This window comes from Labrus bergylta, chromosome 13 (genome assembly GCF_963930695.1).
Source record: "Labrus bergylta chromosome 13, fLabBer1.1, whole genome shotgun sequence".
NCBI classification, from domain to species: domain Eukaryota; kingdom Metazoa; phylum Chordata; class Actinopteri; order Labriformes; family Labridae; genus Labrus; species Labrus bergylta.
The window spans coordinates 20,688,941-20,974,885 of NC_089207.1; the positions used below are offsets into that span (position 1 = coordinate 20,688,941).

The 285,945-nt window shown below is 43.8% G+C and overlaps 12 protein-coding genes across 23 annotated transcripts; 7 read left to right on the forward strand and 5 right to left on the reverse strand.

Moving 5' to 3' along the window:
* Nucleotides 1-57,487: 57,487 nt before the first annotated feature.
* On the reverse strand, nt 57,488-74,805 carry LOC109985184 (ribosomal RNA processing protein 1 homolog B). Its single transcript, XM_065962255.1, has 16 exons — nt 74,597-74,805; nt 74,048-74,130; nt 72,812-72,869; nt 72,591-72,676; nt 71,003-71,064; nt 70,653-70,782; nt 67,499-67,563; nt 66,974-67,194; nt 66,499-66,635; nt 65,584-65,681; nt 64,766-64,785; nt 64,501-64,653; nt 62,443-63,785; nt 62,142-62,342; nt 59,141-59,207; nt 57,488-57,872 (listed from the first exon to the last, which is right to left on the reverse strand). The coding sequence occupies exons 1-16, from the start codon at nt 74,721-74,723 to the stop codon at nt 57,658-57,660; spliced, it is 3,066 nt and encodes a 1,021-aa protein (XP_065818327.1). The 5' UTR covers nt 74,724-74,805; the 3' UTR covers nt 57,488-57,657.
* A 2,941-nt stretch (nt 74,806-77,746) lies between these two features.
* On the forward strand, nt 77,747-98,293 carry slc37a1 (solute carrier family 37 member 1). 2 transcript variants are annotated; one of them, XM_020635423.3, is made up of 21 exons: nt 77,747-77,906; nt 79,196-79,450; nt 84,076-84,157; nt 84,542-84,671; nt 84,874-84,952; nt 85,211-85,346; nt 85,593-85,669; nt 85,992-86,158; nt 86,519-86,571; nt 86,893-86,964; nt 87,913-87,951; nt 89,071-89,193; nt 89,561-89,651; nt 90,142-90,204; nt 90,282-90,367; nt 90,920-90,968; nt 91,821-91,894; nt 91,987-92,065; nt 92,687-92,784; nt 92,966-93,030; nt 96,607-98,293. In XM_020635423.3, exons 2-21 carry the CDS (start codon nt 79,395-79,397, stop codon nt 96,620-96,622), a joined length of 1,635 nt encoding a protein of 544 aa, XP_020491079.2. In that variant the 5' UTR covers nt 77,747-77,906; nt 79,196-79,394; the 3' UTR covers nt 96,623-98,293. The 2 variants fall into 2 exon arrangements, with proteins under 2 accessions (XP_020491079.2, XP_020491080.2); XM_020635424.3 differs by lacking the exon at nt 87,913-87,951.
* A 2,784-nt stretch (nt 98,294-101,077) lies between these two features.
* pde9aa (phosphodiesterase 9aa) lies at nt 101,078-133,357 on the forward strand. Of its 3 annotated transcripts, none has more exons than XM_020635426.3 (19): nt 101,078-101,418; nt 109,608-109,678; nt 111,415-111,492; nt 113,904-113,947; nt 115,951-116,005; nt 119,988-120,058; nt 125,634-125,718; nt 125,981-126,041; nt 127,580-127,654; nt 128,359-128,445; nt 128,557-128,661; nt 129,827-129,909; nt 130,108-130,264; nt 130,514-130,627; nt 130,973-131,077; nt 131,209-131,337; nt 132,628-132,723; nt 132,804-132,868; nt 132,947-133,357. In XM_020635426.3, exons 1-18 carry the CDS (start codon nt 101,356-101,358, stop codon nt 132,852-132,854), a joined length of 1,530 nt encoding a protein of 509 aa, XP_020491082.1. In that variant the 5' UTR covers nt 101,078-101,355; the 3' UTR covers nt 132,855-132,868; nt 132,947-133,357. The 3 variants fall into 3 exon arrangements, with proteins under 3 accessions (XP_020491082.1, XP_020491083.1, XP_020491081.1); XM_020635427.3 differs by lacking the exon at nt 127,580-127,654 and adding an exon at nt 127,769-127,843 and having other exon boundaries at nt 132,952-133,357; XM_020635425.3 differs by lacking the exon at nt 127,580-127,654 and adding an exon at nt 127,769-127,843 and having other exon boundaries at nt 101,079-101,418.
* Nucleotides 133,358-134,138: 781 nt separating this feature from the next.
* On the reverse strand, nt 134,139-141,233 carry wdr4 (WD repeat domain 4). The gene is made up of 11 exons (XM_065962123.1): nt 140,817-141,233; nt 140,271-140,339; nt 139,801-139,947; nt 139,545-139,701; nt 139,152-139,264; nt 138,725-138,785; nt 138,094-138,198; nt 137,263-137,327; nt 136,021-136,207; nt 134,957-135,026; nt 134,139-134,425 (listed from the first exon to the last, which is right to left on the reverse strand). The coding sequence occupies exons 1-11, from the start codon at nt 140,897-140,899 to the stop codon at nt 134,229-134,231; spliced, it is 1,254 nt and encodes a 417-aa protein (XP_065818195.1). The 5' UTR covers nt 140,900-141,233; the 3' UTR covers nt 134,139-134,228.
* Nucleotides 141,234-141,367: 134 nt separating this feature from the next.
* Nucleotides 141,368-148,164, forward strand: si:ch211-140m22.7 (uncharacterized protein LOC570370 homolog). 2 transcript variants are annotated; one of them, XM_020635428.3, is made up of 7 exons: nt 141,368-141,509; nt 141,718-141,787; nt 143,067-143,169; nt 144,191-145,270; nt 146,581-146,644; nt 147,448-147,572; nt 147,860-148,164. In XM_020635428.3, the coding sequence occupies exons 2-7, from the start codon at nt 141,743-141,745 to the stop codon at nt 147,889-147,891; spliced, it is 1,449 nt and encodes a 482-aa protein (XP_020491084.1). In that variant the 5' UTR covers nt 141,368-141,509; nt 141,718-141,742; the 3' UTR covers nt 147,892-148,164. The 2 variants fall into 2 exon arrangements, with proteins under 2 accessions (XP_020491084.1, XP_020491085.1); XM_020635429.3 differs by having other exon boundaries at nt 141,378-141,509; nt 141,721-141,787.
* A 3,403-nt stretch (nt 148,165-151,567) lies between these two features.
* Nucleotides 151,568-158,149, forward strand: ndufv3 (NADH:ubiquinone oxidoreductase subunit V3). 4 transcript variants are annotated; one of them, XM_065962253.1, is made up of 5 exons: nt 151,568-151,722; nt 153,165-153,279; nt 153,778-154,903; nt 154,946-155,187; nt 157,856-158,149. In XM_065962253.1, the coding sequence occupies exons 1-5, from the start codon at nt 151,678-151,680 to the stop codon at nt 158,011-158,013; spliced, it is 1,686 nt and encodes a 561-aa protein (XP_065818325.1). In that variant the 5' UTR covers nt 151,568-151,677; the 3' UTR covers nt 158,014-158,149. The 4 variants fall into 4 exon arrangements, with proteins under 4 accessions (XP_065818325.1, XP_065818326.1, XP_065818323.1 ...); XM_065962254.1 differs by having other exon boundaries at nt 153,778-153,929; nt 153,975-155,187; XM_065962251.1 differs by having other exon boundaries at nt 153,778-155,187.
* Nucleotides 158,150-160,053: 1,904 nt separating this feature from the next.
* On the forward strand, nt 160,054-170,018 carry pknox1.1 (pbx/knotted 1 homeobox 1.1). Of its 4 annotated transcripts, none has more exons than XM_020635462.3 (11): nt 160,054-160,174; nt 162,824-162,982; nt 164,377-164,504; nt 164,987-165,158; nt 165,871-166,071; nt 166,186-166,336; nt 166,464-166,561; nt 166,950-167,078; nt 167,557-167,633; nt 167,740-167,903; nt 168,094-170,018. In XM_020635462.3, exons 1-11 carry the CDS (start codon nt 160,103-160,105, stop codon nt 168,273-168,275), a joined length of 1,533 nt encoding a protein of 510 aa, XP_020491118.2. In that variant the 5' UTR covers nt 160,054-160,102; the 3' UTR covers nt 168,276-170,018. The 4 variants fall into 4 exon arrangements, with proteins under 4 accessions (XP_020491118.2, XP_020491117.1, XP_029133465.1 ...); XM_020635461.3 differs by having other exon boundaries at nt 160,058-160,174; nt 162,867-162,982; XM_029277632.2 differs by having other exon boundaries at nt 160,158-160,174; nt 162,837-162,982.
* A 35-nt stretch (nt 170,019-170,053) lies between these two features.
* Nucleotides 170,054-180,806, reverse strand: tmprss3a (transmembrane serine protease 3a). Its single transcript, XM_065962289.1, has 14 exons — nt 180,659-180,806; nt 180,503-180,534; nt 179,027-179,261; nt 178,233-178,346; nt 176,973-177,089; nt 176,403-176,526; nt 175,422-175,541; nt 174,926-174,972; nt 173,953-174,118; nt 173,482-173,651; nt 172,668-172,763; nt 172,447-172,589; nt 171,658-171,810; nt 170,054-170,178 (listed from the first exon to the last, which is right to left on the reverse strand). The coding sequence occupies exons 1-14, from the start codon at nt 180,723-180,725 to the stop codon at nt 170,134-170,136; spliced, it is 1,629 nt and encodes a 542-aa protein (XP_065818361.1). The 5' UTR covers nt 180,726-180,806; the 3' UTR covers nt 170,054-170,133.
* A 2,031-nt stretch (nt 180,807-182,837) lies between these two features.
* On the reverse strand, nt 182,838-187,965 carry fgf9 (fibroblast growth factor 9). The gene is made up of 4 exons (XM_020635437.3): nt 186,233-187,965; nt 184,285-184,413; nt 183,786-183,889; nt 182,838-183,679 (listed from the first exon to the last, which is right to left on the reverse strand). Exons 1-4 carry the CDS (start codon nt 186,405-186,407, stop codon nt 183,497-183,499), a joined length of 591 nt encoding a protein of 196 aa, XP_020491093.2. The 5' UTR covers nt 186,408-187,965; the 3' UTR covers nt 182,838-183,496.
* A 121-nt stretch (nt 187,966-188,086) lies between these two features.
* On the reverse strand, nt 188,087-200,151 carry ccdc93 (coiled-coil domain containing 93). 2 transcript variants are annotated; one of them, XM_065962401.1, is made up of 24 exons: nt 200,021-200,151; nt 199,356-199,469; nt 199,056-199,150; nt 198,169-198,280; nt 197,808-197,906; nt 197,658-197,714; nt 197,116-197,216; nt 196,233-196,250; nt 195,880-195,916; nt 195,168-195,269; nt 194,839-194,889; nt 194,670-194,756; nt 193,817-193,933; nt 193,538-193,600; nt 193,061-193,134; nt 192,657-192,738; nt 192,203-192,277; nt 191,727-191,798; nt 190,601-190,709; nt 190,422-190,504; nt 189,766-189,803; nt 189,578-189,662; nt 189,370-189,483; nt 188,087-188,565 (listed from the first exon to the last, which is right to left on the reverse strand). In XM_065962401.1, the coding sequence occupies exons 1-24, from the start codon at nt 200,105-200,107 to the stop codon at nt 188,509-188,511; spliced, it is 1,929 nt and encodes a 642-aa protein (XP_065818473.1). In that variant the 5' UTR covers nt 200,108-200,151; the 3' UTR covers nt 188,087-188,508. The 2 variants fall into 2 exon arrangements, with proteins under 2 accessions (XP_065818473.1, XP_020491064.1); XM_020635408.3 differs by lacking the exon at nt 196,233-196,250.
* Nucleotides 200,152-200,456: 305 nt separating this feature from the next.
* Nucleotides 200,457-204,481, forward strand: si:dkey-251i10.3 (uncharacterized protein LOC553498 homolog). The gene is made up of 3 exons (XM_020635410.3): nt 200,457-201,225; nt 201,545-202,489; nt 203,137-204,481. The coding sequence occupies exons 1-3, from the start codon at nt 200,535-200,537 to the stop codon at nt 203,934-203,936; spliced, it is 2,436 nt and encodes an 811-aa protein (XP_020491066.2). The 5' UTR covers nt 200,457-200,534; the 3' UTR covers nt 203,937-204,481.
* A 12,138-nt stretch (nt 204,482-216,619) lies between these two features.
* On the forward strand, nt 216,620-224,339 carry insig2 (insulin induced gene 2). The gene is made up of 7 exons (XM_020635481.3): nt 216,620-216,769; nt 217,873-218,079; nt 218,281-218,453; nt 220,125-220,249; nt 220,460-220,626; nt 221,148-221,247; nt 221,935-224,339. The coding sequence occupies exons 2-7, from the start codon at nt 217,958-217,960 to the stop codon at nt 221,974-221,976; spliced, it is 729 nt and encodes a 242-aa protein (XP_020491137.1). The 5' UTR covers nt 216,620-216,769; nt 217,873-217,957; the 3' UTR covers nt 221,977-224,339.
* The last annotated feature ends 61,606 nt before the right edge of the window (nt 224,340-285,945 follow it).

Genomic DNA, 285,945 nt, shown 5'->3' on the forward strand with positions numbered 1-285,945 from the left:
TGTTTCTGTGTGTTTAACGATAAACCATCGACCACAGCAGACAGTTCAGTTGGTTAAGAGGCGGTTAAGTTCCTTCCGGACAGAAATGTCCCAAAAACAGATTTTTTTTTCTGAAACATCCTTTCACTTACATATAAAAACGCTCCTTCTAACTCTTACAACCCTTCCTGACCTGCCTCGGCCCTGACAACAAAAGAGAACTTTTACTGCAGGTTTTTTACAGACGCAGAATGAGTTCACCTCTCTGACCTGAGACGGAGGATAAAAACCAAGTGCACCTGTTTTCCAACTGAATCCTCCCTCGTGTTAGAAGAAGCGTACTTTCCCATGGCGATTATTATTGCTCCTGTAACTCGCTGATTTATGTTTTGTGCAGAATGTGAAAGCAGCTCAACAATCGCAAAGATACGAAGGAGGGAGAGGGAGGACGAGATCAGGACAGAGACAGAGAGAGAGAGAGAGAGGAGGATTTCATGGTCAGTGGGGAAAACACACACACATGCACACACACATACACACACACACAATGCTCATGTCTGGTATTTACTACTTCCTCGGTCCTGAACAAGAGAAGTGTGCTAAAAGACAGTTTTATTGATCTCTTTGTGTGGATGTTTGTGGACACTGAATGCTGCAGTCGTCACATTTTCCACTAAAAAGTGGTCAGCAACCTTCCTGTAGCCTTTCATTTGGAAATACTAGTTCCATTATTTTTATTCCTGTGTCTTTATTTCACATGTTTTTCGTCATGACTTGTAGGTACAAACAGTATTTGAGTTGCTCCAGCAGCTGCGAAACAGGCTGTAATAGGTGCAATATAAACCTTCAGGCTAGAGGCATCTGCTCAGTGCTCGTCCATTAAAAGATCCTGTCGTTGTCCCCGACAGGCTCAGATTGTTTTTCCAAGAGTCTGGCAATATTTAAGAAATATATTCCCTCCAGAGATTAACCTATATGTTAAACTTTTTTTGAAGTTGATTCAGCAGCTGCATCGTCTCCTTTCATAAAGTCGCCAGACATCTTTGACCAAAACTGCAATTTTACCCTGCAGGACATACAAGTTAAAGATCACAGCTGGCTTGATTTGTTTGTTTTATTTGTGTACTGCAGTCTATATTCTAAACATTGTAGAGAGTTGTCTCCCCCCGCCCCCTCCTCTCTAGAGTCCATGCTCACACAGGTTGTCATGTGGTGGACACTGAAGCTTCAGTGTTTATCCAGCTCTGTATCGGTCTGTAAACCTTTCTGTGTTCTAACCTCTCTCCATTTTTCAAAAGCATCTCCAATATTGATCCTAGTTTGAGCACGTTTCTGCTCATGGAGCTTATTAGAAACATGCAGAGGCTTTTTAGGTCGGGTACAATCACTTCTATCTGAACCACTTCTCTTGCCCGCTTCCATCGCTGCAACACCTGTTGGTTTGACCTGATAACTGCTCTCATATCTGGCAAACCGGGGGGCATCCAAAACAGCTGTGTGGGGGTCATCTTCTCTGGTCCAAACAAATCCAGAGCATTCAGGACCAGAATCTAACCATTGGACCATTAATCATCAGATTTATGTTTTTCAGGTAGAACTTTTGGGTTTGGGATTTAGAGCCACAGGCAGGGTTTAAGAGCTCGAAACAAATGTCAAACAAACTTTCGGTTGGACCTTTTTCTGAGGTGTTGAAAAGGGCAGACTTCTTACTGCAACACAAAGCCTTTTTGTTGTCTTTTTGTTTAAAGGTATTTTTCCTGCAGGGCAGTTAATGAAATGTGTGTAAATAAAGTCTGCAATGTGACATTTACACAAAGACTTTATTCCCCTCAAACAGCCAACCGCTCTCTAACTGCACCATCACTCACGCTGTCAGAGAGTCACAGTTGTCGTAGATATCCACTTAGAGCAGTTTTACATAACACACAGAACCTGTTTGTAGCAGCACCTGTTTGTGTGAAAGGTGTGTTTTAGCTGATTTCATGTAAAAGGTGAAACAGCTCCCATAAAAGTGAACCACTGTTGCTGCTTTACGGCCGAGTCCGGGGAGCTCTGCAGGGTGTTGGGAGGCGGCTGTTTACACACACATGCACACACACACATGCACACACTTGTCTCCCCTGTGAACTCAAAGAGGCTGTGTGTGTGTGTGTGTGTGTGTGTGTGTGTGTGTGTGTTTGTGTCACACCTGGTCTGGGGAGATCCACCTGGTTGCTTCTCCGCCCCTTCACCTGTCGTTCACCCCGCCAGCCACAGAGTGAGAGAGAGAAAGCCCTTCAACTTCCTGCTTTATCAAACCACAAACAACATTTATAACATTCTTTGGAGATAATAAATGTCTGCTCACACACGCACGCACGCACACACACACACACACACACACACACTCACACACACACAGTGGCTATAACAGGGGCCAGTATAAAGTGTAGCGTGGTGTTTTTGTTATTCATGGAGCTGCAGAGCTGCAAACACCGACTGAAGATGAAGCTGTTTGGACAGATGTGCTCCCAGCCCTTCATCTCACACACACACACACACACACACACACACACACACACACACACACACACACACACACACACACACACACACACACACAGAGGGACAGATCCAGGGCTGCCAGCTGCTATGTTTTGACCTCCCCCAAACTTGACCCTTTGACCACCTTGACGTCTTGGTCAGAGTGATGTAACAATTGAGAGTGATATCTGTCTGTCTGTCAGCTCCAAGATAGTGCAGCTAGCTTGAGTTTTACCTGATAAGGTGTATTTTTTCAAAAGATTTTTGGGACAATGGACAACTGAAAGGAACAAAAGGTTTTGAGGATGCACCGATATGCTTCATCCAGCAGCTGGAAACAGACTTTAATGGCTGCAGCGTAATGAAGAGTAAAAGTAAAATATAGAAAGAAAATTGCACATTTCTTCGATCCATTTTGTGACTCCCTGCTGTTTTGTATTTCTTCATATCCGTCTCAAAGGCGTTCTCTACATTAAAGCTACGACAACCGTTTCACTCATCCCTTTCTGATCTAACAGGATTCCCTCCCGCAGCTTTACTGCCTCAGTTCCCACCTTTTAACGCTTTCACATCACTTTTCTGCCCATTATTCCCAGTTTCCTACTGTTCCCAGTATCCTCTTCCTTCCCTGCAGGGATGAGGTGGGAATGATGTCTCTCTCTGCTCCCAGCTCCTCTCCACTGGGAGCCAGCGATGGGAACGGCCCGTGGATGACCACTCTCTCATGGTTTGCAGGGATGGTACTTGGCACAGACAAACAGAAGGAAACAGAGGAGGATTGGTGGCCGCATCTGGTTTGTTTCTGACTTTTCTGCATCAAGGTCACAATAACAGGAGTGATGAGAAACAGAGAAGAGGGAAGGAGGCGTTATCTGCTTGTTTTCCTCGCCTTTTCTCTTCTCGTCCAATTTCCAGAGGTCAAAAGTGACTGATTTTCTGTCATTACTGCCAAAATTACAACACAAATATCTGCTTCCTAGTTGCTAACTCCATTTTGAGCTTTGCTTTCCAAACGTTGAGGGTGATTTCAGCCTACCCTGATATGTTGAAATGCACAGAAAATACGATTTCTTTGCGTATCAGTCGGTTCAGACGATAAACACTGCATGAATAACATGAAATAAAGACGTATCTTAAAGAGTGAAATTGTGATTGACAGGGAGAACTTGGAGCCATGTGGATGAAAGTGAAACAGCCAAAATGGTCAAAGTAAACGTTGAAGCTGGGAGATAGGGCCTGTGTCCACAGACGGCGTTTTCAGCAGCCAGTAGTGAGAATGTGAATGTGTGTAGGTGTGACCTGCGTTGAGCAGTCGAAGACGCCATAGAAGCTCAAGTCCATTTACTGTTTACTTTACTGTCAACACCGGGGAAATCTTTATTCTGCTCACCACCGTCGAAGGCTTGTTAATAGAAAGCACCACACTTCTGTATCTCCTCCATCAAAACAAAAGCACCAGATTTAGTTTGTTTGCAGAAAGTGAAATTCACAGGGCAGAAGAATGTATTATTCAACGGATGCAGGTTGGACAGCTCTTTGGACACGTCGTGAATCTGGGTTGAAGTTCCTTTAGCTCTGCACACAAACAGAGAGGAGGAGAAGTCCTTCAGAGAGACACTTCTGACTTTTATATTGTGAGGACACTTCAGAGTCTGGACTGCAGTGAAGAAGACGAATCTTACTTCAGTCTGTACCTCTGCTTGAGATCTCTCTCAGCAGGAGACTCTAAATGCTGACTCAACACGCAGCCGATAAGGCAGAGACACACCGACTAACGCAGGACACACTGCGTAAACTAGAGCCACACACACACACCAACAGACGGCCGCACATTCAGCCATAAAGCTGTCAGTCAGAGCCAACATGAGGAGGTGAGAAAGTTGTCACACTTAAAGTTCTCACAGCTACATGTAGACACACACACACTTCCCTTTCAGGACCACTTTGGCTATTTTACGATGGGACGTCCTGCTCCGAATGTCCATCCATCTCACTATCTGAACATCAGCACACACACACACTCGAGCGGGGGGGTGGGGGGGGGCAGCTTTGTTTGTACAGCACTGAGACTAAAACACTCCCTGAAGAAGAAGGTTTTCTTTTCCTTTCTCGCTTTGTTAGGTTGAGGGGGAAAGTTCATCCCGAAAGAAAGGCGGGTCAGATGCATCGATTTGGCCTTGTGACATCGGACTGGAGAGGGGAGGAGGGGGGAAAGGCAGGGGAGGGAAAGGGGGAGGGAAGGTCAGGCTTTGGAGGAGAATGACCCTTTAGTCACTGTTGCAGTTTTTCGCACTGGGACTGGCTGACACTGGCCGTGTTTACTCGGGCAGTGGGGGGACTCGGGGGTATCAGCTTACCCGAGTGCTCAACTGGGAGCTAACCAGGCTTCCTATTCAGCCCGCACTGTCAGTCAATATCTTCCTCTATTCATAAAAAGGTCAGCGGCCTGATCCCAGGGCAGGGAGGCCGGCTGGTTCTGTCGACTGGGAGCGTTCCTGAGGTTTGGTTTTGTGGTCGCCTCATTGTGCTGGAATACAGAGAGAGGAGAAGTGGATTTAAGTCCTTTTTAATCATTTAAGAGAGAGAGTAGCTTAAAGGACCAACCTTGGACTCATCCCCCATGTCATAATAAAAAACATTGTACTCAGGAAAAAGTAATCCTCGGGGTGGAGAGGAGATGTGAGAGGGTGCTGACAGGTCCTAAAGGAAGATTTGATGCATCAGTTTATCCCAGCGTGGTCTCACGGCAATAATTTACTCACCAAAATATTATCCATGGATTTGTGTTTACTGACACCATTTTGTGCCTGCAGCAGGAAAGCCTTTCGTCCTGCAAATATCTCAAACCATTCAGCACTTTGTATCAAACCGAATGTATCGAGGTCTTTCTGCTGCTGATAAGAACATGTGAATGAGAATACTTCAACTTCAACTTTATTTGTCCCTGAAGGGCGCAAAGCAGGACAAGACAGCAAAAAGACAAAAGACAAGAGTACATCCAAAAAGCCAAGATGAAAAAAATGCAAGAGGAACTGAATACAGTAGCGCCCGAGAAACAATCACCGTCCGACGTATGAAGACACAGAAGACAAACATGACTTGGTGCTGGTCGCAGCAGGCGCATGTGCCCTCGCTTTAACTCTGCTGTGAAGCTGTGTCCGTTCAAAAATTGATCCGCTTTGTGTCTTGTCTTTCATTTTTATGTTGCAAATGGAGACGCTGTGATGCAAGAAAAATGTCAGTCCGACAATTATTTATCAAATCAAATCAACAATTCAAATGATTTAAACGACTGAAGAATCGGAATCAAAACCACATGAAGCTAATGTTATAAAGTCAGGTCATGTTGTACTTCACATCCTGCGATGCAAAAAGGAGAAGAAGAAGAAGATATCCTTCATTTTTCCCTCCAGGGGAAATTCAATTTGACATTGTTTAGACATGCTACAAATATGTACAAACAGGATCCTGTGGATGTGCACTAATGGTGAGATGTCAGAGTGAGGGGCTGCACATTAAAGAGTGCCTCAGCATTTGGAGGTTTGATGCCTGGCTCCAAGACTTGGTCCACACCTGGACTTAAACCAGCAATGTCCCGCTTCCCAAATCAAGTCCCTACAGACTGAGCTGCTGCCGCCTACAAAGAAGGAGAAAAAAATGGCAGAAAATATTAAAACTACCAAAAACTGCAGCTGTGCAAACGATCACAAAAAAGCCTTTACTGTTACAGAAACAAACTGTAGATCTTTTTTTTCTAAAGTTAGAAATGTATGCTGAGTTACTTTTGAAAATAGATGTTTATTTTTCAAGGTTTATGGCTTTATTGTATAATATCTATCTAACAGCATGGGGTTGTAACTTCAGTCCTTAATGAAGACACTGGATTTTTTTTTCTTTTGAGACAACAACCGTTGTGTCTTTAATTTTCAGATTTCGGTGTCTTTAGAAAATTCTCCATCTTGTGAAATCTTGAGGGATTAATCACTGAATGATCTCCAACCTGTTGTTTTAATTATCCAATCAGGACACAAGAAATAATTCAATTTAACGCTGAGGCCTCGTAATTTATGAAAAGCCTAGAGGTTGAGCTCGTCATGAAACCAAGAGAGGCTTATATATCGTAACTTTACTCACCTGAAGTGTGCTCTCTCACATCTAAAGAAATAGCATGATGTGTGTGTGTGTGTGTGTGTGTGTGTGAGTGCGTGTGTGTGCGTGTGTGTGCGTGTGTGTGTGTGTGTGTGTGTGTGTGTGTGTGTGTGTGTGTGTGTGTGTGTGTGTGTGTGTGTGCCTGTGAATCAAAGAGAGAGGCTTAAAACCGGGAAATAAAGGATGACCCTGACGCTGTGAAACACATTTTGACAGGACGACAGGGAGGGTACATCACCACAAAGTCACAACAGTGTATGTGTGTGTGTGTGTGTGTGTGTGGGTATGTGTGTGTATGTGTGTGTTGTAATTCTCCTCCTGCCTCTGCGCTCCTGGTCTCTGCAGGTCGTCCGTCTTTCTCCTTATCTGAGCTGCAGTCTCACACAAACAGTCAGATGATAATTGGACGGTTGAGAACAGGACTGCAGAGCCGCTTCATGCAGAGTGGGAACGTACGAGCTCAGGACTTCTCATCAGCGAGAGTCACACTGGCATTTTTTCTCCCCTCACACACTCACACACACACACACACACACACACACACACACACACACACACACACACACTGCATGATGACAATGAGTGTGTGTGAGAGGGTTGAGGTAATTCTGTGGTAAAGACTGCCCTCCAGTGGATAGATGATTCTCAATAGCAATAGCTATATACTCTTTATGCAGCACATCAGTTTCATGCTTTGTATTGAAATTACGTTAAATTGCATTGTCCCTATTAAATAAATAAATTCAATTTGAGCACTTCTTATTTATTTGAGCACTTCTTATGTGCCTCTCTGCTTTAGCTTTTCTTTTGTATCCCAAAGTATGTGAATCAATTTAGTCTCAAACATGAACATTTAGGGGACACTTGTTTGTTTTAGCTGCCGCCCAAACCGAGTAAAAAGCAGCATTTCCAGATACGTCTTTGCATTTTCCTCCCTCTTTGATCGCCTTCATCAGTCTTACCTGTGTCTAGTCTGTCTCCCCTGTGTTTGATTGCCCTCTGTATAAATGCTGCATTCAGGTACTCCTCGAATGGTCCAAGTGTCTGAGTTGGGAAGTCGTTCGTCCAGCTTCAGTGTGTTCACATGCTTTCAGTTTGTAAAGGCGACATGTTGTAACAACAACAACAACAACAACAACAAACAGCATGGATGCTACGAGGAAGATGTTTCTATTTGAGCAAAAATATATGACGATTATGACGTCAAGTTGGAAAGTCGGGCACCTGATTCTTTCCCGAGTTTCCGACTTGTTGTTCCGACTATAGCAGGTGTTCATGTGGATCTTACAACTCGGAAACTTGTATGTCTGATGTGTCCGACACCACATGGATGCAGGGTATGTTCTTTGTGTTTCTTCCCTTCTGTGTCAGTTTATACTAGTGTTGTAGTCAAGACCACACTAACCTAGACCAAGACATACCTGAGTTCTCCGAGACCTGAGACAAGACCAAGACCATAACTATGACGGAAAAGTCACTATCTTGTGTAACTCACTTAGACCGTAACACCGGGAAGGTTGCAGCCATAACCCGGGGATAAAAATCAATTATGAATGAATTTAAGTTATTTGTTAATTTAGAAAAAGCCGTTTTCCTTCTAATCACAGTAATGACGTGGAAAAATAGCCTGTCAGTGGTGGTCTTGACCGGTCTTGATTTAAAATCCGATGTCCACCCAGTCTGAGACCGAGATAAGACCAAGTGAAAACGTTTTCAAAAAGTGGTCTCCAGACTGATTTTGAGTACTACAACACTAGTTTATACGTCTACCTATACACATGTTCTGTACCGTTTCCTCATGGTCATTGTGTTTTTCCCCTTTAAGGATTTTATGTTGGACTTTTGATGGACTTGTAAAAAGTGAGCTTTTGTTTTAGTTTTTTTGTTGTTGTAGTTGTTTTAGGCGCTGAGATCCATAGAGAAGAACTGTGACACTTTCTTATATATTATAAAGAATAACAGCAAAGTCTTTTAGCCCAAATTCAGTTTTAAATCAGCCAGCGCACCGGTCACCAGAAGATTAAGCGTCAAAGCCTCCTCCTCACCTGCCTCCCCACCTTGCAAACCTGTCGGCCCACAAATGTTAAAGGCACCTCGGGGCTCACAGGGGCCTGGGAGTCCTGCTCCACCCCCTCCTCCCTCTCTGCAGCGGACCTTTGGAGCCCCCTGGTCCCTGGTTCCCATGTCTCTGCCGGGATTAATCCCTGAACCACAGGTGTGATAATCCCGAACAGAATGGCGCTGCTGAACACCGGGACTGACAATCGCTCAGGCCCCAGTCTGCTTTGATCAGGAGCCCAACAGCTGTGCTCCTGTCGGTCCACAAACTGTCTGAGGCTCCAGAGAAACAAACTCGTGTTGTTTTAAGGGAGGTCAGGATGCTCAGGATGATGGATTATAGCGATCAAAAAGAGGAAACACTTCACCAAAGACTGCAGAAATCACAAGTTCTTTACCCTCAGCAGTGATCCTGAACTGTCTATACCAACATTATTTCTGGTTAAAGTTTATTCTAACAACCTGCTTCTGCCTCCAACAGGTCACTGTCAGTGTCACAAACACTCAGGCAGCCTGTGTGTAACGCCATCAGAGTCCTCTTCCCACATGTGTAGCCTCTCTTGTGCGTTGTGTGAAGAACCAGGCATAAACGTTTCCTTTTGGCATCAGCATGCCGTTTATTCTGATAAGTACAGAAGTCTTTTAGGTCCCTGAAAGCCAATCCTGTAGTAATAGTCTCCAAAAATGCACAAAGACAGCACAGTGCAGACTGGCAGCCATGCACAGGCTGCACCGCTCAAGTCTGCAGGGGCCCCAGCAGAGGGCGCTCATGCTCACACTGTCTCCATCTCAGTGGACTCTCATCAGAATACTTTATAAGCAGAATTCACACAACTAAAACAGCAAATTAAGGGGAAATGATGGCGAGTTGAATCATTAACACTGTGGCACATGCACTCCTGAATAATCCAAGAAAATGGCGGGGAGTCTCAGGAGGCATGAGGCTGCAGAGGTCACGGTGTTCTGTTTAGAAGAAGAGATGATTTATTGATCCTGTGAGGGGAAATTACATTTTTACACTCTGTTATTGAACATGCTACACACACATGCACAAACAGGATCCTATGAACATGCACTAATGGAGAGATGCAAGAGTGAGGGGGCTTCAGACATCGAGGCACCTGGGCTGGAGGTGGGGGGGTTTGGTGTCTTGCTCTAGGGCAGTGATACTCAACTGGTGGGACGGGACCCAAAGTGGGTCGCAGAGCTGTTTTCAGTGGGTCCCAAATGTGTTCCAGAAAAAATATTTCTGTCAAAAAGTTTATGGAGAGCTTTTTTAAAAATGCTTGTTTTATTTTGAAAATAACAGAAATGTGGGTCACAATTTATCATCAAGGAGTGGTGGGACCTGAGGCTAGACCAGTTGAGAACAACTACCCTAGGGAACCTCGGCAAGAGATCTGACACCTCTCCAGCTACCAGGCCAATTTCCAGATTTGGTCTGCACTGGGACTTGAACCGGCGACCCTCCGGTTCCCAAAACCAAGTCCGTACAGAATGAGTTACTGCCAGCACCATATTGTTTCATATCCAAGATGGCAGGCAAAAGAGTCCAACGCTTTGATGACAGTTTTGTGGCGCAGCTCTGTAGTGATGGCATTTCCTCATGAGTTGATTCATTGAACACAGTAAAAAAATATTAACGTTAAAGTTTTGGTAAAGTCAGAAAATGCATTTATATGTAGTTATTCTGTTGACCTCGTACTCTCCAGGTGTGACCCTCACAGGCTCATGTATCTGTGTGTCAGCTTCTTCTTCCTCTTAGCGATGATGCAGAAAATCCTCCTGGTGTTTGTTTAGCTCGGAGGAATGCTATTTCTCTTCCTCTCTGTGTGTTTTCCCCTGCGCCAGTTTGTCTAACAGCTTAATGTCTCCAAAAATATCAGGAGCGATCCCTTCAAAGCTGCTGTCCATCAGGCTTAGACCCGCCCACCATCACAAAATCCCTCCCCCCCCAAGAATCTGACTCTCTTAGTTACCCTCACACACAAACACACACACACACACACACACATTACCACTATTTTGGTTTAAAGAAAATCCAAAACTCTGAACTTCTCACAAAAAAAACAGTACAAGACGAAACTCTAAATCTTCAAACCAAACTCGTGCACAGCAAAGACGGGAAAGACTTTAAAACTGTAAATGTACACCAGAAAGAATATTGAACTGATTGGGTTTAAAAAATGAAATAAGAAATCACTCTTTTAGTCTTGCTTTGTAAACCTTGACAACATGCTGCACTTCTTCCCCTTTTTCTGCAAACTACTTATACACTAAAAGCATCTGTGGCCTTTATTTAAGAGAGCTGCCTTTCTTTATCAAAACATGCAGCATCACCAGGCGAGTAAAAGGGACCGCGCATAATACCGAGATCGGCTTTAATTTGAAGTATTAATATTTTAAAAAATAAGTTCTATGGTCTGTATGCTCTTCACGTGTGATCATGACAGTAAATGACTCTGATTTAAAATGTTCTGTTTGTCACAACAAAGAAATAAACACACATTAAAACCTTCGACTAACACTTGAAAACACAAAACAAATCTCTGCTTGTTTGAGTGATTCCATGTTAAATGTGTTGCAAGTCATTTTATCACAGGATCGATACATGCATCTCTCCGTGTGTTTACGGAAGTACAGCTGCACTACACTGTTAGTCCAGCAGGTGTCAGCATTACTACATGATTGGGGGTTTATGGTCACTCCAACAGAATTCCTGTCATTTCAGTTTCAGCCTGCAGAGTCGTTAACAGAGGCCAAGACAATATGAAGAAAAGAAACACGGTCACAACAGCATTCAGATAACTACATTCACATGTCAGTGACAACATTTCAGCAGACGAACAGAGGAGGAGCTAGAGCTAGAAAAAATGTATAAAGTACCTAAGTGTACAGTAAAATAATTAAGAAGAAAGAAAAGAAAGATGAAGGGATTTAAAGAGAATGAACCATCATCACAGGTACATTCTATATGACATTATGTTTTACAAATATTACCTCACAGTGAAAAACAAAAACAAATAAACGGCCACATGCTTTCAGACAGTCCCAATGCCAGAAAGGTGATAATATTACTAACTGCCAATGTCCACTTAGTCCATGTGCACTGCAGTCTGTAAGCCCCACGGTTTTGCGTCATCGTACGGGGTGTGCCCTGCCCCACTGGATCTGTCTCTGGAGCGTGAGGGCAGCCATGATCAGCTGTACACACATCGCAGGAGAACTACAAGAACACAAGAGAACTACAAGGTCTCAGGAGAACTACAAGATCACATGAGATCACAGGAGAACTACAACATCACATGAGATCACAGGAGAACTACAAGATCACATGAGATCACAGGAGAACTACAACATCACATGAGATCACAGGAGAACTACAAGATCACATGAGATCACAGGAGAACTACAACATCACATGAGATCACAGGAGAACTACAAGATCACATGAGATCACAGGAGAACTACAAGATCACAGGAGAACTACAAGATCACAGGAGAACTACAGCATCACAGGATAATTACAAGATCACAGGATAATTACAAGATCACAGGAGAACTACAAGATCACAGGAGAACTACAAGATCACAGGAGAACTACAAGAACACAGGAGAACTACAGCATCAAGAAGGAATAAAGAGAAGACGTGCAAAATGTTGCTTTATCTCTCTGAGGATGATTTGTTGTTCACCCGGTGCCTGTTTTGACATAATGTTGATAAAATGATGGAAAAGACGATTGTGATTCTGTATGTTGTGTTTTATTTTGAAATTGACCGGACGCTATGTGAGTTTCCTTGTCTGACTTCCTGTCCGGCTCCATCTATTCTGTCCAGCGTGACGTATGCTGGTCTACGTGGGACCCATGGTGATCCTTTTCCACTGGGCCCACTATTCCTGGCTGTGCCTCGCTGCTCCCTGTTAAGTTTTCTTTTCACAAGAAGTCTGGTGGAGCCGACGTGTGACTGTGAACACAGCTGGTCCCATTCACATTCACTGCGAGCCAGTGGGTGAAGGTGATGATTATCCTCCGACTGGAGCGGTCTTTGTGCCAATGTTCTTTTCCACTCTTTCATTCATGACTAGAATACGTTTCGATAACAAAAACCTGTCATCATGCATCAGGCTTGATCAGCCTAACTGTTCTGTGGAAATATAAACATCACGCTGTGGCGTCTCTTTGACGTCATGCCTGTCCTCCTGCGGGCCTCTGTAATCTCCAGCTGTGACCAACATGAATGGAAGATTTCAGAGGAAGGCTGTCCTGAAATGTTCTAGAAGTTTTCAGCTGTGCATGTTTGAAAATGTCTTAAAATACTTGATTTGTCTTCCAATGTCAGTATTTACTTAAAGGAAGAATGTGCCAATTGATCCAGTAGATGTCGCCCTTGAGCTCCAGCATGACCACAAAACAAACTTCCTGTTTGGCCACACCACCTCCATACTGAAGCCTCCGCTCTCCTCCAGAGACACACCTCCAACCCCTCTCCACTCACATATGCACAAAGGAGAAATTGTCCTTGGCTCGAGCTACATTTGTGACACACCAAAATCTGTTGTCACATTTTGTTATTGTATTTGGTTATTTTGTATGAATATTATACAAACGTATCTGTGTTTTGGTTAAAGAAGTTATTTTGAAGTTGTTCCTGTATATGCCACAAGGGGGCAGCACCTCCCCTGCTGAGCGGGCTGTTTATTGTCTTTGCTGCGCTCTGCTTCAGTCTGGCAGAAGCGACAGAAGAGTGAACAACTACAGTCGACTCAGTGTGTTTTCTTTGTCTTTTACAGGTTAGTAATTGAAGTTTAAAACACAGAACTTTCACAATATGATGTAGATTTAATTCCACTTAAAGTTTTATTGGTTCTATAACACTTTGTTGGTCTTGTGTTTGTAAAGAGAGTAAAAACGGTTTTGAGTGCTAGCATGCTAAGAAAAGTGCCTTGTGCATGACCGTAACTTTCAATTTCAATTCCCTTCTGATTTTCAGTTGGTCAAAAACGCTCATGATACTGTGTAAAATAAATAAATAGATCATTCATTCTGTTTATGTACAAAAGTAAGATTGTTGCATCAGTTAAATGTTATTTGTTTATCTGGTAGCTCTGTCAGTTAATATGGGTTTTTCCCATTGAAAATCTTGCTAAGAGGCAAAATGCTAGTTTAGGTAATTAAACCACAATGAGCTTGTGTTTACATGGATGTTAATTTGAGCAGTAAAATGAGATTTTGTATTTAGTAAATTAATCAGAGTGTCTGAAATGCACTTAGAGAAGTAACATATTTTGTATGTTTTGGTATTTAAACATTTGTTTAACAAAAGTCTGGCAGAAGCGACAGAAGAGTGAATAACTACAGTCGACTCAGTGTGTTTTCTTTCTCTTTTACAGACATACTTTAAGCTGTAAGCAGGTTCCATCCCGTACCTGTTACACATTGTTGTGTTAGCATGCTAATGTTAGCGCTTTTTAGTTAGCCTGTAGCTTCACATTGCATATGAATTGACACAGAATGACCGTGATCTAAAAACTCTTACATAACATCCAAATAATCAGTGAGTATGTTCTTGACTGAAACAGCTTTTATACACAAGGGGAGGAGCCGGCCGTCCCGTCCATGTAAACACGGCTCTGACAACAACACAGCCAGCGGGACTCGAGCTTCTCACTCATTGTAGACAGTCATGACTCAGAGACACATTTACACAGGATAGTCTGGATTTCTGCTGTTTTTAAATGTAACAAGTCACACATTCTACCTTCAAACAAAAGCGCTGATCTTTTCCTTAAACATAACTGTTAAGCTTTGATTCCTGAACTTCACCAAAATGCCACCAAAGTTAAAAACACAGAGAGAAAATGTGAAGCATTTTGAAACCTGACTTGGTGATGTTTACCTGCTGACTCGTTGCAGAACTCCTAGCTGCACTTACAGTGTTATATTTTGAGTCCTAAAAGTGTGTCGTGTTGTTGTTGTTGTTGTGTCAGAGCTGCCCTCTAGTCATGTGCTAAATGTTTTTCTGCCCTGCCTTCATTATCACCCCCCCCCCCCCCCCCTGCTGTTTACTGTAGCTCATTTAGTCTGACTCACACGCCGCCTCCCCGCCTGCAGCACTTTTGATCACAGGGCTGAATGTACCCTGGCTTTCACACCTCTTGTAGTACAGTTACACCTCTTCTTCTCCAGCTGCTCGTCATGCGTCACCACCGGGAGCTGCTGATCAGAAAACACACAGCTGTAGGAAAGTGTTTCTATCATCTCTTCTCACTCTATTTTACAAACTCTTCACTGTGCAATATCTGCCTCTTGTTGGTTCAGTTTGCCTCCTGGGCTTTACTCCTTTATTTAAAGTAATTTGTCAATTCATTCCAAAAAAAGCAAACTTCATGTTTCTTCAGATATTTGAAAGTGCCTTTTCTATCCTAATTTTCTGGAACCTGTTCTTAGATTAGAGAAGAAAAACATTTTGGTTTCACCTTTAAATCATTTTCATTTCTGTTCACCTGCTGCTAAAGACCAGGGGAGCTGACATCAGTCAGAGCATGATTCCTCTGGTGGTGGTTTCACTCCTGCTAATGTTCGGACTCTTTTGAGGGTGAGTGGCAGTGTCTAAGGAGCCAGGGTAAGCACTTTGAAGAACACAGCAGGAAATATTCTGGAAAATTCAGATGCGAGGGTGATGTTGTTTGTATCTTCTTTTTTTTTTTCAAGATTGACGTCCTGACCCTCCGGGTGCTGCAAAGGGTGTCACAGAGACTTGGAGGGACTTGATCACTACAAACTGAAATCTATGTGTTCTTTTTTTTTTTATGCCGATCTTTCAATTAAATAGTAACATCGGACACATGTGGCTGCAGGAGCTGGGTGTCGAACCCTAGACCTTGCAGTTGAGAGACACCAACTGAGCCACAGTCAATCAGAGAACACACACAATCCAAAATACATATGAAATGCATAGACTGTAAATATTAATGGCTGAAGCCTGAGTGACGTCTGTTCCTGCAGGGGGCGCTGGAGTCCCATCGATGGCGGTCTCCATGCTGGAAATGCTCTCATTTAACTTTCAGTCAACCTAACGACAGGCTGAGAGCTGGAGCCGAGGCGGGTTGTCCCTGACGCTGCTGCTTTGTCCACAATGGTGGACAGCGTTGTTCTTTTCTATATCACATCTTCCCTCCTGTCTGACGGGGAAAAGTCTCCAGCTGTGAGTAACATGTGGGAACCACTCAGGACGATTTCAGGGACAGACTACTCTGACATTTTCAAAATCTTTCCAGGAGTGTGTGTGTGTGTGTGTGTGTGTGTAAAAAGAGGCCTGTGTTTACCTGTGAGGGCGAACGACTACCCTCCTGAGCTCCCTTAGATACCACATCTGTACTTTATTGCTTCATCATATTCTGGGCTATAAGACCTCTGGCTCTGTTACCAGTTTGTATAAATTCACTGAGGTGGTGAAGTTTGAGGCAGATTTATCTCTGCTTTGTTCATAATGTTCTTCTCTGCACTAATGTCCTGCCCTGTTTCTCTGCCATCTGCTCCATCTCTGTTTTTACTCCCTGTCCACTGTCTGCATCTGTGTCAGCCACTGAATCACCTGTACTTACACGAAAACCTGCAGCCAGCTCGCTCCCATCTGCCATTATGCATCCTTCAAATACTTCAAAATCAACAATCAGGATGTGCTATCGTAATCATCATTCTTCACATTTACATTTTCTAACAAATATGCATGTCATTCTTATTTAAAGCATCCTGCAAGGTCTATGAGGGGATGGGGGGGATGCAGAGGGTCAGTACCACACTGACTGTGACTCTATACATGAGGTGGAAATGAATCCACCTCATCTGCATATCTTTAGAATGATATTTAAATAATCATAATTAACATGTTAATGTTCTCTCTATTATAACACAAGCCTTTTGTTCTCCTCCACTCCTTGGACGAGGGTCAAGAAGATGAGAGTCCTTACTTTGCCAGTTGAAAGCGGGACATTTACATCGTCAGTGCCTCATCTGATATCTTTAACACATGGAGGCAGAATGGTGGGGGGGGGGGGGGGGGGGGGGGGGGCTGCTGAGTGAGACAGGAGAAGCAGGGACAAGAAGGTGGTGATATCTAACGTTGGAGAAGAACGCAGAAGAAGCAGCTTGTCCCCAAAGCAAAGTGATTATTTCTGCAGTGACGGAGGGCGTTAACGTTAGAGGGGTTAGCATCATGAGCTACCACGCTTATGTAAACCCGTTTACTGGAGGTAACTATTGCTCTGCTTACTTCAAGCCCTGCAGTTGGTGGAATATCAAAAGAAGAGAAATGAACTTTGGAGCAGAAACAGAAGCAGCTTCTGGGTGTAGAATAGTTTGCAGTATCTGCACTTATTTGGGGTTTTAATGTCACCGCCTTTACTTAAATCATCACCTGTTTCCTGGAGGTAACTGCTGTTGAGCCCTGGAGGTGATTCAGTCTTTCATCACATTCAGTGAGGGCACAATGACCGCAGAGTCCCCTCCGTATGCTCTACTCCTTGAGAGGCTGGTTGATCAGTGCTTTCGTTGTGAGCTGAGACCAGAAACTTCAGATAATAAAATATGCTTGATCTATATTATAGATCTATCTATAGGTGAAGACAAGAAAAAGGCTGGCGCAAGGGTACAATATATGTAGAATTTTATAAGAATTTTAACACTAAAATATCTAAATTAATAAAAAAATTGACTAAAAATCCACAACATATGCTCAATGTTTTGATGTTGTTGTGTACTTACATTGCCTCAAACATTTCCAACAGTTATCAAATCCAGAAAAATCCTCGAACGGGACAGAGCTGCCATGACAGACGCATGTTTATCGTTGCCGTGGAAACAGCAGATGTTATGTCAAAGACCGTAGTGTGAGTTGTTACGGAAAGCTGCCATACCGTTGCTGTCGGTTTCACCCGGTTGTCCTCAGAGTTCGTTTTCATCTGGTGGGGGGAGGTGGAGTAGAAGAGAGAATCACTCCCATGATTCCCCGCCAGCCTCAACGTTATCTTTGGTTATTGTTTTGATTGAGAGCCCCCTGGTGGCAGAATCTACACACTGTGCGTTTAAGACAGCTCTTAAATAATTCAAACCACTCTACGCCAAAAGGTTGAGATAAAGGAAGCTCAACTAGACTCGTAACATACTTCATCATTTTTAATCTGACCTTGTGAGATTGTTTGCCTCTGTGAAATTGACTGAAAAGTCTTTAAGACTAATATTAGTATTTCACTCACAGTCCGTCATCCTCCTCGGACGTGTTTCATTATAACATGAGGATGTCACCCACAGCACCAAATCTCAGTGAAGTGGAAACAGAACTCAGTTTGGTCTCATGGATGCTGGTTGTGTTTTTAAGGGAGGGAAACATGTCCATTATTGTGGACCAACATTCAACCTGTCACAGCAGGAAAAACACAAACGTTATTTATTACACTAACCAAAGATTATCTCCTCTAAGTGTCTCAGTAGACATGACACTGTGATATTAAGGCAGCATGATCGATTACAGGCAGGGTAATTAAATTAAATCATCTGTTATCTTCTTATCACACCTGTGCTTTTCAAACCATCAACATGAAAGGTGTCCAAAAGGCAAATTTATTAGAGGACATATACCGTAAACAAGATATTTATCAAGATATTCATCCCCTATCTCATCCCCCGCAAATTTCACTCTCTCACACACATGTACACGAGTACACACACACACACACACACACACACACACACACACAGTTGATGGTGTGAAATATCATTTCAGTGTCAAATTAAGCCAGATCTGAAGTGTGATGCTCAGCATCGCTCTGCAATATTAGAAGGCAGGGAACAGCAATTACCTCTTATACACACACACACACACACACACACACACACACACATGCACATGCACACACACACGCGCACACACACACACACACACAAACACACACACACACACAATTATCAATTCTCTTGGTTGTTTTCAGGATTATTTTGTAAAAATGATTTCAAAGGAGAACACAGCCTAAAGAAGTAACATCATTGCACAACACATGAACGTCTCACGGCTGTCGCACGACCACAGGCTGATATGTTGTGCACCTCAGAGCATCAAAGCTCGAACAAGCTCTCATTAGTCTCTCATTAGTCTCTCTATTTAAGGCTCTGACTCAGCAGGAGATCATTGGCTTCGGACTGACGGTGAGCAATCCTCGCCCGAGTTTTTGCGGTGTGTCCAGCTACGTCGCTACCCATCGGCCCTCGTCTGCCTTTCTTCGGCCGATTCGACATGTTGAATCGGCGTCGGTCGTCGCGGTTGGTGAGAGGAATCATTCTGATTGGCTGTTCAGCTAAGCGGATCAGAAGAAAAACGGAAGTGACGAAAACAATTTCCCCTGGCTTCCCCTTTTGGAACGACGATTACAGACGACCGCCGCCTGCTGTCATGGAGACTTATTTCCTCTCAAGTATCCGCAGAACATACGTGGTGGTTGGCTGTCGGCTGTAGTCTTTGCGGTGTGTTCAAGTGCAACTTTTTGACAAAGACAAATGGCGTCATGAGGCGATGCCACAGGTGGGCTTCGCTAGGGTGTTAACAAACACACAGTTATGACTCAAACATTTGTCAAAGACTTCTTTTTGGGCTTTTGTGCCTTTAATGGAGAGTTAAGACAGTGGATAGAGTCGGAAATCAGGGAGCGAGAGAGTGGGGAATGACATGCAGGAAAGGAGCCAAAGGCCAGACCCAAACCTGGGCTGCCCGCTTGGAGGACCATAGCCTCCATACATGAGGCCTGCACACCAACTACTGCGTCACCAGCGCCCCAATTCAAACATTTGTTTTCTTACAGGTTATATCCAGACATGATTAGGAGTGTGTGTGTGTGAGGGGACTTCATCAGCTCTACGTCTCATCCTGCTGATATTTTCATCCCATTCAGTCTTCGATAACCTTTCCCCTTTTTACATTTACGTCTTTTGTGTGTTTCCTGTCCTGGCGAGACTGTGCCCTGCTCTGATTGGCATCATCCACCTCTGATGAACATCCCCTTCTCTCTGTATTTAGCTGTGATAATGGTTTGTTTTTGTATATTGTGCCAAGCTTTCAAGCCTCCCCTGCAGGGTCTTTTGGCCCTTCTCCTGGTGCTTCTGGACCTCGTCTGTTTTTGTGATGTGATTGTCTGCCTGCCTCTTGGATGAGAGTGCAGCCTCTATGTGAATGCTTTTCTGTTTTCCACCCTCGTCTCAGTCATTTACTCCGAGCCGAATGTTGATGCTTCTTTTAGGATAAATGCTTTGTATTGCATCAGTCTACTTGAAAGTACTCTCTCCTGTGTCCCTGTTTTCCCCACATGAAGCAGCCAGATGATTATTAGTAATTCTATGAAGACAGGGGTATCATGATTAAATACATACATCTCTTCCTGCAGGTTTTTATAACACCGTAATAAAGCTGAAGCCATCACACAAAGACGTGCGTACCCTCATGAAAGGCCATCTGTCCTAACATTATGACCCTGTGAGGAGCGATATATACATCCAGCACGTTGCAGAGCCACTCGGCAGCACCGGGGATAAACTTGAGCTGTGCTGTGTCTGCAGGCAGCCATAACAAGATGCCCTCATTGACCTGCTGCACAGAAGGCGGGGATGACGGCACCCCGAGAAGCACAGACGAGAGATCAACATAATAACACTGCAAACAAAGCCATACAGCCGGAAACAAACTTTAAATGACAGAACAAAACACACGTGCTGGGATGTGATACAACGATACGAGGACCAAAACACTGCCAGTTGGACTTATAAATTAGATATCATGGGTGAGGTTAGAAAGGGTAAATCATTCGATTTTTATTTGTGTGTCTTTGTGCGCACATCACACTTCAGGCCACCCCTGCTTAAGTCAGAGCCCGAGTTGGGCAACCCAAGTAAAACATAAAAGTCTGGACACGCCCCTGCCTCCTTGGTTATATTTATGAATAAAAAACAACAATCTGCATGTCAACAGAGGAGCAGAAACCAATGACACCTCAAACAACATGCAGCATTTTGCACATTACACATTGCACAAGATCGGCATAAAACACGACATCATCACTGAAAAAGATAAGAACACCGTTATTCACTATAGCCCTGAAGCCACCAGAAACATTATTTTAATTGAGTTAGGCACAAGCTATTTTTTTTAAACCGTTTAGTTTGTATTGAGGGATTGTGTATTGTCTACCAGATGGTTAAGAGCTCCTACTCAGCTCAGAGTGGAGGATGTGAGGAAGGTCAGAGAGGACACATGAACTCAGATCAGGTTCTCTCACTTAACCTCCCTGAAGAAGACCATTTTTCTGACTGCTGTTGTGTGTTCATCAAAATGAAGAAAAAATCTCAAATGTGTGGATTTGAATTCCAGGTAACAAGGCTGTGAACAAGGAAGTTTGAGGGGGTTGAGTTTATATGCAAGGCACTTCAGTTGTCTCTCATTGACAAACTTTCTGTGTTTCCTCGTGTCTCTCCTCTCTCTGCTGAGCTTCAGGAGCTGCTCTCCCGCTGATAAAGCTTTAATGTTTTTTATGTTTCCACTTCTCATCTGTGCTGTAGAATATCAAGCAGGAGAAGAGCGGTAGAGCCCTGGTTGTTTATACCAAGCATATGCACGATGGGCGCCACACTTCCCCTGCATCTGTTTGGCGCGTTGGCTCCGTACATGTTCCTGAAAATGAGGACGACGCAGGCGCAAAAATGGCAGAAAGTTCCGGAGACAAACTGATAAAGTTCATCATTATCTGAAATCTGAGCGATGTGTCATTGTCACTGCACAGACACAAACAGGCCTGTCACAGTGTTTGGGTCGGTTCTGTTCTGTTTTAGAAGTTGACGGGGAAACTTGAAAAACTTTATGAAAACAAGATCTGTGTTTGAGCTCAACGTTAACTGATCCGTCCCCGAGGTGGTCACAACACAGTTCAGCTTGCTTCTGTTTTGGTCACGATAACCCTGCCCCCAGCACCTGACCTTACTGCCCCTGGAAAATGGCAGTAACCCCCAATTTCCTGACACTCCGTGGGTGCAGCGGTCCGTCAGCACCACAGTTTTGCTCAGATGGACAGCGCGCATACAGGAGAACTACAAGATCACGGGAGAACTACAAGATCACATGGCAACAAAGAGGAAAACGTGCAAACAGCATGTTGCTTTGTCTTTTTGTGGTTGATTTGTTGATCATTTGGTGTTGGCTGTAAATTGTGATTTATTTTTAAGTTGACCAGACACTCTGTGTGTTTCCATTTCTGACTTCCTGTCTGGGTCGTTCTATTATGACCATCTTGATGCGTGCCTGCAGCATATTTGAAAGGGAGCAGAGCGTATGGCGCTGCAGTGCTGTCAACCTCCGGAGACGGACTGTGGTGCTCGCTGTGGAAACAGGAGCATTGACTAGAGTGGCAGCAATCAATGGCTTAGTAGTGCAGTGCTGACAGACAGCGCACCCAGAGTATGCAAAAAAAATGAAATTGGCGGTGAGGATTTTGACGAAGAGAGCCACATGTGTCGTCTTTTATTATCCCACAGGGAAACAGAGACTGACCCCAGAATGTAATCCCTCATTTTGCAATTACTGAAAAGTTTTTTTTTTAGTTCTGCACAAACAATTTAAGATGAGAAAATATAAGAACATGAAACTAAAGCCAAGAAGACTCGGGCATCATAGCTCTGCTGCTTGGACCCAGGATGAGAGACACAGAAACCCAGAGAGAGAGAGAGAGGATATGAAGGGTAGGGGGGAGGACTCTGCACTGATGTGTCCTCCTCTTATCTGTCGTTCTCCGTTCTTTTATTATGGGAACAGGATTGTTTGTTTCTCATGATTAGATTGGTGTCCTTCTCTATTCCCCCGGGCTTTTAATGCAGCTGAAGGTTATTTAGACGTGTTAATGTCAAATTAAAGTGGTTTTGGAGCCGAGCTGTCAGTTTCCAGTGTGCCAGAAAAAAATCCCTCAGTGGGAGATTTCAGAGGATCCAGTTAGAAATGAACTCATTGTCACGAGAAACCAGCGATGTCATCCTGAGATAACCAGATACATAAGAGGAGAAAACAACCCAAATGTACGCGCTATGGAAACCAACAGAAGCACATAAATACATAGACCCAAAATGCACACGAGGCCGAGTTCAGTAAAGGAAGAGTTTGTAGTCCAGGTCGGTAAACACAGGTAAGCAAACAGCGGAGCAAACAAATCCAAAATGGGAGGGCAAAAGGCAAAAAACACTGGAAGAAAAAAGTCTGGAACAAGGTGACATGAAGGAGGACACACAGGGAATATATACTCACACAATCAGGAGGTAATGAGAGACACAGGTGAGAGTAATCAGGACTTAACAAACATGATGGTCGAGCCACCTGTGCTTTGTTGTACAGACATGTCGTATACACACTTGTGTTGTTGCCACAAATCAACAAGTTGGTCCTCCATTTCTGACGTCCACCTAACGTTATGCTTCGCGTTTTCTATCGTTGCCACGGTAATGTGTGTTGTGCTTCCTGTTTCAGTCAGCTTGCTTCCTGATTGGCTATTGTTCTGTTCCACGAGGCAATTCACAGAGTGATTGCTCGGGCCGTCCTCTGTGTTTTCCACACACTAGTGTTGTAGTCATGACCACACTAACCGAGAGCAAGGCCGGGGCGAGACCAAGTCAAGACCATGACATTTAGGGATCGAGACCGAGTCAAGTCCTTTTGAAAAATCATTACCTTGTGTGCAGGGGGCGTGTCACTGACTTAGACCCTAACATGGGGAAGGTTGTGGCCGATTTCAAATCAGGGGCATCCCAGATCGTCTTCCAAGCAGATCATGGAGGGTAAAATCAGTTACACCCCTCACACCACAGGAACATCCTCTTTAGAACCATCAGGTAATCAGGCCTTGGCTGACTTTGCTCAGAAAGTTTGTACCCGGCTTAAAACAACCAGGCTTCCAGGCAGGCGTTCGCTGTGATGTTTTAAACCCTCGCTGGCAATCAGAGGGACAAGATTTATATCCATTATTACTTCTATGAAAAAGAAAAAAAGTCCATGAAAGACGTTTATCCAGCTGTCCCTCTTTGTTCTTCAGCATGCTGACAAAGATCAGAAGATGTTTGGTTAATTTTTTTATCGTCTGCAGGGAGTGATTTGTGCTTTATGGAGGATTTCAGTTGTTTAATTCTGTATCTGACAGACTCTGAGATTACAACAGAGTCCGTCTACATTGCTCCCCTCTCTGCAGGGGGGACAGGAAGTGAAACCCCTTCATCTCTTTCTCATTAAATCTGAAGGGGGTTCAAGTGAAGAAGAAAAAACATGTTGAAGTCTCTGAGAGAAACATAAACATGCTGAAGAAGCCCCGCCCCGTCACTGTGAACACAAGGCAGAGAACAACAAACCCAGAGGGAGTTTGACTTCACTCTGGTTTAAGAAGTCTTTACTGCACAATAGTCAGAATGTTGCATATTATACCTTGAAGCATTTTATTAGAGAAGTAGGATAAGATGATGGAGTGAAATGCAGTTTACCTCCAATTAAAGAAGCCTGTTGTTGCAGAAACTCTTCAGAGAGCATGAGAGATGAGTGTTGCTTCTTCTTGTTGTTTCCACTTCTTCCTTTTTTCATCTTGAGAACAGAGAACGTCTTTTCATGCTGATGCAGTAGATGTGACATGTGAGAGGATTTTTGATGCTCGATGAAAAAGGTTCTGCAGACTGAGGTTACTCCTGAAGCCTGCTGGCGGGAACTTCTGAAGGTGGAGCCTTAGTACTGGTGGTGAAACGAACTTGAGAATCTCAGATCTTTTAACTGATCTAATTTGATTAAGGAGCAATATGTAACTCTGACACCTAGTGTTTAAAATGGGTACTACAGTCTAAATTTAAAACCTTGTAGAGAGCTGTCTCTCCCCCTGCCAAGGGCCGTCCAAAACGGCCGTGTGGGGGTGCCTTAAAACCGCCAACCTTCTCTGTTCCAAACAAATCCAGAGCATTCAGGACCAGAATCTAAAGTTAGAAGGAGGACATACTGGCTGCTGCATTGTTGTCAGAGAAGCCAGCACTTCAACATAGCATGTTTCCTTAATGTCTGATCATATAGTAAGGTCACTTTATCATTTCACTCTGTACACATCTTACTGATTTGACTTTTAAGATAATTTTATAACATTTATGCTTCAAGAGTGAGTGATTTTATGAACTTAAACATTTGTTCAAAGACAAAGAACAAAACATCATAACTTGAAATTTAAATTCATGTCCCGTCTTTAATGCCCGTTTGATGGTGATAAACCCTAATACAGTGTTCTTTCAGGTGAACAAATCCCGCTGGAGATTTCTTCTGTTCAACCTGAATTCCATTTTGATTGTATCTTGACCCCAAGAGCAGACACACGCCTGCCTGCTCTTGTTGCCATGGGTACCAGTGAGAGGATGAATTACAATTCGGGCGGTAAATAAAAATGACTTGACTGGAGGTTATTTTGAGGGATTGTCCGCCACGGACGATTCACACTTCTGTAAAGCAGGATGTTCTAACTAAAGATACGACGGATTAAAGAAATCATCCGCTTCATATCCACTGAGTCATCACAATACACTTTTTAAGGTTTATGTCGGGGTTCTCATGCATTTATATTTTAGAGACAGGACAGTGGAAAGAGTCACAAATTGGAGATTGACTTGTGAGGAAGGAGTCACAGGCCGGACTTAAACCTAGGCTGCCAGCTTGGAGGACATCCTCCGTGTATAGGGCGTGAACTAACCACAAGGTTGCTGGCGCCCCACAGAATACACTTGTATTTGTCCATTCATTAATATTTTTTTAAAGTATTCTAAGGCCAAAAATATTTATATAGTATTTATTTATCCGCACAAAATCGCACCAACCAAAAAATCACAACAATCACTTCTATCTGAACCAGTTCTCTTGCCTGCTTCCATCGCTGCAACACCTGTTGGTTTGACCCGATAACTGGTCTCATATCTGGCAAACCACTCACTACACATCTTACTGATTGTGTAACGTGTGTGCCAAGTGGTAGAACAGCCACTCCGGGGTCGTTGGGAAAATATTGGAATTAGTCAATTTGGGTGAAAATGAGTCTGCAGAGACTCGTCTGGCTGGTTAATGAGCCCCTGTTTGATTTAAAGAGCTCTTCTTTTGGACGTGTTTTCCCATTACCGAGCCAAATGTTCAATCACATTCTCCCAGATGTACAACCACATGTATTAAGGGACATGTAACCCAGAGCTTGTATAAACAATATGCAATAAAGACGCCTTGACAGGGTTGTTTGTTAGAAACATCACACTCCATCAGTGTCTGTATCGTTTGTGATTCACGTCTGCTGCTATCATATGTGGTAGCTGAATGTTCTGGGTCAAACCACGGTTCAGTTTGACTCTCTGAAGGCTGAGTGAGGAGGACACCGACAGCTGGAGCGAGGCCAGATGGACGTCTTCCTGGTAAGATGTGAATAATGAAGGCGCACATGAGACAACAGATATAGATTAAGTCAATGGATATGCTGAAGACGCTCGATTCAATTACATCTGTCAGTTGAAAATGAAGTTACCACCAGCAGCCCATTAGCTAACTGCTATTACTCTCAGAGCAGTGACCTCCTGGAGGCATGGCTGCTCTCAAAGTGTTCATGGGTAAAATAGCTCCTGCAGGTAACTTCCATCACTCACTTTATACAGGCCAGGTTCAGGGTCGTTAAAAATTAAATTAAATAATTTGAGAATAAGTCCTCAGAAACCATGTTCATTTTCGGGCCCACCAATGGTGACTGAATATTGAGCACCTGTTTCATTTCAGTAAGCTGTTCTTTTGGAGTTCCTTAGCTCAAGCTAAGCAATGATCCAGTTCCTACTCGGAGACCGTGAGGTACTTCTCAAGCCAGACGAGAGATACCCTATTTGTTTTTTGAAGCAGACTTTAAACATTTCTGCTGTACAAAAAAAAAAAAAAACAGGCTTGGGTGTGTATGTGACTTCCTGTGCTTCTGCAGCCAGCCTCTGGTGGACACTCCAGGAACCGCAGGATGTTGCATACCTCATGTACTTCATTTTTCTTCTTCTCAACCTGATCCCATTCCTTATTTTTTCCTCGACAGGTTTGGGACCCTTGAACAATAGTTAGTTAGTTACAAAAAATGGGGATCCAAAGTAAATAAGCAAATGTGTGATTTGTGATTTGTCCAATGTGGACCTGATATTGGAACATTAATTTGAAAACAGGACTACTCTTGATTTCCCTGAGTGTCAGAGAGCTGTAGAGTCACTCCTGTGTGACATTAAAAGTGGATGGAAAACAGTGGCAGTCCATAAAACTGTGTTGATCAAACTCATTGTTTAGCTGTCATCAGACTGAAGCCCAACAACACAGGGAGCTACTTACGTTCAATCAGCCTGCTTTTCATGCATCACCTTTTTGTTTTCAGCGCTGTGCACAAACCACATGATGTCCAAAGTTTCCTAATGCCTTTTGTCTTCCTCCCCTCGTTCATGCCTGGATCTTTTGTTTCTCTTTGCCAGCTGAAAAATCAAATTGTGTCATGCATCACTTCTTTTGTTGCACGGATCATATGAATGAATTAAATTAAATTACCCATATGAGCTGCCTCCGGAGACAGGAAATCAGAGCAGAGAGCGGCTGGACGTCACACCTGATGATTCGCACAGTCTCACGTACAAAAATAGTTTCTAATTACTGTCAGATTCTGTTTGGAGCACGGTGTAACAAAACATATTCAATTATCAGCTGTGTTGTTTCTTCTGCAGGGAAACAACACAGCTTCTTGGTACATGTCTGAACATGCATGAAGTTAATTTTGCAGGGACTCAAATAAGAACACATTTCTCATATTCTGCACTACAAGTAAACAGGTGCGCGCGGTGGTTGGCGTTCCGGTGTGTGTGCGTTTGTAGCCATGTATGATGGTGTGTCTCGTCTCTGCGTGCCTCCGCGATGACCCGTCTGCAGACAGCAGAGGAGCAGGGACAAGTAGCCGCAGCTACATCATACGCGGTTTAGTATAGTTTTAACATGACTGTTGGGATAAATATTTACCGCCATGAAGTTGGTTGCTCTTTGAAATTAACTCGCCAAACGGAAAATCACCCCACATTTAGCGCTTGTGGGTGTCAGCGGAGCGTCCGGAACCAGTCAAAAGAAACGAACAGTCAATCAGCTGGCTATCCAGCGTGAGCCAAGTCAGAGACGTCGTATTTAAGTTTATGTTCTGCTTGTTCAACAGTCGTTTGATGTATTGATATTTTTAACGTACGAGGATTTGATTTGCAATTTGAATCCTCTTTTTTTCTTTTGCCGCTCATGATTTTCCTTTGCCACTGGGTAAAACCTCTTTGGGGGAATTCTCTATGCAGGAAAAACCCTGATGTTGCTTTTTCTTTCTGATGATGATTCGTTCATTCAGTGCCTGTTTTGATGTCATGTAGATGAAGTGATGGAAAATACCATCGGAAATCCGTATATTGTGTTTCATTTTGAAATTGTCTGGAGGCTCTGTACTTCCTGTCCGGCTCGATCTATTCTTACCATCTTGATGGGTGCTTGCAGCGAGCTCTGTTGAAACGGAGCAGAACGTAGTGGCGCTGCTAGAAAACGCTCTGGAGATGGACCCCCGTCCAGAGTCAAAAAAATCTTAACTTACCTTCCTCAGGGAATCACACAAGCTCATCCGTTCATACACATTTATATGACTAAGCAGAAGGAGCGACTTGGGGTTGATCGTCTTGCCCAAGGACACATTGGACATGTGGCTGCACGAGCTGGGGATCAAACCCCCGACCTTCTGGATAGGAGACCCTACCAACTGAGCCACAGCAGCCCCCGTGTAAGAGTTCCTTCTTGTCCTTTTGTTTTCAACACATTTTCTATTTTTAATGGCATGTCTCCTGTTTTTTTTAATGTCTTAGAGTCCTTTGTATAGTTCCATTTGAAAGGTGATTGAAAAGCTGAATGCTTGTTATTCTAAATCTGCTTAAAATGATGCAAATTATAAAACCAGACTCCACAGACTTGCTGGTCTACTGACCTAGCTCTCTGCAGCTCAACAGAATCACAACATGGACAGAAAGCTGAGAACATCAGAGCATGCAGCAACATGAAGGTGCTCTCTGTTATATATTTATTTTTCATGTTATATCAAAGACAGCGACGTGTTATCTAACAAAAAAAAGATATTAAAGTGGAGTACACTAACAGCTCCATGTAACACTGTTGTAGCTGCTCGTTGAATAAGTTGCTTATGTGGACTCAGCCTTCACTTCACTCCTCCATCAGTGCAGCTCAGGATTACAGCAGGATGCTTTCTGAATGTTCAGCTGCCTCCATGAAAGCACAAGATGTATATTCATGAGTGCTTGCTTTAGGCATAAAAGCATAAATGTACCTTTCCCTGTAGGCCTGTATCTGATAATAGACTTCTCTTAGTAAGAGCCGCAGGGTCCTTTATTCATCTATTTTTTCTGTGTGCATTTTCATGATGTATTACGTTGATGTTGTGTGGTAGTTTTAATAATAATAATAACTTTATTTATATAGCACCTTTTAAAAACACAGGTTTACAAAGTGCTTTGACAAACAGCAAAAACAAGAACAAAGCAAACTAAACCAAACACAGAAGAACATTGTATATATATATATATAGTTTTATATTTTGATCAGGAGTGAACAATGAGTGTGTTTACACTGACTAGAGTTTTGATCAGGTTTTTTACATTTGTGCATGTAAACATCAAATCCCGATTTCAGACACCAGGATAAGCCTTTATCCGGATTTTGAGAAATTGGATTATGCTACCTGGTGAACTCCAAAAGAAAACGGGATACCGCGGCATGTATACGCCTTACGTCGGTGTCTGAAAGCTGACGACTTCCTGCACAGATGCCGTCTCAGCCAAGTGGCGTATCAGCAAAACCAACATGGCACAGTGTGAAATCTACACACTGTGCCTTTAAGATGTTGACGGTCGACACACCAAACAAATATCCGCGTTTAAAGGCTTCAGGTGCCACTTGAACCCCAGATTACAGCCTGTGGGTTTATAGAAGTTTTGTGAGTGTGATCTCCAGTCTTTGAGAGGGGTCTTTCATTCTGTGGAACATTTTTGACCTTAAATTAATGGACAAACACTTTGCGTTGTAGGGCTCACTTCACTTCTGTAATCATTTCAGAACATAAACTCACTAAAGCACAGCTTGTCTAAGAACCCTCAGAGGTCTACGACTGCAGGGGAAAGAAGCTCTTTGTTCTTTAGCAGACAAATTCAACGTGTTCCTTTCAGGATAATAAATGGTGTCATTACACCATTTGAACACTTACACGCCTTTTGCTGGAAATTGAAATTCTGCTTGTGATAACCTCCCACTTAAGATGTGACAGACTCCTCCAGAGCCACAAAAGTTATAATAATATATCCGAGTCGTCTCCAGTTGAGCAGAGCTCCAACGTGGCTGGAGAATCGACTTTGAACAGCGTTGGATTTCCTTTAAAGGGAGCAAACACAGACGTGTACAGAGAAGGTATTTGAGTTTGACTTTTTCAATTTATTGTGTTCATGTTCTTTGTGCTGCCCCCTTCCCCCCCACCCCCCAACCTTAGCCTCACATTTATCCACAGCCTTAAACACACAGTGAGGACACACAGCAATGTATGAGACACATGAGTCCTGAGTTCACCTATTTGTTTCTTTGTTCCTTTTTTAGAGAACATGAGTTATTAATTTCTAAGACAATTTCAACCAAAATGTTAAAAAGTGGATCTGGAGGAAATTACCGACCCTGCCTTTAAACACTAATTAGTAAAGTAAAGTGCTTAAATATTGAATTTAAAAATGATGACTCATTGATGGGAGCTGGAAATCAATCTGTGTTCAGACAAACAGCAGTAAGAAACAGAAGTTTGATAGCTGAATGCATTTGTGTTTTTTCAACGTGCCTGAACACATCCTCAGATCATTTTGTCTGGATTCACTGGAACAACAAAAAAATCTTGTGTCTGGGTTTATAATGTCACCCGGAGACGTTCACAGCTTGATGCATTTTGCCTTCTGCAGGATAATTTGAAAGATGGGAAAGCAAATGACTTGTGAATAATGTTTTTATCTTTCTCTGCCTAAACGTCAGGACATCCAGAGAAAGTTTCTGAGAGACTTTCAGGACAACAGGAATCACATAGACTTTGAACGAAACGTTCTTTCCTTTAGTTCCAAACACATTTTCGGATGGATTTCGTCATCGACTTTATTTGTTCGAGTGTTATTTGAGTTCTTCTCAGATGACATTTATGATCATCAGTTTTTTTTTTTTAAAGCAGGCTCATGAAAATATAGATAAAAAAGGGCACAGACTAAGACTGTGCTGTGTTGATGCTGACGGTCATGCTCTCCATCCGATGATGTAATGTCACATTTTTCTGCTCTAACCGTCAGCAGGTTCAGCAGGCTCTGTTTGGAGACTCTTCCCTCCTGGGGTTTGGTGAGTTCCTAACCTCGTCCGTCACATTGTGTGTTTGTTAACAAACAGGCCTCATATTTGTGTCCAGCAACTATTTTAACAAGCTGAAACTGAAAATGCCAGGACTGAAATCCTCAAACGACCTTCCAGGCATGTTGACACGACCCTGCAGCGAATGCTGTATTGTTCACGGTCCAGACAACGATGGCTGGCTCTCAGGTTGGCACAGGTCTGCAGATAATTCTGATCCCTGAAGTTAAAGGCTGTCTGCGTACTCGGTTAAGAGGGCTATGGAGCAATCCTGACTATTTGAGCTCCAGGAAAAGCATGACAAATCGTTTTTCTGTGTTAGAAATATGTTACTGATTGTTTTCATAGAGTGTACTTAAGGCCTTGTTTGACCCAGATTCTGCTGTCAACAAAAGCAGTTGATTAGCTTTCTGTGTGACCCGCTATGTTCCTGTCCTCTGCAGACCTGCAGGGGGCCGCTGATTGACGGATCGATTCCATTAATATCTCCACCTGGTGGCCTGACACGACCAGAATCCCACAATTAGAAGCATCTCTTGTTGCTAACAGGCTCTGTTCTGTGCCTCTTTCTTCTCTCCTCCTGGTCGTTCTCTTTCCGCCCTGCTACACCTGCTCCTCCACCTTGTTGGGGTCCACGTCCACAATGGGGGCCACCTGCATGGGTTTGCAGCAGCCGGCGCAGACGTACTTGAGGAAGCAGAGGTAGGCGCTGCCCGACACGATGACCGTGATGATGATGATGATGGTGGCGCCGAAGGCCGGCGACACAGCATCCTCCAGGACAGACTTGAGGCCTCCCATGCTGATTCCTCCCGACCCCCCACTCAGGGCGCTCTTATCGGGGTCACTGGTGGCTTGAGCTGGAGAAAAGAGAGAAGGTCAGAGTGAGAGGCGTCATCGAGAGGTGAAGACGAGTGATCACAAACAGCCATGGACAGAAAGTTTATTTAAGGTGCTATCAGAGAATGATCCAATAAAAACACTGCCAGGAGATTTATAAAATAGACGATGAACATATGAAATGAAGGGGCAATTAACAAATTGAATTCTGCACATGGACGACCTGTGGCTCACCAGTATTTTTGCTTTTTGTGATGTCATTTCTCAGAATATGTTCTAGTACTTTACCGCCCTAAAACCTGCACAAGCAAAGAACATGATCAAAGACTTCAAATAGAAAATAGCGGACTATTAAATGTTCAACTAAAAGAAACCTTTTCAGCCTCCACCATCAGACTGTGTATTCTCTTAACCACCGGCGTCCTGATTCACTGCTCCAACCTCCACCTTAGCGGCGAGGAAGTGTGGATAACAGGAACGAAAGGAATACAAAGGAGAAATCCTTCCTGCTTATTATCCCATATGCTCTTTTGTAAAGCGTCTCAAGAACAATAATGATTGATGGATTGATGATTGATCTCAATCTGGACTTGTTCTCAAACCTCATTTAAGCCTCACGTGTCTGTAGAACATTTCTCAGCGCCGCACTAATGCATGTATTTCTATCGACCCCACGTTGATTCTGACAGAAATCTTTTCAGCAGAGCGAGAACGAGGAACAATGCCAACAAAGTGAAGTCAATTATCTCGTACTGTGACTTCACTTTGCACCTTAATACCAAGCAGCAACCCTCGGTCTTGAGAAATAAAGCGAATGAGGAAGTGCAAAATCCTGCAAATCATAGAGTGTCCACTAGAGGCTGGCTGCAGAAGCACAGGAAGTCACATACACATCCATTCTAAAAAGCTGTTTTACAGCAGAAATTAAAATGTTTACAGCCTGGTACAAAAAAATTAAATAAGTCTGATTAGTTATTGTCATCACGGGCACACACTGTACAGGGGGTGACATTTTTTTTTAAAGGCTCTGTTTTGATTTTGAAAACGATACGTGTAATCCATAGTAAGGCGTGTAGCTGACATGATTGACAGGTGGGCGCGGTGTAACGGTTTGTCAGAAGGCTTAAAACCCGGCTCAGCTCCAGCTCTCAGCCTGTCGTTAGGTTGACTGAAAGTTAGACTGAGACAGCATTTCCAACATGGAGACCGCTGCCGATGAGCCTCCGAAGCCCCCCTGCAGGAACAGATGGCTGACGCCACTCAGGCTTCGTCCATTAATATTTACAGTCTATGCTTAATACATTTGCTGTAAGTGAGTTGTGTGGTCCGGTGCTTTCTTTGGATTCTGCCTCATAACAATCAAGTCTAGTATCGTTTGCTCTGCAGGGCTCGCTCTCTTGCAGAGGTCTGTCCCCATTCACGATCTTTCATCACCTGCTGTGTTTCTGTGAGTTGGGTCACCTTCTCTTTTGATTTCTTTAAAAAACCTTTTTCAGTCTTTTTGAGCGTGCAGACTGTAGCAGCAGCAGGGGGTGTTTTTCTAAAAAGATGACTCTCAGCGGTCCTGTCTGGTACCCTGATGCTGATAGGGTGTGATGGTGCTGTGAGAATGTAAAGTAATCTTATTGGACAACTTTTAAGAAGTTGGTTCATTAATGGCTGATGCCAAATCAAGTGGATCAAACTTTTTAAATTAGAGAGTTCAGTCAAAGAAGCCCGACAGTGTTGAGACACGGTCGGGCTAAGTGCACCCAGCACTTAGTCAGAGTCACTTATACAGCAATCACAGACACTGACCCAGCAGATTCATCACCTAGAAAAAACAGAGACAAGTGTGCGGTAGAAAAGATGAATTATGGACGTGTTCTTATCCCAGGTCAGGAAGCAGAAGGTAAAGGTCTGTTATTTGTGAAACGTCTGTTTATCAGGTCAGAGAAAAGAATCCATATTTAATTTGAGGAAAAGCATCTTTGGGTTTGAATAAGAACCCATGAATGAATAGGAGTGTGATCGGGCCTCAAACAGGGCGATGTGAAGGAATCTGGATGTGTGATGACATTTTTTCAACATTGCAATGAAGTGAATGATACAATTTAAAGGACCGGCTGCGGCTGAGAGTCTCTCAACCAGAAGGGGTTTGGGTTCAATCACCAGCTCCTCTGATCATATAGTTAGTTCTAAGTTTAGATTCTGGTCCTGAATGCTCTGGATTTGTTTGGAACATTTTGGATGCCCCGCGGTTTGTCAGATATGAGACCAGTTATCAGGTCAAACCAACAGGTGTTGCAACGATGGAAGCGGTGTCTTTTAATTCAGCTAATTCTGTCATTTTATTCCAAAATCTAGAGACAGTTTTTGCTTGGTGCTGAAGGCTCTGACTTTACATTAAACAAAGATGTTTAATGAGACATGATTACGACAATTATCCGTTATTTACATTTCTATTAAGATCTCCTCTGACTCTCTTCAGGACGAGAGAAGCTGCAGCTTATTGTAGCATCTCTGTCTCCCAGCCTGATTCTGCTTCATTTTGTCATTGCTGTGACACGAACTCATTAAATCTATTTTAGAGGGTGAGCTTTGTGTGCGATGCATCCGCGGCACAGCAGCCGACGAGCTCTCATTATGAAACGACACATCAGTCAACCTGCATACACACGCAAGCGTCATTATTTCCACCAAGACGCTCCAATTACAAATGGTTGTCTCAGCTGAGATCGTGTCACACTTACACACACAACAGCTGGAGAGAGAGAGAGTCATCACTAACATAAAAGGACACACACACACACACACACACACACACAAACAAACTCATTCACACACAGACAAGAGATAGAACAAGAGAGAGAGGGATTAATTTCAATTTAAGACTGAAACTAACACACACACACTCACACACAGACAAACTCATTCACACACAGTAGGGTTACATGGCGCTAGATATTTGAATTTCTGATCGTATAAGAAACTGTTTGGACTTTTAAAATGTATGTAAACATCTTAGTCCGACCTACATCGGACCAAAATCGGACCATAACTGACATCTCATAATCGTAAAAGAACACCTACATAAGTCGTTCATAGTCAGCAAACGAAAGGCATGTAAACTCAGCCATCGTATCGTAATCGGATTTCGCGTTCTACGCATGCTCGAGAATTTCCGCTGAGGATTTCACCCGGAAGTGGAAGGAGACAACGTAATAAATAGTAGTGTTGTTGCCGGAAAGGTCAAACGACACCATCGCTTTGATGAAATCAACAACTCACTTCTGGACGGACGCATTATTAGAATGTAAATAATGCACGCCATCTTTGTTTGAATGCCGCCAGATAGTTTGTTGTTGCTGTGGAATTTAGGTCAACCGAAAGTGGCTCTATAACCACTTGTTGACAGGGGCCAGTGCCACGTGAGTCAACGTGCTCCGGCCATTTATACAATTCTCTGATCGGCATACTCAGACAAGTGACAGCTGTCCGTTCGAGCAGCAAATCTGTATCCTATCCCATGTAAAAAAAAAAAAATAATGAAGCTATTCCATGTAAACGCACTGACAGACAAGAGATAGAACAAGAGAGAGAGAGATTAATTTCAATTTAAGACTGAAACTAACACACACACATGCAAAAACACACAGACACACACACACACAGACACACACACACACACAGATATGCAAACACACACTCACTCACTCACACACACACACACACACACACACACACACACACACACACACACACACTGACAGCACATTTAATTTCTCCAGTCGGTCTCAGGAGTCCTTAGGAAATAGAACTATTTTACATAATCCTGTTTAAATCTATCCAAAATTAAAACTAAATTAGCATGAGCCTTCATTTCTTTTGCACCAAGCAGCTGGAAATCCTGTCTTCTGATCTGTCAACACTGATGAGGTCATTATTTAAAGAAAAATGCATTTAAAGAGTGATACAAGGGAAGGGTAAGTACGTGCAGGAGGACGAGAAAAAGCTGATGTGGAAACTTTTTGTTAAACTTTTTTTAATTAATCTGAAATAAAGACTGGAGCGTTATTTATTTGTTGATACAGAGATATGTTTCCATCTTCTTGCTTGATGTTGCAAAGTTTTCAAAGACATGATTACAATGTATGGCATGCTGTGTAAAACTGTGTAAAAAATCCTCTTACAAAACTTCACTTTCTTTTAATTTGATATGCGATGAATAGTCCAAGAAACTAAAGAAAAACAACACTGAAAAAACTGTGCGCCTGATTCATAAAATGATTGCACAGCATTTGTACATCCTAATCTGTGAATCAGACAAAACCCCTCAATTCTCAAAACACACGTAAAGGGTTAAATGCTCCCCTAACTGTGCTGCAGAGCAAACCACGTCTTAGTGCGCCAGTGCTGTTTGCATGTGTTTAAATGCACACAAAGATATTTATGAATGAGCTACTTTACTCTGACACAAATACATGTATGTATGTGATCTGGGACGCCAACCCCACCGCGATCAGACCGTGTCGTCCCACAATCACCAACATCCTCATTCCTGCACGGCCTCCACCTCAGCAGCGAGGAAGTGTGGACAACAGGAACGAGAGGAATACAAAGGAGAAATCCTTCCTGGATATTATCCCACATACTCTTTGTAAAGCGTGTAAATCGAGATAACACTTGTTATGAATTGGCGCTAAAATAATAACTGATGAATATTTCTACAGCAGTTCCTTGAAGTGAACGGGTGATATTCTAATGCTCATACAAACGTGCATCAGCACACCCACACACACTCCTTGTAGAAATAAATGTGAGCGCCTTTCCCAGACATGCAGAGAGGATAATAACGCCTGCAGAAGGAGCTTGTACATCAGAGGCTCTTTATGTAATCACAAGCTCCTTGTACAGTGCTGGTCATAATGGCACCCAGTCTGTGTGATGCAGGGGTTTCATTATAAGGAATATGAATGGAAGATTACTGTGTGTCTTTAAACCAACACGTCCTCAAATCTAAAGGGCAGAAAGGACAACATGTACTTTAATAATAAGTGTGAATTCATCATCTCTTATGAAGATTCCGAATTGATGCAACCCTTATATTCGTATCATCGACGGTTTAAAAGAAGATGTAGTTTCTGTTTGTTTGTGAACCGCCTTCAAGCCGTGATTTCATCATGCAGACCCTTTCTATTCTTGTTTTCTGGATCAAAAAGAAATTGTGTTTATGAGACTCTTATTGTTACAGCTCCGTCCTGATTGGTCGTCTTATAGGAGTCAATCAAAGGTGGCCCCGCCCTTAATCCTCCACCCCTTTCTGGTCTCTTTGACTTCCCTCTCCCCAAAAAACGTTTTCCTGCTCCTCCTGGGGGATCCCGAGGCGTTCCCAGGCCAGACAGGTTATATAATCCCACCACAACCACTGGGTCTAACCCGGGGTCTCCTCCCGGTCAGGCGTGCCCGGAAAACTTCCAAAGAGAGGCGTCCAGGAGGCTCCTAATCAGATGCCTGAACCCCCTCAGCTGGCTCTTTTTGATGCGAAGAAGTAGCGGCTCTACTCCGAGCTCCTCCCCGTATCTCTCAGGCTGAGCCCAGACACCCAATGAAAGAAACTAATTTCAGCCACTTGTATCCACGACCTTATTCTTTTGGTCACTACAAAAATGTTTAAAAAAAATCTGAGCCAGGCTTTCAAGGTGGACATTGTGGTCTTAACTTAAAGTGTTAAGAAATGTTTCCTTTATTTTAGGTTGCATGTTAATTTCTGCTGTAAAAACAGGCTGTTTTGAATGGGTGTGTATGTGACTTCCTGTGTTTCTGCAGGCAGCCTCTAGTGGACACTCGAGGAACTGCAGGATTTTGCACTTCAGCTTCATTTTTCGACGCCGGTGGTTGCCAGTGTGTGAATACATGCATGGGATTAAATCATAGTGAAGGGCACTTTACATATCGCCCTGTCATGCAGCGTAAAAATGCTGCGAGGGGTCAGAGAAACGAGCTACACGAGTACAGCCTATGTACCATTTTTATTCTGACCTTCTATTGTGTAATTTAATAAGAATGAAGAATGTGTGCCGTAGAGATTCAGGTGCTTTTCATATAACTAGAGAATACAAAGTGCAGGAGAAGTACTTTCACAGTGAAGTCCTTCAGTGTAACAATGTGCCAATGCTTGGGGGTGCGCTGGTGGCGCAGTGGTAGGGCGCGCGTCCCATGTGTTGAGACTCTCATCTCGAGCGGTAGGCCCGGGTTCACTTCCACCTGTGGCCCCCCTCCACATGTCACTCCCCACTCTCTCTCCCTGGTTTCCAACTCTATCCACTGTCCTCTCTCTGCATTAAAAAGGCACAAAAAAAGCTCAAAATAAATCTTTAAAAACAAAACAATGTGCCGATGCTTGAAGTGTGTGTTATGGTGATGACTGTGTGTGTGTGTGTGTTTCAAGAGGATTGAGTCGAAGGAAAAAAACAGTTAAGTAAACAATTGCCCAGCCTCAAGGCTATAATTTGTCTAACATCCAGCGGGGATAGAAGAATAATCAAACACAAATGGGAATTATTAGTCATCATTCTGTTTTATCCGCATTAATGCCTCAATATGAAAACTGCAGGTTTTTAATGTTTCTATAATAGGAGGAAAAACTCTGACAGATTGAAGCGGCAAAACAAAAAGTTTGTCAATAATCTTTGAAAAGATCTGCATCTTGTTTCCTATGATTACTCAACAATCCTTTTTTTTAATGAGCCAGAATTAAAGGTCCAGTCAGTGAGATGTGTCGAGCGTGAAATGATAAAGGTACCTTACTATATGATCAGACATTAAGGAAACATGCTATGTTGAAGTGCTGGATCTCTGACAACAATGCAGCAGCCAGTATGTCCTCCTTCTAACTTTAGATTCTGGTCCTGAATGCTCTGGATTTGTTTGGACCAGGGAAGGTAGGCGTTTTTTTCTGAAAATACGTCTGTTTGTGGCGCAGATCCAGTGGTTATGTCACACTCCACATACAGAGACCATAGTCCTCCTAAGCAGGCTGCCCAGGTTCATGTCCCACCTGTGGCTCCTTGCCTGCATATCATCCTCCACTCTCTCCTGATACCTGACTCTATCCACTGTCCTTTAAGGGCAGAAGCCCAAACAGAGATAAGAAAGAATGTGTCTGTCGCACACATGCAGCTCATCCTGAAATATTGGAAACATTTTCTGGAGTTTTGTGAATGTGTGAAAACAAATGAAATTCTTTTCACTTCTGGATCAAAAAGAATCAGGCTGAATCAAGCCCAAAGCATAAAAAGACAGAAAAAGTTAATCACTTACATATCTGTATCACAAAGCTGTTTGTCACACTCGTGTTTTTTGTTGTTCCTTGCAGCCAGTGCTTAGAAAATCCTGCATTTAGTTGGTGGTTGTGAATGGATGCAGAATTATTGTCAGCGTGCAGAAACACTAACAAGAGGATTGAATAAAACGACCAGAGCTGAAGCTCCACATCCTGACGCTGAGATAAATACATGTTTAAACCTTTCTGTGAACACCAACAATGACAGAGGGATTCTCTGCTCACCGTCTGTGCAGGAAACAATCTCACTCATTATTTCTTTATGGGGACACAAGGGGGAAGAGGGGGACAGAATAGAAAGTAGGATGGATGAAGACACCTGTTCTCCTACAGATTACGTGCTGTGACACGACGTCCTTGTGAATCCGTTCCTTTGGTATCATAACACAAAAGTTGCATCATCCTGCTTATGTCCAACAAGTGGTTTTTAAATACTAATGCTTTCTCAAGCCCCCTCTCTGGGATCCTTTTTGCATATCTTAATAATTTATAAAGACACTGAACAGATGAAGTAGAGTTTGTTATGTATCAGTGTGAGCTTTTCGTTCGACTTCATGCTGAAAGGAAACAGAATCCTGATGTCTCAATTTTTTTTTTGCATCTCTCTTGCAGATTAAAAAGCTTTGCTTAATGTGTCTGCATTCAGAATTGATTTGTATCATTATTAAAGGTCCAATCAGTGAGATGTGTAGAGCGTGAAATGATAAAGGTACCTTACTATATGATCAGACATTAAGGAAACATGCTATGTTGAAGTGCTGGCTTCTCTGACAACAATGCAGCAGCCAGTATGTCCTCCTTCTAACTTTAGATTCTGGTCCTGAATAATCTGGATTTGTTTGGACCAGAGAAGGTAGGCGGTTTTAAGGCACCTCCACACTGCCGTTTTGGACGCCCCTCGGTTTGCCAGATATGAGAGCAGTTATCAGGTCAAACCAACAGGTGTTGCAGCGATGGAAGCGGGCAAGAGAACTGGTTCAGATAGAAGTGATTGTACCCGACCTAAAAAGCCTCTGCATGTTTCTAATAAGCTCCACGAGCAGAAACGTGCTCAAACTAGGATCAATATTGGAGATGCTTTTGAAAAATGGAGAGAGGTTAGAACACAGAAAGGTTTACAGACCAATGCAGAGCTGGATAAACACTGAAGCTTCAGTGTCCACCACATGGCAACCTGCATGAGCATCGACTGTAGAGAGGAGGGGGCGGGGGGAGACAGCGCTCTACAATGTTTAGAATTTGGACTGCAGTACCTATTTTAAACACTAGGTGTCAGAGTTACATACTGCTCCTTTAATATATCAAAAACCTCTGATTCCTGCTTCTTTTTTATTGCGCACTGTCTGTGTGAATATTATGGTTTCTAATCAGAGCTCTAAGTGTTCAGTACGTCTCAGTCATGTTGTGTAACCTGCAGATGTGTGTGGGATCAACCTTCAAGCTCTCATTAATTTAAAAGTAATGGGGTGATGGTTATAAAAAAGCTTCATTAGTGACATGACTCCAGTGATGTGACAGCTCTCACAGTCATGAACATTCCTCCTCTGAGTGTGTGATTAAATCATTAGCTCCTTTCAGACTTGACTTTCACTCTATTAAAAAGGGCTGATTATTTAACCTCAGATCTGAATACGTTTTTTTACCCCTTCAGTTTAGATCTATGACAGCACAGCAGTGTGAGTAAGAACTAGCTTCTACTGAGAACGTCTCGTCTTGAGAGGGACAGAAGTCAGTATGACAAGATGCATTCAGGACCACAAGGAAAGAAAAGATACCAAAAGCTTCTTCTACAGGCTCTTAAGAAACTTTGTACCAAGACGTTGAAAGTAGCATTCCCCAGGGGCGCTGCTTGTCAACAGTCAAGGCAGGCAACTGCTTGGGGCCCCAGACCAGTAAGGGGGCCCCAGAGGGCTGACAAACTTTGGACCAATGAAGCGACCCAAAATGTGCACATTTTTTCCAGAAAGTAGGAAACCTCCCTAAGTGGGCCCCATTTGATTTCAAGTACTACAACAAAATGACAGGCATGAAAAGGCGAGTTCACAATGCGCTGTGTGTGCATGCGTGCGTGTGTGTTTTTCTTTAAGTTATTGAAGAGTCGTCTTCCTGTCACAGCTTCAAAAGGATGATTTAATGACAGAGAAATCATTACATCCTGCTGCTCTCAATCAATCGGAAAGTGTGTGTTTCTGTGTGTGTGTGTGTGTGTGTGACTTGTAGGTGACGGAGCGGTCGCCTCCTGCCTCTCCAGCTAATGAGCCATCGATAACAACGCCTCTCTGAAGAGCAGCGTGACATTCTGTCCTCCCGCCGTGTCTCCGCTCCTCTGCACGGCGTAATGGAAATACAATCCAGCAACAGCTTCAAATCTGTGTTACCATTATCTCTCCCTTTTTTTTTTTTTTTTTTTAAAGATTTATTTTTTGTGCCTTTAATGCAGAGAGAGGACAGTGGATAGAGTTGGAAACCAGGGAGAGAGAGAGTGGGGAATGACATGTGGAAAGGGGCCACGGGTGGAAGTGAACCTGGGCCTACCGCTCGAGACGAGAGTCTCAATACATGGGACACGCGCCCTAACCATTGCGCCACCAGCGCGCCCCTCTCACTTTTTTTTTTATATCATAAGAATAAATGAAGACATCGGACTCTGGGACTCGCCTCTGATGACTCAGCTTTAAAGAAGTTGAATTTTGTGCTTTTTAATCGTCTTCAGACCGAGTGGCTCTCATCTCTGAGCGAGGAAAACTATCACTTTAAAGGTTAACCTCAAGGCGATAAAATCATCTAAATAACCTCAAAGGACCAGCTCCGACTCATTGAGGAGCAATTACATGCTGAAAGGTCAACTTGAACCGTATTTATCATTTGATGACAACTCTCAAGGTATGACTCCTCATGTAAAGGGTCGATGAAAATCCAGAGCCGGGTCAAAGATAAACCCTGGATCAGTCATCGTCTCAGCGTGTTGTTCCTGATGATTCCTGAGTTTAACTTCTTAACCAGTTCGATTTACCTCTCCCTGCAGCCATCGTTCATTCCTCACACAGCAACCACACTTCTACCACTCCAGACTCGGTGAACAGCACCATGAATGCCCTGCAGAGAAAAAAATCTGTCTAACAGTGAGAACGATCCTTGCATCACCTCCTCGCAGCTTTTCTTCCCTGACTCGCCATCCAACAAACTCGATCCTTTGAAGCATGCTCATCTGTCGAGCCTCCAGGTTTCACTGAAATCCAGCTCTGAAGTAGAAGAAGCTGGATAATCCTTGCCTCCAATTATCTTGTTTTTTTAGGCGTGCAGGTTTGTATCCAAGCGGTACAAAATAAACAACACAATTTATGGGATTTACCAGTAATCACACGAGGCTTCGTTTTTTTTTTAATGCTTTTCTCTCCATTGTTTTCATCTCCATCTTCATACTAAAACCACGCTCAATCTCTATCTCTGATATTTGTGTCTGTTGAAGCTTTGCGTTCAACAGACGTTCAACACTCAAGACACAAAGCTGAACTGGGACGATGTACGAGCCAAGCACAGGGAACCAAAAATGCTCGATCTGGGCAGGAGTTAAACGCACCATCTAGTAATATGGGAGTGGACTGATCACCGGATCAGACCACAGGATGGAAGAATGGACTCATAGAGGCCACGAGAGTCAGAGGGGAGGGTCTCACTTTTGGCTTTGATTGAAATAAAAATGAAAGTTAAGTGTGGTAAAGTGTGGTCTGTAATCAGCTGACAGCCAGCTGCTTCTAATCAAAACCTTGAGCAGAGCCTTCAACACCATGCAAAAACTGTGTCCCCATTTCGCAACTTCACCACCGAGGTGCACGAAGAGGTCAAAAAGCTTCAGCAACACTTGTTATTTACAAATCCGGCCAACGCATTTCGGCTCGTGTCCTTGACCCCTCAGGGTGTTGCTGGAGGGTTTTCACTTCTCCATTCTGCACCATACAGTTAGATTTATGACGAGATTGTTCCTGGACGGCAGTACGTGTCATTATTGAGTGGCGTTCCATGAACTAAAAACAGCGTTTATCATCAGGATTGTCTCTGTTCTTTGCACCTTGTGTTTCTAAATCATACTGTTAACTTGTGCAGGCTTCCTTCCTTGCTAACATCTTGCACTTTCCTGTACTTTTCTTGCTCTAGGGTTCAGGTAACGGGGTCCTAATGCATAAGATATTTTAAGATAATGAAGTTTTAATGAAAGTTTCTTGACAGTTGGAGTCCCTGCTGTTTACTGTCTTTATTTTTGTTTATTTAACAGTGAGACAGTTTCCTTGCATGTGTCAGCTTCTCAGCAATGAACCTGATTATGATTCTATTATTATGTCTGTGTCACAAGCACAGCAGATTCCCCTGTAATTGTGTTCATTTCTCCTTTGTTGTGTCTGTCTCTGGCTTCCCTCTCCTGGCTCTCTGCTGCAACGCTGTAGCTAATCAGCTCTCCCGCTCTGCTCACCTGCCTCTCATTAACTCACCTGCCTGCAGAAAACCAAAAAACAGACTCTCCCGGATCATTATTTCAGCCTCTGTGGTCTGAGGTCAGATGGTGTGATTGTCAGGGATTCAGAGCTATGGCGGTCTCAGCGTTTCACTTCCTATGACAGCTAACCTGTTAGCCTGTCAGTCATCCACCTACGTCTCCTGAACTTCAAATATGTGACGTTTTCTTGAATGGCATTGAGCTTCCAAAATGTTCATATTCTATAAAAATGTGAGAAGAGAAAGTGTTTTCCCCCGTTTCATAAAATGTCACAGTGTCGGGAGTACTGCTTATTTCTGTTTCTGCTTTTGCCACCGAGACAGCTCTCTCCAATGTTTAGAATCTGGACTGCAGTAACCATTTTAAACACTAGGTGTCAGCGTTACAAATTAACATTTTTGTGTTCTAATTTGAACTTGTTTTTATTTATCAGAAGGAAAGCTTTCATCTTTTCTCTTTCTGGTTCTCCTGCAGTCAACAGAGAAATATACCACGTTCACCTTTTCTTTTTTGGGGGGGCTAATGTAGAGATAGGACAGTGGATAGAGTTGGAAATCAGGGAGAGAGAGAATGGGTAATGATATGCGGGAAGGAAGCCACAGGTGGGATGTGAACCCGGGCCGCCTGCTTGAGACTACAGCCTCCATACATGGGGTGCGCACTGATCACTGCGCCACCATCGCCCTCACGTTCAGCTTTTCTGTCACTACTTTGTTGTTTAGCCTTAGAACCCAGTGACACTAAAATTATGAGTCACATGTCTCAAGAACACTCAGGAGAAAAAATCAATTAACTTGTGTGACTGTGACGAGCATCTGGAAAGCTCTGAGAAGGTCAGGATTCAAAACAGAATCAAATATTAGAAACAACATTTATCAGAGACAGGTATCAATCAGTTCACAATGGATGCTGAATTTGACAATTTCTAACCGCCTGTCATTGGAGTGTTGAAGTGTGCTGACATTTAAAGAAAAGCTTTTTACGATAATTTAAAATAAAAAGATTTCCAGCCGCATCAGCAGTGAAAGAAGGTCTACTACAGTATCGTGTCAGGACGATTCAGGGGAGGACAAAAGCTCCTGATGTCTCTCTTGAAGCTTGAACTTGGTTTAAACTCCAAACTCTTTCTTTCCTTACGCGCTTCTGCTGTATACTTTCTTCTCAGTTCTTATCCTTACTCGTGTCTTTTGTCTCGCTGTCTGTCAGACATCACTTAACTCGAACTCTGCCCTCGAACTCAAAGACTCCAACACTTGAATTATTTCTGCCTGCAGAGCCGCTCTGCCCTCGGGCGAAGTTTAGAGGGAGAAAAGCATGTGTGCTGCTGCAGGAACAGTCTGTGCATCCATTATCACTTTAAAACCTCGTTTTCAAACCTACAAATGACTCCAGACGCACAGATCAATACCGAATTAAAAAGGAAGCAGCAAACACAGGTGCTCACTACCAGGAGGGCGTCTTCAACGCTTGCCTGATCTGACTTCACTCTCCAGGAAATTTATTCCAGAGACATCTCCGACTAAAATGATCTTTACTTTGAAATAACCACCAGACTAATCTCTAGTCACAGATTTCTAAGTAAAACATACACTGAACCATAGTCTGTAAATATGAATGTTTGAAGCCTGAGTGACTTCACTCGTCTGTTCCTGCAGGGGGCCTGGAGTCCCATCGATGGTGGTCTCCATGCTGGAAATGCTGTCTCAGCCTAACTTTCAGTCAACCTAACAACAGGCTGAGAGCTGGAGCTGAGGCGGGTTTTAAACCTCCTGACAAACCGTTACACCGCGCCCACCTGTCAATCAGGTCAGCTACACGTCTTATTGTGAATAACTCTTATCCTTCATCAAATCAAAACGGATGAGTCATCAAAACATTGAGCAAATCAGACCTATTTAGTTTTTTGTACCAGGCTGTAAACATGTTAATCTCTGCTGTAAAAACAGGCTTTTTGAATGGGTGTTTGTGACTTCCTGTGATTCTGCAGCCGGCCTCTAGTGGACTCATTCATCCACCCATCCATCCATTCATCCCCCATCCATCCATCCACCCATTCATCCACCCATCCATCCATTCATCCCCCATCCATCCATCCACCCATTCATCCACCCATCCATCCATTCATCCACCCATCCAGCCATCCACCCATTCATCCAAGGACTCAAGGAACTGCAGGATTTTGCACTTCAGCATCGCTTTCATTTTTCAATTTCTGAACACATGGTTGCTTCTCGAGTTGCTTAGTTGCTTCAAGGCAGTTTTGTCTAGAAGTCGTCTAACGCTAACTGCTGGCTACATCTGAATTTTTTTAAAACAATGATTTCTAATATTGAAAATCAATCAACATCCTCACATTAGTGAATTTATATCTCCTAACTTTCTATATGAATGAGCAAACCTTCCACCAACAATCACAGCAGTAGCTTCAACCCACGCACATGGGATTTTGTATTTTCTTTCTATGAGAGCACTTGCCGGGGAGGGAGAGAGAGAGAGAGAGAGACAGAGAGAGAGAGAGAGAGAGAGAGTAACATTGCACGCTCATGACGTCATACAGAGTCCTCAGCATCCTCTACAGTGAGTTTGCATCTCTGAACTCCAGATGAACAAAGGCTGAAGGAGGAAACATTCTTAATCAATCGGGCCATCATCCATCCGTCATTATGCTAAATCCACTTCACCATGTTTTTCTAACACTAACATGTGTTCCTAGTCCGTCTACAAACCCCCCAATGATGAGAAAAGTCCATCCTCTCCATCTTTGCTGCTGCTCCACTTTTCAGAAAATGTGTGCTCAAACAGGCCGTTTGGAGATTTTCCTTTCATGACATCAGAAAGGGCAGTAGCCATTCCCCAAGGTGGGTTACACTCCCACAGCTAGGTGTTTGTTCTGCCCTCTGAGTCTGCCTTCTCACCGTAAACAATAGGACATGGAGCGAGGAAAGCCAGAGACACCCAAGCCCTTCCAGGGAGGGGGCGTGGTCAGACACAGCTCATTTACATTTAAAGGTACAGACACAGAAACAGCCTGTTCTGAGCAGGGCTGAAATAGAGGGTTTTATAGGCATGATCAAATACAGGATCAGGGTGGATTTAGAAGAAGAAGAAACGCTATGATGAAGTGTATGTACAGAATCAACTTTCTTTCACTGCCTTAGAAACACATGGCGTCACTGAACTGAACCAAATGGACTTGGCTTGCACTGAGCAGTTGTCCCTGCACCGTTAAATGCCGGGTGCATGAATGACTGTGCTGCCAAACGTCTGCTGCTGCTCCTTTGCACTAACCACCAGGCAACCGATGCCCCTGGATCTTTTTAAATATTGTTTTTGAGTATGTTTTAGCATAAACATGAGAGGTTTGTTAAAACTGCTGCAGGTTTGCAGAACAGCATTTCTTCTTCATTTTGCTGGCAGATGTGTTTTGAAAATGTAAATAATCTCATTTTTAGTGTGAGTTTGAAATTTCTCAGCGAGCACTCCTGCTTCTATTTTTAATACGAGCGACTGGAACACCAAGATTTCCTCCTGAGGATGATTAACATCTCTCTGATTCTTTAAAAAATCACATAACATCAGGATGCAGGATGCAGAGAGCAGGAAGTAGAGTCTTTTAATTGTTTTAATCAGATGTGAATTCAATCCTTTTCTGATTGTTTTTTTGGTTTAACACCTGACTGACCCCCTCCCTGCACATGTGCCCAGAATCCAGATGACAATAGCAGTGATGGCATTTGGATGAAATGACTGGGGAATAATTATTCCTGAGTGAAAGCTGTGATTAAAGGCACCTCAGCCAGCTGGCCAGCAGCCTCAGAATAATTACATCCCAAGGAGGAGGACAGCCGGCTCACTCTGAGGTCCACATCTGATTTACTGACACTGGGATGCATGTGTGGGAGTCTGGATGTGCACATACTGATCCAATATAGCTTTCAGGCTGAGTAATTGCTTCCGCTCTGCAGGGGAAATACAAGGATGCATCCACGTTAAACTACTATAATCCTGAGATGTGTATCAACCTGGAAGATTAACACCGACTTGTTTCATGATGATTATCGGTGGGAAAGATTGGACTTGGAGAAGCGTGGGTGAAATACAAGAATGAAAAGAAGAAGAAAAAAACGAGAGTGAGAAAGATTTGAAAGTTGATACAGCCCGAGAGAAATGATTGGGTGATACTCACAGCTCACAGCCTGCAATGTCATATAGATGAAGAGGAGACCAGACGAGAAGGAGAAATGCTCCTGCAACATCTTACACCTGGTCCTGTGTAGGAGAGCGTCAAAGAGAGACACATGGAAGAGAAGAGGCATCAATAGCCTGAAAAGAAAATCAGCATTTACACTTTGTTAATGTATATCTGCAGAGCACAAAGAAACTTATTCCTGCATAAAGACATTAAAGGAATAGTATCACATTATGATAATGATAATCACAGAAATAATGAGGCATACTGAAAGGTAATAATCAGGACAAGAGTGTGCAAATAGAAATACAAGATTTAAGAGATTAAGCAAACTCTCGCTCTGCAGCTCTTCAAAGCCAAAGATGAAAAGTACCATTCATAAAATATTGCGCAGAATAGCGCCTGACTGAAATGCAATCTTTTCAAAATGAGCATGCACCCAACTAACCTCAGTTGTCCTCAGAGCCCGTCTGCAGTTTTTCAGTTTGCTGAAATACAAACGCGACCAGGAGACGGAAAAATAACTTGTCCTGCATACAATAGGGTGCCCAGATGTGTGCAGAATCCCAAACAGAGCAGAGGAGTGCGTGCACGTTTCCATTTAATCCAGGAGGAGAGAGAGAGTGAGAGTGAGAGAGAGAGAGAGAGAGAGAGAGAGGAGGCTAACACGTGAAGAGGCTGTGCAGAGTGAGGGAGAGGAGCATCAGTGAGGAGATGTGTTTGTATTAGAGAGAGAGAGAGATAGAGAGAGATAGAGAGAGAGAGAGAGAGAGAGAGAGAGAGAGAGAGCAAAGACCTCCCTCTCCCTCTCAGCGGGGCTCACACCGCTTTTTGTCCTCTATTATTTTCTGAACCTGCTTCTTGTTGTTTGCTTCTTGTCTGATAGGATATAAAAGGATGCTGAGAGACAAAAGTTATTTGTCTAATCTCAAACATTTGTTTCTGATGTTGAGATGTTGATGTGCAGGAAGAGGGTTCCTGAAGAGCGGACAAACTGCTTACTGTCAACTTTTGGAGTGAGGGGTTTTAAGCTTAACCAGTCCAGGGTGTAACCCCGCCTCTTGCCCAATGGTAGCTGGGATCAGCTCCAGCTTCTCCACTACCCCGCTAGCCCGAACAGGAAAAAGTGGATAGATAATGGAAGGATGGGCTGGATGGATGGAATGATGGATGGATGGATGGATGGAATGATGAATGGATGGATGGTTGGATGGATGGATGGATGGATGGATGGATGGATGCGTGAATGGATGGATGGATGGATGGTTGGATGGATGGAATGATGGATGGATGGATGGATGGATATATGGCTATATGGATATATGGATGGATGGATGGTGGATGGTGGGTGGGTGGATGGATGAATGGGTGGATGGATGGATGGATGGATGGATGGATGGATGGATGGATGAATGGGTGGATGGATGGATGGGGGATGAATGGATGGATGGGTGGATGAATGGATGGATGGGTGGATGGGGGATGAATGGATGGATGGGTGGATGAATGGATGGATGGGCTTGAGCCTATAAAACAGTTCACACCATTTAAAACAAGAAACTCCACAGACATGTTCCAGGGAGCTCTGAGACTTATTCAAATTGGTTGTTGAAGAGGACGAGAATATGTGACCTTTATGTTGAACGATGATGCAGCTGGGAGTCAAGCAGACCTCGACGAAATATTTTGAATCTCCTCCAAAGCCAAAGATTAGCTTCCCAACAAGGTTGAATGTGGAAGACTTTCAAGTCTTTCGTAATGCGAGCGATGTAATGTGATGTTGATGTTGAATAGATGGCGTTATGGACAACGAAAAGAGAACGGCTCAGGTGTGATGAAGCTGTTAGCACTTTAGAAATCGAGGTTTTAATCACACCTCTCATGATTATGAAACAATAATAAAATGGTTATCTGCTAGAAGATATTGCGGCTGTTTGAGATCATTTTTCAGGCCCCATGAACTCAATTAGTTTCATTTATCGATGCACAAGAAAAATAAAATTAACTTACAGAAACCTGAGAGACACACTGTCTCTTCCTTATGATTTAAATGATGAATCAGGCGCTACAAAGTGCCACATTCCTCATGAATCAATGTGTCAGTTCTTTGTTTCCTCTCTCAGTTGACTGCTTAGGTTTTTATCTCACGCTGGCCTTCATCCCAAAGAGCATTTGTCTATTGACCTGTTTTGTGACTGAATACAAAGTGTCCTGATTTATCACGGAGTATGTAGTCCATCTCCCTGCCAGCACGCTGTCACATTTCTTCTGCTAATGTCCTGGGTCTGTCGAGTTTTGAAGAAGGTAAAAACACAATGAAGTATTTCTCAGACATTTATTTCCAGAACCAGACAACTCTCGTTTGTATCCTTTAAAATATTCATTGCAGCGGAACATAGTTTGTGTTTTGCGTCTAGGCTCCGACCTCATCACTCCTCACAGTTTTAATTTACATGCAGAAATCTGAGGAGTGATGGAATGATGAAACCCCCCCCCAGTCGGAGGTGACAGGTGGATGCCTGGGTGGAGGTGAGTCTGAGTGAGAGTGCAGTACTGGTGCAGATCAGAGCTGTCAATAACAGAGCAGAGGGAGAGACCGGAGATCTTGCAACCTGTTAATTGGAAGGAGGTGTTGTTGGGTGATTGATGAGAGTGTGAAATCAGAGTAGCTCAAGTTGAAGGCCTGAACTAGCTTGCAGGCGACGCCTCAATTGTGGAAGAACAAAAAAAGTTCTCAGGGCTTCTCTTGCAGACAAGCTTTCAGTGATGTGTCCCAAGAGGAATTAAAGTATAAGCCTAGTAGACAACATGTAGTGGAGTCCCCCATTGGTTCCTGAGGCTTATTGTTGGCAGCCACCATTTTGGAAACGCTGTCGACTTAACTTTCAATCAGTCTAGAGCAAGACAGAGAGGTGGAGCTGACAAACAGCTACAAAGAGCTCGCCTGTCAGTCAACTCAATCACATCCCTGATTCTGCAGATCTACACTAACATAATCAGAGCTTATTGGATCATTATTTCCATCATGACCTTTATAAACTGCCGCAGACCAGATGAAAATGATAGGTTGTGGCGGATTGCAACGTTTTCATGCAAATCAGTGCATTCCAGCATTTGGGTAAAAGCTGCAACTGCTGGCCGAGGCTGTGGGTGAGAGGCAGAAGAGGGTCTGTGAAATGTTGCAGAGGGATGGTGTGACCTGAATTCCTGCAAGAGTTACAGGAAATTGAACATTTAGAGCGATTATAAGCAGAAAGGCCGAGTCCAAAAAGCACCACTTCTGTGTGATGTTTGAGGGAAGATGTCGTGCCCAGCTTTACTCGAGTGACTTTTGGTTTTCATGGGGACATTTGTGCCATTTTATTTTTAAAACCGAAAAGTACAAATTTCTTTGCTTATCCCGAGTTGTCAGCCTTTTCTTGCAGCCTTCAGCGTCTACTACGACCAAATCTGCTCCATTTAGTTTCTGATAAAGCAGGAAGGTTCAGATTTTAACACAAAAGTTGTGTTTTCCCTGGTGGCAGTATAGCAGGTGATGTCAGGATGTGATGCACTTTGTTAGTGCCTTTGCTTTAAAGAGGACATATTATCCCCTTCTCCACATTTTCAAACAGTCCCCTGTGGTCTAAATGAAACATCTGTGCAGTGCTTTGGTCAAAATATAACATGAATCAAGCACCAGAGGAGGTTTGTGACCCTGTATAAACCAGCTCTCTCAGAGCGCTCTGTTTTGGTGTGTGTGTCTCTTTAAATGCATTAGATGTATTAGAGCTGTGACTCTAATAAATGTAAAGTCAAAGCTTCCCTTTGGATTCTGAGACAGGAGACGGATCATGCAGGTTTGTGTCTAAGTGCTCTGTTGATGGCACATCAGAGCCGTTTGTCTCTGCAGAAATGGCTCCTGTTTATTCGTCTAGCTCAAGATTATCTGGGCAAAGTGCTCCCACACCTCTAGACGTCGCGCTTTTGGCCGGTATCGGTCAACTATTCTTTTTGGCCTCAGATTTGTGATGGACTTTTTTTCCATTTCACTTCATCCATTTTACTGATATTGTTGAATTTTGTGTTCTCATCCACAGTAGGGGAGGCAGTGAAGGTGGATGAGGGAGGGGGTGATGTGATGTGATGTCAGGGCTTGGTGTGGGTGAAGACCCTGGCAGATGAGATTTGATTCCTTTAGCAATAACGGTTGTTACCATTCATTCCAGCAGAGCATCTTGAACTTCGCTAACAGCTGTCATGCCGCTGCTCGCTAGCAGGAGTCGTGTATCGCTGTTACATAATATGACTCTGCTTTTAAATTCTTTATTACTGCTGTTTGTTATTGTTGTTGTTGTTGTTGTTGTTTACTTTTCAATCTGACTTGTTCATTTTGTATTTTCAGAACTGACCAGTATGTATCGCACATTAAGTTATTTGCACTTTACCTCACGCTCAGGGTCAATCTAATCATGTTTTTTCTGTGGTTTTGATATTTGCAATTATTTGTTGGGTCAAAAACCATTAACAGCTGCATTAAACAAACCAGACAGACAATCAAATTTCCCCTGCGAGGCTGCTGTGTGTAGTGTGTGTCTATTGATTCATTAAAAAGAGAATCAGAAATCCCAGAAGGAAGTCCAGGCTGCACATTTTATAAACAGTGTTATTTTTTCATGTCTTTTATTTCAGGAACCTGGAGCAGAATGTGTTTTTGTACAACATGTACTCGCCTGGGAATAAGAAGCAGGTGTGTAGAAATCAAGTGACTGGAACTGGAGGAAACACACACACACACACACAGACACACACAGCAGAGAATGCAACTTCTTGGAAGGAAGCAGAGAAGGTGAATTAGACGAAGACCACGTTGTAGTTATACTTTCTACCTTATCTTCTACTCTGGTCGTAGTCGTGCAGGTCTTGTTCTCGAGTGAGGGTAATACGGACTGTGAGATTCACAGGCAGATTGGCTTAGCGTCAGCAGTAATGCAGGCATTGTGCTTCATGATGAAGAGGAAGCTGAGCCTGAATGCAAAGCGCTCAATTTACCGTTTCGTTCCAACCCTCACCTGTGATCATGAGCTGTGAGTAGTGACTGAAAGAATGAGATCGCAGATACAAGCGGCTGAAATGAGTTTCCTCCAAAGGGCGTCTGGGTTCAGCCTTAGAGAGAGAGGGAGGAGCTCAGGCATTCAGGGGAAATTGAGGTAGAGGCGCTACTCCTTCACATTGAAAGGAGCCAGTTGAGGTGGTTCGGGCATCTGATTAGGATCCTCCTGGACGCATTTGTTTGGAGGTTTTCCAGGTATGCCCTACTGGGAGGAGACCCCTGGGTAGACTCAGAAGTTGTTGGAGGGTTTATATAACTCATCTGGCCTGGGAACGCCCTGGGGTCCCCCCAGCAGGAGCTGGAAAATGTTTCTGGGGAAAGGGAATTGGATTTGTCTTTCTCCGGTTTTTGATGTTGATGTTTTTTTGACGACGGATTTTAAAAAAAAGAGAGGATTCTGTCAAAACAAACATGAAGACTTTTAAATAAGGTTTGGTGCATGAATCCCTCTGGTGTTAGACGTTTAAACACTAACAAGAAGAGACTCTCCAGAGAAACCTCTCAGGATCAGTCGGCGCCTCTCTCTTTGTGCTGACGTTTTTAATACAGGACTCTCAGCAGATGATTAAATCTAATTTTGGATCAATTGGCAATAAAGAAAAGAAAATGAAGGTCAGAGGAGGAAGGTCAAGAGACAAAGGAGAGGAGATGGAAACTTCCACGATCTTTTGAGAGGAAACGTAGCTTACAAGGTTTTTATAAAAACAAACTCCTGCTCCTCTCCATTCCTGTCCTGTTGAAAAGCGTCACAGAGTGGCACCGTATACCAGCACAGACTTGATTTCCTGTCAGCAGCTTCGATAATAATCTGCAGGGTTTCGTTTAGCACCTTTGATTTGTTTTTTTAAATCCAATTTCCTCTGCTGTCACTCCGGATATCTGTCTTCTGTCTGAACTACTAAATTCATTTAATCCTCACTTTGAGACTTAACAAGCACACGGAGAGTTTTTATAAATGTGTTAGCTTAAAACACTCACTTCATTTAATACCTCAGTCAACACGTTGTTTATGACTTTACGTTCTCAGCTGCAAGACAACAAATCATATTAAAGATGGATCCCCACAAATCAATCCTCGAGTACTCGTGGATTAGTGCTGTCCATGGTTACACGCTCCTCTCATCTCTACCTTCTACCGATCGTTACACTTAATAGGACACCTCAGATTGGTGGCGGCTCGCAACGGCTCTAATGAGAAGTGTGACATGGAGTGCGTCACTTCAACCAACTCACATCTGGAGCTGTGCAGTCAGTCAGACGCTGCACTGATTCTAAGCCTCATGTGCAACAAGTTCCACATAAATATATCAGAAATCAAGTGTATCCTGTGTAAATGTGTCTCTGAGTCATTTCTGTCTACAATGAGTGAGAAGCTTGAGTCCCGCTGGCTGTGTTGTTGTCAGAGCCGTGTTTACATGGACGGGATGGCCGGCTCCTCCCCTTGTGTATAAAAGCTGTTTCAGTCAAGAACATACTCACTGATTATTTGGAGGTTAGTAATAGTGATGTTCAAAAGATTCGTTCACCAAATCGTTCAGTACTTCTCTGCAGCTCTGCTTGTGAATCAGAATTGAATAATCTGAAACACGGCTGCACGTTTAGTTCTGTTCGCGATCGTACTGAGAACAGCCGGTGGTGAATAATAAGCCAATGAGCTGAGAATTTAGTTGGCTAAAGCTACAGTTTGCAAACTGAAAGCTGCTAAAACAATCACATTTATTTTCCCCGACCGTTCTGTTCAGTTCGTTCAGTACACAAATCACTCACTGACTGTCTGACTGAGAGGAAGAGAGAGACTCGGACGCAGAGCTCTCGTTCAGTTCGTTCACTGAATGAGAGCGCCGCTCTTCCTCTCAGTTCGTTCAGTGAACGTGAACGAGCGAGACTGCGAGTCACCAGCCTCAGTCACACACACTGTACTGACTGAAACACGATCGTTAGTAGATGTTAAAACAGTCAGCTGAGTGAAATTAAGTTGGATATAAAAGCCGTTTGTAAACTGGCAGCAGCTATAAAAAGCACATACATTTTCGCGACACCTAAATGTTAAATGATATATTTTCTACTTCCTCAATTTTGGAGACATGAGAGGGAGAAGTAGGGGCGAGCTTTAGCGACACAGAGCTCCCGACCGACTCCGTCCTGTTGGTTCAGTCAGTACGTATCACTGACATGAAAGGGAGAGGGAGGGCGGGCTTTGAGCGACTCTTACGGTCTAGAGAGAGATACGAGACGGGAGAGAGGAGAGCGCAACTGAAGTTGAGAAATGAACGACTCTTTTCAGTAAGTGATTCAGTTCAGTTCGTTCACCCAGATGATTCGTTCGTTTTGAACGAATCGTTCATGTCCGACACATCACTAGTTAGTAAGTGTTTTTAGACCACGGTCATTCTGTGTCAATTTACATGCAATGTAAAGCTACAAGCTAACTAAAGAGCGCTCACATTAGCATGCTAACAACAATGCAGGACACAGGTGATTGCAGCTCGAGCAAAGGACAATTTTGTCTGCCGCTTTTGCTTAATGGTGCGTTCCACTTTGACAACTCCTTCGTGCGAACGCGAGTGGAGAGGGGTAGGAGGTGTGTCTCTGGAGGAGAGCGGAGGCTTCAGTCAGGACGAGCTGTGGCCAAACAGCAGTTTGTTTTGGTTTCATGCTGAAGCTCAGGAGCGACATTTATTGGAACAAAAAGTGGCACATTCTTCTGCTTTTCATGGCTTTAATGATGTTATAAAAAAAAAATTTAAAATAGTTTTAGTGTCACACTCTTACCGTCTCTCCCTCCTTCCTCTACCTGCTGCACACCTGAGTCAAATCTGTGCTCAGGGATGAGGAGGAGGGGGAGGAGGAGGATTAAGAGAGTCCAGGTAGTAGAGCCTGTGGTGCACACACACTCTGGGCAGCGATGTGGTGAGGATCTTTTCCGCGGCTGGCTCTGCACTTTCCCTTCTTTTGTTGTTTTTGGCAGGGGTCTCCCGTCCTTTTTCCCCCTTGATTTATTTTCAGAGAAAAGCTCCAAACCTTGAGCATGAAATCCCTGCTACCCGACATATCAGCATTGTGTGACAATGTGGAAATGTGTTGAATTTACAGTGGAGGATATTTTACTCCAAGTTTTTACTAATCTGAATAGAGAATCAGTTCTGTCACATTTCAGTGAAAGCACAGATGGATACATCTGTTTGAGTATCTGTGACTTTCTAAGGCCTCCAACAAGTCTGTAAAATTACCTGCACGCACATCACCAATACAATCACAGTGCAGCAGCCCGCTCTCCCACACGACAGACAGAAAGGTTACCACGTTGATAAGGTCTGCAAGGGACCCGTCCTGCACCCGAAGTGACGCTGAGCATGTTAATGTGTTTGATGCTTGACATTTGAAGTTAAATACTCGGCTCACTTTTAGTTTCCTCCCTCGTCTTTTGTCAAAATGTCAAGTGACCCTCAGCCAGAGAAAAGATGAGTCCTGAATTCAACTTGCATATTTATCTGAAGCCATTTGAGGATAAAAGTACAATCAACAGACTGCAGTGTGTCTAGCTCCGCCCTTCAGGGTCGAAAAGGGGTCGCTTGGCACCCAAACAGAAGGGAAGCAAAAAAAGTAGGACCGTATGGTAGGTTATTTTGGTACCAGTCTCAACTTTTGAAAGTGGAGACACAAATAAATGCGAACCATATCGTACTGAACTGGACCAAGCCAGTTGGTGGAAACGGGGATTTGTAGTGTTTACCTCCTTTGTTTTGTTCGTCCTGAATCAGTTTTTAGAACCACTTCCTGTTCTTGTCATTACCAAGATTGTTATTGTATATTTTATTTAACATGCCATTATGTTTTCTATCTTGTTGCTATGAAGCACTTTGTAACCTGGGATTCAAAAGGTGCTATAATAATACAGTTTGTTATTTGATGATGCACACATGCAATCATTGTTAAATAAAACTTTCACTGTACAAGGTGCAACATGACTCTCTATCTCTCCTGTTGCTCTGCAGGTTGACGCTCTCCTGACTGCAGCAGGTGATCGAGCTCACCTGGTCCTGGGCAAGGATCTTTAGATTTGCTTCATCTTCAATTAACGCTCTGGCTTCTAACATAGCAATGAGGAAGATGTGTTGTCCTCCATGGGGCTGCAGTCGATCTAAAAGCAGCGCAGAGTCTTTACTTAAAGGTTGAAGGAAAAACAGTGTTTGTCTTAAGGTGAAGAGGTCAAAGGAACCTCTGTACTTTACGGCTACTTTTAAATGTAGACTTTTTTTTTTTTTCACACTCATAGGACAGAAACATGAAGCTGGACACAGGATAAAATTGGAAAAACTGTAATGAGCAACTTTATTAAAACTTGGGAGTCACTCGGAGAGGAAACACCGACGTGTAATAAACACAAAAATACCTCTTTATAAATCAGTCCAAACAGAAGTGTGTAACTCAGTCCTTTACATCTGCACCAACAGTCTGTCAGGGCGCCGGCATTCAAAAGAAATCTGCAGCAGATGCTCGTCTTTTAGGAGTCACGATTGACAGTTTGGAGATGGCCTTCTTGCTGCTGGTGGGGGTCTTTTTAACTTTGGAGAGAGGGGTGGGCGGAGACTTCAAGACCCCAAACTTGGGTTTCTGCTGGGGGTCAAAGGGCACTCGAGACGAGCCGTCTGGACTCACCAACAGGCTGCGATCCGTCTTTCTGAACTCTGCAGCGTGACAGGAAACAAAAGGTCATACTTCACAGGTTACACAACATGACTGAGACAGACTGAACACTTAGAGCTCCCATTAGAAACCATAATATTCACACAGACAGCGTGCCATAAAAAAAGAAGCAGGAATCAGAGGTTTTTGATATATTAAAGGAGCAGTATGTAACTCTGACACCTAGTGGTTAAAATTAGTACTGCAGTCCAAATTCTAAACATTACAGAGAGCTGTTTCCCCCTGCCCCCTCCTCTTGAGAGTTAATGCTCACGTTTGGTTGCCATGTGGTGGACACTGAAGCTTCAGTGTTTAGCCAGCTCTGCATCGGTCTGTAAACCTTTCGGCGTTCTAACCTCTCCATTTTTCTAAAGCATTTCCAATATTGATCCTAGTTTGAGCACGTTTCTGCTCGTGGAGCTTATTAGAAACATGCAGAGGCTTTTTAGGTCGGGTACAATCACTTCTATCTGAACCACTTCTCTTGCCCACTTCCATCACTACAACACCTGTTGGTGTGACCCGATAACTGGTCTCATATCTGGCAAACGAGGGGCATCCAAAACAGCTGTGTCAGGGTGCCTTAAAACCACCTACCTACTCTGGTCCAAACAAGAGCATTCAGGACCAGAATCTAAAGTTAGAAGGAGGACATACTGGCTGCTGCATTGTTGTCAGAGAAGCCAGCACTTCAACATAGCATGTTTCTTTAATGTCTGATCATATAGTAAGGTACCTTTATCATTTCACTCACTACACATCTTACTGATTGGACCTTTAAGATCAGTAACATTTCATTACAAGATGATTTGTATCATTTCAAAACATACCTGCATAATTTTGCATTTCATGACTTTTAATGGAATTAAATACTTTTTTTTTCAGTGATTTCTTTTTTTTTTTTAATCATTGAACTTTTCTCTAAAATCGTGTGAAGTCTCACCTCGTCTCACGAGCAGAGTGTATCATCACACCACTACTGCACGGTGTTTCTCTGTTTCTAAAGGTGCAGAATCCACTCTGCCAGCTCCGTCTCTTACTGACAGTCAGTAAAATTACTACAGACACCTGAATGAACTCTCTGCGAAGAGCCCTTAACTATTTCTACACCCTCAGCTGAAGATAGCAAGTGCTCCATTCCCTGTTCTTCCTGTCACACTGAACCACTTAGCTCTGAACACAGTAATATTCAGACACAAGTGCTCCTTCCTCGTTCACTCATCTTCTTGTAGTTATGGTAAGTGAGCACATAAATGTGTGGCATTCTTACCGGCTGTCTTGTTGTTCTTGAGGCCGAAAGTCACCTTCTTGGACTCCGATTTGGGAGTTTGAGTCTTCTGTCGATTAAAAACACAAAAGAAGGTCAGTAACGTTACAATCAGGCGAGAGCAGAAACACACAGAAGAGGGAGTCGACCTCATTCACCTCTTTAAGAACAATGACTCTCACTTAATCTGACATCAAGCAGACGAGCAGGAGAACGACTCTTCTGGTCGGTTACAGATTTTGTTTTTCTCGCCCCAGGATGATGAAAATGCAAAAGATTGTTCATCCTTACAGTATCTGGGCATAAAAAGAAAACTCAGGAATGCAGCGTTTGGTTCCTATTCCACGAGGGGCCTGGAGCAGACTCACAGACGGGATCAGATATGCTTCAGCCTCGAAGATTTTTATATCTAGGGCTCAAAAACTTTCTGTGTTCCGCCTCCTATGAGTCGTGCTGTTCTGCTGAGAACAGATTTGAAAATGAAGATGCAGCAAATCTGCCTCACTGCACCAGCATGAGCCTTTGAACAATCAGCGTCTCTCTGATGATTCTCAGCCTGGACTCAGGGACTGTGAGGACAGTTTGAGTGACGTCACCCGTCTGTTCCTGCAGGGGGCGCTGGAGTCCCATCACTGGCGGTCTCCATGTTGGAAATGCTGTCTCAGTTTAACTTTCAGTCAACCTAACGACAGGCTGAGAGCTGGAGCTGATGCGGGTTTTAAGCCTCCTGACAAACCGGCTTTTTAGAATGGGTGTGTATGTGACTTCCTGTACTTCTGCAGCCAGCCTCCAGTGGACACTCGAGGAACTGCAGGATTTTGCACCTCAGCATTGGCTTCATTTTTCAACACTAGAGGTCGCCGCTTGTTTAAATCCTTCTCCCATTTTTTTAAAAAAAGGTTGCTTGACTTGAACTGTGGGATGTTACTTGGCAGTGAATCATTAGACATCCTGTCGACAGCCAGTGACGTCAGGTTGACCAGAAAATGTTTCAGAGCAGACACCATTTTTTTTTACTCGTCGTTGTCTCCTACAGCAGCAGCATAACGGCTCAAATATCATCATACAAACATCACACTTCATCTATGCAACAGTGATAAAACGATCACAGGAAGTGACTATTCCTGACAGATATCACTTCAGTTAGCGCCCGAGTATTTACATCCGTGTTTACATGAAGAGTTAAAAACAAACCTTCACTCTACACACTCTTAGCATCCATTTCCACATTTCATTCACAGATTTATTTTCCATCTCGTGCAGTGACTCATCTAGTTGAAGGTCTGACGGTTCAACAGTTTATTGATTCAGTAAATAGAACTCTGAACATCATGTGTCAAAATCGAAGAAGAAGAAGTAAAGAGCTGTTTTTGATTCAACTGCTGCCAACTGTTTCTGAAATATCTTCTTTCAGCCCCCTTAGAAAATCTCTAAAAGCTGACAGTTGTTCAGACAATGGAAACCAAAACCGCCTGCAGTGTTGCGCTCGCACCACCTGGGATCTGCAAGAGTCCCGGGGAGTGTGACAACAATCAGTGGCTGCACGTTACTAATGTCACAGCTTGTTGTAATCTAAAGACAAACTTTGTTACAGAGCGCTCTGTTCGCTCCAAAAAACTGAAGTAGTTCTAAACGCACGGGCTGTAGGTACACACACACAAATCGGCTAAATGAACAGGTGCAGGGCTCGCTCTGGGCATGATTATGAGTCAACGGCGCCGACGACCATCCTTCTTCATGTTCAAAGTATCGCTTCTTACTCTCACTACTGTTTTGAAGACAACCTGAACATTTGTTCCTTGAGGATCTGAATATCGCTCTTCTTCTGCTGTCGTGGAGTGCGTAGTGAGTGAGCGGTAATGCAACGTCGTAGCTCGTACAAGAAAAATCATCTGTGTGTTTGATTTGCATTTTATTTGACATTCTTTATTAATCCCTGAGGGGAGATTCTGGTCTCACACTTATAGAGAGACATGCTTCACACACACACACGCACACGAGCTGTGGTCGTGCATTAATGGAGAAACGTCAGAGTGAGGCAGCAACACGGGGATCACGACAGATGGTGATCAGGCTGCTCGGGAAGTGACCCGGCACATCTCCAGCCACCAGACTTAACTTCCACACTTTGGTCTGCACGGGGAGTTGAACCGACAGTGTGAGCTACTGCCGCCCAGAGTTGATGTCCCTACATGGAGGGTTATAAAGAGGCTTTTATATCACAGTCAGGTGTACTCAGTTCAGGGTTCAGGGTTCAGGTCAGACTGCTTCTTATTGGAGTATTATCGTATCGAGAGAAAAATGGAGGATGGGATGAGATTCATAGAGATGCATTTAGATTTTTAATGATTGTGTTAAAATCCACAGTTTGAGTCGTGTCTAGCTAAACTGAGGAGTAGAAAAGTTCTATTACGTCTGTCTCCGATCTGCTCTTTTCCACCTCCAGAACTTTCCTAATATGAACGGTGTTTTGGATCAGGTGGTCTCGGGCACGACTCAGGTGTACTCAAGCACCGTCTGTGAACTCAACGGTGCTCAAACAAGGAAGTGGACCACTACATGACATCACTCATCTTGTATAATGCTCTCGGGCACGGTACCACAAACAATCATGCCTAATGTGAAAACGCCATCACTTAGGTAAGAACAGGTTTCGTGCTGCTTCGTGCTGCTTCTGGTTCTTATGAGCATGAAAACATCTTTACAGGAAGCAAGAGAGATGAGGATAGGGTTGTCATGGTTACAGGATTTTATACTTAGTGTGACCGTAGTGGAAATCGATTGATAATAATACTCGTTTGATACCATGGCAACAAAAACAGGTTGCAAGGTGAACTCCTGCACATTGTCTCAGTTTGAACGAGTATGTTGGCAATGAATTTGAGCAATTCTGGATGGATTATTTTCTTCTTTTCTCACAGCTTTTTACAGATAATGTTCTTTACTATCCGTCAGTAAAATAACAGACGGTTTCATTGAAAGTAGTTTGAGTTGAGATGTTTACCTTCTTGCTGTGCTGCGGGGTGCTGAGGCCTCCCTTGGTCTTGCTGGACCGGGGGGTGCTGAGGCCGCCCTTGGTCTTGCAGAAGAGCGGCGTTGGAACGGCAGCGTTGCTCTGAAACGTGACAAAGTCGGACCCTGAGGGCGTCTTCATCTTCTTTTTGGGCTTTTTAGCAGCTAGAGGCGTTGACTGCTCGCTCACATTCTGTAATAAAAAAAGTTATTTAGAAGTCTTAAAGCGTGTTCAGACATTTAAATCTAATGTGAGCCATTTAACTTTTTTTTTTTTTTTCCCAAACACTCACACTGTCTCCGTTGGTCTGCTCCGGTGCTGCGAGGCCGTTGATCGATGCAGCCGCCTCCACCTCCTCAGCCTCAAACTCGAACACCACAGGAATCTTCCTCTTCTTCTTCTTGGCTGATTTCCCAGAGGAGGGCACCTCCGATACTCCCAGCAGGAGCTCCGCGTCTGCACTGCCATCCACCTGCGCCTCGGATGAATCTTTGATGTCTCCAGCCTGAGCTGCCGCCGGCTTCTTCCCGCTCTTTTTCTTCTTCTTCGCGGGTGTTGTCGTCTCACACAGCGGTTTCTCAGCATCCGACACCTGAGCCATTTCTGCCACCACTGCCGCTCCCTCATCCTCCACCGCAGCCTCCGTTTCTTTTTCATTCTTCTTTGCTTTCTTCTTCAGCGGGGTTGCAGAGCTGTCATGTGCAGCCTCAGCTGTCGCTTCCTCCCGCTCGGCCGCCTTCTTTGTCTTCTTTTTAAGTGGGGTGGCCGTTTCTTCTGGTGATGGAATACCAGCTACGGCCTGTCCTCCCTCTTCCTCAGCTGCACCCTCAACCTCTTGCACCTCCTCCTTGTCGGCAGGCTGCAGGTTCTTTTTCTTCTTTTTCCTCTTTGCTGGGGTTCCATTTTCCTCACAAAGTGCTGCTGGGGGATCTGCAGCCTCCTTCAATTCTCCCTCAGCCTTCAGGCCCTCCTCCTCTTTCTTCTTCTTCTTGGCAGGAGTTTCTGTCTCAGTCTCAGGTGTTTTTGTCGTTATTTCTGCTTCTTCCAACTCAGCCACAATCTCATCCGTTTGTGACTTCAGGCCCTTCTTCTTCTTCTTCTTCTTCTTCTTCTTTTTCTCAGATGCTGCAGCTCCAGAGGAAGTCTCTGTACTTTTTGAAGTCTGCTGCTCCTCGGCCACCTCAGGCTGGAGCTCCTGATTCTTGCTTTCTGTCGATTCTTCCGGTTGGTCCTGGCTGTCTGGGGTTTGTTCGCTGGCTTCCTCTGTGACTGTGACTGAAGGCTGTTTCTTCACCTCAGAAAGGAGCAGAGTTTCTGCCTGCCCGTCTGCAGCTGCTGCATCTGTGACTTTTACAGATGAGATGCAGCTTTCCTTCTCTTCTTGTGAACTCTCTGTTTTACCTCCTACAGTCTCTTCGCTTGCACTCAAATCTTGAGCCAGACTCTGCTCCTGTTCAGACGTCTTGGTGTTTTCCTCAGAATCTGCAGCACCTACCTGCACGGCTTTCTTTTTCTTCTTTTTCTTCTTCTTCTTTTTCTTCTTGTCACTGTTTGCCGTCACATCAGCTGCGTCACTGACATCATTTCCTGAGTCTTTGTTTTGACTGTCTGATTTGGATGCCTCCTTTTTCTTCCCTGAAGAAGCAGAAACACGGATCAGATAGATGTCACTGTTTGCACTGTACTTCTCTCTGAGTGGTCTGGCCGTTTCGGACGCCCCTCGGTTTACCAGATATGAGAGCAGTTATCAGGTCAAACCAACAGGTGTTGCAGCGATGGAAGCGGGCAAGAGAACTGGTTCAGATAGAAGTGATTGTACCCGACCTAAAAAGCCTCTGCATGTTTCTAATAAGCTCCACGAGCAGAAACGTGCTCAAACTAGGATCAATATTGGAGATGCTTTTGAAAAATGGAGAGAGGTTAGAACACAGCAAGGTTTACAGACCGATGCAGAGCTGGATAAACACTGAAGCTTCAGTGTCCACCACATGGTTAACCTGCGTGAGCATCGACTCTAGAGAGGAGGGGACGGGGGGAGACAGCGCTCTACAATGTTTAGAATTTAGACTGCAGTACCCATTTTAAACACTAGGTGTCAGAGTTACATACTGCTCCTTTAAATAATCTAACGTTGCATCATTCTCGTCACTTTAGCATGTGAGGTGAACAAATGTTGGTTTCAGAGTCAGAATATGAAACACAGTGAAATGTTACCTGAATATTTTAAAGCAACAAAACTTCTGTTTCCTACAAACTCTAAATGATTTAAATTCATGAATTATTTATCAGTGTATTCAGTTCATTTTCTGATAACTTTTCATCTCCCAGCAGGCTGTAAATCATGAGATACCTTTCTTTTTCTTGGCAGCTGGAGCCTCCTCCTGGTCTTCCTCTTCCTCCTCCCTGTTTCGTCTTCTTTTCTTCATCCTCTTCCTGCTGCCGAAATATTCATCGTCCTCGTCTGTGGAGACCTCCTCCGGATAGTCGTCCTGAGGGAAGATGCCTGAAAGCCAGGAGGAGACGGAGAGAGGTCAAAGATCGAGAAGAGTGATTCTGTTTTCATTCGATATCAAATCTAGAGTGAATTAAGAGACGGTGTGATGGAGAGCTCCTACCTTCACTGATGTCACGCAGCCTGAAATACGACACCGGACCCCGAGAAGAGAATAGAAGAGAGGGGAGGAGAATACAAACATGAGTTCAGAAATAAAAACACAACTTCACAAAGAACCAGGATTCCAGCAGAGGACCAGCTTAAAGCTTCCACACGCTCACACAGGTGTTCTTCATGATTCTAGCTGATTAGAGCGGGACAGGTTGTTTAGAGGCGGAGCCATGGTGAGAAGTTATGATGTCATAACTCTGAAGCAACAACGATGTCACACATTTTGATTGGCTGTTTGTCGGAGAGTTTACAGGTGAAGTTTTCACAGGTCTGTGGACAGAGGATACGGATGAATGCTCTGAATCTGTGGAGGATTTTTTTTACCCCAAAATACAATAACAGTTTACCGGCTTACCGCCTGCTACCAGTAGGTGGCGTCATAACAAACACTGAACATTGGCGTGTAAAGAAGTTCAGACATGGACTCTCATCAGGTGCTCTGACAGAATGAAATAATTATTCATGAGCTGATCTTTTCATGGCTGATGAACTATAACGTTTGAGACCACAGTCTGATTTGATGACAGGAAGACATACAAGTGTGGTTGTCACAGATTCATTAAGAATCTGCTTTTTTGAAAAACCAGAAAGAATTATTAACCAGACAATCGTGAAGTAAATGTTATTTTAAATCATCTAAGACAAAAGGAGGAAACACATTGAAAAAGTTCAGAGGGAATTAGACTCTTGTTTTCTAATGCTGCTGGCTATCTGTCCTTAAGGCAGCCACACACACACAAGCACACTTAGCATTAAGCTTGTACTCACACTTTGATGATCTTGTAGAGTCTCTGTCTGTTGTGGCTCGGCGTGTTGCTCCGGCTGGCGAACACGAACAGTTTGTCTGCCAGGGCTGTGTAGTCAAACTACACACACACACACACACACACACACACACACACACACACACAGACACACAGACAGCTAATCAGAAACTAATCTCCATTACGTGTCTCTCCTCTGAATCGGACTGATGAGCAGATGAAGAAGCTTCAGAGTGAAAGACACGATAATCCACCTGCTGATAAACTTTTAATTCCTTTCCTTCCTTTTCTCCAAAGAATCCCTCAAGTTTCTATTTTGAGACTGTTAGACTTCAAAGTGTCTTCTAACAGGACCCTCACTCCCAAAGAGAACACCAAGACACATTCAGGGGCTTCAACTTTCGTGGTGTGTTCGAGGACACTTGGACAATCTAGGTTAGATCTGCAAGATATCTTGAAGGACATTTTAAAGCTTATTTTGTTCTGTTAGTTAAACATGAAAAGCGAATCTTAAAGCGATACAGGCAGTGATTATCAGACCTCCCTGCTTTGATTGAGGGGGAGGGGAGGGTTGATCCTTTAATGGAGTTTAAGTCTATAATAAAAAAATGTAAGCAGTCAAGAGAACTGGTTCAGATAGAAGTGACTGTACCTGACATAAAAATACTCTGCATGTTTCTAATAAGACTCTAGAGAGGAGGGGGAGAGACAGCGTTCTGCAATGTTTTGAAATTAGATTGCAGTACCCATTTTAAACACTAGGTGCCAGAGTTACATATTGCTCCTTTAAAACATTGCTATCATATCTTTTTATAAATAAGAGTAAAAACAATCTGCCTGCATGAACATAAAACACAGAGCTGATTGGCTGTCACAGATAGAAACCCCAAACAGAGTCAGAGTGCCGTCATTCATTCACCTGCAGGACTGGACCCACGTCTTCATCACACGGCATCTCTGTGTCCGAGTCCTCCAAGTGAAGAAGCTCATCTTCTTCATCATCATCATCATCATCTTCCTCCTCCTCCTCGTCCTCGATTTCATTTGGTTTTCGGCCTTAAAAGAAGAAAACAGCTCAACTGAAGTTTAAACATTTAAAGGGAAAGGAGAACCTCTGCAGCCTTTTTAGTCACATATTCTCACTTTATCAAAAAGTCTGCTTCTGCACTCTGCATATTCAATATCTGGATATTGATCATATTTCTGAACTAAGGATGCACTTCTAAAAGAGAAACGAACTTCTACAGAAACAGGAGGTTTCTAACACTCTAAATGTGTGTCCTTGATTTTCCTCAAAGTGTGGTAGTAAGACATCGAACTACTTATTTAGAAATATGTTCTTATTAACAGAGATCCAGGAGTGTATGATTTCTGTGTTTTCTCTGGAGATGTACCATTGATCTGCTTTCCTTTCTTGCCGACGGGCTTGCTTCTTCTTCTTGTTGTTGTTGTTTTCTCCTCTTCTTCCTCTTGGTCCTCTTCAGAGGCCTGTCCCGAGTCGGAGTCTGACTCATGTGCTGCTTTCACCTCGTTCATCAAGTCCTCGATGGCAAACGGAGCCTGATCGATGATGGTGCTGAAGATGCTGTTGCAGATGGCTCCGAAAAGACTCCGACTAGAATAACCAAAAAAAAAAAAAAAAAAACACACAAAGAGAAGCAACAGGTGGATGAGGCGATGCTGTGTTTAATATTCTGAGACATTCCTGCTCAGACTGATCCTAAACTGCACAGTCACTTTGAAATGCAGATAGAATGAGACGTGCACAAGGTGTGGAAAAAGAATCAAAGATTATCAACAGAACTCCTGCTGCACCACCATGAAGTACAGAAAACCATCTGGAAGGAGATTCATACACACTCCTGCAGTGAGGGACGGGGTGTGAAGGAGACAGAGAGGGTGAGATAACACGGACTTACTCTTTTGTTTTTGCTGCTGTTCTGCAGAATGGCTCGATGAGTATTAAATTCTGATCAGCAGTGAGCTGTAGAGAGGAAAGAGAAGAGCACATTTGAGATGACTCAGGAAGACAACGTGTTGGAACACGGGAGGAGCATTAAAGGGATACTTCACACGGTTGAAACATGAATCTGTATTGACATTGGGTCATATATGTAGTAGAAATGTGAAATACATTTTGAAGTTGGTGCCTTCTTGACTGAGAAAAGGCAGAAAGTGTCTTTTTGGCTCATGTGGATGAAAGACACCAAATCCCAGAATGCACAGCACCGCAGGCCACTCCCACTAAGGTCCTATATTTATAGACTACAAATACGGCCATTTCCTCAACTGATTCCGAGATGTCTTTCAGGAATTGGCATCTTGGAAATTCCTGGCAGAAAACAGACTCTATGTCTGTGTCCATAGACAAACAGTGAGAGCACCAACACTACCAGTCCGCCCCAGCTCGAGCCGGCCCCGGCTCCTCGTCCTCACCGCCGCCGACAGGCAGGCCTTATGTCTCAGCTGCTGAGCTGGCAATATGGCAATATAGCAATATAGCGGTGAGACGGTTGCTGCCAGACGTCTCGCCGCTATATTGCGGCACATAGAGATAGCCCAAACAGCCGATTCGAGCACAAGACCTTCAAAATCCCCTTCATCCATATCAGCTTTTTTTGCCATTATCAGCTTTCTCCATAGAGCCTGTTAGCATAGCTTCCAAGCAATATGGCGGACGTTAAGTTTTGATTCTGGGAGTGAGTTCCCACCCACTGATCTGGGATTGGTGTAGCTTTAGTGGTCAAAAATATGAGGAACTGGCGTTGTAGTTTCACCCCGCTAACCATTACAGTTTACGATGGTGCAAAATGACGATTTTTGCGTCACTGGAAGCTCCTTTTCAGACTAAGAAATACAAAGATTTCCTGCCTCAGGGGAAAATGAGGGCGGGATGCACGACCATTCAAAAATACTACCAGGTTTCTAATGATACAAAGCTTAATGCAAATGGGTGAAGTATCCCTTTAAGGCCCCTCAGATCCTGACAGGTCTGCGATGAAGTGCTCCTGGACAAACTGTGCTGCTGCTATCCGTACTCATTTAATGTTCAATCATCGCAAAACACAGCTGGAACAACGCCTGTTCTTCTAATGAAGATGTAGCTACAAGTGTGGAGTGGTATGCAGCAGGGTTTTCAGGATAACAGAATTTAAACTTCCACTCTCACAACACAACAGCGTAGGAGCTGTAGCTGCAAGTCAAAACTCTGCTGCTGCACCTTCAACGTATGACGCCACAGCATTTACCGGAACAGAGAACGACATGCTGGTGATACAGGAAGGTGACATTCAGACTCTGCAGGCCCAGCGGTAGATTAACTCAACGATCTGGAGACTGTCTGCACCATAGACTGCAACGCGGGTTGTCTGCACTGATGTGCTATTAAACAGAGCTTTTGTTTTGCAACGCAGACGTGTCTCAGGTCGTACAGACCAACACCAACGTTATTTCCACTTGAGAAACAAGAGTGGAAACAAGATGTAATCATGACTCTCCTCCTTTTTATTTAGACCTAAATGAAAGGATCAAATTAACTAAATCTGCAGCAGGAGAAGAGCTAAATTGGTTTAGACACAGATTAGTCTTCTTTATCCGGTGTGACAGATAAAGAGTCAGGACTCCACGGAGACGGGCTGGAAACATTCAGATTAGTGAGCTTCCCTCCTGTTCAGAGCAGATTCAAGCAAACGCAGGACAAAACCTTGAGGCAGGGCAAAGGATGGAATTAGCTGCTTTGTTTTCTTCACCTCTCTCCGCAGGGTTTAAGAGTTTGGGTCGTATAAAAAACGTTCCAATATGAGGAGAACCCAAAGAGGTTGTCTGTTTTCTGTTTTCTGGCTTCTGTAACACAGTCGGGGCAGCAGTGAGACCTTAAAACCCGGAATTATAAACGTGCAGGCCTGCAACTCTGAAGTTGAGAAGTCAGGGATTAAGTTTGTTTGATTTATTCCATTTAAGAAACTGTCAGGAAGCAGTGATGGAGGAAAAACTTAATTTCAGACTCTGCCAGCTTGAGATCAAGGTTTGTTGAAAGTTTTTAAGTTACCAGAGCTGCATCCAAATTCCCCCGCTCGACCCAAACTCGCCCTTTAGAAGGCTCCAGTGAGGGGAATTATTCCCCGTTTAAAAAGAGGTAGTGGACATATTGCTCTTGATGCAGAGAAGTAGGCAGAACACTCCCAGGATGCTTTGCAAACTGAGGCAGTGCAACATGAAATGTGGCTCCTGGCGAGGAGACGGAAGACAACTTCTTTGAAACTTTCACTCCCTTTGACTGGCTTTGTGGTTTAAACGATCTCGATTCACAGATGCAACCTAAACATGCAGACACTGTACTAGTGTTGTAGTCAAGACCACACCGAGACCAGAGTGCTCAGAGACCGAGACAAGACAGAATTGTAGGGATCAAGACTCAGTCAAGACCAAGACCATGGCAGGGTGAGACAGAGTCCATAAATATCACTGAAAAATCCTCATCTTGTGTGCAGGGGGCGTGTCACTCACTTAGACCCTAACACCGGGAAGGTTGCAGTTGTAACCGGGGGATAAAAATCTAACTACAAATGAATTCAAGTTATTTGTTCTTTTAGAAAGAGACATTTTCCTTCCTATCATAGTGATGAAGAGGAAAAATAGCCGATCAGTGGTGGCCTTGATTTAAAATCAGGAGTCCACCCAGCCTGAGACCGAGACAAGGCCGAGTAAAAATGCTTTCTATTCTGAGACGAGACCAAGTCTTCAAAAAGTGGTCTCGAGAACGGTCTGGATTTTGAGTACTACAACACTAAACTGTACTCGGGGTCTGGATTTTGGTGTATGCAGGAAAACACTGTCTGTACGGAGAGCAAAAGATGGCCGAACAAAATCAACAAAAGCGATCAGGGATGCAAACATTTTGAAAATCAGGGCTGATACTGATACCGAATTTGAATACATTTCAATTCCATTTGTTTCATGACTTCTTTTAGTGTCAGACTCCCACAATGCCGACACATTCTCTCACATTTCACGATGAGAACAGATTTCTGATCCTAAAAAGCAGAAGCGTGCCCGTGCACAGTGGTGTAGTACCTCTGCAGAGCCCACAGCTGCCAGCTCCGACATGTAGACGTCCAGGACGTGAAACTGCAGCCCGCAGGGCGCCTCGCTGCCGCTCTGCAGGAGCTGAGTCGTCAGCAGCTCCAGAAACCTGGACACCACGCTGAGGAGAGAGAACGAGTGCACACCGTTACTCCCTTCTAAATCACGTTAGAATATGTCAACAGCAGTCTTTGTGGGCGAGTCGGCATCCTGTTATTAAACCCTATAAACACCCCATGTCCTATTTTAAACTGTAACATGATTAAAACAGACGACACCCTCTCGCTCTTACTAAAGAGCGTGAGCTCTTACTACGTAAACAGACAAAACAGAAACATTACCTGCTGTCCCAGTTTTTCTTCTTCAGCAGTTCAAACATTCGTCTGAACATGAAGCGAACCAGCTGTTAAAGAAAGAAATGTTTATTTTAATTGATCTTGAACAACATTTCCCAGAATGCACCACATACATGTTCAAAAAACACTTTTGATTTTACACCTCAGGTCACACGTTCACACTCACACACTGATGGTAGAGGCTGCTGTGTGAAGAGACCATCAGTACTAACTCATCCATTCATATTCACACCCCGCTGACAAAGCAACGGGAGCAATTTGAGGTTAAGTGTCTTGCCCAAGGACATATCGGACATGTTGCTGCAGGAGCTGGGGATCAAACCTCCGACCCTCCTGTTGAGAGAGGGCTGACTCTACCACTGAGCCACAGCTGACCAAATCCAGCAGCTTGTAAACCAGACAGAGTTCGTACGACCTGTCAGCTCTGTCAGGTTGTTGGAGATGTTTATTTGAAGACAATAAAGACGAGTCAGAATCAACACCTGATGACGTTACCTGATGACTCCCTCTCTGCCTCTCTAACGACACTTTGCTAAGTTTGAGTTTGTAATCCGAGTTCTCCAAGGAAACGTCTCAGCTGGTTAACAAATGTGACAAGGTCCAAAACATCAGTAATGATCTATTAGGCAGGTAAGGCAGGAGTGTTTGTGATGGCTGTCACTTTAACAGAGACACCAGTAAAACACTTTATTCCGCTTCAGGTGTCTACTCATGTTTGCATCCATGTACCAACCGTGTAAACTGGGACTACACACTTCCCCCTTGGTGGACAAGGAAGTCTTTTATCTATCTCTAAATCCAGGTCTCTCTCTCTCTGTGTTTGTTAGTCGAGTTTCTAAACAACCATTCGTCCGATAGACGTCACACTGGGCGGGTGTATTGCTGTTCACCCAAAGACGTGCACTGCGGATTGTGAAGTTTAGATAAGCTCATGTTGTTGTTGAAACATTTGGGCGCAGCACGATGGAATCAAAACCTACTTGAAACACGAGACAAGCGGAAAAGGACACACGCGACGCATGCGCAGAAAGAGACTCGTTTAAGTCAATGGTACTTAGGTCGCTGAGTGGACTGGACTGGACATCTGACATTGCAGCGAAAGTTTAGAGTTTCATTTCTCTAAATCTTAAGTACTGAATAGAGCCCTCCTTTCTGTAAACAACACACACGCAGAAGGAGACTCGCCCAAGTTAATGTTATTCATGTCCACATTAGCTAACCTTCTTTAACTAAAGGCTTCCCTCGCTTTAAAACTTATTTGGGCCCCTTGGCTGACCACAGAACTACACGTTGTCCCTCGTCTATCCTGACCAGCCACGTTCTCACCAAACAATACAAACAAGCGCAACCTGAACGGGAACTGCACTGGTTGTATAAATCACATAACGGGATCTTTTAGGATCATTTTAGTTTGTAAAACATATTTTTTATTAGAAAGTAACTGAAGTTAGACTTTACATTCATGGTCTGAGGTAATCAAACATATTCTTAAAGGAAAGCTTTGAATTACTACAGTCTGAAACTACAAGCTGATGGAAAGTGTCATCTCATCGAGCATCCTCCTCACGCTCACCTGGAAGAACTTGTCCATCCGCAGCCGGTCGATACCGGTCCACTCCCGTTTGAAGGTCTGCAGGAAACTCTCCAGGTACAAAATCTCTGCAGGTGAACAAACACACACATCATCGTCACATGATGAACAAAACAGCACCACTCTCAGGGGGGCGTGGCCTGATTCTGACTCGTTCACACTGAAATAACGAGAGAGGATGAAACCACGCGTGGTTCACTTACGTCCGTCGATGTGGTGGAAGCTGTGAATCAGGCTGGAGATTTGGTTCGACAGCTCCTCCTGAAACACAAGTAAGAATTAATGTCCTATCAGGGAGGAGAGTTTCACATTTAAACATGAATGAGCTAAAAAATAAAGACTAACATGGATATGAAAGGCTTACAGACGTTGACATTTATCAAATAATCTGAGCTTTTTAAATATTTATTCATAAATCAATCCAAATTAAATTAACTGGTAACACCTCATACTTCTTAATGACAACTTGTTGCAGACGACTGAAACATTATATCCAACTGAACGTTTTGTTGTTTCCAGAGAGCTTTCCCCTTAACCCCCCCCCCCCCCCCCGTATGAGCAGCCATGATATTAGAGCCTGGCGGATTAATCGGCCGATATTAGCAAATCCAGTGACTACTGGTATCGGCTAATTTTAGCGCAGATATTACAAGATTTATTCACCAGTTAAAAAGCATTTCATTTGAGTTTCATTGTATTAAACTAGCAGTTCTCTGTCACCAGCAGAGGGCGCTATAAGGATTACAACAAGCATCATCACTCTCCAGAGTGTCAGGCGGTGCAGCATGTTCATGCTCAGTTACTTTCCAGCTGAGTGACCATCTTGTCTTCATTATAAATCTTTTTCTAAAGTGTTTGATAACTGCCTTTGAGGGATCAACACAATACATTTGTATATCTATATATTTATCTCTACAGATCGGAGAAAGATATCGGCACATATATCTGTCTACTTGACAGACGGTTGACGGCTCTGTGTTTGATCATCCTCTGTGACTGACAATCATCAAAACACTACTGCACTGTATTTATATTCCAGTCTAACAGATAACTCGATGTGTCTAATGGTTTCGATATCGAAAAGAAAAACAACCGTGTCACCTTTTGGAGGAAACAATTATATCATTTGTCTGTAACGTTCAAGGGTAAGAAAGGTTACGGTAAAGTTAGTAAATATAGATCATCCAGCATTCTGTTGCTGTGTTTCTCCCACACATGGACGTCACATGCCGAGTGTACCAGAAGAGGGCAACAGTAATGCATTTCAGCAAAAGAAGTCTTCATCTTTATTAACCTGTGTGTAACCTCGCAGCTCCGGGTCTGCAGCCAGTGATCAGAATGATTTGTTTTCTTTTTTTTTGTCTAGAAGGATTATTCTCGTCCTCTTCCTGTTATTTTGAGGCGTTTAAAAGAAGGTCACAGGCAGAAGCAGGTCATACCTGCAGCAGGGGTTTGTCCTGCATCCACAGACAGTAGAAGAGACCTTTCCACAGCTTGAGCACCTCATCGCTTGAGAAACCACCTGAGCAGAGGAGGAAAACAAATATCAAAGGGTTAGAGTTACCTGCATATCTAAAATTGATTATTATTCATTCATTGTGTGGAGGAGAGGGCAACTTTTGATCTGTGATAACCTGCGACATCATTTTAAATCACACACCTGGTGGACTCTTCACCTATTAGCAAGCCAAAATAGGATCCCACCAGGTACGATTTTAAAGGTTATCGTTGCTTTCTCACAGATTACTGATGATGTGTTTGACATTTAATCTTCAAGCTAACTCTCATCCACACGTGTGCATGAGCTACCAGGGATTAAATCACCCTCCAAACTATCATAAAGCTGGGATTAGTCCCTTTAAAACATGAATACATTATTTAATCACACCCTGTAATGCCTTAGTGTTAGCCGCTATTTCCGAGCAGTGACGATAGTTTGAGTTTCGCAGTTGTTAGCAGAGCAGTGAAACGCGGTGCTGCTAGCTCACCTGCTTCCTTCTGAGATCTGACATTAATGTACTTCCTCAGCTTCTTGATCGCCTTGGTCCGGATGGGCTTCTCGTTGGAGGCCAGTCTCTGGGCGAACTGGATCTCTGGCTCCTGAGTCGACGCCATGTTCAGTTCGCATCGGTTCACGTGGAGAAGCTTCACTACGCTGCTTTGCTCCACTTCTTCCTCCCCACGTTTCGCCCCCCCATGTGACGCGGACTGATGACGTCGGCCGCGCTCCACAAAACGGTGTAGTTCCGCGTAGATCCCCAGGGTGGCAGGCTGATGCTGCCACACCAGCTTTTAATGCACTAATTTGACCCCGGACTTCTTTGTGTACTGAAATCAAGTTCCACGAACAATTTCGAGGAAGATAGAAATTTAACTTCTGCTATAAAAAAAAAAAAAACAAAAAAAAAAAAAAAAACAAGGGCAGCAAAGAGGTCAAACACAGGGTTAAAATAAATAAAGTAGTCAGGGGTGTGTCCAGACTTTTTGGACTGGGGTGGCCCAACTGGGACGCTGACTTGTGCAGGGGTGAAGCCTGAAGTTTGTGTGCACACAGCTGAATGAAGAGCGTTTATTTACGCCTTCTGTCTGCAAATGATCCACGTCCAAAGTTACAAGTTGAAAACAAACATCTGCAGAAGCAGAGCGGGATTTTCTGACACCAACATACCAAGGTGCATGAAGAGGGAAAGGCTTGAAGAGGTCAAAAAGCTCCAGCCAACACTTGTAGCATGAAAATTCATTTCATTAACAAATCAGACCAACGCGTTTTGGCTTGTGGCCTTCAGCAGGGTCATGCTGAAGGCCACAAGCCAACACTATGAGCTGCCTGTTGGAACACAGCCTGAATAGTTGGTTTCAACATGCAATAGGTCCCACCTCTGGAAATAAGCAACAAAGCCCATTAAGATGGTTTAAATGTAAATCCTGCGTAGCCAATCAGAGTTTACGATTCTGGGTTGGCCCCTGTAATGGTTGTTGTGAGTGTGCATCAATTTAAAAACACTGTACATCAATTTATCCATGCTGGGTTTTCAAATGCAGCCTGTAATTTAAATGTCATGTGTGTGGTCTATGTAATTCTGTTTTCCTGAAAGCTGGGCGAGGAAAGCATTTTAATACTGAAGATGACATGCAGCGCGAGACGAAAGAAGCTTCAGTAATAGGCACGCGGATGGAGGGACACGTAACTGACAAGTGCTTTTAATGCATGAAAGACTAAAACAGGAGAAAAAACTGAAATGAATAAGAAGTAGAGAGGGTGAAAGATGTAGAGTGGGCCATATCTCACCAATCTAGCATTTCAAGGCTCTTCTTGTGTAATCTTCACTCCTGGCAGGAGAATCCAATTGGAAAAGAAGAGGTGCAAAAAAAAAAACAGAGTTCAACATGTTTACTTCACATGCATGTATTTAAATGAAGACATTGCAGATAATTACTTTCATTCCTTCTTCAAGTTGGTTTATGCTCTCTGGAAATGTCCAGCTTTTAGAGGAACAAATGTTCATGTTCCTGAAGAGCACTGACTGAGTGGTAGGATCATAACACTAGATAAGCAGACACAGAGGAGACCACATGGTTTCCAGAGGTGACCTAAATGACATTTATCTTGAATTATCTTCTAAACGTTTATTGTGACAATCACTGACATGGTGGTTGATCTTTTTTTTTTTAACATCAGAAAATAGGAATAGACCAGGGGTTCACGAACCGAACCCCCAAAATAAGGGTGCCAGAGACTGGAGACCCCCACTGTCCATGGAGGTGGTTGAGGCATATAACATAGTGCAGTGCCACACACACACACACACACACACACACACACACACACACACACACACACACACACACACACACACACACACACACACACACACACACCAAAGGACTATTCAAACAAAGTATTTCTGATTCTGAAGTTCACAGCAATTTATAGTAAGAACAGAATACAAATAATTTCCAAGCACTGAATGGAAAAACAAAACTTTATAAATAAACACACAGGTTTAAGCATCTCAAGACCCCCACTTTTGGTGGCTCGCAACCCCCTTTAGGTTCACGAGCCTCACTTTGGGAACCACTGCAATGGTGGACCACAGAGGTGCTCTCTCTCTCACTCTCTCTCTCTCTTTATCTATCCATAATTAGAGAGAAATAACAAAACATTAGGAATGAATTACAAAAAGGTTTTTCTGTCACACTGCTTGGGGCTCGGAGTTCAGCATTTGGTCTTGTTTTATAATAATAATACCTTTATTTTCATAGCGCTTTTCAAAACAAGTTACAAAGAACTTTACATACAATTAAAAGCAAGCAACAGTTGATAAAACATAACACATAAAACAACAATAAAACCATACAATCAACAAAAATCTAGTCTAAAAGAGTGAGTTTGACTTCAAGTGACTTCAAAGAAGGCAGTGTGTTTGCTTCCCTGATCTCCTCCAGCAGGTTTATCCACAGCCAAAGGGGTCGAACAGGAAAGACTCGGTCACCTTTAGTTTTAGGAATGTAGCAATGTCCTAGGAATGTATGCAAATGTGAGAAAAATGACAAATAGACAGAATCTTGAATCTTAAAGAGTTTTTTCAAGTCTTTGTAAATGCCATTACTCCTGGTGGCTTTCTTATTGGTCAGCCCTTCCAGTGTTTTAATTAAGTACATTTACAATTAATTTTTAAACTGGTGCATATGTTTCCTTTCAGAACATTTTCATTAGTGGATATCATAGGCTACTTGCTATATAAGGGAAGGTTTGAAAAAAAGAGAATATTTCTCTCCACATCATATTTCTCCATCACAGATTATTCAGTAAAATTTGTTTTAGTCTCAGATATATGGAAGCCCATTTCCGCCAGTTAAAAAAATAAAAATGAAAATAATAAAGTCATAATTATGAGATAAAAAGTCGAAATTATGAAACATAAAGACATAATAATGAGATAAGTAAAAATAATGAGACTTTATTATTTTATTTTTTTTACTGGCGGAAATGGGCTTCCATACAGATAACAATTCAAATACATGTAAAAAAAAAAAATGTAGATGGAGAGGCTGTCGGATCAGAGATCAAACATCCCGACTCCAGCAGCACGAGCCAGATCATGACGTCAGAGCAGCGGAGCAGAACGTGCGCCGCGCGCCGCCAGCCCAGCTGTGTGTGTGTGTGGTGTGTGTGTGGCGCTCTTCGGTGACAGACGCTAGCTTTCACACTAAACAAGGAAGTGGATGATACGTCGCCACACTGACGGCAGAAACAGACAGAAACAGACAGAAAGTCGTCGTCTTTTCTGTTCCGAGGTAAGAACAATGATCCGGAGTCTTTGTGACGAATTTAGTTCGAGCACGAGCCCAGGAGACGGTTAAATGTTTGATCTAGCCGCGGTGTGGAGTAGCTAGCTGTTAACAACCTCAGTGTTTACAGGCTTGGTGTACCTTTATTTCACGGTATATCTCACCAGTAATGGTTATTATTCGACATATTATCACACATTAGGAGAGTAATGTGAATATCAGCCTACAGTACCGTCTGAAGTTTCAGATGCTGCTCTGCTCTCTCTGCCTCAGCAAACACTGAAGTGGAGCTGGAGGAAGAGATGGTTTAATGTCTTTCTGCTTCTTTTAAAATCGATGTTAGAAGATGTTTAAATCATTTATTGGATGTTAAAAAAACCTCCTGACCAAATTGTAGCAGGTGAGATTACAGCTACACCTTCAAGAGCTTTGATTTTAGGTTACTAGACGACGAAACCAGGAAGCCAAATATATGACACCAGAGAGTTGCTACTGTATATGTGGCACATCATGTAACAGCTAGTGGTAATGATCATAAAAGTCTAAGGCAGACATGTATAGATAGATCCACTGGCTGTGACGTGGCCACCCTCTCTAGTTTTCATAAGCAGACATACTAGTATTCATGCAGGTCCAGCTCATCGTGGTTCCTCTGCTCAGTATGTGGTCTCCCAGAGCCGAGCTGCTGCCTCAGGCATGAATAAGCATGTGCAGAGCAGCAGATACTCAGCTGGCGAGGTGAGGTGGGTAAGGGGAAAATACAAGATCATGCATGTAAGATGATTTGATAGATCAGAGGGATAGCGTTATTTGACGTATAAACATGTCATAAACTATTGGTATGCAAAGTATGTCGTCCCCTAACACCTGTGCAGCAGAACAATAGTACATCTGTTTACATAGCGCCTTTAAAAACAGGTTTAAAAAGTGACACAGCAAAGAGAACCCGAACCCCGGGAAAAACAAAAAACAGAACATAACCCTCAAATCAAGAGAACCCAAACAACAAAACAATATTGTTCCTTACTTTGTATTACATGATGTGACCTCAGGGGTTGCATATATGGAGGTGTGTATCCTCACTTGTTCATGTCTGATGAAAGGTTAGGGCCTGAAATGTCACAGGTGGTGATACATTTTGTTTAATGTGAATTGTAGCAGCTTCTGGTGTACTGATTTGGTCTTCCTTTTTACCTTAATGTCTGACACTTCCTGTAAGTTTAGCCTAGCAGGAGAAACCACCTGTGTAACTGACACTCTATTTCTTGCCCCTCTTCCTCTTTTCATATTTTCAGACTCCAGTTTTCCCATCTTGCTCCAGTGCTCTGTGTGTCAGCCATGTTTCCCCCTGCTGTGGACCTCCCAGCAGCTTCCTGTGAGATGGAGATGAGCCGAGGCGGCACTACCACATCTGCATGCACACAGTCAGCCTGCTCAGCGTGAGCCCTCAACAGATTCCCCTCTCCGTAACCGTCAGTACTAAAGCGTCTAAACATGGCAGCTATTCCTCCTGGGATCCGCCTGCTGGTGTCCTTCAACAGGGACCAGTGGTAAGTCTCAATCTGTATGTGTGTTTGCTTGTGTGTTTGAATGCAAGCAGGTATTGTCTTGTCAAAGTCGTTCCTTGCAGTTTCAGGTCCTTTTTGTTCTTGGATTGTGATCAGGATTATCTTTTTAACTGTCTGTTTGAATCTATTGTGCACTTGTGTTTATCATTGGTTAACCTGATATATTGTCTGAAGAACAGCTGTCGATGTTGTTCTCTGCTTCTGGTCACTTCCTGTCAGCACCTGTGTGTCCGATCAGACTTAAAGCTGTTCATTTGCACTCAATGACGTTATTTCCTCCTCTCTAGATCCTTGCTTGTGTTGTACTTATTCTCTGATGTATTTCACTTTGGATAAAAGTGTCTGCTTAATGAATTGTAGAATATTTTCTCCTCTGGGTCTGTAGTTCTGATTCAGTGCTCTAAAATAAAGCCATGTTTCCAGGAACCTTCAGTCCTAGAAGCTTATTTCCAACAGAAACTTCTTAAGGTTTTGTATTTGTTTTAGAAAGTTCATTTTACTCTAGTTTTTTTTTTTTAAACTGAAATCACAAACAACAGACTTTGTTTTACCGCTGAAAAGTAAATGAAATCTGGATTTAAGTTGGATATGATGTGAAGTACCTCGATATTCAAATCTTTTGGTAGCAAAGCATCAAAAACTGTTCATACTTCAGGCCAAACAGATTTGTTTTTGTTTTCATTTAATCACATCTGACTGTTGAAGAAATTACTAAGACTTTGACTCCACACAATAAGACTCAGATGACTCAGATGGCTTATGTTGATGAAAGTTTATACATAAGAAGAATACTCATGAGGAGACATAATTCAACATCACACTTCTGTACTCGTGTCTTGCTCAATCACATCTGCAGAACTTTTCGAAAGGCAATCGCATATATCCTAAAATACATTATCATTATCAGGGTGGTGTCACATTGACCCACCTAGACTAAACTGTTACGTCAATTACACTGGAGCAGGAAACAAGTCTACCAAAGACATCACAAATCTGCTTTGGTTACTGTACTTGGTACGAGCATCTATCTAATATGTTTATATTTGCCAGTGAAGCAGCTTCCCAGCAGGAAAGTATGAAGGTGGGAGATGCAAAACTTTACTATCCAAACAAGGTGTCAAGATGATTTACAGAACTTGTCCTTTGAACCAGGAAAACAGTGTGAAGGGGGAGGCTAGAGAACACAATACAAAGATACGATACACTTTAATGTCCCCTTAGGGAAATTTGTCTTGGACTTAAAAGCTGCATGCATTTAGTGACCTCTACAGCTAACTAACCCTACCTCTAATGTCAATAAATAAAAGATAATAAAATAGAAGAAATCCTTCTGGATCTGCCAAAAACAGATTGGGGTCTGGCAGTATGCACTACAGCCTTACCCTAGCCCTGTTCACTTAGATAAACAAATATTGGTTTGTTTGCAACTTAGAATTAAACAATATTTGCTAGGAAACATTTCAGAAGCAGATTAAAAACACATTTGGTGCAGAAATGAGAGTTTAGAGGACCGGTACAGCGACAGTGTGTTTCAGCTGGTACAATATTACATTCATTGTTTGTTTTGGTGTTTTAACAGGCTTTGTTGTTGATAAGAAGAAGGATAAAGAATATCACTGGGCTTTTCTTAAAATGTCAAAAAGCTCCAGCAGCACTTGAAGTATAAAGATTTAGTATAAAAAACGTTATTATTACTTCTTTCCAAAATGTTGTGTTTATAACACGATTCGATGTTTACTGAGGATTCATCTGTCCTGAAGGTCTTTTTAGGGAACTGTGAGAATCATTTGTTTTCTAAGGCTTGACTTTGTCGGCTGGATAATATGTAACAAAACTAGACTCAACTACTTGCGCATTACGGTGACCTTTGAATAAGTCAGGCTTATATGACGAGGATTTACAACCCAACAGAAGTCATGTTCAACTCCCTATTACTGCAGATATTCACTTGTAGTCCAGTCATCTTATAGAGTAAAATAAATCTGCACAATGGACCAAACTCGTTTTGGATAGCTGATTTCTTAAACGCTGCAGAACACTTTAAAAGCGGTTAAAATTTGCATGCAGGAATACATAATGTCAAAAATGAAGTGACTCCCATAGCTAGAAGCTAAATTCCACCTTTAATATCTTGTGCCTCGCGTCCACTGAACACGACAAAACCTTCCTATTAGTCAGCTCCCCGTAGCACATACAGTATCCAGTATAGAAATAAGAACTTGAAGCAGAGAGCTGAACTTACAGCCCATGGCAGAAGGCTGAATAGAGCCTCTATGTGCAGGATGCTTCTGTGGATTAGTCCGCAGGCTTGGGAAATCATCCGTGCATTGATACTTGTTCTACCCAGGCTGACTTTCAGATCTTATTTCACAGCCTGCAGTCTTTACAAGCATGATACTCCTCATTATTTATTCAAAGCTTCTGCTGCTTCTAGGGCTGAGTGATATGGACCAGAAATCATATTTCAATATTTTTTAGCTGAATAATGATGCATGATAAATGTCTTTATATATTTTCTGTACAGAAAACAAAGTCAAATCCACATGGGCTGAATGCCAAATGTCACACAGGTACTTTTATTTACAGTCTGCCGCACAATGCCGGCATGTACATGAAAAACAACAGAATAATCTACCTGTTTGTGAAATTAAATGCTCCTTAAATAAAATAAAAAAGCTTCTTTGCTGCATAACAAAATGACACAGCTCTTTATATTTTTATTCAGGATGTTTTTGAGTGTCTCTCTGAGCGCCCCCTGTTAGAGATTTTAGTAGTATTATTGGTAAATTAACTTTTTCTGCTTTAGGATTTCCTGAAACTTGATCAGTCTTGCAATCAGTGTCTTCCGTCTCTGTAATGGTCACTTCCATTTTTTAATGTCAACCACATAGTTGTGTAGTAAGTGTATATTGTGTGTCTGTGTGTGTCCTCCAACCTGTCAGGCAAGCATGTGCAAAGAGAATGGAAGTCTTGCATCACAGTTCTGCTTTCTACCATGGTTTTATCGCCTTCGAGATAGAAGAGCAGGGAACAGAGCAACACAACTGTCTCTGTGACCTTGAAGCAAACTGCTGTTTGCCCATTAAAGTTTAGTACTTGGATTTGGTATGTCGGGATTATTTGACGAACGATTTAACTAGTCTTTTAAGGTATCTAATCTTTTGCAATAGGTAATGTCATTACATATGAGCATGGCTTTAGTGCAGTCTGGTTCTTGATCCGCGTTAGGCTGGGCTCAGTGCACAGGACTTTTGAAATCCTAACTGATTATGCCCTCGTCTCCCTGACCAATTTCTCATTAAAACTTGTTCAGCTTTTGCGTTATTTTCTCTCAAATCAAAGCTGCTTTTTGGCAGATTATTGCACTAAATTTATTTATTTATTTTTTATGTCACATGATTTCTAAATTGGTTAGGACTGTAAAACGCCTGCAATCATAAGAGCAGCGTCTTGCCACAGCTGTCTAGCTTTTGCCTGTGGAAACCAGCTACACTCAGCAAACACACACACATTTACTCACAGGCTCACAGCACGCCGCCCAGCTGTTGCATCAGAATTTGTGCATTTGCTCCTCATCTGTCTCTTGTGTCCACTGCAGAGCCTGAAAAACCACTTTAATTCCTGAGCTACTATACATGACAGATCCCTGGTTCAGACTGTTTACTGTCTTGCCAGATGGTGGTTACTCTGCAGCTCCTCATCAGTACTGAACACACACACACACACACACACACACACACACACACACACACACACACACACACACACACACACACACACACACACACACACACACACACACACACATGTACACACAGAAAAAAACAGGTTCATTAAAATATAGACCCGTGGACGAAATCAGAACTCTGTGGGTAAAAGTAAACCTCAACGACCGAGATAACAACAGCGCAGAGATAAGTGTACAAACATGACGCAGAGATTAATACATCAGAGTGTAAGGAGAGTACACACTCAAATTACAGGATATCCTGTATGTTTGATGGCCTGTTTACGTGTCTGCAGGTTTCAGCAGCAGATCTTCTGACTTCATTAACGCTCTGTGTGTACTGCTTAACAAGGTCAGCATGACGGCCGTGTAATGAGCTGCTTCTGACACTCTGTTTGGTGAAGGAACGAGTCGTCATGACAGAAGTCTCTTTACATATTTCTTTGACACTCAGCCACACCTGAAATCAATTTTTGGTTTGCCTTAAAACACTCATTTCTTTGTCGTCTTTTGTGTGTTTTAATGGCAGTCAGCCACATGTGGGAGGTCGAATCAGCCAAAGAGTGCGTCACGGTCACCATAGTGGGTGATCACACACGTTGTATATATTTGCTTGTTACATAACAGGACAGGACGGGCCGGGACATTAAGTCAACAAGGCGTCTTTGACTATTCATTAATGTTTCATGATTATCCCTAAATACGCTCAGCTATTATTGTGCTACTTCAGCCATGTGGAGGAATCCTATGAAGGTTTCAGCTAGTCCTGTTGGACATATAGGAGAGAAGAAAGTATGTAGAAAATGTGAACAAGTGTCACACAACTTTCTTTCTGTCGACTCAGCCCTCAGTGCTGCCCTCTTGTGTCTCCTCTCTGCAGGTACAGAGCCCTCACCTTTATGCTGACCTTCCTGCTCTACACCAGCTTTCACCTCTCCAGGAAACCTATCAGCATCGTCAAGGTAACATCTGCTGCATTAACGTTTGCATAATCCCCACTTTCAATAACACACCCTGCACCAGTTTCCCAGGAACTGCTAAAGCTCTGGTGAAAGAGATTTAAGGCTTCATTTAGTAGATATGGAAAAAATTATTATTGGAAGAGTTGTCAAACTTGTAGATAATAGCAAGCAGTATATTTTCTAATTTTATTCACGGTGTCTTGCCTCACCAATCAACACTAAATAGCCCTTGATGTAGTTAAAAATGAAATCTGTGAGGTTAAGAGAGTATTTTAGAGAATCTAGAAATTAAACGGGGATACCTCCCTTGCACATATTTCCTCTCACGTTGCCTGTGTGTAAGACAGTGTTTTCTGTCCTTTGAACTGTTGCTTTAATTCACAGAGCGAGCTCCATAAGAACTGCTCATCCGTCAGTGAGTTAGCCACCATGGCCTCCAGCAGCAGCGGCGGCGGCCAGCAGCCCTCCCTGCCGTCTCTCCACACAGACGTTGACTGCAGCTGGAAACCTTTCGGTAAGTATCTAAATGACTTTTGTGATATTTAGGATTTGAGTAGACTCAACAGTGACAGTTATGGAGTTCCTAATCAATCTGAGCTTTAGACACAAACTGCTGCTCTCTAAAGTGATTATTTTCTTAAACTTTGGTCAACCCAAACACCTATTGACACACTTGACAGTGAACTAAACTGCACATCTCCTCTTGATTTCCACAGATAAGAGGAACTACAAACAGCTGCTGGGAGCCATGGACTACTCCTTCCTCTGTGCATACGCAGTAGGAATGTACCTCAGGTAAGACGATGATATACAAACACCTCCTATATGTAACAGCATACTAAATATCACCAGTCATTGACACCTGTGTATCCAGTAGGACTGTCAAAGATCTTTATACTCTGACACTTTTATTTAAACGGCGTGTTAGAACAAAAGAGCCTCAGTCATCTTTGTATCAACATGTGTGTTGAAATGTAGTGTTGAAAAATCATCAGCAGAAAGTTGTATTAATGAGAATAATGTGGTTATAAATTTTATGTCATTTCTGTGCAGTGGAATCATCGGGGAGCGCCTGCCCATCCGACTGTACTTGACATTTGGCATGTTGGCCAGCGGTCTGTTCACCTGCCTGTTCGGACTGGGTTACGTCTACAACATCCACAGCCTGGGCTTCTATGTATTTGTCCAGGTGAGACGCAGTATAACTAATTATTAAATAATGAAACAACACTTCTGTGCTGCTCGTCTCCCCCTGCGCAGCAGAAGAAAAGTCTGGGCTTTTTGCTCGTGTGTGCTCCCCTTCTGCTCTGCGCCCTACTCCGTGGAAAGCGCAGCTCACACACATCCTATCTGAAAGGCCTTTAAGACTGTCACTAAATACCTGTGTTTCCTAAATACCTCACTCTACAAAATAAAACTGTCCCTCCTATTTCAGGTAGCTAACGGTTTGGTCCAAACTACTGGCTGGCCCAGTGTAGTGACCTGCATCAGCAACTGGTTTGGAAAAGGAAGGTAAGGTCTAGTCAAAGCTACTGGAACATTTGGATATTCAAAGCCACCAAAATCCATTCGGGGAAAACACTAAGTTAAACTTGCAAAACAAGTGTTTCTGGGTCGCTGCCTTGATCTGATAGTTTTATGTTACGTGTTCTGTCAAGAGAACTTTTAAAACTCAAAGGTTACACGACTATAACAAACTAACGGGTCGAGATCATGATTTTAACACAATAGGACAAAGTGACTTTATTTAGGGCAAAGACAGTCATGTCGTCAGCAGGCAGGTGAGTGACAGAGAACTGTGAAAGTATCTTACACCCTGATGTGTGTCTGGCAGGCGTGGACTCATCATGGGACTGTGGAATTCGCACACCTCAGTGGGAAACATCCTGGGCTCTCTGATCGCCGGATACTGGGTCTCCTCCAACTGGGGCATGTCTTTCATCGTACCGGGGATCATCATAGCAGCCATGGGCGTCGTCTGCTTCCTCTTCCTTATTGAGCGTGAGTGCAGCCTCCTCATTGGCTGGAAAACTATGATATTAGAGTAGTAAACTGATTGCCTCATATTTTGCTGGATTTAACATATTGCACACATTAATAGGCTTAACTTTTTTTTAGTTTAGTGAGTTGATGTTTAATTAGCTAATTATATTTGAGAGTTTTTAGCTAACACAAACTGCTTTATGAATGGATGACAGTTTCAAATACATCGGGGGGACACTGGACAACCAACTCAGTTTTGAACAGCACACTAGTGACATACAAAAGAGCCATAAAATACTGTCAGCCATCCGAAAACTGAGAGGACTGTAAATGAAGGATTGATTTATTAACTTGAATCTATCTGTTTCCGTTCTCCAGATCCAAACGACCTGAAGAGCATACACGCTCAAAATTCATCACCGACTACAAATGTAAGCACAGAGTTTTACGGTTTCTTTTATTTGAATAAATGAAAATAGTCATTTTCTTTCTTTTAACATTTATATAATTAAACCTCCATTCTTTGTGTATTTGATATGTTTCATATGAGACACATGTTATCTTTCTGAGCAGCCATCAGGGACTTATTGTGTTTGTAAATATTATAGAGGATGTGTGCAGTAGTTTGCATGTAATGTGTGCTCAACCCTGTGACGAATCCAGCATGAGTCATTGAAGGATTTTTTGGTACAAGTTACACTTACATGTGAACTGTAACTGTGTGGATAATGTGTTTTTATTTCTTCTTGCAGGTCCCAACCAAGTGTTGGAACGGTGTAAACGGACAGACTGAGATGTATCTGCAGTACAAAGACAAAACTCAGGTGTGTGTGTGTGTGTGTGTGTGTGTGTGTGTGTGTGTGTGTGTGTGTGTGTGTGTGTGTGTGTGTGTGTGTGTGTGTGTGTGTGTGTGTGTGTGTGTGTGTGTGTGTGTGTGTGTGTGTGTGTGTGTGTGTGTGTGTGTGTGTGTGTGTGTGTGTGTGTGTGTGTGTGTGTGTGTGTGTGTGTGTGTGTGTGTGTGTTACAGCGGTTGTTTAAGTTAATGCTATCTTGACTCTCTGTCTATATACACATTTTAAATCCGTACACATCCTTAAAACACTTCACAACCCAACTTTAAATCTGTTCTAAGTTGCCATTTTGGCCTTTATTAGATAGGACAGCTGAAGAGAGACAGGAAATGTTGGATGAAGAGAGTTAGGGATGACGCAGCAAAGGGCCACGGTCGGATTCAAACCCACGGCCACTGCAATGAGGCTACCTTAAAGTCTGTTTCTTAAAAACTTTTTTGATGAGAAGTAAATATTAAAGTGCGTCATATACAACAGATCTGACGGTACATACAGCGGCCAAAATCTGTGTTTTTTGGCCATGACATGAAATACTCTCGGCTATGAGTGGCAAGAGAAGTTCAAAACAACTTAAGGTTTTCTTAAGGATCCTGATTGGTGTGAGAAAGTTTGTGACATCACCTCTGTATCCGACTGAGCCCCTCCCACTTAAAACCAGTCAGAGGGGCACAAAACACATGACTAAATCTGTCATGGGCAGTAACTCAAATATTTTGCATTCATTTAATTTCAGTTGTATGATTATTTTTTTGACAATGAAGAAGGACATTCAGGCTTCCCTGAAACACTGAAATGATTGATTAAAATTGATCTGTTGTTGTTTCAGTGTGTATTCATGTTAGTCCAACAGACAACAAGTCAAATACATTAAACTGACTGTTAGTTAGCTGCACTTTAACATGTCCTTATTGATCCATTCAGGCCCACTACTATTTCATGGATAGTGTTCAAAACAGGAAGGTTGGTTCTTTTGTGCTTCCAGGTGTTCGTGGGTGCTTCAGGTGCAGTCATTCTGTCGGACTTGGTGGGATGCTGGATGAACATTAGAAACATTTACTGGCTGAATACAAATGTCCCCTGTAAGGACCTGATGACAAATCAGTAATACATAATGGACAGCCCTTAGCTATCTTTTGGGGGGACATGTTACCCAGAACTTCCACCAGATACGTGTGCATTGCGTGTCCTCGGCGCTCCGTTACAGCTCCGTGCTCCCGGGTATTACAGATTACACTCATGACAGGGCGAGAAAATACGATGTACTGTATGTGGTATAAAACCGTATAAAACACATCAACAAACAAACATACGGTCCCAATTGTCAAACAGAATGTTTTATTCTGAAAATAAACCGGATGTTTTACTGTTGTTTTGGTGTCTGACTTCCTGTCCCGCTCTATCTGCCCTGTTGTAAATTGATATGCAGTGCTCCAGCAACCTGCAGAAATAGAAGTCTGCAGGGGGCTCCGGAGTGAAGGAGCTGAGACGCAGTGTAGCAGAGGCCTTGGAAGCACACACATTGAATAAAGTGAAACCTATCAGCTACGCTTCCGCAACGGAGCGGAGATGGACCGTACACTCATCTGGTGGAGTTTAGGGGCTAGTGAAGTCCATAATAAAAAGAAGCAGGGACATTTGAATTCATCCTCAGGGTCTGACAGGTGGGTTGGGTTTGCTGCATGCAAAAGTTCTTTCCAGGCTTCATAGTGGACTGGTTTTTCTTAAAGTCACTTAATGCAGCAAACTCCTCCCTTCTGTCACACCAGATATCCTCAAACAGTGCTGGCTTAATGCTGAATATAAAGTATCTGTCACAACAGTGCTGGTGTTTGATATTCTTCTTTGCTACAATTAAAGCAGGGTATTTTTAAATAATTGAATTTATCATCAAAAAGTTAAATCTGTTCCTCTTTTTGATCAACTGATAAGAAAAATTCTGGGTTAAAAATCACAGAACTCAAACAGAGCTCCCCCATTGCACATGATCGTCTCTTGAACAACTTCCCTTCATTAATCTTCCTTTGGTGGGACAAACGAAGAATCCGCCCGCTGCTCCTGATCTTTCTGTCTCTCCCTCAGAGTTACGACACAGAGCTGCTGTTACCGCGAGACAGCGTGTGTGTCCCCGTGCAGCCGGTCGTGGTGGTGAAGAGGGAGGCTGAACCGTCTGCCATCAGTTTCATGGGAGCTCTGCGGATACCAGTCAGTTATATACATATACACGCACACACACACACACACACACAGACACACACACACACACTGATACACCATCCAAAATGTCTTATTTTTCCCTCCTCCGGCACCTTATCCCATCTCCCCCTTTCCCATTTTCAAGCCTGGCACAGTTTCGATAGATGGCTGTTTTTCATGAGTCTGGATTTGCCCAAGATTTCTGCCTCTTGAAAGGACATTTTTCTTGCCACTGTAACTTTTGCTAAATGTTGCTTAGTGCTCATGAAGAATTAACGCTGGGTCTTTGTACCATAATGATGAGTAAGGTCATTTACCTGCTTTTTGTAAAGTGTCTTGAGATAACACTTGTCATGTCCTTACACTGTCTCTGCAGGGAGTGATCGAGTTCTCTTTGTGTCTGCTGTTTGCCAAGCTCGTCAGCTACACCTTCCTCTTCTGGCTGCCGCTCTACATCACTAAAGCAGGTGAGGATGTAATGCTTTTCATGCCTTTATTGTAGAGACAGGACAGTGGATAGATACGGAAACCAACATTACTGTCTTAATTTACCGAGGTCAAGAGTGCAATGAAACGTAAAGTCACGCTGACAGCGCCCTCTGCTGAATAAAACTACTAACTACTTCAGACGGCCTGTTTTAATGTATATTTTGAGTTCATATTTTGAACAGCTCATTACAGTGAACTCTCTCCCCCGGGTTCAAATAATGTTCGAACTTGGAATAAAAAAAGACAGCCCTAGTGTGAAGTAGAACAGACATTTCTTGCAATGTCATCTAACAGCTGATACGGCGACCTGTCAGATTGTTCTTGTGCTGTGTTTTAGTGTGTAGGCAGATCGTCCCACTCCGTTTTATTACCACAACTCGTGTGGGACAAAAGGCCTTGACAGAAGGAGTATTGAAGTGACGGAAAATTGAGTACGTGTGTGTGTGTGTGTGTGTGTGTGTGTTTCAGCTCACCTAGATGCAAAGAAGGCTGGAGATCTGTCCACCCTGTTTGACGTGGGAGGAATCGTGGGTAGGTGCTTTTCACATTTTCCTCTCGTCTTGATATAAGCTGTGTTCCTGGCTCATCATGTGTTTGTGTGCGCACAGGAGGGATCCTGGCAGGAGTGATTTCTGATAAACTGGGGAAGAGAGCCACCACGTGTGCAGTTATGTTGCTGCTATCGGCTCCCACGGTAAGTCTTCAGTCTCTGACACACCAAGGAGATCATCGCCATTGATCATTGATCCTAGTTGGACCGTTGGTGAGCCGTCGTCTCCATAGTTTAGCGGTGTGTTGTTCTCCATCGCTACCAACTGAACAGAAAAAGAGTGAAAATATTGAGAGTAAGAGTAGCTACAGGTTTCTTTAAACGAGTGCATTTTGTGCTTGGGTCACCTAGTGGTTATTGGAGCTGTCACTTTTTCAAAATATCAACTGAATTTAGAATTATGATACGATAATGTTCAAACACATTCGAACCCCTCTGCCACTGCTGCCGCCCCCGCACTGATACAAAAGATTTTACTTTAGTTTACGGTAGCAATAATGACCCTAAGACCAAACAGCCTGCTGACAATCCAAGAGGGCCGTCTTTTTTTATTACTGACCAGAAACACAGTCTGTCAACTTGATCAGGATCGCGTGCAGCTCTCTTTTTATTCACAATGTTAAAGTGTAAACTGACTTCTTTTCGCAATCACAGTGCATATGTTTTAATCGGCACGCTTTGTTCTTGTCCCTGCAGCTGTACGGCTTCTCCATGATCAGTGAGTTCGGTTTGGGCCCAACCATCGGTAAGAATTAGCTTCCACTTCTCAGCCAGTGATTATTCTCCAGCAACTGGATGATTGATTCTTTAATTGATTGATTGATAAAAAAAATTACAATGACGATAAACTGAAAATCTTCATATTGTGGACAAAACAAGATATCTAAAATATCAAGAATCCATATTTTTCCCAACTTTCTTTAAATCTTTTCCCAACTAATTCTATCGACCATACAACTTTACAATGAAGTGAGCACTTTTAAGACTTTGTCCTTGGCTCATCACTAAGCCGTTTTATCTGCTGTGTAATATTTCATAAATGCTTCTGAACACTGTTTCAGAAATGTTCAATGTAAATCTAACAAAAAAGAAATATACTTGAGCTTAACGTCCCTCTGTGTGTCCAGCTGTGAGTCATGTATTAGATCCAGATAAATGAGGTCACACATCCTGGCTAAATATATCAGAGTGGCTTATTAGCTTTGATTAGCCGACGAGATGAGCCCTTACGATCTTCAGTTGCTCATTCACTGGCCCGACTGATCTGGATTAATTCGTTCACACGGAGCCCCTGATGGTCACAGCTGCAGCTCATTATCCCCACAATATGCTGAGAGGACTCAGTAAATGTCATTATAGCCGACAGTGTGATACAGCCGGCGAGGAGGTGCAGCTGCTGAGCGACAGCCGCAGCTCTCATGCCGTGTAATTATCACAACGAGCAGTTGTTTTTGAGAGAGGCTTGTCAGATAGATGTTGTACTGCACGGAGGGTTTGAACTCCAAAAAGCCTCGTATATATTTTGATCATGAGGTGGAACTCAGAGTAACACGATGCAAAATAAAAATATATATGCGGCCAACTTTGTGTTTCTCAGGCATGCTGTTAGTGTGTGGAGGTCTCGTCAATGGACCGTACTCACTCATCACCACTGCAGTGTCCGCTGACTTGGTAAGATTCTTTAATTCCTGTCTAATGAATGTAGACACTCTCTTATGTATCATCTTATTTTCCTCTCTCTATAATTGTATCTTTAACCTCAGGGGACCCACAAGAGCCTAAAAGGCAACGCCAGAGCTTTGTCTACAGTCACCGCCATCATCGACGGCACAGGATCTGTAGGTCAGTATCACAGATCAGCAAACATTCACAACGTCACTGTGCTGAAATGATTAATACAGCAAAGAATGTTTTGAAATCAGGAAGTCACAGAAACAAGGTTTAATCTGCTGTCATGCAAAACTACCAAAAGGCAACGCTGACTACGGCACTGCTCCAAAAAGTTTAAATATTCTACGCTTCATTTATCTGAAGTGACGAACATCAGAGAGTAAGAACGACACAAGCAAGTATCTAGAGAGGAGACAACCTCCGGGATTGCAGAGGAACAGCTTTAAGTCTGATCAGACACACAGGTGCTGACAGGAAGTGACCAGAGGCAGAGCACAGGCGCTGACAGGAAGTGACCAGAGGCAGAGCACAGGCGCTGACAGGAAGTGACCAGAGGCAGAGCACAGGTGTTGATAGGAAGTGACCAGAGGCAGAGCACATGTTTTTTTTGGCAACACACGTTTTTTTTACTGCGATTACTTTCATACAGATCTAGACTTGATAGAGTTAAACTGCCACTAGCTGTGACATTTTCTTCCCTGTTAGTCTGGACTCAGTGTTAGTCTCCGACTGGAAAAAATGCACCTGTTAAGGACTATTTTCAAACAATCTTTTTAATGTTTGTCGTCTCAGGAGCTGCACTGGGCCCCCTGCTGGCCGGGCTGCTGTCTGCAGGAGGCTGGGATCGGGTGTTCTACATGCTGATGGCGGCTGACTTCTTCGCTCTGTTGGTGAGTTCTTTATAAACCGCATGACATCAATGATGGAAGGAAGCAAGTTAAATTGTTTCCCCCCTTGATGTGCATTAAAAGAAGCTTTTATTTTGAAAGACGCAGCGCCCCTCTAGAACAGTAACGCTGCTGAAAGCTGTCGTTAAATCAAATGTGTGACTCTGCGTTTGTGTGTGTACAGCTTCTGTTACGGCTCGTCACCAAGGAGCTGTCCTCGTCTAAATCCCGTCCCATCTCCACCGTAGAGTGAGTCCTATATGAATCTGTTTTCCCTTCTCCTTTTCTTCCATTCTTTGACACCAAATATTTCACATACACAGTTTGAAACACTTGATTCTTCGTCAATATGATAGGAAAATTCAGCTCTAGCTAAAAACAGCACAAACATTAGAGAACCAGTTATTACAATACAAATGTATTGACGTTTAATTTATCTGCAGCACAAAATATAAAAGAATATAAACTTGAAGCAAGCGTCATGTGAGTTAACCCTTTTCCTCCTTTGTTCATTCTTTTATGACCATCATTGTAAGGTTATTCTACGACAGAGTATTAGAGCCACGTTATAAAATGTAGAGATTAAAGTCGTTAATTTACACTAGGAATTCGTAATCTGATTCAAATGAGGCTATTTTCAAACGATTATTCTGAAAGGTTGTATCAGAAGAGAAGCCATTTTCTCTGCCACAAAAGAGACAACTTCCCCCGAGTCAGTTTGGTACTCTCTCTCCAGAAGAGTCCCAGTTTCTTTTCAGTGTCCTGATACTCATCACCATGTTGACGCTGATGTGCTGAAAGAATTTGTAGTTTCATATCTGCATATGTAAAGCACCAACACGACTAAGGCCCTGTGTCCACCTAGCGATATTTCCAGGCAGAAAAGCTCTGGCTGTGCGCTCGGGAGCACTTTCATTGAGCGTTTGTGTGCTGAGAGGAAAAGCGCTGCACGTCCGTCCTGTCCCTATAAAAAACAGTCTGTTGACAATGGCCGCTGGTTGACCGACACTGCTCCGTTATTTTTTACTGCATGTTTAATATTTATGTTTTTTTATCAGATCAGACACGAAGCAAAAAGGATGTGGGTATAAGAAACAATCTGTAGGCGGCAAAACTACGGGGAATATCATACATTTGGAAAAGTGCTCGGAGTGGAGCGCTTGTAAAAAAGACGCTGGGCGCTGTGCTTTTTCTCCAGGCAGCGTCCTGCTGCTGCAAACACTCTCTCCTCGATGAAAGCAATTGAAAAGAGAATTTGGCGCTCAGAAAAAAAACGTGAGGTGGACACGGGGCCTAATCCGATATTTAGAGACCTTATCAAACTGTTGTTCCACAAACAGGTCGTTTCTCAGAGTTAACACTCAATCAATCTGTGTTACAAACGACACAAGGAAGTATTTACTGATTTGTGAAATCTTTACTAAAGTATTACAAGATACTCCACGTTCCTCGTTTTTGCACAGGCGGCTGCTCTTCCGATATAACTATAGATGAAAATAACAACTTTATACTCGTAAATTTACGACTTTAATCCAAAAAATCCCAGGCTCTAATACTCCTTTGTATAATTTGATCTTTTCATGGAACAAAGGTTGAGAAAGTTATGAAGGACGGTTCACTAATGTTTGGGATAGGTGGGACCTGGGTGTGTGGGTATGACTTTATTTTTTAAATTCTTGTGTTTTATCCAGTGTAATAGAAAACATACTACATATAAAGTACTGTGCAAAAGTTTTAGGCAGTTGTGAAAAAATGCTGTAAACTAAGAATGCTTTCAAAAATATAAATAATGATTGTTTATTTTTATCAATTTACAAAATGCAAAGTGAGCGAACAAAAGAAAAATCTAAATCACATCAATATTTGGTGTTACTACCCTTTGCCTTCAAACCAGCATCAATTCTTATAGGTACACTTGCAAAAAGTCAGGGATTTTGTAGGATTGTAGTCAGGTGTATGATCAACCAATTATACCAAACAGGTGCTAATGCTCATCAATGTCACATGTAGGTTGAAACACAGTCATTAACTGAAACAGAAACAGCTGTGTCGGAGGCTTAAAACTGGGTGAGGAACAGCCAAACTCTGCTACCAAGGTGAGGTTGTGGAAGACAGTTTCATGTCACAGGTCATACGCTGTGGCAAGACTGAACACAGCAACAAGACACAAGGTAGTTATACTGCATCAGCAAGGTCTCTCCCAGACAAATATTTCAAAGCAGACTGGTGTTTCAAGATGTGCTGTTCAAGCTCTTTTGAAAAAGCACAAAAAAACGGGCAACGTTGAGGATCGTAGACGGAGTGGTCGGCCAAGGAAACTTAGTGCAGCAGATGAAAAACACATCAAGCTTATTTCCCTTCGAAATCGGAAGATGTCCAGCAGTGCCATCAGCTCTATCAGCTCTGAACTGGCAGAAACCAGTTGGACCCAGGTACACCCATCTACTGTCCGGAGAAGTCTGGCCAGAAGTGATCTAAATGGAAGAGTTGCAGACAAAAAGCCATACGTCCGACATGGAAACAAGGCCAAGTGACTCAACTATGCACGAAAACATAGGAACTGGGGTGCAGAAAAATGGCAGCAGGTGCTCTGGACTGATGAGTCAAAATTTTAAATATTTGGCTGTAGCAGAAGGCAGTTTGTTCGCCGAAGGGCTGGAGAGCAGTACAACAGTGAAGCATGGTGGAGGTTCCTTGCAAGTTTGGGGCTGCATTTCTGCAAATGGAGTTGGAGATTTGGTCAGGATTTGGTATCCTCAATGCTGAGAAATACAGGCAGATACTTATCCATCATGTAATACCATCAGGGAGGACAACGATCCCAAACATACAGCCAAGGTCATTAAGAACTATCTTCAGCGTAGAGAAGAACAAGAAGTCCTGGAAGTGATGGCATGGCCCCTACAGAGCCCTGGTCTCAACATCATCGAGTGTGTCTGGGATTACATGAAGAGACAGAAGGATTTGAGGAAGCCTACATCCACAGAAGATCTGTGGTTAGTTCTCCAAGGTGTTTGGAACAACCTACCAGCCGAGTTCCTTCAAAAACTGTGTGCAAGTGTACCTAGAAGAATTGATGCTGTCTTGAAGGCAAAGGGTGGTCACACCAAATATTGATTTGATTTAGATTTCTCTTCTGTTCATTCACTGCATTTTGTTAATTGATGAAAATAAACTATTAACACTTCCATTTTTGAAAGCAATCTTAGCTTACAGCATTTTTTCATACCTGCCTAAAACTTTTGCACAGTACTATATATATATATATATATATATATATATTATGGGTAAGGCTGGCTACACACTAGATGATTGTAGGCCTGATTTTTACGCCCCATAAGGCTCTTCTCAACCATCCACATAATCCTCAAGTGTGTAGTGTCAATATGATTATTTTACCACTCCCACTCGAGTCAGAGCCTCCCTGATCTGGACTCCAGCTAAAAGGTCGGGCTGCCTCCATCTGAATACCTGCAATAGCCAATGAGAGCCAACATGAAGACAACTATTCAGCTAAACCGACAAAACTTACATCTTCTCCTCACACATGTGGAAACATCAAGCATCTGATCTAGTTCATTTCGAAGAGGAGATCTGTGATAACGCTGCAGTGTCTCCTGTTTATTATCTTAATTAAATCAGTTACGATTTTTCTTCAGATCAAAATAAAACCATTAAGTTTGTTTTTCAAAATGATTTCTAACGAGAAACCAGGTCTCGCAACTTCTAAACATGTTCAGTTTTCATTGAGTTAAATGCTGGATTGTAAAAGTTAATGACACCTAACTCATGGATATGGTGTAAATGTTTGTCTCTCTTTCACAGGTTGAAGGAGCACTGAGCACTTTGAATAGACAAACACACACACACACCGTGCATTGAAACCACTAGTCTAAGCCTGAAATGGACTGTGTGTGTCAGACAAAAAATGGACTGTCACTGACACGAGACATGGACCTTAACCATGCACACACACATGCACGTGTAAGTGTTTGCGTGTCTGTGTGTTTGTGTGTGTGTGTGGAGAACCAAAACAGACCTGCAGCTGATCACTGGAGTCTGGAGGATTTACCTGCACATCCTTTACATGCACACAGAAATGCACACCTGCTCTGTGCGGACAGATTAGAAGTGAAACACACTACCTGCTCGGTCTTCTCAGAGGATCGACGGACATAAAAAAACTGGCCTTACCTTGATGTGTATATTAGGACTTTAAACTACAAGTGACAGTTATTTATTTTGAAGCCTTTGAAACAGCAACTTCCATCACGCCCATTTCTTTTATGGATTCTTCTGACTTATTTTATTGTTATCCAAAACCTTACATGGTGATCAAAAGTGTGGTTCATGTTCTCCATAGGGGATTGGATTATTAGCCATGATGTCATAACCATCACAGGTAGACTTACCAAGAGCCATCTGAATGTGAATCGAGGGTTTATGCTCCTGCAGAAGACACAAGTTCTGAAGTCTCAGAGAATAGCACTACACTACCCACAATCCTAGAGTGTGACAGCTAAGTCTCTGATTGGTTGTTACCATGGTAATGTTTACCGCCCCTCCAAACTTTCGGCTGTCGGCTCCTACTGAAGTTTATAAACAGTATATACAGTATATCAGCACTTTATAAGAAACAATATACACACTACACTAAAGATTTAGAAAGATACGTTAAGATTGTTGAGGAAACTTTTGGTTTTGGTTGATTTTGGCGCCCCCCTGTGTACTGATGAGTACCTCTTATTTCAAAATTCTGATTTGTCCTGTACGTGTTAGTTTTGGGGCTTTTTTATTTTATGCTGTTATTTAGAGATCGAGGAGAGAGAGCTGGGAATGACATGCGGGAAAGGAGCCACAGGTCGGATTCGAACCTGGGCTGCTTGCTTGGAGGCCTCCATACATGGAGCGCGCACACTAACCACTACCCCACTGGCATGCATCATATGTGACCTTTGAGCTCAAAACCTGCAAAATCTAGAAATCTGTTTCTGATATTCTGCGTAATAAATGTATGTAACAGTGCCCTCTAAAAGATCTTCTTTTCCCCCTTTCAAATATAAAACTGAAAGAATCCTGTGGACCAAGAGTCAAAAGTGAGTCATGCTTTTGTAGACCGCCAAACCCCCCACCCCCTCCGTGCTGTGAGGAAGTTGCTGTTTCTCAGTGTCACCTTCGCCTTACTGAACCAAAGAGATTGTAGTGATCATGTAGTAATTTAAAAAGTTTATATTTTTTAAGTTATTCTTGTCTGCTTTGTGGTGATTTTTTTTTTCTCGTCTGTTTTGAACTGAAGGCACCAAAGTTGTATTTTTATATCTAATCTGATAAATGATGTGTTTCTGCTGTGTCGATGGGTGAGAGATGTTATGAATGTAACTTAATATATTTTTAAGTGCAATGTTGTTCAGTTGGTGTTTAAATTATCTCTCTCTTTATATATCAGTGATCCTGTGGGCTTAGACCATGTTTGAAATGGTAACTTAACTAAAATAAAACAGTTTATTGGTGATTATTTTGCAGGTTTTTTTTAGAAATGATTCCGTCAATTTATCGGCTGTAAACTGTATACAAGTAAAAATCCAAACACCATGCAATGTTATGAACATGTAAATGTTAAACTCTGGGATTATTTAAACGTGGCAGCATTTTCATAGTGAGCCTTTTATCAGACCGGGACCGCATGTCGTGTGTTTTCAGCCCGTACTTGAAACGTTGTGTGCCTTCGTTTGTTGTCACTTCTTTTTCTTGGGATGTAGATTTTGTAAAGAAAAGGAAAAAAAAAATCCCCCTCTCGTGATTGTGAATGAACTTCTTTAAGGGACGGTTCACTCACTCAGTCACTCAAAGCATTCTGGGTAAAATAAACCGTGTGCTTTGTTCACTTAACTCTTGCAGGGTTGTGTTTTTGATAGCGTCTTACTACAGCGGAGCTAAATCTGTCTGATTGGTGGCGTGGAGGGGGCTTCAGGCTCAGCTGGAGGTGGCAGGTGTCAGCCCAAACGGTAAGCTCCTGACAGTCAGAGACCCACTCAGTGACACACGCAGACCAAATATCACACACACACGATGAGATACAGCAGGACTCCACTGAACTCAACCAAAATGAGACCCCATGTTTAAGTCACTTTGTTTTACGATACGGCCATATTAACAGGAAAGCAAAGGATCTAAACGCCAGAGCTTGGTGTGACAGAAAACCAGTAAAGGCCTCTGAACTAAGATAACTCACTGGTGTTTGGGTTAAACCTTCCCTCAGCTGCAGGATTTAATGTGGCTTTATTGCAGTAACAGTTTGATCTGCTGGGTGTTGCAGTGACTCATCAGAATAACAGCACAGCCTGCTCATGCCCTCGTTTCCCCTCGTTTTCAATCTTTATGATGGATGGATCATCCAGTAAAGGCCTCTTAGATCAAATCCAAGGCATCTCCACTTCTCCACAGTTTATCTTTTTAGATTTGTTTTCCATTTATCTTCATTATTTCAGACACCTAAAGCATTGCTCCAAATCCAGAAAACCCTCAAGTGTCAAAAATCAGCAAAAACATCAATAAAATCAGAAATACTTTATTATTCCAGAGGGGAAATATGAGTGTTATAATTACTCCTACACCGAATATAATTATAAAGATATATACATATGTGATCAGACATCCTGAATGCTCTGGATTTGTTTGGACCAGATAAGGTAGGCGGCTTTAAGGCGCCCCCACACAGCCGTTTTGGACGCCCTCGGTTTGCCAGATATGAGAGCAGTTATCAGGTCAAACAAGAGAAGTGGTTCAGATAGAAGTGATTGTACCCGACCTAAAAAGCCTCTGCATGTTTCTAATAAGCTCCACGAACAGAAACGTGCTCAAACTAGGATCAATATTGAAGATGCTTTTGAAAAATGGAGAGAGGTTAGAACACAGAAAGGTTTACAGACCAATGCAGAGCTGGATAAACACTGAAGCTTCAGTGTCCACCACATGACAACCTGCATGAGCATCGACTATAGAGAGGGGGGGAGACAGGTCTCTACAATGTTTTGAATTTGGGCTGCAGTACCCATTTTAACCACTAGGGGTCAGAGTTTCGGGTCCTGGTTTTTGTTTATACTGACGTTAACAATATCAACAACTAACAGGAGCACTTAATCGAGCACCAAAACAAGTGTGCAGCAAACAGGTTGATAGTAAACTAGCTTCATGCTGTTAGTATGATGTTGTTTACACGGCATAGCAATCAGGTTAATGCCTTTTTTTAGCAGATTTCTATCTCATAATGCTAACCTGGCTTCCCTCAAGGCCTCAGTCACCGCAGATTAACACAAACATCTTCTGCTTCTGTTTCCACACCATTTTCTCTTCTTTTAAATTTCTACAGGGAGCATAGCAAGAAATAACCTCAACTGAAACCTACCTTAGTTGTAGTCCTGAAATGTTTTTTTTTCCTGCAACATGATCAAACTGTGACCAGAACCGTTTTGACACGTGCACTCCTGAAAATGTCTAGATCATTTCAGGAGAACTGCTCCTCAAATCCTCCTGATCTGGTTGTTCACACACACCTCACAGAGAATTTGTCTTTCTATCAACGTGTAGTTGAACAGAATCACAATCTGAATTAAAGAGTGGAGAAGAACATACTGGAGAACCGGAAACATGATGCAGCAGAATAAATGCGAGGAGGCTGGAGGAGAAACTCCAGGTGAAGAGAGAAACATTCAGCTGTCTGTGTTCACACATGACGCTCAGCATGAAAATATCTGGAGTTATTGTGAATTGAAGGGATCGTCTTTCTCAAATTGACTTACAAATCACCTCTCAAGAATAGGTATAGTTACTAGCTCTAATGGCCGACTGATTGTTAAAAAATGACAGGTGAGTACCTATAAATACACTGCAGGTATAAAAATCTTATCATGATGTGTGAATAAAATGTCATAACATTAATTGTTGTTGTCACCGAACCATCTGACCTCTAATCATCCATATAAACCTGGTGAAGGCCCTTTATAAACTCTCAGGTAGAGTGACGCTTCATACCTGTGCTGTCCTGCTGTGTGACTCGGTTCTGGCAGTGACATCACTCCAACTTGTCTCTGATTGGTTCAAACGCAGGACTTTTCTCCCCGCATATACTGCACGTAAGTATCAACAGACAGAATTGGAAAAGTGTAATGTAGACTATTTGTATCATTCGGTTCAAGTGTGTCTCGGTGTGTGTTGGTGTAGGTGAGCGCGCGCAGCCCAAGGAGAAGTCGGGGGCGGGGACGCGCGTGGACAGGCTTTATGAGATGCTGTTAGATAGCGCGAGGTGACAGAGAGCAGAGAAGAGGACACACACACACATACACACACACACACATACATACACACACACACACACACAAAGAGTTTGTACCAGTGTGTTTCACTGACAGGTACACAGGCAGGCAGGTGGGATGTTCTCGGACCGCTGACTCCGCTTTCACCCCCTCCTCGGTTGGTTGTTTAACGGAGGCGGGAGTTGGACCGGAGCGGTGACACGGAGCCCGCAGCAGTAACCGCACAGCGACGCACCGACTCCGGGGAGAGGAGAGGGGGATCATGGGCTCCGCTTCGTCCTCATACCGGGTCATTTACCTGGACGTGGACGGCAGGATCCAGAAGGTAAGACACAGTGTGCTGCTGACACACGAAATGTTGAACGATGCATAAAGCAAGTACGCTGAATTAACCATAAATGTTATAGTTTCCCTGCATGGAAGAGACGGCTATAAATACAAAGCATAAGAATTAGAAACCAGAGGAGGAACATTGTTTTCTGCATTTTGACGTTAAAGTCGAAATGACGTCAAAGTCGATCTATGTGCGTGGAAAATAAAATAATCCAAATGTCAACAATAAGGATGCTAAAATGAGATGAAGGTGTTAATGTCAAGAATGAAGGAAAGTTTCAGTAAACAGGACAGATATGGCTACAAATTAAAGTGTGTAAATGTCGTGAATCAAGTTAAAATGAGAAGAAGTGAAATATTCAGGAGTCAGAAAAATAATACCGAGTAAAGCATCTGTCGTTTTTTCATCTTTGTCCTAACAACAAACCATCTTCCTCATCTGTTAGTTTCTAATACAGTGGATCTCAACTGGTGGGTCGGGACCCAAAAGCGGGTCGCAGAGCAGCTTTCTGTGGGTCGTGAATGTGTGTGTGTCGCTTGTGGAAAGCGCATTTTAAACATGTTTGTTTTGTTCTCCACCGTCTGACGTCCAAACTGAACTTTTGAAATTCAGATCATGATTGTTCATGGAGGAGTTGGTGGCAGGTCCTGAGGCTCGACCAGTTCAGAAACGACACAATCTGATACATACAAATAATATATATAGGCTACTTTGAAATGCAAAATGTAAAATACAATCATCTTATTCTCTTTCGTACCTGGCTAAACAAAGCTCCACAGAAGGTAACATGCCAGCTTCCTTATAAATACTGGCCCCTAACAGGGTTTATTTTGAAGTGTCCTTCACATAGAGAAGATGGTTGGCTGAAAGGTGACTAAGGAGCGGGATTAAAAGCATGAAAACATTAGTAAATGTTACCAAAAGATAAAGGGATAGACACTTTATAAGTGTTTATATCTGTGTAAATTATGATCTAAAGAAGCCCTAAGTAAGTCCATCCTTTTTATTTCACTCTGTTTTCCTGCAATAACAACGGCATTTCAGTTGTTTTTATTTAAGGACTCGAGTTATTTATGTCGTTATCTAACGATAAAAACACTGCTGACTTCAGTTTAGTTGTTTTCTCGAAAATCTAGAGAAATTTACTTTAGCAAAAACCAGCGCTGCTATCGAGTCGAAAAATCTCGAGAAGTCAACGGCACATGACTCTTTCTCATCTCTCAAATGGAGTTGGAGAAATGGAGAAACTGTGCGTGCTGAGTTTGATTTGGATCTTTCCCAGAGTAGCTATCCAAAGAAACATGAAACATCTGATTCCTGTTCGAGCTCAGCGATCATCTCGTCCTCTTTTGTTGTCATCGTGCCGCATCAATGCTTACAAGTCCCTCAGCCTGAACATCTTCCTGTTTGTTGCAGAGAGTTTACCTCTCATGATAACCTCATCATCATCATCATCATCATCATCATCATCATCATCATCATCATCATCATCAGGGAGTATCATCACCTTCTGTGTCGGGAACAGACATGTAGAGTGAACAAGATCATATTTTATTTAAAGTCTTCCAAACCTCCAGACTCCATTCACAAAAACTGTAATTTTACCTTGCAGAACGCAGAGGTTTCTAGTCGACAGGTGCCTCCATCATTTAGTTTTTTGGATAAGTGGGTTACACAAGAAGTGTGTTGGATCAGAACTGAGAAATTAAAATATCTCGAGTCGCACAAAAACCCAAACAAACCAACCATTCAAGGCTGCTGTCGATCAACAGCTCGCCGGTCCTGCAGGGTAAAATGACTGTTCGCGTCAAAGGAGTTTGGTGGCTTTGAACAGAGTGATGTCACATGATCGTCTCCCACTCTCTCCCACTCTCTCTCTCTCGCTCTCTCTCTCTCTCTCTTTCTCTCTCTCTCTCTCGGGTTGAAGAGTAACTCAGACTCTGACCTCCAAATACACTTCACAGTTTGTGCATTTAACCCCAACATGCACATCTTACTTTATAAATCAGGTTACAGAAGCACACACTGGAGCTGTCGCGTCAACTCTCAAGACTTCTAATGTTTAGCCATGACGGCGTTCTTCATCGTGGTCAGCAGGATCTTTGAATAAAACGTGCACACTTTGAAATGTATCTGCAACGAAAGCAAATGTATGCAAACGACACATGTCAGCCACAGATGACCTTTCTGTTACTTCTTGTTGTTGGGTCCTGCAGAGTGTGCACTGCTGGGAATAACTGATGAACAGACAGCAATGATTTTAATACGCATGTGATCGGAACTAGATTAAATTAGGAGTTAAAGACGATTAGAAAAGCATGAAATATGAGACTTAAAGAGCCAAAGTTTCCAAAAGTCGTCTTTCAACCGAGGCTGCAACAAACCAGGATTCTCACAGAAGCTTGTTTGGGTCTGTAAAGGTTGAAAAAAGGTGCAAAATATTCATCAGACTATCCAAAGTCAGCTCAATGAATTCATGTTTCTCTTCAGCTCTCTTGTGATTCATCTCCCTCTCCCGTTTCTCTTGTTCATTGTCACACTGTTTGTCATATCAGTTTAAAGGCAGGGTTGGTAGTTTTCTAAAACTCCCCTCTGTGCTCCCTCTAAAGCCACGCCCCTCACTTACATGCACGAGTGCCGTTTCTCCAGAAGCGAACCTCAGCTCATCTCTTACATTGTGTAGAAACTACGTCGTCTCATGTCTCATTCAGCGGTAAGTAAACTCACAGTGTAAACTCCATCATCGGTGACACGCTTTGAGTGTAGGCTAGTGTACGCAAGAGGTCGAGAGGGAGCAGGGAGACAGGGAGGCGTGTGATTGGTTCATCAGATTGGTACCTCGTGGCAGACATTGGTCAAAGTTTTTACAGGCTTACAAACTGCTACAGATGACAGATTTTCTTCGTTCCTTTTTCAGAGCACGAATTGTTAATTTCTGTCAGGACCTAAAGACAATTTCAACCAAAATCTTACAAAGTGGATCTGGAGAAAATGACCAACCCTGCCTTTAAAATGAAAATCTCAAAGACAAGAACCAAAACACCTCGAGAAAAATCACAAATGCTGCTTTGACCGCAAACAGAAATCCTTCTTGTGTTTTAAAGAGAGAAGCTGAATTCCCTCATCGAAAAAACTTGCCTGGACGACTCCTTCAGGCTCAGAACAGAGAGCAGTGCACACTGAGGATTATTGGTCCCATTATTGCTAATAGAGAAGCTCTGCTCTGCTGCCGTCCATCTCCATCACCACACTCGTGTGTCGAGCCTGAGCTCTGTTTACATTGACGAACCAATGGAGGAGGAACAGCAGCTCATAAAGGAGGCCATATAACAAAGTTATACTTCAGCGACACTTTGCATTTACTGCTTTCTGTCTTCTTTATGGAGTCCACACAGACCTTGAATGTGTGTGTGTGTGTGTGTGTGTGTGTGTGTGTGTGTGTGTGTGTGTGTGTGTGTGTGTGTGTGTGTGTGTGTGTGTGTGTGTGTGTGTGTGTGTGTGTGTGTGTGTGTGTGTGTGTGTGTGTGTGTGTGTGTGTGTGTGAGCTGTTATTTCCTCACTGTGGCGCTCGCTGAGAGGATGTTTCCTTTGTTGAAACGACTCCTACAGCTCAGAGTGTTTTAAATATCAGACAGGGACATGTTTGATTAAACTGCTGAGAGTTACCTATCACATCTGAAGGTTGTGGTGTGTGTGTCTGTCTGTGTGTGTCTGTCTGTGTGTGTCTGTCTGTGTGTGTGTGCAGGTTGTTCTGTATTGACGGTCGATATTATCGAGCTGTGCCTTTGTAGGTCGCTTGTTGCCAGGCATGTACATGCTATGTAACAGATATGACAGCTCGGATCAGGTTTGAGGTTGAAATATTAGATTAGTTCTAGTTTTAGAAGGTTACATGCATTCATTCATCGGCGTAATGATGCCGGCGCTCCTCAGATGTCACCCTCAGATGTGTGTTCACGTCCCTGCTCTCTCTTTGTTTACGTTGTATACCTGTTGCATATTCAGCTTTTCTTACTACCTGAGCTACGAGCTCTGACTTATTCTCCCTGCGTTCTCTGTGTCCCCTTTGTTGTCCAAGAATAATCAAACTCTGGTTTAGCATGTCCAGTTTTCTTTTCCATTAGCATAACAGTGGATGAGGCTGCTTTTAAAGTGCAGGATCATCATCCTGAGTGATGTATGCAGCAGCAGCAGCAGGGGAGCAATTATGATAAAATGGGGTTTGTTATTGAAATCAACTGCAGCATGTAAAACACAAGCACATGAATGTGTCTCGCTTTAAAGCCTTTGAGAGGGAGCATTAGTCTTTTAAACAAACGGAGTATTGAAGTCATCAGATTCATGATTTAGTGCAGACACAGACTCAATCTGAACAATCATATCCCACAGGACACTCCTGCTGCACGCTTATATGCAGCTGATGCGTTGCTCGTCGTCATCATGTTGTGTCCTTTAGTTCTTTTCTTTTCACCGTTCTGTTAAATGGACAGCGAATGTTGACAGAAGTACATGCAGACACAACCGACTCAGGAGGGCAGCACAAGATGGAATAAACGAGAAAAGAAGAACACAAATTGAACTGATTAAACGGACAGTACATGCTGATTTCTGATCAAAAACTCGAGCATGGAAACTGGGTTCAATTTCACATATCTTAAGGTTTAAATGAGTGGTTCTCAACTGGCGGTTCGGGACCTAAAAGTGGGTCGTGGGAGTCGTTGTGAAAGTGTGCCTGGGAATAACATGTGTCACAGTCTGTGAAGCACTTTTTAAAGATGATTGTTTTGTTCAGTTTCTTTGTTCTGACGCATGTTTTGTTGTCGTCTGAGGTCCAACCGTTCTAATCTACTTTTGATAAATCTGATTGGACTTGCAGGTGGACTAGTGGTTAGTTTGTGCACTCCATGTACGGGCGGTTGTAGTCATCACAGCGGGTGGCCCGGGTTTGAATTCGACCTGTGGCTCCTTTCTCACACGTCGTTCCCCACTCTCTCTCTCTCCTCGATTTCCGATTCTATCTGCTGTCCTGTCTCTACAATAAAGGCACAAAAATATATTTTTCAAAAATCTGACTGGTTGAAAAATATCAGGAATTTGGGGTATCGATTTCTCATCCAGGAGTTGGTGGTGGGTCCTGATGCTAGACCAGTTAAGAAGACAAACAAGTCAGCACACTTAAAGTGTGCACAAAGCCTTGATCAGCGCCGATGAAGGCCTTGCCCTGAAACTCGTCCTTTGTTGATCTGTACGCAGCTGCTCTACCCAGACAATCCAAACTTTGAGGAACATTCAGTGTGCTGACTCGGCTTTTTGCAGTCGTGCACCTGAAGATTTATTACTGTTAAGAGTGTGCTCCTTTTTCTGCTGTTAAAACCAGTTGAGTTAAAACAGCTAATAAATGATTTCTGGAATAGCTCCAGCAGATTGCTTCAGCCTGCATGTGTGTATGAAAACATTACAGAAAGGATCCCTGCAGAGATAAACCTTTTGATTTCATGTGGATCCTACTGATATCGATATTAGGAAGAGAAAAAATCAGATAACGATATATCGCTGATATCTTTCTTAGCTCTATCTTCTACAGATCTACACATTCATTCCCATTTTACTCAGATGCAGTTATCAAACACACAAAGATTTATAATGAAGACAAGATGGACAATAAACTGGAAAGTAACTGAGCATGTACGTGCATCACTGCTTGACACTCTGGAGTGATAATGTGTGTTGTAAGCCATATAGCGCCCTCTGCTGGTAAAAGAACTGCTAGTGTAATACAACGAAACTCAATTTAAATGCTATCTGACCAGTGAATGAATTGAGTAATATCGACGCATATCTGTGATTAAATTAGCTGATACGGATAGTCACTTGATATGCTGATATCGGCTGATATTATCAGTTAGCCGATTAATCGGTCGGGCTCTTTTGACAACATTACCATAAGGATCCATATAGATGAAATTGTTGAATTTGAATTGTATTTAATAATCACTGAAGGGGTCTGGCTTTACACTCTGTTATTGCTTCTCACACACATGCACAAACAGGACCTACGATGTCAGACTGAGCTACTGCCGCCCCCAAAAAATCATAACTTTATTTTGCAGTAAACGGGTGTTACTTATTTTTCCTTGCATCGGCCGGTTAATCTTCTCTAAAAGCCGGTATCACACCCATACTGTGTCGGATTTCAGTTTTGAACAAATGATTTAAAACACAGAAACACTGAAAGATGAAAGCAGTGGCGGATGAGTGCTCTGCGAGGTAAAATGACTGTTTTGGTAAGTGGAGTCTGGTGGCTTTGAAATAGCAGTTTCTGTTTGTTTTTTTTTAAAAAGCATCTAAAGCAAATAACAAAAGGTCTCTCTCAGCAGGGATCCTTTCTGTAAATAAAATTTTCATTTTCTGTAATTTCATTGAAGCCAGTGAGTCCTGTTTCTGGTTAAAGCATTCTCCTGGAGCTTTTCCAAAATGTTGTGTAACTATTTGTCATTAAGACCCCCCCAAAATATCTAAATTATGGCTCTGATGCATTATCTGCTGGAATAACAGTGGGTCACATTGTGCACTTATACCCAGCATTTCATGACAATAAAAATCCTGTAGGAGGAAATAATAGCCGAGCGTCGAATTGTGGATAATTATACTGCATGAAGCTGAACAAATCCAGGACTACAGTGTAAAAAAAAAAAAAAAAAATCTTTTCCTGCTGTGTTTGAGAGCAGAAGTAAGCAGAAGTGTGTGTGTGCATGTGTGCGTCTGATGTTTGTGAAGTGCTCTCTGCCCGCTGACCTCCACCGGTCCCTGTCTCCTCCACCTGTGACAGGCTGCCACCACCAGACCGCTGAAGAGCTCTTTGACCTCTCTCCTCCTCCACAATCATCTCTTCATCCGCCCTCCTGACAGCACTCGTTAAACCCTCCCCCACCTCTCTTCCTCCGCCCCCCCCCCCCCCCCTTCTTACGCTGCCAGTCCTCCCCCAGTCACTTCTCACTCCCACTCGGCTGTTTGTTGCTCTTCGATGCCATCACATGCAAATGCCTGCATTATCTATGTGGGTCATCCCTCGCTCTGTATGTTCACAAATCATTTGTCATGTTCAGTGACGGAGCACGACCTTGTTTTCGGAGCGGGAGGAGGAGGGGAAGAAATGAAAAATATTTACTGTCACCGAGCTGCAGCGTGCTCAGGCTTTAATCAGAGGAAGAGCCCCGAGCGTGGGAAGCCCTCACGTTCAGACTCAAGAGTTCGTCCCCAGTGGTTGGTTGCTCCACTTTCACACACATTGACTGTTTGTGAAAGGAGAGCTGTAATATCCTGTTGAAGGAGGTCTGCGGAGGTTTAATAAGTGGCTACATAAGAAGAGAAAAATGTGCTTGTAGAAATAAGAAAAGGAGTTAGTTTGAGACTAGATTTATTTGAATAGAGTTAAAGTCGACTTATTCTGCTGATCCCCATTTAAACTTTCATAAAGTGTTACGATGCTGGATGCTCAAACTAAACGAGGGCAAAGTGTCAGATCATGAGGTAGAGGAATGTTGGAGTAATCCCAGGATGAGTCTGCAGAGGGCGCTAACAGTTTCTTCTGTAGATCACAGAAGTTCCCCCGATATGAAACAAAGAATTTCACCAGACGGCTTCAAGCCTCTACGTAACACAGTGGAACCTCTTACATAGACTCTATTCTCCCAGCACTGGAGAGCAGCCCTCCCCTGGCACCCCTGCAGCGTTCTGACAGCTGGCTAATCAGAAGAAAGTGTGTGTGTGGGGGGAAGGGGGTAAAGAGACAGCAGCTGAAACAAAGTATTCAAGCAGATCCTGAAATGTAAAAAAAATTAAGCCAATGCTGAAGTGTAAAATTCTTAACAAAAAAAAAGAAAAGGTATTGAGTAAAACCTGAAGAAGAGCAGATAGACAAAGAAACAGAGCTATATCTAATACCTTTAATATCTGTTAGTTCATCACACGTTGTTCAGGCCTCATGTCCATGTAAACAAACACAATACACCTGAGCAGACCTTCCATAACTTACAAATGTGCTAGTCTCCGTGTCCTCACTGGTCATGAGGACGCTTTTAATGTGGATTTCATATTTTTTTATTGCATCAGCTGTTTTCTCATGGATTAAACGTCCTGCCCTTATCATCCTGTGTTTGTTTTTGTGCCGTTACCTTCAGGTGGTGTTCAGTCGATTCTGCAGCCCGTGTGACATTAAGGATCTGTTCTGTACAGTGCTGGGTGTGGCGAGGTAACACACACACACACACACTCATACACCTGTTTTATGTGACATTTATAAGATACTCATAATGTGTGATGGACACAGTGGAACTGTAGGCTTGTTGTGGTGCTGCTATACAATCAATAACGTGTCACACAGTCTAGTTACCATCATTAAAATTCAATCGAGCTCAACTGTTTGTTTTCAGGTTCAGCTTGGCTCCTGTTCAGATTTATGATGCCGTGTTAGAGGAATGTGTCTCTGCTTTTAAAACAACCCAGATCTCGATACTCAGGCTGATGTAGGGACAAGTCGTTCAAATATAAAACCAACAGGATGATGCAAATTAATTAATTAATCCCACGTATGTTTGTACTTTATAGAAGAAATGTGTGATTTTAAGATAACGTATCTTTGTGCTCATTACTCCGCTAGAGACGAGAATAGGGTTGCAAAATTCTGGGAATTTTCAAAGTTGGAAACTTTCCATGGGAATTAACAGGAATTTATGGGAATTTATGGGTATAAATGGGATTAAACCAGGAATTTACAAAATTGAAGGTTGGCCCTTAACAGGGAATTTAGCTATATAGTTTGGGGAAATATATTTGAGAATAATCTTGACTAAAACAACCAGATTCCATGCAAGTACACTTGAATATCACATGCACATAGCACACTGCTTACTGCAGCGCTATTTAAGGCCACGCCCCCTACATGAACTGTGCATTCCTCCATCACATGCACAGATGATTTCTAGAACCCTGGACCACACTTTAAGCCCAGAGCACAAGACTAATGAAGCCACACATTTTTGATTGTTCAATAAAATAATTTAAACTTGATAAAGTTCTACTTACAAATAAATCTGTTGAAATGTCATTTTTTTTAATTGTATTATTTTGCATGGATTTCTGCTTATGACAAAACAAAATGTTTATATTTATACTTGGATATGATACAGTTTGATTAAATTACCCTCAATTTCCAGTTAATTCCCATAAATTCCCATAATTCCCATGGAACGATTCCGATTTGGAATATTTCCAAAATTCCCCAGCTTAACTTCCAAGGGAAAGTTTACAGAAATGTAACTAAAATTTACTGGAAATTTTACACCCCTTTGCAACACTAGACGAGAACGTATATGACCTGAAGTCTCTTCACACACACCTGCCCAGGTGTCTCACAATAGAAGAATTGTTCAAAGTAACACAGAAGTCTGAGCTCTTCTGAACGCGTCTCTCTGTTTGGATTACAATAAAAACAAAAAACTCCCCCAAGAGGAACAAATTAAAGTGAATGTCATGATGAAAGGTGAAGAAAAATACACTGACAGAGTTCTGTGTGTCTGCTCAAAACAGGAACAACACTGCTGGGTTTAACTTTCATTTTTGATTTAACCAGGACATAACTTTCTTCAAGAGTGTCCTGGTCGAGACGGGCACAGTTTACAGAGTTTCAGACAAACAACGAGCAGCCACACATCAACCAATCATTATTTACATAGCTCCAATTCATAACAAGTGTTATCTTGAGAGGCTTTACCAAAGAGCATATGGGATAATATGCAGGAAGGATTTCTCTTTTGTGTTCCTCACGTTTCTGTTGTCCACACTTCCTTGCCGCTGAGGTGGAGGTCGGAGCATGCCGTGCATGAATGAGGACGGCGGTGGTTGTGGGACGACAAAGTCTGATGGTGGAGGCTGTATTTGCGCTGACTTCCAGACAAACCCTCACAAGTGTTTTTTGTCCAAATGCAGGAACACAAATCTGACCCTGCTGGATTCTTCCGGGGCCATGGTGTCCATCGACCCCACCATGCCGCACAACTCAGAGAGGTATCCCTATTGATGTCTTTATTGATAAATTGATTGTTTGACAGAACCTCGTTGAGTCCAGCAGCCGGCTCTTTGATTGAAGGACACATTTGCTGATTGGCTGTAAATCCCCATGTCCTCGCCTCTCCTTGGCTGTTATACGACCACGATGAGCTACTGTGAAATGTACGATTCATAAGGACGAAACACAAACTGTAGCTGAGTACATCTGAAGTCTTGTTGTCATGTAAAGGCCAATATTTGGTGTATTGGTTTAAACATTCATTTCATGTTTTCACCAATAGGCAACCAACGGTGCTCAAGATGAATCCAAAGTAGAAGTGAAAAAACCTGCAGTTACTTGAGTGTAGTGTTACAATGCTGGATGCCCAAACTAAACGTGGGCAAAGTTACAGATCATGAGGTAAAGACATGTTGGAGTATCCCATGATGAGTCTGCAGAGTGTGCTAAACAGCTTTTTCTGCAAATCACGCCATAGTTCCCCGATATGAAACAAAGAACTTCCCCAGACGGCTTCGAGCCTCTACGTAAGCCGCCGAAAACCTCTTATAGACTCTCTTCTCCTAGCTCTAGAGAGCAGCCTCCCCTGGCAGCCCTGCAGCGTTATGCCCCCCTTAAAGGTTTCTAGAGAGCTGGCCAATCATAAGAAAGTGGGGAGGGGAGGGGGGTCTTAAAGAGACAGTAGCTGAAGGGAAGTGTTTCAGGCCGAGGCTGAAATGAAGGTTTTAGCCAAGTGGCAACCTCCAGAGTTGAAAAATGAAACTACTGTGACAGTTCAAAAACAAAATCCTACAGTTCCTTGAGTGTCCACTAGAGGCTGGCTGCAGAAGCACAGGAAGTCACATACACACCCATTCTAAAAAAGCCTGTTTTTACAGCAGAGATGAACATGTTTACAGCCTGGTTCAAAAAAACAAATATGTCTGATTAGCTCATGTCTCGATCTGCACACACTGTACGGGGGGGTTAAAGAGGGATTAGAGTTATTGATTGGCCGAGCTGATTGACGGCTCTTATACATATAAGGAACTGACAGGGAAGGGAATGACACAGTGCCTGAATAGACATGGGGTCATCAAAACCAGGTGTGACAAACAAGACAGGTGAAACAGACGAGGGTTATCAAACCGGAGGGAAAACACACAAGGACAGGAAGTAAAACATGGAGGGAAATAACTACAAAATAAAACAGGAAACACTGAAAACCTACAAAGAACTATTACAGTAACAAGCAATACCAGATACATAAACAACTAAATCAGAAACAAATGACATGTTGCTTGTTAAACTGGAGCTGCTGTTTGAGCTGCAGCAGAAGTAGAGTTACAGTAAACTTAAATTGTTTGTTACGACCACACTCTGAGCTTTCTGTATAAAAGAGCAACGTCCTCTGTCACAAAAAGGTCTGTCTCTGCAAGGGATCCTTTCTTTAATGTTGTCACACACTTATAATAACAATCTGAGCCTTTTGGTGGAACAGACGACCCTCCGTAGTTGTATTACTCTGATCAGGTGCAGGTCCATTTTTTTGTTTTACTCGAGCGATTCCAAACCCGTTTATACCTTATTATTCTTTTGATCCTTAGATATGTACATAATGAGCCCATGTTTCTCCTTCAAAGGGGCTTTATTCCATGACTGCCATTTTATCAGAAGACGATGCAACAAGTTTCATTATCTGAGGTGGAAGTTTAATAAGTTGCTGCGGCTCCCGGTGACCTTCAGAGCGACGACAGCAGCTTGTGAGGCGTCATCTGAAATTTTCCACTTTGACCAAAACGAAAAGATAAACTCTCCCAGTTTAACTTCAAACGGGAAATCTGAGACCTGACGTCAGTATGCACAAGCTGCAGGGACATAAAGAGCATGAAAATGTGTGTGTTTGTGTGTGTGTCGGCATGTGTGTGTGTGTTTGTTAGTTTGTTATCTTATCTTTGTCTAGAATCTGAAACATCATTTAAGTGTTGGTAATCTACCTTGTAAACAGTGTGTGTGTGTGTGTGTGTGTGTGTGTGTGTGTGTGTGTGTGTGTGTGTGTGTGTGTGTGTGTGTGTGTGTGTGTGTGTGTGTGTGTGTGTGTGTGTGTGTGTGTTCATGTGCACGTCTGTGTGTGTGTATGAGTAAGTGACAGGAAAATTACAGCGTGCCTGCTCAGAGGACGAATGAGGGACTTATTTTAGTGTCACACCAGCTCTGCTCTCAGAACTAACCCTGTGTGTATGTGTGTGTGTGTATGTGTGTGTGTGTGTGTGTGTGTGTGTGTGTGTGTGTGTGTGTGTGTGTGTGTGTGTGTGTGTGTGTGTGTGTGTGTGTGTGTGTGTGTGTGTGTGTGTGTGTGTGTGCGCGTGCGTGCGTGCGCGCGCGCGTGCGCGTGCGCGTGTGCGTGTGTGCGTGTCATGTTGTGTTGAAGGTCACCGTACAGAGTGGTGCCAATGACTGGAGGAGAGCTCGCTGGTGAGTTCCAGGGACCACACACACACACACACACACACACACACACACCTAAACAAACCCTCTCAAATCGAGCTTTAAACACCTTAAACTACAGCAGGTCAGAGTGTTACAGGTGTGAGAAGCTTGTTGTTAATATAACAAACACACATGTAACCATGGTAACCTGCCACACATTCAGTCAAATTCTTCTCGTCCAGTTTGTCTGAATATTTCCCAAATCATTGTAAACTAGTCATGGGACTTCAGATTTCTACTTCTGACTGCTCGGTACGAATATTTGACCAAACATGTTTTTGGGGGCACAACATGCACTAATCACTCTGCGTAATATGTGTCCCTAGTATAAACCTCCCAATGATGAGAAAAGTCAACCCTCTCCGTCCTTTGCCTGCTCCACTTTTCAGAAAATGTGTGCTCAAACAGGCCGTTGATGATTTTCCCTTCATGACATCACAAAGGGCAGTAACCCCTCCCCCAGGTGGGTGACACTCCCACAGCTAGGTGTTTGTTCTGCCCTCTGAGTCTGCCTTCTCACCGTAAACAATAGGACATGGAGCGAGAAAGCCAGGGACACCTAAGCCCTTCCACACACACACACACATACACACACACACGCACACACACACAAATGCACACACACACCTTGACAAACATCTATAAAACCACTGATCTCTCTCTCCACAGTTAAAGCTTTAAAAAGCGTTTTATGGAAACTCCTCCGACCTCCTCAGTCCGTGCAACACAACAACAAACCTCATCACGTTTTTTTTATCAGCAACAATCATCCACACCGCCTAGGAAGGATTACTTTCTCATAGTGCAACATGTAAAGACCGTAAAGCAATATACTACAATATGGTTCACGCATCAAACTTTTATTTTAAGTTGCTAGTTGGCTGGCGAGCTCTGCGATTGGATCTCTGCAATTTGGAACTCTCCCCGGTTGGGAATCATCTGACTCTACCCCTGAGCCACAGCCCCCCCTTAATACACAACTTTCTTAAAACAGGTTCAAGAGTGCAAACTTTTTAAAACAACTTGGTCTCCATCCTCGTGTAAAATGGCGACATGCAGCTCCTCTGAATAGAAAATGCAGACGCACTTTACAACTCCAGTCATGAGCAGGTTGTCTACAGCCGAAATGCCCCCTGCTTGCCGATGGCTTCACTTTTAAACGATGAGGCCTCCTCCAGTTTTCATATTAAGTTGATAATAAAAACACGTTTTTAAAGTGACATAGCTTGCGTAAAGACATGATGCCGTTTTGTGTGTCACCTGAGAGCTGCCTGCCTGCAGCGATCCAGTCCTCTGAGTCACTCCAGCTGCAGCGGCTTAATTAATCACAGAGAGGAATTTTTTTTAACAACTCTGTTTTCAGTCTGCTCTGACCTCTGATTCCTGCATCAAAGAAGGAATGTGAGTGACACAATGTACTAGCTGCCATCGGCAGAACAATATCCTTTCCTCTTTTCTTTTTTTACAATTTCTCGTAGCTGAGAAATTATTGGCACACCGCGTTGGACTTTGGCCACAACAGTAGAGCTGTGGTCCAATGGCAGGGCTTTGTTTGTGTGCTGCGGCTGTGTGGGAAAAGGAATCAGAAGAGGCTTGTTAACACATCAAGCTGTCAGCCGGTTCCTCTCGTCTGTGCCGAGCAGAGGAGAGGAGGCACATTTTATTTATCGTTTGTCTTCTCACTCTGCCGCCTCGGCCATCTGTTGCTTGGGCGCTCTGCAATTGGCTAAAACAAACTCTGCGTGTTTTCATGACGGTGTGTTTGTGAAGCAGAAACGGAGTGCGAGCGAGTAAGGAACATTATCCCTCCTCACTTTTTCTTTTGTGTTTATAGCGATAAATCTGCCTCTGTGGGATCAAACCTGTTTATACCTGAGTGTGTGTGGTCCTTCAGTGTGTTGACACTGTGTGTGTGTGTGTGTGTGTGTGTGTGTGTGTAGGTGGGTGTGTGTATATGTAACAGCTCCACACTTTCTCTCTCTCTGCAGATAAAGAGGAACTCTTTCAGAATGTACTGACGCAAGTGGCCGAGCAGTTTTCAAGGTAAGCAGCGGACCGATTGTGCTCACACTTTCTCTGTTAACTCTTTAATCTGTGGACGTTCAGACGTGTGCAGACGGTCTCTGATTAGTGTTTGAGTCGCCGTAAATCACCGCTTTAAGCTTCTATTACATTATTGTTCTTGTCTTGTTTTGTTAAGACCAGCCTGAAAACTCAACCTTGATTTTCTGCTCACTGACGGTTCACCTTGCGGTTTATGCAATCCATTTTTAAAGCACACCTATTAACTGCTGATAGTGATCAGAGGGACACTGATCAGCTGTGTTTACACATCAAAAGGCCTGCGTCATAATCCTGCTGGTATGCTGTCTGAATAATTTATTCATGATTAATCAAGTTGCAGGGTCGGTTTGGGATCTTTTCATACACAGAGACGTTTTGAAAACAAAAGATTAGACCTTGGTGATTCTCTTATTCCTACTTAAAGCTCCTGTGTCAATCATTAACTGTTAGTAGCGTTATCTTTAATGCATGAATGAACTACTCCAGGGTCGGTGTGAGACGTTCATTAATCGCAAGCTGCAGAAACAGACTTTAAAAAAAAAAAATCTGCAGCAAAGATTCTCAGCCTGTACATTTTCATGCACAGTTAAAGCTCGATTGACCATCACATCAGACGACTGATCCTCGTCCCAGTTTATAGAACAAGAACAGCTGTTGATGTTGTGCCTCTGGTCACTTCCTGTCAGCACCTGTGCTCTGCCTCTGGTCACTTCCTGTCAGCACCTTTGCTCTGCCTCTGGTCACTTCCTGTCAGCACCTCTGGTCCCTTCCTGTCAGCACCTGTGCTCTGCCTCTGGTCACTTCCTGTCAGCACCTTTGCTCTGCCTCTGGTCACTTCCTGTCAGCACCTCTGGTCACTTCCTGTCAGCACCTGTGCTCTGCCTCTGGTCACTTCCTGTCAGCACCTGTGTGTCCAATCAGACTTAAAGCTGTTTGTTTACACTTCCTGTCATTGTCTGCTCCTCTCTGGAACCTCTCTTGTGTTGTTTTTACTCTCTGATGTTCGTCTCTTTTGATAAAAGCGTCTGATAAGTGGTTTGTAGAAATGTAGAAAATGCATCGACGTACATTCAATTAATTGACAGAAGAATGTCCGACTCCACTACAGTAGGTGGCGATATTCCCCGTTTCAGCTAGTCACTATTGGACGTTCTTCCACTTCACCTCGCTAACAAGTTTTATGTGGTTACAAGTTTACAGCTCTGCACATTTCTTGTACATACTGTACGCTTTACTTTTGGTACACGTGTTCTGCACGCTGTCCTTCTAGCTTAAGACGACAACATGTTTTCTGCTATGCTAAGCAGCTGCATAGTTCAACTTCTGGGTCAAAGCCCGGCACTTGAACTTGGAGCATGCTCAGCTCAATTTGGGCCCGATTGAGGTGCACAGTTTATCGACTCAAAACTGCTTTATCAAGGCGTGTTAGTCCAACTGTGTTGCCATTGAGTATTTGAATGCTTTTTAAAAGTGCAGTTTTAGTCCGACTAACCCAATAAAATCACTTTTTCTAACGGCATGAGTGAGATAAATGTGCAAACAGAATCTTTCAAACTGCTTTCAGAGAGGGGAGAAAATACGGCTGCACAACCTCTGATCATCACGTCACACAGCATGAAACAGTCAAGAATTGAATCTGAATCAAGCAGCCTTGTTTGGAGCCATCTGAGTCTTTTTACAATAACTGGTCACGCCATGTTTCTGTAACATGGACGTTAGCAGTCTCATACAACGTACATTAAATGGGGAAGCTGTTGGTTACATAACATTACGCCAACACTTCTAATAAATCGGCTCTAATAATCCTCTTCTTACCGTAATCAGTTTTACAGTCAGTGACGTTTTTACTGTAAGAGGTTTCCTCTCTGTTTCATAATCTCAGGAGTCTGAAGGGCGGCCTTGATTTATACCGGAGCAATTAATCCTTCAAAATAAAAGTTACAAGGTTTTCTCTGCAGGGCTGCAGCCTTTACCCAGCAAGTCTGATAATGACTTCACTGCATCGGCTCTCACTTCAAACAACTAGCACAGGGAGCATTACTGGGAGACACTGGTTGATAAATCATCGATTCACACTTTGATGTGATAGAGCATATGTTCACCGAACAGGACGGGAGAGGGAAAGACGCAGCACGCCATCAGATCCAACATGCAGGATGTTAATCTAAATCAGAATCATTAGTACTTTATTCATCCCTAGAGGGGAAATTAAAGGTCCAATCAGTAAGATGTGTAGTGAGTGAGATGATAAAGTGACTTAACTATATGATCAGACCGAGCCGGCCCTAACCATTTTGGTGCCCTAGGCAAGATTTCAGCCGTTGCCCCTTAAATTATAGCCAGTTTGACCACCAAAGTCAATATTCATCCAATTCATCCACTTAAAGAAAACTGACATTCAGCTTTACATTTAACATAATTTCTTTATTTTAAAAATAAAAAATACTTCTAAACAAACATGAATATATTGGTAATAACTCTCATATTTATTATAAATAAACACAAAATAATATAAATACAAATAACTAGTGTAACAGAACAAACAATACCAAACAGTTTAGGGAGCAGAAGTGGTCACAGACGGCCCAGGGACAGCAGGGGATGGATTTAAATGTTTTATGATTGTATCTGGAGAGAGAAGATGAGCATTTGTGAAACAATCTGCATTTTATAATATAGTGTGAACACAAAATATTATTTTCTGTTCAGAGCAGTACAGAAACCTCAGCATAGTTTTTCAGGTGAGCCCAAATGTTTTCCTCACATCCAGACCTACAGCATGCACAAATATCTATTCAGAGAGGAACTCTAGCACAAAATGCATTCATGCTCTCAGACAGCAATACTCTAAAGTCAAGAGCTTAAAACTATTAAAGACAACATTTTCTTAAAATGTATAATCTTTACCTTATGAAAGTACAGTGGAAATAACTGATGTTAACTCGAGCTATTGATTAGGAATTAGGAAACACTGACGTCATCTATCCATAACAAGCTAGCTTAACTACCACAGATAAATAATTGATCAGTGTCCTCTGTGTCTTTTTCATATTTTTCCTCCTCTTCTTCTGTTTTGTCCCTGAGCTCCCGAGGGCTTTGTTGTTGTTGTTTTTTTTTTACATCACGCTCATTTATAAACGTAATATTAATCGGTACACTCATTGTCACTCACTTCTAATAAGTCGCCTGCCCTCCTCCTCCACAACGAGCAGGTAACAAGCAGCTGTGTTGTGATGCGCTGCGTCAAGCAGGAGGCAAGAAAATATAAATATGTGATGGAGGCCTAGTTTTGTTTTCATGGCTTCTTTTGTATCATTACTAAACAATAGCACGGAAATTATATTAGATAAATAATATTTAGTGATATTTAACCGCATTTTTCCTTCTATTTCTTCTTCTTATCTTCAACTTTTCAGCCTCACTCATTTGCCTATACTGCCTATGCCACGGGCCGGCCCTGTGATCAGACATTAAGAACACATGCTATGTTGAAGTGCTGGCTTCTCTGACAACAATGCAGCAGCCAGTATGTCCTTCGAACTTTAGGACGAGCCTAAACTCTGCCACATCCTGTCGTGTCCTGAGGATTGATGAAAACAAACTTCTTCTCTGCTCGTCTCCTCCTCGAAAGTAGCTATTTTCCAGACTATTGTTTTGGTCACATAGCAACATGCGTAGCTGCTTCTTGCTCGTGCACACAGCGTCCTATCTGAAAGGTCCTTTAGATATATAACAAATAAATATGTGCGGACTAGAGTCATCACCTTACCGAGTGATAGAGCAGCGCAGGGTTATTTGGAAAGACTTCATTAAATACTTCAAACAGGTGTAAACATTCACCTGCAGCAGAGAGGTGTAAAGATTCACAATAACATAGTTTAGAGCCATAAAGATCAAAGTCTCAGATCCTGATAATCATCTCTCTCTCTCTCTCTCTCTCTCTCTCTCTCTCTCTCTGCAGGGCATTCAAAATCAACGAGCTGAAGACCGAGGTCACGAACCGTCTCGCCATGTTGGAAAAGAGAGTCGAGCGTAAGTCTGTTCCCACCATAAAACGCCGCCGTCATGTGTACACACCACTTACAACACACACTCTCCTCAGCTGATCTGCTCACGGACAGGTGACTGATTTATGAGAGGAAAGATACCAAAAAAAATGTTTATTTACAGCAGATGTTATTGGACGATATGGATCCTAAAGAGTTTCTATTTCAGGGCTACTCTGTAGAAACGCTGGTTGTTTTGTTGTAGTGACGCTGTAGCTCTGTGAGTTCTAAACAAATCAGCTTGTTCAAATGCAGAAAAGTTTCCCGGATTTTGTGAAATGTCAGCGCAGGATTTAAATGTGGAAATGTACTCCTAGAACCAGAAGCTGCCGTAAAAAACTTCACTGTTGATCTTATCGAAAAGTACTGACACTTCAATCAGACTTGATAGAAGGTCTTTGGTGCTTGGACTCCATGTGGGGGGGTTAATGTGTTTGGAGACTGACAATTCTGAGCATCAACAGATTAATTCCCCCCCATGGAGTCCAGACCCTGGTGGTGGTGAGGCTGATGACTTGTTGGGACCGGATGGGTGAAAAGTTGATGGATGATGATTCTGTGAAGACGGGCGGTGATGGGGAGGACGAGGGGCGCATGAGACATTGGCATGAAGGAACTAAAGGCAGAGAAAGAAACATATTTAAAAGAGGAGCAGAACGTTGACAGGCTGACAATGAGGGAGGAACGCCATGCCATTGGTTAGATGAGGCCAGCTGATTACCCAATCACAGCCCCAGAAAATGACACCTCGAGGATGACAGCTGAAATGTGAGCATGCGTGAGAGGGATGAACGAGAGATGGACCCGATCTTGAAGGCAAATATTTAGTCGTCTTGACTGAACTTGCTCCAGAGCTTCATTTCACTCACACTTCATAAGACAGTCAAGGGGTGTCAGTAGATGAGTGGTTGGTGTGCGTGCCCCGTGTACAGAGGCTGTAGTCCTGTAAGTGAGCAGCCCGGTTTACACTCTCCATGTCGTTGATATCCGACTCTATCCACTGTCCGGACAATATGCAACCCAACACTGACCCACCACTGGGTCATTTTTTTTCTTAATTAGTAAAAATTGCAGACAAACTCCTGCACGCTTTTTAAAAATATTGTATTATTAAAATATTATCGTTTTTGTACAGACAGTGTTCAGGAGTTCGTCTGCAAGTTTTGGTAACTGGGTCAAAAACAAAAATGACCCAGTGCTGGGCACCGAGGACTTCTGGTATCAATATAGATTGATTTTAATGAGCGTTATCTTGAAGTTTATAATCCTGGTTTAGTGACAGCTCTAGTTTACAGAAGACATCCCTGCACGCTTTCGCTGCATGTTGTCTGAACTTCCCCCACACAGTTTAAGATGCCGCGATTTGATTAGTCTCAGCAGAGCAGGTAACGTGATCTGCTTACACTCCTTGCAGAGGCTGTTGACCTCGTGTTTTTAGTTTACTGAACATTGACCACATCTTAACCCGTTAACAGTGAATTTATTACCGTCCCCACACTTATATGATGGACCGCCCTGGGGTCTCACACCTCCTCAGCTGTCCATTATCACTTTCTCCTTCGGTTTTGTTGTTTTATGAACTGTGAGGAGGAAGTTTGTTCCTCTGAGCCTGCTGACCTGCTCGCTCTCTCTCTCTCTCTCTCTCTCTCTCTCTCATGCAGGCAGAGTTTACATAGTTCGTACCTGCTGGCATTTTGGCACCTGGTACCAATTCCCTCAAGATAACAGTTATAAAATGCATTCAATAAAAGGTGACGGGGCGCTCTGCACTGTTCTGCCGTCATCTTTATTTTATTATTATATAGGTCTCGGTGTTCTCGGCTGCTTTTGGAACATTTAATCAGTGGTGGTTTTGTAATCATTACATCCATTACCTTCCTCCTGAGGCTGAGATTAAAGATTTAAAGGTCAAATTAAATATGTGAGTTTAACATCAAGTCTGCAGACTAAACAAATCTGCAGCTCGATTGCATGATTGGTGGAGTTTTCCATCTGTGCGCTGCAGAAGCGCCTCACGAGAGTGAACCACAGATCGGTCTGTTGTCTGGTTTAATGTGCACCTTGAGATCCATCTTTGATTTGTTTGCATTTAAAGCATGATTAAGGGTGAGAGGCGGGGCTATACCCTTGACTGTTCACCTGTCAATCACAGGGCTGACATATAGAGACAAACAACCAGCCACACTCACATTCACACCTACAGATAATTTAGAGTCACCAGTTAACCTAACGAGCATGTCTTTGCACTACTCAGGTCAGCTACACGTCTTATTGTGAATAACTCTTATCCTTCATCAAATCAAAACTCATCAAAACATTCCCCCCCCCGTACAGTGTGTGCCAATCGAGACATGAGCTAATCACACCTATTTGGTTTTTTTGAACCAGGCTGTAAACATGTTAATCTCTGCTGTAAAAACAGGCTTTTTAGAATGGGTGTGTATGTGACTTCCTGTGCTTCTACAGCAAGCCTCTGGTGGACACTCGAAGAACTGCAGGTTATACACCTCAGCATCCTATTACCTTGCAAAAATCGTGTTAGAACAGTAACTAAAACACATTTATGGAGCTATAGATTTCGATAATTCTTAATAGACTTGATGTCCACGTTGAAATTAATCAAAATTAAAAGAATGATTAACGGATGAATGGATTAACAGACGTGTACACAGCTCTGAAAGAAGCCTTCCAAAGATGTCATAATCATATCTTTAAGGCGAAAATCCTCCGCAGAGTGTCGAGGATCGTGACGTGATGTAACACCGCTGTGTGAGAAGCACCCACGCAAACATGTATGTGTCGGTGTTTCTACATGTGTGTGGGCTGAGTTTCATGCATCATCTGTCCCCCCCCCCCCCCCCCCCCGACTCAATCTCCCATCATGCATTCACACACACACACCAGATTGCATGTCGTCACACACACCTTAGCGTGTCACAGAGAATCTGTTTTCTCCTTCTGACTATGAACATGCGTGTGTGTGCGTGTGTGTGCGTGTGCGTGCGTGTGCGTGTGCACGCGCGCGTGTGTGTGTGTATGTGTGAACACGTGATGCAGCTGAAATTTCATAATGACCCTCTCAGTCGCCAAGACAACATGACCTGAGTCTGCTTCTGTCACCATGGTGATTTCCCCAACTCCACTCAAGCAGCTTTCTGTGGAATCAAAGTGTGAGAGATTCCACAGGTGTGTGCTCAGTGCTGAAATGTCGACATGTTTGTTTTATTTAAGGAGAATGTTTGCGCAGGAAAATCTGATTTCATTCGTCATGTCTTGTCTCAGGAGTGTGTAATGTTCTCAAACCAGAGGAGCCTTTGAGACACCAGCCGGAGAGAGCCACAGTCCAAAATACTGCTTCAGCGATTGTGTTTGCTGTTTTCTAAATCAAGGTGTGTTTGTTCTTAAGAGGAGGAGACCTTGAAAAGAAAAAAAACCTGAGATGCAGAGGGGCTGTTTGAGACTTCATCTGGAAGGTTTACAGCTAAAAGACGAAGAGCACGATCTATAAATACAAAATGATAATCCAAAAACACATTTTCCACAGATGCTCTGAATTTAGGACATGAGAATTTTTATTCTGCATTCAGACTAAACTGTAGCTGCCCGGTTTAAAAACACGCTGCTGATGTGGTTAAGAACCACAGGAAGATGAGAAGGTCCCTGCAGAACCAACGGCATCATAGATTAAAACTGATACTTCTCGGTGCCCACTCTCCCTGCAGGCCGAACTCCTGTAGTAGTTTCACATCTGACGCAGAGCCACTTCACACGAGCATGCCGATCGCCTCGATACCTGGTTGCCACAGCAACAGCGTGGCGCCCACACAGATCCTCCATCCTCTCATCACCGCGGTCGCCATGGTCACCTATTCCAATGGGAGCTGGAGTGTTGTCGGAGGCAGCCTTTTCTGTTGAAGTAGGAGGAGGTGGAGTGATGAGAGAGAGCGAGCGAGGAGGCAGACAGAGGAGGACACGGAGAGACACCAGAGAGTTCAATCAACCGACTCTCAGACGTCCTCCAAACACCCCCCTGATGCTCCTCTCAGTCGCACGTTCATATTAAAGTCAACTTCACGAGGCACTCGGAGAGTTTTCTGCACAAAGTTTTTATCCTGTCACGACTGCTGGAACATCCATCCGGTAATCCAACGGCGACTGGACTCGTTCGAAGACCTTGAAGACGTTTCACCTCTCCTCCTCCGACAGGCTTCGTCTTCAGTTCTAAACTAACCTGTGGGAGCTTGAAGTGCCCAGCATGGCACGCTCGTAGCCTAAGCAAAACATGACACCTTTAGAGACAGCGCCTTATCAAAGAGCGACCACAAGAAGTTCTTGTTTTTGCTCAGATAATGTCTGACAACATTACAGAAAGGCCTTTATGTTAAAGAGAGAGAGGATGTTTTGACATCTGAAACATCCTTTACAATACTCTCTTTAATATCGAGTGGTTAGTGTGCATGCCCCATGTACAGTAGTCCTCTAAGCGGGCGGCCCAGGTTCGAATCCAACCTGTGCTCCTTTCCTGTATGTCATTCCACACTCTCTCTCTCTCTCTCTCTCTCTTTCTGATTTCCAGCTCAATCAGCTGTCCTCTCTTAAATAAAGTCCAGAAACAAATCTTTAAAAAGTAAAGCCCCCAAACTCCGTTGATGAAAGAAGTCATGTTTCCTTGTAGAAGATGGGGCTTGCTGGTCTACCTTGGATCAGTTATATTCCTTGTGCTCTCGTGTGTTACACTTGTCCTTGTCTTTGGATCCGATCCCACCATGGAAAGGCTCAGTCCACAATATCACAAACTAACTGAATGACGGAGGCAACAATAGAGCAGCTACTCGTGTTCCTCAACATGGAATTTCTGTTTTTGTCAAAGGAGTCTGGTGGCTTTGAGGAGAGAGAGGTAAAGACTGCTTCTGGTTTAAAATAATCCTCTTCCTGGGGGGGAGGATTATTCCTGTCATTGTGTCAGACAGAGAATAACAACCTGAGCCTGTCAGCGACAACAACAACAACTTGTAGTGGACACACACTGAACAGACGCTGTAGCCTGCAGAGGGGCATTTGAGGACCAGTCACACTCCTGCAGGTTGTATAAGAGGATAGGAACTAACGACGATGTTGCTGCTGCATGGGCTGAAAGAGTCAGTGGTATCCTTAAATTGTGGTTGCATTTACAGATTTGCACATCATCAAAGATCTGACTGCTGGGTCATGACTGATCTGTTCACTCACAGTCCATGTGTAGTTTTTATGCTTTCAGTTCTTTCTCTGTTGTTGTGCGAGTGCAGGGTTAGTGTTTGATTGGTTTAATGAAACAAGATACCAACATTGGACAGAGCTGTGAAAGCTGAGACCTGACACAGTTTGCTCAAACATCCGAGGGCGCCGAGAGGCCAATAAAGCAAATCAAATGATTGAACCGCCTGCTGATTGAACTTGATGACCCGCAGACGCACAGGGAGACTTCATATGTTTGCAGCTACACAAAGTATCAAAGGGTTAATCGTTTTAAATTCATGTTCAGGACATGTGGGTTTAATAAATGTGTCTGTGTCTTTCTGCAGTGGAGGGGATGAAGGTGGTGGAGATCGAGAAATGTCGCAACGACATCAGAAACCTGCGGGAGGAGATGGCGTCCAGAAACAACAGGTGAGAGACTCATCTCTGCTCCATGACGGCCGAGTCTCTGTGGTGTGTTTATCAGTGAGACGTAATGAGCGCAGAGGAGAGTCTGCACCTCCTGTTGTTCATTAACACAGTAATGGAGTCCCAGGGGGCAGCTCGACCTCATTAACGCTTTACCTGCAGGTTGGGATCAAATCGAATCTGTAAACGTGCCATTAAGCTTCCTGCACATGCAAACCTTAGCATTGATATGAGTTATAGAGAAACTATTGTTTGTTTTTTTTAGTAACTTCCTGGAAGACAACAAGAAGCTGACTCCTCGCAGAGACGTTCCCTCCTACCCAAAGGTAAGTCTGCACACTCACACTCACACACATTGTTCACTTCTGTGTGGTAGTGTGAAACAGGTGAGTCTGCTGGTGTCAGGCAGATATCATCTCTACCTTTACTGTGTTTCCAGGAAGAGCATGCAACAAATGTTCTAAAGCACATGCTGCCTTATTTACCTTTAGCCGAAAGTGTGACGATTTATATGTTATAAAGATGTGACAGGTGTGACGTGTGTATGGTTATTTTTATAGATCAGGTTCGCTCTGTGCCTGCTCCATAGACTAAGGAAGAAGTGGATGTAGCCTCTGCAGGAATGCCCTTAAACCTGTAAAGTCCTTTATTGTCCAGCAGGGGGCGAACCCACTGGTTGTAAGAGAAATTCAGTTTTATCAAAGTCTGTTCTAAAATGTTCCTTCTTCACAGTAAACATATTCCTTGTGACTTTATGGTCTCAATCTCTAGTTTCTGGTCTACTCTAAGACAGCATGAAGTTCATTTAGTAAATAATGTTTCGTTTAGAGTCTAATAGTGCGTTCACAGGGGCAGTCCTCCAGAAATTATCTAGATATTTTCAGGAGTGCAGATGTGAAAACGGCTATAAAAAAAAACAGAAAGGAGGGGAGGATTTAAGGTGGGGCTTCTCATGATTGACATGTGGAGCGTGGAGACCAAAACCTAAATTGTATGTAGTGTTTGGTTGTCTTTAAAACACGCTATTCAAAAGTACACTCAGTTTACTGCACATTGCACAAGTTTACAGAACTCTGGATTAATAACTCTGAAGCTAACTATTCAAAAGTACACTTAGTTTACTGCACATTGCACATATTGCACAAGTTTACTTTTTCTTTCAATTTTATTTTATTTACCATTTTGTACCTTTTGCACAATTTAGAATTTATTAATGTAAATATTATTTATCTTATTTTTACCTCATTTTATTTGATCTATTTTACCTTATCTTATTTTACCTTATGTTGGTTGTATTGCACCGCGGGACGGAGGCAAACGCAATTTCGATTCCACTGTATGTCTGGCATATTTTGAAATTGACAATAAAGTTGACTTTGACTTTTGACTTTGACGCTGAGATGTAAGATTCCTGCAGCTTTAGTGTTTGTTAACCCTTCGATCGCCTCTCCAGCCTCTTCTCTAAATTCGGTCATGTTTCGCTTCGCTAATGATTCTCTACAAAACGGTCGATGACGTCAAAGCGACTACTTCCTGTTCTTGTATAAAGTTTAGAATCTGTTCCAAGAAATCAGTCAATGCAGTGCAGTAGGTCACTATGAGTTAATCATCATCTCATCCAACGCCACGACACACTCAAAGTTTGCTGGCAGGGACGAGGTCACAGCCTGCACAATCTACGTCTGTGTTACATTTAGAATGCAGATGTTGTTCAAGACTTCAGGAATACAAAGTAAACAAGTGATGAAGTTGATTTTATTCAGCTTAGCCGTAGGTGTGTGTGTGTGTGTGTTAGTGTGTAGAGATGTGTGGCCCTGGTGCAGGCTTGTGCAGACAGGGTTAATGCGAGCTCTGTCGCTTGCAGTACATGCTGTCAGTGCAGACCATAGACGCTCTCAAAAAACCTGCCTTTGACGTCTGGCTGTGGGAGGCCAACGAGGTAAGACGGACCATCCTGCTTAACCCGTCTCACCCACACTCCCCCTCTCTCCTCCCCTGTCTCCCTCTCCCTGCTTGTGTGTGTTTTTGGGTGTGTGTGTGTGTGTGTGTGTAGTACCACCTCTCTAAGGAGACAGTAGAAGCTCTTAGATTGCCCACATTCGATGCTTGGCAGTGGGAGCCCAACGAGGTGAGATTAACATCCTGATTAATCCACTCATTCCTCCATCAAGGTCACGACTGTCAGATACTAAACTTTAAATTCTTTAAATGTTGTTTTTTTTATTTCTTCACAGTCGTTCAATAGTGTGTCATTGAAGTAAACGTCTTATCTTAATAACCCTGAACTGACTGGACCAAAGAGCTGCTACACTAAGAACATTTGTTAGGCTTTATTTTGAAATGTTGTACTGCCTTAAGCTGAGCGTACTTTACTTGCTGTGTGCTTTTATTTTGAAGTAAAGTAAGGCCCTTCTGGCAGCTGGAAGGTTAGGACATGAACTTAGCCCACTCATCAGGAGAAATCTGATAAGTGTGCATCTCACAGGAAAAACATGACACGTATATCAGCTGATACAAAAAGTGTGGCAAGGCTCAAGTCATAAAAAAAAGATAAATGGTCAAATACGACGAAAAGAAAACTGTGTCTAGTAGAGCTATGATAAAATGCAGGCGCATCATTTATTGGTTCCTCTGTTGTGAAAGATGCTGAGTTGTCTGGAGCACATGTACCATGACCTCGGCCTGGTCAAAGACTTCAACATCAACCCCATCACGCTCAAGAGATGGCTGGTGAGACGTGAATCTCCTGCATGATCATTTTATTTCATTAAGTTATTGAACACACACACACACACACACACACAGGTCTGAAACCTCCTGGTTTTCTTCCTCTCTCTGCAGCTTTGTATCCACGACAACTACAAGAACAACCCCTTCCACAACTTCCGCCATTGTTTCTGTGTCACTCAGATGATGTACAGCATGATCTGCCTCTGCAGCCTGCAGGTAAACAGACACTCCTGCTGCAGGACTGAACTCACTAAGGACCTGAATGAAGATTTAAAGGTCACATATTCTCCTCCTCCGTAAATAAGTCTCATAGCTCCCCAAAACCTGTCTGTGAAGTTTCTAGTTCTAAATCCACTCTGATCCTGTATTTGATCATGCCTATAAACCCCTCTATTTCAGACCTGCTCAGAACAGGCTGTTTCTGTGTCTGTACCTTTAAATGTAAATAAGCTGTGTCTGACCACGCCCCCTCTCTGGAAGGGCTTAGGTGTCTCTGGCTTTCTCGCTCCATGTCCTGTTGTTTACGTTGAGAAGGCAGACTCAGAGGGCAGAACAAACACCTAGCTGTGGTGGTGATATTACTTAATTAAAAGTTAAATTCTAAAGATCTCTAAAGGTCTTTAATATGTTTGGTTTTTTTAAAGTGTAGTCTTGACTACAACACTTTTTAAACAGCCTGTTATAAAAGGATGTCAGAGCATTTCAGAGTCCGTCTGGGTTAAAACACTCTCACGCTGATCTGAAAAACGATCCATGACGTAAACCTGCGACACGACGACGCGATGGAAACATGAGATCTGTGATCTGTTGCCGCCTCCTTTGACTCCTTTGTGTGTCTGCATCTCTCGCCCTCTTTCATTAACTTCCTGTTCCTGTTCTTCTACAGCCTCCTCATTCACTCAGTGAACTCTGCATTAAAGCCGCTCTGTAATCACAGTTATTATGATCAGTGTAATGAAGTGAAACGTGAAAAGTGAAACACTCACTGCTGTCATCAGAGGAGGGGGATGAGGGGGGATTAGGAGAGCTCAGGGGGGATGAGGACCGAGAGGGTGAGGAGGAGGACGGGGGCGTGATGAAGGAAGAGAGGAGCGTCAGAGTCTCCCTCTGTGTTTGTTCGAGACGACTATTCACCGGAGGTTTCATTATCTCAGACCTAATGACTGATTACAAAGGATCTGCTGCAGCAGTGTGTGCTAACGAGGACACACACACACACACACACACACACACACACACACACACACACACACACACACACACACACACACACACACACACACACACACACACACACACACACACACACATACAGACTTAATTGCTGCATGAATTAATTAAACAATAATCTGAACGTGTGTGTTTGTGTGTTTACTTTTAGGAGAAGTTCACTCAGGTCGACGTTTTGATTCTGATGACGGCGGCTGTGTGTCACGACCTCGACCACCCCGGTTACAACAACACGTAAGACACGCGCACACACCTCTTCACACCTTCCCTCCCTCCTTAGTCCCAGCCTTTTTTATCCCTCTGTCTTTTGATTAAATCTCAACACATCCGCCCTCTCGTCTCTCTGATCCCTCGCTCCTTTCCCTTTGTGTCTTCCTCCTCCTCCTCCCCCCCCCCCCCCCCCCCCTCATTTTGTCCTCTCCTCTCCTCCAGATACCAGATAAATGCCAGAACGGATCTGGCGGTTCGTTACAATGATATCTCTCCCCTGGAGAATCATCACTGTGCTGTCGCCTTTCAGATCTTCTCTCAGCCCGACTGCAACATCTTCTCCAGCTTTGACCCCGAGGCCTTCAAACAGATACGACAGGTAAGACTCCCTCAATCCATTATCTGTCTCTTATCCTGGGTCAGATCGCGGTGACAGCAGGCTAAGCAAGTTGTCCCAGCCGTCCCTCTCCCCCCAGGAACGTTTTCCAGGCGTTCCCAGGCCAGACAGGATTTATAAAATCTACCCCGCAGTCTCCTCCCGGTTGGCTGGCCAGGAAAGCCAGATCAGTGTTTCTGCATGTCTGAGTGTCTGTTGCTGCATTTTCTCACCCGGTGCTGTTTCTGACAGGGAACCATCACTCTGATCCTGGCCACGGACATGGCTCGACACGGGGAGATCCTGGACTCCTTCAAACAGAAGGTGGACAGTTTCGACTACACGGACGAGGAGCACGTCACCTGTGTAAGAATTTCATTTCCTTTACAGTTTCATTTTCAGGGGCGTCAGATTTCAGAGGTCGTAGATCAGAGCGAGACGTTTTTAAAGTGGAGCAAAAGAGCTGCAAATCAGCATTCAAATAGTGCTGACCAGGCATGCTTACAGAGGAAACAATCAATCTTGAAGCTATGATTCTGTTTTGATACTTCACGTTCAATTTTCTTCTGAACTTTTCTAGAAGTAAATGTGACATTAAACATATTTTTAGGCAGTGAAGAAGCATTGACTCTCCTCTCTGTATGCTCCATGTTGTCTCTTTTTCTGCTGGTATTTCATCCCCCTGACCGTCTCACCGTGCTCTCCGTGCAGCTGAAGATGGTGCTCATCAAATGCTGCGACATCTCCAACGAGGTACGGCCGATGGAGGTGGCTGAGCCGTGGGTGGACTGTCTGCTGGAGGAGTACTTTATGCAGGTGAGAGCAACACAAAAAACGTTTCTGCAAGTCTCTGATGTTTTTATTTTTATTGATTGAATTAGAACCTCGAGTGTAACCTGGTTCCTTTTTGTGGCTTTGTCTCCTCTGTGTGTATCCGTGCTGCTCAGAGCGACCGGGAGAAGGCTGAGGGACTCCCCGTGGCTCCGTTCATGGACAGAGAAAAGGTCACCAAGCCGACGGCTCAGATCGGCTTCATCAAGTTCGTCCTCATCCCCATGTTTGAAACCGTGATGAAGGTGAGCGTGCAGGAACGTGATGAGGAAGTAAAAGGAATTACAAAATGGTTGGCAGGGTAACTGTCCTTTGAGTAAAGTTTAAAAATCTCTTGGATATTATTCCGACTTATCAAATTTAGAGTGAGTGAACTCTGATGACATGGTTAGAACTCTAAAAACTACATTTCCCATGAGCTCTCTCTGCCATCGCTTTAGAAAACCAGGGAAATCCAGAACCCTCCTAATCGCTGCGACTAGAAACAAGGAACATTTCTGAATGTATCAAACACTTTTCCACTTACAAAAACCACACCAAGAAATGTTATGATTTAGAAAAGTTTATTTTGATATGCGCAGCTGAGATCGACATGATGAATGAGGTTTGCATGACGGGAAGATTTATGATGGTTGATAGATGAAGGTCGAGGAGTCAAGGGATGAAGGTAAGAATCAAAGAGTGAAGGGATGAAGGTAAGAGTCAAAGAGTGAAGGGATGAAGGAAAAGGTTGAGGGATGAAGGGATGAAGGTAAGGGTCAAGGAGTGAAGGGATGAAGGAAAGGGTTGAGAGAGGAAGGTATTGGTAGAGGAGTGAAGGGATGAAGGTAAGGGTCAAGGAGTGAAGGGATGAAGGAAAGGATCAAGGAGTGAAGGGATGAAGGAAAGGATCAAGGAGTGAAGGGATGAAGGAAAGGGTCAAGGAGTGAAGGGATGAAGGAAAGGGTCAAGGACTGAAGGGATGAAGGAAAGGATCAAGGAGTGAAGGGATGAAGGAAAGGGTCAAGGAGTGAAGGGATGAAGGAAAGGGTCAAGGAGTGAAGGGATGAAGGAAAGGGTCGAGGGAGGAAGGTAAGGGTCGAGGAGTGTAGGGATGAAGGTAAGGGTCAAGGAGTGAAGGGATGAAGGAAAGGGTCAAGGAGTGAAGGGATGAAGGAAAGGGTCGAGGGAGGAAGGTAAGGGTCGAGGAGTGTAGGGATGAAGGTAAGGGTCAAGGAGTGAAGGGATGAAGGTAAGGGTCAAGGAGTGAAGGGATGAAGGTAAGGGTCGAAGGTAAGGGTCAAGGAGTGAAGGGATGAAGGTAAGGGTTGAGGGATTCAAACCATTGTAAGGTTGGCTAAAAGTAAACAATAAACACCGGACATAATTCATAAATTTGTACTTTGGGAGCAGCGAACGTGAATGAAGAAATCATTTCTGGTACAGTGAACACTTTTAGGACCTCAGGTGACCTTTACAAGAAACCCCCCTGCTGCTGAGACGGTTACCTTCATATAAACAGTCAGGAGTAATGTTTGTGTGTTTGTGTGTATCAGTTGTTCCCACAGATCGAGGAGGCGATGGTGCAGCCGCTCAGAGAGTCCAGAGACCGATACGAGGAGCTCAAACAGATCGATGACGCCATGAATGAGGTCAGAGGATTTCTACACTGATGTTTATGTGGATTTATTTCACTTGTTCAAACTGTGACCGATAACGTTCCTCTCCTCAGGTGCAGAAGAAGAAAAGCGAGAGCCTGACCATCGGAGGGAAGAAGAAGTAAAACGTTTTGAAAAGGTGAGAAGGAGCAGAACTTTGAGATTTTATTTCACACGACACGTCCTCTAAATCTGACAAATGTTTCTGTTTCTGCAGCGTAGAGCACGAGTGCAGCAGTGTGACGTGAAGTGAACTTGCCGGACATGTTGGTCCGGGTCGGCCTGTCCTCTGATGAAGAGCAGAGGAGCAGCAGGAGTCTGATCTGTGTGTGAGAGTGTGTGTGTGTGTGTTGCAGCAGATCTGAGACAGCGAGTGTGTGTTGCAGCAGATCTGAGACAGCGTTACAAACCGTGGATGGACCTGAGGAGCAGACGGACGACCCAAAGCCTTTTTCAGGAAGTGTCAACATTTGTACAGCACAGAAACTTCAGTGAACAATATTTAGATACACGACTTGCATTGTTTGTTTTTTATTTGAGATGTGTTGTTTTTTACAGATTGTACAGATTTATAGTGATCTTTGTTCTTTCCTACAAAAAATAAAAGGATGACTTTAATTATAAGAAATGTCTCTGCTCGTCTGCTCAGACTTCGTGTCAGCCTCTTCGGGGGGGTTTAAACTTTTCTACACAGAACATCAGGTTTAAGCTTTGGATGGCCAATTGTCACATTTCCACATTAAATTGATCATTGTGTTTCTAGATTAATCTATCCATCCATCCATCCATTTTCTTCCTCTTATCCGAAGTCATCTGAGCTCCTCCCCCTCTCTCTAAGGCTGAGCACAGCCTACCTCCATATATGTTGAAGTTTCTTTTTTAACTTGCAGACAAATGTCACCCTACTCGATCTTAATCCTGCCGCCATGTTTCGATATGTGGCCAATTAAATCTTTGTTTAAGGATATTTTATTTTGAGGCGGTAATGAACAGATTCCTCATGACAAACTATTCTCTTTAGTCTTTATGTTGATTTTTAAGAAATGAAATCTGCACACTTTAAAGTCGAAAACATCAAATTGACTGCAGCTCTACGACATCACAATCCAAATGTTGTCCTAAAATGTAACGCTCTGCACCGCCTCGTTGTTTTCCAGTCCTGTCGATGATTAGAAGGCTTGACGGCTTTGTTGAACTTTGAGGCTCCTCATCGGCCTTCCTCCAAAGCAGCTTCTCTCACTTTGTTCTGTCCGCATGATGTTCATATTTCCGTTTTAATACGACTCAAACGCTCTCCTCTAATACAGAGCCGCTGAATTTATTCTCTGCACGGCGTCAAAAATGTGTTGTGCTGTTCATGAGGTCATGTGCAGAAACAGAACCACGGCGGTGATGGAGGAAACAGAAGGCACAGCTTTTGGTTTTATTAATAAAAATAATCAGAAATTAGAGCCAAACATAAAAACTCATAAACACAGACCCTCTTTTCATTGGTCCGTTCATGAAGACTGCGTCACAGCCTCCGTCGTCTCCTTCTCCCTCTTCTTCTTCTTCTTGTTCCCATTGGTGTTCTGAGCTGCCGTCCTCTTCAGCTGCTGCTCCTTCAGCCTCTGCTGCTTCTTCTGCTGGTACGCCGTCACGTTGTCGAAGGTCACCTTGTACAGGTTCTCGTACCGGCTGCTGGACTTCATGGCGGCTGAGGAGAGAGAGAGACAGAGAGAGGATGAAGACGGGAAACACAGCTACACTTCTCAAATCATCTTTGTCCACATGACAAATGACATCACACGGAGGAGAAACCGGCGCACAGCGTTTGAAGTATTAAACTCTGTTCTCCCTGTTGGTTGGATTTTGTGTATAGTTGGGATTTTAAAAGCATAGTGGGGTTCCGCTAAATGTTTCAGTCACACACAATAAAAGTAAATCATTGGAGGCGGAGTCAGAGCAGAAACTTTCAGTCTGGAGTCTGCTGGCGTCAAATGAAGAAGTAGACTCTTTTAGAGCTCACACAGATGTAACAGATCATCAAGAACTGACTCAAAGTCCTGGATTTTAACCCCGCATAAGCAGCGCAAGATGTTCGGGGGAGGCGGAGTGCGAGCTTGTGTGACACTGCAGGTTTATTTCTGTCCGGTGGGGGGCGAGTGGGAAGAGGATGTGAGAGGGAGGACAGCGAGGATGCACTGCCGAGAGGCCGTAAGGTCAGGTGGACGAGTGTGTGACTCACCATGAAGGGTCTCCCTGTGAGGCTGCAGGGCTGCGGTTGCTCGGTGCAGCTCGGCGCTCTCCGCAGCACTCTGGGACAAACAGGAGGGCGCACGTTTAGCACAAAATACCACAGATAGACACGGCGGCAAAAGTAACACACATGAAGTCGTCTCCAGCTGCAGAGGAACGCATTCAGCTTCTTTATAACACTGGGAAACCAGAGCGCCACTCGCCAAGGGGGCTGTGTTTACACCAGAGACGTGATTAACTGTAAACAGAGAGATGCATGATGACATCATTAGAATCATAGTGACAATGTGTGTGTGTGTGTGTGTGAGGCAGCAGTGTGTGTGTGTGTGTGTGTGTGTGTGTGTGTGTGTGTGTGTGTGTGTGTGTGTGTGTGTGTGTGGAGCAGCCGGGATGAGTCACGTCCTTGTTTGGATGTGTGGAGCGCTCACGGACAGAAACATCAGCGAGTAGTTTCCTCTTCACACTCCTCGTCCTCCCACACGCTGAATGTAAATAATGATGTGTGAATATCAGAGGGAGGACAGCATGAGGTGAGATAATGGAGTTTAAAAACCCCGAGGGCAATTTGTCTCGGGACACCTACAGAGCGTGCTTTAAAAGAAGAACACAGAGGAGCATGGTGACCAGAAGGAGTTCTTAGAGGTGACTTCAGCTGATTTAGAAAACCTGGGTAAAGTTTGTTTGAATTATATAGATTTTAAATGACGACTCAACATCTAGAATTCCTCCAGCAGGGGGCGCCAATGGCCCAGTAGATGAGTTGCACCTTGTACAGAGGCAACGCTCTCTCGTCCTGATTTCCAAGGGTGCTTCTCGTTTCTCTCTAATTTTTTTTCTGTTTCCTCACTTGAACAGGAAGTCGTTCCATGTTGAATGAAGTCCCAAGTGTCTTATTTCAGCACCGAGGAGCGAGGTTTGAGGTTTGAGGAAAATCCTCTGAGGAGCTATGAAACAGCCCGACTCTATGTGCTGTCCTATCAAAATAAAAGCATAAAAATGGATTGTTGTGAACGAGGCTTTAAAAGGCTGCAGAGTAATGAATGAGGACTGTACCTCCCAGCAGTCCTGTGTCCGTGTGTAGATCTGGAGCGGTGTTTCTCTGGAGTCCATCAGCACCCACAGTCGACCCTCAGGGTCAAAGGTCATGTCTGTGGAACAGTGAGGCAGAGGGAGCCTGCTGTGAGGGACGATTTTCTGCTCGGAGTCTTTTTTCAGAGAGAAGAACTGAAGCGTGGAAACTCTGAGAACAAAAAACAGGAGATCAGATCATCAGAGGGAGTCATGGCTCTGACCTACATGTGCAGTGAAAGACAGTATCCAGGAGCCTCACAGGGACATTGTGCTTCCATTGTGGACATTGTATGTCCCAAAAATAGATTAAACTATAGGAAGTAAATATAGCTCAAAGGCAGCTGACATGTCAGAGTTTAAAACAGACTCCTGAGAGGGAGTCGTGTACACACATCCTGCACGACGACAGTTTGGAAAACTTTTCTGAAGACAAGCGATGAGAAGAACTGAAAATGAGAGCAGGCGAGATATCAACGTTTTCACTCATTAAAATCATGGAGGTGGAGCTTGCTGGTATTTTAATGTGTAGGTCATTTTTTCATTTTGAGCCTTTCTGAGAGGTCCAATCAGTGAGATGTGTAGTGAGTGAAATGATAAAGGTACCTTACTATATGATCAGACATTAAGGAAACATGCTATGTTGAAGTGCTGGCTTCTCTGACAACAATGCAGCAGCCAGTATGTCCTCCTTCTAACTTTAGATTCTGGTCCTGAATGATCTGGATTTGTTTGGACCAGAGAAGGTAGGCGGTTTTAAGGCGACCCCCAGACGGCCGTTTTGGATGCCCCTCGGTTTGCCAGATATGAGAGCAGTTATCAGGAGAGAACTGGTTCAGATAGAAGTGATTGTACCCGACCTAAAAAGCCTCTGCATGTTTCTAATAAGCTCCACGAGCAGAAACGTGCTCAAACAAGGATCAATATTAGAAATGCTTTTGAAAAATGGAGAGAGGTTAGAACACAGAAAGGTTTACAGACTGATGCAGAGCTGGATAAACACTGAAGCTTCAGTGTTCACCACATGACAACCTGCATGAGCATCGACTATAGAGAGGAGGGGGCCATTTTAAACACTAGGGGGTCAGAGTTACATGTTGCTCCTTTAAGTTTATTTCCAGTTGACTTTTCTAATGTAATTTATCAACAAACGAGGAGAAAGCAGCTTTCTGTCCCCTCTACCTGAAGTCCTAACTGAGTGATTGACAAACAGGAAGTGACACTCACCTGTCACACAGCACGGCCACATGCTGAGCATCCGGTGAGCTGCTGATGCGGCACACAGTGGGCTTCTGGGAAATAAAACAGAAACAGACAGGAGGAGTCTCAGAGAAGCTTCTCACGCTTGTTTGTGTAAAATAAAGGACTTAGACATCCCTTCCTCTCGGCTCTGGATCCGGGGATCCGTGTGTGTGACCTATTTCACCCCCGCTCTGACACAGCTCAGCAGAGAAACACAAAGACGAGGCTCCGCCTGACAGGACAGAGAAGCTGAAGCTGTGCCAGCTGCTCAGTGGACCTCTGAGTTCAATAAGACACGTTCGTTTGTTATCATTTAGCCATTAAAGCAACAATGTGCAGGAATTCAGTGTGGCAGCCATCGAAGGTCAACGAGTTCAACGGCACCGTCATAAAACACGCCGCCGGTAAAGCTGCCAAACATGAGACAATGATGACACTGATAAGGACACAGGATAACGCTACGTCTCAATCTGTTCTGAATAATATCTGCAGGGATGAACACTCTGCTTCTCGCTCGCTCACTCTCTCTCTTCTAATCTTCCTCCGCCCTCTTCCTCTCAGCAGTTGTATCAAACAGAACAGAGACAAGCTAACTGGCTGCCTCGTAGCTGAAGGCTGCTTTGTGAAAGAGCGCCGAGAAGACGTTTGGACGATGTAGAGAGATGTTTCGACATCATACATGAAACATTGATCTATTGACCTGCTACACAAACAGTCACAAACATCTCTACCGTTCCTCCTCCGGGTGTTGTCGCTCAATCGACTGTCATGGCGTCCCATACTACAGCAGGTAATGTGTCGTCACTCAGTTCTTACCTTCTGTTTGTCGGCGTCAGGCGGCGGCGTCTCCTCCAGCTCACTGAGGTCGCAGCTCTGCAGTTTACGACCGGACTCGAACTCCCACAGCTTCAACGTCCCGTCCTGATGAACACAAACAACACCCCTTCATATTAGGCCCCGCCCATGTGTCCCACTGCTGTTTTTTACGAGCAAAAAAAGTGCTGGCTGCGCTCTCTGGAGCTCTTGGATGATGCACTTGTGCGATGAGAATTTAAACGCTGCATGTGCATCCGGTCACTATGACAACTGGCGCTGTGTGACCAACACTGCTGCTTTTTCCTTTTATATTCTATTTTTCGTCACTGTGAGCATCAAACGGAGGTTGTTGGTCCTCCTGCTGTGTCTGGACACGGAGCGAGGAGGATGTGGGTACAGGGGGACTACAGTATATTTAGAAAAGAGCGCCCGTGACATAAACAGCACATTTCTGAAAAGAGATTTTCAACTGGAAGAGCTCGGAGTGGCCGCACAAAAAATCTATTTTAATAACAGAGCGTAAGCTAAAAGGAAACATAAAGAAGCTCATGGATGTTATTAAATTCCTCTTTGCCTTTGAATAAGTGTGTTAATGCAGCTTAAGGAAACACACACACACACACACACATACCCCTGATCCAGACAGCAGCCAGTGTGGATGACCTGCAGGGACGAGCAGGCAGCTGACGAACCTAAGAAGAAGAACACGCAGGATTCAATCTGAGCACACTTCATGTTACTGAGCTGCAGTACACAGGGTGAAAGCTTGCTGTTCAGGTTGTTCTCTCTTTTTTTGAGGGGCCGGATATTAGTAAAATATAAATCCAGTATCTGTGAGCACATTGGCAGCTCTCCGAGGCTGCGTTCAGTGGGTTTATCACCGGTTCACACCTGTGACGGAGTGTGTGCATCGACATCTTTCAGCTGTTTGGGCCCTGTCACATGCTCGACTTCTGAATTAATTAGAGCCGGCCGATTTATACTACATGAAATGTGTCCTGAAAACGTAAAAGATTTCACTTTTTTATTTTCCCCAGCAGAAAGTCGCAGACACTCACTGTTGGTGTCCGAGGCAGAAGGACTGGATGTTGTACGGGGACCTGAGGTGGCTCACGCGGATTTTCTCGTCGCGGTCGGCTGTGATGAGGAACTTGTTGTCCGGGGAAACGGTCTGAAAGTCAGCAGAAGGAGAAATCATTCAATCGGACAAAGGCTGAGAAAAGTGTGTGATGATTCCAGCAGGGCACAGGAAGCAAGGTGCAGGAAAACTAGACCAGCACTCTGAGGAACTTTGTTTTACGTTGTTTGTTAAGAATCAAAGATCAAATACGACAACACAATAAAAGATCAAATGAGCAACAGGATGTGTGCTCATAAAAGTTGAACAGCACAGGAGAGGTTTTTTTTGGGGGGGGGGGGAGGGGGGGGTTCTGCTGCTCGGAGGTTCTTACTACAGCCAGCAGCATGGACAGGTGTCCCATCTTCAGCTCCCCTTTGCTCTGCGGCTCCGTCACCGAGAAGGAGTAAACGTCTCCTGATTTGTCCCCAGCTAGCAGCTCGTCCTCAGTCTGACTGAAGAGCAGGGCGGTGCACCTCCTCACCACCCACCTGTACCACACACACACACACACACACACAGACCTTACATCAATGTGTGGACAGTGCATGGAGCTGCTGTGACAGGAGAACAGAGCTTCAGTCCTTTACCTGACGCTGACGCACTGCCATGAGGGCTCACAGCGAAACAGGACCAGCCTCTTGTTGTCATCCGTCAGCGCCACCAGCTTTCCTGAAGGAGACACAGCGAAGGCCAGGACTTTGTCACTTCCTGTTTCCTCTGATGCTCCAGCATCACTGATGAAAGACAAAATAAACAGCTGGTTTAAAAAAAAAAAAAAAAAAAAGTACACTCTGTTGAGCTTTTTCATACAGCATCAACATGAAGCCTCAATGATCCAGGTCTTTATATTTCTGCACAGGAGAAACCCCCCCGTCATCTCCTTTTTGATTTCTATCATTAGGGATTCATGCGTTTGATTTATCAAGGCATGTCAGGATATTTATTTTAGACTCAAAGATGATACAGATATGATCTATGAATGCAAAGTTATTCATCAAACCTTCAGTTTGTATAAGGAGCAGAACATTCAGACTTTAATGTCTTCTGACAGTTTCACCTGCTGGTGTCCTCCTTTGTGTTCTTCGGCCTCTTCTCTGCAGCGCTGCAGTCAAACACGAACGGCTCTCTGCAAGACAAAACCCCAAAGGCAGCTCCAGTTTTTATAAAAGTTTGTAGTTTGTAGTTTTATTCATATTGATTTGAATGAGTAAATTTTTTTGAGTGTAAAAACATGAAAATGATCTTTGACACGTCACAAGTCTTAAAAGTTGTGTTAGTCAAATACCTCAGTATAGAATTAAAATGAATACAAAGGGACATAAATGTGCATAGAAAAACAATATTTTGTTTAAATAAATATATTTTTCTAAGAAATGATCTGTGTTTTTATAACATGTGGAAAATATATTTGTTTACTTTCTGGGTTCCGTCGTCCTGTACCTGTCTGTCAAATGTTAAAGAACATGTAATCTAATCTGACTGCCTTGGCTCTGAGTGATTGACAGCACAGCTAGCTTTAGCTGTTAGCTCGCCGGTAAACAAACCCAAACAAACTTCACAACACGTGACAACTGGCGGAGGAAACGTGTCACGTGACGCCCACCTGTCCTGTTTGGTGTTGACTGCCACCAGTTTGGTGTCGCAGGTGAAGAGAAACCACTCTCCGCAGAATCCCACAGCACTCATGTCTGTTGTGTTTTTGTAGCATGCGACGACGGCAGGAGAGGGAGACCCACGCGGACAGGAAGGAAGGATACGCTGTCGCGCGTAATCGACGTCACAGACCGCACAGGAGCGTACACGCCCCCTTCGAGAAAGTACAAAATGTACACAAAAGAGTCTAACTGTTGAACAAATAAGGTTTAATGCGAAATACACGCAGAATTATCTCTCTGGGTCATAATGTGCAATCAAAGTGTTCAAGTAGTAAGAACTAACGTCGATTGGTCGACTTTAATCGATGACATTTAGCTCGAGAGAGTGAGCATTCATTCAAACGCGAACCTGGAGATTAAACTACACTGTCGCTGTTCTACATCGGCAAAATGACCGAATATCAACCGAATATTAGTCGAATTAAAGATGAAAACACAACAAAAAACAAAAAAAAACAGTGAAGAGAGAGCAGAGCACACACATGTTTGTGAGGAAGGGGGCGGTGACTCTCACAGTGAAGGGGGTTACATAAAAGTGTGTGAGAGTGATGTCCATGCTGCTGTGAGAGAGCTGTCTTTGGAGACCTGACCACCGGAGAAGCGTCGAGAAGCCTTTTCTTTTTTAAAAAAAAAATCCACAGGTAATTTGTGTGACGCTTGTTGAATGAAAAACAAAGCTGCTGCTTCTCACAGGCACAACACATCAAGATTTGCAGCTTTTACTGCAGTTTTGTTCTTGTTGTTCTTGTTGTTCTTGCACGACGCTAAACGAGCCAGTGTTGAATGTGAAAGATGTTCAGACGTTGTTTGTTTGTTATTGTTGTTGTCGTGATGTAACGTTATCCACAGCAGCACAGACAGACTGCACAGAAAGATGGCGGCTTCCCTGCTGAGGATAGGACGACTGGGTTGTGTCAAGGTAATGCGTGAAAACAACACTCTTCTACTGCTTTATTTGCATGCTCTTATGGTAAATACTCGCACAGTACGTTGTCATAGTTTGGCCTCTTGTTTTCTTTGCGCTCCACATTTGAAACCAGCCTCTACCCTGCAGGCAGCACTGACTCCAGCTCCATGCTCAGCGCTTTAAACCGGCTGTTTTTCTCAGTTAAATCATGTTTTGGATAACTTCCTGAAAGCTCACACTCCATCCAAGTTGTTGCAGACTACTTAAAGTGTACGCCTGATCATCTCAGCAGGCTTAAAGCAGACACACAGGCCTGACAGCTGAAGCTCCTTGACTGTGCAGACAAGTGCTGAGCGACATGGGGAGGTGTGGTAAACCTTTAACAAGAAGCTGTAGGTTGTGTGAGCATGCTTGTGCAAGGTTAGAGGGCCCCCACCAGTATGTGGTCAGTGGTTGGACTGGAAATGTTTACAAGGAAGGGTGACTTGGACTCGTATGACAGGATTTAACTGTTTTTAACTCACTGACATACAGGGGGAGGGGGTGGGGGGGGGGGGGGGGGGCAGTGAGCAGGGGTGTGTCCAGACTTTTTGGACTGGGGTGGCCCAGCTTGGGACGCTGACTTGTGCAGGGGTGAAGCCTGAAGTTTGTGTGCACACAGCTGAATGAAGAGCGTTTATTTCCCCCTTCAGTCTGCACTCATCACACAGACTTTTAAGTAACACATGATGATGATGATGACGTCTTCATCTTCTGAGCTTCACGGACTCAAAAGAAAGTCTGTACGTCCAGAGTCACCATTTAAAGTAATCTGACTCAAACCAAACATCTGCACGCTGAGCTGCCTGTTGCAACACAGGCTGAATGGTGGATTTCAACTGAAGTCCCATCTCTGATCAGGATAAATAGCCAATAATAGTTGGAGGTGGCCAGTAAGATTTAGAGGGGGGGGGGGGGGCATGCCTACTCTCTGGACACTGTCCTGGCAGCGAGGAGCCTGAAGTTTCAGAATATTAAAATGATCCGAGTCTCAAAAGTTTTGCCGTGGAAGTTTTTCTCTTGACTTTAAACTGAATAGTTTGCTGTGAACATGGGCTGGTTCACTGACGACTGTGTGGGATAATAATTGGATTCCCTGTAGGAGATCTTCCATCCACACATGCTTTTGTTGGAGTGGGAGAACTGGTTGCAATCTGCAACCTCACCACTAGATGTCATTAAGTTTTTTAAAGGTTAAACAAAAAGGGGAGTGGATGTCAACAATACTGTGTCTGTGTGTGTTTTGTGTTAGTGTTTGCAGGCTGAGAGCTGGATCACTCTGAGTAGAGCACCTTCAGCTGCGGCCTTTAGCTCAAAATCTGGTGGTTCTAAGAAGTCATCCAAGAAGGACTCAGGTAAGCTTTCAGAAGATCAGCGGCCCTGTTTTGACTTTTTTTTTTTTTTTTCTTTCAGCTTTTGCATGAACCTACTTCAGCTCAGAAAGTGGCACAGGTGTAGCCTGTATCATACAACAAGCATGATGTCATTGAACAAAGTGATCACACATGGTGCAGTTTTGTAACATCACGCAGGACTAATGTGTCCTTACAAAGCAGACCATGCTCCTGCTCCCCTAAACCCCTAATGCACGGCTGTCCTGAAGTAAATGTTCAAACTTGATGAAGATTGAATTTAAAGGCTTTAAAAAGTTGAACTAATGGTTTGATGGCTGCAGACAGTTCAGCCTTTCATGTAGCAGAATGATGTAGGCTAATGTGGTGCTGCTGGAGAAAAAGTAACAACAAAGAGTCAAAGGTCAGAGGCCCCCCCCCGAAATGTCCCCTATGTCAGGGCAGAAACAACAGCTGCTTTTTCCTAGCTGCAGGATTCAGCTCTGTAAATAAAAAGGCTCTTTACTATCACCTTCTTGAAGCTGCTGCTGCTGCTAACATAAATGTTTGCTTTGGCAAATACAGAATATTTTTATGCATTTGTCTTGTTCAGTTAATCGCAGAGATTCTTGTGATTGTGGTATTCACTAATGTGTTGGATGAGAATGACTTGTAATTCCTGCTTTTCTCCCACAGATATCGATGATTATTTAACTGAATCAAACCCGTATCAGCTGCTTTTAACTCCTCCTTTGAGATTTTGAAACTTAACATTTAACTGGATACAAAGATTCGAAGTGTCACGGGTTCCTCTTTGACTCTTCTCTTAGTGTGTTTACCATTTCCCTAGGCCTAACTCATAGACCTATGATTCTTTTTATTATTTTCCTGTAAACCAGAACATGCACCAGATGCTTCTTCATGATGTTTCTTTATAATGTTGGGACATTTGAGGTTCATAGTGGACAGTTTGTGATGAGATCATTAAAATGTGTTTGTAGGGAAATAATTCATCTTGTCTGCTTGCACTCTTCCTTCGTCCTAGACAAAGACCAGGGTAAAACATACTTCGATATAGAGAAACTTGTCCAGCACAAGACATTCGATCTTCCCAAGAGTGATGTTTCTCAGGCAGTAACCGCTGCTGCAGCAGCAGCCGAAGCGGCAGCAAAACCTGTCGAGGCGTCCACAACCGCTGCTGCTGCTGCACCTGAGGCTGTAGCTGAGGCAGTTGTTGAAGCCACACCTGTGGTCGAAGCCGTCGCAGAAGCTGCACCAGTCGTCGAGGCCGTCGCAGAAGCCGCACCTGTGGTCGAGGCTGTTGTGGAGGCCGTTGCAGAAGCTGCACCTGTGGTTGAAGCCGTCGCAGAAGCCGCACCTGTGGTGGAAGCTGTCGCAGAAGCCACACCAGTAGTCGAGGCCGTCGCAGAAGCTGCACCTGTGGTTGAAGCCGTTGCAGAAGCCGCACCTGTGGTTGAAGCCGTGGCAGAAGCTGCACCTGTGGTTGAAGCCGTGGCAGAAGCTGCACCTGTGGTTGAAGCCGTGGCAGAAGCTGCACCTGTGGTTGAAGCCGTGGCCGAAGCTGCACCTGTGGTTGAAGCCGTGGCAGAAGCTGCACCTGTGGTTGAAGCCGTGGCCGAAGCTGCTGAAGTGGCACCTGTGGTGGAAGCTGTCGCTGAAGCTGAAGCCGCACCTGTGATGGAAGCTGTCAATGAAGCCGTAGCAGAGATTGTTGCAGAAGCTGCACCTATTATTGAAGCTGTTGCCGACGCTGTCGTCGAGGCTGCACCAGTGGTTGCTGAAGTGTTACCTGAAGCCGCACCAGTGGTTGAAGTAGTTGCTGAAGCTGCAGCAACCATAGCTGAAGTTGCTGCTGAAGCCACTTCCCCCGAAGCTGAAACTGCAGCACCAGTAGAAGAGGTTCCCGTTGAAGCTGTTGAAGCAGCACCAGCTGCTGAAGAACCTGCAGCTGAAGCGGCCCCTGAAGCCCCTGCGGCTGAGGCTGCACCTGTTGCAGAAGTTCCCGTTGAAGCTGCTCCTGAAGCCCCTGCTGCCGAAGCTCCTGTAGAAGCCGCTGCCGAGCCTGCTGCTGAGGCCCTAGCCGAACCGGTTGAACCGTTTGAGGGTACACACTACTACCTCCCCCTCCCCCAAAATCCTTCTCTTTTCCTCTGTGGACCCTGCAGTCTACCAGCACCCCTTATACAATTATGCAGTAGCCGTTTGTGATGAGGATTAACGATAAACTGTAAAGATACCGGACATCACAAACACAATTTTTTTTTTAAATTTTTTTTTTTTGGGTTCTGTCGATGCAAAACTTTTGGTGTCACTTCTTCTTTAACATTCAAACGATATTTCCCCTTTTCATCCCCCGTCCACCATGCCATAAGCACCAGATCACCAAGTGCCTGGGTCACCTTTCCTGTAGCTGTAGTTCATCGCCTAATGTGTTTGTTCAACCATCCTACACACGATGCATGTACTAACTCTGTAACACTTCACTGTTAGACTTTTGTCATGCATCTTTTGTTTTGCACACTTTTCCTTTCATGCTGTTTTTCCCCACACACACACACACACACACACACACACTAATCTCAGCTTGCTTAATCCTTTCATTTCTTCTGTTTCTTGGATTTCCTACTTTGCACCTTCCTGCATTTATCTGTGCTATTCGTGCTTTCAACCTTTTTTTTTTTTTTTTTTTACACAGACGATTTCTTTGCTTTTTCATTTCCAGCCTTTTACCTCAAAACTTTTCCAACATGACAGAAAACATTTCTAGTCCTCCTCTTGATTTCTTTTCTTTATTGTGGTGTTATTGAAATGTTTGTTTTGTATTTTGTGGTTATTAAAGGTAATGTTAACGATGCTGTCTTCACTGATAACGGATAATGCTAAGGTTCCCGGCATCACCTGTCATATATACTTTTTGTTCTTAACCTCCAGCTTCTCTCCTCCGTCCTCCCTCACTCTCCTCACACGTCTTACTGAGTGGCATGGTAAACCTAATCTGTCATCACTCCCCACACGGAGGGTCCGATTGTTGTATTTGGTTAATGATAATGTGTAAATGTAAACTTTCCTTCCTCTTATTTTTGTTTTTCTTTGTAAATGTTACGGGTGATTCTGTACCCTGGTTGCTCTGCGTTTAGAGTCGGGGGTTGGCAGTGTATACTATACAGCAGTTCTGTCATCTAGCATGACCTTTCACAGCAACCTTTTTAACCTTTCCACTGACCCTCTCTTTCTTTTGCCTGTAGCTGGTTACTCTTCCTAATACCCAAAATCCTATGTGCATGTGGGCTCCTCTAAAAACTGGACTGGTTATTTTTGTTTTTGAACAGATGATATCCAAACCTGTTGTCCTGGTTTGTAAGCACTTTCTTTGTGATGTGATATTCATTTTATTTCTCTCCTTGTGACTCGCAGCTCAAATGGACCCAATTCAGAAACTCTTCTTGGACTCCATACGTGAATACTCCACAAAAAGCCAGTAAGTCTCAAAACTCTAGTTGAAGTGAAGATTTAAATTCTAGCTGCGAGCTAAGTGGCTGTTAAAGCAGCAATATGTAACTGTGACACCTAGTGCAGTCCAAATTCTAAACATTGGAGAGAGCTGTCTCCCCCCGCCCCCTCCTCTCTAGAGTCGATGCTCATGCAGGTTGTCATGTGGTGAACACTGAAGCTTCAGTGTTTATCCAGCTCTGCATCAGTCTGTAAACCTTTCTGTGTTCTAACCTCTCTCCATTTTTCAAAAGCATCTCCAATATTGATCCTAGTTTGAGCACGTTTCTGCTCGTGGAGCTTATTAGAAACATGCAGAGGCTATTTAGGTCGGGTACAATCACTTCTATCTGAACCAGTTCTCTTGCCGGCTTCCATCGCTGCAACACCTGTTGGTTTGACCTGATAACTGCTCTCATATCTGGCAAACCAAGGGGCGTCCAAAACGGCCGTGTGGGGGGTGCCTTAAAACCGCCTACCTTCTCTGTTCCAAACAAATCCAGAGCATTCAGGACCAAAAAACCAAAGTTTAAAGGAGGACATACTGACTGCTGCATTGTTGTCAGAGAAGCCAGCACTTCAACATAGCATGTTTCCTTAATGTCTGATCATACAGTAAGGTACCTTTATCATTGATCCTTTAAAATGTTTGCGACCGCGGTCTGACAGACTCTGGTGTGTCAGTGGATGTTCTGTGATTGTGAGTTAGTGCTCATTTAATTATTTACATGTGTGAGTAAATGAAATGGGACTTTGTGCTGCTGACGATTGACCTTTGTCTTCCTCCTGTAGGGCCTCAGGCGGGCTAGTGGATGCAGGTGCGGAGTACGAAAAGGCTGTGGCAGAGGAGGTTGCAAAGCTCCAGAGACTCTATGGGGGTGGAGACCTCACAGCTTTCCCAGAGTTCACATTCACAGGTGAGTCAAACTCTAAGACCACGAGGCCACATGCTTTTTGGTTATGAATGTGAGGGTGAGATCAAACCTCATTTCTTACAGCAATACTGCGGCTTCTCACTTTGTGTGCAAACCAACTATAAATGAAGCGCAGAGACTGAAATTAGGGTTTTTACTGACTCCAGTATCGGATGAATAAAATGATGTGAAGCTGCTCTAGACGTTTTCACAGACTGACAACATGAGGAGAAGATGGGATCTGTAAAAACATTCAACGAGTTGATTTCTCTTCTTTGTGTCTTTTTCAGAGCCTAAGTTTGATGAAGTGGCCCAGAAATGAACACCAGCACTTTAACAAACATGCTTTTCTACTGTCGCCTTCCCGCCTGTACGTCTGTGCTCCATAGTGGACTGCCAACAGTCTGCTTCCTGTCAGAGTGTCATCAAACCCCACCTCCAGCTGCGTCTGTCAGTAGTTAGATATTTGAATGGGAGTGTTCTCTGAAGGGATTGAGATGTACATTTCTGCAAGATAAGGGAACTCTGAGCTGTGAAATAAGCTTTGTGTGTTGAGCTGAATGTAGGGAAAAATAATAATAAATTCCACTTCCTATTTGTTGTGCGCTTGTCTCTTTCTTCAACAGTCGGTGAAATGATCATATGGTCACAAATATTGGAATTTTTATTTTTCATATCTCTTCATTCAGCAGTGTGAGTTTCATTAAAAAGGACGTACCGGTAAGTATACAGAAGGCTCTATAATAGAGGCTCAGTTCTTAATTTATAGCGACATCAGCAAGGAAAAGAAAACGTGCAGAACAGACGGCATGTTGTAAACTTACTGCTCCGGCTGTATGTCAGGAGCTCTGCAGTCAGAAAAGGAGATAACTGAGCGCTCCAAGTATAAAGAATGAACCCATAAGGAAGGACATCATTAATCAGTCTTTATTAAAACATGTAAAATAAATACCAACATGTTTGACCTGTGAGGTCTTGCAAGGTGTGCAAGAACTCTACAAAGGCTGCAGCAATTATACAAGATTACTTTTTTTTTTTTTTTTTTTAAACATGCAAAATACGTGTTGAAATGTAAATATGTAGTATATTTAAACATTATCAGACATTTAAATCCAGAAATAGATAATTACCTGAACAGCTACAGAGGCTGTTTGTGTTAAGTTTAATGAGGACGGTAATAGACACGTACTACGTTAAAGTGTGTGTGTGTGTGTGTGTGTGTGTGTGTGTGTGTGTGTGTGTGTGTGTGTGTGTGTGTGTGTGTGTGTGTGTGTGTGTGTGTGTGTGTGTGTGTGTGTGTGTGTGTGTGTGTGTGTGTGTGTGTAATGACCCTGGTTGTTCATGGGCAATGTAAATATATTTTGAGAAAAAGGTGTTCAAAGTATGTTGTGTTATCGTGTTGGAAATCATACTCTGAAACTAGCAAATAAACTAAATAAGAGTTAACTAACAGACAGTAGCTCCTTAACAGTCAGGCTAATATGAGGCGTCTTTAGAAAGCATTTGTTTGTTTTTTTGTCCCTTCCATGAGTGGAATTTACGAGTTGTACTGCATTCAGCCAGCAGGGGGCGATGTAGATTAATTAATAATGTATTCTGATGATTGCGTCTGGAGTTTGTGAAGAGTCGTACCTGCGATGTGTCCAAAGTATTTTTCACAGTCTACCTACGGGATACCCAGAGTCCCTAAGAGGGATTTTAGTCGGGGTACGGATGGGTAAAGGGGTCAAACAGCAGAGGACAGCGCCCGTGGTTCGAATCTCTGGCAAGGAACTGCACGAGACAGTCTATGGTTGGAGGCTTGTGATTTTGATGTAACCACTGAGCTAAACCTCGGCCGGTCATGGAGGAGACAGGAACACTTTATGAAAGTAAACATGGGGACGAACACTCACCTGGAGTGTAGCTTATGAACTAAAGCGACAATCATCTCTACAAATACTAATAATACAATTATTTGAGTTTCATTATGGCCCCTTTTCGCTGGTTGGATGTTGCAACATGTACTACCTTCAGTCGGCCTGCAGGGGGCGATCGAGATGTTTCGCCTTCACTTTTACATGGAGCCTTTAAAACCATGGCAACGCCAAGAGCTGATGTAAATATTAAAGGTATATTTGAACAAGGTGCTCTCTCTTTTGTTTGGAAGTTATTGCTTAATTTAAAACTAAAATGTGTTCTGGATCAATTAATCGTCAAGGTTGTTTAATAATTAGTACGAGAGACAGGCCGATTTGACCACGAATGATTCCCGTAGATTTACAGCGAGTACCCCAGACGTGCTGCTGAAGTCACAGAAAAATATGAACACATGGGGGGGAAAAGCGGAGGACAGCGCCCGTGGTTCGAACCCCGCAGTCCGCGGACCGCTGGAGTAGAGTAACCCAAACAAAGGAAGTTGTGATGTAACCACTGAGCTAAACCTCCGCCGTCAGTCAATGACACATAAACAGGTTATAACACTAAGTATGAGGAAGTACAACCCTCATGTTGAGCAACTTCTTAAAGGTGCGCTGCTGAGTTCAGGTAGAGAAATGTGAAAGTTGGAGAAGTGTACAGATTCTGTGGTATATGTTCATAACTCTAAACACAAACTGTCCTCAGAGGAACATTTGGTCCCTGTAACACTGAAGATAAAATACTCAGCGAGGAGTTATGGTGGTGGGAGCGTAACTCTCCAGGGACCCATCTTATCCCATCTCTCCCCCTATCCCTTTACAACTCCGGTGCAGTCTAGTCCTGTGAAGGCTGTTTCGTCATGAGCCGGGGATCCGGCCGAAGATTTCTGCCTTTTAATAAGGCAGTGTTTTCTTACCACTGTAACTTTTGCTGCTTTGCTAAAGTGCTCATGATGGATAGGCCGGGTCTTTGTAACATAACAATAAGTAAGGTCTTTTACCTGCTTTTTGTAACATAACAATAAGTAAGGTCTTTTACCTGCTTTTTGTAACATAACAATGAGTAAGGTCTTTTTACCTGCTCTTTTGTAATGTTAACAGACAAAGAGTAAGGTATTTTACCTGCTTTTTGTAAAGCGTCTTGAGATAACACTTGTTATGAGTTGACGCTATACAAAATAAATTGAATTGAATTGAATTGAATTTGTTCCTTTGAGTAAAGTTTGTGTATTTAGTTCAGAAAATAAAGCATAGAATTGTTTCCATCTCTCTTTCTTTTATTCTTTATTTCGAACGATTAAAAAATAGATGAAAATGAATAAACAAATGAAAAAAAAAAAATCTGTATAAAATAAAATTAAAATAAAAAGCAAATTTCAATATAATACACATTTGACTCGTTCGAAAAGTGATAGGAGGAAGCCTAGGCTTGTCAAGTCCTGCCCCCATTCTTCACCATTAACAAATGCAAAATCCAATAAAATAAACTAAACGGACAATACAAAAAAATACTCCAATCGAGCTATTTCACTTCTCCAACTTTCAAATTCCTCCACCAAATCTCCACAGTGTGCCTTTAACTGTGATTATATTATCTAATCAGATGATGATTGGATCTGGGATTCTATATTTTATTTATTTATATTTAAAGAGAAGGCCGTATACGGTACAGGAAGAGGCAGAAAACAGAAACCCCCATCTAAATAATAGCACAATATAAAAAACCGCCTTATAAATAACAGTATTCTGCTGTTTTTAATAACTAACTACTCGTTATTCATGTAGCCTATTCATAGTTTATCTGAATCACTTATAAGTTTTTAATGAGTGTTTTTGCTCTGGTGTATCTGGTGCTCTTCTTATCTTATCATCTATTCGAGTAAATTTTGTATTTATTTCCAACAATTACCACAAGATAACTTCATCAAGTAACTATTAATAAAGTCGAGTTGGTGTACTTCCTTAGTAAGATAAGTAAGATAAATATTTTGTTTACACAATATATTTTATTTTACTTTTTGGGACTTCGGGGGCTCCGTAGAAAATAAAATAATAAGTAAAGCCAAATTAAATTGATTTATATCAACGATAAAAAAAAAAAAGTAAGAACATGAACTATAACGATCGTCAGTGTTCGTCATATTTTTAATGTTGTGGAACCTTTGTGTTTTCCTCAGTTTCCGGCCGGAGCACAACACCGGGAACACGAAATGGCGACCTCCTTGCTACGGTTAGGGCGACTTGGTTCCCTCAAGGTAAAACCACTTTCACTGCATCTTAAAGGTGTTAAGTGTGTGTTTTTTTATTATTATTCTAAACATTCATAAAGATCTAAATACAGAATTACGAAGACAGTGAACGTCACACAGTTTAACGTTAGCTCACAACGAACCTGACCCTGAACGCACCACCGAAAAGGACACATCCAGGCTTATCGACACCTGAAAAACCTGGGGAGCCTCTAAATACAAACATACCTGTATTCCAACTATTCCAAATATACAGTTTAACTCTGTTTTCACGTAGAGTTTGAATATTGTGGAAAAATGAGTCAGGACCGTATATAAGGAAAGCTCGAGAGCTCGGATTGTGTGTGAGGACGTTTTTTTTGTTTTTGTAATTTTATTAAACATTTTGGCTCAATGTTAAGATCATTTTTTATTTTAAATATGGCGTAACAATTTTAGCAAAAATGTAAATAGGTTATAAAGTGTCTGTAAACATCTGCTACTGTTCATGCTACTGGCCGAACTGGGCCACTGACATCTACAGGGGTGGCCGGAAGTGGCCACAAACACCAAAGACTGTAAATATTAATGGACGAAGCCTGAGTGACGTCTCCCATTTGTTACTGCAGGGGGCTTTGGAGTCGATGGTGGTCTCCATGCTGGAAATGCTGTTTTAAGCCTAACTTTCAGTCAACCTAACGACAGGCTGAGAGCTGGAGCTGAGGCGGGTTTTAAGCCTCATGACAAACTGTTACACCGGTTTCTTACACGCCTGTCAATCAGGTCTTTCATGTTGGCATCCTGACACACCCGTTTTGGACACCCCTCGGTTTGCCAACAGGTGTTGTAGTGATGGAAGCGGGCAAGAGAACTGGTTCAGATAGAAGTGATTGTACCCGACCTAAAAAGCCTCTGCATGTTTCTAATAAGCTCCACAGCAGAAACGTGCTCAAACTAGGATCAATATTGAAGATGCTTTTGAAAAATGGAGAGAGGTTAGAACACAGAAAGGTTTACAGACTGATGCAGAGCTGGATAAACACTGAAGCTTCAGTGTCCACCACATGACAACCTGCATGAGCATCGACTCTAGAGAGGAGGAGGGGGGAGACAGGTCTCTACAATGTTTAGAGTTCGTACTTTAAACTTTAAACGCTAGGTGTCAGACTTACATATTGCTCCTTTAATTTGGGTTCCTCGGGCTGGGTGATATGGACCAAAATTCCAACTCCTATATTTTTAAGCTGAATGTCTAAACATGAGATATACATCTCAATATTCATTTCTGTAAAGAAATAGCGTAAACAAAATCAGTTTAAATTCAAATCCAAATGTATAAATTACTTGTTTTTTTTTCTCATTTTTACCTTTGACCTCTCCGCTGCATCATGTCCAAGTTGAGTGCTGGTTGAAGTTTTCTCGTTGCGCGTTTGGTTCTCACAGTCAGAGGTGTCTGCTCTCTCCTGCAGTGTCTCCGGTTGGAGAGCTGGGGCGTCCTGAGGAGTCGCTCGGCTGCGCCGTTCTGCACTCAGGCTGAAGAGCCCCCGAAACCAGCTGCGAAAAAGACCAAGGCAGCAAGCAAGAGTAAGGAACAGTCGGTTCTGTTTCCTTTCTCAAGTCTAATATTTAGAGTTAAACGTTTTCATGATGGTTATTTATTTTTGTAAAATGATGTTTCACACCTTTTTGTGTCCATAATGTTACATCCTAAAAGTGTTTTTATGTTAACATGACACTCTTCCCTTTCAGTGCATGAACTGTGCCAAAGATCTGTTTCTTTTCTCTCCCAGTAATCCTCCATCTTCTTTAAAATAAGGTTGAAGTGTTGCTGATTGTTTCTGGTGTTTTATTTTACAATGATACTATATAAAGGTTAATGGTAAGTTTGTTTTGATTAATGCATAGTATTGTCTTCAGGTAATTCTGTTTCTCCTTTTTTTTTTTTTAGCAGTTTTTGGAAATTTAAAAGTTGGAAAATTCCAGAAAAACATAAATGGATGAAAGACACATTTTCCCTTGGAAGTTGTTACTACTGTACTTGATTATTTAACCATTTTTTGTATCATTTACACTCTTCTTTAGCAGCAGAAGTTCCAGATGAGAGAGCAAAATTGCTAGCCTACAAGACTGCAGTTGCCTTCCCAGTTAGACTTTCAGAACCTGCAGCTTTCACAGCACAACCTGAACCAGTGTCCAGCCCGGCTGCTGCTGCAGAAACTATTGTAGCTGCAGCAGCCGCAGCGCCTGAAGCTACAGCGCCTGAAGCTACAGCGCCTGAGGCCGCAGCGCCTGAAGCTGTAGCATCTGAAGCTGCTGCTGATCCAGTGGCTGCAGCAGAGGCTTCTGCTCCTGAACTAGACACAGCTCTACCTGTAATTGACGCAGCCACACCGGTAGTTGACGCAGCTCCCACAGTTGCTGAGCCCCTGGTCGATGCAAGCACTCAAACCTCAGCACCTGAAGACACTCCAGCTGCTGCCTCCACCACTCAGGATGAAGGCCCAGCCACCGCGGCCTCTTCTGAGCCTGCTGATGCTGCACCTGATTCATCTTCTTCCTCCTCATCGTCCAGCGATTCAGATTCTGACTCGGATTCTGACTCTGAGGACGAGAAGTCGGAAGCAAAGACAGCGTCCCCAAAAGTGTCGGTATCTGCTGTGAAAGAAGAAGCAGAAGTGAAGGAAGAGCCTGAAGCTGAAGTTGTTCTCGCATCCGCTGCTGAGGCCGTGCAAGAGGCTGCAGCAGCACCTGCAGAAGAAACTCAAGCTACCGTGGAAGCCCCCATTGCTGGCTCAGAGGAGTTGGTAGACTCTGCTCCTGAGATCTGCACCGCCACCGAAGACACACTAGAGGGCAGTGTGAGCACCCTGGATGCTATAGCCGTAGCTGCAGTGGAACCAGAAGTAGATGTTGTTGCAGCGCCTGCTACCCCTGATGTTGAAGTTGTCACTGAGGCTGCACCCCTAGAGGAAGCTGCAGCTGAAACCACAGAGCCCACAGAAGCTGCAGCCGAGCCTGCAGAAGCCACCGCTGCCCCCGTGGATGCTGCCGAAGAGTCTGCCTCTCCTGAAGTCCCCGTAGAAGTTGAAGCTGTCCCGGCTGAAGCGGCTGCTGAGGCTGCAGCTGAAGTTTCTGCCCCAGTGGAGGAGGATTTGGTGGATCCTGCTCCTGTAATCGCTGAAGCTGCCCCCGTAGAAGCTGCAGAAGTCCCTGTAGAAGCTGAAGCTGCCCCTGTAGAAGCTGAAGCTGCCCCTGTAGAAGCTGAAGCTGCCCCTGTAGAAGCTGAAGCTGCCCCTGTAGAAGTTGAAGTTGCTGCAGAGCCTGTAGAATCTGAAGCTGCCCCTGTGGAAACTGCAGAAGTCGCTGCTGAGGCTGCAGCTGAAGTTTCTGCCCCTGTGGAGAGCGCGGAAGAGTTGGTGGATACTGCTCCGGTCGTAGCTGAAGCTGCAGGAGAGGAGCTGCAGGCGGAGGTCCCAGTTGAAGCACCTGAGGGTACACACTACACCACCCTGTTCCCAAAATATCTACCTCTCTCTTTCTTCTTTTGTGGATCTTTTAGCCTGCACAGATGACCCTACTTCTCTTTTTATCACTCATAACAGATTACATGTAAAGTTAAGGTGTTAACCACTCATCCCATGAAGTAGTACTTGTTGCTTTCACATTTTCTCTGCGCCATCACTGTCACATCTAACCTCTCATTGCCTTGGTTTTCAGTTTCAGTTCTGCATGAGGGGAATGTAGTGCATATGGATTTATATTATGTTTGCAGGGCTTTTTTTGGTGCACTCATTTTCCTTTCCCATTTGACTTTGCCTCGCCTTGGCTTGCAAACTGAAGTTTCCCATTTTATATCTTTGACTCATCCACATGCTTGTGGGTCCTAATACTAATCCTGCTCATGTCTCTGCCTTTAACTTCATCTTTTCTGACTCAGGACACTTCTTCTTATCCCTTCTCTTGGCCTTCTTGCAGTTTGCATATCCACCTTCACTCCCAGAGTATTTGTGCCATATATGATTCTTTTATTTTGACATCTATAGGTCCGTTTTGCTCATTGTTCTTGTTTGAAATGTCTCTGTTTGGATGATAAACTGGCCACAGGTGTGGTCTGGTTAATGTTAATGTTACAGGTAAATGATTTCTTTGTGCCAGGTATTGCTATTGCTGACAGTAATGTTAGAGTGCACGTGGTCATACTGTTATTTCAGTGAAGACGAGTCCCCGACAGCAGCTGGACGAGCAGAAGCTGGGAGTGGTTAGAGTCGGTGGAGGTGTTTCATGAAGCAGAATTACTCAGTTATGCAGATCATGATCCAAATTTTGAATCAACATCAGAAAATGTAAACATTCAAACCAATCGTCAGCTGTGTTTTTAACCCTTGGGTCCTGTTTTGACACATAACAGGGTCTACATGAGTAAGAGGTGAATAGTTCTGGAGTATGAACCAGCTTTTGAGCCTCGGGTTCGACTTCCATCCTCTGTCCCTTTCCATGCATACTCAAAGAAAATCTCTTGAAGTCTTATATTAATCTTACCGCTCGATACACAGCTCAGTGCGTCCTTTCCTTTCTAGCCTGACATCCACAGATCGACCTAACTCGGTCAGCTCAGCAGTCAAGCAGTCAAGAAGTGCATTTAGGTCTGAAGCTATCCCATAATGAGGGACACTTTTATTAAAGTAAAGAAGAAGTCCAGTATAAATACTAATGTCCTGACCTTTGGTAGCTGCACTATCAGCAGGCTGTGATTTTCTGCATCACCAACATAATGCATGTAGGTTCATCGTGCTGCTGCACAGCTTTGTTCTGTTGCATTTCAAATCATCAAGTTTGCGCATCCCTCATCCCTCAGCTGGTGAATTTTGTTGCTCACAGGTTGTATCACCAGGACACAAAAACACTGCAGGAAAGAGTTTGAAACCTCATGATATGTGGAACTCTGAAGGTAGCCTCTTTGTGAGCGGGTTTGGGGTGCAACAGCAATGATTGCAGACAGGATGATTCTTTTCAGACGATTGAGGCAGAGGCAGACCAGCAATTCTCAAGCTGTGCAGGATCAAAATGACTTTTTTTTTTTTTATAAACGGAGCCTGGTGGTTTTAAAGAGCCAGTTGCAAATAAAAAAAGAGGCCGACCCCTTAAACAAAAAGCTCTATCTTTGTAGCATCCTTTCTGTGACGTTGTCAGGCCCTAACAATTCGAGCCTGTCAGGGACAAAAACACCAACTTCTGGTTAACGTCTAAGGACACATTTGGTCCAAAGATTTAGCAGCAACTATTAGACCCCATTTAACCTTTAAGTATTCAGACCCTACAGCATGTGATATATAGGACCCAGGTTTAAAAAGACAGAACTACCCCTTAAAGCAGCGGATCAAACCTGCAGCCCACTCTTCTCAGACCAACTGGGTAACTCTGCTTTCTGGAACGACCCCCCCCCCCCCCCCCCCCCTTGGTTGTTAATTTCACCACTTGTTCATTTCTTTCCCCTTTTTTTATTGATTGACGGTATTGATTAATGACAAAATGTGAATGTGTCTTTGAATGTGTCTCTGAGTTTCCTCAAATGTTGTCTGAAAGCTGACTGTCACAGCGTGGTAACGAGGTCCCAGGACAGAGATCAGATCAGTTTGCACCTCCGAACAATCAAAAGCATCAAAGTCTTGTTTTTAGCACTCTAATGATTCTGACTTGTTGCCCTTTAAAAAAAAAACATTTCATGCCTGCTTCGTCCAGTGTCATTATCTCTGGAGTTTCTGTCTTGAAGCATGTGTGCCTTCACATGATCTCCCCTAACAAACATGAGGCGTGAGGCTTTTCACACCCGCGTGTCTCCACACTCTGTTGGGGGTAATGCAGGCTGTAGGAAATGTTCCGCCGTAAACCACCTTTGTCAGCACGTGTGAAAATGTAAATGTGCAGTTGATTTAAAGAGATCTCATCTATCAGAAATATCTTGAGAAGGACTTAAGTGCAACTTTTGATGCTTTAAATCAGTGAAAAGGGAATAAGTTAAGACCCCGTGTTGCGTTTGGTTAACATGAAGTCTTCTCTGTTACCTTAAACCTCCAGAGAGATGAGTGTGCTCACCTTTTTTTAATCAGCTTTCTCTAATGCTGTTTTCTGTTTCTCCCCCCTCCCCTCCGGCCTTCTGCAGAGGCTGCAGCAGTGGCGCCTCCAGAGCCCGAGGAGCCGTTTGACAACAGCACTTACCAAAACAACCAGCACCACAGCTACACCCCGTACACATTCGCAGACCTGGATGTAGAGATGGCCAAGTTTCGTCTCCCTCAGCCTTCGGCCGGCAGACAGTAGAGGGAAACCTTTAAAGAGCTTATAGAAGAAGAAGAAGATGATGATGTTGTCCCTCCTTACATATGATCACCCCCCTTTACCTGTCAGATCTGCATGAGATCATGCTGTTATATTATTAAAATACACAAATGAGAAATGGAAAGTGTGATTCTGTTTTGTCTTGTATAAAAGAAAAGGCGTATGAAAGAGGGTAGGCAAAGATCAAAAGCTTCTTTTATGCTGTTTCTGCCTTAGGGGGGTCATTTGAATAAAGCTGAGTGTGCAAGCGGTTTATCTGTGTTTCTATTTTAATGAGTACAGTGTGCACTCCTGCCCGCCTGCCTGCACACAGCGTCCTAATTATTCGAGCTGTACACATTCTTTTCGGGGTAAACAATCAGCATCTGTTTTTATGTTTGCCAATAAGTGTGTGTGTGATGAAACAATATGCATAAAGACATAGAAAGATGGAGATATACATAAAAACTAGGCTGTGCAAATTAGGGCATTAAAGAAACACAACGTGATTTAATTATATTGGATATATTTCCTAATGGGGCGTTTAAAATCAGGCCAAAAGAGACAATAAAAAGCTACATACATATAGGTGCAATTTAGGCTCTTAAAGGAGACATTAAGGATTATATTTCAGGCTTTTACATATTTTAACCGTATCAACACTTTACATTTTTAAGGTCCCTGTAAGGTTTTGATTTGACGTCTTATACCTTTTCTAAACTGGTTACATTTGCAGTTTCCTTTCCGTCCAGTTGCATGTGTTTGTGAATGCATAATTTTCAGGTTTATGAGTTGTTAATCCAGTCACCTCCTCAAAGAACGGTCCTATAGGTCCTAAGGATCTGCAATTGAAACAAGTAATTCAATTCAAAAACCTTTATTTTAACTGGAAAGACACTGAGGTAGGAAAAAACCCCAAAATCAGCTAAAAAGAAAACAGTCACATATCTAGAAAACAGCCAGCAACATAGCTTAAAAAAGTTACAAATTGATGCACAATGGTCCATTACTATGCCCTTAAAGGCTCCATATGAGGGCAGAGTCTTAATTTTTCAAATGTGTTGGATGACATTTCAGGAATCAGGAGCATCGTATGAAAATAATGAATAGTTTTAGTTTGAATATGAGAGAGAGCTCAGTAGCTTTTCTTTAATGCAGCTAGTTTACTTACATTCATATTAAACTGAGTGTGTGGGAAAATGATAAAGGTCAAACCCACAGGTGTGTCCATGAAGACAATCCCTGCAGCAAAAAGAAGCTGAGTTATTATTTGAGTTGTGTGAGGTGTGTGTGTTTGGTTTCTGGTCTTAAATATATCAATACACTTATTATACGCCATATTTATCTGAAAGGTCCAAACAAACATCTTATTTAGAGATATTAAAAGCGATGTATAAGGCCTAAATTGCTTGTGATAAATCTACCAATAGGCCAAGAACATTTTCTTGTTGTGTATCTTGAAATAGGATGTGTACTTTCTGATTTAGATGTAGACATTGTTCACCATAAATTAGACAAATAGAGTTTTCTGCAGTGTAATAACTAAATGAACCTACATTTTCAGAGATGCCTCTAAAACCTTGTCTGACACAAAATAGGCCCCTTCTCTTGGTCAATAACACGTTATTACAGGTTATATCTTCATGCTTATAATCCCTAACAAGGAAAGAAACAGGTTTACTAAATTTGTTCCGATGTATTCTCTCTCTAATACTGTGCTATAATTAGTTGTTATGCTCACAAAGGAACCAAACTCCATTCGGATGCTTAATGCAGCTTCTTTTGATGCATAATATCTGGGTTGCATGAAAACAGCAATTAATTCCTGGGGGAATAGTATCAAACACAAATCTCTAGGGAGTGTGGGAGTGTTATATTCTGATAAAAACTCAGTATATGTGAACAAATGACACGCAATGAGTGTGTAATTATCAACCCATTGCTTAAAAATACTTATTTACGTGTGTAACTTAAATCCTGGTAACTCCAACCCCCAGCAGGGTGCTCAGGGACTCTTTAGGCAGCAGGACGTCATGACTCCGCCCACCTCATAAATATTCATGAGCCGAGCGCCCCTGCGTGCCCTTACGCGATGACGCAACGCGACAACTGCGGGTCCCGATTGCTGCAGCCGCTTGTCAGTGTGACGAAGATTGGCACTCAGGTAAGCTGTCACTCAAAATCCCTCTTTTTCCGTTCCCTATCAATCAAACAATCTGGGCCGCACGCAATAATGCCCCGGGGCGAGGAGCGCGGACCTAGCCGGGGCGGCGGAGGGTGTTTTCGGAGGGGAAGCAGAAGCGACGAAGCTCCGGGAAGAATAAAAAAAAAAAATCTGTATACAGGGGAGGAGGAGGAGGGGGGGTAAAAAAATATGTCGGCGTTTTGGGGGCAGAGGAGGATAGAGGAAAAGCAAAGGGCGAGAAACGAGGCCCGACAGTTGTAACGTTCACGCGGAGGGAGGGGAAGCAGAGGGCAGCTGTCCCCGCTTGATTGATTGACTGATGTGGGAAGGATTTGACGAAGAGCCGGGCTAGCCTTGTGTGCCGCCGATGCTTCTTTACATTACCGTAGTGGAGCAGAACATACTCCACACAGCCATTTAGATACACAGTCATTTTAACTGTTAATTCAAAGACCGGCCGAAGCCGCCTCGTTGTTCGGTCGCTCGCTTCGTATCAATCCGCAGCGGGGTCTTTTTTTATACCTGGCTAGCTGGGTTAGCTTGCTTTTTGGCAGTGATTCCCCCCCCCCCCCCCCACTTAGCTAAATATGGCGCTTTGCATTTTGGCTGCCCCGTACCAGCATGAGAAACACTTTTAACCTTAACACCTAGCCGCGCTGCTAATGTTAGCTGAAGCGGGGTTTTTTCTTCACTTAATCTTAATTTGGCGAGCTAATGGATGTAGCATTAATGTTAGGAGCTAGCTTCATGTTGTGGGTAAACAAGGCGGGCTGCTTTGTCTGTTAAGAGCTGTAACGTTAGCACACCTAAAGGGCAGATGGCTAATATTAGCCCAAAGGCTTTCTTAAACTTTTACCCCTCTGTGCCGCCGGCTAACACACGGCTACATGCTAAGTGGGTGTGTAAGCAGGGTAACATAAGCTCACTGTTATAACAACAAACCACATGGCTGGAGAATTAAACTTTTAAGGTATTTCCAGGACTTGTGATCATTAATGTTTGTTTAAAAAAAAAAACCCAAAAAAACCCAAAATGGTTATAAATGTGCCCCTTCATCTATTCACAACAAAACACTTTTATTTGTTCCTCTTTGGAGGAAGTTTGAAGCAGCTTATAAACATAAAACACAAAACACATTGATGTACAGACAACAAATCACACAAAAAAACTAAAATATATTTAAAATAGGAACAAAAAGTTGTTGAACAGACTGATGAGTATACAACAAGGCTGAATGAAACATTCAAATAAAAGTAAATAAGGGATCTGTGATTGTAAAAAGATGTGAAGACAGTAGAAATATAAAACCTAATATATATAAAAAAGAGGGGATGAATGATTTAGAAGAGCGGTAACTTTTACAAACACGTCAATAAGAACAAGGAGGTGATGGCAACAGAGAAGAAGCTAAAATACTCTGCCTTTCTTGAGGATCTGCTGGTTTTCATGTGTCACCTCATGTATTATGTTTTACTGTATGTCTGCTTTCTGCAACTGCTACATGGTTGCTTTTTTTAAAGGTTTATTTTTGGGGGCTTTTTATGCCTTTTATTATAGATGCAGGACTGGGGATAGAGTCAGAAATCAGGGGGAGAGAGAGAGAGGGGAAGAAGCCACAGGTCGGACTCGAACCTGGACCGCCCATCCAGAGCGGCTGTGGCTCAGTTGGTAGAGTCGGTCGCCTCTCAACCTGAAGGTCGGGGGTTCGATCCCCAGCTACTTCTGATGGTCACTTAACACAGCAACCTGTGAATGTGTAGTTGTGACTTCGATGTGTAAAAGTGCTTTGAGTAGTCAGAAGACAAAAACAATACAAGCTTAAGTCCATTTACCTCTGTACATGAGGCACACGCTTTAACCACTAGGTCACCGCCACCCCATCTCTTGTTCTGTTTTTTAAAGAGGAAAATCAGTCGTACATACTGACCTCACAAACGGCCATCTTAATGACTTGTTGTTTGGAATAATGACACAAGATTGTTCATCCCCTCTGAACTATTATCTTACTGATGATTAAACTTTATGTCTGAAATGAGTCTCACATCACAGCGGCTCCATTTGCAACATAAAAATTAAAGACAAAATTCAAATAAATAAACAAACACCAAATGAATATTCAGAGATCTTCTACATTGACAACATTTAGAAAAGTAATGAACATAAACTACTTTAATGTAAGGACAGGAACTGCATTAGTCCTTTTTTTAAAGGGTGTTAGCAAACAGGAGGGTGCTTTAGATAATATTTTATTATTTTCTTCTGTAAAAAAAAAAAGACTATTGTTCTTCCTCTGATGTCACGACTTATTATCTTATGAAAGCTTAATTCATTATGTATGTTAGCTCATAGAGTACATTTTTTTAAAGTTGCTAGGCAACAGTGAAGCATCTTTTAAGAGCTGATAAAAGGGTGAATGTGATGATGATTTGCATAAGATAACGAGCGTTCAGAAAGTCAGGGTTTTATGGAAACATTGGTTTATTCTTATAAAGCTATTATACTTAAAAATGTCAGAGCGACTGTCTTTGTGGTTCACGTTTAAATCACACCCAAGCTGCGGATAATAATGTTTGATTCTGACATCATGTGGTTTCATTTTGACATGCTTTGCTTCATGCTTCACCGTAGGCATCTCTTCCAGGTAGTCTAACTGAAGCTGTGTGTCGTGCAGGTTGGCCACCTGTCCCTCCCGCTCTCTATAATGCCCCAGTGTTTGCAGCATCTGCAGTGAACGTGATGGCAGCCCAGTCGGTCTCCATAGACAAGTACCCAAAGGGAGAGCAGCAGGTGGGTGAGAGGGACCTCGAGGCCCACACAGCCTGCTCCTACTGCACTCTTTCTGCTCGCTCGCTCGAGTTAACAGACGAATAACAGGCGACAAACAACACCGATATGTTTCAGGCTACCACTTTCAGCTTTCAGTTATTTTTAGAGACGATAAGTCTGTCTGGAAAGCCAAACAAAGGGAAACACTTTCTGCATGTAGAACAAACTATTACATCAGTTCTAGTAATCTGCTGGCAGCGTGTTGTCTGTCTGTGGCTGACCACCACAAATAAATCACTGTACGAGAAAGACACTGCTGCAGTGTGAAGTCTGCTTTCTGCTCAGTGTTTCTGTCTGTGCTTATGTAAATCGCTTACCAAACATCCTCATCTGAGTGCCAAATTTGGGGGGGTGTTGAGAGCTGAAATGGATCTATGACTAATGAGAAATTTTCCGCCCCAAGCAACGATTATTTTTAGCTCGTTTGTGCTCAATCTAAGTCATTGTTGAGCTCAGTCACATGGTCGGGGATGGGATTTATGCTCTGCATCACTGGTAGGCAGACACGGTGTGAAGAAAAAAAATGTGTGGAAGCAAAAAAAAAGGAGGAGAAACCTGGCCACAGTGAATGTGATGTTCCTTCACTGCGCTCTTTTTAATGTTTCCCTTTATTTGCGACAGGTGTGACAGGGAAGTGTTTAAGGGTTGCATGGGGACTGTAACTAGACACTGTCTGGTTGAAGTCTACTTATAATTTGCTGACAAAGAGAAGCAGACATGGTGTATCCGTCCTCTAGAGATACTCTTAGTTGTTCTGTAAACTTCTGCACATTCCTGCACAGACTGTACGTCTCAGTCTTTATATTAAACAGGCGGAACACACCTAGTTCTAATCATTAGTAGTTTGATTTTGCATGCATTTAATTTAACTTTCTTTATAGTATGGGCACAGCTGTTTACTTGATTTATACTTGCATTTATTTACTGTGAAAGGCGAAATCCCCAAAACAGATTCACTGAATGTTTAAACCTGATTTGCTCGAAACCGTTCTGAGTCTGGTTGAGCAAAACTGGAAGAATAAATTGATGACTAATCAGTTTAATGTGCAGGACTGTAAACTAAAGACAATTCAACGTCTGCGTTTATGAAGTCTGAATTCTCATCACACCAAAGTGAGTCTTTATGAAAGATGTATAGTTTCCTCAAATGGTGTCCTCATGACTTTCTAAAGTGTTAAAGTAAGGCTCTGTGAATCTTTCCCTGCAGCTACTCCAGCTCTTCACATGATGTCTTTAACGTCTCTCACTCCCCGCCTTCCTCTTCACCTCTCCTCCGTCTCTCTCTTTTCGTCTCCGGGATGCTTTGCTTTCTTTTTCTAACTCCTTTTTTGTGGTTTTTTTTCCCCCCACCACAGATACAAATCGTGAAGGTGGACAGCGATACGGAGCAGAAGTTTATCGAGGAGACGTTGGCAGAGGCGCCGAGCCCGGAACCAACAGAGCCGCAGACACCCATGGACGCGGATAAAGCCTCCATATACCGGTAGAGAGAAAAACTGCATGTGTTTAGTGAGGAAGAAGCCGAGTGACGTTCCACCTCGTTCTAAATCGAGTTTTTTTTTTTTTTTTGTTGGTTTTAAATGTATTCCTTTCAGATTGGACAGAAACTGATCCATCATTTCGTTAGAGTCCTCCCCTTTTTCATGTGACTTTCTGATTTGCTCTCTGTCTTTGTTTGTCCTCGCTGCACACTTCTAGTCTAATCAGGCCCTAAAAATACATCACGCGCTCTCACTGAGAGCTAATTTATTAAAGATCAGAGCTGCAGAGTCATGATGCTGCAGTCCAGGGTTCATAAAAGATGCACGGCAGATAATTTGCCTTTTAATCCTCACGCAGCGGGATGCTTTAACACCTTTTGTTGTCTTCCATGCTTTATATACTCCAGAGAAAATGCACATCCTTATTTTTAACTAAATATACCATCTTCTTTTGTGTGTGTGTGTGTGGGCGCACCTTTCACAGGCACCCCTTGTTCCCTCTGTTGGCCCTGCTGTTTGAGAAGTGTGAACAGTCCACGATGAGCTCAGACTGCATCACCTCGGCCAGCTTCGATGTGGACATCGAGAACTTTGTCCGCTGTCAGGAGAAGGAGGGGAAACCCTTCTTCAGCGAGGACCCCGAACTTGACAACCTGGTGAGATACCTCTGCTGCCTATCAGGAGCATCCTTTTTATTATTAAATTCATAAATAGGTAAAGGAAAGCTACATTCAGCATCTTTCTGATCTCTGGCTCCAGATTTTTATTTTTGGGGGCTCATGATAAAACTGAGAGACATTTTTAAGTGCTGAGGTATTTGACAAAACTAAATCAGGCACATGAGGTATTTCACAAGAAATGTGTGGAAAGCCCTGCTCACACACACACACACACACACACACACACACACACACTCAAGACAATGACCTGTGACCTCAGCAGCACAGTGTGATGCAGTCGTGTCCACCGTTGATTCTTTAATGCTTCGTTTCATTGGAGCACTGGACCCTCCCTGGATGATCAGATTCAACGATCAGCATCATAATTTCTGTGAATCTGGTTTTGCTGTTTAAGTTAAAACATGCATCACCGTGCTGCAGCTGACTCTGACCTCTTGGATGTTTGAAATTCAGCATCTCTCAACAAAGAGCTACATGTAGAAGAAAGAATCTGACACACTTATCCCAACTGCTGGTGCTAAAACGTGTGCTGTGTGTTCTGGATTGTGCTCTGGACAGGCGTATGCATCTTTTTATAAGTTGCAGTTAACGTGTAATTGTCCTGGATTATAAAATATGAAAAAGGACTAACCTCGCACCAAGGCCATGTAGTTCACTCTTAATTGTTTTGTACATTTTTCTACTTCAGATGGTGAAAGCCATCCAGGTGCTGCGGATCCACCTGCTGGAGCTGGAGAAGGTGAGCGACCTGTGTAAGGACTTCTGCAGCCGCTACATCGCCTGTCTCAAGACCAAGATGAACAGTGAGACTCTGCTGAGTGGAGACCCGGGAAGCCCCTACTCCCCCGTCCAAGGCCAGGCCCCCAGCTTCTCCCCCATCAAGACTCAGGTGCGACGCATCAATGGCAACAACATAAACCTGCATGTTGTTGTTTTATTTTCTGATAATGTGACCTGCTCAACATGTGGAAGTTAAATCAAACATGTGCTCTATGTTCTGCAGACCCCCAGCTCCATCTCGGGGACCATCAGTCCTCAAGGTCAGATCATGGTGCAAGCGTCGGCTCTGCAACAAGGGAATGTTACCGTGACAGCGGTTAACCCCGCCCAGGTGGTCGCAGGTATGTCACCATGGCATACAACCCCTTCCTCAGGTACTGTACTGTTGTGACTGCAGCTGACATTCTGACATGAACCAGTGGGACGCTTAGCTCAGAGCTTCTCTGCAGCCTGCTCTCAGCTGATTATACTGTGCTGAACGTGTGTGTGTGTTTCATCCAGGTGGCACGGTGTACCAGCCTGTTACAGTCGTCACTCCACAGGGCCAGGTGGTAACACAGGCGCTCTCTCCGGGGACAATACGTGTCCAAAACAATCAGGTAGAACACCTCTTAGTGAGACTGTCTGCACATGTTTGACTCTGTGTGATGAAATGGTTTGCAGAATAAATCTGTTGCATGTTCACTAAAATGTAAGACAAAGAACAATATATTTATCCCATTATGCAATGTGTTATACCGACATTATGGAGCAGGATACTTTCTGCAAATATGAAGTCATAAAAACAGGATTCCTGCTATGACATCTGTGCTGTGGTTCATAAATGGAATTATCATTCTGCAGATTTAAGGATTTTCTGATATTTGCCACTCCTTAACTCACGAGTCTGATTTTTGGCTAGTGGATACAAATAAAGTAACGGTACAGGGTTTGAATTAGAACACTTTTATTTGTGTAAAGTCGCTTCATGTCCGTCTCCCTGCTCAGCTCCAGCTGCAGTTCCACCAGGACCTGAACCTCTTCAATCACGACGACAACTCAACCAAGAACAAACGTGGAGTTCTACCCAAACAAGCCACCAACGTCATGCGCTCGTGGCTCTTCCAGCACATCGGGGTGAGTCTGTGTGAACCGAGTCTCTGCCTCTCTAAGGCCCCGTGTCCACCTGCCGTTTTTCTTTTGAGCGCCAGCGTCTTTTTATCCAATTGTTTTCAATGAGGAGCGAGCATTCACAGCAGCAGGCAGCCGCCCTGAGAAAAAGCGCAGCGCTCAGCATTGTTTTCTGTGTGGTCTGCCTTTTTTGTGTGGCTGCTGGAAGCGCTCAAGTTGAAAATCTTTCAACTTCTCAGAAAAGCGCTTTTGACGTCACGGGCGCTCTTTTCCAAATGTATGATATTTCCTGTAGTTTTGTCTCCTACAGATCGTGTCTTGTACCCACACCCTCCTCGCTCTGTGTCTGATATTGAAATAAACAATCTCAAATATAAAACATGCAGTAAAAAGTAACAGAGCAGTGTCGGTTGCACAGTGGCCATTGTCAACAGACTGTTGTCATGGAGACAAAACACTGAAGTATTTTTTTTTCTGTCTGCAGCATCCGTATCCGACAGAGGACGAGAAGAAACAGATCGCCACTCAGACAAACCTGACACTTCTGCAGGTCAACAACTGGTGAGTCGAGGCGCCCTCTTCAGGCGGTCCACAAACCTAAGTCCAGAACCACGAGACTGCACCATCCCCTGTACAAAACGTAACCTGACCGGTCTCATGTCTCCAGGTTTATAAATGCACGGAGGCGGATCCTGCAGCCCATGTTGGACGCCAGCTCGTCTGAGACGCCAAAAACCAAGAAGAAGACTCCTCAGAACCGACCTCTGCAGCGCTTTTGGCCCGACTCCATCGCTGGAGGAGGGACTCACCAGCAGGTTACCATGCCAGACGGTACGCAGCACCTTCCCACTTTTGTGATGTGGTTATTGGAGAAGCTCATGTCCCGATAACAATGGCGTTTTTTACGATGTGTTGACTTAACAGATTTCTATGACCTCACACGCCGCAGGGATCATCGTCAGTGGGCTTAATATTCATAAGGCGTTCATTAATTCTAAGCATCGTTTCCCCTCCTCCTCAGGTACTATGGTGACGATGAACGTGGAGGGTCTACAGAGCCTGACGTCAGACGGCGCCACGCTGGCGGTGCAGCAGGTGATGATGGGGGGCCACAGCGAGGACGAGTCGGGAGACAGCCTAGACGAGGACGATGACGCGGACATGGCTGGGCTGGGCCTGGACAACAGCGACTCGTTGCAGTAGAGGACACGCTCCTTCACACTCTGATCTACACACAACATGCGCCAAGCGAGTCTCCAGAACACGCGCACACACACACACACACACACACACACACACACAGAGCACAAATCTACAGGACGTCCCGGGAACGCTCCTGCACTCTTCCAACCCTCCACCCTGCTGAACGGGCAGTTAACCCTGCGTGTGTGTACATCACGAGTTTCATTTGAGAAACCCGTTTTTTAATTATTTGGTTGACGTATGCGAGTGCACTTTTTTTGTATATTTAAGCTCAAAAAGATTAAATCAAACATATGGAAGAAGAAAAAAAAAAAAGTGTTAAAAAACACCCGAAACAAGTTTGTATGCTCCGTTATTAAATGTCGACTGAGTTGTTTTCTCGGCCCCTCGCCCCCCCCTCCCTGAGTTGAATTCTCTTTTTGGATGCCAACACTTTTAAGTCGTACCTGTGAGGGTTTGTCTTCACTTTTTTGCATGCTTGTGTTTCGAGTAGATGTGCGCACTCTCACGGCGGGCTCCGCGGCTCTCGCACGGGGCCGACGCGGAGACATTTTGGGGGGGGGGGGAGGAAAAAAAATGGAGAGATGCTTATTTTTATATACAAACATATGTAATTAGTGTTTTTGTTCCATTTTGTTGTGTTCTCCTGTTTTGTAAGGAATATTTATGTACAGATTCATAAGTAAGATTAGCGACTCTGTTTTCCAGGGTTCTTTGAAGTTTTCTAAAAAATAGAAAAAAAAGGAATTTGAAAGCTGATGAAAAATTTGCTATTTAAATTGGTTTTAAACGATACTAACAAGGCCTTACGCGTTTTTCTTTTCTAAACAATTCTTGCCAAGAAGCACAAAAAAGAACGTCCGACCCTCTCCTCGGGGTCACACGGGTCAAAATGACACTAAAGTGCAGAACGTGTGCGTGGCGTTCATCGTGTTGTCTCTATGTTGTGTAAAAGTTACCTGAAGACGTCTGACACAGTTCAGCTGACTGTGGGGCTCAGACTTTTTTAAAAACGCAGCTCCAGTTTTACCGTCATTGTGTATATCATTCAGTGCGTCTTTTTAATCATTTTAGTAGCTTAGGCGTCACTTTCTCAAATGCACAATCCAGAACACTATGCTAACCACACAATCACGAGGGTCAGACGTGGACGGTCAGACGCTGAGGGTCAGACGCTGAGGGTCTGACGTGGAAACCCATCATCAACAACAAGAAGCAGCAGTGGACTCTTTGCACGCATTAAACTTTTATTTATGTACATGCTACTGCGCTGAAAACAAAGAGCAGTTTGGAAAAGCTGGACTCGTCGTTGGTGGGCTGCCTGAAGGACCGGGACTGAAGCTCTGCAGCCTCCGCGCCCCCCCCCCCTTCCGCCGCCACTACACACACACACACACACGTAGTGAAAGCATTGGAAATCTTTATCAGTGTGTTGATATTTCTGCACAAGCTGGGTGGCCTCTTGTTTGAATATCTGTAACATTGTACTGTACAACAGTCGTCTGTCAATAGTTTGAGTGATCTGGTTTATATCCCTCTTGTAAAGTTGAGACTTGAAATATGAAGCAGCCGAGGGGAGGCGGGTGTTAGTGTTGGGGGGGGGGGGGGGGGTGAGTCCTGGTGGGCCCGCGCTCTCGGCTCTTTACTCGCGTCTGTCTTGCTTTTTATGAAGCGTTCTTCACTTTTCTCTCGTCTGTTTTGCCTTAGAGCTTTCTATTTTGGAATAAACGATGCCTAACTCTCTGCCAGGCTCTGTCTCTTGTCTCTGCAGTGCTTACGGTTCTGGTTGTGGAGTTTGATTTTTTTTTTTTTTTTAAAAGGAAGTCCCACAGTGTTCAGAGAGAGGTAGAGAGCTGGTTCAGTCGTCTTTGCTCAGAGTCGCAGGGCTGTGAGATTCTCCTCTCTGAAAGACAAAAGAGATAAAAACATCAATATACAAGATTTAAAGGTTCATCTTTACTACGTCTTCTGCACTTAAGCCCACAAAACCACAATTCAAAGTTTTAAAATCAGCTCCTGACAGGTGGAGGGATTTAAGAGGCTTTTATGTCTAAACATCTATTTTTAGCTGTGATAATATCACACTTGAGCATTTATGTTTTTGTTGAGTGTAAAACTAGAAATGTTTGCTGCTGATAAATACAGAAGGAGATTAGTTATTAAACACCTGATTATTTTCAGCCATTGCTCATCGCTTGATCATTTGTGTCATGGAGTCAGAGCAGGGGCGTGTCCAGAGGGGTGGCATGGGCCCACCTTGAAAACTTATTGCATCTGCGTACCCACAAACTTCACGCTACACCTCCATAAGTCAGCGCCCCAGGTGGGCCACCCGGGTCCTCTGACTCTGGACCCTAAACCCCTGACCTGAGTCAGAGAGATCTCGGTAACGATCGAAACGTTTAAAGGAACTTTGTGTGGAAGCAGCCGTCCAAAGATTCAGAGAAATAAGACGACTCTCCTGCCGCCAGCTGCTGGATTCAAATTCCATTAACGAGGAGAACCAGCTGTCGCTCCAACATCACACAACGCGGCCACCGACAGCTGGTCCTGTGAGAACCGTCGGGCTTTAATGGAGAACAATGGGCTGTGTGTTGGAGGGCACGTTCCTTCAAAGTCCAGTTTAGATTCTGTTTTTGAAAAGGGATTGGTATGTTTTATAACTGAGGCTCGTCATGTTGGGGTCTGAATGACTAACGGGTACAACATTTTGGAACGGCTTCAGCCGACAGCTGCAACAAAAAGAAAGACTACAATGTTAGCATCGGGGAATAATGCGCCTGATCAAAGTCCGTCCTCTAAAAGTCGTTTTTTGGCCCTGACAGGCTCAGATTATTGCAGTGTCGATGACATCATCACAGAAAGGATCCCTACAGAGATGAGACCTTATTGTTGAAGAGGACAATGATTTTTTAACCAGGAACAGCCGTGAGATCGTTTTTTTCAAAGCCAACAAACTCTGACAAAATCAGCCATTTTATTTGAAGGAACACGAGGGATAACTGCTGCATGTCAAAGTCTGCACACTGTTCAGTTCCCAATGTGCAAATTTAATCAAACCAGGGCAAACTCAGGCCTCTTGTATATTGAAATGTGTCCCTGGTTTAATAAAATCCCCCATTAGGAGCCGTGCAGTGTGCCGTCCTTTTTCCTTTTCCTCTGCAGTCCGTACATTTCTTGCCCTGCACCTGTAAGGCAGATGCTGCGTTTGGCCTGGATGTGCACTCACTAGTTTTCTCTTTTAATTTCATTGTGTAAAACAAAAATTGTTTTCGAAAAATCTTTCCCTTAAAGGAGCAATATGTAACTCTGACACCTAGTGTCAAACTTAGTCAAACTGTTGAGGTCCTGAAACGGTCCCCAGCTCTTCTCATGTACTGACCTCCATCTGCTGTCTGATCCAGCCGAGTGAGCTTGTAATACGAGTGTAAACTCCTGGTTTGTTCCTCATTGCACAGCCGATCCCCCAACTGGTGGCTCCAACCAGCTTCCAAACAGACGAGTGCTCACAGGCCAGAGGACCCCCGCTGTCCCCCTGAAGACACACACACACGTACACAGACACATGCTGTTACAGACAGATGAGTGGTTATAGTCCCAATCTGTCTGACCAGCTCTCAGCCTAAAACATGCAGGGAAACAAGAGCCAGACAGGTAACCGTTAAACATGATGGCTGTCTATACGGCTGCTGTTCTGTTGGAGCATACGGTTCAACAAATATTAACTATAACATTTATGATTATAAACAAAAACTAACTTAGTAATGCTGCAGCCTGTGGTTTCCCTCTACTCAAAATATTTTAAGAGAAGTTATTTTTCTAAAGGAACAATATGTAACTCTGACACTTGGTGTTTAAAATGGGTACTGCAGTCCAAATTTCAAACATTTGAGAAAGCCGCCTCCCCCCGTCCCCATCTCCAGAGAGTCGATGCTCACACATCCAAAACTACTTGAGGGTAATTTTCAGACTCAGTTTGTGAAGTTGAATCCTGCTGTGCTGCTGCTCCTTTAATGCTCCATGAACAAGAATGCAGCTAAAGATGCACGTTGACGTGGGATCTTCTCCACTTGTGACTTTCATAATAAACTTTTATGGAGCATTGATTTCAGAATGCATGATGATGTACTGATGCACTGTTTCCTCTGTTGAATACCACCCAAATGTGTACCTGACAGGAGTCGGTCCCTCCCTCCAGGTATCCTGCACAGATCATCCAGGAGGAGATGAGGCCCTTGTACACCTCCGGGTGGTTGCAGGTTTTAGTGGAGAGGAGCGGCACCGTGGCTGAGCGCAGAACAACACTTGTCTCTCCTGCAAACACAACGCTTTAAATCAGAACCAGAGGACTCAGAAATAAAGAAATGATTACATCACTCTGAAGTGACTCACCTTCTTCCTCTGTCGACCCCCAACCAGAGATCCAGCACATGGTGCCCGCCTGGAACTCCTCCCTGTGGTTGGGCAGACAGATAGGCTCCACGAGGCCTGCAGAGGAGGATGTGAATGAACTACAAGTTGTCATTGGACTACAAATCCCAGAGAGACAGATCATTATCACTGTTTAGCCTCATCGAGCTAACTCCACCTCTCGGGCTAAAGGTGCAAAAAAAAGTTGAAGAATAAATGTTGGAGAGGCGAGAGTCAGACTTCAGATGACTGATCCTGATAATGACACTCATCTGTCTGAGAGGAGGACACCTGAGAGGGAGGGGGGGACTCGTGTCACCTGAGAGGGAGGGGGGGGGGATTCGCCTTACTTGAAGAGAGGTCTGACCTACTAAAACTACGAAAGGGACTCAGGCTTAGTTAGACTTATTACATGGCTGTGTACTTGATTCTGATTGGCCAGTTACTCATAGCAACGGTCTGATATTCCTTGAAAGATCACACTTAGAATAAGAATCTGAGCATGTCGGGGACAAAACAAGATCTTTTAGTGGACCTACAGTACTCCGATTGGTCTGTAGAAAATAAGTAGCAGGCATTACAGCCTCTGTGTCATCTAAAGCAACCTGGAGCCATCACATTATAACAGGAATCACCACGAGACTAAACTCTTTTCCTCCTCTGATGCTGGAGCAGCTTAGACACAGCTGCTGTGACACAGACTGTTTGGCTATGAATCAATGAACACATCACAAGCAGCAGGATGAGAAGGAGACAGTGAGGACTCAGTAACGTCTGGGGAGAGGGACACTGTTACCGTTAAAAACCAGAGGAGAGGACAGTTTCATGAGTGCGATGTCGTAGTCGAGTCCTTTGGGTCTGTAGCGAGCGTGGTAGATGATCTGCTCCACAGACAGAGACTGAGCTCCGTGCACTGGCTGCTCCGTCAGACCAACGTGCACCACCCACATGGAGGGGTCTGCAAACCTGAGACAGGAGAGGACGCATCAGAATCAGTGTGTTTGACCAACGCAGGGAGATCGGTGCCTTGAAGTGGAGACTTTACACTAAAAGGCAATCACAACATTTAAACACATGTTCAGTAAAGAAGCAGCCAGTTTCTGAGAGATTAGACGCTTGTCGAATCATTTCACATGCTTGCTGTTCAGACCCTAGTACCCGGCCTGAATTGCTGCAATCCGAGCGAATCTATGATCCAATATTTCCATCAGTATTTCTTCTGGATAAAATGTCTTGAGTGTCTGTCTTGTGTTTGCACATGACTCACCCGTACACACAGTGAGCTGCAGTGAGGATCCAGCGTGACGTGATGATGGAGCCTCCACACAGGTGTTCACTGCTGAAGTGGAGGCTCACCTGCCATGGGAACTGACCCACCCGGGAGATGTTGCCCCCCACGATACGAGTGTTGTAGCGAGGCCTGGAGCCACACTCTGAGGACGGGAAGGAGAGACATCATTGTGCCTATCTGAGGCGTGGATTCAAACACACACTGGATTAACTTAAATAGTTGCAGCATGCTTCAGATAAAGGTCACATATCCTCCTCCTCTTCAACCAGTGTAAAAAAGTCTCAGAGCTCCCCAAAACATGTGTGTGAAGTTTCTTGTTCTAAATCCACTCTGATCCTGTAATCCACTGTTTGACCATGTCTATAAACCCCTCTATTTCAGCCCTGCTCAGAACAGGCTGTTTCTGTGTCTGTACCTTTAAATGTAAATGACCTGTGTCTGACCACGCCCCCTCTTGAAGGGCTTAGGTGGCTCGAGCTTTCTTGCACCATGTCCTAGAGACTTAGGACACTGTTGTGAAGGCTGGATCAGACATAGTGGGCGAGAGGGAGTGTAGACCTGGTTTATGGAGTTTAGGTAAGGAGGAGTAAAGTTCTAAATTTGATGTGAGCAGTAACTGGGAGCCATTGGAGGGAGATGAACAGCGGAACGATGTGTGCTGTTTTTGGGAGTTTAAAGACCAGTCGACAAACTGGTAAATACTTTTGTCAGGGAACACTTGAAAACCTTCAAATATCCAAACGACATGCAAAATATACATGCAAAAATACAAACATGACAAATATACACACACAGCAGTGACATGTTAGTCATGACGTTATTTTAAACCAAAAGAGATAAGACACACACAGTATAATACACACATCTGCAAGCCGTGCAGGAATACATGAGGAGTACATGTGTGCTCATCATGACTCAACAGTCAACATCACTCGGTTTGTGTTCTCACCCAGACATTTCAGAGTGGTCACTTTCCCTGAGCTGCACTGAGTCTTACTGTGAGGAGGAGGAGGAAGAGAGGACGAGGAGGAAGAGGAGAGGGAGGAGGAGGAGGAGAAGGAGGAGAACGAGGCCAAAGAGAAACTTAGCAAAAAAATAAAATGACTCGATATTCCGATTCATGTCAGGTAATATGTAATAATTTGACTAAATGGCAGCTTCACTCAGGGGTGAAAGTAGATTTAAACTCTTGCTGATACGTCCACATCTCTTCAGTTCACACTAGTCAAACTGGACTTTGGGGGTCAAACATGCCGGGGCACGGTACAGATTGTGTGAGTGCACCCCTCTGTATTGAGCTTGATCAAATAAAGCGACCCAACAAGCTGCGATGGAGATTCTCTGGATGATGCACAGGATATGCTGCCAGGTGTCACTGACCGTCAACAGGTAGTTTGCATCCTTTTTCAATCATTCAAATAAGAGGCGTGCTTACTGCTTTGTACCTGAAGGCTGTGGCGTTCTGCAGCTTAATGATCTCTGATTGGCTCAGGTTGATGGACACCAGGTATAGCTGAAGGTCATGCTCGATGGAGGTCAGAGAGACGTAGAATGACTCCACGTACCTGACAGAAACACATGCAGCAGCACAGAATGCACACCCGATGATCAACAGACTTCTACATCTTTAACATGACAACTATTATTGTTTTATTCTTGAATAATGGAACATCCTACACTTAGGGTTAGGGTTTTTTTATAATGTTGCATGTCAACTCTTTAAAATCTGACAAACGTGCATCTACTGCGCTCATCTTCAGCTCTAAATTTAAACTCTCTCTAGAGTAGCCGTGTATGCTCCAGGTACAAAAATATCCATTTTACATTACACTGAGCCTAAAACCCACCATGCATTTAGTCCTCAGTCTGACTCTGACAGTCTGGCTGTTTTAAGCTCCTGTCCCCCTTAAAATAGTCCTTTGCTTGAGCTGCAATCACCTGTGTCCTGAATTGTTGCGTTAGCATGCTAATGTTAGCGCTCTTTAATTAGCTCTTAGCTTCACATTGCAATGTAAACTGACACAGAATGACAGTGATCTAAAAACTGTTACATGACATTCAAATAATCAGTGAGTATGTTCTTCTTCTTCTCTCTTTTATACACAAGGGGAGGAGCCGGCTGTCCCGTCTATGTAAACACGGCTCTGACAACAACACAGCCAATGGGACTCAAGCTTCTCACTCATTGTAGACAGTCATGACTCAGAGACACATTTACACAGGATACACTTGATTTATGATATATTTATGTGGAACATGTCTCACATTCTGCGTTCTCCTACATCCTCCTGTTAGCTGTAGCATTAGCCGCATGTAACGTTCGGTTCTAGCCCCCCTCGATAAAAATTTGTCAGTGCGACATCATTGTCAGGGTGAGATCACTGATCTAAGCCCATTGGCTCGTTGAAAAAAACCACAAAACAAACCTGGAGTATCCGAGCTGTCTGCAGGCAGAGAGCCCCAGCAGGTTGTTCCAGCCCTCTGAGCAGACCGTCCTCCAGACCCCCCCTTTCTGAACCTGCAAGACCGAGCTCCCCCCACTCAGACGCACTGAAACACACACACATCGCACAATAAAAAACAAGAGACGAGCAGACAGACCCACTGTCATATAGACAGAAAGAGGATATCAAACAGATTTAAAAAATCTGAATCTTTCTGAGCTGTTTCCTCCTCTCGGTCCTTCTTCTTCTTCTTCTTCTTCGTGTTTGTTTCTATCTTAACTCTGCTGTAATGATGTGGTCATTTTGGGGGCCATCTTGAATGATACTCTTTGTGAAACCTGTGGATCTACATTCCTATTGTTTCTTTCAACCCCTTTCTTACTATCAACTGGTCAAATAAATCCTCCTGGACAGACTTCCTGCTGCTCTCACAGGACTGTGTCATCAGATGGAAGTTTTTCTTTATCAGTATTCTGACTTTTATTGGTTATATTTGCATTGAGTTGAGTAACTGACTCATTTATTTATGTTTGTGTTGATCGTTTGTCTCACCACAGCCGAGCTCGTCGTCTCCGTTTTCACATTGAACCTCTCCATCACACTGAGCCGAGGCGCTGACACACTGAGACGAAGAGCCGCAGCGAAACTTCCCCACGCAGCTCAGACCCACTGAAGACACACACACACAGACACACACACACACACACACACACACACACACACACACACACACACACACACACACACACACACACACACACACACACACACACACACACACACACACACACACACACACACAGAGTTAATTTGACAAAGGGAATCTGTGTGGGACTTGGTTGATATCCAAAATCAGCAAGTATCGTATCCAAGCAGCAACTTCAGGAGTTGTCAAATGAAGCGGATGCTGAAGTGCAAAATCCTGCAGTTCCTCGAGTGTCCACTAGAGGCTGGCTGCAGAAGCACAGGAAGTCACATACACACCCATTCTAAAAAGCCTGTTTTTACAGCAGAGAGCAGAAACCAAATAGGTCTAATTAGCTCATGTCTCGATCGGCACACACTGTACGGGGGGGAGGGGGGGTAAATGTTTTGATGACTCGTCCGTTTTGATTTGATGAAGGATAAGAGTTATTCACAATAAGGCATGTAGCTGACCTGATTGACAGGCGGGTGCAGTGTAACTGTAACAGTCTAGATCTAGGTCTTTACTCTGCTGCATTTGCACTCAGTCTACTGTACTACTTACACCGACCTCATCGGCAGGTGACCAACAAGGTGTAGCTGACCTGTTAGACTTCAGCTCAGTGTTTGTTTAGAAATACATCCGATCTTTAAACCGTGTGAGCTGTGATCTGTTATCAGCACAACATTCAACACCAGCTGCTTCCCAGAACTGTTAGTGTGAAACCCGCCTCCTGCACCTCCAGGATGTCAGACCACAGGTGCACTCAGAGTGTTTTTAATGATTTTACACCAAATTAGAATAAAAAATCAAACAATGAGTGTGAAAAATGAAAGCTATGAAGCATCAGAAGTTTCTTTATGTTCACTTTTCTAAGTATTTCCCTCCTCTAAGACTCATAGGACTGTAAAAAAAACCACACACACATCTTCTACTACGTTCATAACAAACCTGAGCGTCCAATTAAGGCTGGGTATCGGGGACAATGTGTCAGTGACCTCATGTGGTCTCTACGTGGGTCAGACCTAAATTATATAACAGGTAAGGGCCACATCAAATATACATGAAGCAGAGGCATGCCATGCTACAGCGGCTCCATTATAACCACACAGCGTGGAGCTCCTTACCTCCAAGGCCGATGCCCAGAACGAGAATGACGGCCACAATGGCGCAGGAGAAGATGAGCAGCTCCAAGCGATGAGCCAGCAGTCTGCTCTTCCAGCTATTCTTCAAGTCATCCTCTACGGGCACAAAACGGTCCGTCAGACATTCACAGTGTTCAAGTTTCATACAAAATTAGCTGCAGACAGTTCAAACAGAGAGAGGGGGGGGGGGGTCTTATCCAACCTAGTTTCTGGTCATAATACAAAATACTTGTGACTATAGATGAGGGTTAAAACGTACAACAACTTATTTTGGTTGCTTGTATCTGCAATCTCTAGTGACTGAAAGAAAGAGAGAGAGCAGGTTCAAGCAGCCAAAATAAGTTTCTTCCACTTAAGAAATAAGGCCAGGAGGCTAAGAGATCTGGAGGAAAACCTGGCACATTGATTTGGGCATGTGATTATGATAAGTCCTGGCACTTTCCCTCAGAGGTTTTTCCACGCCAATCCAACTGGTGGAAGACCCTGAAGTAGACCCTGGACTTGATGGTTGGCTAACAATGAGCTGATTAAGAGTCTCAAAGAAAGGTCTGCTGAGGGGGGGGGGGGGGAACAGTCTGCTCATGTGAAAGTGACAAAGACGGCCGAACAAAGAGCTGAAGGGTAGAACATGTGACTGAATCTGGGACAGTTGTTGCTCTATTATCCTCGTCACAGAGTGTGTTAGTCCTCTCATGTTTCAGTCAGATCCCCCTGTAACTCTACTCTGTGTGCTGTAACCTCCTCATCCACTCCGTCTCACCATCACAGAGTCTTACCGCTCATAAAGGTCTGCACCTTGGTGATTGGCATGCTCGGGCAGGGTGCAGCTGGAGGTTTGGACTCTTCAGGTTTGGCAGGTTCGTTCTCTGATTGGGCGTCAGCGTCTAAGCTGCCCAGGGGGCTGACATTTAGTGTGTTGGGGGTCTCGACAGTGGGGAGGTCTTCCTCTGTCACCGAGACCACCTCTATCTTGGAGGGGTCCGGCTGCTCTGGTGCCTCGGCCTTCGGTTCCTAAATGAGAGCAAGAAAGAGAAATAATCAGCTCTGAAGTTCATCTCCTCATGGGCTTTGATTAAGTGATATCTGGGTTTTAATCGAGCGACAAGGAAGATGACAATTGGTAAAGAAAGGTCACTAGTGTTTGCAGAAGTTGTGAAAAGTACAGACTACAATATTTATAGACGGATAAATTTTCCTTTTTGATCCCAAACTTGAGGAAAATATCAGCGCAGAATGAGAGGTTGAGGCAGAAAGAAGACAAAGAAGAACAGGTTAACTTACAAACTGGTGACCAACGTTTAACCACCAAACATTTTAAATTTGTTTTCTGATTACAGCAGACTCTGAAACCATCTCCCATGCAAATAAAACAGTATCTAACTCTAACACTGATATGTGTCCCTAGTCTGATGAGAAAAGTCCATCCTCTCTATAACATAAATATCGTTTAGGGTATCTATATCTACTCGTGTATCGTGGAGGGTGCTGGAAGTAACCAGCGCCTACGACTTTGTAACAAGCAGAGGTTGCGTTTTCAAACCTTTTATGATTCTGTTATTTTTTTAAGGAAGCAAACACATCAACCAATCGCAGACACAAAGTTACACCCCTGAGGTGCCAGACTATCTAGGGCTATCGCAATAAGTTTAAAAATATCTGTAAGGACAAACCATACTCGAGAAGCAAAAACTCAATGTTTTTAAAAAAAGTAGATATCATAAGGGGTGAGGGAAAAGTTCAATAGGCCGTCGTCTGGTGCGCTGGTGGCTGGTGCGGGGGCCCCATGTGTGGAGGCTATGGTCCTCCAGGCGGGCGGCCCGGGTTTGGTCTGTGGCTCCTTTCCCGCATGTCGTTTCCTACTCTCACGCCCTGATTTCTGGCTCTGTTCACTGTCCTGTTTCTCCATTGAATGCACAAAAAGCCCAAAAATAAATCTTAAAAAAAAAAAGATAAAAAAGCCAGCCGCCTCTGCTCAGACTCAAATACTGGACATAACTATCAAATGAAAACAAGCTTTGAGGAAACTATTAAACCATTAATCACTGTTGTATATAACAAGTGTGACCTTTGACCCTATCAGGAGAATGTTAACATGCCAACCAATAAACAGTCCAACTCTTTAAATATCAAACACATTTAGGAAAACATGAAAACCCCTAACCCTCCTGCCTACAGACGTCATGTGATGTGTGGTGGTCTTTTCTCAGGTCTTCATGTGTCAGCACTAATCCCACTTCATGTTCTGTACTCACTGTTGGGGGGGCAGCTGTGTTGGCATCAGGATCTGAAAACACAAGAAGGGACCAGAAACAGCTCGATGAGTGACGATGATATGGAGACAAAAATAATCAAGAAGGAAAGACGACGCGATGAAGAAAAAGAAACAAGCCGGAAGGAATCCAACGTACTGATCTCCACCAAGCTCTTCGTCATGGTGCCATTGTCCACGCTCAGCTGTGCGTTGTCTAAGACCATATCACCCCCCGACTTCAGAGATCCCACTCCCCTGTTTCCTGTTTCGGTCTCCTCCTCTCCTTTTTGTTCTTTTTCTTCTCCCTCTGCACTCTCCGTCCTGAAGGCTGCCCTCCTGCTGGGCCTGCACTTTGTTTCTAACAGACACCTGAGCAGGTGGATCGCTGCCTCTTGGAGAGGGGATCAGGTGACCCTGCACCTCCCACTCTGAGGGTAGGTTTTCAGACGTGTGTGTGTGTGTGTGTGTGTGTGTGTGTGTGTGTGCGTGCCTGTGTGTGTGTGTGGAGACAGGTGGAGGAGGAGGCTGGTCACTGAGTGGACATCGTCCGGTGGCTTCACTGTCCAGCTGCTTCCTGCAGACACACCTGTACACAGGTACTGTCGGAAACGTCAGCTGTCTTTTTAGACGGATTAAAGGATCAGTTCATTCAGAGCCCAGGGATCATTTTAGTTTGTGAAGACAGGTGAGATATTTGCTTCTATCTAGGGATGCCCATTATTTAGCATTTCAAAACTGATTCTGCTCGGCTTTTATTTTAAGCTAAGCGTACTTTACTTCCTGTTTGAATCCAACCGTGCTTTTATTTTGAAATACAGTAAGGCCCTTCTGGTAGATGGAACATGGGCCCAATCTCGATTGTCTACACTCACTAACTTTGGTGCTCGTTCCTGGTAATTCTGTGAGGGCTTAGTGCTGTCCCACTGTCAATCATCAAGTGTTTGAGGGATCTCTCGCTAACTTTATGAGCCCTTTATGCACCCTGTCCATAAGTGGGCATATCTGCAGACTTAACGTGAGGGAATTACCCATAGTTCATAGCATTGTGACGGGAAACATATGATTTCCCGGGGAAGCCCACAAGAATTGAAAGGTAAACAAATGCCATAAAACTGAAAAAAGGTAGAGACGGTAAAAAACAGGTGAAACCACGCTCTATTTACAGTCTACTAAAAGAGGTTATTTGGAAACTACAGCTAATTCAGAACTTATTTGCAAGTCTATAAACAAAAAGAGAGAGAGAGAGAGAGAAATTAGTCCCATAAGATAAGATAAATATTTATTTATCCCACAACGAATAAATCTATTTAGAGGCCTTTACTGAGTAGAACTTTTTATAAGCACCATGGCTGTGAGTGAGAAAAGTAAAAAACGTTAAATAAGCTTTTGCCACATTACATCATGCTGTCATGGTTACAGAGAAGTCACAAAGTACTGTCCCATTTGTATTTAACCATTGGAGCCCTCGCAGCCTCAATCACTCAATCACTTTCCAGGTGACGTCAATAAAGTCAGTAAGGGCTCAGGGCTCAGGGTTCAGGGAGGACATTGAGATTCAGCCATAGACATGAACTGAAGCACATAAACAGGAAGTGGTTACAGATTACAAAATAAATGCTAGCCCTTGTTTAACTGTGGTCCACCTGGGGCGTTGACTTATGGAGGGGTGGCCTGATGTTTGTGGACTCACGCAAGCAAATTAATTTTATTTGTTTTTACCCTTTCTATCCCCACTGATGATATGTTCTTGTTAGAAACACAATTTGGCAACATGTAAATCTTCATAGCTTGATTCTACAGGGACTCAAAAACAGAGATTTTTCTGCAAAGCCACAATTTTAAGTTTTCAGAAAGTTGCATGCAAACTGTTGTCTTAAGTTGCAAAAATATTTTTTTTGGCAATTAAGTCCTTTTACATTACGACTGTGTGCACAAGTTTTTCCTTGGAATTTTTTATGGAAAGTGCAAAGTATTTCTTTACAACTGCAAGTACGACTATCAGCCTGTTGAAAAGAGCCGGAAGAGTTGATATGTTCTTAAGTCCCACCTCTGATGAGGTAAATAGCCAATCATAGATTTGGACTTTGGGGTGGCCGATCAGGTTTGAAGGGGGGCCCATGCCACCCCTCTGGACACGCCCCTGACTGTCTAAATCATAAATCTTTTTCACAAGAGTTTGATAACAGCATTGGAGGACCAACACAGTAAACATTTATATCTTTATCTCTAAAGATCGGAGAGAAATCTGAGAACGATATCGGCTGATATCTCGGTGTGGGTTTTGATCTCGACCAACGTAAATGAGATGACTTCACTGCAACATGATTATATAAAAATAGATGTTTTTATTTCACAATGAAAATAAATAAAACTTCTAAATAAAATGAATACGATCAAAGTGAACGGTTTGAACTGAAACACACGTTTTACTTTCAACATAATAAATTATTCTGTGTGTTCACGTTCATTAAATATACATCTATAAGATAATTACGCTGCATAAATTATTGTTTCTGGACGCTGGAACAAGAGGTAACTCCAACATTTATACATTAGCACCATGAAGAGCTGGACACCGAGGACCTGAAGCCGTCGCTCGAGACAATAAATAAATAATTCTGGAAAAAGTTCACATATTCAAAATGTCCTGGAAAGCCGGGGATGCTGCCCCTGCTGGCCGTTAGAACACATGCAGGTTCAAGTCACTTCTGCGTCCAACCAGGCACTACTTCCACTTCCTGTCCAGTCTATGATCGCACATTGAGCGTCCGTTATTTATGAAAGATCCTCAAAGTGTGGTGGGCTCCTACGGGAGGTTGAGTACTGTCTGAGTTTCTTACAAGGAAGTAAATCTCCAAATAATTCCTCCCAGTGGATCTCAAGTTTAGGCTGCAGTGGTTAGCGCTGTCGCCTCACAGTGAGGAGGTTCCTGGTTTGAATTTGTATTCCTACTTCGAATTCATATCTGGAAGAGCCGCCCGGCAGTGGATGCTTTTCACGGTGTCTTCCGCGGTAAGAAGTGGGTGCAGGCCTGGGTTCGGCCCACGCTGTTGCCCTTCCTGAGCTCTCCTTTGGTGGACAGAGCGAGATAGAGGCCCGGGTGAGACAGAGAGGAGTAGGTGGTGTAGTGGTTCTCCTCCAGGTTCTCCTTCAGCAGGCAGTCGTCAGAGAACTGCTCCTGGAGAACGACGACAATGTGTTAGCTGATTGTTTCTGGTTAAATTATAAATCCTCACCCGAGGTGTTAGGTCATTAATCTTTGTGTAACACAGTTTACTACATACCGCTCCATATGCCTGCCCGTCTCGGTTCATGCAGAGGTACAGGCCGCTCTTAACTCCTCGGATTCCAACCACGCCGTGTTTCATTGCAAACACCTTGAGCCAACCTGCAGGAGGGGAAGAACAATCAGGTTAGGAAATAAGTGCTGAGAGCAGGCGACCGTGGCGTTCTGTGGACATGAGAGAGACGCCATTCTCCCTGATGGAAGGTATTGTTCTATTAGATCGACTTTGAAACGATTATTTTAAACTGTAAATATTTGTTAAAGATATCAGGGAGAACATCGACAGCCAGATGTTTCCGCCTACAAGTAATTTAACATCCTCCTAAAATGATCCAATCAGAGCAGCTCGTTGAGTTTCTGCTCCGTCTGTATATTATCCACTTAAAGAGAGCAGCAAACTGAAACGCCTTTCCCCCACATTCAGTTCTGACTTTCACATCAAACAGGATCTTGTTCATACATAGAGATAAACGGTCATACATGTGGACTGAACTCACAGAACTCGGTGGGTTTGTGGACACCTCCCACAGAGCCGCCGGGCAGAATCTGCAGATGGTAACCGATCCCGACACGACAGTAGAGCAGCTGCTGATTCACTCTGGTTTTGACAGGGAGAGGACCGGAAGCTGTTTGATAAAAGAGACACGATGAGTTCTGAGGGAAAGAAACTTTGAAAACTACAAATTCATCAAATATGAAAAGTCAGAAACAGAAACCTGAGAGTATTTCTGATCATATGACACAACGCAGGATGTCACAGATTTATGTCGATGATCTTGAATATATCTTTAATGCAAAACTCGGAGGTCATGTCGTTGTAATCATTCTTTTTGTTCACATTGTTCTAAGAAAAGGATCCAAATGTTCTCAGTTTAAAGGAGCAGTATGTAACTCTCACACCTAGTGTTTAAAGTGAGTACTGCAGTCTATATTCTAAACATTGTAGAGAGCTGTCTCCCCCCGCCCCCTCCTCTCTAGAGTCGATGCTCACACAGGTTGTCATGTGGTGGACACTGAAGCTTCAGTGTTTATCCAGCTCTGCATCGGTCTGTAAACCTTTCTGTGTTCTAACCTCTCTCCATTTTTCAAAAACATCTCCAATATTGATCCTAGTTTGAGCACGTTTCTGCTCGTGGAGCTTATTAGAAACATGCAGAGGCTTTTTAGGTCGGGTACAATCACTTCTATCTGAACCAGTTCTCTTGCCCGCTTCCATCACTACAACACCTGTTGGTTTGACCTGATAACTGCTCTCATATTTGGCAAACCGAGGGGCGTCCAAAACGGCCGTGTAGGGGTGCCCTAAAACCGCCTACCTTCTCTGGTCCAAACAAATCCAGAGCATTCAGGACCAGAATCTAAAGTTAGAAGGAGGACATACTGGTGCTGCATTGTTGTCAGAGAAGCCAGCACTTCAACATAGCATGTTTCCTTAATGTCTGATCATATAGTAAGGTCACTTTAACATTTCAGTTACCACACATCTTACTGACTGCTCCTTTAATTTCAGCTGATATGATGAAATAATTATCATATATATATAATAAAAATAATAATAATAATAATTTTATAATATTAAAAACAGATTACATTTGCAAAGAGTTAGAAACAAAAACAAAAACTTTTTAAAGCACACCAAAGAGAAAACATAGAAGATTAGATTAAATAAAGAATGAAAACAAATGTTTGTTTTTACTCTCCTCTCAGAGCTCCTTCTTTAAAAGTCGGATTCTTTCTGATAATTTATTATGAAAGCCATCGTCTTCATTATCGTCTATTTATTTGAATCCTGAGCGAGACCAAACACGGCCTGTGTGAATCGTTCTTATCTCTAATGTTATCGCTCTCCCTCTTTGTTGGACATTAACAGAATAAAAGAGTTTACAACACACGTCATTCAGATCTGTGCTTTGAGCAGCGACATTACACGCTTACTGAAGGGACTTTAATGACTTAAAATAAAACACGTTTTAATTATACCCACATGTGCTGCAACTCAAATAAACAGACAGATCTTTTCCCTCGCTGCACCCTCCCTCTGAAACTCTCTAGGAGTGTTTTAAAAAGCACCATCAAATAAAATGTGTTGTCATTATATAACAATGTTGATTGCAGCCTCTGCTGGTGAAGAGGAGTATTGTATACAACATGTATATTTTTGTCAAATCGTTTTATATTGTCCTTTTCTGTATCGATTTTTATTGCATTAAAGGTGGCATTACATCCCGAATGTCAAACACGGGATGGTCAGATTTACGGATCTGAAAAGGAGCAGCGAGCAGAACCATTTAAAAAAAACTTGACTTAAAAACTTAACATACATTTTAAACCACTTTCCACAGTTATGATGTTTTCTTTAACAGTTCACTTTTAACCTCCATGACATAGAAATGAAACAAAACCTTCAGTTTAGATGTCACTGAGTGAAGTCAGACTCTCGCTCACCTTTTGCCTTCAGGGCGTCCCTCATGTGGAGCTTCCAGAGTCCTCGCAGTCGGCTGCCATGATCCTCAGGCGAGACACCTGCTTCGTTTTTTTTTGCTTGCACACAGAGAACGAGGAGCAGCAGGAGGCCGGCGGGGAACAGCACCAGAGACGACACATTCATAATGAAACTCATCAGACACAAGTGATCATGTCCTACCAACTATCATGTCTGCTGTGTTGCACCTTTCTTCTTATGCTACTGAACTCCACTGTTGTCTGTGCTCATTTCCTCCGCTCATACTTCCTGCTTTTATCTCCTGAACGCCTCCTTCTGCTCTGAAGCTCTGACAGGGACACGCAGAGATACTCGACTGTACACATCATAATCAGAGACACATCAGTAACATTGATAAGTGATGTTCTCTGCATGAAGAAGCCCGTTTCTAACTTTTTAACTTCTTCTTCTGCTGAAACAGATCCAGTCTAAAGTCTGTCCTCTAATGCTGGAGTGCGTTGAAGGGATATTCAGGGGGAATTGATGAGTCTAGGAGCGCTCTGGCCCCTCGTACATGAAGAGGTTTGTGTGTCGCCCAATCAGGCCATGACGGAGAGGGACATGCAAACTGTCTGTTCGGTATCACAATCACTGAGATTGGAGAGAGAGAGAGGAGATGATAGAGCGAGCCGCAAAACATGAAACAGAGTAAAACACATGTTCATGTGACCTCAATTCAGTCACGTTTTGTTTTGGTTAGTTTTCATTTTTACAGGATTGTATAGCCTGGAAAAAGATCTAAATGTAAAGAAAGGCATCAGAATAAAAAGAGTCAAACAACGTCACCTCTTGGTTTTAAAAGTGAAGCCAATGCAGAAATGCCTTTACATCTCGTGGCGGCTGTGGCTCAGTTGGTAGAGTCTGTCGTATCTCAAACGGCTGGTTGGGGGGGGGGGTTCGATCCCCAGCACCTGCATCCACATGTCCGATGCGTCCTTGTGTCATCGGGAAAGCCCCGCCAAAGTCGGAATTCCTACTCAGTAACTCGAAGCAACTTTGGTGGTCCGAGTTCAAATCCAACAGTAACGTTTAAGCTGCAGCTATTGTGTTTCTTAGCAACTTAATCCTCTTTTAGGGTCATTAAATCAATCACACTTCTATCTGTGGACATGTTGTTGTGCGCAAAATATCTCATAGTGGGTTGTTGGAGCAAGCAGCAACCTCCAGTGTTAAAAAATGAAGCTGACGCTGAAGTGCAAAATCCTGAAGTACCTCGAGTGTCCACTAGAGGCTGCAGAAGCACAGGAAGTCACATACACACCCATTCTAAAAAGCCTGTTTTTACAGCAGAGATTAACATGTTTACAGCCTGGTTCAAAAACCCAAATAGGTGTGATTAGCTCATGTCTCGATCGACACACACTGTACGGGGGGGAATGTTTTGATGACTCATCCGTTTTGATTTGATGAAGGATAAGAGTTATTCACAATAAGGTGTGCAGCTGAACTGATTGACAGGCGGGCGCGGTGTAACGGTTTGTCAGGAGGCTTAAAACCCGCCTCAGCTCCAGCTCTCAGCCTGTCGTTAGGTTGACTGAAAGTTAGGCTGAGACAGCATTTCCAGCATGGAGACCGCCATCGATGGGACTCCAGCGCCCCCTGTATGAACAGACAGGTGACGTCACTCAGGCTTCAAACATTCATATTTACAGTGTATGATTTGGTGCAAATGTTGAGTGTTCTGGTGACACACAGCATGTTTCTTCCTCAGAGTCATCAAGTGACCTCAGACAACTCTTCTGATTGTTCTGATGTCTTCAATCAGCACAATGTGTGTGACAGAACACACACTATCTCACATGAGTAACAGCACAGGCTTTAAAGGGTTAATACAAAGGTTCCTTTATTTATTAGACACTGCTTGTACACGGTCACAGGGTGGTGACAGAAAGTAAGACATGAGGTGAATCGAAACTTCAGAGGCACAAAAGCAAAACGTAGTCTGCAAAGTAAGACAGCATGATTTCAGAAGAATAGAAAAAAAAAACGATATCTAAGAGTCAAGCGAAAGTAAGAAAGACGTCAGAGCATCGCTTGACGTGGTCAGCTGATTTGGCACATGTAAAGAATTCAGTGCAAAAGAAAAATCCATGTTCTAAGTGATGGATTACAAAGGCAGTCAGCTCAACACGATGATGAAATGAAATGTGGAATGTGAGATTACATGGATAGTCAATCTGTGATCGTTTAGCTCGTTTAAATTACACATTTAATTTACAGGTTACCAGGTGACCCGGGGTTAAGAGGCTCCTTTGGCTCTCAGCTTCGACAGCAGCATCTCGTTCTTCCGACACTCCTGACGACAGAAGAAGGAGGAAAATCGTTATTAGAGGCGGTGCAGCCATCAGAGCTGTCCTGGTTTAAAGTTAAGGCCCTGACACACAAAGCAGACCGCGAAGAACTAGGGGGGACAAAGGCCGTCTGTGGCGTCGCCTCACGTCTTGGCCAAAAAGTTGCACTTGAACACACCACAAAGACTACAGCCGACGGCTAACCACCACGTACGTTTTGTGCATGCATTAGAGGAAATAACTCTCCACGCCAGCAGTCCGTTGTTATGATATGAGAAGACGATTTTCACACAGCTGTCGGTCACCACTCGTATTATAGGTAGCTTACTAATGGAGAATTATGTCTGATAAAAAGTTTAAAATGGCGCTGGCGCTGTCAGCCCTTGGTCTTTTAGTGGAAAAAGAAAAGAAGAGGTGGAGGAGACAAATATGGAGAAACCGCACTAATGGTTGAAAGCATGGATACTACAGCGGCATGCTCAAGGGGCTTTCCTGAACCTGTGTCAAGAGCTGGAGATAAATGAAACCTCCCAACAGCCAATCACAGAGATTCCTCTCAACAACCGCACCGCTTGACAAATATCATCTCAACTTATTTCTCCCTCATATTTTATAATGCGTATAAAAGTAGAATCATTAAGTCCGAAGCGGTCAGTGACGTCACGATTCAAGATTTTAAACTTCGACCCGGTTCCAGTGAAAACAAAAAAATATATCTGTACCTGTTTGGATGCCATGGCAACAAAAAGAAGACTAACTTGTCCTTTAATCAGTGAGCTGCATGAGTCAGCTGCTGGTTGTCCCCTCACCTCTTTAAAGTCTTTGACAGTTTTGAAGTACAGTCTCTGTTTGTCGAGCAGCTCCAGGTACTCGTCGTTCAGCTGATCTCTCCTCATTTTGTTCTCCTGCTTCTTCTTCTCCATCTGAGAGAGCAGACAGGAAGTGTGTGTTCAAAGACGACCTCAGCATAAAACCCCCAAAGACAGTGAAATCCTAACAGAGCAGTTTGAGTTTCACCTTGATGCGACTCTGTTTGATTCCCTCCACTATCTGCTCCATCTGTCTGAGGAACTGCTCCTTAGCTGCTGAGGACGACATGGCCCTGAACAACACAGCAGCCAATCAGAACCCAGTTAAACATTACTACGGAGTCGGATTATACAGGAGACACGAAAAACACAAGAGAACTCAGCTTCAATACTCACTGCTGGAAGTTATCGTGAATGGAGTTCAGAAGATTCACCTACAAAAACAAAACAACATTTTATTAAAGGAGCAGTATGTAACTGACCCCTAGTGTTTAAAATGGGTACTGCAGTCCAGATTCAAAACATTGTAGAGAGCTGTCTCCCCCCGCCCCCTCCTCTCTAAAGTCGATGCTCATGCAGGTTGCCATGTGGTGGACACTGAAGCTTCAGTGTTTATCCAGCTCTGCATTGGTCTGTAAACCTTTCTGTGTTCTAACCTCTCTCCATTTTTCAAAAGCATCTCCAATATTGATCCTAGTTTGAGCACGTTTCTGCTCGTGGAGCTTATTAGAAACATGCAGAGGCTTTTTAGGTCGGGTACAATCACTTCTATCTGAACCAGTTCTCTTGCCCGCTTCCATCGCTGCAACACCTGTTGGTTTGACCTGATAACTGCTCTCATATCTGGCAAACCGAGGGGCGTCCAAAACGGCAGTGTGGAGGTGCCTTAAAACCGCCTACCTTCTCTGGTCCAAACAAATCCAGACGCTCTTGTATTGTCAAAAATTAAGTTTTGGATAAAGTCAAAACATTTGATCATTTTGGCTAAACTGTCCCTGAAACTTTGACGCCAACAAAGTTGCTGAATTTGAAAACACAAAGTAATACCTCACCTCTTTCTCCAGGTAAACCTTCTTGTCGTCTAACGTGTTGTACAGAGTGAAAAACTGTTTGGTCTCTTTGTGCGTCGCAGAAACTGAAAGACCAGGAAAAGAACACATCGAGATGTTATTTCTTTGTTTATGATTTTTTTCAAACTCTAGTTAAGACATGATGTCACAGAAGAACTCACCCTGGCTGTAGAGTTCAATAAATCTCTTCTGGTACTGGGTCAGCTCGGCCCGGCTCGGCACCTCGTCGATCTTTCTCTGCAGGATGGCGATCTCACGGTTCCTGCGAGCCTGAACAGAGGGAAGAAATGTCCCAGATCATTAAGATGTTAATGCCATGATTAAAAAGATATCATCTTCCTCTGTGCGCTGATCATGGTCATTCTGTGTGTGCAATGTTAAGCTAAAAGCTAACTAAAGAGCGCTAACATTAGCATTCTAACACAACAATACAGGCCACAGGTGATTGCAGCTCAAGCCTAGGGCAATTCTGTCCACCGCTTGTTCTTGACTTCGCTGGAGGAGAGCGGAGGCTTTAGTATGGAGGAGGCGTGGCCAAACAGCAGTTTGTTTTGGTTTCATGCTGGTGCTCAAGGGCGACATCTACTGGAGCAAAAGTCGCAAATTCTTCCTTTAAATTCCCCCGTCACTTTACATCCTGTAGCAGAAACTTTAACTGTGAAGGTCACTTTATCCTGGTTTGTTTTGAATATCACACAACCTCTTCTTAAGCTCGTATTATATGTGTCTCTGTAGACTAACAAACAGTCCATGTTGCAGTTTGGTCGTTTCTTGTCGTTGTGGTTTTATGTAAATTTGTAAGTGTGAACCACTGACCTGCTGAGGGACCACAGATGGAAATCAACCAATGGCTGCAATCTGGCATATTAACATGTTCAATAATGTGCACGGTCCCTTTAAACAAATAATAATGCCTTATACTTAAATGATGGATCTAAGTTCTTTTAATTATTTTTTGCAAAGAAACAGATTTGTAGTAAAAGTTAACAAAATAAAGTCCTTATTGTGGATTTAAAGGAAAGCGCCCCTTGATTTTAGATTTGAAGTAAAACATAATGCATTCAAACAACGGATTGTTCCTCTGGTATTTAGAATAATCAGCTGAGCCGATAAGCACACGTGCAAACACAGCAGAGAGTGACCCCCTGACTCATCACTTTGTTTGTTGTATTATTGTCAGTGCTATCAATTTGTCTCGTTCTTATCTGCAGCCCGTTATCGGCAGCTTTGACCTACTTCCCCTGCAGCTCCATCTTATTGTTGCGTCATGTAATGTGCAGTAGTTACCATGACCAGGCGGATCTTCTGCAGTTTCTCTCTGTCCGTGTTGTACTGTTTGTCTATCAGCTGGTTCCTCTCCTGAGAACAGGGACAGAAACAGAGGACGAGACGGAGAGCAGATTAAGAGGTTACACTTCACACGTTTCTTTCTGGGCTTTTCATGCCCGTACACAGAGACAGGACAGCGTGTAGGGTCAGACACCAGGGGGAGAGAGAGAGAGAGAGAGAGGGGGGGGGGGGAACGACATGCAGGGAAAAAACCTCAGGTCGGTCACCTGAAACCCAGGCCGCCCGCCTGGAGGACCACAGACCCTGTACATGGGACTTACCACTAGGCCACCAGTGACCCCACAGGCTTCATTTTAACTATTTTCCTCAGGAGGCCACTGAAGCTCTTGACCAACCTGAAGGCCTTTTTTCTAGAAAAGAACATCCCTAAATAATACTTCTTGTTTGGTTTGATTTTGGATACTGATGTGTACCTTCTCCTCCTCTGTGTCTTGTCCAGATGCTGTTTTCAGCTCCTCGATGTTCTGCTGCAGGCGGGTCATCTCCTCCTGCACACATCATCGACACGTTGAAGAGAAGAATAGAATCATTGAATGTTTAATACCAGAAAACATCTCTCTAAAAACAGGTGTGTGAGGAGTGGATCCCAGATGGTGACGTTCTTTTAGGGGGATAAAAAATGAAAATAAACCAGCTGAATTTAAACCCCCTGCAGGTGTTGCTTCTACCTTTGACGCTCCACCACCCACCCAACAGCAGGTGATCCTTCAGTGAGGATTTTTGTGAGAAACTATGAACATAAATTAAGATGTTCCTCTCTGGCGTTCCTGAGATTTTAAATTTGTGAGCATAAAACATGTCGCTGACTGTCAACGGTCGAAGCTGCATCGTTTGTTGTAGTAAGTGTCTGAGTGTGTGTGTACTCACTCTGCAGTGTGTGCGGAACTCCTGCTCCTGCTGCTTCAGGTTTTCATTCATGGTCACCAGAGCTCTCAGCTTCTCCAGGAGGCTGTTCAACGTAACACAACATTATTAAAGAGTCATCAGGGTTCATAAACAGATGAAAGAGTTTCATGTCATGTCAATCGAATATGATTCTTTAAAACATTGAACCTCTGAGGCGCCACTTCCAGGATCTTTAACAAATACAGAAGAGTGCACAGATCTCAGAGGCAGATTTATTTTGTCAGGAGGATCAAACGACATAAAGATGTCAGATATATAGCAGATTTCAAACGTTCAGAAAACTTCAGCATGCCTCCTGAAATTAACTTTGATATCTTCAGGAGTGCAGATTTGAAAAACAGCCATAAAGACTCTCCTCCGCTCACCTGCTGTCCGCCTGCTCCTCCATCTCCTCCAAAGACTTCATCTCCTTCTCCAGTTTCTCCGACTGCTCCGTGGCCTTTTGGAAAGATTCAGAAATGCCGGCTGTAAGACACTTTATCCTGCATCTTAATTTCCTTTGTGCTCTTCACTGTTTAAATAGAAAATGAATCTAAATGGTGGTCGCCGTTTTTTATGATGAGCACTTTTAAGGTTTGAGGAACTTTGTTCTCATGACAGCAGAACAGACGGGACCTCTGTTGTGTCTGATAGTTTCTGCTGACATATTGTTTTATAAAATAAAGATCTATTACATCCTCTGTTAGGTACCAAAATGTCAAACGTTTAATCTCCCGTTAATTAACTCACATGAACATTCAGCAGAGTTATCGATCACGCTTGCAGATATAAAACGAACAAAAGGACGTTAGCAAACGGAGGATGTGCTGTGTTTTTCAGCAGGTTAATACGGTCGGTCTTACCTCCACCAGGTTCTTCTTGGCCTCGTCAGAGCCAGCTTTCACCTCTGCATGTTTGGCTTGTAGCTGTCAAAAGATATTTTTTAAAATACGTTACTGGTGAACTAACAAAGAAGTGCTGCAGCTAGGATGTAAAACGACCATTTGCAATCTGCAATACATCCATCAAACAGGATGCATTCTAAGCTCAGGATCAAAGTGACTCTGTAATTATGTGATTGTGATTAAAGTCATTAAATAATGAAGTCATTAAAAACGGCTCATGGGGCGTGACCTCCTGACCTCCTCCAGCTGTTTGGTCTTCTGCTCGATCTGCTTGTTGAGTGAAGCCATAGCTCTGCGGTGTTGCTGCAGCGGGCCGTAGCGCTCCGATCGCTCCTCAGAGGACAGCTCCGACTGCTGCAGGGACACATGGGAAATGGAGTTTTAGCACAACAAGGACATGCGTTAATAAATAACCATAAACAGCAGCGTTATTGATTTCATCGAGAGCTGCTTGAACAATGTGCTCTGTGTTTGTAAATGTCACCATTAAATGTCTGCAGCAGTTAATACCTCAGATTTAATCTCCCTGTTTTATGTTTCCCTCTAAAAAACTTCAGCAAAACAAAACGCTTCAAACAAGGACAAAAGAAGAAATCTTTTTAGTGACTCAAAGGGTCTCAACGTGTGACTCTCCACAAAAGGTACACGAGGACCCAGATTTAAGGCTCCAGATCGTATCGTACCTTTTTAAAACTTTATGAATAAAAAGCTCAGAAACACAGCAGCAGTTTGGCTTGGACGGCGTACAGGAACTCTGATTTGGAAATATACTGATATGATCAGGTTAGTAATGATATTCTTGGAAGTAGCAATATGTAACTCTGACACCTAGTGTTTAAAATGGGTACTGCAGTCTAAATTCAAACCATTGGAGAGAGCTGCAGAGCATGCAGCATTGTGTGGTGTTTCACTTTTCTAAAGCTGGTGAGGAGACGGGAGGAGTTTCACATTTCTCTCCTGTAGGAATGCCTGAATCCTCCGCTCAGCAGGCGAATCACTGCTGCCTTTGTGAATGAGGATTTTTTTAAAAGCTGAGAAAACAAGAGAAGCAGCTTCTTACAGGTTGAAATATGAGCGTGTTGTTTCTCACCTTCTCTGCGTACTCCGAGGCGATCTGTTTGATTTCCTCCGACTGCAGTCCCACTATCTGACCCACTGCACTCGCTGTCAGCTTCCCCTGCACGGACACAAACCGTCTGTAACACAAGATCATAATGAACAATTCATCTTTGAATTCTAGACATTGAGTGGATGCCGACCTCTTCACTCGCCATGGCGGCCATGCTGGTCATCAGGGTTTTGATCCGCATCTGAGAGAGAAGAATCACAGTTACAACTTTATCACCACTTGAGGGTTAAAGTCTCACATTAAAGTCGTCCAGGTAACAGTAATCCAAATCTTGATCCAAAGAGGCGGCCCGGCCTGGGTCAGGGTCACCTCTGCTTCTGATGGCTTCTTAAATTCTTTGTTTTTGCTGACAGATTCTCATTACACTCGTACGTTTTCAATTGCAAGACTAAAAATAGAATTTTAAAATATTCAATCATTTCTGCTGTCAGCTCAACTGTGTATCTTTGAAGTGCTCACTTCCTCTGCTGCCTGCAGGTCGGCCTCCTCTGACACCTCGGCCATCCCAGGGGGCGCCGACTGACAGCCGCTGCTGCCCATCACAGCTTTCCGCTCGTCCACCTGGAGAGGGAGATAAGATAAAGACAAGAAGCAGTTTATTATATCAAACCAGACTCAAACGGCTTTCTTTCTAAATCAACACCAACAGATATTTCTATTTATCAAACCCTTCAGCCCCAACCAACGCTGACTCAAGTGACATCACTAGAGGACATCAGACAGCAGAACGCTGCAGGGCTGCCAGGGGTGGGCTGCTCTCCAGTGCTGGGAGAAGAGAGTCTATGTTCGATGTTTCAGCAGCTTACGTGGAGGCTTGAAGCCGTCTGGTGTAATTTTCCGTTTCATATTGGGGTGCTATCGTGTGATAAGCAGAAGAAGCAGTTTAGCGCCCTCTGCAGACTCATCCTGGGATTACTCCAACATCTAGGGAGCGGCATAATACTGTAGGTCAACTTTAAAGTCAAATCACTGAAGAACCGGGGTGCCAGATAGCCTAGGGGTTATGTCGCACGCCCCATGTACAGAGGCTTTAGTCCTCATTGAAGTGTCCGTGGGTTTGAGTCTAGCTTCGGCCCTCTCCTCCCAACATTTCCTGTCAGTCTTTAGCCGTCCTACCCAATAAAGCAAAGAGGCCTAAAATAATACCCTTATAAACCACTGGAGAACCTACCTGGTCTTGTTTAGACTGTTTGCTGAATCCATACCGCCTGGAGAGAGAGACAGAAAATACAGTGAGATAAACAAGGCGAGGACATAAATCAAGCCTCAAAGCCTGAAGAAGAAATACACCACCATGCCACACTGCAACACCAGCACATCATATAACATGAAACAGCTCCTCACTCAGGGCAACACATCTCAAATACAGGATAAATTATAAAGTGCATGAAAGCAGCTCCACAGTGTGCATCCATCATGCCTGAAATATGGGTTTGCATTCTCAGGCTGGCACATTAACCATAAAAGAAAGATAAACACGCTGACGCAGTGAGAGGAAGCTTCACACGTTCATTCAGTACTTACAGCAGGAAATCTGACACTCTAGTACACAGGTGGAGGTGGAGGGATGGATGAGAAAACAACATGTCAGACAGATAAAGCGGAGGAGAACAAGACTACAACAGGACATGACTGGAGTTAAGGTAAAAGAAGTCTGCAGACTTTTGGTTGAAATTGTCTTACTGTCCTGACAGAAGTTAATAACTCATGTGCTCTGAAAAAGGAACAAAGAAAATCTGTCATCTGTATCAGTTGTGAGCCTGTAAAAACTTCTACCAATGTCTGCCACGAGGTACCAATCTGATGAACCAATCACGTCTCCCTGACAAATGAAAACAAAATGTGTTTTGTGAATGCTACAACAAGAGCTGCAAAGATGAGTCCTGCAAACCTATTAAGTTGACTGAAAGGTACAACAATTTAAATATTTTTCTTCTTCTATTATTCTTCTCTGCCTTTTTCAGCTTTTCAAATGCGACAAGTCTTTGCTCCTCTTTGTCCTGTATGATGGTTAAACAAGCAAAGATTCATTTAATTGTTTTAATGTTTACATGAGCATACAGGACATCACTCATATAGGCTGCAGGTCTTAAGTGTTAAATGTGCAGGGCGTCTTAGACTTCACATTTGACTCGAGTGATGCACATTGTCTACAGAAAGAGTCAGAAACGTTGAACTCCTCAGGGTGACAGAACAAGGAGAGAAATGATCCAAGAGTAAAGAAGAGAAGAAGCACTGGATGTTCATACGACTGCTTATCGAGTGGCAAACAGTCATGATTTTTTTTTAAATGCAGATAAAAGTGAGGCGTCTGAGAGCCACAAGGACAAGAGTGAATTCTCAGAAAGTGAAGGAGAACACGCACACACCGTCACACACACACTGTACTCCTGAGGTGAACTCTGACCTGCCGTACTCCAGCAGAGTGGAGTGAACTTTGGACTCTTCGTCCAGCAGCTCTCCGGCGTCTCTCTGCCTCCTGTACCTCCTCTGAGGTTTGTACACCTCCTGAAGAAGAAAGAATAACACATCAGCTGGAGACACGACCAGAAAACTGACTGTTTGAGGCCATGCAGCATCAACATTAATATAAATGCTCAGTCCCAATATACCCCTTGCCCTCTGCCACCTCCTAAATGCACGCTCTGACGAGGGATTGGGTATCCTGATTCTTGTTGGAATGGAGGTGTTATGAGAAATCTCCCAGAATGCCTATCCCATAGCGTCGTCGCGTTTGTTTATGTAAATGCCGTCGTCAACTACTGATGACCTTTCAGTGTCAGGGAGGGTCGTCCCATTTCTTAGAGGGGATTTCGCACTTACGCTCTCATCTTACTCTTACAAGAGGGGTTAAGATTAGAAATGGGACTGAGCCTGATAATATGAGAATATTCTTTCATTTATGGATGAAGTAGTGACATCATTTATGTAATGAATGAATGAACTCACCAACACGTCTAGAACGGCCTTCGCAGCCTTGTCTTTCCTCTGATTGAACTCTTCATCCTACATCACAGAGTTTCACAGAACATGATGAGAGTCAAAATCTGGGATGTGATGTGAAAGATCAGCAACACGTTGTGGCTCTGGTTCTGTTACCTCTGGAAGGCTGTGGGTTTTGTTGAACTGAGAAATGGAGTACGCTCTCACATAGTCTCCCATCTCCTCCCGCGTCTCGATGGCTCTCTTCACCAGCCACTGACGGAAGACAACACAAGGATCATCAGATATAAGGAAAAGTAAAGAAAACAAAACAAAGAACTTCTGCAAACTTCACGGATCACAGATGCCTTCAAAGCACAGATCCTTGACACCTTATTTGTCATCTTCACTCACATTTAAATGTGCAAGCCAAACAGATACAGACAAACCACATTACAAAGTTACTTTAATGGTCATAGACAGTATTCATATTTTTAAATGCTCTGCACCTGACACTCTTGTGGATGGATTCTCTCACCTGTATCACTGGAAAGATGTGGATGAAATCCAGCCCTTGGATTTGATGCGGCTCCAGGCGATGAGGACACTTCATCTTGGGTAACACAGAGACTATTTTCTCTGTCAGCGCTCTGCAGAGGAAGAGATACTCATCAGGGACTGATCCAGCTCTTGTGTAAAGTCTTTAGAATTGCTGTTACACTGTTATCAAAAACCAAGAGGGAGGATTAGACACAACCGTGTATCATCAATCTGTGCTGTAATTATCATTTGGTCTGCTGTCTTTTCACCTGCAGCTTTTTAACTGGTTAGTTTGTAAACGCTGAATTGTATTGTGACGATTTGGTGTTGAATTTGTAGCTACCTGAATTAATGAATTTTACGGCGCATGCTTTACTGAGAATGAAAGTCTTCCTGCTGACGGCCACAAGTGCCTACATGTACCAGGATGCATTGCACATAGATCTTTCAGGATACAATGTTAAACTGTGGTGCAGTTCCCAGAAGAAGCTCACCCTGTGATTTTACTAGGGAGGCTGGCAGGAAAATTCTGGGTAAAGTTGGAGTGAAATATTCGGCCGATTGGATTCACACTTGCAGCTCAGCCAGAAAAACTTAAGGAAGTTTTCAGGTGTTTTTTTGCAAGTGTGAATCAATGGACATGTCTCAATGTGCGCCCTCAGAGTAGCCATATATTTGGATCGGTTACCAAATACTACAACATTCTTAGAGTAAGAGTAAGAGTAAGGTATTTTATCTGCTTTTTGTAAAGTGTCTCGAGATAACACTTGTTATGAGTTGAGGCTATACAAATAAAAATTGATTGATTGTTGTCCAATAATCAATGTTGACATGAGACAGCTTAATATCTCATAAGGGCAAATCCTTTACTAAAAAAAAACTTACATTTTCTGTCCAATGGTTGAGTTCTCTTGGAAAAGAAGATCCACATCGATGTCAAAGTTACAGGTGGTGATGCACCAGGTCATACCGCCGACCACCTGAAGAGGAAGAAACAGGATGAGTGACGATGGGTTGAGTTACTGTTTTTGTACACGAGTAGCACTGTCATCTGTGTTAAGCTTCTTTTTTTAAATCACTGATGTATGGGTGCCGTTAAACCACAGACCCATTCTGCAACAAGGCCACTTGTTTCCCCCTCAGACAGGCACAAGTAGAGCACAGACCGGTCCTGGTTATGTGTACCTTATCAAAGGGGGACAGCCCTTTAATGCGGGCTCTGAAGTATCCAGCAGCCAACAGGAGCTCCAGGATCTCAGCCAGCTTGATGCTCTGCTCCTCATCCTCTCTGGTTTCCACCTGGGAACCAAACATATCGTCATCATTACCATCACCATCACCACCACCACCACCACCACCACCACCACCATCATTGTCTTTACCATCACCATCACCACCATCATTATCATCCCACATCTTTGTGAGGGATTGAGGGAAATCCGGGTAGCCCTGGATAAGAAGATCTGTGGCTTTCCAGATGGGCTGTTTAATCTAATTAACTGAGATAGCTAGCTTGTGCAGGTGTTACGATTTAACTCGTGACAGTGTTGCATGTTGGCAGTTCAGATATAAGAGATGGAAAGTGTCCTAACCAAGTCCTGTTTGTTAACTTTGTTATCATATTGCCAAATGGTACGCACAACCTAACAAAAGAGGCATTCACTTCACGTTTACTGGACGAGAACCACAAACTCCTTCGGCTAAAAGACACCAAATAACACGGTGACCGATCAAACCTCAACATCTGTCACCGTGAAGTTGCAGCGCTTTACGGAGGAGTGTGTCGATATTTGTTCGTCTTTTACGTGTTGGTAAAACTAAGTAGAATCTTTTTTTTAAGGTGTTTTTACCTGAATGAGGTTGCCGTCTTGGTCATACTGTGCTCCTATTTTGGAGCCCGTTCTCACTCTGTGGAAAACAGACGAAGCCGCCGCCATATTGAACTAAAGTGTGGACGAAGGAGACAGGTCACATGATGAACGTGACGCGTCATGTGACAACACTCTATACACTCTGATGCATACTGTAGATATGTTTGTGACCTACTGCAGATCTTGCATTTATTCACATACTGTATACTGTTATTGTATATTTTTGTGTTGTTGTATTTTTACTCTGTCATCTAAATATGCTGCTTTTTGGATTGGGAAAATTAATTAAAAAAAATATATATATAATTGTCGTCCACTCTCCGACACAGTAGGGGGCAGTAGTGCGCCTTTACCCGATATGAAAGAAGAAGAGGACGAAGCAGGGTTTTGCGACAGTGACGCTCACGCTACACTTTACGACAGCGGCTTGGTTTTGCGGCACACGTGTGTGTACAGCTCGGCAGCAGTCCGGTGGTGTTGAACTCTGTGCATCATGGCGAAAGTTTCCTCTAAGAAGAAATTGAGCAAAACGAAAGCGAAGAAGAGCTCCGAGGTGGCTGGTGACAGCGCAGTGAAGAAGACGGAGGTGGTGTACGATGAAGAAGAAGAAGAGGATAAGGAGGATTTCAACGAAAATGTCACCAGTGAGGAAGAGGAGGAGGACGGCGAGGATGAACGAAGACGGCAGAAGCTCCTGGAGGCCATCAGCGCTCTGGGGGGAAAGAGGAAGAAGACCCTGGGGGAGAGGTCGGAGGCGGCCGTGCAGCTGTCCGAGTTCAGCGTGAACGCGGAGGGAGAGGGCGACAAGATCAACCTGTCCGACCTGATCGGCTCCATGGACAAAACCCCCCAGGTGTCCGCGAAGACCAGGAAGCAGCTGAAGACGCTGCAGCAGAGCAACCGGACCGTGGAGAGTCCTCTCAGTAAGCAGGAGACCGAGAGGATCCAGAGGGACGTCGCTTTCCAGAAGGCGGCCTCGGAGGTGACCCGCTGGAAGAGCATCATCCAGCAGAACCAGCGGGCGGAGCAGCTGGTGTTCCCCCTCAACCAAGAGGCCCCCGGACCCAAACCCATGGAGAGGGTGGTGACCGGCTGGAAGGCGAGGACCCCGCTGGAGGAGGAGATCTTCGCCCTCCTCTCCGCCAACAAGCAGCCCATCCATGACCCCATCCTGACCCCGCAAGGCAAGTATAGGACTGTTGGCATGGGCATCAAGGTGGGGGGGGGGGATATGACACGAGTAAACATCAGACGATATCAATACCTGTTTTGATACCATGGCAACAACATTAGAAGCCGGACAGTGTGCAGGAAGTACCCAGTATCAGGTGTGTAGGACTTGTCTTTTGGTTACCGTGGTGTCAAAACAGGTATCATATCGTATAGTTTAAATTCTGGTATCATGTCAACCCTAACTCAGTTTTTATGTCGATCTGCTGCTTTTCATTGATCTCGGTATGAAAGGCTTTCTAATTAAACACGCCCTCTGTCCCCCCCCCGCAGAGGAGGTGTCCATGAAGGCCATGAGCCTGGAGGAGGCAAAGATCCGGCGTGCAGAGCTGCAGAAAGCCCGCGCCCTGCAGTCCTACTACGAGGCCAAAACCCGCAGAGAGAGGAAGATCAAGAGCAAGAAGTACCACAGAGTGCAGAACAAGGCCAAGCGCAAAGACTTTGTGAAGCAGTTCGACGAGATGGTGAAGTCGGACCCCGCTGCCGCCTTAGAGGAGCTGCACAAGATGGAGCTGGCGCGCATGCAGGAGAGGATGTCGCTGAAGCACCAGAACAGCGGCAAGTGGGCCAAATCCAAGGCCATCATGGCGAAATACGACGAGGGGGCTCGCAAAGCCATGCAGCAGCAGCTGGAGGTGAACAAGGACCTCACGCAGAAGCTGGTGACGGCGGTAAACGATGAAGAGGAGGAGGAGGAGGAGGACGAGGGAGGTGACCCCGAGGTGCTGCCTGATTTTGTGAACGATGCGGAGCAGGGAGTGGACTCCTCTAATCCGTGGATGAGAGGCAAACTTTCTGAAGACCCAGCTGAGAAGGAGACGAGTGAGATCGTGGATCTGACGGCAGAGGAGGAGTCTGCAGACGTGGAAGAGGAGGAGGAGGAGGAGGAGGAGGTGAAGGAAACAGAAGAAGAAGCGCTCCTCAGAGAGTTTGACAGCAGGAGGAAACGGCGTCAGGCTCTGATACCTGTGATATCTGTGGATGACGATGAAGAGGAGGAGAGTAAAACTGCAGCAGAGGAGGAAGAAGAGAGTAAAACTGCAGTGGAGGAGAAGGAGGAGAGTAAAGAGGAGGAGGAGAGTAAAGTTGCAGCAGTGGAGGAGGAGGAGGAGGAGGAAGAGGAAGAGGAGGAGCAGCTCTCAGAGTTTACAAACCTTTACAAAGAAATCGCAGAGAGCCGACGCGGGGCTGAAGCTGAGCAGGCGGAGGCCGCAGCAGGTAAAGTACCAAAAATAATCAGCACTGATTCATAACGAGAAGGCCGCGTGGTTGAGCTCGTGTTGGAAACACAGAGAGCTGACGAGTGTGACCCAGCGACAGTGCATCTCAGGGAAGCGGATCAGCGTGACGTAAACACCTTCTTAAATCAACCAGAGTGTTTCTATATTTATTTAATCTTCAGACTTAAAACCCTTACAGCCCAAATCAACAATAAGACCTCAAACATTTTGTCTACAGTGGATTTGAATGCGTGACATTTGCCTGTGAAAATGCATCTATGTAGCCCTTTTCAGATTCCATTTTTCACCAAAGTGCCGTAACTCAAATCAGCCGACATCACATCTTTGTACGTTCATATTGATTCTGGGATGGCGTAGTTTAAGCGTCCCAGTCTGAGAACTCACACAGTCAGACATGCACACACATCATGTTGAAGTATTTTGACGGCTGAAGTCGTAAGAGAGTCTTTTAAAGACTACATTTAAACTGTTACCGGAATAAAGTCGTAATATTTTGAGCAGAGTTGGCAGATTTTCTCCTCCCCGGTTTAATCGGGCGTCTCCACATTCGGTTGAAAACGTCGTCACTGTTAAACTTCTTGTGGCGTTGTTTAAGTGTCTCATCTCGTCGTCTTTCTCTTGCAGCGGCGGACACAGAAACCTCCTCGGCTCAGCTGGAGGAGACCCTGATGAGGATCAGGACTCTGGAGGACACAGAGGAGCTCCTCATGCAGGAGGAGTCAGCCGCTGATGAAGCGCCTGTTCCCCCTCCTGCTGCAGAAAACCCGCCGCCTGCGAGTCAACCAGCGGGGACAAACAAAAAGAGGAAGCGAGGGATCGAGCTCAAGCAAGTCCTCACCAAGGCGACCAAAGTGATCCAGGTCCCGCTCGCTCATACCGTGGAGGACGCCGAGGACTCTGACGACAATCAGGAGCAGAGGGGGCTCATCAGGGAGGCCTTCGCCGGGGACGACGTTGTCTCCGACTTCCTGAAGGAGAAGAGGAAGCAGGAGGCCGCGGGGAAGCCGCAGGTGGTGGACCTGACGCTGCCCGGGTGGGGCGAGTGGGGCGGGACGGGACTTAAACTGTCCCGCAGGAAACGCAAGAAGTTTAGGATGAAAGCAGCGCCGCCTCCGCCCAGAAAAGACGTGAGCCTCCCGGGGGTCATCATTTCCGAGAAGAGGAACCGCTCCATCACGCTCCACCAGGTCAACACGCTCCCCTTCCCCTTTGAGACCCACACTCAGTTTGAGAGCACCATCCGCACGCCGCTGGGCCGCACCTGGAACACGGAGCGGACCGTGAAAAAGATCAGCAAGCCGAAGGTGGTGACCCGGATGGGCGCCATCATCGAGCCGATGGCGAGGGAGGAGCTGATGAAGGACAGGAATCAGGCGACTGTGGCGGACAGAAACAGTGTGAACTCTGGGAAAAGGAAACGTTGACCTGATTAAAGGAGCCAAAGCGATGTTTGACAAAAACGCTCAATGTGACGTTTCATCGTTTCTATTTTCAAAATAAAATCTGTTGAATCAAATATAAAAAGTCGGTGAAAATACATGGAATCACTTCCTGCTGTGGAGTTCTAGTTGATGTTTTTTTGCAGCAGCAACATGTGGAAGAAGTTGAAATCAATGTGTTTTTTAATGAGACAGATGTTCAGTGATTTATGCTTCAAAATAAAAGGTTAAAAAAAGTGTATTTAAAACAACATTCATAAGTAATCCAAACATAACTTTTACTTCTGAAGTGTGTGACAGAAACGATCAGTTTGTAGTCATTATAAAGTGTGGATAAAAACATGCAGCGAGTGTCTAACAATGTTTTAAAGAGTCACCCCAAAAAGCATGAAATCACACTTTATATTAAGAATCAGAATGGGGCGCTGGTGGCCTAGTGGTTGTGTTTTGCGCCCCCCATGTACAGAGGCTGTGGTCCTCATTGCTGACTGTGTTTGATCTGCTCTGAAAAGAAAACTTGTTGATGCAAACCCTGTTTCATTTATTTTTTTTATTCTTCATACTTTATTAATCCCTGAGTTTTAGTGAGCAACATGCTTCTCACACACATGACGAGGAGGTGTCGGAGTGAGGCTGCTACAGGGAGCGCGCCTGAGCTGTTGGAGGGTCAGTGCCTTGCTCCAGGGCACCTTGCCTCTCCAGCAACCAGACGATATTCCATATATGGTCAGGACGAGGACTTGAACTTGTGCGGACGCTCCGTACCCGTTTTAATTCCAAAGCAACAAAAAAAAGAACTTTCTTGTTTGCAATGATCAGAAGTTGCAGGTATACTCCTGCATGTTGTCTAAATGACAGAAATATGACACATTTGTGAAACTTGGACAATGTGCAGGAGTTTACCTGCAACTTTTTAATGGATTCATTCCTCTCCTAAGCACCGTGTTGTTTTTTTTAAAGCTCTGGCACTTTTTTGATAACTGTCGATGATTAAAATCAAGGAGATTGTATCGTGGTGCGGAAGTATTGACAATGTTGACGACCTCGAGATAATCAAGTCCTCCTGAACACCGAAGACGAGCTCTAACGTCCTGATAGCTCAGGCGCTTTTTACAACATTTCATTGAGATCTGTTTGAATGATGAAACGTTCCTTGGCTGACTGAGCAGCCGAAGTCTGTAAGCGTTCATGCTGCAGCTGTGTCACACTCCATTCAGCAGCAGAGTGTGTGTGTGTGTGTGTCTGCAGCTGAGGCAGAGGGTCACACTCTTGAGAAGAACGCGGTCCAACAAAGTCAGCGTCCACGTTTGTGCTCGACTTCCTCCCCTCTTCTTCCTCCTCTGCTGATTCTCTTTTCGTGTGAAAGGCCAAGCTGCAGCGTCTGAAAGAAAAGCCATTTGAGTTGGGTTAAACCTTCACACATGGGTGAGAGTGCATTCTTTGGCACCTGACGTCTCTGTATTTCACATGACAGACACTATTAAAGGTGGTGGTGTGGGGGGGGGGCCTGTAATGGACTATGCATCAGTTCAGGTAATGGTTGTCAGACTGAGAGGCAGCGGAGGATTCCATTAGAGTTACTAAATCACTCATTCTCTCCGTCGTCTCTGTGCAGCCTCGTCTTCAGGACAATTACTACAGCTTCATACAGTTCAGTGAGAGGGAGAGAGCCAGTCCTTGGACCTGTGTGTGCTGGACTGAGACCACATCACACTGACTCTCACTGGGATATATGAAGCTGCAGCAGCACTGTAAATCAGGAGAGAGTGAATGTGAGAGTACAGCAGCCTGTGATTAAACGTGTTTTCACCCATAATGCACCTGTGTGAGGTCTGCTTCAATATTTGTTTTAGCATAAAGAGGCGTGCATTCACAGCAGGTGGGATAAGAGACAGGGGCGGTTCTAGAGCCTTGGGGAAAAAGATTCACAGGGGCCCCTCCATCCAGCGTTCATCAGAGTGCAGTGACAATACCCCAGAGCAGAGGCGGGAAAATGCTTGAGGCTCAAGGCCAGTAGGGGGACAAAGATTAAAGAGGACATAGAGTTTTCTCGGTAGACATCACTCCTCTGTAGCAAGAATGAAAATGGCGGACCTGTTTTGCTTTAGGCTGGGGGTGGAGTCCATGGGTGGAGATACCAGGGGAGGGGAGGGGATTTTCTTTTACCAGAATCCCACTGTGACATCACAAGGAGAGCAAATTAGAAACGGAGCATTTTTCTCTGTGTTGTAAGACTTATGCAGACCACAAACAAAGGACTGGATGTATTTATTTCACATTTTGTGGGGTGGTAGAGACTCAGGATACCCAAATATATGTTTTAAAAAAAAACTGTAGAAGAGGATTTTCCATAATATGTCCCCACCACAGAAGTAGCTCAAAATTTGTCAAGTTTGCAATGACAGTAGGAAGCCTCTCTAAGGGGTCCCCACAGCGATCACTCTTTTGCTGTCTGCCTTACTACTGTGAAAACCTGAGTTTAAAAAATGTAAATCACAGAAAGATGTTTTAATGTTCATTATATTATGTGGGCTGTGGAAAGAAAAATGTCCTCGTGTTGAAATATTTTAGTTGCTGTCTGATTATTGAAGACACAATATTGATGAATGCCGGTCGGAGGGGCTCCCTGGGAATGTTTACCTGAGGCTCTAACAGAGTCTAGAACTAGTCACCACTGCCAAAGATCAGGGTGACGGGTTATGAAGTGGAAATACTGAAACGACTAACTTCTTCACGTTTTGTACGCCTGCTAGCTAACGGGTCGACTTCCTGTCACAGCGCACACTCGACTCAGTCATGGCCGGCAGGGATGGACCCACCAGGCTGCCCTCATAGGTAAGTTATGTTTTATGTTGTGTCATGTTACATTCAAAGAACAAACACCACAATGTAAAGCTAGCAGAAGCTCTGTTGTTCTGTTCTGCTCCGCTTCTTCTCCCACACAGAAATGTCCTCTTTCTTTTTCCTTAGCTTACGGTCATTGTCAAACAAGTTGAAACAGGAATAATGCTCAGCAGTGCAATGTGAGTGATTGCTGTCAGGTGGGGCCCACTCAGGGAGGCTTCTTACTGTCGTTGCAAACTTTGCACATTTTGAGTTGCTGCTGGATTTTCAAGTTTGTCGACCCTCGGCGCCTCCCAACAGTCGCTCGCCTTACCTGTGGAATGGATCAGAAAATAAATCTTAGTTTCTCACCACGTAGTTTTCCTGGGAGCTCCAAACACATTCACACACAGAAGGTAGAGGTTTCTACATAAAGTGACCATCAGAAGTAACTAATCCCATTCATACACATTTGTGAGCAATTCGGGGTTAGGTGTCTTGCCCAAGGACACATAAAACATGTGGCTGCTGGAGATAGGGATCTAACCCTCGACCTTCTGGTTGGGAGGCGACAACTCTACCTCTGAGCCACAGCCATCCATGTCCATCATCAAATCGAGCTCATCTTCCATCAGTGGGAGAGCAAAGCTGCTGCCACACACATTGCTCTGCTGTTGTGCGAACAGAGCGTAAAATCAAAGCTGTCCTAAAGGATAGTATTAAAAAAAAGCCTGGATGTGTAAATGACTGGTTTTGCTTCAAAGCTTCACCTCAGGCTCATTTGATGCGTTTTTGCAGACACAAGGTTAACTTAACTTTCTCCTTGTGTTTGAGTCTGTTTCTCTCTCTCTGCAGCCTGATCTCCTCTGAGGTCTGTGCTCGAAACAATCTGATAAAAGACTCTTTCCCATTTCCCCTCCAATCCAAAGGCTCGACTCCATTCCCTCCCTGACAGGTGTAAGATTAACTTAGTTAGGTGCAGAGCCGCTCATGCACACCAAATTAAATTAATGGAACAAATTTCCCTCCTAATTAAGATGAAAATACGTGTCAGTTGTAACCTTGCTGAGCACTAATTATGTACAAATGATTTATCATCTGTTTCGTCCTGAATAGCAATGGGCTCACCTCTCCGATAGCCCTGGCTGCCTGTTAAGAGATGGCTGCTGATTAACAGTGACAGGTTGTGCTGCGGAGAAGCTGCACGTCGGCCCGCAGCCAATCAGAGCCGGCCACAGCTCAGACTCTCCTCCCTTCCATTAACCTACATCGAGTGTGCAGCTGAGCATCACTTTGCCTCGGCTCTCCTTCTTGTTTCTCTCCTCGGAATGAAAATAAAGTACATTTAAAGAGGAGACGAGAGAAGGGGAGGGGGAGACGAAGGGAGGGGAGGGGGAGAGAGGGATGTTTCCTGGAGGTTTCATGTGCATTGAGAGTAGATTAGTGTGTGCCTTTATGATCCAATTATCAAAGGGGAAATAAAGCATTTTAAAGAGTCTCTCCAGCTCAAACAACAAACCACATGTAAGCTGAAAGACGAGTTAAATGGCGCCCTCGCTCTGAAGCTCATGTCAGGTCATGAGATGCAGACAGACTGACAGGGACCTGGATTTTTACGAGTTTTTCCCTCTGCATTTATGACTTTTATTTGACTTTTCTGTCTACCTTTATGTTGCTTCACAGTTTGTTGTTGCACATGCAGAGTCAACCAAAGACAATTTTGTTTTTTCAAAGTGTATTCACCGACAAAGCAAAGGCAGGAACTCAAGACGATGAACATCCTCAGTCAGGCCGAACAGAGAGAAGAACAAAAACTTAAATGTGAAAGAATAAACAAGAATAAATGCAAACAAAAGGAATAAGAAGGGAGTGAAATGAATTAAGCGATTCAGTAACAGAAAGAAATAAAAGAATGAGAGCGATAACAAGGATTCAAAGAGGAGTTGGCATAATAGAGATAAAGAAGGGATGGATAAGGGGCAGCCAGATAGCTGCACGCCTCATGCACAGAGGTTGCGCTCCTCGTTGCGGCGGCCTAGGGTTTGAATCTGTCCTGTCGAATAAACGCAAAAAAAGGATGATTACGAGATAATTCAGCAAATAGCCTACATAAAAGCAATAGAGTACAGGGGGCGCACCATGTTGTTACAGCCCCAGCCACGCCCCCCTGTCCTGTGTGTGTGACTGTGTGTGTGTGTGTGTGACTGTGTGTGTGTGTGTGTGTGAGATGGTGAGGCACTGATTTCATCCAGCTGTACTGCTGCTGGTGAAGCTTGATTGGTGCGCTAAATAAATGAACCAATCAGAGGACAGCACCTGCCGACACACTCTTTAAAAGCTTGACCAGCCAGGGAAAGGGGCTGTAAGTTCTAGAAGGTGGAGACCAGGGTTTGAATCTGGCCTGTCGTTCCCCCGCTCTCTCTCTCTCTCTCTCCATGATTTCAGACTCTCTGCACGGCCCTGTGTTTCTAATAAACATGTTAAAAGACCCCAAATAACCTAAAATATGAGGAAAAGAATAATTCCGCAGGAGAAATACCAAGAAAGGATGAATAAATCAGGATCTGGAACATTTAAATTCAAATAAATTCAAAATGGCTGACTTCCTGTTGGGTTTACGGCTCAGGTTCAAGAGGCTTTTCTGTCAGACTTGACGTGATACATGTCTCTATAATGTCATACTTCTAGGTGCAGAGCTCAGGAGGGGCTCCTCTGTTGAAAATCCTCTAATGGGCACTATGGATCCATGTTTGCACTCCCATGAGGAAGAACAAACCTATTATTCTGAGTTTTGAAGCTCAATTGCCCACTCAAAAAAATGCAATTCTATAGGGCCAATGAAGAAACAGAAAGGATTACACACACCGTAGTCCTCTGTGGTGCATCAGGCAGGTGTAGCAGCCTGAGGCCAGCAGGTGGTGCAATAGGTCAAGTCTGCACGCAGCCTCCGCGTGTGTGTGCATTCCTGTGAGCTGAAATATCAAAAATAAACAGGGCTTCATTACACAATTACAGCCTAACTGGGATAGTCCATCTTATTTCCTGCCGCCTTGTGAGTACAGATATATTTCAGTGGGCAGCAAGCCACTGTGATTAGCATTAGAATCAGAGTCCCTGGTGATGCTGAGGGCCACACCGGCCAATCTGTAATCATTGTTCCGCAGGCGTGCTCACAGGGGAAACAGCCCGCTTTGTCATTATCATTCAATATGCCACACACATGCTGCCAGAGCTCTCCTCCATTCAGGCCATTTGCATTTTCCTCCTCACGGTTCCTGAGGATTTTCAGAGACAATGATGCTCCAATGAGTCCTGAAGATGATTCCTCTCCTCTCCTGCTCTCTCTGTCTCTATGTCTCACTCCCTCCTCGCTCGCCTGATTCTTCTTCTTCTCCTTCTTCTTCTTCTGCAATTGTGCTCTCTGTAAATGTAATTATGTACAGGTGTCAGCTCCTGCCATTAGGGATCATTTGACTTTCCATTGTGCTGCGGGGGTTATTTAGCAGACAAGCTAGCGCTGCCACAATTTGCTCTGTTGGATGTTTCATTGTTGTTCTAAATGTCAGCATCGCTGCACACACCAGAGACTCGTGTTCTGCACAATATTACTCTCTTTTTTTTCTGCATGAAGCCTAGCCTGTCTGTCCACACCTGGTTCATGCACGCACACACAAACACACACACGCACGCACACACACACACACACACACACACACACACACAGAGGGGATGTCAAACAGTCATTGTAAGACGAGCAGGCCCTGTGGGCACAGAATCATCCGCTCTCGTGTATCTTTTATTGGAATAAACTAAGAAAATGACTCAACATGTTGTCGGTCTGTCTGACCTTTAATCGAGCCTGTAAAATGAGACACATTAAAAATATCAAATGGTGAATTTTTAAACATAAATATGGCTCTGACCTAAATCTTTGTCAGAGAAATAATCATGTTTTTTTTTGTATAGCTGTGTGGAGCTGACTCGTCTGTGTCTTAAAGCTTTGACAACTTTTTCATATATTTGTGACCCTAACTCAGATGTAGAAGAGAAACATTTACTGCTCAAAGGATAAAAACACATTTTTCGTCACCTTATACTTCTTGTTCTCAGAGATAAAACTCAGGATTTTTAAGGGATGAAGATGAATGTTTTGTAATTATTCATGAATTTAAATGTAATCTGTTGCAAAAACTAATCTAAAACTTTAAGGATAAGATTATTTCTTGTAAACATGTCTGACCCTGACGCACCTTTTAGCAGAAAGATGAAACTGTAAGTTTTAATGATCGTGACTTTAATCTGCACGAGTTAAATCCACGATCTAAAAGGATAAAGACACATTTTTTGTAATTATTATCGTGAGATCATGTTTTGAAATCAAAGCGTAAACAGCATATAATTTCCGGTTAAAAAGACAGACATTACGTTCGTCCAATCAGCGATGATCCTTGTCGACCGCAGGTACCTACCTTTTCCTTTAGAAGTGAATGTCGCTGTGTTTTCTTATTTGTTGTTGTGCTTTGCACTTCAGGGCCACCGTACATATGTGCAAAGGCACATCAGCGTAAATATATTTATCGAAAATGTAGGAATTTTAATGTCAATCTTGTTTTTATGAAAATGTTTTATTGAGTTATTTAACCTTCTCTTTTATCTGCTGGTTTGGGTCTGTCAATTTGAAAAATAGGAAGAGGTTGGAACAAATTGTAAGAATGTGTAGATACATTTCTGGCTCTAGTTTTGATGAGCTCGCCCTCTTATACGGACTCAGAGCTACAAAAAGAGCCCAGGCTATCCTTGAGGACTGGACTCACCCCTTTTACTCAGAGGACGAGCTGCTGCCATGTGGTCACAGATATCCTCGGCCTATAGATGCTGGACGAACAGATTACCATTGGTCTCCTCAACAGCATCATGTAAATGATTTATTCTCTGATCTGCATGATTATCATTCTCCTTTTAAATTCTACTCCTTCGTATGAATATCTCACCAGGACTGTTTTCTGTTTCAGAAATGACACCTTTTTAAGGGTCATCATGAAGTATTTGTTTCATTTCTGATCATGAATCTGATCTGTCTTAGAGATAACTTTAACATTTTAAGGATAAAATAATTTTTTTTGACTCCACTCTGTGAGAGATAAATCTACATTTTAAAGTATAGAGATGTATATTTCTCAGTATTTATGACCATGACGCTTCCCTGTGAGGTCACAGTTTCAGAGCTAAAAATGATGTTTTTACACATTTTGTTTATCTTTTAGAGATTGTGTTCTTATTTGAAGGATAAAGATTCATTTTGCACCCTGACTCCATTTCACAGCTTTCACCTCGAGGATAGATGAATAAACATTGAATTTTTTGTGCTCAGGTCAAATCAAACATACCAGCAGCCATTTTCTTTTGTTTCTCCCTCACCCCTTTATTCTTAAAATCACGCCTCCTCCTGCAGAGAGAGAGAGGGAGCCCGGCGTTGGCGGCGTCCCGGCTCTGCAAACAGCCTCCTATCATGGTGTCTGTCTGGGGATTGGCGGATGCTGCGGGGAGGGGGTGGGGTTAGAGGTTAATTATAGACAACAGAGAGGTCACAGGGCCTATTATTTTGGAGCTGAGACCTGCAACGGTCCAATGGGGATGACATTTACGACGAGGGCCCGGCTCCACCCCTCCATCACCATCCCACCCCGTGCACGCCATCACTCACGTTTATCCTGAAGGGGCCGACAGTGGGACTCAGCGGTCTGATAATGAAAAGGCCCTTAGCGCTCGGCGGAGGCAGGATGATGAATTGAATCCCTGGATGTGTGGCTGCGTCAGGGGGCCTCCGCGGAGCCCTTGACAACTAATTGAAAGCCCCCGTACCCTCCTCTTACCTAGCAGACTTCCTTTATCACTCTAATTATAAGGGTTAAGTGAGTCTCCCAGGGGATTGTGGGTAGTGGGGTAGCTGTGTAGAACCTGCAGACTCATCTTATCAGCTCAAAAAAAAAGGAGAGCGTAAATAATCTGCCTTTACCTCAGATTCTGAAGACGGTGAAATGCAGCCATGATCAGCTTTTCCTTATTTTTTCTCACTCAAACCTTTTTGTCTGTCAGGCTTGTTGGGGATACTTCATGTTTTCATTCCTTAATGCTACAACAAGACCTACACCAACGATAAACACGTCTATTACCAGGTTATTGGTTTACGAGAGCTTATACACTCACAGTGTTTTTAATGTTAACTCATTCCAACAAACGCCGTTTTTTCTGACCCAATTACTCTCAATATCAGCAGATCAGAATTCACACATCGCTGAAGATAGTCTCCGATACATGCTCTCTTTCCCCTCATTCTTTCTTTCAAAGAACTCGATGACACAAGGACATACACCCAGTGGTGCCTACATATAAAGAAGTGGGTATACTCTTAATTTTTCCATCCTAGGAAAAAAAATGCAGCATATACTGATTCATGTCAATCAATCATTGATGTGAATCTGAAGGGATTTAGAAGTGGGTATACTCCGTATACCTGCGTATACCCTGCACTACACTGCTGCTACACCCAAGGATTCAAAAGCAGACTCCAAGGGGTAGAGTACAAAAACTCTGGATTAATTTTTTGTTTGGTCACAGGACACAGAATGTCCAAAAAGTAGGCAAACAAATCTGAGGGGAAAAAGGAAAGAGGAAGGTCAAAGTTATACACTGGAGGGTAATACAGAATAAATGCTGGAACGAGGTAAAACTCAGGGCAACAAAAGGAACTGGCAACAAGAGGGACGACACAAAGACTGAGGCCTCGTCCACATGTAGGCGGGTATTTGTGCGTTTTGACATTTTTGTACGCAAACTTTTTTTAGGTCACTGAAAATACACCTTTTGTAAAACTTCTTCCAGGGTGAAGATGATCAGAAATGTTGTTTAAGAGTTTATGTGTAGACGGAGAAAGGGAGGAACGTCTTCAAGATCTTCAACCAGTCCAGTTGACTTTTGGATCAATCTTCGATCTGCTTCATGTCTTAATGTTTGGCTCAGATTGAAATCGGGAAAGTGTTCTTTAAAAATCCTCTGTCTCTCTTTATCTCCGGTTGCAGCGGCTTGCTCTAAGCTTTCTCTGCCGGGATGTTTTATTAAAGCTGCAGCAAAAAAACCTTCAGTTAACCATGATGGAGTGAAGTCTGAGCCCTGAGTGGAAACGAGAGAGCGTTGATAGTGTGTTTTGGTAGAAACTATTGTGTTGCAGATATAATCCCTGAAACCGTCTGAGCAGCAGGTCTCGGTAATGCTGAATACAAAAACAGAGTGTAAATGGGACGGAGGATTACAGTGGATCCACTCCGCACTGTGACTCTCTCACCTCTGCATCTCTGTAAGCCTATTAGAGCACGAGAACACATCAGCAGTGTTGTTGCAGCATCTAGTTAACTCTCTCTCTCTCTGTGTGTCTGTGTGTGTCTGTGTGTGTCTGTGTGTGTGTGTGTGTGTGTGTGTGTGTGTGTGTGTGTGTGTGTGTGTGTGAGTGTGTGTGTGTGTGTGTGTGTGTGTGTGTGTGTGTGTGTGTGTGTGTGTGTGAGTGTGTGAGGGGCATACAGCTGTTTAGCTTTGAAATAAGAAGTCTGATGCTGCATGAGCCTTTCTGAGGATTTGACCAGTTTGCAAATATCATAAAAAGTCACAAATAACGTGCTTCTATTTAGAAATGAACTGTTTAACGTTTTTCTGATTGAGGCCGATGGTGGTGGTTGGTTTTAATCCTTAAAGTTTGCATATTCAACGTGAAAATTCCATCCTCTCCGTCTTTTACCTGCTCCACTTTTCAGAAAATGAGTGCTCAAACAGGCCGTTTGGAGATTTCCCCTTCATGACATCACAAAGGGCAGAAACCCCTCCCCCAGGTGGGTGACACTCCCACAGCTAGGTGCTTGTTCTCCCCTCTGAGTCTGCCTTCTCACCGTAAACAATTCATAGCTTTCAGTGACATCACCAGGGCGGAGGGCTGGAGGGCAAAAAACGCTCAGGAAAGTAACGGCCACCGTTGAAAAGCCTGTAGAACTGCAGCACAGGCTTTTAATTTAACATCTCCTGACAACCATAGAAAAACTAAGATATACTTTGAGTTTGGGCCACTTGCGATACTTTAATAGCACATGGGACACTAATATCACTAGAAACGACAAAGTCCGTGCCGGTGTTACGTTTAAAAGAGTTACCATGTTAACTGGTGTCTGTCAGTCGAGTAAGTCTGGTTGTCGCACGTTACGTGTCCTAACGAAACCCTTTTTGTTTAGCTGTCATTAAAACATATCTCATAAGTAATTTTGACATTATGATAATATAAAAACGGAACAAAGAGGCATTTGTTAGCACACTTTCAGTCACGTTTATCTGAAAGTCATCAGTTAACATGGTCACTCTTTTCACCATAACACCAGAACGTAACTTCAGTGATATTGTTGATATTTAGAGGAGAATCCCTCTCCTTACGTCGCTGTAGGATGAAAGTCTACAAACATACAGGCAGCTTTATGTATTATTGATCGGTCTGGGTCGATAATGCTGCAGTTTGAGAAGTGAAGGGCAAGAAATTCCTCATCATTCAAGCATCGGTGAGTGCTAATTAGCTAACATTAGCTAGTTAGTGTTAGCTAGCGATAGTTTCAGGATAGTATGAGCTGTCAATTGCAGTGTTCTTGGGCAGTAATTTGAGTTAACGGCAGGAATATTTAGCTTTAGTCAACACTATAAGTGATGTCAGGATGAGGAGAAGTCCGATGTTTCCCCTCACAGGGGCCGCGGAGGGTCTAACTGCATTAATCCACAAACGTCCTCCTTTCTGTTTTTTTCTGATTAAATTCTGTAGAAGCAAAACTCGGGCTCGTCTACTCGTCGGTTAGTGTATCACATTAAACAACACCTTTATTTCATTTGAAATTATTTAAATAAAACAGATAAAAACACGTAGGGGGCAACTGATACCAGTAACTTCTCAGTAGCGTACTGTGGTAAAGAGCCTTTCTGCCCTCCAGGTGGGCGGTTCCATAAGAGTGTGACGTCACATGAAAGCTATTAATAGGACATGGAGCGAGAAAGCCTGAGACACCCAAGCCCTTCCAGAAAGGGGGCGTGGTCAGACACAGCTCATTTACATTTAAAGCTACAGACACAGAAACAGCCTGTTCTGAGCAGGGCTGAAATAGAGGGGTTTATAGACATGATCAAATACAGAATCAGAGTGGATTTAGAACAAGAAACTTCACACACGTTTTTAGGAGCTCTGAGACTTGTCTCTGTATATCAGTCCTGTGATTGACTGGTGAACAGTCCAGGGTGTAACCTCACCTCTAGCCAAATGGCAGCTGGGATCGGCTTCAGCCCCCTCCGCGACCCCTAACGGGAAAAAGTAACGTGTTACAATTCCACATGTACATAGCAACACTTTCCTGCAGGCCCCTTAGTTATTCAGAATATTAATGGACATTTGTACACTACATAAGAAAATACATTAGTATAAAAACGAAAGAGAAACTGTGAAAGTGGGAGAGAAAAAATACATATGTATGTTCTTGTCCTGAGAGATACAATAATAATCAAGTCCTTAGATATGCTAATAAACATGCTATAATAAACATAACATAGGTAATTAAAAAACAAATACAGGCTATTTATTTATTTATTTAAACATAGCGGTAACAATTGTGTTGGTATGTTACGTTTAACGTTAAGAATATTTCTCCATAAAGAGCTGTAAGTGTCTTTTTAAAGATCCAGCAGCTGTACTCTGTAAATAACTTCAGTCACGTAATCCGTTCGTTTTGTGTAACGCGCTGACGTCACCGCCTTCGACGCTGATTGATTGGGTGTTCGTTCAGCTTATACAGCCGGAAGTGTACACACGGTGGGGAGAGAAGGCTAATTAATATTTCTTGTTTTGTAGCCTAGCATCTCACTTTATCGTAAATATCTTTTTCTAATATGTAAGCGTATTTGTGGAAGGTATCTGTCGGCACAAGGTAAGAGCTCTACTTTACACCGGACACGGTGTTACGACGGTTTAAAGCTTGTTAAAACAAATGCTAACTGCGGCTAACTATACGGTATTTATCCATTCAATCAGACTAGAGGCTAACGCTAAGCTAACATAGCATTTCCGCTTCATCACAACCACTTGTTAGTTATTATCACAGGTGTTTATTTACCTATTTTAAAGAGTCAAGGAGAAGAGAACGATGCTGCTGACACTGCTCAATGATTATAAAAGCACATTTGACCTCAGCACGACAGCTAGAGGAGCCGAGTTTAGCTGGCTAAGTTTGTTTTTATGATAGAAAAAAGTGTTTTTTTAAGTTAAGCGTGTGAATCAGATGATCAAACAACGTCACACGACGTGAGCTGACCTCCGTATTAGCCTCTCATGTAACCTTATTATGACTGTATGAGGCTCAGAGAGGGGCTAAAGGTGAGTGAACTTGAACAGTTGTCTAACTCTGCCTCATCTCTATTTCAAACAGGTAAAAACGTGTAAAAGCTCAGGAACACCTGTGTAACTAAAACATTGTACACATACAGGTTTCTTTCCAATATATTCAAGATTCATTACACTTAAGGTGAAGTTCTTGAAGACTATTTGTTTTAATATTGATGATTACAGCTCAACAATCAGGTATCGCAAATTATTAGAATATCTCATAAGACCATGAGATGAGATTATCATGAGATAATGATGTTTTTATTGTATGTGGATTCATGGAGTCTCTGGATTGATTTGACTACTATCCTTGGTTTGAACCTGGTGGAGCAGTTAGGATTTTAAAGAAGTGGCAGACACACATGTAGTGTTATAAAAGTGTAGAGTTTGTCTCCTCGCCCTTAAAGATCTCTGTTGTCAGACAACATCTTTGTTTTGTCTTTTATTTCATTTGGTCTTTCCATGACAATAAACTGGACAATCTCATTTTTTTTCTGTAATAAAATTGTTTTAATGCTGTTGTTGATTCAAAAAACAGAAAAAAGTTTGTTTCCTGTTAACTCCAATCTAAAGAATTTCAAATCATAGCTTGTAACTTGTGTTCAGGCGGGTGTCTTCACTCTCTCTTGATTCTTTTTTTTTTTTCAGCTCAGTGTGTGATGTCAGGGAAACATATTAACCTCACCGGTGGACGTCATACAGCATCGAGTATTCTCCGGAAGTAGGCTCACGAATGTCCCTAACACTGACAGCCATGAGTGACAGCACAGTGACCAGCGGCCGGCAGCAGTGGTCAGGGTCCGGGCAGACGCTGCAGCCTCCCAGGGGGCCTTTTATCTCAGTCATCACCAACAGGTAAGCTGTTGGTTTTTTCTCTGCATAAACTCACCTCAGGTAGATCATCATGCTGACCAAAGGCAGGGACTCCCCCACTGAAGTTTTTCTTTTTGGTATTTCTGACATAGCTGAGGAAGAGAATGAATCACTTTCCGTTTCAAAAATTGAACAGGACACATTTTTCGATTCTCCTGACTGCCTTTCTTCTCTGCCATGTAGGACCACCAACCTGTTGATCCGCGGAGCCATGCTGTTCTCTGTGGGCGTGTTCCTGGCTCTGGTGCTTAACCTTCTTCAGGTGCAGAGAAACGTCACCCTCTTCCCCCCGGATGTCATCAGCAGTATCTTCTCCTCAGCGTGGTGGGTGCCGCCCTGCTGTGGCACAGCCTCAGGTATGTGAACGCGCTCCAAATTAAGTTCCTCATCCTTCCTGGTTTAAATTTTACTTTTAGAAATTAAAAGGAAATAGAAAGTTAGATGTGGGGTTTAGTCCCAGCTGGATATAATCAGGAGAATTCACCTGGAGCGAGTGGGAGGGTGATAATCTACCGCTGTGAGGTGCATGTGTGAACGACCAGATCAGGAGGATTTCAGGGGCAGTCTTCATGAAGTAACTTCATGAAATTTGGCTTAAGTCAAGCGTAGTTCGTATCATTTTTAAGGTGAAATATTAAAACTGTAGTCCTTTCTAATGTGTGTTACTGAAAAATTAAGAACAGCACAAAGAACAACTAATTAAATCAACAATAATAAGAGTGTTGAAGTGAGCTGAAGTCATAACACACTTTTAGGGAATGCTGGAAGGTTTCTAGACATGGAAGACAAGAGTGCTGATCTGAACTTGAGCTCCTCACTGGAAGGCAGAGTGTTTACGTTTCCCTGCTTCCTTTGTTTGTTCAGTTAAAGCGAGACCTTCAGATAAACCAGTTCAGCTCAGCTGTTAGTGAAGTGTCACAGTGCAACGGCACACAGAGCACGGCACTGTGAGACTCACAGAGACTCACCGGACTCAAGTTATGACAAAATGACAAAACCTGTTCTGTAAGATTCAAACATGCTCATGTGTCTCAGCTGACTGACACTGAAACCCTGCACTGTTATCATGTCATAACTTAATGAAAATGTAATGATTGCTTTTTAATTGTCTTAGCTGGAAGTATACTAGACTAAGTAATTCATTGTTTTATGTAATTAGTTTAAAAGTTTTGCCCATGGCAGTTTGAAAGAAATCTCTTATTGACCACGTAGCAGTCAGAGCACACACACATCTGCACGCAGTCTGCACAACAAGTCCGCCAGGACTTCAGCAGAGTAAGCAGCGTTATTGAAAACTCGTCCCCTGGGTGTGGAGCTGGGGATGGAAACTCAGCGCAGTGCAGCCTGCTCCCAGGGGGCTGAGCGGAAAGCACAACAGCCTGAGGCTCTCCTCCTCCCCCCACACACACACACAAACACACACACACACACACACACAGATACACACACAGATGCACACACACACTGAGCCTCCTGCAGGAACACAACGCTTCCACTTGTTGCTAATACACACACTGCGCTTTTCGTCCCAGGGGAGCTCTGCTGTAATTTGTTGACGGTGCAGAAATCTGTTTAATTTAATTCAAGGGCGGTTATAGGTTGTCAGGAACGTAGCTCTGATGCAGAAGTGTTTAATTCTATATCAAAATAGCAAGTAGCTGTTTCTGAAGGCAGCTTTTTGGATTTTGTTTGGCTTCATGTCTGCCTCAGTGACTGTAATATTAAAACTTTATGTAGAATCTTTCATTTAGGAGAAGTGCTTCACAAGGAAATTAAGTTACAGGAGTATAAATCAATATAAGCTAATTAAAAAACTGTAAATAAATGTTTAAGAGTCTGTTTGATATTTCCAACTCCCCCCCCCCCCCCCCCCCCCCCGACTCTCGGAGCCTGTGCATGTGTGTCCAGTAATCCCTCCATGTCAGTGTAAAACAATACAGAACTGATCGTGCACTCACAGCGGGCGTGAGCGCTGGATGTGCTGCCTGCTGTTAAATGTTTTGCTCTGTGTTCTCTCTGTCCTGCAGCGATGATCGGGCTGCTGTACCCCTGCATCGACAGCTGTCTGGGTGAACCTCACAAGTTTAAGCGGGAGTGGTCCAGTGTGATGCGCTGTGTTGCCGTGTTTGTCGGGATCAACCACGCCAGTGCTGTATCCTTAAAGACCGATGCCTTTGCTGCTGTTGTTCAACATGTTTATTTAAGATGGTAAAACTTAAACTGAGCAGTATTTGTTCATATCCGCCCTGGAGAGCTCTGGATTTACTGACAGTCTGTGTAAAATGTTGAGTCTTCCTTGTTATCACCACTGTGACTCAGCTATGTTTGGACTGCCCGATCCTTGACCTCTGTACTCCATCAGAAAGTGGACTTTGCCAACAACGTTCAGCTGTCTCTGACTCTGGCGGCGCTCTCCATCGGCCTGTGGTGGACGTTCGATCGCTCTCGCAGTGGCTTCAGCCTCGGGGTCACCATCGCCCTGCTGGCAACGCTGGCTACACAGCTCCTGGTTTACAACGGAGTCTTCCAGTAAGTTCACACACGTTTAGATGTCACTGAGACGAGAACTGTGGAAAAATATGGAGTAAGAAAACGATGCAGCTAATGTAAGGAAGATGCAAAGTAATAGTTAGATAAGAACAGGAAACGGTTTGTTTCTGTGTCTGTACCTTTAAATGTAAATGAGCTGTGTCTGACCACGCCCCCTCTCTGGAAGGGCTTGGGTGTCTCTGGCTTTCTCGCTCCATGTTCTATTGTTTACGGTGAGAAGGCAGACTCAGAGGGCAGAACAAACACCTAGCTGTGGGAGTGTCACCCACCTGGGGGAGGAGTTACTGCCCTTTGTGATGTCATGAAGGGAAACTCTCTAAACAGCCTGCCTGAGCACACATTTTCTGAAAAGTGGAGCAGGCAAAAGACGGAGAGGATGAACTTTTCTCATCATTGGGGGGTTTGTAGAAAGACTAGGGACACATATTAGTGTTAGAGAAACATGGTGAATATGTATCATATGTGACCTTTAAAGTGTTTCATGTTTCTTCTGCTCTCAGGTATACGTCTCCAGACTTTCTGTATATCCGCTCCTGGTTACCTTGCATCTTCTTTGCTGGGGTGATAACTATGGGCAACATCGGGCGGCAGCTAGCCTTGGTGAGAAATGGAATCATTTTCAATATATTCACTTTGCAAAACACTTTTAAATTACTATTCCACACACTGAGGGATCTTTGGATGGACTGTAAAGCATCACAAATATTTCCTTTAAAGAATAACTGAAGCCCAGAGTTTTTTTGCTGCAGTGCATCTTTCAAAAAATGCTTTTATAACGTCCATGTGTAATCATGGATGAGCCTGGGAGGGATTAGACACGCCCACTCACCCCTTCATAAATTTATAGGACACACGCGCACACACACACACACACACACACACACACACACACACACACACACGCAAGCAAAGGGAGGTTATTACGGCATGAACGACGAATGGAGAAGCAGCGCTGAAACTTTTGCAACATAAATTTATGTTTAACCCTAACCTTACACTGCTCCTAGTGGTCATATGCATATTACATCTCCCGGACGAGTAGCATTAATTTCTGTGGATGCGCACAACCGGCTCTCCGAACCCCTGCAGGATACGCAAGGCTACTGTATAAATACCCTGTACTCAGATGTCGAGAATTGGACCAGAATAGATCAACAACACTACTTACTACCTGTATATGGGGGGTAAGGGTTAGGGGGGTTAGGGGGGTTTTGCTACTCTAAGAAAGAGACCATGAAGGAATCCTGTACCTCATGTCTTTCCTCTCTGGTGTGTTTGTGTTTTCAGTATGAATATAAATTCATTCAGGAGAAGTCGCATCAGGACTGAGGGACGTGTCGGCTCCGCTCTGCTTATGAGGACTTTGCATCGACCTGAAGCCAGACGCAGGTAATCACAGGTAACACAGCGGGACCTGCTGACCCTGGATGAGCAAACAGGAGGTAACGAGCTCCTTACTGACTGATTGGTGCTTTCTGCCGGACGACACAGTATTTTCGATCCTTTTTTTTTTTGGAGAGCGGCGGTTGAACAAAGCGAGCAGAGTTTGTCATGTTTTTTTTTTTTTTGTTCATCGCTGCTTCTTTATCTATGCTCACCTGGAGAAAAGGGATTAGCGGCGGAGCGTCTATCGTTCTGCGGATCAGCTCGGATGTTTGAAACCTTTGGCTCCATCATGCCAAACACAGACACACGGGGGGGATCAGTTTGAAAGTCTGCTCTTATCTCCGGATTCTTTTACGTATCAGCAGAGAACACGCAGTCGGAGAACTTAAACCTAGACTGATATGCATCTATATAGCAGACCTTTTATTCTACATTATTAGCTTCTATATCTACAGTTGGATTTATTCTTGATAAAAGGAATGATGATGTGACTGTACACCTGTCTGTGAGGACTCAGTGTTCACCTGCAGGTACAGTATCATCGGATCCACAGGAGGAAAGACGAGCGCTTTCACATGAAGTACTTTTGTTTGAACGAACGTTTACTGTTGAATTTATCGATGCAGCTTGTAGAGTAAAGATGGAGGGTCACAAAAACATCAGGATTTATACAGCTTTTTAAAGCTAGTTTCTTTCTAAACATCTTATTTCCTTCAAAGATCCAGAGAAAAGGTGCTCAATGAGTCCGACAGGAGATGGACATTAAATACCGTATTAAAGAAATTGAGTCTCTGGTCTCAGATTGAACATGTTCTCACTCTAATTATTTTTTCTTTAACACATGAAGGGAGCAAAATATGAGAAACACCTTTCAATGTACCACACACCCACTACGCATTCCATATCCTCTCTCTGACCTTCTCAACAAAAACAAACATGTAGAAGCTTTTTTTTTTAAAGGTGGAGTCAATTGAAATTTTTGTAAACACAACAAACTGGGCCCCTCCTCCTAAACTCATCTCCCCCAGAAGCCCCACCCCCTGCAGGAAGTAGTGTGTACGTTTACTGCTTGTACCTACACTGCAAGCTAACGCACGCTAGCACAAGCTAACCACCGGTGTTTGTCACCTGCCTGTCCAACAGGAAGCAAACCAACTCCACGTCCACGGGTAAAAGACAACACAAGGTTCACCCTCGTTTTAGAACGAGCTTTATTCACTTGGTGTTTCTCCTCACTCTGATTATATTATCTCTTCTTTGCTGCTACGTCCACGTCCGTCATATTCTCCAGTTTGAATGGCATCCAATCGCTGAATTGTATCCTCTCCTAAACTCACCTGCTGCGCTGTCATCTCCGCCCAGAAACATCCTGAATCAACCAGAGCAGTAAAATTCAGTCAGAGGACAGAGTCTCTGTAGACACAGTCACCACCACACATGTATGGAGGCCCAGAAGGGATGATGGAGCAGCTTCACTTTAGGAGAAGTCTGTATTTTTTTTTTGAAGGAGGAAGCTTCTGACTCTACCTTTAACCCCGCCCAACATGTTCTCACTTTTGGTTCTTCTTCTCTAACACACGAGGGGAGCTAAATATTAGGAACACATTTCAACGTGTACACTTGATTTAAAAACGACCACACACCCACTATGACTTCTGAATATGAAGCAGGAGCTTTGTTAAAGCTAACCTTTAGATAACCCAGGTGGTCATCATGAAAGCTGTAAGTTTGACCCTCTGTATCTGACCATGTTAGATTCATACCTACAGATATAAACACGACAAACTGACTTCGGTTATCGAGGGTATGTTTTTACGTTGCGGTGTTTCATTTCTACGGTCATGAATATATTCTCATATTCGAGGCGGTTCAGATTGTTTGTCTACATCAGTGTTATCGTAACCCCAATGACAAACCTTGCCATGTTTTGTGTTTGAATATCTTCTCTGTATGTCTGCAGTCGGTGTTTTTCACAGCGGAGGGATTAACGGCGCTCCTGTAGACGCTCATGAATCAAAACGAAGGAGGAAGCGTGCAGACGTGTGTTCCTGTCTGTACCTACGTGGCGTCTTTAGGGGAAGTCTGTTATTATTTCAGATAATTAGGGTAAAAACAAACATGATGAATGATCAGTGTTTCGGTCAGATTCGATGATTGTTGAATTAGTATTTTTTTAGTTTGAGGATGGCGTGTTTTCTATTTGCGCTGTACAGACGTTTCTGATGTGACGGATTGTTCCAGTCGCTTTGTGAGGACTTGTAAAAACGAGGATTCATGAAAATACAAAATAAAGATCTTGTAATAAACCAGAGCCTTCTGATACCTCTGTTTAAACCACCGTACATGTGTCTTATACTGTATTTCAGATAGGATATGTAGTAGTGATGTAGTCAAGACCACATGACCCAAGACCAGAGTGCTCCGAGACAAGACAAAGACATTTAGAGGTCGATACCGAGATAAGACCAAGACAGGGCGAAATGCTAAAAAAGTTCGGGAACCACTACTGCTCTAAATTGCTTGAAAACTCAACGTTAATGTACAATTTAGAAAATGTGCAAGAGTTCGCCTGCAATTTTGTAAAATTAAAAAGGGAAAATAACTCAATATTAGGATTTCTATTTAATCGCTGTGGTATCGACACAGATCTCTAACGACCTGACGAACGCCAACAGGCTTGGCGGTTTCAACTCTTTTTCCTTACCTTCTCACCATAACTCCTCCCACACAGGTGTTCCTCTAACCGCTTCAGAGACCGCTCCCGTACTAAACGGAGGTCAGCTGGTCCCTACTACAGTGCACAGCGAGCACGCCACCTTCCCATAATAGTTCCAGGTATCAATATGGATTGATATCTAAACTTAAAGCTCTGGTGTCACCTTTAGATCACAAAGGGCGCAGACGTGTCGGCCTGTGATGCACACTCTGAAGGTTTGAAGCGCTTTAGCAGATAATGAAGTGGAGAGTCAACGTATCTTCTGGCACAAAACGGCGAAGCACGAGCTGCACACATCGTCCGCCACGGCGTTCCCTGCTAATGTGGATTAATGTGTGCTGTCTGCGTGCAGCGCCTGCAGACGCGCACGCTCACAGACCAAAGTAATTAAGATGAATAATCAGGATTTAAAGAGCCTTTGTTTGCATTTATTGCTAAACTCCAGGATAAGGACGGCGTTTGTGTGAGCTTAACGCCGCCGTGTGAGCCAATTTGCTGTGTGAATGTTATTGTTCAAGGCTAACTAGCTAGTAAAACAATAGGCGTGATGTGTCATAGCCGTAAGTGCTGCTCCGAAGAGCTAAACTCCCCGCCACTAATGAATTCATTAATCTCTCTATTTATTCCTGACAAGCAATTATCTCCTCCTGCAGAACGAGGGTCAGGAGGAGAAGGTTGAAAGCTCTCACAAACCTGCCGAGGAGGAAACGCCACACACTGCTGTCCTCGTACACCTGCTGCTGCCTCTTTTATCTTCTCTTTCATAATCCTGCCTTCGATGATCTGGGTGCTGGATTTTAAGCCTTAACAATCTTTTGATTTTTCTTCATTTTGTCTCAGGGGGACGAGGAAGCTGCCAGAACACAAACTCTTTAATTTCTTTGCGACCTTGAACTACAACATTTTACATTTAACAGGAAGAGACACTTATATTTTTTTAGCCTGCTACCACGATGCTAAAGACATCTTTGGTGGCCTTAAATCTTAGAAGCAGTTCAGCAAAATCGGAATCAAGTCGACTAACCTGAGCGTTTTCTGTTTATGAAACTGAAAGAAAAGTTACCACCTTAAGATGATGAAAGATAGAAACATCTAAAATAAGCTAATTTAACAAATTCCTCCTCCGCCGACTTCTGTCATGTCAGGTCAAAGTGTAAGAGTCGGGTCAGCTGCAGTGGAAGTCATCATCAGGCACAAAAGAGATTTGACCATTTCATTTAAAAAAAAAAAAAAAAAAAACTGTTCAAAGGGAGCTGTGAACAGCAGTGCCTACATATACCATGATGCATTGCTACAGCCACTGTTTCTCCAGTTTTCAGCTACATCAGGGTGATTTGTTGGTGTTTCAGCTTCCTTGAGGCAGAACAAATTGAATCATATATTACTTTCACACCTGAACTCCTGACAAACTTTTCAGCTGAGCTTCATGTGTGAACATGGTGACCTTTATTCTCTGTGATCGCTGCACGACCATGAAAACTCAACCACGCCACCTCTACCATCTCTGTGCTCTAATGAACCTGCTGCATTATGTTTCCTGTTCTCCAGTATGTTCTTCTCCGTGAGGTGCGTTTGTGTACAGCCAGGTCAGGAGAATATCGGGAGCTGACGTCTTGAAATTATCTAGATATTTTCAGGAGTGCATGGCTAGAAATTATTAAGTTGACATGTTGGACCCAGACTTCAGCGAGAACCTGCGAACTCCACAGTGAAGAGTCACAGCTTAGAATCCAGAACCTAACGAAACGTACCGCCGTCATTCAAGAATTTGTGCAGGATGAATTTTTCAAATCGAGCACACATCCTCATGGAACAGGAAGGGAAATATTCACAGATTATGTTTAACGTTTGCAGATAAAAACAAAGAAGAGAAACCGAAGGGGACATTTCTCTGCTTTTGGTCGTTGCACAGGAGGAGTTTGAGCCCCTCCCTCTTTTCTTATTTTCTTATTCTTCACGAAGCGGTTGGCTCTGCGAACATCCTCATCAGATGTTTGTGTGTGTGCTGCTTTGGAGAAGGATTGCATGGAGATCATGGACGTGATGCATTAGCAGACTCACATTTCCTGTAGTGCAGCCTGAGCTTTAATTAAATCCAAAGCTGCATTCAGTGGTGTTAACATGAATAATACACCTTCCTGCTTCACAACCAGCGCTCATTAATCACAACCCTCCACAATAAAACTGAATTTTAACCATTTTCAGGTGCTCTCTACTCGCTCTCACGCTGCACGAGGAGTCATTTTAAAGCCCACGATTTACATTTTTACAGTCTCGTTTTTTAAAACGTACCCACTGAGACTTCTGCCACATTTCTGACCCTCGGTGTAAAGCTCGCTCGGTCCTCCACTGGAGCTGGAACTCATAAAGTTTGACCTTGCACCCACTTATGTGTTTTTCACACATAGCAGAGCACAAAACCTATAAAAAGGCGTGCAGTAATGGCCGAGGACAGGCCGAACACGATGAAATAGGTGTTAGCGGGGGAGCCGCGGCGCTCCATCTCGCGCTCGTCTCTGAGGGATGACCGTCTAAACTGGAATAAAACCCTGTTAAACGGTGTCACAACATGAATCACTGCCCCGGGGGACATCCATCACGGCTTAAAAGGTGACCACAAATGATCTGTGAGCCACTAGATATTGATTACTCATGTGCTGCAGGTGTCAGGTTTAATGTTGCAGCGGCTTGATAGCGTCGCCTCTGACAGCCGCTGCCCTAACTCTCCTCTGATAGATTTTAATGGTGAAATATTGATTTCTTTCTGGCCAAGGTCTGCCAGCAAGGGCCAGATCATTTGTTGGGGTAATGCAGGACACTGTGAGCCCTGGTCCCAATCAATCATTCTGACAGGAAGCACCAAAGAGGAAAGAAAAAGGAGGTGAAGTTGCAGCGGATTCATCCACATTCAGGAGTTCCACTAAAGGAAAGAACCTGAAGAGTGTGTGCCGTTAATATGAATACTAATGATGTGTTTATTGAGTGGGAATGCTCTGCAAATCACAGCTGACGGGATAACAGTCGGAGAGCCTCAGGCTGCGAATGAGGATCTCGGAGAGAGGGTCTATATTTTATTTAAGCGTCTCTTTAAGCGTCTCTTTAAGCGCGGCCGGGGAGAGAGACTCAGGTAATGTGTTGTGTTACAACTCAGTGCTCGTTCCCCCCAGCCGGAGCGATAACACACCCGCTAATGGGAAGCCATCAATCACAATCAGCCGCCTATTCCACCAGTGTCTGCGCTCTCCTCGGCTCTGTGAGAGGGAGCCAGGATAGAGCTAATAATGGAGTTTTGTGGCTCAGCCTCCACATCCAGGAGTCATATTTCCAGGCAGGGCTTTGCCGTGTCAGCACGTCGTTTAATAAGAGAGCCACAAAAAACGGCCGTGAGGAGTGGTTAGGGCCCGGACGACGAGGCCTTCGCAGAGGGGAGGGCGGAATTAATGCGCAGCAGGTCTCAGGTGGGACCAGTGTGTTGGATGTTCGGTGCCAAAAGCAGCTAATTGGTTTTTCATTACAGTGTGTTCAGTCTGCTGTTGCACACACAGAGCCGAGCGGCGAGCAGACAAAGGACGAGAGGGAGAACCCAGAAATGAACAAGCGAGAGATACAAGAGGGTGTTTGTAGACATTTGAATTGATTTTGAGAAATTCAGGTTTTTTTTTAAATGTGACCACACGCACATAAATAAAACAGAATTTAACCTCAGTGTTCTTCTAACCACACAAGGAGGTCGAAGGGAAAGATTTTAAAGCGACTTGTCCCGCGGTGTCGTCTTTTCTTAAACACTTAAAGCTAGTTACCCAAGCTGCTAACACATGTCCTAAACATGTCACATCAATGAAACGTTGTTGTTGTTGAACCTGTGCGTATGTGTGTGTGTGCATGCAATGACCACTCAGCAAAAATTGTTATCTGATGCATGACATAAACGCAGGGTCGGTTCTAGAACAAATTGACTTCAAGTGAATCTGAGATTAATGGCAAAAAAAATATTTTGAAAGAAGCATTTCCACATGTTTGAAACACTTCATCATTTTAAACTTCTTATTATCACCTACAAAGCCCTCCATAACCTGTCCTCCCCCTACCTGTCTGAGCTCCTCCACCTGCACGCTCGGGTCTGCTGACCCAAGTCTCCTGCAGGACTAACCACCGGTCCTTGGGGGGGACACGGCCTTCTCCTTTGCTGCTCCCAGCCCTCTGGAACTCACTCCCAAAAACCATCAACCCCCCTCACCATCAACCTTCAAGAAACCCCTTAAAACTCACCTCTTCTACATCACCAACACACCCTGCTCTCATCCTCCTCCTCCTTTGTTCTGCGTCTTTGAGTCTTCAGAAAAGCGCCCTTAGAAACATTTGATTGACTACATAATAAATATCATGAGCTGTAAATGAATTAATTTTGTCCACAACAACATCTTTTTTTTTCAAATCTTTGGACAGAACTTGAGTGATTTTAGAGGAATATGTTCCTGCAGTTTGTGTTGATTTGCCTTCTCGAAAGTGTGAATGAATATATGACGGATGGCCAGAAGGGGGCGCACTACTACACATCTCAACCAGCTCCACTCACGTGTGAACACAACAACACAAATCTCACATCCTGACTGAGCTGCTGGAGGCGATCCTGCAGGATAAAGACGAGAGAAGTCAGACTGTGGCCGACATAAAGATACGTTACTTTATTATTTAAGGGAGAAAATGTAAGTTTAATGATTTGATATTTATCTATTTCTATAACGGCAACAATAATCCTTATTTTTGTTGCTGATGTTCTTCTAAATCAAATAAAACTTGTGATAAAAATACAGTAAAGCTGAGGGGTGATATGATTGGTGCTGTGTAAGGCAACTGATTGGATGTACACACACACACACACACACACACACACACACACACACACACACACACACACACACACACACACACACACACACACACACACACACACACACACACACACACACACACACACACACACACACACACACACACACACACACACACACACAGAGATCAGGAGGTCAAAGATTTGTCCGCAGACTAATGGTCGACTTCCTCCTCATATTGTTCCATCGTCTTCCGGCTGTCCGCCTGTAACATGTCTGTCAATCACAGGGTGGGGTCTGCATGTGGCACCAGGTTACCACGGCAACCGGGTAGCTTCAGAGCAAAATGCCAGGGCCCCGACCGAGCGACACACACACACACACACACAACCCCGAAACCCCAAACACACCAGAGGCCCCCGGAAAGGTGACTCCCTTTCAGAACTCGGGGGGCTTCATAAACTGCTTTTAACATTTTTAATGGATCAGTTTTTCCCGTTTTTGTTTTATAAATTATTTGGTCGACTTGAGTGTGAATTATTTTTGTAGCCCGATGCCGCTTTGTTGGACGCACGCTCGTGGGGTCGTAGTTCATATCCTTTGGACGGCAGCAGTGTCGCAGATCAAAGTGAGGACTTTGTGTTTGAGGGAACAATGGAGCGGTCATACATGGACGACTCTGCTTTGTGCCAAACGTTCAAGTCCCTGAATCTCCAAAGACCTGCAGCCGGTGGGAATCCAGCAGGCGGGGGCTCCGCTGCACAGACGGGTTCAAGACCAATGTCAACACACCGGGGGGGCAGTCTGAGCTCACAGACTCTTCTGATCTCACATTTTCAAAATCAGCGGCTCGATCTAAAGCTTTATAATATCAATCAACCTATCGCATGTTTTTTATAAAGCGCCAAATCTCAGCTGCAGTTTTCTAATCTCTCAGAGAAGAATGGGTGGAGACCAAACTCTGGTAAAGACGCAGCGAGGGCGTACAGCGTTAAGTGAAACACAGTTCGGTGTGACATATTAGCACTCAGATGTTCATCATAAGAAGTGTTCGTACGTTCTGGTCTCTGCTCATAATAAATCCAAGATAAGAATCTGAACACTCAGAGATGCGGCGCGAGAAAATCATTGCCAACGAAACCAGTTTTCCTCTGGTACAGCGAGCTTGTCGGGCACTCTTCTCTGCTGCTATGCGACACCTATTTCTAGCTGTTTTGGGGCGCGCATTAAAGTTATTTTATTTTTCAACTTTTCAGCTCAAGGCGTGGAGTCGCAGTCGCATTGTCACTTTTGGCTAAAGCAGCAAATCAAATCCAGCAGGAATTTTTACCTGCACTTTTTCTGACATTTTCTCTCCTCGTAGCAAAGCAGCGGCGAGAGCTCTACGTTTGCTTTTTCCCACTTATTTTATCTGGTCGCTCGTCGTTGCACGCAACCCCGCTCCAAAGGCGCCCCCAGCTGTTTTTTCCCTGAGATGCACTCAGGCGTTTTTGGCGTCTAGCACAACATGTTTCAAAAGTACGGTGGCTGGGAAGTGCAAAACAAAATGACAAAGTGTGAAACACAAAATTTTAGACAAATTCACATTTTGAAAAACATTTTTACATTTTATAAAATTAAATTACAAGACGTGAAAAAATTTACAATTGGCAGAATTAACCAAATATTGTCTTTAAGTCAGGATTCTGTCCTTTGTAAATGTTTTTGGGGTCTGGTAAAAGAGTTTTTGTTTTTGTAATTTTGTTTTTAAAATGTGAATTTGTCTCAAATTTTTCAAATTTTTCACACTTTGTCATTTTGTTTTGCACTTCCCAGCCACCGTACCTGTGGCCCCACGATACGATATCATACTGATACTTGATCTATTTTTGTTTTTTGAAAGAAAGAGAAAACAACAGGTTAGCCATCTTATTCTGTTAAACAGTATCTTGTGTTTTTAGGAAAGGGGCAGGTATTCTAAGTTTTCTTCTTCCTGCTCCTGTTTGCTCATGAACAGTGTTTCAGTATTATGAGACAATATTTCATCTTGTTTTATTGTGTTGAAACCGTACACTGAAATTAGCAAATAAATCAAAATATGAAATTAAATTAAATGAACGATACAATATTATTGCGATTTTAAACATTTTGCAATATGTTGAGAATTGCGATAAAATATTTAGATTTTCTCACTTTTTTAACTTCATATTAAGTCACCAAAACTAAACTAATCAAAAACTGTTTTGCCAAATAAGAAAACATTCTCCGTCTATTCATCTCACTTCAGTCTTTTTATTTCTTCACGACAGGAGTGAGACGGACCGACACTGTGATCAAAGAGGCTGCACGCTCCTCACAATCTGAACTGTTGGTGTTTCAGTCTAATCCAACATTAACTTGAATCTTTAACGATGCAACGTGTTCAAAATGAAGCGTGCAACCCCTTCAGTAATTAAAAAACGTAAAAAAGCAAATTTTCTTCTAATATAATAAAAATATCGATACTTAGTGGCTGTGAGACAATTTAATATCGCCATGAAAAATATCACAATACTACGCTGTATCGATATTTTCGCCCCACCTCGAATTATCAGAAAACTCAAATCAGCTCCGACTTTTCACTCCAGACGGATTTCAAACCTTCATCGGACAGATTCAAGTCACAGCTTTGTTTTTAACTTTTTATTGCCGTCAACTTTCCTGTTCCTTTCTTTACGTCCCCCGACCTCAAGGCCACAACAAAACGCTTACACTGAAAACAGCGTCCACAGACTAAAGGGGGTCTGACAGATCAAGCTGCTGTACTCGTCGACCTGTGAGTGAGAACGTGGCGTGAAAACATGTCGAACCTCTACAAAAACACGTGAGGGAGTGGAGGATCTGTGGGAGGATGATGATGGGACAGAAACTCTGAAGATGACAAAAGGAGAAGTCGGAGTTCAATCGCTCCTTAAAGATTTCTAAAAGGTGTCGGGGGAGCAGAGAGGGTCTTTCATCAGGACGCTCGTCACCACCACAGACATTTCTGAAAAAAAAGGACTCCTCCCTGCAGAACAAAGGCCGACTGTGCTCGTCCTCACACACACACACACACACAGTCAGTTTGTGTCTAATCACACATGGCATTGTCATCATACAGTGATTTCCTGCCCTGACACACACTCCACACTCACTCGGTCATGGAGGTCAAAGCACATTTTCTCACCGAGGGTCTGAAGACACAAAGGCTCTGTCACGGTCCCCTCCGAGATTTGGACTCCGCCGGGAGCTTTACGCACAGAAATATATCGAGCACAGATGAAGTTCGTCTCTGTCGGCGTGGAGGCAGAGTTTGAGAAGTTGTCGTCAACTTTTTTTGGACGCCCGGGATGTGACAAACAAACACGTGGCACAATAAGACTTCATGACGAGTCCTCTGAGGTCGATTTTAAACTCTTTGTCCTTTCAGTGAAATAAAATAACGTTTTGATTTGATCACATTTACATCTTACGCTCGTGTTTTAAGACAGAGAGATAAGGAACACTTCAGTTATTCTGTGAATCTTTAACGTTACACAAACACGGCTGGATGAAACTTCTTCTAGAGGAAAGAAACAACAACATTTGATTTTTATAGAGAACATTGAAATGTGGACGCTTATTCATACTCACATCAGGGTCTTAGCTGAAATCAAGGACTCTGACTTCTAGGGAATATTCAAGAATATTTCTGAGAATCCAAATCCAAAAAATTAATTAAATTATCAGTGCAGAAACAACAGAAACCAACTCTTAAACCATCTTGGAAAAAAAGGCAAATGTATACGTTCAGATTTATGATGCAAAGACATCAGAAATTTAAAAAACCTTTAAAGATATTTGACTCTGTAAGGGTCACTTTTAGAGACTCAACAATCCACTTTTATTTCTGTTCCGATACAGATATATAGATATATATTTTTTTAAAGGTTTATGTTTTTGCTTTTTCTGCCTTTATTTTAGAATTACATTGCGGAGAGAGATAGAGAGAGAGAGAGCGGGGAATAACATGCAGGAAAAGAGCCACAGGTCGAATTCAAACCCAGGTCGTGCCTTTGAAGGACTATAGCCTCTGTACACGGGGCGTGTGCACTACCCACTGGGCTACCGGCGCCCCCTCAGACCGGGAAGCGGCACCAACCGGATGTTGCGTCAGTTTAAAAGCTCACCAACAGATCAGTGAACATAAACACAACTTGATCCCCGAGCCGAGAGGAATGTTAAAGAAGAAGAGCAGCTTGTGTAACCGTGGCAACAACACAAGTGTCTTTATGAAGACAAACCACACAGCCAGCTGACCACGTTCAACGACCTCCATGTTTGTTTCTCATCTGAAGTCACGTTTATTCCCGTGAGATTCTGCGAGATCTCGTGTCTGTGGAATCGTTCCAGCAGGTGTTTCGTTTCAGCGTCTGAATCGTCTTTATCAAACTGACTTTGTCTTTGTGTTGCTGCGACGCCCTGATGTCTCCTCTTGGGATTGATAAAGGATTAATCTGGTCTTATTTTAAAGTCGGCGGTGCTGTAGAGGAAACTGCAGCTCGCTGAGAACGCTGAGCGTCTTCAGCGGTGGAAAACATGACTGCCGGCTGAGTCAGACAACAAAAGGTGTTCATGTTTCTCTGCATGCAGAAACCTGAAACCACAAACTTCTCCCTTGTTTCCCTCCTCGTTCACTCTGCTCTCCTCCTCTGTCCTGTTAGCTCGTATGCCGACACACACACACGCACGCACACACGCACACACACACACACACACACACACACACACACACACACACACACACACGTGACATGCTAAATCACTGACGCCATTAGACATGCTCGCTGACCAAACGGATGACATGCTCGCCTCCTAATCCGCGGTTTGAATCGCACTGCGCGCTGTGACTAAATGCTTTTGGTCAAACACAAATCATCAGTGTGTAATCCACTAAGCTGCGTGTGTGTGTGTGTGTGTGTGTGTGTGTGTGTGTGTGTGTGTGTGTGTGTGTGTGTGTGTGTGTGTGTGTGTGTGTGTGTGTGTGTGTGTGTGTGTGTGTGTGTGTGTGTGGTCCTGAGTAGCAAAACAAACTGTAACACGGCAGCTTTAAAGTTGAACTCGTCCTGCAGCTCATAAAGGAGCAGACAGCTAACAGGTGCAACAGATGAGCTAAATGCTAAAGCTAATCTGCACGTTTAAACTTTCACTTCTGTCCTCATGTTGTCGTGTTTCACCCCAAATATTTTGTGCCATTTTGACACAAAGACAAAATATTGGGTACCGTAATTTACGAACATTTGGAGTGGCTAAAGTTGTCTAAATACCTTCACTATACCAAAGGAACAGATTTTGCTTCTCTCTTAGATCATCTTCCTCCGTCTCCTTCTTAATCATCCCCGCAGAGCTTTGGTTAGAAAGGTTTTTTAAGACTCATCTTCTGCACATTCAAAACATCATTTTCTGCTCTTCCCGTTTTCTTGATTTTGTTCTCTTTTTGCCTTTGTTAGAGAAGACAGCTGAAGAGAGACAGCAAATGTTGGGAGGAGAAAGGGCCGAGGTCAGACCCAAATCCACGGCTGCTTTATTTATCTGTTAGTACTTTCACACCTGCAGAAAACTCCTAAAACACATCCTGATATTCTCATGCTGAGCGTCATGTGTGAACACAAACAGCTGAATGTTTCTCCTCCAGCCTCCTCGTATTTATTCTGCAGTAAGTCAGAGTGAGCTGATGTGAGAACGCAGCAGGATATAATCAGGAGAATTCACCTGGAGCGAGTGGGAGGGGGTGGTGACGTTTATTCTCTGTGATCGCTGCTCGACAATAGACTGTCTGCACGCCACCTCTACCATCTCCGTGCTCTAATGAACCTGCTGCATTATGTTTCCTGTTCTCCAGTATGTTCTTCTCCACTCTTTAGTTCAGATTGAGATTCTGTTGCTTTTGTCCGCGACTTCCGCTTTGTTCCTTTAACGCCATATTTTTTCAACAGGAATAGTCTCCTGCTGTGAGGTGCATGTGTGAACGACCACATCAGGGGGATATTAGGAGCAGTCCGAATTTAATCCTCAAGATATTTTCATAGCATGTGTGAGTGTTTCTCTTCACACACTTCAGGAACAATCCCATTAATCGATCATTATCTGTCCTCATGTGTCGGCTCGCTCTCTCTTTTTGAACATCTTTTAGTTTGTGTCACATTTACAACAAATCGGTGCATCCTGATAGAGGGATTGTTACATCGGTTGCACAATATGGAAGAAAGCGGGTCAACACATCAACTATTCCCTCATTAGATAAAGTAATTAATGATAAAGATTTGCGCTATGATGTCCCTACACCTTCACATCCCCCCGTGCTGCTTTATCCCACAGACGTGAGCGTGTGTGTGTGCGTGTTCACGTCCTCGCCGTGTGTCACCAGCTCTCATGAATCTCAGGTATTCAGGGCCACTTAAAGGCTTTAACACCGCTCTTAATCCCCGCTACAAGTCTCCAGAAAAACCAATTTAGCCTCCATAAAAGGCCTGCGTCTGTTCCCGGGCTCTGCTGCCTCTTCCTCTCTCCCAATGATGGAGATTAGGCTTATTAAGAGGGCTTATTGTCTGCGGTGTCATGGATACCCAGTGATTACACACTCGCTGGCTGCTCCTCCTCTGTTCGCCCTCAAACCTCGCAGGGATTCGCTGCCTCCAAAGTCAAATCAATTATTCCCCCCCCCCCCCCTCCACATTCACCTCTGATATCGTGCCAGACAGACTGCACACTTCATTGTCAACAAGCAGGGACGGAGAAGGCAGAGGGAATATTTGAAAAGAGGCTGCGATGTGGATTACAAAGTGAGCGTTTCACAACGTGGATCATCCTCGTCTTTAAGGACAGAAGTATCCCCGGGTCCCCGCTCACATGCTGCTGATTCATTCACGTTCCACATTCACACTTGTTCCATCAGTGCACCATTAAAGGTTTGACACAAGAGGAGAGGTCCACTAATGCCTTCATATCCACAGAATCTCTGCAACCTGCAGCTGAAAAGGTTTACGAGGGGCGCCGCAGAGCCCGGTGGTTTTGTCGCTCGCCCCATGTGCAGAGGTTATAGTCCTCGCTGCAGCGGCCGTAGGTTTGAAATCCAGCCTCGGCCTTTTGCTGCATGTCCCCCCTCCCCATCCTCCCAACATGTCCTGTCTCTCTTCAGCTGTCCTGTCTGATGAGGTCAAGTACAGGTCCGAGGCGCGGTGGTTGGAGTCCCCTGTTGTCGAGAGAATCCACCTCAGTGATGGCGGGGTTTGTAAACTTTTGTTTTTTTTCCACCTGATACATCTTCATTTCTTTAGATTGATTTAAACTAGAGTGTGTGAAAGAATCACATCCTGCAGTTAATGTGGAGCCTTCTCTTTGTTACCTTTGTTACTTCAGGTAATGTCGTCATGAAATCGACCTTTGACCTCTCTGCTTCTGAAACACTTTGATGGATACAGCTCTACTAGTCATTTTATTAATCATCAGTTTGAACAGGTTAAAAAAGGTCAACATGTAGCAGCTCTGATCATTTCACACTTTATGATGAATAACCAATATCTACTCCCCCCTCTATTGGAAGTGATTTGACCTCTGACCTCTGAGGTAATGAGACAATGATTTGTGTTGTTCGGGGACCCCCTGCTGCTGCTTTGAGCTCTCAGCCTAGCTGTTGAATGGTCTGAGCGGGAGGTGCTGGGGGGTGGGCAGCCTGGGACCTACATGGAGCCGGGCTGAAGGAGAGGTGAGAGGGGTGACGGCTTTAAATGTTCCCCTGCTGCTGGGGTACTTGACCCTGACGCCCTCGCTCATGTATGATGTCACCCGGCTTTTCCCCGAGTATTTCCTGAAGGCCTTTTTCAGAGAGTGTGGATTAACTCAGCCTGCACACAGATCAGAAGGAGCGATTGCTCTGGTCTGAAGTAGACGCTCAGCTACTGTTTCCAGGAATGTCTTTATAAATACCTGTTTGTTGGGTCACAACAGCTGGCTCAAAGAAGCGTCCCAACGTCTGACTGCAAGCTGATTTACTTTCTCTGGTTATAAAAGTGGCTCCTCATAGAAGGAGGATTGGAAACGTTCACTTATTCTCACATCACGCTTTAATCCATGCAGCGTCGACAATGATACAGGCAGTTTGATCATTTGATGATCCGACTACTTTAGCGGTGTTAAAGAGGACATATTATCCCCACATCTGTGCTGTGCTTTGGTCAAAATATAACATGAATCAAGCGCCAGAGGAGGTTTGTGACCCTGTATAAACCAACTCTCTCAGAACGCTCCGTTTTGGTGTGTGTGTCTCTTTAAATATAATGAGCCCCCCCTGAGTCTTCTCGGTAGACATCACTCCTTCACTAGTGAGAATAAAAATGGCAGACCTGTGCAAAATTTTTGCTCTAGGCTGGAGGTGGAGTCCATGGGTGGAGATACCAGAATCCCACTGTGACATCACTAGGGGATCACATTTGAAACGGAGCATTTTTCTCTGTGTTGTAAGACTTATGCAGACCACAAACAAAGGACTGGATGGGTTTATTTCACATTTTGTGGTTCTGTAGACACTCAGGTTACCCAAATATATGTTCAACAACACTGTACAAGAGGATTTTTCATAAATGCTACGCTTCATTCAATATATATATATTTTTTTTAAGATTTATTTTGGGCTTTTCGTGCCTTTAATGCAGAGAGAGGACAGTGGATAGAGTTGGAAACCAGGGAGAGAGAGTGGGGAATGACATGTGGAGGGGGGCCACGGGTGGAAGTGAACCCGGGCCTACTGCTTGAGACGAGAGTCTCAATACATGGGACGCGCGCCCTAACCATTGAGCCACCAGCGCGCCCCCGCTTCATTCAATATTGACGTTCTTTCACAAGCTCATACCAACACAAAACAACACAACAGATATTTCACAGGATCTGCAAAAACTCAGCATGAGAGATAAAACAGGTAAGAGAATATAAAATCATAAAGGAATGCCACGACGCTAAAGCACGACCCATACAGCCTTACCAAACATGATTCAGAATCTGGATTGACTCGGGAACTAAAGAGGTTTTAAAGCGGCTCACTTTACGTCCATATCTGTCATTCTCAAACGTAAATGTTAACCATTAAGTAGCTGAATGCTAACGTGTTGTTTGTTAACTCGTCATATATCCCGTTGTGTCTCAAGATTGTCAGAGTTCTTCAGGGAGCTTTGAAATGAAAGCAGTCGCTCATGTTGGGACGTTTAAGTGACTTAAAACTGGAGCGTAACAGAAAGACACAACGACAACATTTAGGTTTCCCATCCTCAGTGTAACGTCATGGCAACATGGCCACCGTGGGAGTATGGTCTATACTTATACTTTTGATGCTTAAACAAACCTTATTTCTAAAAGGCTTACAGAAACTTTATTATAATATTTGGATTTGAAGACGACTCTGGGTTCAGGGGTCCAGTGGCTTCAAACGTCTCTTTGACCTTGAACTGTGTCCCCGTTTAAGGACATGAGAGGATGAACATTTGGGATGATGAGAAAGGTAAACAGGTGAAGAAGACAGAGAGGAGGAGGAGGAGGAGGAGGAGGAGGAGGAGGAGAGACAGAATGTATAATCGAGCGTGTGTGAGCGGGTTATCTCTCGTCAGTAGACCCTGAACACAAAGGTTTTGGCTTTTTATGTGAGGACACAGAGGGAGGCTTGGCCCACGAGGGACTGAGGTGTGTGTGTGTGTGTGTGTGTGTGTGTGTGTGTGTGTGTGTGTGTGTGTGTGTGTGTGTGTGTGTGTGAGACCAGACAGCAGAAAGGTCTGGCCCACAGGAGACCCGGTCACTGATAGGCACTCATGGAGCCTCTTCAGCAGGTTAGCGGTGACATAATTAAAAAGATAAACCTTATGAGCAGGGCAAAGAGATAAGGAGTGTAATGAGAGCGAGCAGGGAGATCAGCCAATCAGAGGACAACAGGGGGGTTAGGGGGCGGTCTCAGGGGAAATAAACCCCGACCTGTCAATCATTTGACAGAGATAAGTGCGGATATGGAGCCTGGAGCAGATCTAAGAGTGCATGATCTGGAGCTTAATGTAGTCAGGAGTCTCCTCCAATCAGGGGTTTTATAAAATGTGAAACCAGCAAAAAGACAAACGTGATGACGCCAAACACTCGCTTCATCTGTAACGAGACTTGTTCTGTGTTTGAGGTTCTGACAATGCTCCTTAAGCACCATCCACCAATCATCTGTAATGTCTGAAAGCTCAATGCTGATGGTTTGGAGATCCAATCATGAGATGCATGCATTCTTTTAGTTTCCGTTGTGGATATGTCACCTCGTCTCTGGAACGTTAACCGACACATTTCACTCTGAACAACGTGTGGTGACTACCACGTAATCAGTACCAGGATTATGTTCAAAGATATTTTCTTCAGCGTGAATACAAATCCTTGTCAGAGCTTAGGTTTTTGTCTGTGCTGGAGTTTAGGCCTTTAAAGGTTATTACAGGATCGTGGTTTTTGGACTTGGTCCCGGCACGGACCAAGTCCGGAAATTGGCCTGGTAGCTGGAGAGGTGCCAGTCCACTTCCTGAGCACTGCCGAGGTGCCCTTGAGCAAGGCACCTAACCCCCCTACCAGCTCAGGAGCGCCCACTGTGGGCAGCCCCCTCACTCTGAGACCTCTCCATTAGTGCATGTCCATAGGATCCTGTTTGTGCATGTGTGTGTATTTCGGCCCATGTTTGTGTAGCATGTTAACTAGACAGAGTGTAAAAACAAATTTCTCCTCGCGGGATCAATAAAGTATAAATTAAATTAAATTTTATGTCTATATTAAAGAACCAGCAAGTATGTCCTCCTTCTAACTTTAGATTCTGGTCCTGAATGCTCTGGATTTGTTTGGACCAGAGAAGCTAGGCGGTTTTAAAGCACCACCACACAGCCGTTTTGGACACCCCTCTGTTTGCCAGATATGAGAGCAGTTATCAGGTCAAACCAACAGGTGTTGCAGTGATGGCGGGCAAGAGAAGTGGTTCAGATAGAAGTGATTGTACCCGACCTAAAAAGCCTCTGCATGTTTCTAATAAGCTCCACGAGCAGAAACGTGCTCAAACTAGGATCAATATTGGAGATGCTTTTGAAAAATGGAGAGAGGTTAGAACGCAGTGTTAAACATCGGTTTGAACTGTCCTCATGTCTGTGATTCTCGTTTTAAATATGTCAAGATTTGACAACCGTCCAGTGTGTAGCCAGACTAACAGATCAAACCGGGACCTGGTGCCTGGAGGAGCTGGAGATTTAATCCAGACTCATGGAGTTCATGGAGGACGAGCGAGATGAACCAGTGGTGAGAGAGAATTTGTGTGTTGTGTTTAAACAAAGTCAAACATGTAAAATGACTGAAACAGGACAGAGCTTTACACTCAACTTTTTCACACACGACTTCTTGAATTTGCACAGAAAAATAAGCAACCCTTAAATATTCATCCAAGATTTCTCTGATTCCTGTGGTTTGGAATATGTAGCGCTCAATGATCAGCCGAAGTATTTTCCTTTTTATTTTAGTATTTATTAAAGGTGGTGTGGAGTGAAGTCAGACGGTTCATGATGGTTATCTTAACTCCGAATGTCGGCTGTTCTTCTGCAGCGTTAGTGGACTGGAATAAGCAAAAGATGCATTCCTCATATTTCGCAGAGAAGCATTGTGATGCCTCGCTTCTCTATTTTCCTCCAATTCCAGTTTTATTGAGACCTAAACGAGCTCCAGTCTGTGCCGCCTTTAAAGGGCCACTACCATCCGAGCAGAGCAGCAGTGATCCGGCTCTCCTGCAGGAGCGAGGACGTGTGTTATTATCAACCCCAGAAAAGAGCCGGCGCCTTCACGGCCTGCAGCTCTGCAGCGCCGCTCCCCCAGCCGCCTAAATAACAGACATGTATTCGTATAGCGAATAATTCCCAGCCTTCAAAACACACATATAACAATCTGTTCCAGTTGCAGACGTACGACTCTCTCCCACTCGGGTGTGTAAATGATGTGGGAGCACATTGTCTCTTCCCGCTACAGCCGAGCATGTGAGCACTGCACAGGCGGCTGCCTCGTGATTGACAGTTAGCTCGTCTGTGCGACACTCGGCTGCTCATATGTAGAGTTCAGAGCCGTGAATGCAGGCGTCTCCTGTGAGATGCTCCCTCTCCCCCCTCCTCTCTGTCTCTCTCCCTCCTCTGTCTTTGACACCCCCGATTAGAAGGGAAACCTGCGTGGAGAGAATGCATCTCTAACAGGAACAACGTGTGGTGCTGTGAGCTGGAAAGTGAGCTCTCTTGTTACCGGGCCTGCAGTCGAGGTTGTTTACATGAGCACCTGAGGAGGAACAGGGTGTACAGCCTGACAGCCGCTGCTACTTCATCTCAGAGGAGGCCCCCTGTGGAAGAAAAGCAGAGGAGGCGGCCATGATGCCTCCTCCATAGCGCCCTGTACCTGCACGCTAAGGAGCAGGAGAAGGAGGATTATCCCGACAAGAGAAGCAGCTTTTAAATCAAAGGTGACACGAGAGAGAACTGTCCCATGCAACCGTTAAATCAGTGATAACCTGAGGGGACATATATGAGAAAAAATGGCTTAAATGTGCAACGAAAAAAACTGCCTGAGGGAATAAATCAACTGAATGTACGGTCATTTTCTGATAGATTTTTTTTATTCGCCCCCTGCTGGACGTTAGAAAGATTGCACGTTTAAGGCACTGATGCATTTGCGTCACTAAAATGCAGCTTTGGTAATTTTCAAAAACTAGCATGATTTTGAAAGCAGCATTCCCTCAGTGCTCCGTCAGCATTTGAAGAACACGACCAATCAATTAAATGTTCTCTATTTGGAGCTTTTATTTTGAAATTTAAAAAGCAATGTGAAACAAGTTTTTGACGTTAGAATAAAAAAAATGACATACAGAAAGAATAAAACCAGGCAGCTGTAGGAAACATAATAAATAATTAGCTTGATAAGTGATGCAGGTTTATGTGATGATGCTAATTAGAGAGTGAGATATAACGACTTCTCTTTGTCTGCTCCGAAGACCGCCCCTGATTTCTCTCTGCGGGGACGACGACTCTGACGTAATGGAGACAATATTTAGCCAACAAGCCTGAGCGGCTGACAGATAATTAACTTTGTTCATTAAGCTACAGAAGCCATGAAGATGTTAAAGGGCCTCTCACCCTCAGGAAACACGAGTCCTCTCTGCACGTTTATTCAAACGAGCGTCAAGGAAAACACCGGAAACGTTTCTCAGATATTTAAATGATGAAGGATGAAATGACTCAGAGTCTGTTTTCCCCCTCAGCTGATCAGTGAGTCGGTGTTTGAGAAGGTGACATTGACACCGCATCGATTGCCTCTGATTGATTTGTTCCTGGACGCTTATCTGACACGTCCACGCTGATGAGCTTTTTACTCAACACGAGTAGCGTTCAGAGCTAACGCACAATTCTGCAACTTGTCTATCAAGAGGAGCCACAAAAACAAAACCCACAAAAACAAAACCCTCGACTCCCTCAGCTGAACCCGAGCCCTCTGGGAGACAACTGCAGCGTCTCAGTCTGTTAGTCGTTACTGAAATGATAAATCTCTCTCTGAATTACAAACCACTTTATTCCAAATCTAAATTTACAGCAGGCAGACATGTTGGATTCGTCATTTCTGGGAACTCGGAAGGATCTTCATTATCTTGTTTATTGTGGTTTGGCTTTTTTTTTTTTCTGCACGGGGCGACAACAGTTCATCTCTCCTGAAGTCAATTCACCATTCATGGCAGTAAACGGACCAAGGACAATACTCTTTAACTTGAAACATAATTCAGTTACAAATAAATCATAAAAGGGACTCCACACACTCGAACGCTCGTTGTTTGTTAAAGTTCAGCTCAAAAGAAATATGAATGTAGGGAATAAAAAGACTTAATGTGTACTGCAGTCCAGATTCAAAACATTGTAGAGCGCTGTCTCCCCGTCCCCTCCTCTCTAGCGTCGATGCTCACACAGGTTGTCATGTGGTGGACACTGAAGCTTCAGTGTTTATCCAGCTCTGCATCAGTCTGTAAACCTTTCTGTGTTCTAACCTCTCTCCATTTTTCAAAAGCACCTCCAATATTGATCCTAGTTTGAGCACGTTTCTGCTCGTGGAGCTTATTAGAAACATGCAGAGGCTTTTTAGGTCGGGTACAATCACTTCTATCTGAACCAGTTCCATCGCTGCACCACCTGTTGGTTTGACCTGATAACTGCTCTCATATCAGAGAGATAGCTGCTTCACTCTGAGGCCTCTCACCGAGCTCGGAGCACGACGAGGAGGACTGTGGAGGGTCTCTGAACCTCGGGGCTCCTCAGAGAGAGCAGCAGACACGTCATGGATCGAGATCGATGTCGGAGACACTCGGCTCCTTCTCCACGTTTAGTTTATGAAGAAGCTCATTTTTTACGTTACGATTGCGAATATTAAAAATTAAATAAAAAGCTTCATAATTTGTTTCCTCATTTTATTAACAATTCCAAATCTTGTTTTTTTTATCCATTTAATTCGATGTCTGATTTAAATTCTGTCCGAACAATCATCACGTCATAACGACAGGAACTTTGTTCTCCCAGTTTTTCTTGCTCGTTATTTATTCATTACGCTCGTTTTGTGTTTTTTTTAAATATTGAAAGATTGTCGTAGAAAAAAAAGTTTGGATTTAAAGTCATCAAAAACTTGTCAAAATGTTTAATAATATTAGTAGAAGTTCATTTTGAGTTTTGTTCCTCATCCCCCCCCCCCCCCCTCCCTCCAAGTTTCTGTGACCTCCCCTAGAACCCCCTGAGGACCCCCCAGGGGGTCTGGCCCCCCACTTTGACAAACACTGGTATAACTGGTATTCAGACTGAAGGTTCAAAGAGCTTTACAAAGATGGGAATAGAGAAACAGACGTTCAAACAGGCCGCTCGTAGAATCATCAGAAAGGACACGATGAAGAAATAAACATTTTAAGAGATAAAATTATTTTAAAGGAATTTTAGAATCTAAAATCAGGAAAAGGCTCGTTGTTCAAGTTTTTCTTAAAAGAGATGACAGACTCAGCTGACCTGATCCCCTCGGGCAGGTCAGTCTTCAGTTCTGGATCCCTCGCAGAAAAAGCTCTTCAGACCCCCTTTAGTTTTCAGTCTTGACTTTGGACCGACCCGGAGACACCTGCCCGAGGATCTCAAAGGTCTGACAGCTCGGAGAACGTCCATGGAGAGAGCTTTCAAAGTCAAAATCTTAACATCAGTTCTTAAACACACATTTGAATCATGCGAGTAAATCCATGAACCAATCAAAACAATCTGCTCGCATCCAGAGCGGGGACGAGATTATTTAAACGTTTAGATTTTCTTTTGGTGCCCTCCGGAGTGACGCCTTTGAAATCAAACTTTTTATTGTCACTGTTTTTTTGTTTTTTTTTCTTTGATGACATTAAGGTCGACCCACAGGCAGGAAGTGGAAACTGAGCGGAAGAAATGTGGACTCATCCTAAAAACATCCAAGAATCTCAACAGATGAGCCTTCAGTTATGAATGTAGAGCTTCAAACCTGCACAGAACATTTAAACGGTGTAAAGCAGAGACATCCAGACTGCTCGATGTGAGGAGGTCATTTTAAGGAAACATTGTTCGAGGTATTTTTACCTTCAGGCCTCTTGAGGGTTCTGCAGAGGAGTGAGTGTTTCAGCATGCTAGTCCTCCTTCATGCCACTAGAAAGTGCTCTTCAGCAGCTTATCATTCATCTTCCACTCGCCCTCTCCGCTCCGCTCTGACTCCATCCCTCCGTCTCTCACCTCCCCATCTGTCTCCCTCTCTCTCCCTCTCTCTCTCTGCTCCTCACACTGAAGTTCTGCTTCTAATTTTGCAGCGAGCAGGCGGAGAGAATGTGATTTAAAGGTGTGAAGAAGATGAGTACAGCCTGCAGCACCCGGGGCCTGCAGGCCGTCCCTGGAGTCTGCTCCTCCGTGTGGTCGACGAAACACACAGGAAGAGGAAATGTGTCAGCTGGGAGCCTGGACAAGCTTCTTCTTCCCGTTGTATTCACATCATCTGTGTGAGAATCTCAGAGGAGCAGGTCCAAGACCGGGTTTACACGGGATCTGTGTCTGCAGGAGTTTCAAACATCTGTGGTGTGAGTGAAGAGCGAGCGAGAGAGAGAGAGAGAGAGAGAGAGAGAGAGAGAGAGAGAGAGAGAGAGAGAGAGAGCTGCGAGGGCTTCAGGAGTGAAAGTCAGAAACAAAAGCAGAGAGCGGCGATCCGTCCCGACCATCTGCGTCCCAGTAGCAGCTTTCAAAGAGGCTCCGAGCGAGCAGCGAGTCTAAATCAGTGAGAGCTGCAGAGAGGGAGAGGAAGGCCAAACACCTTGAACTGTTCTCTGTGGGAGTGAACAGGAGGGTCAGCAGCCGCTGTAGTTACTGAATGTTTGTGAACATTTAAACCTGCTTGAAACCTAAATCTACGGCCGCCTCCTGACTGTGCACAAGAAAGAACAAGTGGAAGTATGAAGAAGGGGAATATTTTCACTGAGTTTTAGTGAAGCTTTTTTTTAACGAGATTATTTCTAAATATTTATTACACATTTAAATCTTCAAACAATCTGAGGGAGATTTTTTCTTAAATGCAAAAAGAGTCCTGAAAACGTCCCGAGCTTCACTGAAACGTTTCTCTTTAAGTCTTTTTATATTTGAGCGTTTAGTTTGTTCTGTACGGTGGCTGAGAAGTACAAAATAAAATTATTTGAGACAAATTTACATTTAAAAAAACATTTTTACGTTTTATAAAACAAAAGTACAAGATGTGAAACACTTTTACAAGCGCTGAGACAAATGTTTAAATGACAGAATCTTGACAGTATGTACTAACTACAGGAAGTGACCAGTCATTTTGTTGTTTTTGCAGACTGTGATATGGAGTTTGTGATGACAGAAAATGTTTTGCTTGTTTCGTGGAACCCATTTGAGTCAGATTAGTCAGTTTTGTTTTTCTTGTGGACGGTCTTTCCAACTTTTAAAATGACACAGATGAGACAGAAGGACCAGATATGCACCTCTGGGTCACTTCCTGTCTTTAGTACATTCCCTTTCTGTCAAGATTCTGTCGTTTCTAAACTTGTTTAAGGACTGGAAAAGTGTTTTGGTTTTTGTAATTTTGTTTTGTAAAATAAAAATGTTTTTCAAAATGCAAATTTGTCTCAAATTTTGTAAAAGTGTTTCAGAGTTTAATGACAGAAGAAGAACGTTAAAGAAATTCAGGTCTTCATTTGTAGCCGTTTCATTTTACTGACAGATATTTTTTTATTGGGTACAAAAAAAACAAAAAAAGAGCCGAACAGAGAAAAGATTTTAAATTGTTAAAATAATTAATTTTGCATTAAAAATTCTATGTGAAGCTTAAAAAGATTAAAAAAAAAAAGCTTGACATGTTGAATCATGTTTCTGGATTAAAAGAAGAAGGTCAGCTCTAAAAAGGCGCCATCTTTATGTCTCTCAGTCAGAGCCTTAAATCATCAAACTTTATTAAACTCTTTTCATTCAGTGACGGAGTTCAGAGATTTATAAAAAAAAGAAATCGAACAGCAACACGACCGCCGAATGAATCTTTACTAATTCTTCACGAGGAAACACGTGAGGTCAAAAAGTTAAATAAAACGATAATCAAATAATAAAACATCCAATAAGAAATATTAAAATAAATCAAACACTGAGAGCTGATCCAGAAATTAAAATAGAACACGTTTATATTGTAGTTATATTTATTTAAATTAAGTTCCAAGTTTGATCGTTGTTGTCATCTCTCTTCTCTTCTTTTTTTATTTCTAGTTTTATTTTTATTTCATTTGTTTGCACTCCTTCAGTTTAGCTCCGTACTTCATGGAGAGAAACGATCGTTCTGCACGTCCAGAAGGTAAACGTCAAACTCTGACCACAAACACAACTCTGACTTAAATCGATTAAACCGAACTCACTAATGTCGGGACGTCGTTGCCGTGGAATCCTGGCTCATCTTGTTTCCTGTTTGTGGCTTGTGACTGCGGAGAGTCATGTGAGAAGTCACACCTTCATGTGAAGATAACTTAAGAAAATATAAATCACATGGTTTAATAATTGTTTTCTTCATTTTAGACTTTTTTTGATTTACATAGTTTTAGAATTTTTGAAAACTACGTGTTTGTGTTTCAGAAATGTAAAATGGTTTTGACATCCAGTCCAGATCTGGAGAAATTCTGGTCTTGATTTCTAGAGATATGTGTGATAAGGTAGGAGCCGTTCCTGTTGGAGAGGCCCTCATTCTCACTTTATCAGTTTTTGGTAAGATGAAAAAAACAAAAAAAGTCATTTGTCAGTCAAATATTTTTCTCCAAGCGTCCGTTTCAAAAAGTAGAAATGTTAAAGTTTGTTCTACCTCGACTTCCTCGACTATGCCTCGTTGGTGAACACTCGTACTTCAGTAGAAAGAAAAATCAAACATTTCTTGACGACGTCTCATCGCTCGCAGCAGACGATGACTCTGCTCGACCTGCTCTGTGAATAATCTACGTCTTTATTCCCCCCCTCGGGGATCAATCAGGGATTCAGGATCATTTGGGGTAATTCCAGGTTGCCACTTCTCTGAGTGAGCGGAGCAGATTTATGGACGTGGTGTCGGCCGCAGAGATTCTCCTGAAAGAGAAATGATTGATGAGGAATGTAAGCTAACAGTTAGCATGTAGCACGATGACGTGAACAGCTGATCATCGGGAGTCTCTTTGGAAACAACCACGAGGCAACATTCTTTGACGTGTGAGGGACGTGAACACGTTGAAAGACAATAAACAGAACACGAGACGTTAGTGACGACTGGTCGAAGCTCTCGTTAAGAACACGTGATGAAGGCACGCCGTCAGGAGACGTAAAACATGAAAAAACAGAGAAACAGACTAAAACAAATAAAAACATTTACACAAAAACTGAAATTAAACATTTTTACTAAAGAAAAAAATAAGAAAATTAAAAAATTAAAATAAACAAACACTGGAACAAAGACACAAAAACAAATAATAACCCAAAAATAATGAAGCGAAGAAAAAGAAAAAAAGTGAACTAAAAAACATAAACAGAAATTTTAAATTCAAACAAAAAAAACAAACAAGGAAATAAAATAAATAAACATTGAAACAAAAACAAGATGAAACATTAAAACCAACAAAAAAAGATAAACAAACACAGAAATAAAGAAAACAAAAAATGAAAACATGAAACAAACAAACAAAAGAAGAACCATTGGAACAAAAAACAAATAAAAAACAAAAAATACTGAAACTAAGAAAAAACTTAAATTTAACTAAAAAACAAAAACATAAATACATTTTAACAAAGCAAACAAACAAGGAGATAAGATAAAAAACGAACGTTAAAAAAACAAAAACAAAAATTGAATCAAACACTGAAACAATTAAACAAATAATAATACATTTTTTTATTATTTATCTATGAAGGTTTTTCAGGAACTCAAAGACTCGTAAGACTACATCCGTAGTAAAAGAAAGATCATGGGCCCGTTTCTGAAAGAAGGTTTTCTGCAAACTCTGAGTCCGTTAACTCTGAAATGAGGGAAACTCTGGGTATTCTGTTTCAGAAGAGGAGGTCACTCAAACCAGAGAAAGAGGGGTAACTCCAGCCCGTTCCAGAGGGAGAGGTTACTTTAGCTCTGAGTCAGTTACTATGGTAACTGAGTCTGTGAACCTATCCTGGTCGAGAGCAGGTTTTCTTCAATAAACACCAAGTTTCTCTCTGACTCCTCCCTCTTTCAGAGCCAGAAACATTGTTTCATTTCCTCATTCTTTCATTCAGTCTGTATCACGCCGTGTTAGTGAAGATTCACTGTTTGTCTGAATAAAAATCCAGGTTGTTTTAATATGATATGTTAGGGTGGCAATACTACAGCGTATAAAACAAACTATTTTATCGAAGTTTTTAGTCGGTATGAAGGGGCTGCATTACTCCGCAGGGAATTAGAGCCTACATTAATGTCGGGAGACGTTCATTTAATTAGGGTTAATTAATAAACTAAACGAGATAAAGGTGAGAGGACATGTGCCTATGTGTGTGAATACAGCATTATGGGGATAAAGTTAATGCACATTCAAATAGACTCTGAATGAAGTTAACTATCAATCTATATCAATCTAATCTTATATTTAATTTTGAGCTGTTTTAAAGTTGCTTTTCTTCTGCTTGATTGCATCTTAAAGAAAATAAATTGTATAGGTTTACTGGCCTACCATTCAATCAGTTTGGACCTGCAATAGCCTATTATAGCCTAATTCTGATTATATATTAAATTAATAGACTTTACGCGCCGACGCGAGCAGCTGTTTTCTCTTACACCACTTTTCTCTCCTTTTCCGCTGCACTGCAGCAGTGTTCCTTTTTTTCCTTTTTAAAACCTGTTCATTTTCGCCTTAGCCTATGGCCATGTGAAGATATTGATATTTCAAGATGGTTAAAGTACGAGGATCTCTTTTTTGTCACCTGTTGCCATGGTGAATCATAGAATCGGGGCTCCATTCATATTGGCTTTTTATCGTCGTGGTGCACACGCTGAACACCGAGTGGACCTACTCAGAGTTGATTTAACTAATTGAAATCTGCTGATCTGGAACCGAAAACTCAGAGTTTCCCATCTGAGAGTAAATCAGCTCAGAGCTCAGGGTTAGACTGAGGGTTTGTTGAACCTTCTTTCAGAAACAGGCCCCTGGACAAAGCAGTGAGATCAAACAAACAAACAAACATGGCGACCTCACATGTGGTCACATAAACAACAACACGATCACACATATAAAGCTCGTTTGTAAAGTGACACTTGAGCTGTGAGAGCCCGCCCCCTGCGGTCAGTGCTGACCTCTGTGTTAGAAAACGGCGTTCTCACAGACTCATCGTGGAGCTCTGACGGCCTTCAGATTAACCTGCGTCATTTATTTCTCCCCTACTCATACACGCCGCTATCACGCCGCCCTCCGTCTCCTGCACAGTCATAAATGTTAACGACACATCAAGGGGACATTATGGAGTCATGCTACAGCGAGTCTTCATTGAGGGGCGCGGATGAGCCCGACTAAAGGCCAACTGTTCCCGCTGCCCTGCCCGCTGACCTGTAAGGCACGAGACACTCGCATTAATTGGATCCTTTAACGAGCATCCACTGACAATTCACCGAGCTCCGCAGGGAGAGCTGCAGGATGTTAGGGTGGCTCCCCCGCCGAGTGCTGCTTCACTGGCCCCAGATCATTTCCGGGGCCCCCTGAGAGCGCGCCCCCCCCCCCCCCCCCCCCCCCCATTCATTGAGAAGGAGTAGCAGGCTGGGGTGAGATTAGCACAAAAGATGGCGAGGACCGGCTCTCAGAGGAGAGGAGGGGGTGTGATAAAATGTTTATCAGGCCGCTGGTGGAGGGACGATCAAACATTTGATTACTCAGCACTTTGTGAAAGAATCCTCTGTCACAACGAGAAAGTGAGGGAATTAATTTGTCTGATGACGCTCACTGAAGAGACGCTACTTCAGTATCGCTCTAATAATATTCATCGAAAGACTCCTGATATTTCCATGCTGAGCGTCATGTGTGAACACAAACAGCTGAATGTTTCTCCTCCAGCCTCCACATTTTTATTCTGCAGAAAGTCAGAGAGAGCTGACGTGAGAACGCAGCAGGATATAATCAGGAGAATTCACCTGGAGCGAGTGGGAGGGGGTGGTGATGTTTATTCCCTGCGATCAATGCACATTTCTGTTCGTCTTTATGTTATATGTCACATATTACCTCAGGAGACCATCCGTCCCCCCTCCAGTCTGACAGGGATAGTCTCCCACTGTTTATTAAGCATTAAATCTGGCAATGCTTTAGGCAACAATGATGCACTCATAAGGTTAAAGGTGAACTTAAATGCTCTGCAGGCAGTGACACTGCGTCTGTTATTGAACCCTGTGGTACTATCCATCCTTTAAAGATGAAAAACAACTGAAGATTCAAGGTGATACAAAGGGAAATTATCGATATAAGAATGCATATTTTTAGCTAATTAAAATTCATAATAATGTTTTCAAAGCCTTCAAAGTGTTAATATGTGCGAACAATCAGCGGGCGTAGAGACCGGTGGTATTATTGGATGGTGCAGGTTGAGTCTCTCAATGAAAAGAGAGAGCGGTGATGGATTCAATTACTCCTCCTTTGTCCATTCAACAAAGAACATAATTAGCACTAATGGTGATAGCAACAGCAGCAGCAGCCACAAACTCAGCACCTCCTCCCTCTTTCATTCAGTCTCACACACACACACACACACACACACACACACACACACACACACACACACACACACACACACACACACACACACACACACACACACCAACATATTCAGCACGAGCACGAATGTGAAGAATGTAGTCGAATCTTTTCATACAAACATGCAGCTATTATTACAAGTTCAGAAAGCCGGAGAGTAAAAAGGCACACACCCTGTTTCTGCAAAAATATACTCATAGAGAATTACCTGAAACAAACTTAAAGGAAGAATGTGCGACATGTCTATCCTGTGTAAATGTGTCTCTCTGAGTCTTGACCGTCTACAATAAGTGAGAAGCTCGAGTCCCGCTGGCTGTGTTGTTGTCAGAGCCATGTTTACATAGACGGGACGGCCGGCTCCTCCCCTTGTGTATAAAAGAGAGAAGAACATACTCACTGATTATTTGAATGTCATATAACAGTTTTTAGATCACGGTCATTCTGTGTCATTGCATGTGCAATATGAAGCTACGAGTTAGTAAACAGCGCTAACATTAGCATGCTAACACAACAATGCAGGACACAGGTGATTGCAGCTCAAGCAAATGACAGTTTTGTCCGCTGCTTGCATTAATGGTGTTTAATTATGGTGTGGTATAAATGATAACTCCTTCGTGCTAACTGGAGTAGAGAGGTGTTGGAGGTGTTTTACCGGAGGAGAGCGGAGGCTTCAGTATGGAGGAGGTGTGGCGGTTTCAGCGCCTTACGTAGAGGCTTGAAGCCGTCTGGTCAAATTCTTGGTTTCATATCGGGGAACTCTGGCGTGATTTGCAGAAGAAGCTGTTTAGCGCCCTCTGCAGAATCATCCTGGGATTACTCCAACATACGTTTACCTCATGATCTGACACTTTGCCCACGTTTAGTTTGAGCATCCAGCATCGTAACACTTTATGAGAGTTTAAAATGAGGATCAGCAGAAAAGGTTGACTTTAAAGAAAACTGTTGCTAATCTTTGAATCAGTCTTCAGGATCTGATCATCTTTTAAACTTTATTGCAGATTTTGCCTTTTAACATAATTTTTTAATGAAACTAAGCTAAACTCATGTGGTGCAACATGAATCCAGACGGAACAAAAGGCAAATATTTTTGGCAAATTTGCTCTCGTCCCTTCAATCTGCACACGTTGCCCGTCTTCTCGTTGCAAAAGGTCGCCTAAATGAACCTCCCTGATTGGAATCAGCAACCTGTGATCTGTGAATCCCAGTCAAGGCCTTTCATTTAGCCCCGTTAGCGATCCCAGCGATGCCTCAGTGTGTGGACGGCGATAGCAAACTCTTTTCATTGACGGACATAATGGCGCTCCTGAAAGCCGTTAATTACTGTGATGGTAAGATATGGATGGGGCACTATACGGATGGTAATTGAAGAGATGTGTGTAACCACCCCCGCCATTATTAATCCACATAATTTCCTCTTTCATTTCAAATTAATTGGAATAAAATGCTTGCTACATTAGCCTCATAATGAAAGGCAATAATCTACGAAAAATGAATACCAGCAAGACCTTCTTTGCAGGTTCAAACTAATTAAATTCCTTTTAAGCCGTATTTCATTAAAGCGCTCTCATTTCAGGGCAGCCAGTATCGCGCCCTTCGTCATTCAAGAGGCACTGACGAGGGGGAAAAAAGGTGAATTGTTAAGAGAACCCAACTGTCAGCGAATTTAGCTCCAAATTAATTATTTCAGCCCGATAACCCTTTTCATCTCTTTTGACTCATTTTATAGAAAGAGCCAATTAATTATGTCAAACATGCTCTCTCCTTTGGCTCCCCAGAGTGGGCAGGCAGGCTGATGGGGATGTTTACTGTAAGAGGATGGGATGATGGTGTGTGTGTGCGTGTGTGCGTGTGTGTGTGTGTAAGGGAACAGCCCGCCCCTAATCTCGACACACCTGTCAGGCATACAGCTCGTTATCGAGGCACTGAGGGCCCTGGCTGGTTTTGTCAGGAGCCGAGCTCTAACAACAATCCAGGAGAACATGCTGGAGCTGAGCGCACACACACACACACACACACTAATACAAGCTCTGCAACACACACTCTGTCCACTGTTAGACAATTCACTCAATTAACCCGCCGCTCTCAGCCTCAGCCATAATGAGCTGAGGAGAAGAGAGGAAGTCGAGGGTCGGGGGATGTTTGTTCCGAGGAAACAGTGTGTTCTCATCATCGCGGTGTAGCTGTGGTGAATTCTCAGAGTACGCACATTAGACAACAACTCATGCAAATAAGCTCTGAAACATGCACAGAGGTGGGGTGAGATGTTAGAACCGTTTAAGGATCTGCAAATCTCATCCAGAACCACCAAAGCTGCAGGATTCTGCAAACAAAGTGGTTTAGATGAAATGAACCTGTCAGCTTCTATCTGCAGGTCAGAGTCAGTGAACGTTACGGTAGTTACCATACACTGTAAATATTAATGTTTGAAGCCTGAGTGACGTCACCCATCTGATCCTGCAGGAGGCGCCGGAGTCCCATCGATGGTGGTCTCCATGCTGGAAATGCTGTCTCAGCCTAACTTTCAGTCAACCTAACGACAGGCTGAGAGCTGGAGCCGAGGCGGGTTTTAAGCCTCCTGACAAACCGTTACACCGCGCCCAACTGTCAATCAGGTCAGCTACACGCCTTATTGTGAATAACTCTTATCATTCATCAAATCAAAACTGATGAGTCATCAAAACATTCACCCCCCGTACAGTGTGTGTCGATCGAGACATGAGCTAATCAGACCTACTGTATTTGTTTTTTTTTAACCAGGCTGTAAACATGTTAATCTCTGCTGTAAAAACAGGCTTTTTTGAATGGGTGTGTATGTGACTTCCTGTGATACTGCAGCCAGCCTCTAGTGGACACTTGAGGAACTGCAGGATTTTTGCTTAATTTTTTCGCCTCTTGTTTTCAGGACTGAATTAAAGCCAATGAGTGATACAACTTTTGTGTTAGACATTAACTGCATTTCACCAAATCGTGTTCAAACGAAACAGCAACCAGAACGCTTCCAACACCAAAACTGTCGTCCCTTCATGCAGCCTAATATTCCTATAAATTAACAGGTGGAAACCAAGAGGTAAACCTTTACATAAACTAATCTGCTGAGTGTTTATATGAGTACTCCAAAGCTTCAGTCTCTCTGCACATCCTCTCTCTATTGATGGGGACTGAAGGTTGTTGGAGATGTGTGTTTATGTTAGCTGCTGCTATGTCAGACGATAGAGATTCATCTTCAGGAAGATGATTAAACATGCGCAAAAGAGCTGCTTTTGAAAAAATTGATTGGAGCTAAAAGGTAGCTGTTGAGAAAGAGGAATGCACGATGTATTCATCATCTTTTAGGATGTCACAGCACAAGCGTAATGATTTCAGTCTGACTGAAGAGCGTGCAGGACGACGTGCAGGAGAAGCTGCATAGAAAGGAATGTGAATTAAGCTTTTTAAAAATCCCTCAGAGTTGATATCAGTCTGAATAATCTTGGGATTGGTCTGACTGCTGGTGGTCTCTTAGGAGATGACATCACTCCTTTATGAACAGGTATAAATGAAGCTGGTTAGCTGTCAGGCTGCTGATGAGTTCACTGTCCCTCCTCTGAGTTTGTGTTTCTCGTCGTCGCCCTCGGTGAACGCCTGCAGCTCTGCCTCCTCCGTCTTGTTTTGTAGCAGCTGTGTGAGGGGCAGGTAAGTGCCGGCCTCTCACCTGGGTGCTGAGTGACTGACGTGGCGTGACATTAAAATGAGAGCGTGACAACACGGAGGGGCGTGTCCTGTCCGAGCTCGTGGTCGTGGCGGTGACACCTGGAGCTCTGAAGAATTCCCGAAGCGCCGAGTCAAGCCCACGGCTTCGCTGTCGGCAAGAAAGTCAGCGAGGAGCCGGAGCTATCAGGCTTAAACACAAGTTGTGTGATTCTTTTAAAGGAAGAAAAAAAAAGAGTTGACGCCCTCTCATCCCAGAGGCCTTTTCTTCTTCTTCTTCTTCTTCTTCTGCATATTTGTTACGGCTGACTGCACCTAGTCAGTCACTGAGAAAGGAACAGACACTATCAGTAGTCCAATCAGGGGACACAGAGGTGTGTCCAAACAGCATTTCATCTCCACCAACAGCTTTCTTCTAAGAGCTAGTGTCCCGAACCTTGACTCATCTCCACATCACTTTATTTTCAAGTAAATCACTCAACATTTGTATAAATGAAAAACTAAAAGCTTTAACCTGCCTGTCCAACAGGAAGCAGCCCAACTCCACGTCGACGGGTAAAAGACAACACAAGGTTCACCCTCGTTTTAGAACGAGCTTTACCTGCTTGGTGTTTCTCCTCACTGTGATTATATTTTCTCTTCTTTGCTGCTACGTCCACATCCGTCATATTAACTAAACTATACTAAACTCACCTGCTGCGCTGTCATTGGCTGGAGGAAACACACCAGCTCCCCGCCCAGAAACGTCCCGAGTCAACCAGAACAAACCAGAACAGTAAAATCCAGTCAGAGGACAGAGTCTCTGCAGACACAGTCACCAACACACATGTGCGGAGGCCCAGAAGGGATGATGGAGCAGCTTTACTGTAGGAGAAGTCTGTATTTTATTTTGAAGGAGAAAACACAGGAAAGGCACAAAGAAGAATCCACACAAGGAGACACGGAGAAGATTGACCATAATGAACTGACAACCAGAGGGAAGAAACACATTCCAAATACAATTGAGACTAAACATGTGACAAAGAGGACAAGAACTACAAAATAAAACAGGAAACACTCGACTCTTGGACAGTAAACATTCACACAGGGGATTGAGAAACAGGAAGTCACAACTTAGTAACAAAACATGGAAAAAACAAACTAAAGAAGAAGAAATCATGACACATGACAATGCTGACATGCAGTATTTTCTTCTTGGAAACCTTGCTCACAGGATTGTTTGTGGTACATGAATATTTTTTGCCCATTTCTTTACTCAGACGCTCGGTACATCTGCAGTTTCTTTTATTGTTAAAGAGCTACAAAGAATAAGGATGCTGTGCAGAGCTTCAAACGTAATCCAACGTGGTTTCATCAGCACGTTGTCAAAAGTAGAAAAGAAACCAAAGTTTGAAGTGTTGTGATTATATATGAACGTCTAAAACGTGTTCTCTCTGGGCTAGAAGTGTCCTGGAGTTCTCTCTCTCTCTCTCTCTCTCTCTCTCTCTCTCTCTCTCTCTCTCTCTCTCTCTCGCTCCTCATGTGTGTTGGGAGTCTGAGAGGCAGCTGGACTTAAATGATGGAGCATGGAGGAGAGGGTGCAGGTGGTCCTCACAGCGGCCTCTGCTCTCCTCTATTAGACCGAACGGAGAACTTCATATGAGACGCAGACGGACATCAAAGAGCTGCAGGGGCTGCTGGGAGATCCAGAACAGAACCAGGACGGGGGGGGGGGGGGATATATGAAACGGACTCCGACGGCAGCCGACACACACACACACACACACACACACTGCTCCAAACCCAGCGTGAGCCCGACACACACACACACACCCAGACTTCACCGTGGGGAAGCTGTGAGCTGGCAGATGATTTTCAAAGTGAAGTCTCTGATGTGTGCTGAAATCCTGCAGCAGGATTCGTCTGTGGCTTCATTGAGTCGTTAACGTGATCAGATTTATTGATCTGTATGTCCGCAGTGCAAATCTCTTTGAAAGTTACCTTAACCTTTAATATTTCACTTTCAAATTCAGGACTGAAAATTTAGGAACAGTTAAGCGTTTTGGGAAACGTTAAACGCTGCAGGACTCACGCCTCGCTCACTCTGACACTCTGAACTTTATTTTGGAGGCTGACTCCAAAAGATCAAATGTCACTGAAGTTCACAACCTTTTGTTTTGGCATCAACCAAATCCTCACACCCCCTCCAACCTGCTGCACGGAGGTCAGTTTCTCTTATAGTTCAATCCAATAAAAGCCCCCCCCACCAAGATATCATGGATGATTCCAACCATCTGCTGAATAACAAACCATTCAACAAGAGATAATTATTCATGGCTATAGATGAGCACTAACGAACCCCCCCCCCCCCCCCCCCTCAGTCTGTTGACAGATGATCTAAAATGAACATTTAAACATTAAAAAAGCAGAAAAGTTATTAAAGTTTTTTAAGATCTTAAAAAACCCAAGAAAATGCTGCTGAAAATCAGGCGTGCAGCGCACGGTTTATTTTGGAGGTCGTGTGTATTTGTGCTCTTTGTGCACGTGTTTGTGTGTGTTTGTGTGTGTGCGTCAGAGATAGCTTTTCGGCTGAGTAGAAGTAATTCTCCTTGATTCGTTCCCAGTCACACATCCAAATGAGTCTGGATGAGAAACACAGTGGGGGGCCCGATGGCCTCCTCAAATCCAAGGCCCATTTCTCTGCGTGGCGTCGCCGCTCTCTCTGCTGAATGTGCGATGAATTTATGCATTGTAGATGTGGGGATTTGATATTCAAAAAAACAAACACTCACACACACATGACTGTACGCTGGAGGGGAAACAAAAGGCCGGGCCTGCAGGGTGATTTTTAGATTTGTCATGCTGCAGAGTGAGCACTTTGGTGTCTCATCACATCTGAATGAGTCTGCATGTGGGTTCACAATCTCTCCCTAAACTGGCCTCCAGGACAAAAGATGGTGCTCGGCTTGACCTTGAATCTGTCTCACACGACCTTCTCTGTATTTCAAACAAAGTGGTGTCACTGCAACATGTGGGCATAGTGTATTTTTGAATAGAGGGGAACATGGCAGATGTAGAAAAACACAAATTGAGATCATTATTTTTAAATGAAGCAGTTATTCACAGAGAAGTGAGAGGACTTTATTTGTCATGTTCAAAGAAGCAGTCGTTCCCAGAGAGTTCAACGATTTGTGTTCAAGTTAAAGTAAAACGAACGACTAAAATATTTCACATTAAACAAGTTATTTCACCACCATCTTCGTAAAGACCACATATCACATCTGGGAATGGATGTAAACTTTTCTGTAATCCATGAAATCAGCGGTTAGCAAAGAACGACCTCCAGACTTCTGTGTGGCGTTTCTGCAGTGTAAACATTATCATTTCTGAGTCAATAACATCCCCCCAGAGGAGCTCCTGTTCATCTGTTCCTGATAAGTCTCAGGCCGTGTTACGTCTGTGTTCTTCATTTACATCACAGCGTCGTTTTGAGGGCCTGTAAACGTGAATTTCTGAAAACAGGTTCCAGAGTGCAAACTGGAAAAACGCTGTTCCTTTGAAAACTGAGACTTTATGCACATGCACATTAACATTCTCTGCAGCAGACATGCATGAGTAGGTGCACAAGAGCTCTGTTTGTGGAAATGTTGGCCGTCATGACTCCCAGTCGAGATTATCTTGAAATTGAATTTGTAGTTTAAGGTCACTTGAAGCAACATCCCCATCTCATCGTCCGTCCACACAAACGTTTGTGTGTTTACACTTCTCCACTCTGTAGAAGGAAGAGTACAGTATGTGTGCGCGTAGTTACATTACAAAATTCCACCTCTCTACCTGTTTCTAGAATGATCTTAAGCTAGCAGGATGGCATTGTTCCAATATGTTGGCCGCCACATTTGGGCTTCTAAACCCCGATTAGAAACTAAAGTGTGACATCACTGAACCAACGTCCAGGTTTTATACAGTCTGAAGTTGACACAGAAATCTTATAAAGTAATCTATGTTTACACAATCTGCAGAAAAGATTTTGGTGTCAGACGGGTTTTCTTATTTCTCTTTGTTGTCTAAGTTGCATCGTGCTTTCAAGATTTCAGCGGCTTTGGCTTCAAGCAGAAACAAACCAAACAAATGTGGAGAATCAAAGAAGCCGGGCACAATCAGACAAATGCATCACAGGACTCATCGGTGGACCGACCATTAATTCATGTCTTTAAACTGATAACTGCATGAAAGCACACCTACAATTCTCCTCTCACACGTTGCCTCCTAACTGTAGCTCCTTTCTCGCTTCTCTAGTTTCTGGTTGGACTTTAAATGAAGGCAATGCACAGAGTCACAGTCTTGGCTGGAATGTCGTCCTATCTAACCACTTGCTCCACAAGAAGCTTTAAAAGATCACTCTTTGCTTCCAGAGGGAAACATCGTCAGACGGTTAGAGATGGGTTCCAAGATTGTCCAGCCAGCAACGACATCAAGGGATGGTGAGCAAGAAAGTTAATTAGAACTCATGAGGACCGTGATGAGCGCTACATCTCGGTGCATCCAAACATTTCTGCCCTAAACTTTCAACCTTTTTATTCTTTGTTAGTCCAGCTAACTTCCTACTTCAAAAGTTTCCAGCTCTCTCTTGTCAGCGTTCAAAGTGTCGGTGCTGCCGTCCTCACGGAGCAGTGACAGGCGGTAAACACGGAGGAGGAGGAGGAGGAGGAGGAGGAGGAGGAGCAGGCTGCAGGTGGACGCTCTTTAATGTGTGGCTCCGTGACCTGAACCTTTGACCATCTCCTGCTTCCCAGAGAGCTCTGGTGTCCACGCTGCACACACACACACGCACACACACGCACACACACACACACACACACACACACACACACACATACACATACACACACACACACACGCACGCACACGCACACACACACATGACAGAAGTTTAAAATACTTCTTGGTACATAAATGAGCTGCAAGCATTCGATTTGAAACGTCTTCAGCTCTCTCTAACAGACGAGACGCCGCTGGATCTTTATGGCGGTTTCACATGCTGCATGTTTCAGAGCATGTAAAAGGAAACAGGCCCGTACTTTCCCCCTGGGATGAATCTTTCAGCAGAGGCCCCCCCCCCCCCCCGTTTGCCTGCCTACGAGTCTTTAACCTGAACTTTAAGTCGTATTGCATGGATACAGATTGTTGTCGGCCTGCGTCAGATTGGATGGTGCACGCTAACAGGTTGTCCACATCTCGCCGAGCAGCTTGTGCAGGTGCGTCAGAGGTCAGAGGGGGTCAGGGGTCTGAAGTGGAGGGGTGAGAGGGGTCACATAGTCAGTTTTAAATGGTCCGCTCTCCCCTCATCTCCCCTCTGCTTCTGCCACCTGTCCTGTCTGTGGGAGGTTTGCACAGCGTTCGGAGCGGGGTCAGGAGAAGCGGTCAGCAGCTCTCCGGACACTTCAGGCCGGTGGGAGGTTATGTGAGGAATGTCCAGACTCTGTGTGTGTGTGTGTGTGTGTGTGTGTGTGTGTGTACATGTTGGAGCACCTTACTATCTCTCTGCTTCCGTATGCACCTGTGTGTGTCTGCGCTCTCTGTATGTGGTCGGTTAAAAAGGGGCCTCAAATGTCCGAGGGGTCACTGGTTTTTAGATCAGAGCAGTTAAATTGAAACAACAACAACTACAAAAAGGTTGTGAGCACCCTCGGGGTCTGTGTCCACCTGGAGAGACCGCTTCTTTTTTCTAAATGTCCCCAATTAGGTGAGAGCGTTTGCAGCAGCAGGCGGTCGCCCGGAGAAAAGATGAAGCGCCCAGAGTCCTCGTCAACCAGAAGTTGTCGCTTCGGATTGTACTTTTAAGAAATATTTAATTTTCTGGCTTTTTGCCTTTATTTTGATAGGACAGTGCATAGAGCTGGAAATCAGGAGAGAGAGAGGGGTGGGGGGGAGGAGAGAATGACATGCAGGAAAGAGCCACAGGTCGAACTTGAACCTGAGTCATCTGCTTGGAGGACTCGCCCTTGTCCACAGGGCGGGGCGTGACCTAACCGCTAGGCCATCAGCGCCCCCTTTGGAAGGAATCCTAATATAAAAGAAACCTTGAGCAGACTTCATATTCGATCACGTGGTTGCATGTTTGTTTGTTTGTTGTTACTCTGGCATGAAATTTAAGCATTCCCTGTTTATCACACCGAAACATCTACAAGTTCGTTTGTAGTTTGTCAGGGACCATGAACAACAAACATGGGAGACAAATGGCAGCAGGTTTAGTTTCCTAAACAGGTCGACACACAAACACTATAGTATACACAATATACAATTAATCAACAATATGAGATAAGAGATCAAACAAAGGTGTGTGCCATCTGTACACACACACACACACACACACACACACACACACACACACACACACACACACACACACACACACACACACACATATATGGACACATGCGTGCATTCCTGTGGTAGGAATGTGTGTTTACTCTTTGCTGCCAGGCTACACCATCACTACACCAGCTGGACACCTGGCCTCTGGCCTGTCTTAAATTAGGCACCCTCCCCCCCACACCTCACCCCCATACTGTCCCTGTTCTCCTTTCTCCCCCTTCACTGTGCCCAGGTTCTTTGTTGGTCTTATTGAAAGCATTATTTGTGCTTTAATCAGTCACACACATCTTGTTCATGACTCACATTTCTGCACACTGCTGTTCTGGATTTCAGCTCCGATATTTCAGTCAGCTGGCATGAACAGATTGTTTGGCACACCTGCCCCATTTCCCTTTTTGTTATCCACACTTTTCATCTCTGTGTCGTGTCCTGCCTTCATTCTCGCACACACCTGTCAACAAGATCAATTTCCTGCAGCGGCGAGCGCCTCGTCGTCGCGTGTCCACATTCAAACGTGGAGATCTGACAAGTGAAGGAGATTTCATGCACGAGTCTGAGACATTATTAAACCCGAGTGTTTTCACTGGATGAGATCTGATCAAGGTTTTGTGCCAGCTGTTTGTCATTGAGCTTACAAATGAGAACAAGAAGAAAACAGAGAAGTGAATTACACCACAGAGGTCAGGATGAAGGTTTCATCCGTGCAAGATTCAACTCACGTCGATATTTTCCTCCATCAGTAAAAACGCAAAAAAAAAAAAAACATTTAATGTTTCATTACTGCACCTTTTGTTTCAGGAACTTAATGACCTGCCATGGAAACATCCCATAATTAAAATATTACAAAACACCATGCTACTACATGGACAAGTTTGCATTAAAGCTCTAAATATCTATTAGTTTAAACATGTTAATCTCTGCTGTGCAGGCTTTTTTGAATGGGTGTGTGTGTGACTTCCTGTGCTTCTGCAGCCAGCCTCTAGTGGACACTCGAGGAACTGCAGGATTTTACACTTCAGCATTGGCTTCATTTTTGAACACCACAGGTTCTTGGGCATGACATGCGGGAAAGGAGCCAAAGGTCAGATTCGAAACCTGCGCCGCCTACTTGGAGGATTATAGCCACCGTACATCAGGTTGGTTCACTAAACACGAGGTTACCCATCTCTTCTGAAGCAGTTTGTAGGGAAGTGTCCCTAACATTTAGAGAATGGCTGAATGTATTATTAACATTTCTGTAGCTCATTACATTTGTCTTTTATATAGATTATATAAATTCCACAAGCAGTCACAGCAGCTTATCTGGACTTAATGTCTGAAGAAAGAAGCCGTCCAGCAGTTTGTTTGCCAGCTGTCTCACTTTAGTTGGGGGTGTGGGCTGTGGGGGGTGGGGGGTGTCTTCAGGGGTACAGTATTGGTCTGCAGAAATGTCAGCTGGGTGCAGGTCAGAGAAAAGGAGCTGATTTCATCACCGTCATTGCCCTGAGTGAGTTATAGAGCAGCAGGACGAGTAAGAGGATCCGTCCAGTCTGCAGAGGCTCAGTATGAGGTGCACTCAGAAACACGCGAGATGTTTCTACTTCGTGTGTTTGAAAGGACAGTTAAAGCTTTACATGTGACAGGCTGCTGCAGACTGAGGATTTCCTTTATAAATTTATAAGTCTTAGTGTTACATGTGGCGAGAGAGCTGTCAGTCACTGCATCCGCAGTACGAGACATTTCAACATTAGATTTAAGTGTCACTCAAATGTCACATTAGAGCTCACTTAGAAACAGGCTCAGCAGAGTGAGGGGCAGTGCACGGTGTGCGTGCGTGTGTGTGTGTGTGTGTGTGTGTGTGTGCGTGCGTGTGTGTGTGTGTGTGTGTGTGTGTGTGTGTGTGACGGAGGGGAGTCATAACAGGGAGAGTGAAAAATGCAGAGAGGGTCAGGGTCTCAGCCGGGGCGCTCACATTCTGAGTTGTGGGTGGGCTGCAGGGCGAGGACTCCTCTGCAACATGTCAGACTTTTCCACAGTCTACCTGCAAGAAGAAATCCTCCAATAGGCAATAAGCTACTGATCACAGCTTTTACCTACATAAAAAAAAAAAAAAAACTTTCAACAGTGAGAACAGCGTCTCTCTCATGTCCACGGTCGCCTGCTCATAGCACTAAGTAAGATCGGTACGGTCCAATTAGCCCGTCTCTGTACTGTTTGATACGACGGCTGAGGCTACGAGGAACAGGACGGAGACGGATGAAGCTAAGATGAGAGAGAGAGAGAGAGAGAGAGAGAGCGAGCGAGCGAGAAGCAGAGTGTACATCCCTGCAGATATTATTCAGAACAGACTGAGATGTAGCGTTAGCCTGTGTCGTTAACGGTGTCATCGTTGTCTCATGTTTTGCAGCTTCACCTGCTTCGGGAAAGTTGTCTAACCCGAGTTATGGCCCAGGTTTGATACGAATAAATCAATAAATCCATCTGATGCCAAAAAAGTCGTCTCCACCACAAGCTGTAGACGCTAGCAGAGACAGATTTCTGCAAAATCCGGTAATATTACGGAACCTCGTCAGACAGTCTTTGGCTTCTCACAACACCAAATATGCATGTTGTCTGTGATGGGGAGCCATGACAGCACTGTGTGTCTTAAGACAGTGTAGTTGCACTCAGAGAACTTCGGTGGGCGCCAAAGTGCACCAAACACAACTCCGACATAATGTTGTTTTAAGAGATATCTGTGCCTGTTTGTACAGTAAGCCATGGAGCTGAAATAAAGAAAGTTAGAGAGGTTAGCTGCAGGTTTTCCCATTCTGCATTAGAGAACATGCATGATGCACTGAATCAAGGTGAGTGGACGGAGAGTAGTCATGAGGTAAGGCAGCAGTTGGTCTTTGGCGCCATTGGTTCCTTGATGTGGGTTTGGTGTGTCCGGGGATTGACACACACATGTTTAAGCACTAGGGGTCAGGTGCACACACACACACACGCACGCGCACGCACGCACGCACGCACGCACGCACGCACGCACACACACACACACACACACACACACACACACACACACACACACACACACTCCGGCATGGCATCTTTGTTCTTATTTTAGCGTCTTATTTTGAAATGTAGTACTTTAGAGATTGTGTGCAAAAGCATTGTCAGCATCTTCCTCCAGTCATCGTTGTCCAGACTGAAGAAGAAGTCGTGCGGCTCTCAATGATCTCCTCTCTTCAGGGTGTTGAAAGCCTCTTCTGTGCTGCAGCCACTACAAATAGACCTGTTCAGTTTCTCCTCAGCAGCCTCTCTCTCTCCCCCCCCCCCCCTCTCTGCTATCATCACCCTGCTGCTGCACTGTGTGACCAACAATATTTAGAGTGACAGCAGACACACAGAAACAGTTTCACTATCACTGTGGACGTTCAGAGCGTCTGAAGTTCCAGCACACTTCAGTTATTAAAGTATCAGCTGAGGGGGCGTGTCCAGACTCTTTGGACTGGGGGTGGGGCACTAACTGGGGCACTTATTTATGCAGTGGTGGCGCAAAACACACAAATACAAATGAAATCAGTATCAGTCACTAATCATATGCATTTAAACTATTTATAATAAAGTATTCCCAAGTAACACATCAGAGTGGCAGCACGAGGACTCAAAACGTTGAAGCTTGATCAAAAGGCAACTGGACGTTAAACATCTTCAAGATCTTCAACCAGGTCCAGCTGCCTTTAGATCAAGCTTCAGGTAAGGACTCCAAGAGAAAATGAGAGTCCAGAGTCACAAGAGTTGAAAAAGGAAATTTGCTGCATTACATTAACAAAAAGCTTTCAGTCACGTGACCTGTGTGCCGAAATGTTGTTCTCTTTATTCCTGCATGATCCTGTTGTTCTCCTGTGATCTTGTAGTTCTCCTGCGGGATCTTGTAGTTCTCTTGTGATCTTGTAGTTCTCCTGTGATCTTGTAGTTCTCCTGTGATCTTGTAGTTCTCCTGTGATCTTGTAGTTCTCTTGTGATCTTGTAGTTCTCCTGCGGGATCTTGTAGTTCTCTTGTGATCTTGTAGTTCGCCTGTGATCTTGTAGTTCTCCTGTGATCTTGCAGTTCTCCTGCGGGATCTTGTAGTTCTCCTGCGGGATCTTGTAGTTCTTCTGCGGGATGAAAAAGGTGAGTGTGTGTAAAGAGTGTGTGCTTTATGAGCAAGAGTCCTGCGTGTGTTTGAAAGTTTCTGCACGCTGAAGTTGACTTCAGACGTCTGTTATTGTAGAACGTTTGTCTCAATAACTAAATAAACACGACGCCGTCGCTACGAATGCAAAACAATAACTGATTAACACTCCTCATAAATAACTTATTAATTTGCTTTCAGGCAAATTCCTTTCAGGACTCCAACAATCTACAGGAAGTGTCTCTCAAATATTTATAAGGCGGGATAAGTGGGCAATTTGTGCTCGCCTAATGACAGGAGCCCTCGCTCTAATTACACCAGTTGAGATGGGATTAGACACTTCTCAGTTCTTAAAGGCCACTGACGGGCATAACCAGCAGCAGCAGCAGCAGCAGCAGCGTGAGGCATCCAGCGCTGACAGGAACGCAAGCCGCCATTACACGCCGTGCTAATAAAAGTGTGTCGTTTAATTAAGGCTAACGTTTCCTCTCGTAATAAAGCAGAGCGTTTGAAGAGTGAGCCTGACGTATCAGGAGATTTGTACTTACACCCCCGCACGTAATTAATAAGACAACAATATTGCAGAGTGCCCGTGGTTCTGCATCCGAATCGTAGCGCTGGCAAACACACAGAGCTGCTAATAAACAAAATGGAAATGGGGTTCCCTGATGACCTCCGCAGGGTTTGACGATCTGCACGAGCTTGTGCGAAATACAGAGTGCACGGAGGACAGCCGAAGCCCTCGTTGATACTTCTACATTTATTTCAGTCCCGCAGCAGCTCGACGCGGCTCCCAATCAGAGAGAAGCTACAGTACAAACCCCCCGCCTCTCCTCCTCCACCCCGCACGGCTGAGACAGAAGGTTATTGCTGATACGGTGAGGCTTTGAGGGCCATTATCAGACAGCACAAACAATTAAGGGTGTCAATAATGAGAGAATAAGAGGGCTCTTTTGTGGACGGCCTTTTGTGACAGAGGCCCCTCTGGCATGAAAAGAGCGAGACACACTGTTGGACCTCCCCCTCGCTGGTGTGCCGATGTAGTCATTAGCTTGTGATAAGCTCGGGGAGGCGGCGCTGTAAGAGATAGAGCGCAGGATCCAATTTTGGAGGAAAGAAAAAAAGAGTGTGAGCCGCAAACCTGTGGCGTGGATTCTGCTCTGGAATCAAGATCAAACATATTATTTCACATTTCAATGGAGCTCTGGGGCCGCAGGTTTGCTGAACACACAATAACATGACTGCAGTCTGGAGAAATATTCAGCCTACAGTCTTTTTTTTCCCCCCACTGTCCTCCTCCTCTTTTGCCATGATTGACACCTGCATCCGCCCGGCCTTGGAGAGCAGCCAGCCGTTCTCTTGTGTCGCGGCTCCGCATGGTCGAGCACGGGGGTCCCGCCCTCGGACCCTGGCTGCCGGGGGCCCGACGGGGAATCGCTCAGCCCCCCGATGACATGTTTAGGAAGTAGCGCTGGCCGGTAATTGTCCCGAGCCAGCAGGGAAGATGGAGGGACACAGGGAGGAGACAAAGGGAGGAGAGGATGAGTGTGAGGGGACGAGGCCCCCGAGCCTTTCAGAGGAGAGGAGACGTCTAGACATCAACGAACGCTTCACAGGAGAGAGCAAGCGTCTTCAATGTGACTTTGAGAAACTCTTGTTCCCCTCTTCAGATGGGAGGAGGAGGCTGGTTTGTTTTTCAGACCAAGGTGAAGGGTCAGATAGATCCAGGATGCGAACAAAACTAGAGCTTGACCTTGTTGTTTCAACTTGATGTCAAAGATCTGCAAACCAGAGTTTAATCTGCAGGTCAAATCACTCGCTCACGTCTACTCAGATCAGCTCAAGTAATATTACTCACATTGAAGACTCAAAGGAACCAAGATGTTTCTTGACATCTATGTCTATGAAACAGCATTTCCCAAAAGAAAAAAAAAGTGTGCGCATATTTTAATACAAATTTCAAGATTAATCGTAAATTTTCTGCACTGCCAATGTTGCTGCTTTTACTGTAGCAGGGCTTAATTAAACTAAATGTTTTTAATCTACCTCCATTTTCAAATGCACAAACCATCTTCTCCAAATTAAAAACTATACCTGAATGTATAGTCAATGACCCCATACAGCTCCATATAGTCTCTGGCCTTCCTTGAACATCGCAATCCAGCGGAAACCTCCAGAAGCCGATGCTGAAGTGCAAGATCCTGCAGTTCCTCAAGTGACCACTTAAGGCTGGCTCCAAAAGACCAGGAAGAATCATACCCACCCATTCAAAAATGTCAGTGTTTGCAGCAGAGATCAACATGTTTACAGCCTGGTTAAACAAAACAAAAAAACCCATCTGATTAGCTATTGTCTCGATCTGCACACACTGTACGGGGTGTGCAGTCATTACCACTGCACAACTGGGACGTAAAATATTTTTGATGTGCACAAGAAGGCAGCAATTTTCCATTTCAGAAATGTCTAAATTTTGAGAGGAGGTTTGTAGCTAGTTGTCAGTGGTACAGAAACTTTCTGATGCATCAGCATCATCCATAGCGACTGTTCGACTCTGATTGGCTGGAGGATTGTGTGTGTGTTTTTTTAATAATACAAACAAGAAGAGCAAACAGACTTCAATGTTCAGTGATAAATAACATCTTAAAGTACTAATGTGTCATTGTCACAAATAATATTACTAGTTGATTTTTACTTTTGTTAGATTCCTCCCACTATCCCCCTTCTCCCCTTCAAGTTTCTAACCCCCCCAGGCGCCCCCTTGAGATGACTCAGGGAGTCGGGACCCCCACTTTAATTAATATAGTTTTCTTGCTGCATGTTTACTTCCTTTCTGCTGCCCCTGCAAAGCTATGCAGTGCTCATAAATACTCTGAATAGTCTATTTATGTGATTTTTTTTAAGGTGTTTTTGAGTGTTTTTCCTTTTTTCCTCAAGTTTGTTTGGAGAACTTAAATTGGTTCTGATATGCGATTAATTAGTTGCATTGACGTCCCTTAGATCTCTTTTCAGAATTCATGTGTTCAAGCTCTACAGCTGTAGAGTTTGTCCAGCTCTCTGTAAAACCACAACATGAACAACCCCGTTCTGAACAGGTGCAACGAGCATGTGAGTGTGTGTTTGTGTCTGTATGTATGTGTAGGGTGTGTGTGTGTGTGTGCGTGTGTGTGTGGAGCAGGTGGGGGGTGGGGAGAGAGGGTAATGGGCCAGGGCTCTATTTTGAACAAGTACTTACTGGTTCTTTAATAAACCTTTGACCCCCCCATGGGGTCATATATCCCTAAACAACTGTGCTGCCCGCCACCCACAGTGATGACTGCTGTGTGTGTGTGTGTGTGTGTGTGTGTGGGGGGGGGGGGTACACACATTTACCCTTCAAACAACCTCATAATAGCGTAGAGTGTGAGCAGCACGCGGCCGTGTGTTTTGATGTTTCCTTTATTCACTGGCTGATCTGTTTAGTCATATTTTTAGCACATGGAGTCCCACAGGGTTCGGTCTGTGTCTCATTATTATTCTCTACACAAATTAATGAGTGTGATGTATTTTTAACGGGGTTTGAGCTGTGAACGTAACTGTGGTAACTGTCATGTTATTATCTGTTATACCTCTTGATGCACAGATGTATATAAGCCACTTATAGTGGGACAGAAATAGTAGTAGTCACACATTCAAAGCTCCTTACTTTATTTCAAAACAAAAGCAGGGTTGAAGTAAAACAGCAGGTAGTACGCCCGGCATGAAGCTACGTCTTTACATATCATATATGAGTGTTTTGATAGAAATTACATGTTTTGATAGACCAGCAATTTCCAGTATTGTGTTCTCTCGGTCCGGTCCAGGTTGTGACAACAGCTGTTTCTGCAGAATAAAGTTAAACATGTCCTTTTTTTTATTAAAGTGCTGAACAGAAACAATAACAAAGACAACCATAACACAGACATGAAAACAGAACAGTGAACAAAACAAAAACAAGTGAATTGTTAAACGATCAACTATTGGTGCGTTGACACTTGAAGAAAACTCCTAAAACACATCCTGATATTCTCAGGCTGAGCGTCATGTGTGAACACAAACAGTTGAATGTTTCTCTCTTCACCCGGAGTTTCTCCTCCAGCCACCTCGTATTTCCTGTTCTCCAGTATGTTCTTCTCCACGCTTTAGTTCAGATTGTGATTCTGTTTAACTACACATTGATATAAAGACAAATATTCTTATTATAGCGTCGTATAGAGGATTCTGTTGCTTCGCCCGATACTTCAGCGTAGTTTTCATTACATCACGTCTTACCTCAGGAGACCCCCTCGCCCCCCTCCAGTGTCCCGCTGTGAGGTTTATGTGTGAACAACCAGATCAGGAGAATATCAGCTGCAGTCCTCCTGAAATTATGTAGATATTTTCAGGAGTGCAGGAGTGAAAATGGCTGAGTGATTACCCGAGTATTTAAAAACAGGAGAGTGTCAGGAATTAGGATTGAGTGCAGATGTTGTGTTCATGAGAAAATAAATGCTTCAATGACATGAAAAGAAAAGATACATTTTAAATGAGGGGCGGAGGTTGTGTTAGAGTGGAACAAACACATGGGCCGATATGAGGTTTCACGGGAACAAGGAGCAGGCGGCGTCCGCCTCATTATCACATTAAGAAACTATTATGAAGCTCTTTAAGTAGTCAATCATGCAGTGTTTTATAAATGTTCCTGTTGGCTCCACGACCTCCTCTGATGGAGGCCAGGGTCAGGGGTTAAACCCAGGACAACACCACCTATCACTGCTGATGTCACTCGCATGCTGTCACATTAACCCCCCCCCTTCCTCTGCCACGAGAAGAACAGCGTCCTTAACAATAATCTAATTATGTATCAATGAGCTCCGCAGCCCTGATGTAATTGGCTTTTTATGGGCGGGTGTGAAGGGGGGAGGAGAGGAGGGGCGTGGGCGTACAGATGGTCGCAGTAAATGAGACAACATACATCCTCATTCTTTTAGCGTTTTAGCATCATGTTTAGCGTGCACAGAAACCTTTTATAGATGACCTCCAATCAGCAGTCTTACCAGAACACACCTGAGATAATATTGCCGGCTGTGGCTCAGTGGTAGAGTCGGTCCTCTCTCAACCCGACAATTAAGTGGAGGAGTTACTCTCAAAAGTACTTCAAGTTTATTTACACATCCGCAATTTCAACAAAGTAACGAGGAGCATTGTGGAGCAGCCTCTCCCGTCTCTTTCTCCCCGTCTCTTTCCAAAGAGCCACAGTTCAGTGTGCAGTGTGGACTTTTCAGTAATCTGAACCCTCGTGGTCGTTCAGTAGGTATTTTTTGAGTCCACCTCAGTCGACTTAACATTTCAGCATGCTAACTTCCTGGTTTTGTGCAGTATGGATGGGATGCATCCTTTCAGGAAATGAGTTGTATTTTAACTCCCACAATGCTGTGCGAAATTAAATGTAAAACACCACTTCACGTGTGCCTCCAAATCAAAAACAAACGAGGATCGATGCAGCCAGTTCGGGTTCGGGTCTTTCAAACGTTAAGTTGTTAAATTGTTTCCTTGCAATGTGAAGTTTTGTATTATTCACTGAGCCATCTTGATATCACATCTGAGCGTCAATTACATGAGGCGGGCTAATGGCGCCACTTCCACACTGAATGAATCAGACGAAGCAGGAACAGATATCGGCCTGCTGAACAGTAGGTCCTAACAGGATACGGCACAGAGAGAAGGGACGGTCCACTGACAGACTGCAGAGGCACTTTGCAATACGGAAGCACCCTGTCTCCCACAATGAGGAAGTGTGGCCAGCTCTCTTCAGGATGGAGAACGACGGGCTCAAGTGTTTCTTAATCCAGGATGACAGCCACACCCTCTGGCACTTGAAACACAGAACAGATGAAAAAAAAAGCAAAACAAGGATCCAACAGGGTCGTCACACAGAAGGTCTGGGATTCAATCCCAAGCTCCTGTAAACACATGTCTGATGTGTCCTTTGTAAGACACTTCACCCAAAGTTACTCCCACTGCTTCCTCTGCGGTGTATGAATGGATGAGTTAATACTGATGGTCTCCTTACTCAGCAGCCTCTACCATCAGTGTGTGAATGTGTGTGAATGTGTGTGACCTGCGGTGTCAAAGCGATACAAGCTCAAGTCAGTTTAGCATTCTACAGTGGGTTAATAAGGTGTCCACTTGAGTGGCTTGTTTGTTCATGTTGTGTTGCTAATAGGCCTGTCTAACAATCACTGGATCGCAATAGTTAATCACGATTAATCGCATGATTGAAATTCCATTACTTTGCATTAATAAACTGAATTGATTTTTTGGCTTAAACTTAGGGTACTCTACTTCCTGAAGTTTGTGAATGTCTCTTCATTTCTCCAGGGTTTATTCTGAAATCACAACGTCCTCTCGTGGTGGAGAAGGTAAGCAGAGACTTTGACCCTGAAGTGTTTATATTTAACGGACTAACATTTAAAAAAAGAATAACATAACACAAGTTATCACGGAAGGATGTTTTTGGTTCCCATGGTGATTGTACGGATGTGCAAAGACTCTCCTCTATTAGCTCCTGCTCTCTCAGACAGGTCACTTTCACCTCCTAGTCTCTCTCCCTCTCGCTCTCTCTCTCGTCCACTCCCTCCACGTTATCTCCCCTCGCTCGCCCCTCTCTGCTCTCCCTCTGAGAGCCGGTCACACTGCCGGCCGCGGCCCCCCGACGCGCTACATTAGCTCAAAGAGCAGGCCGTGCTAATGAGACACGGGCGTAGGCTCTGTAGCTCATTCATCATCCTGCTCCCTCCAATCCCAGGGCCCTTTTATCAGAGCCCGGCCGGGCCCCGTGTCCTCTCCTCCGACATTAATCAGCTGTCCGACCAGGCGGGGGCCCCGATAATGCCCTATTAGCAACACAGCTCCAGAATCATTACAGGCCAATGAAAAGGCCAAGGATTACGCTCCCACCTTCCCCCTCAACACCACCAGCAGCCCACCACCCAGAAACCCAGAGAGCGATGAAGAGAGAGAGTGAGAAAGAGAGAGAGTGAGAGACTGGAATCAGCATTGCCTGAACAGGAGGTGGAAATCAGCAAACGGCTTTAAGGCTCAGGAAGGGTTTGTTTGGTTCGTTTACCCCTCACTCCCTCCTAACATCCTGCCTTATAAGATGAATATATTTGATCTATTAGAGAGAGAGAGAGAGCAATGTTTCTCAAAAAGGGGGTAACAGTTTCCTAAGAGGTACTCTGGGGAAAAGTGCAGGGGGCTTGAGCTTCTGGGTAACCGAGGCTATTTTGAAATCATTCACAGCGCTCTCCTTCACTATCCGCACTCCACTTTGTTTAAGAACTACTTTGTCACACCACATACTTCTTATTTCTCCGCCTGCAACGCACTGATCACACTGAGCATCTGTCAATACTACTATTGGTCACTTAAAAAACCAAAAGCTGCAGATCTGACAATCTGAGGGTGAGGATGGGCAAATTAAGCAAAGTCAGTTTCTGGAAAAACAACAAGCATGAACGAAGGAAAGGAAGACATTGTTGAGGCAAAAATGAATATCTGAGAAAATAGAGTCAGCAAAATACAAGAGATAAATGTTTTAATCGTCAAATCTCAAAGTTTTTTTTTCCGTTCTGAGAAGGTAGACATCAGTTGCATGAAGCTAGAGCGCCTGAAGGTTGTCGTTTAGTAAATCTAAAGGTGCAGTGCTGTGTTTTTATTAAAGGCTTCCTTTTTCCCTCGTCATAAAAATATGAAACACTGTTCCAGAGCCTTTCTGTTCAACCTGAAGTCTTACTCGTAGTAGGAAATAGTTTCAGTTAAAGGTGTTATTTATAGCGTCTATAAAGTTGCAGCTTTTTTCCTCCAAACACAGCAGCGTCTGAGACGACCTGTGGGGGTCTGTGAGCTCACAGGGGGATGAATCTGATCTTTGGGGAAACCTGTGCTTCCACAGCAGCCTCAGTTTAACCCATACATCCTCCCAGTCCTACCTCCAGTCAGACACCTGCCATCAATCTTCAGACTCTTTGCCATAACTCATTTATTATCACCGCTGGGATCTCCACAGTGATCAATGATTATGAATGTCATCAGAGAGCCGGCTGCACAGCGCCCAAAACCCCTCGGCAGTAATTTGACTGTATGGATCATAATGGTAATTATGAGATATGCTTTCACTTCCCGTTCTGATTATGTGTCTGCATGCAAGAGCGCGCTGGCATTAGAGGCAGAAAAACATCCATCATGAGCAGACGAGGCAGGCAGACGAGCGGGGCTAGCCCGGTGATAGATCGGCTCTGAGAGGGTAATGATTAGCTCCTTTAGTGTCCGTGGAGCCGGGCCTGCTGGAGTCACACACTGCCCTCCACCAGCCATGCAAAGTGGAGCAGATGAGGAGCCATTTGTATTCATTAGAGCATGGAGTGAGCTTGTAAAAAAAAAAAAAAAGGTACTCCTCTTCCTCTCCTGTGCGTCTGCTCCCATCTCCCTCCTTCTATTTCACACGCAGGACGAGCTCAGCCTCGGCAACACAAGAATCAATTGTGAATCAAAACATTTGCACAAGCTGACGGGACACAGGGCGACAACACACGCACAGGTGAAGTGTGTGTGCTCTCTTTGTGCAGAGGTGTAGACCTGTGAAGTGTCAGAGAACGTAAATACAGACCGGGGGAGAGGAAGTGGCAGGAATGGAGAATAATAATGTTACGTTGTGACAGTAGAGAAAGGTGAACATATTGAAGGAATCAGTCCGCTACGGCTGCAGGGTAACAGGACATGAAAAAGCTGGGTATACAGTCTGTACGGCTTCAACCAGATTAAGACCCAATTGTTGAGTCGTACGACCAGTCAGCCTGATCAGCTGCTCCCGACCCGCCGGAGGATTTTCTGGCATGTTTGATATTTGGGTCGTACGACTTCACACATTTTTTTCCCCCCCCGATTGTGTCGGCACAAAAAGTGACGGACAGCATCTGAAATCACCATGGTAACAGCAGGCATGCTTGCATTGGTAGGGAAATATCTGCTGACCTCCAGCTGACAGGCAGTATTAGTTATGATTTAGGAGCTTCTTTTTTTCCATAAACGCCCAACAATAATTCAACAGAAAAACTTTGTGACAAAAAAAAAAAAAACGGGGAAGCAATCAGTCTCTCGTCAGCTCCAAACTCTCTCACAACGTATCTTACAGTCCAACACCTTCCCGCCTCGGCTAATCAGGACGGCGGCTCCCCAACCAATCGGCATCTCGACAGCCATGCAATAAAACCTACCAGGGTCGGTGTTGCTGTAACAGTCTTGTGTGATTCTGAGCTTGTAGATTCATTGTGTGTGCTCTAATGACGGTTTGTGAGATAAAGACCGGATCCTCCTGACTCCTCACTCTAACAGATAATCAGCGAGGTCATAACCAATATTCTACAATGATTTTCAGGGAGCAGAATCAGACTTCAATCCTCCTTCTGTAGTTTGAGCTTTCAGCAGTTTATTTACAATAAGGTGTCGTCAGTGCAGATCGGTAAATGTTTTCTCATTACAGCTGCAAAAAAAATCTGAATCTATCACCTTAAACGTGCTTGACAGCAAGAGAGAATGTGCAGGCTCAGCGTGTGAGACATTCAGTTGTTGACTGGATTTAACCTTTGACCTTTCTGTCATCTAACACTTCTGCTACCAGTTCACTTCTTTTAGGCTCTTTCTAGACGTCGACGGCTGAGTCTGTGGACGAGCTGTGGTTCAAAACAACTAAACACCCCTTTGGATACCTGGGACATCCGTTACTGACATGCACTCGCTGTTCTTCTTTCCTGATCGCTGATAACACGTGACTGTAAGTGTGTCTGTTCATTCTCAGCGGGGGAAAATGAGAGCGCCCTGAGGCATCTGTTGCTGCCTGCCTGTGTATTGACGGTGTGATGATGGTGTCATTGTAAATCAGTGTGGCTGCAGAGTATCAGATAAGTGGCACAGAGCTGCATGAAGACAGAGCACTGTAACGAATGAGGGGCCTCTTTGAATAAATACTCGTTTGACGTGCAGATAAGAAAAGATCAGAGTCAGGTAGCGATGCAGCTGACTGGACAGCCGTCTCTCACAAACATACATTATATTGGCAGCAGCATTATAAAGCACTAAATTACCCTGACAGTCGTGGCTATTATTCCGTCACTGGCTGTCTCGCTGTTGGATGGGTGTGTCTGATTGTGAGCCGCTGTCATAACGCGGGGTCACAGTGCGAACTTAGTGTCACGTCATCACCTGTACAGAGCCGGGCCCTCAGATAGGATCAGCGTCCGACACAGCGGCTCGCTCTGCAGTGATTTATGGGAAACAGAGGATGCAACAGGCGTCTGCTGCCGTCTGGACGGGAAGAGGAGGACGCAGTGACTCGCTGTGACTGTCTGCTGGGACGCCTCCTTTAATCCCCCCCGACTAACTGTCTGATAACAGGTTCTTGGGTGTGTCCGTCAGGCCCGATCTAACTCTGACCCTACCACCACCAGACCTCGATTGTCTAACAATACGATTCTTTTACATATTTTGCTTTGTTTATGTAACTCAGTTTATGTTCAATTTTTGGACAAACTTTCACTTCTGGTGCTTTTATTTTGACATTTTTACGGCCTTACGCCTCAATTACTTTATTTCCTGTTTAATAAGAAATGTACTTTTATTTTAAAAGGATGCAAATGCACTTCCTTTAAATTGTATAGTTCCAGAGGAAATACAAACAGATCATGTTGGATGTACGATCTCCCTCTGAAGAAGAATAATCTCTAACGTTGCTGTTGTCTGTCATGTCTCTGTCTCTCGTTTCACCTGCACAGGTGAGGAGACTCTGCCGGTGTCACATACAGGAGGGAGAGAGAGACGGTCATCTAGCTCAGTGGTTCTCAAAAGGTGGGTTGGGACCCAGAGGTGGGTCGCAGAGCCATCTTCAGTGGGTTGCGAATGTGTGCCCGAAAAAAAACTTTACTAAAAGTCTGTGAAGCGCTTTTCAAACATGTTTGTTTTGTTCATTTCTTTGCTTCCGTCACATATTTTTAAATGACTGAGTTCCAAACAGCACAATTTTTCAGTATATAAATCTGATTGGTCGAAAAATATCAGAAATTTGGGTCTGGATTTTTCTCGGAGGAGTTGGTGGTGAGTTGAGAACCTCTGATCTAGCTTGTCGATAGTGGATTGCAAACTTATATAATTAAAAAAAATAAGATAATGCAGGGACACAGGTGGCCTAGTGGTTTTTTCGCGTAACCCATGTACAGAGTCTGTATTCCTCGAAGCAGGCGCATGTCATTCCCCGCTCTCTCTCTCTCTCCTTGATTTTCGGCTCTATCCACGTGTCCTGTGTCCAAACTTAAAACCTTGGAAGTACAAAAAGGAAAATGTAAGAATGGTCAAAGCAGTGGGCCGGGAAGGTGTGACATCTGTCACTGCATGCCGCCATGTTTGAACATCAGCTCCAGGTGTAAGAGACGTGACGACCTCAGCCCAGAGAAGTCAGAAATATCCTCATCTGTTTTTAAAGTTCATAATTTATCTGCCACACAGACTGAGTATGAGAAGTAGATTTAAATGTGTCACTCGCTCTGAAGCCATGAGGTCAGCGTTTTATCTGCAACCTGCTCTGTGGAACAGGTGAGTCAGTTTGAACTCTATGACTGTAAAGACGCCTCCTCTGCGGTTGTGTTTAAAAGTGAAGAAACCTTTGGAGTATGAAACTTTGTCCCACACAAAGGTCAGCGTCAAAAATGCCTTGCTCACAGACGCTGTAGCGGGGACTTATTTCTATAAAGCCTGCTGCGTTTTTACAGTTTGTACCTGAGCCTGCACCTGTGTGGAGCCGGTGTGGAGCAGCCTGTTAGCGTTGACCTTTGCAGCAGAGCACCTGAAGCTCTTTCTGTAATTAGCCGTGTCATTTTTCGGCTGCAGCTTTGCAGTGATCCGTTTAGAGCCAGCGTTCATCCCGCCGCTCACCCTCTTAAAGTTTCTGAGTCTCATATTCGGCTGCTTCGCGGCCTCTTTCCGCCTGCACAGTGTCAGGGCGTCTGATGGAGGGAATTAGTCCTGACCTTTAAGGAGGAGGAGGGGAAGGCCTGTCATTAGCCAGGTACCAGGAAGACATTACCCCGCCTCGCTGACCTACACAGATACTGCTCCGATAAGAGATGAAGAATCACCGCTCTGTCCCTGGAAGCCCCAGCAGGAAAACGAATGTCTGCTCTGACCTGCTGCAGGTTTCTCCTTGAGATTTGAACAAGCTGCTTGTTAGCGCTGTTCACCACGGCGCCACTGTAGTCAACGCTCCTGTTTCCACGTCACACGTCCGTCTCCGGAGCGTGCCAGCAGCGCCGCTCTGCTCTGTTTCAAATACATGCTGGGTCTATGCTTGATGGAACTCGCTGCCAGCACTCGTCAAGCTGAACAGAATAAATCGACCGGGTCAGGAAGTCAGACAAAGAAATGAGAGAGCATCCGGTCAGTTTCAAAATAAAACACAACATACAGACTATATTCCATCACTTTATCAACATGACGTCACAGACAGGCACAGAGTGACCAAAAGCAAAGACAAAGCAACATGTAGTTCGCATGTTGTTCTCTTTATTCCCATGTGATATTTTGAACCCGTGTGTTCAGCTGCTCATGGCAAACCATGGCGCTGACAGATCACAGTGTAAAAGAGAAACTCTTTCAAAATCCCTAAAAATGAGCTTAAGTGTGTCTTATATTTTCCTGGTATTTTTGGTCCCCTAAGCGTGCGTACACGTTCACCGCTCGTCAGCTGTGGGAGTCCTCCCGAGCTCTGCATCAGTGGCTCAAACAGCGAGTGTTTCACAGTCAGCGGCGACAGATGTAAACGACATGCATCAGAGAAGTGATGCAGAGCAACCAGGCCAACATGGCGGATGTGTGAGTGTGGTGGAAGGTGGGGGGGCGTCGTAATCATCCCATCCAACGGCTCCTGACGCCCGCCATGTGAGCGCCTCCTCTCTGCGAGGAGAGTCGCTGTGAGCAGCCAGGCGGCGGTGCCTCATCACGCCCAGGGAGGAGACAGACACCCACCGTCTGCCTCCTCTCTCTGTCTGAATGCTCCGTCGCCTGTCCCCCCCCCAACCTCCTCCACCCTGAGGAGGCTTCCTGAGGATAATTAGTCATTAGTCAGGTGAGAGAGAGACAGAGGAGAGACATCAGAGTGCTCCGAGGAGGTTTCATCTAAGTGCCTCCTCATCTCCGAGTTGTTTTTGCTGCTCTGTTCATTCAAAGACACGGGATGAAGGAGTAGCAGGGTAGTAAATCTAAATGTACTTTTCTGTAAGATTACTCCAGTTTCACTGTTTTTTGGATGAGTCTAAACCTTTAACTTTTTCTAAAACCGATATTATTTTTGCACGATAATTTTGTAGCGAAACGGCGCCGTGCTCCCTCGTCCGTCAACACCAACAGGATGTGTTCTCGGAGAGCAGCATATAGCAGCACTGCCGGACAGCTGGAGTCAAGAGACCAAGGTGTTCCCGCGGTAATTACAAAATCATGTGAGATAATACGATGTTTGCGGTATAAAACCTCATGAAGGTACAACAACAAACACACAAAAGGTCATTGTTCTGAACCGTCAAAATTGAGTGTTTTATTCTGAAAATACATCTGAGGTTTAACTGTTGTTCTGGTGTCTGACTTCCTGTCCTGCTCGATCTGCTCTGTGGTAAATTGATGCTCCGTGCTCCTGCATACGACTAAAACTGGTGGAATTTAGCAGTCAGTAGTTTAGGTACCAGCTGGTGCACCTATTAACAGCAGCTAACTGAGGTTTAAGAAACTGTGAGTGTTTTAATTTTCCTCTTCTAAGGAAGCAGCGGGTCTGTATTCATGGCCTTTAGAGCTTCATTCAATTCACCTGCAGCAGCATCCAGACCGTCTCTGCAGGTATTGACCACGTGACCTCTTATTGTGTCTACAAAACGTTCTCTCTCCCTGCCTCCCTCGCTCTGAGCCGGGCCTCACAGAGGAGGGAAATTGGACATGAATACTTCGACCTCTGCGTGTTATACCTCACACACCTTCTTGCGGGGATCCCGACCCACCACTGAAGGCTAAATTCAATCAAAGGCAACGCCACTGTGATCAAGGGGCTGGTTTTCGCAGTTGCTTTTGGCTCAGACTCGGCATGCTTTGAACAGAAACCACTGAAGGATATCGGGAGCTAGACTAAATACACACACGGAGTCCCCAAAGGCTCGCTGGCAAGCCTTTTTATGTTTTTCATATATTCTCTCTCTGCATGAGCCAGGGGCGAGGGAATCCTATGCCAGAGCGTTTATTGATCCTGAGCACGGTCCTCCAGAGCCCCTGCCTCTCCTTACATTGAGCACACATGGACTAACACAGGCGCTGCAGTTTTTCATTATGTGAAATGTAGATGTGATTGAGAAATTCTGCCTCTATGGGCCTGATTCTGGGGCTGAAGAAAACCACACTTTGAAAGCATTCCTGAAGAACTCACAGAACGTCAGGGAGAAATGAAATTGCTGACAGACCCTCGGCAGATTGAAGATAGCAACACAATATATATATATATATATATATATATTCAGCATTTGGGCAAGCATTGACTTGTCATCACCTTCACACCCCATGGTGATGCTACATCTTCTATTTTCTTGTTCAGCTGAATGTCTTCTTTCCCGTTGTGTCTGTTAGCATCCCAGTCATTCAATTACAGTTCCCTTTTTTTAGGGCCAGAGTCGGATTTAAAAGAGGTGTTGGCCTCAGACCACTGGCACCACCCAGACCCCAAAAAGCTCTGCTCCAAACCAAAATGATTCAGAGGAACGGGCTGTTTTTGTGAGTCCAAAGATAGTGCCAGAAATTGGAAATAACACAGTGATAAGGAGGTCAGAGAGACAGGGTAGTGATTTAGCGCCAACCTTAGGAGGTAACTCCAGTATTTTTAAACCTGGGCCCAGTTTTTTTCATGGTTTGAGGCCGTAATGACAAAATGGTGCAAACCTTTTGAATACACTCTTTCTTCAGACTTGGGGCTGTGGGACAAGCGGTCGCTGCTGCTGATTTTGCCTTTGGGGCAATGCGCCCACACGTAGTGCGTCCACTAAAGGTTGTCGTTTTTGTCACTGACACAGTTACTCTAAAGCCCGTTCTTTATAATATCTTTTTCACCAAAGGTCCCGAGAACTTTTAAGCCCCTTTCACCACGCTGATTTTGCTTGCACAGCCAACCTTACATCTGAGGTAAAAAACAAAACCAGCCTTGAAATACTCTCTCAGAATCCGCAGGATATTTAAACATGGTTTTGTGTTTTGTCCTTTATTACCGCTGTCGCACAGGAAGTGGTGATTCTTTTGACCAATCAATGGACTGTAGTGTGTCTTCAGCCTTTAGGCAGGGTCTAAATGTAGACCCTGGTTCCTGCAGTTAAAATGCACATAGTTACCTAAGTGTCTGATAGCATAACACAAAGCACCCCTGCAGAGATAGACCTTCTTTAACAGAACCAGCTGTTTGATTGCTCTCTTCAAAATCACTAAACTCGATGGAGAAACACAGTAGCTGTGTCTTATTTCAGGAGTTTCATCTTTCAAAGGACCCAGCCTTTCGTAATGTCTGTTTACCACTCAGGTCGAAATGAAAGAGACGGTCTGGTCTAAAGAGGTCCTGTTTGACTCACAAGCTGTTCCCGCCTCTTACCGTATTGTGTCATTGCTAAGCGCTGTTCCTATTGCCTGGCAACCTCCACAGCTGCAACAGAACTACTTACCGCTTTCCATTTTTAGGGCCCGAGCACCAACCTCTCCGACTACATCTGCAAAAGAACTCGCTAACATTGCTAACATCTGGTAACTTACCTCTCCGACTGCATTGGAATGGGTCCTCACTCCGAGCGACTAATTTCCAGCTCAGATTAATCGCTAGGACCATCCCTACCTCAAACACATTTTTCAGTCAGACTGAGTTGGAAATCTGTCCATGTAACGTGTTGTCTCGGCTCTGTAGCAGAAACCAGAATATAAAACGTCATAGTGGGAGCCGACCACTGCTCTCTCAGTCTTCATTTAGGAGTTGGATAGACGTTTAGGAAGACTCTGGATCGAAAGCAAAGAGCTGAGTCCAGTCTCGTGCCAGCAGAGCTCTGATGTGGTTCCTGGGTAGTTTTTATACATGATACTTATGTGAATATTTCCTTTTTTTTTTTTTTTTTTTTTCATTCTTTCCGTCCTGAAGTGATGGATTAGTTTGTCAATGAGGTCTGAGCATCCAGAGCGGCCGTGTAACTCTGACATTGCATTAGTCAAAGAATGTTTTGCGGTACCATATGTCGGTGCCTGAGCCGATGTGTTGTACATGACAAGCCGTTATGGAGCCAAAGAACTTTAAAACAGCCTCGATGAGAACCAGCCATGCTCTGGAATTCAGGCATCTGCTACGTCAAAAGGACACGTGCAGATTTATTCCAAACTTTGCATTTCCACAGAGCTGATATTGCACAATTTAGTCCCATGATCGGAGGATTAAAGTAAGTGTGACTGCGCTGAATAAAGACACGGCCATACAGCTGAAACTTAAAAGAGCGAGCAGACTGGGAAGTGTGAAGATTATTTTGACCACAAATCGATTGCGACAAGCCTCGACTCAGGGCCACCCCAACCCCACTCCACCCCCGATGGATGGGAGGGCAAATCGGGCTCAAACTCAGGCCTCAAACGTTCAGTGTGCAGCCGGCCAGAGACACACAGGAAGTGATCTCGCTCCACCTAAAACACCTTTTAGGGGTCATATTGATCCACTTTGCACCCCAACAGAAGGGTACAAAAAAAGTAGGACGTTTTTTTTGGCTGGTGCACTTTTAAGAGTGAATTACATTTTAACTAACCAACATGAATTTAGACTTCTTCTGTCATTAGTTTGTGCATGTTCACGTCAACTCACTGCCACTCTACCATGTCTGTGAATACTTCCTGGTGTCACTGCTGATAGGTGTGATTTAACATCCTCTAATCCACGTTACATTACTTAACGCTTCAAGCTCAGCACGTTGACTCTTGTGTCAAGAGTTCAATAGACAGCATCAGGACGTTCTTATGGTTCAGTTTTTCTCTCCTTTGAAATGTTTTTTTCCCTCCACAGAGAAACGGTGTGTATTTGATTCTGGAGAAAATGGATCGCAGCTTAAGCGTCTGAGCGATGAGGTGCGGTACGCTGGGCCGACTGGCAGACCGCAGAAACACAGCGACTCAGATTCTTTGGGCGAGGAATGTTGTGTTTAAATATAATCTGGCTTTGCGCTGCAGATCTGCAGAGGAGGAAGGAAAATGTCTCTATCATGAAGTCTGATCTTAAATCAGGAAAATAAACTCTGGACAAGTACCAGCAAAGAAAGATTCTAATCTGAACCAAACATATATTTGGAAAGCCTTTAGGTGTCTGGTAACGGATGGAAAACCTGAAACAGTTTATTTAATATAGATGTACAGTTGTGTAAAGCTTCCATACAAAAGACAATATTTACACCATATATCTGATGCTTCTTCTGTGGATAAACCTGGACCAGAAGAGAGAGGAGATGGAGTATGGAAAAATGGAAAAATATGAAACCGAAGTTTCTCTTCTTACTTCCACGTCGACCGTGCAGCTCAGAGGATGAAACGAGCCGTCCTGCGCGTCTACAACATTTTGTTTAAGTGACAGGAGACGCTTTAAGTACTACATATAGCGGTCCAATTCCTTGTTTGAGTACGGTTGTATTCACATCTCCCGTGGCGCGTACTCAAGTACACATGAAACGTGCCTAGGGGCGTTTTTTCACATCAGGCACGATTGCTCCCCTCTCCCCCACTGGTCTGCGTTCACATTAGTAACAGTCCGATACAACAAGGGACAGTTTGCAAAGAAAGAAGGAGATGTAACCATGGCAACCACTCGCAGGCTGAGTCCATCCTGCTAACTGTGGAAGTTTTTTCATTATTTCTGAGACGCCAACAATGACCCTCTTCCTGCGTCCACGTCTACCGTGCAGCTCAGAGGATGAAACGGCCCGTGCTGCGCAGATACGCCCGTTTTTGAAGCGACAGGAGCCATTTAGAATGACGTCATATAGTGGTCCACTTCCTGGTTTGAGCACGGTTGCATTTACATCATGTGTACATACGTGACCGAGTACACATGAATCGTGCCAGAGACCACCTCTTCAAGCGGACTCGCTCACAGTACCAGAGTACAGTACTTTATGTTCACACTGATCACATGAACCAAACTTTGGGGTGAAGCGTACTCGGGTTCTTCGCCCCTAATATGAAACCGCTTTTAGTGAAGTGTAGTAGGAAGACCGGGGAGAAGTGAGATTGGGTCGAGCAATTCTGTATTTCATGCTGGACTGATTCCCAATATGTCTTTCATTGTGGGCGGGACCAAAGAGAACGAGTACGGTTTCAAGTATTATGCTTTTTATTCATCTCGTCCCCCGTTAGCAGCCGCTGTTCGTCCTGCTTCCTGTTCTTCCTGGGGGTCAACATGATTTCCAAACTGTGGAATGTTTTGCCAAAACCAAACGTAGAGGAATCTTTAATTGCTTACAGTTTGCACGGGAGGAAATATTAAAATCGTGATGCTTCCAGATGTGATGCTAACATCAGCTATAAGACACACAGTCAGACGCAGCACATACACACACACACACTAACAGACGCAGCACAAACACACACTCACCCAGCGTGTCCCTGTCAGGCTGACGTCTGGCCCTGCAGACAGACGGTCGGATGTGAGCAGCTCTTCATCTCTTGCCACATTAGAGCGACACATGGAAACGAGGCTCCCTGGGCGTCTGCGGAGGCTGCGGCCCGCTGAACTCTGGCTGAACCTCCAACTCTGACGGCCTCCAGCGGGTCAGGACCGAGCCTGGCGCGCACAAGCTGTCCATCTACAGGAGCAATATAATCACATATAGAGTGTTGAAATGATGTTTGAAGGATTCCTCACGTTTAAACTAAAATAAAAGATCACTCACATGTTTGAAATATATAAGATGAACAATAAAAGTAAACTTTAGCTCCAGTGCACCTCGAACATTTAAAATATTCTTAATCTGCTAAGTGAGACTACATCAGGAACATACAGTAGATACAAACATCATCTGTACAGCGTTTCTGAGTGATCAAACACACACTACAATAGACACTTCGACAGAGAAAGCCCTCCACTTTCTCCTGTTGTCATAAAGTTTTAAGGAGAAATAAAACAAAGAGCTGACAAACTGGACTCCAATCAGAAACTGTTAAAGGCCAACCCAAAGCAAACACTGTAAAGACGTCAGCACCTGCAATTAACTGTATCGTAAAACTTTAAAGGTCACATATTCTCCTCCTCTTCAACCAGTTTAAATAAGTCTCAGAGCTCCCCAAATTATTTCTGTGAAATTTCTTGTTCTAAATCCACTCTGATCCTGTATTTGATCATTTCTATAAACCCCTCTATTTCAGCCCTGCTCAGAACAGGCTGTTTCTGTGTCTGTACCTTTAAATGTAAATGAGCTGTGTCTGACCACGCCCCCTCTCTGGAAGGGCTTTGGTGACTCGGCCTTTCTCGCTCCATGTCCTATTGTTTACGGTGAGAAGGCAGACTCAGAGGGCAGAACAAACACCTAGCTGTGGGAGTGTCACCCACCTAGGGGAGGGGCTACTGCCCTTTGTGATGTCATGAAGGGAAAATCTCCAAACGGCCTGTTTGAGCACACATTTTCTGATAAGTGGAGCAGGCAAAAGACACAGAGGATGGACTTTTCTCATCATTGGGGGGTTTTACTTAACTTATAATGCTGCACGTTTTGA

Excerpts from the sequence above, each read along its gene's own strand:
- LOC109985184 (XM_065962255.1), bottom strand. The coding sequence starts at position 74,723 with ATGGCGTCGACTCAGGAGCCAGAGATCCAGTTCGCCCAGAGACTGGCC. Across the intron at positions 67,564-70,652 it reads CAGCTGTGGGCTCTGCAGAG|CTCACTGCTGATCAGAATTT; the intron begins GTACTACACCAC and ends TCCTCTCTACAG. Across the intron at positions 63,786-64,500 it reads AGCTGCCAAGAAAAAGAAAG|GGAAGAAAAAGGAGGCATCC; the intron begins GTATCTCATGAT and ends CTGCTTCTTCAG.
- slc37a1 (XM_020635423.3), top strand. The coding sequence starts at position 79,395 with ATGGCAGCTATTCCTCCTGGGATCCGCCTGCTGGTGTCCTTCAACAGG. Across the intron at positions 89,194-89,560 it reads TGGGAGCTCTGCGGATACCA|GGAGTGATCGAGTTCTCTTT; the intron begins GTCAGTTATATA and ends CTGTCTCTGCAG. Across the intron at positions 90,969-91,820 it reads CGGTTTGGGCCCAACCATCG|GCATGCTGTTAGTGTGTGGA; the intron begins GTAAGAATTAGC and ends TGTGTTTCTCAG.
- pde9aa (XM_020635426.3), top strand. The coding sequence starts at position 101,356 with ATGGGCTCCGCTTCGTCCTCATACCGGGTCATTTACCTGGACGTGGAC. Across the intron at positions 120,059-125,633 it reads GTTGGAAAAGAGAGTCGAGC|TGGAGGGGATGAAGGTGGTG; the intron begins GTAAGTCTGTTC and ends GTCTTTCTGCAG. Across the intron at positions 128,446-128,556 it reads TCACGCTCAAGAGATGGCTG|CTTTGTATCCACGACAACTA; the intron begins GTGAGACGTGAA and ends CTCTCTCTGCAG.
- wdr4 (XM_065962123.1), bottom strand. The coding sequence starts at position 140,899 with ATGAGTGCTGTGGGATTCTGCGGAGAGTGGTTTCTCTTCACCTGCGAC. Across the intron at positions 138,199-138,724 it reads GGCTGCTGTCTGGATCAGGG|GACGGGACGTTGAAGCTGTG; the intron begins GTATGTGTGTGT and ends TGTGTTCATCAG. Across the intron at positions 137,328-138,093 it reads CTGACGCCGACAAACAGAAG|AAGCCCACTGTGTGCCGCAT; the intron begins GTAAGAACTGAG and ends TTTATTTCCCAG.
- si:ch211-140m22.7 (XM_020635428.3), top strand. The coding sequence starts at position 141,743 with ATGGCGGCTTCCCTGCTGAGGATAGGACGACTGGGTTGTGTCAAG. Across the intron at positions 145,271-146,580 it reads ACCGGTTGAACCGTTTGAGG|CTCAAATGGACCCAATTCAG; the intron begins GTACACACTACT and ends TGTGACTCGCAG. Across the intron at positions 147,573-147,859 it reads CCCAGAGTTCACATTCACAG|AGCCTAAGTTTGATGAAGTG; the intron begins GTGAGTCAAACT and ends TGTCTTTTTCAG.
- ndufv3 (XM_065962251.1), top strand. The coding sequence starts at position 151,678 with ATGGCGACCTCCTTGCTACGGTTAGGGCGACTTGGTTCCCTCAAG. Across the intron at positions 153,280-153,777 it reads GACCAAGGCAGCAAGCAAGA|CAGCAGAAGTTCCAGATGAG; the intron begins GTAAGGAACAGT and ends ACTCTTCTTTAG. Across the intron at positions 155,188-157,855 it reads CCCAGTTGAAGCACCTGAGG|AGGCTGCAGCAGTGGCGCCT; the intron begins GTACACACTACA and ends GGCCTTCTGCAG.
- pknox1.1 (XM_020635462.3), top strand. The coding sequence starts at position 160,103 with ATGACGCAACGCGACAACTGCGGGTCCCGATTGCTGCAGCCGCTTGTC. Across the intron at positions 165,159-165,870 it reads ACCCCGAACTTGACAACCTG|ATGGTGAAAGCCATCCAGGT; the intron begins GTGAGATACCTC and ends TTTCTACTTCAG. Across the intron at positions 167,079-167,556 it reads GGCTCTTCCAGCACATCGGG|CATCCGTATCCGACAGAGGA; the intron begins GTGAGTCTGTGT and ends TTCTGTCTGCAG.
- tmprss3a (XM_065962289.1), bottom strand. The coding sequence starts at position 180,725 with ATGGTCTTAGACAACGCACAGCTGAGCGTGGACAATGGCACCATGACG. Across the intron at positions 177,090-178,232 it reads TCTGGGCATCGGCCTTGGAG|TGGGTCTGAGCTGCGTGGGG; the intron begins GTAAGGAGCTCC and ends GTGTGTCTTCAG. Across the intron at positions 176,527-176,972 it reads AGACGACGAGCTCGGCTGTG|TGCGTCTGAGTGGGGGGAGC; the intron begins GTGAGACAAACG and ends TGTGTGTTTCAG.
- fgf9 (XM_020635437.3), bottom strand. The coding sequence starts at position 186,407 with ATGAGTTTCATTATGAATGTGTCGTCTCTGGTGCTGTTCCCCGCCGGC. Across the intron at positions 184,414-186,232 it reads GGACGCCCTGAAGGCAAAAG|CTTCCGGTCCTCTCCCTGTC; the intron begins GTGAGCGAGAGT and ends TTTATCAAACAG. Across the intron at positions 183,680-183,785 it reads ACGGGCAGGCATATGGAGCG|GAGCAGTTCTCTGACGACTG; the intron begins GTATGTAGTAAA and ends GTCGTTCTCCAG.
- ccdc93 (XM_065962401.1), bottom strand. The coding sequence starts at position 200,107 with ATGGCGGCGGCTTCGTCTGTTTTCCACAGAGTGAGAACGGGCTCCAAA. Across the intron at positions 194,890-195,167 it reads ACCTGCAGGCAGCAGAGGAA|ATGCGGATCAAAACCCTGAT; the intron begins GTGAGCACTTCA and ends CTTCTCTCTCAG. Across the intron at positions 188,566-189,369 it reads CTGTCAAAGACTTTAAAGAG|GAGTGTCGGAAGAACGAGAT; the intron begins GTGAGGGGACAA and ends TTCTGTCGTCAG.
- si:dkey-251i10.3 (XM_020635410.3), top strand. The coding sequence starts at position 200,535 with ATGGCGAAAGTTTCCTCTAAGAAGAAATTGAGCAAAACGAAAGCGAAG. Across the intron at positions 201,226-201,544 it reads CCCCATCCTGACCCCGCAAG|AGGAGGTGTCCATGAAGGCC; the intron begins GCAAGTATAGGA and ends CCCCCCCCGCAG. Across the intron at positions 202,490-203,136 it reads GCAGGCGGAGGCCGCAGCAG|CGGCGGACACAGAAACCTCC; the intron begins GTAAAGTACCAA and ends TTTCTCTTGCAG.
- insig2 (XM_020635481.3), top strand. The coding sequence starts at position 217,958 with ATGTCCCTAACACTGACAGCCATGAGTGACAGCACAGTGACCAGCGGC. Across the intron at positions 218,080-218,280 it reads ATCTCAGTCATCACCAACAG|GACCACCAACCTGTTGATCC; the intron begins GTAAGCTGTTGG and ends TCTGCCATGTAG. Across the intron at positions 218,454-220,124 it reads CTGCTGTGGCACAGCCTCAG|CGATGATCGGGCTGCTGTAC; the intron begins GTATGTGAACGC and ends TCTGTCCTGCAG.